General features: G+C 40.6%; 8 protein-coding genes across 19 annotated transcripts; 4 read left to right on the plus strand and 4 right to left on the minus strand.

Annotated features, from left to right (window-relative positions):
* The first annotated feature begins 4,592 nt into the window (after nt 1-4,592).
* On the plus strand, nt 4,593-143,447 carry rftn1b (raftlin, lipid raft linker 1b). Its single transcript, XM_080897319.1, has 10 exons — nt 4,593-5,184; nt 27,744-27,927; nt 70,694-70,871; nt 81,545-81,653; nt 89,549-90,011; nt 98,239-98,442; nt 110,790-110,908; nt 132,098-132,201; nt 137,474-137,549; nt 138,272-143,447. The coding sequence occupies exons 2-10, from the start codon at nt 27,780-27,782 to the stop codon at nt 138,917-138,919; spliced, it is 2,049 nt and encodes a 682-aa protein (XP_080753445.1). The 5' UTR covers nt 4,593-5,184; nt 27,744-27,779; the 3' UTR covers nt 138,920-143,447.
* Nucleotides 143,448-148,625: 5,178 nt separating this feature from the next.
* LOC308406061 (vitelline membrane outer layer protein 1 homolog) lies at nt 148,626-153,737 on the minus strand (the record flags this gene model as incomplete). The annotated part of the gene is made up of 4 exons (XM_080896863.1): nt 148,626-148,727; nt 149,906-150,209; nt 152,539-152,651; nt 153,525-153,737. 4 exons carry the CDS (start codon nt 153,735-153,737, stop codon nt 148,626-148,628), a joined length of 732 nt encoding a protein of 243 aa, XP_080752989.1.
* A 13,530-nt stretch (nt 153,738-167,267) lies between these two features.
* brd2b (bromodomain containing 2b) lies at nt 167,268-179,143 on the minus strand. Of its 7 annotated transcripts, none has more exons than XM_080897148.1 (12): nt 179,017-179,143; nt 176,418-176,706; nt 175,975-176,112; nt 174,819-174,963; nt 174,392-174,555; nt 173,674-174,174; nt 173,353-173,481; nt 172,988-173,221; nt 172,625-172,875; nt 172,122-172,438; nt 170,303-170,428; nt 167,268-168,901 (listed from the first exon to the last, which is right to left on the minus strand). In XM_080897148.1, the coding sequence occupies exons 1-12, from the start codon at nt 179,046-179,048 to the stop codon at nt 168,771-168,773; spliced, it is 2,457 nt and encodes an 818-aa protein (XP_080753274.1). In that variant the 5' UTR covers nt 179,049-179,143; the 3' UTR covers nt 167,268-168,770. The 7 variants fall into 7 exon arrangements, with proteins under 7 accessions (XP_080753274.1, XP_080753275.1, XP_080753272.1 ...); XM_080897149.1 differs by having other exon boundaries at nt 170,303-170,431; XM_080897146.1 differs by having other exon boundaries at nt 170,303-170,431; nt 175,963-176,112.
* A 4,602-nt stretch (nt 179,144-183,745) lies between these two features.
* tap1 (transporter 1, ATP-binding cassette, sub-family B (MDR/TAP)) lies at nt 183,746-193,429 on the minus strand. Of its 2 annotated transcripts, none has more exons than XM_080897510.1 (13): nt 193,314-193,429; nt 192,199-192,531; nt 191,102-191,330; nt 190,326-190,440; nt 189,842-189,972; nt 189,454-189,659; nt 189,122-189,319; nt 188,320-188,448; nt 188,051-188,245; nt 187,804-187,977; nt 185,977-186,136; nt 185,739-185,875; nt 183,746-185,655 (listed from the first exon to the last, which is right to left on the minus strand). In XM_080897510.1, the coding sequence occupies exons 2-13, from the start codon at nt 192,517-192,519 to the stop codon at nt 185,434-185,436; spliced, it is 2,217 nt and encodes a 738-aa protein (XP_080753636.1). In that variant the 5' UTR covers nt 192,520-192,531; nt 193,314-193,429; the 3' UTR covers nt 183,746-185,433. The 2 variants fall into 2 exon arrangements, with proteins under 2 accessions (XP_080753636.1, XP_080753637.1); XM_080897511.1 differs by lacking the exon at nt 193,314-193,429 and adding an exon at nt 193,070-193,226.
* Nucleotides 193,430-196,407: 2,978 nt separating this feature from the next.
* Nucleotides 196,408-201,166, plus strand: LOC308405252 (uncharacterized protein). 3 transcript variants are annotated; one of them, XM_080895753.1, is made up of 5 exons: nt 196,408-196,599; nt 196,932-197,039; nt 198,015-198,164; nt 199,306-199,908; nt 200,047-201,166. In XM_080895753.1, exons 1-5 carry the CDS (start codon nt 196,554-196,556, stop codon nt 200,964-200,966), a joined length of 1,827 nt encoding a protein of 608 aa, XP_080751879.1. In that variant the 5' UTR covers nt 196,408-196,553; the 3' UTR covers nt 200,967-201,166. The 3 variants fall into 3 exon arrangements, with proteins under 3 accessions (XP_080751879.1, XP_080751880.1, XP_080751881.1); XM_080895754.1 differs by having other exon boundaries at nt 196,408-196,587; XM_080895755.1 differs by having other exon boundaries at nt 196,466-196,748.
* A 173-nt stretch (nt 201,167-201,339) lies between these two features.
* notchl (notch receptor, like) lies at nt 201,340-215,077 on the plus strand. Its single transcript, XM_080895752.1, has 12 exons — nt 201,340-201,453; nt 201,531-201,905; nt 203,003-203,147; nt 203,856-204,188; nt 205,518-205,729; nt 205,974-206,298; nt 207,637-207,812; nt 208,843-208,904; nt 209,166-209,289; nt 211,036-211,133; nt 211,320-211,651; nt 214,139-215,077. Exons 2-12 carry the CDS (start codon nt 201,854-201,856, stop codon nt 214,647-214,649), a joined length of 2,370 nt encoding a protein of 789 aa, XP_080751878.1. The 5' UTR covers nt 201,340-201,453; nt 201,531-201,853; the 3' UTR covers nt 214,650-215,077.
* Nucleotides 215,078-221,105: 6,028 nt separating this feature from the next.
* On the plus strand, nt 221,106-223,641 carry LOC308405337 (transcription factor HES-4-B-like). Its single transcript, XM_080895889.1, has 4 exons — nt 221,106-221,248; nt 221,570-221,662; nt 221,783-222,613; nt 222,747-223,641. The coding sequence occupies exons 1-3, from the start codon at nt 221,186-221,188 to the stop codon at nt 222,302-222,304; spliced, it is 678 nt and encodes a 225-aa protein (XP_080752015.1). The 5' UTR covers nt 221,106-221,185; the 3' UTR covers nt 222,305-222,613; nt 222,747-223,641.
* Nucleotides 223,642-224,249: 608 nt separating this feature from the next.
* Nucleotides 224,250-231,411, minus strand: LOC308405336 (NACHT, LRR and PYD domains-containing protein 1 homolog). 3 transcript variants are annotated; one of them, XM_080895888.1, is made up of 11 exons: nt 231,236-231,362; nt 230,117-230,165; nt 229,926-229,996; nt 229,573-229,787; nt 229,227-229,471; nt 228,120-228,248; nt 227,376-227,529; nt 226,976-227,005; nt 226,603-226,644; nt 224,722-224,760; nt 224,250-224,528 (listed from the first exon to the last, which is right to left on the minus strand). In XM_080895888.1, the coding sequence occupies exons 1-10, from the start codon at nt 231,262-231,264 to the stop codon at nt 224,744-224,746; spliced, it is 981 nt and encodes a 326-aa protein (XP_080752014.1). In that variant the 5' UTR covers nt 231,265-231,362; the 3' UTR covers nt 224,250-224,528; nt 224,722-224,743. The 3 variants fall into 3 exon arrangements, with proteins under 3 accessions (XP_080752014.1, XP_080752012.1, XP_080752013.1); XM_080895886.1 differs by having other exon boundaries at nt 224,252-224,528; nt 229,926-229,999; nt 231,349-231,411; XM_080895887.1 differs by having other exon boundaries at nt 224,252-224,528; nt 229,926-229,999; nt 231,236-231,361.
* Between the last annotated feature and the right edge of the window lie 7,852 nt (nt 231,412-239,263).

Genomic DNA, 239,263 nt, shown 5'->3' on the forward strand with positions numbered 1-239,263 from the left:
TTTCTTTGCTATTTTTGCACACTTGCACTTTATGTAGTTCTGTGTTGATTGTCTGTTATATGTCATATGTAGCACCGTGGTCTTGGAGGAACGTTGTCTCGTTTCACTGTGTTCTGTACCACTGCACATGGTTGGAATGACAATAAAGCCATTTGACTTGACTAGTGAAATTTAGATGGCAGTGTTAAAAATAAATAAATAACAAAAATTCACTTTACAGGGCAGAATTATGCCTAACTATATTTTTAATGTCTTTATACATATACGGAAATGAAGAGGGCACAATAAAAATCAAGGCCACATTAAAAGCCACGTTTATGTTCTTTACCATCCAACTAAACACAATGCCATCTTACACACTGAACACTAGGGGGCACTGTCACATCTCTATTTACAGAGGATATGGGAAGGCAGTTGATGACCAAAGACAGAACACAAATGAATGAAACCTTGAGTAATAACAATAGATCCAGTGATTGAACATTCCTATTATTTTACTGCAAAATGAGGGGACCTATTTATGTTCCTTCATTGATGTGTTTCGCTCCACTCATTTTCCCATCCAATCAGCTGTCTGTCTAAGTCCTCAGCCAGTCATGTAAGACTGATGCTTCCACAAACACAGCTTGCATAAACACTATGCTTGGCTGCTCACCTTTATAACTCGTTTCACTTTGTGTGTCCCATTTCCATCGTCCCACAGTTCTCCAGTGGAAAAAAACATTCTGCAGCATGACCTGTGTGTTCGTTTTAGTCATTAGGGTCAAGATTCCCACAAGTTACAGACATGCCTAACTGGCACCTAAACAATAAAACCACTAAAGTGTAAGGTCTGAAGATGGCATCATGTAAATGTCATCTTCTGTGTTGTTTTTTTACTTTTTGTTTTTTTAGCTGTTACACTAAGTTAAATCATGTTGACAATTACACCGTGGGTGATCATTAGTGCCATTCAAGTCTCAGTGCCAGTCGGAGCGGCTCCAGCATTTTGGCATCTGTTTGATTTCATTCAGTTAAAACAGCTGGAAAACCAGTCAAATTTATGCCAAAAATTAACAATTAAACTTTCTTTTATGCTGTGATTTCAGCTCTAAGCCTCCCAGTGTTTGAAAGATATGATTTACCAGAACAACCCCTCACACCGTTTTAGTCTGGAGGTGAAAAATGCCCTTCCAAAATCAGACTCCCATTTCCCAGATTAAGATATGGGTGTTGGCAGTATCTCTGTGTGCTTTCGAGAAGGGAGCTTAAAGGGCAAACAAAGGCAGGACATCTCCATTTTTAAGAGAGACATGTCATTAATTTGCAGCCTGGAGGCTGATTTTCTTTGAAACATCTTAGCAATATGATTAGTGCTTCCTAACAAATGAGCAAGTAAATCACCTCTCAGGCTAAACGTGACATTGACAAGAGCCCAATGTCATGACCGCACTGTATAGGACTGGGAGCATAGTTTGTTAGATCCATCCATCCATCCATCCTCATCCGCTTTGTCCGGGGCCGGGTCGCGGGGGCAGCAGCCTAAGCAAAGAGGCCCAGACCTCCCTCTCCCCAGCCACCTCCTCCAGCTTATCCGGGGGAATACCAAGGCGTTCCCAGGCCAGCCGAGAGATATAATCTCTCCAGCATGTCCTGGGTCTGCCCCGGGGCCTCCTCCCGGTGGGACATGCCTGGAACACCTCACCCAGGAGGCGCCCGGGGGGCATCCTTGTCAGATGCCCGAACCACCTCAACTGGCTCCTTTCGATGTGGAGCAGCAGCTGCTCTACTCTGAGCCTCTCCCAGATGGCCGAACTTCTCACCCTATCTCTAAGGGAGAGGCCAGCCACCCTTCAGAGGAAGCTCATTTCCGCCGCTTGTATCCGCGATCTCGTTCTTTCGGTCACTACCCACAGCTCGTGGCCATAGGTGAGGGTAGGGACGTAGATCGACCGGTAAATTGAGAGCTTCGCTTTTACACTCAGCTCCCTCTTCAACACGACGGACCGGTGCAGCGTCCGCATTACTGCAGCTGCAGCCCCAATCCGTCTGTCGATCTCCGGCTCCCTTCTCCCATCACTCGCGAACAAGACCCCGAGATACTTGAACTCCTCCACTTGTGGCAGGAACTCATCCCCGACCCGGAGTGGGCACTCCACCCTTTTCCGGCTGAGAACCATGGCCTCAGATTTGGAGGTGCTGATCCTCATTCTCGCTGCTTCACACTCGGCAGTTTGTTAGATACTTTACAGAATATCTAAAAATGACTTCTTACTGTTGTCATAAATTTTTACATTTATTTGACAGCAAACTTTGATTGGTGCTTTCTTTCTAATGAAAGCCTCACTGTATATGCAGATTAATAAAACTAAAGTGTGCAGCATGTTAGCATCTCTGTCAGGCACTATTGTCAGGTGTTGTGAGCTAAATGTTAACTGTGTGCTCACCATGACGGTGCTAACATGTTTGATGTTTAACAGGTTAGTAACAGTGCTTATGACGACTCTCTCTCGGGTTAATGTGTTTTCATTTTGCTGTCTTGGTCTATTCAAACACATTTATTACATAGCTGGTATAAAAGAGTTATTTGGATTGTAAACAGTATCAGAATCCATCCAACATCCGGTAAAAATATTCCACTTTTAACCTGAGCTGTGATTTAACAGACAGGAGACAAGCATGGCTTAAAAACAGCATAATATTTTTTTGTCTAATACCCGAGAGCTGCTGTGGAAACAGCTCTCTTTGTCCAAAGCTTTCTCCACAACCTTGAGAAACAAATGCAAAACTCAGTTAAATTAGTGGCCTGTGTAAAAAATCTTCATTCGGCAGGTATTCTGAATAAGTGACCTCAACACCTTGTTCTCGAATTCAACCAAATGTATTTCGCTAAATTGAAAAAATCGCTCTTGCTGTCTCGTCCTCATTCGTGAGTGACAATAACTGCAGTAAAGGTGAACATGTTTTTGTCAGTATTTATATTAAGCTTCAACGTGAACTTTATTAAGTTAATTACGGTAAGAAAATAAAGCGACAATAATCATACTTATTGTAAGCCTACATATCAAATAGGAATTTTAACATGAATGCACGCCATAAAAATATAACTGACATTATATTTAATCTGATTGTTCTCTCATTAAATTTGCACACTTCTGTTAGTGCGATATGAATGTGCTGCTGTAGTGCCTGACTCAACAAGATTGTGTTATCTTAAATTAAACACAGCAAGTTTTGTGCAGACAGGAAATGATGATTGCTACATTAGATGTTTTTTCTTACCCTAGCTAACGGTTCCAACTTGACTTTTATCTAATACTCTATACTTGAAGATGACAATCTTTCACCCCACCCCAAGTTTCACATCACATCTGTCCTCAGGGCTTGATAGAACTGTTAGATAGGTAGTTATAATTTCCTCATTAGTCCCGATAATGTTTCCTCTTAATGCATAAAAACTGTTTAGTAGTTTCTCCCCTTCTGCTACAAAGCCAAGATGATGACCATTGACGGTAAGGATTTTACAGTATTTCACATTCAGCTTTTTGCCAGTTATAAACGTTTAAATAGTGCTGTGTAAACAGCACACAGCGCTGTGTCAGCGCACTAAAAATAGCAAGTTCAAGTACAGAATTACGCAATTTGAACACCATCGTTGTTTCTAAAATTGCCCTTCCTCAGCGACTGCTAACTTGATCGTGGAGTTATTTTAGTTGTTAAAGCAGGAATATCAGATATTAGAGTGAAGCAGAACTTTAAGACTGCGGTCCAGACAATGAAAGCAATTATCCAAAAAGGCTCGATAAAAATCTACACTTGCCTCTCTTTTAGAATAGATTTTGATCTGAATGACACTTCCTGGAAAAATACAGATATTAAATTACTGACAAACCGAAACTATCAAATCTGTCAGCAGATTGTTTCTGTCAATAAATGTTTTGCATTGCAGAGGCAATGCTCAGACAGACGGTCCCAGCATGAATCAACAGTGTTGTTGTTGTGGAAATCATGGTTTATGTATCTAAGAGCTCCTGTTTCCCAGACAGGGGTCAAACATACTAGCTAGCTTAAATAATAAATACAGAGCTCTAACAGGTTCTGACCCAGACAAGTGAAATGCTGAGAATCAAACACACACACACACACACACACACACACACACACACACACACACACACACACACACACACACACACACACACACACACATCCATATTCAACAAATCAACCGTTGCAGCCCTATTTCAGTCAAACTTATCACCAGCTCCCAAAACTCTTCAGTCATTCCCACAGCATGCAGGTTTGAATATATCGACTATGTGGCACAGCATTCGACTGGTTTCCTTCTACTTCCCTCTCCCAACGAAATATTGATCACTTTTTCTGTCTGCCCTCGTCTCTTAAGTCTTTTACTTTCTAAACAACACCCACCACCCTTCCTCCTCCCCCTCCCCCTACTCCTCCCCCCTCTCTCTAACTCTGGTATTTCCCAATGAAGACCCCCCTCCCCGCTTCCCCTCTGTCATTCCCCCTCCCTCTTTCCCTTTCCTCTCCCTCCCATCTCTTCTCCCCCGTCCTCTCCTCAGATGGATTCTTCAGTCAGTCGTGTGGAACTGGTGCGGCTGCCGGAGAGACAGACATTGAGGCAGAGAGGCTGCTCTGAACAGACGCTGGGTCAGAGCGCTCAGTTGCTTCAGACAATCACAGGGGAGCGAGAGAAAGACCCAGGAAAAGAGAGAGAGCACTACATAGAAAGATAGGTTGAAAAGGAAAGGAGAGACAGGAGAGGGAGGTAAATATGTGACAGGATGTGGTTTCCCTGTGCTTGCAAAACATTGGTATACAACAGTCATACTTTGAGCATGACCTAAGCACAGTGAGCATGCAAGTGTGTTTGAGCTCTAATAGGTGGTGAAGAGGAAGACGAAGCAAACCGCTGGAGCTGCTGCTGCTGAGCCCACAGAATCAACGCTCTTGTTTCTCTGCTGCCTGCCTGCCTGCCTGCCTGCCCGGAGGATTGTGGTTCCTTTAAACCAACCAGCTCCGCGGCAGCCTTTGACAGCTTGTCGGACAGGACCTGAACCCATCCTGCGTTTGAGCTTTTCTCCCCCCCTCGAAGTAGAATGCGATTCTCTGCAGGAAGCACTGGTCCAGTTGCTGCGTTTGTGTCCAAGCAGTGAACTTTTCAAGCAAATTGTGAAAGAGGTAAGTTTGTTTTGTGTTTCCATGCTCCTGAGCATGTGAATGAATTTGAACTTTCAAGCAGATGTGTTACTGTACGCACGCCCGTGTCTCTGGACAGCAGCCACTGTAAACTTGGACTGCATGGTAGCAGTTGTTTACTGCTGAGATTTCATTCATTAGATCTTGCCGCACGCCACAAGTCTGACTTTTGAGCAGTGTATTAAGCAACAAGCTATAAATTTACTGCTGCCAAACACACGTGCACTCATTTGAATGTATTCATTCACTATCAGTGCCGGGTAAAAGTATTGTACTACACATCACCTAATGCTTTTAAAAAGTAATCCATTATGGATCTACTCTGTAAAAAGTCTTGCAAACCATGCTTTACTTTTTCTTTATCTGGCAGTTAACAATATGATGTTAAACTGTACATCACAGATATCAGCACAGCTCCCTATCACAATAAGAGTACTTGTCTTTAAATCTTTAAGTAATATCACAAAGCTGTTAACAAGGTTACTAAGTTATCAGCCAATAGAGCGCAGAAACATGTAATTTTAACAGTGATTCTACTGCAGAGGCAGCATTTCCTCTTCTTTGTACACTGGTACAAACCTCTTCACCGCTGCTTTTTTTTACTTGTTGAAAATCAAGTTTTGGCTCCTTGGTTGGGTTCGGCACATGATCAGCTTGAAAATCGCTGCTGATCCAGTGTTCTAGCTTCATGTTAACACGTTACCTGTTGCAGCTGCTTGTAAACATTTGATGTTTTGTTCACAGAAGTACATAGCTCCTTCTCTCATGCATAGATGTGGTTTGCACCGACCTGACGGTTACACTCATGGTTAGTAAGAAATGTACATCTCCCCCTCAGAAGTCGTATGACTTCCCCGAAATTATTGTCTCATATCCCTGAGAGTAACTGAGGTCAAGTAACTGTTGTGCAAATGTAGATGAAAAGCATGCTTCATCTTTTTCTTTTTAGATACTTAAAATGGTAAATGGTAATGGTAAATGGTAAATAGATACTTAAAAAACTTCTATAATGCAAGTGACACGACTGATTGTCACTGATTTTAGGAATTATGAGTTTGCCAACAAAAGTAATGTGAATGTGTTACATTGCATCCCCACACCTGTTTATTACTCTATTAATAAACCCTTTATTTAAACATTCACATCAATAGGTCATGCTGTTTTTAAGTTGCACTGCATGTATGATGGATGGTACAGAGTTGTGCTGGGAATGCCAACTATCTCAACCAGGATCCAATCACAGACCAAACCCTGACAGTGCCTTCTATAATAGTGAGGAGAAATTCAAGCAAGTGCGTGATTTGTGTGCTACTGTACTGCACTGTGTCAAGGGAGTGGGTTTCCCCATGTGTTGTGTTGTGCAGCATGCGTGCTGGTAAATCCATGTCTGTCAGCACATGTGGATGTTTACATGCCCAGACTATGTGATCCACTACATGCATGTGTGCATGTATGAGAGGAGGCGGTTTAAAGGGAAAAAACAAGCTGAGGGATGGCAGGAGGTAAAGGAAGGGTGGGGGTTGAGGGAAGGGTGGAAGGGTGAAGGAAGATGAGGGCATGAGAGACAGGAAAAGCTGGGGGGGTGAGGAAAAATCGCTGTGTGTGTGTGTGTGTGTGTGTGTGTGTGTGTGTGTGTGTGTGTGTGTGTGTGTGTGTGTGTGTGTGTGTGTGAGAGAGAGAGAGAGAGACAGAAAGTGAGTGAACTGCTGTTAATTAGTTCCAGCTGGTGAGTTGCGGAACGTCGGGGTGTGTTAACGCTACAGCGATGGTGGGTCAGGAGTTCTCTCCGTCTCAGGCTGTCTGTCTCACACACACACACACACACACACACACACACACACACACACACACACACACACACACACACACACACACACACACACACACACAAACAGCATTTTTATTGTTGTGATGACCCTCATTGCTGCTAGCTTAAACCTAATTCTACCCTCAAACAGCCCTTTAAGTATTTGAGGGCCTGCCAAAATATTCCCCTCTGATGCTTTTACAGTAAAATTTTAAAGAAACGTGTGCACCTACACACAAAAGACATACACACATTACAGTTTTTTACAGACGCTAGGACACATTTCTCAATACTTAGGTCACGTTTGCAAAACTCCTCACACAGTGAGCACAACAGAAGTCTATGTGGGCTAAACTGAGGACCAGTTATCATTGTTTTGGCACAAAATGCATTCAATGACTACATCTCTCAAATTTCATGAATTATCTTCTCACTCAGACACAACAACTGCCAAAAATCTTTGTACGGACAGGACATTTTGCATGTGCTTACATACTGTTTTCAAAACTGTTAAACTTATGGCCAAAACAATAACACAATGCAAAACTTGAAAAGACAGCAAAATCCAACAGCAATATTTTATTGAAACATATTTTAAATCTAAAAATGCAGTTTACAGTTTTTCTCAAATGCTAAAACACATTTCACAAACGTTACCACCAGGTCCCCCAATGTCCAAACACAACACCCTTCCCTAAAGCTACATAAACACAACCACACCTTCCCACTGCAAAACTCAAACTCCCACACCAAGAGAGCAGCTCCAAGCTGTCAAAACTATAAACACTATACACAGCATTACACACTACAGCAAAACAATTGAAAACACAATGCTCAATTTGTGAGAAGGTTCTTTGTTTCATAACTGCCAATGCATATTTTAGAAACTATACAGTAACGGATCGTCGTAGATCTCTGCAGAGGATTAGGCATTTAGATTTGTGAGTTTCATATGAGTAGTATAAATCTATAGAAAATCCTGCATGTACGTACACTACTGTAACACAACTCAATGCAAAAACAGAATCTATTGCACACAACAGTAATCTTGAAAACATGAACAGGGTGTGAAGTTTTTTTATTTACGTTACAGTTTTTCTCAAATGTTAAAACACAAAAGCCAATCCTGTAACCCAAATGACCAGTAGTCTAAACACATTTACTAAATGTAGCCACCATATTCCAGTACCATAAACACATGTCACATGAAGACACAATTCACAAAACGCAACCCTCTGTACTCATAAATCTAAACACATTTTTCCTTGCTAAAACACATGTTGCAAAACAACTCTGCTCATATTCTCAAATGAAAGCCCATGTGATGCAAAATGCTTGCCACAGTCACCAATCTGTGAACACAGGGAACACACCTGGCGTCAGTCACTACACACAATGACTCAAAATTGAAGACACTTGTTGCTAATGCTGTGACCACATGTATAAAAGCAAGTTCAGAGTGCACAGTATGCTGAAGATTCCAAACAAACACAATGGATGAAGGCAGAGTCAGGGGAAGAGGAATTCGATGCAGAGGAGGGAGAAGAGCTGGCCCTGGATGAAGAGGAGCAGGCCAATGAGGAAGAGGGGTTGAGATCAGAGGAGGAAGAGGTGAAGGCCTAAGAAGAAGAGGAGTTCGGAGTAGAGGAGGAAGACAAGGAGGCCAACAAGGGAGAGGAGAAGGTCCAGGTGGGAGAAGAAGACAACCTCGCACCATCATAACAGATGATATGCGAGCAACAGTAATTGACCATGTCATTGTCCATGGCATGACAATGGCTGAAGCGGGACGAAGAGTACATCCAAACCTGAGTAGGTCCACCGTGGCCACCATTATCAGGGCATTTAGACAACACAACAGGTATAGTACACTATTGCTTTCTTTGTCACACCACAGTTTTACAGGCCTGTGAAAGTGGTCTGTTACCTTACATGTAGTATTACATATAAATCAGTCAATTGACAACACATGTTCCTTTCTTTAGAGCTGAAAGAATGCCACATAGAGGTGGGAGGGTTGCCATATTCACAGCGGCACAAGAAACCCTCATTGCAGATATGGTCCGTGGGAACAACTGCATTAGACTCCGAGAGATCAGAGACAAAGTCATTGCAGATACAGTTTTTCTCAAATGTTAAAACACAAAAGCCAATCCTGTAACCCAAATGACCAGTAGTCTAAACACATTTACTAAATGTAGCCACCATATTCCAGTACCATAAACACATGTCACATGAAGACACAATTCACAAAACGCAACCCTCTGTACTCATAAATCTAAACACATTTTTCCTTGCTAAAACACATGTTGCAAAACAACTCTGCTCATATTCTCAAATGAAAGCCCATGTGATGCAAAATGCTTGCCACAGTCACCAATCTGTGAACACAAGGAACACACCTGGCGTCAGTCACTACACACAACGACTCAAAATTGAAGACACCTGTTGCTAATGATGTGACCCCACCTATGAAAGCATAGTTTGGTGAAGATGCCAAACAATCACAATAGATGAAGGCATTCGAGCGTGCGGAAGGAGAAGAGCTGCAGGCCAAAGAGGAAGAGGGGTTGAGATCAGAGGAGGAAGAGGTGAAGGCCTAAGAAGAAGAGGAGTTCGGAGTAGAGGAGGAAGACAAGGAGGCCAACAAGGGAGAGGAGAAGGTCCAGGTGGGAGAAGAAGACAACCTCGCACCATCATAACAGATGATATGCGAGCAACAGTAATTGATCATGTCATTGTCCATGGCATGACAATGGCTGAAGCGGGACGAAGAGTACATCCAAACCTGAGTAGGTCCACCGTGGCCACCATTATCAAGGCATTTAGACAACACAACAGGTATAGTACGCTATTGCTTTCTTTGTCACACTACAGTTTTACAGGCCTGTGAAAGTGGTCTGTTACTTTACATGTAGTCTTACATATAAATCAGTCAATTGACAACACACGTTTCTTTCTTTAGAGCTGAAAGAATGCCACATAGAGGTGGGAGGGTTGCCATATTCACAGCGGCACAAGAAACCCTCATTGCAGATATGGTCCGTGAGAACAACTGCATTAGACTCCGAGAGATCAGAGACAAAGTCATTGCAGATAATGTAAACTTTTAGAACATTGATGCTGTCAGCGTGTCCACAATAGACCGAGTTCTCCGGCGCCAACAGATGAGGATGATACAGGTCTACAGGGTTCCCTTTGAGCGCAACTCTGCGCGACACATAGGACAACGTTACGAGTATGTGCAAGTACGTATACATCCATGTCCACAGTACAGTTAGTGGACATACTGTGTTGCTTAGTGGCCTACATTACTTCTGGACAATACTGTGCCACCTGATTGACCGTTCTGAACACCTGTACGCTTTTCCATGTTCACAGAGGATAATGCAGTTGGACGCGATGGCCAGACCCCATGAGTACCTCTTCCTGGATGAGGCTGGCTTCAACCTCCAGAAACGAAGGCGAAGGGGCCGTAACATCATTGGCCAGAGAGCCATCACTGAGGTTCCTGGCCAACGGGGGGGTAATATTACTCTTTGTGCAGCTATGGGTACGGAGGGGCTTGTCCACCGGCATGCTGTCCTTGGGTCTTACAACACCCGTCTCCTCACCTTCCTAGAGGAGCTAAAAGACATCCTCCTGGACCGTCAACAACACCATCCTAGGCTAGCACATCACATGTATGTGATCATTTGGGACAACGTCCGCTTCCACAAGACACACCAAATCAGAGAGTGGTTCACCACCAACAGTGACCACTTTTTAAACGTCTGTCTGCCACCCTACTCCCCTTTCCTGAACCCTATAGAGGAGTTCTTCTCATCATGGAGATGGAAGGTGTATGACAGACAGCCATACACAAGAGAGAACCTCGTACGGGCAATGGAGCTGGCCTGTGCTGACATCCCAGTGGAGGCCTTCCAGGGATGGATTCGCCATTCCAGGGCGTTTTTCCCGCGGTGCCTAGCAAGGGACAATATAGCCTGTGATGTGGATGAGGTGATGTGGCCCAATGCAGCTCGGCGACATGATGCCGCACAGTGACTGTGTGTAATACTGTAAAATGACCGTGTAGTCAATAAAAAAGACTTCACACCCTGATCATGTTTCCGAGAGTACTGTTGTGTGCGATAGATTCTGTTTTTGCATTGAGTTGTGTTACAGTAGTGTACGTACATGCAGGGTGTTTTTATAGATTTATAGTCTTCATGTGAAACTCACAAATCTAAATGCCTAATCCTCTGCAGGGTTCTATGACGATCCGTTACTGTACAGTTTATGAAGATATGCATTGGCAGTTATGGACCAAAGAACCTTCTCACAAATTGAGCATTGTGTTTTCAATTGTTTTGCTGTAGTGTGTAATGCTGTGTATAGTGTTTATAGTTTTGACAGCTTGGAGTTTTGCAGTGGGGAGGTGTGGTTGTGTTTATGTAGCTTTAGGGAAGGGTGTTGTGTTTGGACATTGGGGGACCTGGTGGTAACGTTTGTGACATGTGTTTTAGCATTTGAGAAAAACTGTATTCACACCACACACACACCACAATCACTGTGCGGCATCATGTCGCTGAGCTGTTGCTTGCATCTCGTCCGTAATGATGGTGCGAGGTTGTCTTGCTCTCCCTCCTGGACCTTCTCCTCTCCCATGTTGGCCTTCTCCTCTTCCTCGTTGGTTGCTCCTCTTCCTCCTCTCATTTGAACTCCTCTTCCTCATTGGCCTGCTCCTCTTCTTCCAGGGCCAGCTCTTCTCCCTCCTCTGCATCAAATTCCTCTTCCCCTGACTCTGCCTTCATCCATTGTGTTTGTTTGGAACCTTCAGCATACTGTGCACTCTGAACTTGCTTTTACATGTGGGTACAGCATTAGCAACAAGTGTCTTCAATTTTGAGTCATTGTGTGTAGTGAATGACGCCAGGTGTGTTCCCTGTGTTCAAAGATTGGTGACTGTGGCAAGCATTTTGCATCACATGGGCTTTCATTTGAGGATATGAGCAGAGTTGTTTTGCAACATGTGTTTTAGCAAGGAAAAATGTGTTTAGATTTATGAGTACAGAGGGTTGTGTTTTGTGAATTGTGTCTTCATGTGACATGTGTTTATGGTACTGGAATATGGTGGCTACATTTAGTAAATGTGGTTAGACTACTGGTCATTTGGGTTACAGGATTGGCTTTTGTGTTTTAACATTTGAGAAAAACTGTAACCAGCCACAGCTTATTCTCATTGGAGATGAACATCTACACAGGTGTTACTCCTTCAATTTTTCAACTCCGTCAATTCTGGCATGCCAGAAGATTATTTCCTAGGTGTATTGCCCTAGCTGACATAAGATGTGATGTGGATGAGAACCTGTGGCCAAATGGAGGAGACCGAGTAGATTAGCATTACTATTGTATGTGTATCAGTGGATGGTGTGTATACAAATTCTTGTATTTTGGGATTACTTAGTGCAAAAAAATAAAAATACATAAACAAATATTAACGAATTCTGCATGATGTCTGATTCATTCCAGTAACATATATTGAAATTATAAACAGAGATGTGTCCTTGTTTTACACAAGAAAACACTGTGTAGTGTTTTTTAGGTCATTGTTTTGTGGGTGACAAAGTGTGTTTGTCGGCTGTCAACCTTTGCTAGTGTTCTGGAAGAATGAGTTTATTTGAGACCTGAATGAAGTGTTTTGGTAGTTGTAGTGCATTTTGAATGTGAAATGAACTGCTTTGCCAAGCTGACGGTCAGTTAGGAGGATTGTGTGAAGTGTTTTGCAAAAGTGACCTAAGTATTGGGAAATGTGTCCTAGCGTCTGTAAAAAACTGTAACACTGACTTAAAGACATTTAAGTCTAAGCCATGATAATTTATTGAGAAAGATCACAAAGTATGTAAACAGAAGGAAACTATAACCACGCAACAGCCATGTGGTCTGTCATCACACTGTGCACATCAAAGTGTACATGTATTAACATGCATTGAACACATGCTGTGCTGCACATGTGAGCATGCATACATACATATGACTTGAGAATATGAACACACGTGCAGCGAACACTGTTAACACAAACACACAAAGGAAAAAAAGTTCGCCAGAGAAACCCCATGTGGCTTTCGCTCACATTGACCATTCTGCGGACTGGTTTTTGGAAATGTGGAAGCGTTTGTGGTTTGGAATTCACCCTGCTGTAATATGACATTGAAAATAGCACAATTTCTTAGGGCAAAAGGTGAAGTAACCACATGTCCAAATGGTTAATTCACTGAAATTACAAGAAACATTCTCTCTGTACCACTAGTGATAGTAACTGTATATGCAGATAATTCTGGTTTAATTTGTACAAATATCTACATCTAGTCTTTGTACATTAGATATTAATTTGTATTACTCACACCATTAGAAAACCCCCCACAAAGATTTCTGAAGTTTTGCCACAGTAGCCAGCTTTATTGATTAGTTGCCAGTAATAAAACAATGTATGGTTTGCCAGGCTATGAAAAATCCCTCTGGCTGGTGTTCACCCTCTTGCATGACATTTACGGTGCCTTTGTTTTCTTTCTTAGTACAATTCACACATGCGCACATGTAATCATTCCTCCTGCTCGTATGTCCCCACTCTGTGTTAAAAATGCTTTCTAAAGTTCATTTGAATTTAATATCAGGCTTCAGCAGGTCAAGTTTGTTAACAATGTGCAAATATATACATATAAAACCTCTTCCTTCAACATTTACACCTGCAGCTATGATTGATTATTGTTTTTAAAAAGCCTTTATAAATGATTTATTAACATTTAGAAATGCAAATAACTTGCTAACCTTTGGTGACAGCTTATTAGAGTGTGTCTAATGACTCTTTATTAATGACTTTGACAACATTTATACTACTGAAATGATTTTTTTTAAAATGGCAGATTCATTAACCTTTATTGATGACTTGCTAACATTTATAACGACAGATTTATGACTTTAGTAATGATTTATTATTATTACCTGAAGAAATTGCAAACCTTTTGTACATGAAACTCAAACTCAAACTTCACCACTCTGTGGATGATTGCTTAGGAAGGTTTTTGCTCAACATAAAACTGCAAAGAATTTGGGAATATCATCATCTGCATTACATAAAGTAACTTACACAGTTCAGAGAATTGATTGTAGTATCTATATGCTTAAAACCAATACTGAATTGCAGATATCTCTATTTTCTTTTAAATGCAGGCACTACTATAGTGGAAATGACTACACTGGATTAGGAACACATCCGAAACCAGTGTCAATAAACACTGCAGTTAAAAATCCACCATGCAAGGAAAAAATATATAAATAAGACTGCAGTCTTTTCTGGGGCACAGCTCACTTTGCTTCAGCTATTAACAATCAATTGATTGTTAAAGCTAAAAGGCTAATGATAACGTTTGCTGGAAAGGTTAATAATTTAACAGACAACTGTTCAAAAGTGTTGCTGATACACAAGCTTTACTGAGCTCACAAAATTCCTCATAAAATGTCCATTGGTTGTTTTGAATGTCAACTACTGTTTACGTGTTTAGCTGCTAGTGAGGGGAGGGGATATAAGGCTGCCTGTACCTCCCCTCACTAGCAGCTGAACACATGAACAGTAGCTGCAAATGAGTAACTAATCCGAAAGTAGTTTTAGTATTACTGGGGATACTGGTGCTCAAGTATTTATAACCTCAGTATCAGGTTTTTTGATTAATGCTTAGTGCAGCGTTAATGCTAATCGATATATACAGGTTTTGGAGCAACAGATTATATAATCCAGTCAATGTATTCTTCTTGTGTTCCAGCAGCATTGCAACAGTAGACTACATCAAAACTAGCACAATTGGTATTGCCATTCATCAAATGCTTACGAAGTATTGTTTAAAGAAATGAGTTGCAGTTGTAAGCACGGCTCTGTAGCAGCTTCAAAAATATCTTCAGCAAACATTTGACATGTTGTTTTTGTACTATTTTTGGTAAAATCAGGTGAACAAATCAGTCTGATATTGTATTCTTGAATGTTCATCACTGAACCATTTAAACCTGTTTTCTACAGCACACAGTAGCAGTTATATATTTTTTCAGATGTTTTTTCATCCTCTCTCTCAGCCAGCAGTTTGTGTATTTCCTAAAGCTGTGTTGATTTTCTTTCACTCCAGTCTTTTAGCAAACATGTTTTAATCAACTTATGTTTGCTATCTGATCCGGGCACAGTCTATCCCCCTGTGGGGTGTGAAATTTGATTAAGGTAATTGGCAAACGTTGGTTGGTACAAACCATAATGTGCACACTCCTCTGCACTGAGTATGTATGACAGAATAAACCATCTATCTATCCATCTATCCATCTATCTATCTATCTATCTATCTATCTATATGTACAATTGGATTTGGATTGTGAAAAACAGTAAATATTCGCTATGCTTGAGGGTGACTAACAACCCTAATATCAATATTATATGCATTCAGAAGGAGAAAATGGATACTAGGGGATATTTAATGTATAATTGCAGAAATTTCCATGACAATGCGTATTTAGGACTCAAACTGATGTCATTTGTTAAACAAGAATTCATAATTGGCATAATTTTAATTGAATGATTAAACAGTAAACATCATGTGCTGCTAGATAAGGCAGGAGGTTTTGAAGTCCTCATGATTGAATCACACTGCAGGTGTCTGCGTCCTGTTTTGGCTACGACACGACCGCCGGAACTAATTGCGTCCACTGAGCCAATCCTTGTGATTCCACTAGATGCACCGCAGCACATTTCAGAAACATCCCACAAGCGCTTCTTTGCTCTGCATCACTTATACTAAGCACCAAGGTTATTTTTGATGGAAGCTTCGTCATGCTGCATAGAGCTTATGACGAGGGCAGGAAGTCAGACAGAGGAATGGTACAATCCGATCAGTTTTTGAAATAAAAAATAAAAAAACAATCGCTATCCAGACTAAATGCTCGACTTCTGAAACACCCCCTTTGTGCTTGGAAGGCAGGCGATTATCAGACAAAACTGTTTTGGAGGTACAATGTCACCGACTCTCTATTAGGGTATTCACAGGGTCAGGAAGTCATCCCAGTGTATTCTCATCCCCAGCTGTAATATAATACTGTTTAAACAGAAACTACCCGCATCTCTGCATTATGCAAATGGTGTTCTTAGGCCTCATTGCCCTGATGCATCAGCAGCGATAATATTGGCCACTAAGAGATGAAGAGGCATGGTGGTGGTAGGTTTGTCAGTGAGGGATTTCAGTGTTTTGTACTGCTTTTCTTTATGCTGTTTTTTGTTTTTAATTTTACGCCAGGCTAAGTTAGGATTTGGAACTAAATTGTTTGGTTAGATTTAGGAAAGCACACCTGTGCACTGAAAAATGCACTGAAATGATGAGTTGAGAGTGACAGAACTGCCTCACTCAAGCCTTAACCAGGTGCATTAAGCTCTGACACCAGCGAACTCCTTTTTTCTGTAAATGAGCAAGGCTAACTGGTGCACCAGGAATGAGACTAGGCTGGCCATCCTGACTGCTCCTGACAGCCTTTGTTGGAGCTCATATCCTTTCTGTCTGAAATGCTCGGTTACAAGATTTTGGGCAAAGATTATTTTCCCTCACTCGGCTGCAATATGACAGTGATCGTGCTTTTGAAGATACAAAGTTATTCAAGCCTCTGGCTTTTTTCTAGACCTGAGACAGCATATTAGGATAAATCCTCCAGGCAAGACGGCAAACACCAGAGAGCCAGTGTTCAGCCAGTTGTGTAGCAGCTTACCCTCAAAGCACAGAAAAAGAAAACAACACCCCCTTGATATTTCTATAAGGCAAATTGACTTCTGTTGTAATGGGTGGTCAAGAAAATTGCAGCAGTATTGATTGGTTAATGTCCAACACGGACATGTCGATAGGGTGTCTGAAAATCTCAGAACTTAGCTCCGGCTGGCTTTAATAAAAAATGACCTGCCTGGAGCAAGTTCACAGAAAGCAATGAGTCACTCACAGGAAATCTCTTCAAACCCCTCCGTGTTTTAGGGGGCAACCAGCAAGTTTTCTCTGTTTAACAGGATATTCTTCTCTCGTTTTTCTTGAAATGACAAGCTTTCTTTCACCATGTTTCTTTGGCTACAGCGCAAAAACAACCAAGACAGGTTTTTGTGCAGGTTGACTTGAAATAATGTTTTGCTTTTCACTTGTGAGAAATGTACAAATCCCACTGTGGATAGATTATGCATGACAAATCAAACTCATGACTGTCAAAAACATGTGGGAGGAGAGGAGGGAAACAGGTGGAAAGAGGAGACCAGGAAACAGGGAATCAGTCCAGGTGATGAGGTGGGCTGAGAGCTTATAGCAGCCACAACAAGAGAAGAAAGAGAGAATCTGACAATAAAAAAAGCGAGAGGTTGGGACAGATTGGTGCCTATTCTTCTCCTGAGAAGGGAATAGTCATAGAGGGGTTGGTTCCCATGGCAATAGCTCCCTCGATGAATGTGTTTGTGGGGATATGTGTGTGTGTGTGTGGATGGGCTGTAACCGGGCCTTGAGACCATAAGGAGAGGTTGGCCAAGGCTGTAGTAAACCACATAGATGCTATGGGCCTTGAAACGGCTGAGATTCTTGGCTAGACCGCGTTGCTTATTTGATGATTTTCTCTGCCTAAACCTGTTACCCTCTATCTTCCATTTTTACTTTGTGCCGCGCACTTGCCATTATGTATCGTCCTTGGGCATTCACAGGAAATATAAATTCAATGAGTTGGAAGAAGTAAAATGTCTCTTTTAGTAACCATGGCCATCTTTTTGAGAGTAAGTAAAGGTTTGATTTGGAAACATTTCCAATTTGAAGCTTTTTTGTAAGATTCAGTGTTCTCTGAATGTTACTCATCACTTTAATCAGTTTAATTTTTGAAACCAGTTTGTTCTATCTTCTGCAGCTATTGTAACACACTGCAGCATCTCCTTAGTTCAGTACTGACGATTTCCATCACTGTTTTTACCAGTTACTAATTAGAAATGCAGCTGCACATAAATGTAATGCACCTTCATGATGGTAACTTGTGATTATCTACATCCGTAGTAGTCACCAGTGTTCCCTAAAACTGTTTTTAATAATGTAAAATAATATAACTCACCTTCTCTGTCAAGCTGTGCAGTTTTACCCAGAATAATTTAGAATTTATGGGAAAATAACCCAGATGTTTCTGGGGATATAACAGAACTTTCCTCTGAATGCAATATATATTGTAGATTGCAGGTCCGCCATAGGGTGCCAGTTTAATGTTATCTAAACTCATTCAAATGTAACTACAGCATTCATAGTTGAAATGTAGCTACATAATGCAGTAAAAAAAAGGAATTTCCCTCAGATGCTAGGCAAGATGTTACTACTGTTGGTGCTTTAAGAGAACTACAGTAAAAGAATTACTGACCAAAGAATGAACATAATCAGTACTAAAACATACTCATTTATCTCAAAGTCAGATACCCAGTATCATGGTGAACATAAATATCAACGATCAGCAAAAATATCAACTCGTGCATTATGATCCAACTTTTCACTGTTCATTTTTATGCTTGCTATGATCCAGTTCTGCTTTTACTAACATAGGCTGAAAGACACTGAGATGCTTGCTTGCGAGCCAGATTGTGTTTTTCTCTGCTTGTTTTCATGCATGATTCCCAAAACACTTTTAAAGATGGATGATGATAAGACCTTTCATAATATACCAATAACGACATTGTGACTTTGCAAACAGTGAAAGAGCAAGTATCAACTTTTGTGGTCATACTAAAATCCCAAAAACTGCAGTTCCTTGATCAGCCACTTGAGGCTTGCTCCAAAAGCGAGTCAATCCCACCATTTTAAAATACCCAACTTTACAGCATGAACAGCACGTTTACAGCCTGTTACAGAAACGCGTCTTTGGATTCCATGTGAATTTTCTCCTCTGCCTCATAATTGGTTAATATTTTTATGTTTAAAAATAATAATAAATTCACCCATTTGGATTTTGTAACGGCTTTTAAGTAGGAGAGGCCATGATTGTGGTGACTGAGATGTGTGCTGAGACTGTGTGTGTTGACTGTGGCTCAGTGCTGTCTGCTAGGCCTCATCATCCACCAATTCAGATCGCTAAACCTGACCTCTCAACCGTTTTTGTATCTTCTGGTTCATATTTAAGTAAAATAATTGGTTACGTTTTATGCCTTAATGTGTGGTGCCGCCCATCCAAAGTGCTTCAGTGTCAGTGAGTGTCGAAATGTATACATGTAGTTCATCGATCTAGTTGCTAGCGTTAGCGCTACCCTTTCTGGTCAATATAATAAAAACAAGCCAGCACGGCAGAAATGAAACGAGGCTTTAGTATGTAGAGTCAACAAGGAATCTGTGCCACTATGGTGGCTATGTGCGGCTTTTATATACACACTATGGAAAAGGAAACACAGCTTAAAATAAGTGATGCATGCAAGTCCACCTTGTATAGTGCTCTATATACATCTAAGGAAGTATTTTGAAAGCTGAACATTGCAGCAGAGCCTAGTTCTAGCTTTCTGCCTGTCTGTCTGTCTCTTGCTGTGCTTTACGTGGGCTCTGGAACATGATAAAAAGACAAAAACGGGAAGCAAAATTTACTGTTACTGTACACTTTCGCTGAACACACAATCTGGTTTCTAAGGCACCGAATGAACACATATCTACCATAACCATGATACTACAGGGGATGTAAACGCTTTTAACCTGATTCTCTGAATAACCTGGTTACTTAGTGCATGTAAACGCACTTAGTGTAGGTCGTTCTCTTGAAAGGACCGTGTCATTACAAAAGGTCACAGCGTTAACATCCTGCCTGAGTGTCCGTTGTCTTTTTTCTTTCTTCTTTTCCATCCTCTCTGTTTTCCCACAGTTGAAGATTCAGGGTGGCAAGGGCAAAAGAGGAAAGAAAGGGAAGAGTAGGGGATTTCCAACAAAAGTGTGCAAACCTTCTCAGGCTTTTAGCTCATGCTGTCACCTGAAGCAGCAGAAATGAGACAGAAACTCAGAGGGTTAGTGAAGGACGTTTTTGAGGCCGAGTTATTGGAAAAATCAGTTGCTAATCTGGTGATTTCTCCATGAACAAGGCTTTTTGTAAGAGTCTGTTCCCAAAAAAACACTCGTGAAAGTCATGTTAAATTTAGGCAACTGGTGCTTTCACAACTAAGTTGTTTAGTTCAATCAATATTACCAGTGTCGACTAGTTCATTTAGACCGATGCCAGCCAGTCACTGGTGGAGACTAGAGCCAGGGTCAGAGAGGGTCAGGAAGGGTTTTGGTCTAGCTAGTAAACTCGTGAGTCACATAAGACTGTTGTATAAAAGTAATGCAGAGAAACTGCAGGATTGTGAGATTTTTCAGCAATAGCATGCTGGCAAATGTGAATCTGCTGATGGTGAACTGTTACAAAATCATTATTCAAATATGTAGTCTAGCCCGGAAGTATGGTTAATGCGGTAACCATGGTAACACGTATACGTAGCAGCATATGGTAAAGGGGTTTTCCCAAATATACCAAAGACTGGCAGTGACTTAAGTCAGTGTGCTGAGAGTGTATGTCATCAGTTTTTTAACAGATCACCAACTAAAGGTGAGTGAAATTTAACCATCCAGCAGTTATTATTCTATGGTATTCACTGTTTATACATGATGATATAATTATAAATGGGGTCCAGGTGCAGTCTCAGCTAAAAATTGGACAAAATTAATCGTCACTTCAAACGTACAACTTTGTTTTTTTATAAAGAGAGAACAAAAAGGCGACTCGTGAAAGTCAACCACTTGTGCAAAACCACGCTGAAATTATGACAACAGCAGTTGTTGGTAGTTGAGCAAAAGTCTCTTTGTTTAGCTTAAAGATGTCACACCCACTGAGCCGTACTCACCTTCTTTTTGCTTCCACCTAACAGAGTCACCGCCATTTAAGTGTTTAAGAGTATATCCATCACAATATGTTTTTAAAGCCACAAGCAACCATATTTTAATAAAAGTGTGCAGTGCAAAGTTAAGATAATGTTAGCAAGAACTACAAGTTATTAGTTTTTAGGCTCAACAACTTGGATATAGGGAGTGTCTGAGGATAAGAGACAGAGACACATCATATAGCTTATTCATTTCCAGCCTGAAGACAAAGTTGACAGTTGAGCATGTTCAGGTAAAGCGGTAAATCATTTAATTGGATCAGAGATGCTGGTGTTAGCATAGTGTATGGCAGAAAGACACAGAAACAGGCTAACAAAGTATTCATTTCTCTTGTAAAGTTGGGCATTTTGTCACAGGAGATTGGAACCAGCCTTAAGCGGCCATTCAAGGGGCTGCACTTCCACATTGGTTTGTTCCAACACTGTTTTCTGGACTTTTTGGACAACAAGCAAATGCATTTTTCTCAAAATAAGTCATTACGAGGGGTTGATTGTCAAGAAAGCATAGACATGAGTCACTCAATGCATTTCGGCCAACAACCAGTGCTGTTTTTCCTCATGTGAGGCCGGTCTTGTCCGCTCATTTTCATGGCGGTCTCTCTAACCACTCAGCCTTGTAGAGCTCTTGGCAGTACTCCTCACAATACCCATGGATGATACTGGATCAGCAGTACCCATCACCATACACAGTCAAGCGCCCCTTTACTTGTCAGATTGTAAAAGATCAAAAGTCAGAAGAAGCCAAAGAGGGTGAGGGAGACAAAGCGAGAGAGAGAGTGAGAAAAGAAGAGAGTAGGCTTAAAAGGGAGACTACACAGGGAAGAACACACGAACACAGTGTCCTAATTAATGTCTTCTTGCATTAATCCACTCTGAAGCTTCCCATGCTTCTGGGTTTGATCTCAGCAATGTTACTATCAAAGCCTTGTAACACGGTCCTGTAATGTGGGGAAGGTCTCCGTCAGACAGCATTAAGTAACTCATTTGGTATTGTGAAGCCTGTAAGCTGAAGACAGGGTTTTGTGCGATCATCGTCCACACTGATGTGCAATTTCCTAATTATGAAACTGGAATGTAAAGCTTCTCAATCCAATATTTTCATTAACAGAAGATTAATAATGTTCATATTCTGAAGGCTGTTGAATGTATTGACAAATTTACAAAGACTTATTGTCTTTGTACATTTCAGGAGGCTTTCTGGGCACCTTTTAGACTATTTCATTGTTTTGGTTTTACAGATAGAAGATTTTCAATTGTTCCATAATGTTCTCAATTACCAACCATACACAGTACCAAATCCAAGACACATACAAGGATAACAATTAGAATTTGGTAGAAAGTGAGGCTGTTTTCATAAGTAAAAGATTTTGATCTCCACCTTTTAGTGTGTTATCCATTTTTAGTTGACTCTGCAGCAAGAGTACGCCAACAATGACTTACCCAGTCTACGGGCTACTCTTCAATGAATGCTTCGTAAATGCAGTTTATAGTTTAAAATCCTTCTGCTGAAGTTCTGAATGATCAGGTCCCATCATATCTCAAAAACCTCATATTATACTTAAATGCTCTCGGACGGCAACTTTCTTGTGCCTTCAGCTGTGAGGCGCCTCTTCTGTGGGCTCAACTATCAGTTTGGGAGACAAACATCCTCTCTACATTAGGCCACCGTAATCCATTCCTGAATTTTGCTACCACAGACTGAAGCTGATTTTCTGCTCTCTCTTCTAATGTGTTTAACTTTTGTCTGTGTTGTTTTGTCTTGCTTTGTGTTTGGCTTGTTTGTTGGTGTTTCTGCCTTCTCTATGCTTCTTATTCCATACTCTTTCAGCCAACCAAGTGCTTTCTTCCCAGTGATTTGTCATTTACTGTAGGTTCTCCTTCTAATACTGTGGGGTCCTACCCTACGACAGTAAGCAAGTAGAATTGACTTTTGAGAGAGACCAAAACAAAGCTAAAAGAACAGTGAAGTTCATGGCTGTAGACTTTCATTTGGTGGCCAGATGTTTAGCTTTTCAGAATCCTTACTATTTCAATAAGTAAATAATACTACTACTACTAATAATAATTTAATAATAATAATAATAACAACAATGTGCAATAATCAAATGCTAAATTTACAGTCATAAAAAAATAATAATATGTGCCTGGTGATAATATATCTGTGGAGATTTCCAGCCCTTAAGTGTCTGAAAATCAATTTGTTTAGGTCTAATAATGTGCCAAATCCTAAGAGACAACAGGCGATGAACTCAAGGGATCAATGTGAGCACAGAAAGAAAGGCAGACCTTTGGACTGAATCATTGTTGTTGATTGACAGATGGGGAAAAAAAGCAGCAGGACAAGGGAAACGTCTCCCCTCATGTTGTCTATCGCATTCAGCACAATACAAAGTGCTATGGGATGTTTTTGTTGTAAGGGCCAAAACTAAGTGCATCACAGCCACAACAAAGCATCTGAATGTCAATCTTGGCTTATGAGAAGGGAATCTTATCGAATAAAACCTCTTATCAAATAAAACCTCAAAATGCCATTAGCAAGAGAAAAAAGATGGAGCAAAATGGCAAAAGGATCGTTGCTAATTCAGCAAAAGGGAAATCAATGGCCCTCTTCCTGTCTTTTTTTTCTTTCCCATAACTACCCAGTATCTGTCAGCCCTGTAAAGCATCCCTAACTCTCTGTTTCAGAGGGGGGGCAATTTCAGTGCTACAACTGGCCAGAGCTTCAACCTCAGATGAGAGTTTCCTGGCAAGAAAGTGCCTCAAAAATTATAAATAAGTCACATTTCCTCCATCGGTTCAACTCTAAAAATACTCCCATTTGGCTTCACCTCACATTGCCTCCTCTCTGGGCTCAAGGAGCTATGCAAATACGAGTTCCTCCAGTTTTTACTTTGTTTTCCTCTAACACCCCTCCCACAACCCCCCACAACCCATCCCCTTTCCTCCACATCCCATTGTTCTGACTACTTCTTCTCCATCTCGTGTAGACTACATGACAGAGCCTCGCCTTCCCTCTTGTTGTTCCTTCTCTCTCCAGGGTAGAGGGAGAAATGATAAAAGCTATTTACAAGTAACAGTAGGAATCCAACACTTGGGAAAAAAGATCTTTTCTCTTTTTTTAAACTTTGTTTTCTTTGATGGCAGAGTCATTTGTGATGCTGCGCGATGAACTGTAGCACTGTGTAGTGCAGTCCTGAGTGACAATTTAAGGGGAGACTGAAGCGCTTTTAGAGACTTTGACTGTGCCAACTTCTGCAGATTGTGCTTGGCTTTTGTGTTCTTGAAACGGAAGCAAGACACTAGTCCTGCTTGGCACGTGCTGAGTGGGAAACAGATAATGCCTCAGTACATAAGAAACATGCTGCAACTATTTAGAAGGCTTCTGAAGCTTTCACTGTACAAAACAAGAGGACAACCCCCCCCCCCCCCCTCAAACATGGATACTGTTTTCTGGGCTAAAGCTGATTGACCAGTTTCTAAAGATTTCACCTTTATGTCTAAATCTGGTTGAGAGTAAAATGCAATATTTTCAGGATATTAAAATAGAGTCAATTCAGTATAATTTCAACCATTCACTAACATCACCCTCTGTGCATTCCTCTTGATTACAGGTGTAAAAATGTCTACATTAGTAACATTATCACAGCAGTTTGTAAAAACCTGTTCATGCTATTTATCTACTTTCATACACATTTTGTACTCATTATGTGTTGCATGGGGATCTTTTCTCAACCTTTTGTTCTTGCGTGTTAGGTTAGCTGGTTAGCACCATTTCTTTAGAGCTGGACAGTTTGGGGTCTAAATCTGCTGGACATCTGACATGTTTGCAAAAGTATCGAGGAAAAAAAAGTGTCCTTTCACTTTTCAAGCAAACGTAGGCGTTCAGGGATCCAGTGAAGTCATCCTTAGCGTCTTTGCATTGCTGGGTTGGTAGCTGTGTGCTTGTGTTCTGGTATTAGCTATAAATCCATCAGCTTGTGGTCCATTTCTGAGCGCTATTACAAGGCCTGGAGAAATATGACTGTTATACACGTTGAGATTTATAAAGCCCAACAAAGACGTCCATGTCGGTGCCACTGGAAACACTGGCACGACAGCCGTGATGAATCTCACTCTTTCTCTCTGTTTCCATCTTGTATGCTGATCATCCTTTTTCTATTCAGCCGACTTTAATTGCACGCTCTCTTTTTTCTCCGGACTCTACTTGCCATGCATTACCCGCTGCCCCCCCACCACCCAAACCCCTTTTATGCGAACAATCTCCAACCCGGCCACCCCTGTTTCCTCTTTCTGCCTTGATTGATTCTCACCTTTTCATTCTTGCCGTTCACCTCATTAACAGAGCCCCGTCTGCAGCTGGTTCCTTTTTTTGCCTCCCACTCCTTCCTACGTCGGAACCCCCGTGCCCCTCCTCACTTCCTGTCCTGTTGTCTCTGAAGCAACGGTCAACTCCGATTCTGCCAAACCCCTTCGATGTGCTGTAATTAGTACAGAGAATAATGGAGTAATAGAGAGGGATCTTCATTAGGTAAGGTGGAATAAGAGGGCGCCACTGCCATCCATCTGTCCATCTGTCCATCCATCCATCCGTTCTTGAGTTTAATCAGTGGAACACAATGAAATGTCACCTATTCCCAGATGAAGCCACTGGAGAGAGGCAGTGGTGCTGGCACAAAGCATTTGGGACACGGTGGCATCTGTAGTACTGGCCCTTTAAGGCCTCTCACTCCCTGGTTGTTGCTAATTTGGCCTCCCTAGGAATCAGGTTGTAAGAATATTTATTTATTCATGTTAATGTACAGAGGTTTACCAAACACGCTGTCCTTTATTAGTTTTCCGTCTGAAGAATCTTTGCTTTCCTGCGCGTGTGTATACATGTCCATGTGCATGTCTGGTCCTTGCTTAGGGATGCTCACTGATATCAATAAGTGTGTTATTTAAACACTTTGTACACTATCAGGTACTAGTACTACAATGGAGGTTTTCCATTATCTGTTTCTAAACAGTTGAGATCCTGTGTAAAATGTTAATATAAACTGAATGCAGTGATTTGCAAATCTCATAAAGCTGTTTGTTATTCACAAACATTTTTTTTTAATGTTGAAACTGAGACATTTGACTATTTCATGAAATAGTAAAGCTATATCATATAGAATGGCCACACACTAGGCATTCACTACAGATAAATAATTATCACCTAAAATTAGAATAAAGAATCAGTGATGCACAAGAACTACACATTCTTCACACTGACATGGTTAGAAAGTCTATTTGTTATTTAAACAGCTTTATTTTAAACCCTGGCTCGTTGAGGACCTGTGAGACTGTACCTGACCACTTACTTAGGTTTGCCAAAAATCCACAACGTAATCCACAATATTTACCAATGAGATACACAAACCTCTGCGCAGTAATCACTGCTATTGATCCGTGCATTGTAACAGATCCATTAAAGTGATTTTGCCCTACTCGGTCATAGAAATTTAAACTAATGCTCCTTTCACATGCATAGCTGGAAAATGTGATCACATATGCACTGATATGGTTAGGAGATTTGTTTGTTATTTAGACAGCTTTATTCACTTCTGTAGGTCTGCACCCAGGGTTTTGTCCTCTTTACTGTGAAGAGGTTAGTACTCAGTGAAATCTTAACTTTTTTGTAATTTCCCAGATGTAGTCTTCTTCTTTTGGGTGACCACCAGAGTGAATCGTCTGCATTTGTTTGGCATTGGCCATTCAAACGTGTGTGATCATTTAAACACATGAAACAAAAACAATCATAAAATGAGCGGTAAATCAAATTTGTACTACAAATTTATCTAATGTAGCAAAAAAGGTCAATAACTGGACTACCATACGACACTTAACCCCGACCTTCCTGTTTCATTCAGTAAAAAAAGACCAAATTACACATCTTTTATTTTTATCTGCTGACATTTTTACATCTGGAGGAATTTAAAAAAGTTGAGCAGCTTTAACAACTTTTTAATTTCATTGGATCAAAACAGTTACCTCGTCTGCAAATTAATCAATCAATGGAAACAGCTTTATTTAATAGGGTGGTCAACAAGGAATTAAAACTCTCAATTGAAACTCACAGCAGATATGAACACAACAAAATTATACCCATTTTGATTATAGTAGCAAGAGCCAACATTGTACTTTTGGCCATTTGCAAAGCTTGGAAAGCCAAGTTATGGTTTGTAGCTATATATTGTTATTGTATATTATTGTTTTTGACCACTGGTGCACAAAATCCTGTGCACGGGTGTTGTTGGTTTTTTTTTTTTGGTTTTTTTTTTTTTTGGGGGGGGTTACAGTTAGTTTTACAGTTCACATAATTTGCTATTATAATTTTTCAAATAAGCAATAAGTTGCAGTTTAAAATCCATCCGTAGTTCCCGTTCAATTTGTTTCCATAGCACAAAGCAAAAGATAAACCTCTCTTGCAACTGTAGCTCGGTTAGCAAGATGGAAAACAGAACACTTATATCTCAGAAGTCTTTGAGTCTTTGAGTTATTTGACTTACTTTGAGTAAGTCTTTGAATTATTATGAACTTGTGAGTGACAGAAACATCACAATGGAATGCTAATTGTTCCCCAGTGATCACAAGAGCCTGTCAGCTGTTAAGAGCTCTACTTTAAATTTGAATAAGTCTTCGCTAGTTTTTTTTTTTTTTTTTTATAATCTATTTTAAATCATGCTTTTTATTGTTTTTGTTTTTTGCAATGCAATGTCTACTTTTTAGCTCAGCTAAAGAAGCACTTTGTCCATTTTTTTGTAGGGTCTTTGTAAAGAGTGACCTAAAAACTGTGGAGCCATGGGCTGCGGGTTACGCAAGATGAAACCAGTTTCAGAGGAGAACAGTCCAGGGAAGATTTACTCCACCCTGAAGAGGCCACAGGTGGAGACCAAGGTGGGCATGGCCTACACATACCGCTACCTGGACTTCCTCATCGGCAAAGACGGTAAGACGGACAACCTTCTTTTAAATGTGTTCAAAGAAACCTTCGATCCTTTTAATTTCAGAAACCACAGCTAGAGTGCAACCCACAATATTTACCACTGAGGTACACAAATCTCTGTGCAACAATCACTGCTATTGATCAGTGTATTGTAACTGATATGTTAATGTTTTTTTTGTGCTGCTGGGCCATAACAATCTAATCTTTCACATGCACAGCTGAAATTATATGACTAGCTCAAGGCTTTTGCTGCATCATATCTCTGCATAGTAAGGGATCAGCGTGCCTCACACGTTTTCCAAGGGATTACCTGCAACAAAATACACCATTCTGTGCTCTATGTGTGATTTTCTTTACCTCCAGTACAATTAATCTGTCTAGTCCCCTTCTAAAAATAGTACAATATCAAACAGCCAGTAATAAATAAAATATATTAAGGCACAGAAGAAATCTATCACTCGTGGAATAAAAGCTGTAATTTTCATCAGCATTTTCTTGTAATGACAGTGTTAATTAGTGCTTGTTCCCTGTATAGCAACATCCATTATAATTTCTTTTCTGACAATTAGTCAGTCATGCTTTCACGTCATGCTAATGATATAGAACTTTCCAGACCAATCCATGTCAAACTTCCTGCTGGCGACCATCAATTATGGGAGGTAGGGTCCAAGCTGCTAGCAGGGGATGCAAACAAAGTAAAAGGTGGCCTGCTGCGGTGATGGACTTTTTTGTTCAAGGTCACAAAGCTGTTTCTCTTCAGCTAGTTTTACTGTGATTTTACAATGATTCAGCTGCCCTGAATGTCTGTGCTCTCCGACCTGCCTGGTGGGCTGGAAAGAAAGTGGACATGCTAACGATGAAGATTACGCCTAAAGTCAAACTGAGACTGCTTGAGCCATGGAAAGAAATATGGAAATGATTCATTTGTTTTTACAGGGTAGAATCCATATACCGATGCCCACATATTCACATAGATTCAGGCAGAAATCCCCCCGCCTCTACTTCCTGTCCTAAATGAAGGTTGGTGCTGTTTCCTGAGATGCAGAGACCAAACTTCATGGTTTGGCTATTACATTGTATGTTTTGTAATGCATGTGAGGAGCACACATCTTCACTTTTGTTATGGCACGAAACGTCTACTAATAAGATGATTTGTGTGAAAACTGCTTGGATTTCAAGTAAGCGGCACAGAATTCTAGGTACAGTATTTTAAATTGAACTAGTTTTAAGCAATGAGATTACACCAGCTGCAGCTGTGGTGAGAGTACTCACACCACATCCATCTTTGACCTATCTGGTTTAACTTAACCTAAGTTAAATCAGATAAAGATAAACATTATAGGGAGTCTAAAGTGCAGGGAATGACAGCACAGGTGTCAGACTAAACCGGTCTTTAAAGTGTGTTAACAGAATCTGTCCACAGGCAGGCAGAAGGACAGAAGGACACATAGACACAATGCCACTACACTCCAAACTGCCTCTGTGGTAGTTCCCACTGCAGCAGGTGTCTCCTGAGCTGCATTTTGCTGGCATGAATCACACAGACTCACGAGATAAAGAAAATATGTGCTTAGTTACGGTGGCTGCTAAAAAACTCATTTTTACACACTTTGTTCTTCTGTTTGCGTGCTTGGTGCAAACACGTAGGCACACACACACACACACACACACACACACACACACACACACACACACACACACACACACACACACACACACACACACACACACACACAATGCATATATAAATACATATATTGATATATATGTTATGGTCATCTGAGGAGACAGCATTAGTAGTCTGCACGCACACGGACAAGATTTTGGTCCTAATTAAGTGTGCAATACTAATCAAAGCATGCTAACATAACCATTATTCTTCATGCTGTTGTTACAGGAAAGTAATTTTGCTAATGCCCCCCAAAAGCAGAGCTCCCTCCTCTTTTTCAACTGCAAGGCGTACTTTTCATTTTTCAAAGACTCAGCTTTGCTTCCAGTTCACTCCCATGACATTTTGCAGCTTGCCCGCAGAATCAAAACAAAGAAACCGCACTGAAGCATACACACACCTCGGGCCGTTTAGAAGACTAATCCCACATTATTATTAGGCTATTAGTCATAACCTGGATGATACTTTTAAAAACAGATAAAACATAGGCAAATGGGTATTGTGCTTTCAATGATTAGAATCCAACTGTCAGACTCTGTGTAAACACACTCAGCCCACTGGTTTCTGTGTTGCTGGAAAAGACATTCATTTACAAAGTGTAAACTTACCTGCCGACCTGTAGCTACTGAATAGACAGACGCTGACTCCAGCGTTCAGGTGAAGGTTAATTTAACATTATATCTAGAATTAGGATTAGAATAAGGTCACACGCATAATGGAGGTCATAAAGGTTAAGGTGAGCTAATGGGGAATGAATGTGCGCAGGGACAAGGCTGTGCGTTAGTGTGTATGTGTATGTACTAGGCCAGCGGAGAGTCAGGGTGCTATATATAGCTATCACTCTGTTATTTCTGCCCCTGACAGTTATAGCTAAAATGATTGCGGGAGGTGAGTTTTGGTGGGGTGGCGGTTGTTGCAGTGGAGGGGGGTGGATGGTACGGGAAGCAGGGAGATGTAGTGTGCAACGTGTTCGTCCTGGCAGTTGATTAGTCTCCATTAGTTTGTCAGGCGGACTGGACTGGATGGATGAAGGAGCCGGGGAATGTGGGCGTCCGGGGGGCAGGGAGGCTTTCTATCCTCCGTCATATGGGACCTGACATGAGGGTGGGGCTTGAAGGGGTAGCGGGAGGTGGATGGGTGCCTCCCTTTTGTTGAACTGCGTGCGTTTGTCATTGGTTCATGGCCACATTATTATCTTCAAGTATGCTCTTTAATGATGGGGGTTGGTACTTACTGTAATCAGTTTTGTCTTGCCTTATCGCTCTGTCACTGTCAGTGCGCCTCTGTCTATGTTTCTGCCTTTGTTCATCTCTTAAAATATATGTGTGTGTGTGTGTGTGTGTGTGTGTGTGTGTCTGCCGAGTTGAGCTAGGAACACATTGCATTTGAGAAATAATCCTGGGAGCACGGTCGAGTGTCTGAATCACTTCATGCATCAGCAGATTTTCAGGCTGAAGGGTTAGTGTGTTACTCATGGCTGTAATTACCTTGTAGCATGTATGTAAGTGTAGGCAATGATTCATGTGTCTGGCCTTTTCTCCAGGAAACCTGTAAAATATTTAAGGCAGAGTCAAAGATTATGAATATGAAAATAGTCTGTGGTAGAGCTGTAGGGCAGGGACATAACTATGGATACTTACATTGTCAGCGCCAACAGAACATTTGTTACACTACATCTTTAGGTAATTACACATACTTTTCTTAATTAATCACTTATGACTCTTAAAATTAACTGTCTTTACTGCTCTTAAAAGGTACCCTGTGGAGTTTTCTGATGTGGGTTTCATTCCAACCCAGTATTGTACCAAAGCATGTACCAGCCCCGCCGGTCCTGCAAGGCATGCTGTAGTCTTTTTCACATGTGAATGTCTGGTGAGTCAGGTTCAAACCACGGCTAAAGAGCAGATAGTATGAAAGGAAAACGTCTGTTTGTTTTGGGCAGCGGCTACAGCGTGCAGGGGCGGGACACATTGGGCCCACTATGAATTCTCTAGACAATTACCTCGTCTGCATTTTGCACATACTTTCACTTTTTATACAATTACTGGTGAATTACTGTTTTACCGTAACTCCTTATGCTGACCATAATTCTTGGTTTGTGTAATGTATTGATTTGTGAATCCAGCAACAAATTAAAAAGAAAAAACAATCCATCATCTCAGACTATGTGGAGATCAAACCGTCAACCCTCCAATTAGTGGACAACCCGACCTTCCACCTGAGCCACAGACACACAGACAACAATCTTGTGTTGCAAATGTATCTCTTGTGCAGTAAAAGCACTGATTATGTTTTTTTCATGAAACACTTTAAAACATTGGTTTACGATCGCCGGCTTGTCGGTTTCTCTTCCATGGTTTTGTTGTCTCGTTCCGGCGTTCGGTAGCATGTGACTGCCACTTGTTAATCAGCAGAAGAGTGAGACCATTACAATCAATGTGCACCGCATCTGCTGGATACTCACGCACAAACAAAAGAGATAAACGTTGACTTCAGTGTTACAAGTGGCCAAAATACTTGAACTCATAAGCGATTAAAGCCGCAACTGTGCTGCACTGCTCTGTCAAAATAGAACCAAAAAACCACCAACGTGTTTAACCAGGAGTCATTTATTATTTCCTGTTTGACCTCAGTTCACCTTCTTTGTCGCAGTACCTTACTGTGATCGTTTTTAAAGCAGCAGAATCAAGAATCCCGAGAAGTGCGTGCCATTTTTACCTCCCTTTCAGCTCAGTGTTACTGTAACTTTTAAGTGGCACCCTATAATGATCCCCCTGTGAGCGTTCCTCTTGTTATCTTTTGATGTCGGAAGCCGAAACTTTAAACTCAGAGTCAAATTCAGATCGTGCTGGCCTGTGCTTATCTGCTTTATCTCCAGCTGTGGTGTTCTTTTACTGTCACAGTTTACATAAAAGCTGATTTATATGTACTGTGATTTCATTAAATATGGCCTATCATTGTGTTTCACAGCTCTACAGTTTTATCCTACTAGAGTAGCTTTGCATTAACAACATGCACCTTGTTTACCCATTAGAACTAAAACAGCTGTCTGAAACAAGTTGTTTTACTTTTGCTTCCTCCTCATATGGGCCGCGTTGCTTCTGATTGGTTGCCCCTCATAAACAACATGTTTGAATAGTAGGTAGTTGGTGGTTCAGTGCCCACAGGCTGTATACACACAGAGACAACGGGAAGAAAAACTGTGCATTCACCGTTGTAACAGTGTACTTATAACTGCAGCACAGGCCTCAGGCTGCTCTTAAAAGCTGTTTCAGTCAGTTTTTTCTACTCTTGGCGCTCAGTGACATCATTGAGAGTAGATATCTTTAATATGGTCATCCTACAGTTCTGGCGTGTAAGCATCACCCACCACATGTTATAACATTTTGCTTGTGAGGGGAGAGCACTACAAAACACTGTGAAAGTCAAGTGGTGATTCAGAAACCATTATCACTGTCTGTGTGAACAAATCTGACATAAGACAAAACCTTTCTTGTGGAATAAATGTGGCAAAGACATCGGCCTCTGTGTCGCTTTTATTTTAACCTCTCTCTTCTCGAGTAAGGCCATATGCCCTCATGATGTTGAGTTTGCATTACTATGACTACTGCTCTGTGAATAATGTTTATAGTAATTGCTTGCCACGGTGTTAGATCATAGTTTTCTGCAACTCCCGCCCCAATGGCCCCTCAGGCTACTAACTGGCTACCAAATGTATGAAAATAACACCTTCTACTGCAGAAAAACGGTGATGAAAGAAAGAGTAAATCAGTGGAAAGCTCTACGTAATAAAAGCTCAGCACTAAACAGGAGCGTGATGAGTTGCTGCTGCTGCCTCATGTTTCTTTATCATTTTAAAGCATGCATTCAGCTTCACGGTCACTCTGCTGATAGCATTCAATCGCCTCTGAAAGACCTGGCAAAAAAACAAAAACAGAGAGTCTGTTTGATATTGAGATCATGACCCCACGGGGAACTGAGAGAAAGCTCGCGTTAGATGGCGTGGAAAGGAGCCATTTGACTGTGAATACAAGCGAACACACTCAGGGATGCGTGGCACGAATCTTATTTCCCAAAATGTGATTTTTGAAATGTTAAAAACATCAGGAGGAATGAAAGATTGAAAACATGCTCAATATGTTGCAGCTTTGTGGCATGTGGTCGGGAAATACTGGAGAAATAAAGATGTCGTCCTTGAAATCAAAACTGGTGAACAGGCATAAGACCATAACACGCACACACACACACACACACACAAAGGACTAGACACACCGTTTGATATCATCTCGGGAATGAGACACATCATTTATATGCAAAACCCCTGGAGCCCTGAGTCCCCTTGTTAATATGAGCTGTAGCTGTGGCGGCAGGTGAGTGACACACAGGAGTAGCTCCCTCCCGTCACTCCACTCAGATATAAGACAGAGCTGTGGGAGAGGTCAGCAGGAACGCTGCATGCCGGAGTGGCTTTCCGAGGGGAGATTAGTCCTTGGATGGCGGGGGAGCCTGGATTTATCCCCTGGCTCCCCAGCTTGAGAGGTGGAATTGAATCGCAGCTATTGGAGGGGAGAATGACATTGAAGACAGAATTCACGGTCATCTGGTTTTTACATTATATTTCCATTATATTCCCAGTGCTCAGAGTGTGGCTGTACAGCTGAAATCCAAATTGTAAATTAGATGCAGCCCAAAGTGAATTGAATCGGAAATGTATTTCTGATGGTCTGAGAAATCAAAAGGGGCAAGTGGTGATTATGTTAGGAAAATAGTGAATTTATAATCTGGACCTCCTTAAGAACAGTTCGTCTATCTCACACTGAGAGCTCCTGATGAAGGTATTCAGCGTGATTAGTGGAAAATCGTGGAATCTTCCATGAACCGCCGGCCAAACCAGCAGTGCAAATTCAGGCTTGTGTCACAGCGTCTTCTCTCTTCCTCCATCCATAGTAAGTGGCACACTTAGTGGGTGCTGCTTGTATTGTTTCGAGCCACTCAGGCAGCAAAATGCCAAGCCATCGTTTGCTGAGACAAAGATGTCAGAGCAGCATTTTAGGCGCGTGTGACAGAGCCGGAGCTCAGCAGGTTCCATTCGTTAAGCTTCAAACCGCTGCAACTGCTGACAAAGTTTTCAGCAACAGGAAACGCAGATTTCTGCCTGGTTCCTTCCTCTTTCTTCCCCCACCCCTCGCCCTCCCTCCCTGCTCAGCAGTATGTTTAAGATTAGCTTTTCTGGTAATGCTGCATACTCTGTGTAGGCTGCTACGTGTGTTTGAAGGCTTTGTTGTAGTTAACCCAGATCAGCTTCAGGTACATGATGTGTGTGTCTTTTATTTCTCTCCCTCTGCACACACATACACACATTATATATATATATATATATATATATATATATATATATATATATATTAGGGGTGCAACGATACACAAAATTCACGGTTCGGTTCGGTTCGATACTTTGGTGTCACGGTTCGATATTTTTTCGATACAAAAAAATGTTCATGCCTTTTTAATTTGTCATTTATTAAAATTATAAATATATATTTTAACTCAAAAGTACAGTTTTTAAATTTAACCCTAACCCTTGTGCGCGTTTTTTATTTTGACAGCGAATGCGCACCTGCGGACCACTTATGTGCAGCCCTGGTTATTTAGCTCGTCATATTGCAGCCACAGAAATTCTTTTGTCCATGAAACCATAAAGCTGCACTTTCTTTTTGCCTTATAGTCTCATTTGTCATAACTTCTCCGTTTTGTGGTAAGCTTTTCTTTGGCTGTCACTTCTTCACCCCGACCTGTCTTATTTGGCTCAGCAGAACTAAAATATATATACTGCTACTTTTACACACGGACTCACATAAGCTCAGCGATTCTCTGCGCGATCAACCTCTCACATGTTTAAGCTTGCTGCGGGAGATTTCACTTGTCATGTTTGCATAGTAAGCTAACAATTAATAAGACGATGTCAGAGGAATTGGTGCACAAATTATCATCACTCACAGATCAGTGCTGTCATTGCAAAGTGAAAGCAAAAAAACAAGCGCAAATTCAAACGCGATTTCAATATGTCACATATTGACAGTGGCTCACCGATGCCAATGACATAATTACCCAGCTACATTTCTGAAAGAATGCAAAAGCATTGACATATATTTTTCCTACAATAGCCCGACGGGCAGGGAAGAGATAGATTTTTGTAGCCCGACTGGAAAGATCGCTAGCTCCAGGACGTCAGGCTAGCGATTTTGCAAGCCCTGTATCTGATTGAGGAATCACTCATCTTTGGAAAAGAGAGTTTATTACAGAGAAATGTCTCTTTCCAAAATAAAAGCTATATTATCCGCTTCTTCTGGGCTATATTCTCAGCAGCATAAGGAGAATCACGTGCTAACAGCTGTCTAAATGACTCGGCTAAAGTTAGTAGCATGCTTGTTGTTTTTGTCTTTGCACTAGGATGATGTCGGCGTAAATGTGCAGTCATATTCGTTGTGTTCCCACTAGTGCTTTCAGGTTAATCTCGTTGAAATGACCTTAACGCCACAACACGGCAAATCTCCGTTAACGAGCTACCGCCGATCGCCCCGTGCATGGGGCTAGACGGCCAACACGTTAACGAGCTAACTGCGCTAACACACTAGTTCACACCAATGTAATTAAGCATTGCATGGCACATCCAACATACTGTTTTACTTTAGTCCATGACTCGCTTACCTTCAGGGTCATACGTCACATGAAAACCAAAATAATTCCAAACGCCAGATCTGAATGAGAGTGGGGGAGGTCCATGTTACAAGGAGAGCTTAACTTCTGTCTCGCTAGCTTGCCCTGCGCTCTTCCTCCTGACTATGCTGTCTGTGTTGAGCGCTCAGTGGATCTGCGCTCGACAGTGCAGCCTAGGCGGAGTAGTCGAACGCAGATTCACTGAGCGCTCAACACAGACAGCATCGTCAGAAGGAAAGTTGATAAAATAAATTACAAATGTTGTATTGTTCGATACATATGCGTACCGAACCGAAAGCACTGTATCGAACGGTTCAATATCGATACGAATATCGTTGCACCCCTAATATATATATATATATATATATATATATATATATATATATATATATATATATATATATATATGAACTCTGCCTCCTGACATCTGACCCACGTTAAACTCATGGACTGAACATACACACACCCACAATGGACAACTGTACCCTCAAACACAATAATAACATGGACTGAACCACCACTCACAACCACTAGCACTTTATATAGCCTCTGTAGAAACTATCTACACCCTCACTTATCTTAACTGCACTACTGTATAGCTCTGTGTAAATAATCATTCTGTACATTCGATAATCTTTAATCCTACAACTGTTTACAACTTGCATAGTTCCCATTTCTGTATAGCTGTATATCCCAGATTCTGTAAAGTTATTTATTTCATATTCTGTATAGTTTTTCATATTTATATCCTGTTCATATCCTGTACATAGCTTGTACTCACTACAGCCTGTACATACTTATAGTTATAGAATATTCACAACATACTTCATACCGTGTACATTATAACATACCATAATAGACCCATTTCTGTAATATACTCTGTAAACGACCACGGCAGACCCAGTGGCATTTTGCTGCTTTTATTAATCCCTACACGGTTGCTGTACATTCGCACTCAGAGCTGCAGCTCTCCCGCTTCCAGCTCAACATAACACCAACAACCCAACCACAGGACCCAGTACAATATTTAATTCGGCGGGGCGTGATTGCGGATGCCGTGCAGGTGCGTCCGCCTCCTCTGCACGGCACCGCAGGCCACGCCCCGCCACATACCCCCATCGCCCGACTGAGGCCGGGGAACCATCCGGCCGAACGTACTCCCCCCCACCGCGAGCGGGAGAGGGGATCAGCCCGGACCGTCGGCGCCCCCGGGCCCTGGCCAAGCGACGGGGAGTTGTGAGTTCAGGTGGCCGCCTGCGAACCCAGCAGCGTCGGCGAAGCTGGTCCGGAGGTCGGCCGCGTGGCAGGTGGACGCAGCGCTGTTGGTACGGTCGTGCGCCCCGGCTCGCAGGCGGCTGGGCAGATGTCCGGCAGGCACCGGCCTCTGGTGGAGGTGAGGCCGCTCTGCTCACCCCGCTAACCTCGGGCTTCGGTGGCGCGGACTCCCCTAGCACGGGCACCACCGACTTATCCCGCGGCTTCTCCGCCCCTCCCGGTGGGAGCAGCTCCCCTCGCTGCGCCTCCGGCGCTCCCTCTCCCGGCTGGAGCGGCTCCTCGGGCGCCGCCATCGCCGCTGTCTCTCCCGGCTGGAGCGGCTCCTCGGGTGCCGCCATCGCCGCTGTCTCTCCCGGCTGGAGCGGCTCCTCGGGTGCCGCCATCGCCGCTGTCTCTCCCGGCTGGAGCGGCTCCTCGGGCGCCGCCATCGCCGCTGTCTCTCCCGGCTGGAGCGGCTCCTCGGGCGCCGCCTCCACCGCTGCCAGCTCCGCCGCCTTCTTCCGGGGCGCAGGAACGGGCACCGGGCCCTGCAGAGCCCCAGCGGCTCCCACGCGAGGTGTGGGGACAGGCGCTGTGGCAGGCTGCGTGCTAGTTGGTCGCAACCCGGGGGCCGGCACGGGCGCCTGCACGGACTGGATCTCCTCCACTCCAGCGCCTTTGGGAAGCGCCGGTGGGGGTGGCGGTGGTGTCGGGCAGGACCGGATCAGCGCCGCCAGATTCTCCATCCTCTGCAGGTGGCGTTCGGTCTGGTCCTGCAGCTCTTCCTGCCTGCGGCGCCACACCGCCGCCTGCTCCTGCTGCGTGGCCGCCAGCTCGGCCACCATTCTCGCCAGCTCCTCCCTCTGCTGGCCCACTCCTGGATCTGCCGTGCCTCCCGTCCTGGGTTTCGGCACCACTGTAAACGACCACGGCAGACCCAGTGGCATTTTGCTGCTTTTATTAATCCCTACACGGTTGCTGTACATTCGCACTCAGAGCTGCAGCTCTCCCGCTTCCAGCTCAACATAACACCAACAACCCAACCACAGGACCCAGTACAATATTTAATTCGGCGGGGCGTGATTGCGGATGCCGTGCAGGTGCGTCCGCCTCCTCTGCACGGCACCGCAGGCCACGCCCCGCCACATACCCCCATCGCCCGACTGAGGCCGGGGAACCATCCGGCCGAACGTACTCCCCCCCACCGCGAGCGGGAGAGGGGATCAGCCCGGACCGTCGGCGCCCCCGGGCCCTGGCCAAGCGACGGGGAGTTGTGAGTTCAGGTGGCCGCCTGCGAACCCAGCAGCGTCGGCGAAGCTGGTCCGGAGGTCGGCCGCGTGGCAGGTGGACGCAGCGCTGTTGGTACGGTCGTGCGCCCCGGCTCGCAGGCGGCTGGGCAGATGTCCGGCAGGCACCGGCCTCTGGTGGAGGTGAGGCCGCTCTGCTCACCCCGCTAACCTCGGGCTTCGGTGGCGCGGACTCCCCTAGCACGGGCACCACCGACTTATCCCGCGGCTTCTCCGCCCCTCCCGGTGGGAGCAGCTCCCCTCGCTGCGCCTCCGGCGCTCCCTCTACCGGCTGGAGCGGCTCCTCGGGCGCCGCCATCGCCGCTGTCTCTCCCGGCTGGAGCGGCTCCTCGGGCGCCGCCATCGCCGCTGTCTCTCCCGGCTGGAGCGGCTCCTCGGGCGCCGCCATCGCCGCTGTCTCTCCCGGCTGGAGCGGCTCCTCGGGCGCCGCCATCGCCGCTGTCTCTCCCGGCTGGAGCGGCTCCTCGGGTGCCGCCATCGCCGCTGTCTCTCCCGGCTGGAGCGGCTCCTCGGGCGCCGCCATCGCCGCTGTCTCTCCCGGCTGGAGCGGCTCCTCGGGCGCCGCCTCCACCGCTGCCAGCTCCGCCGCCTTCTTCCGGGGCGCAGGAACGGGCACCGGGCCCTGCAGAGCCCCAGCGGCTCCCACGCGAGGTGTGGGGACAGGCGCTGTGGCAGGCTGCGTGCTAGTTGGTCGCAACCCGGGGGCCGGCACGGGCGCCTGCACGGACTGGATCTCCTCCACTCCAGCGCCTTTGGGAAGCGCCGGTGGGGGTGGCGGTGGTGTCGGGCAGGACCGGATCAGCGCCGCCAGATTCTCCATCCTCTGCAGGTGGCGTTCGGTCTGGTCCTGCAGCTCTTCCTGCCTGCGGCGCCACACCGCCGCCTGCTCCTGCTGCGTGGCCGCCAGCTCGGCCACCATTCTCGCCAGCTCCTCCCTCTGCTGGCCCACTCCTGGATCTGCCGTGCCTCCCGTCCTGGGTTTCGGCACCACTGTAAACGACCACGGCAGACCCAGTGGCATTTTGCTGCTTTTATTAATCCCTACACGGTTGCTGTACATTCGCACTCAGAGCTGCAGCTCTCCCGCTTCCAGCTCAACATAACACCAACAACCCAACCACAGGACCCAGTACAATATTTAATTCGGCGGGGCGTGATTGCGGATGCCGTGCAGGTGCGTCCGCCTCCTCTGCACGGCACCGCAGGCCACGCCCCGCCACGTACTCACATATCTATATTATTGCTAATATATATTGTAATATATCTATATCACTAAAGCACTTCTGGATGGATGCAAACTGCATTTCGTTGCCCTGTACCTGTGCATGTGCAATGACAATAAAGTTGAATTCTATTCTATTCTATTCTATTCTATATATATATATACAAAATATTCTGCACCTGTTTTGAATCAGATTTTTTGAGCCTGCTCACTGAGTGTGTTACAGGTTTCTCAGCTGGCAGTTCTTATTGTGGGAGATGGGAGGGTAGCGAATAAAATGGGAGGTCAGAGGGCCAGAGAATAACAGAAAAAACTAAATGGAAGCAGGTGTACCATGGCAAGTGAGATTTAGAGAGGCATTTTAAAGTTTAAAAAAGCTAACGTGTGCGTGTTAGTCCCCATAGGGAAATAGTTCCTCTGCATTTAACCCATTCACCCAGTGAAGCAGTGGGCAGCCGCCAGTGCAGCGCCCGGGGAGCAGTGTGTAGGGACGGTACCTTGCTCAGGGGTACCTCAGGGTAGCCGTTCAGTGGAGTCGAACCCCCGACCTTCCGATCAGCTGCAGAGGCATCTGGATTTTTTTTAATCTAAAAATCCCAGAAGATTTATGAGATTCCAGTCATAACTGCGCTTTCTAAAAGGCCTTGTTATCAAGACCTTTCCCAGTGCTATGGCAAAATAACATATCCTGGGGCTCTTTGGGTTTTATTTTTGAGATATTAATTCTGCATGTGGGTGGGGAACCTGTGTGCGTCATCAGATGAGCAAGTGACTGTGAGCGTCTTGAAAAGAGAGGAAATGAGGGGAAGAGATAGAATCTGAGATAGGGACTGTGGGTGGTGTTTGAGGCTCCTATATGTATGTTTTTGTACATATACACATGTTGTTGGGTGACATATCTGTTCAGAGCCTCTGTGTCTTGGTCCACGTCGGGTTGTCTCGCATTTAGCTGTGTTTGCACGCGGCACAGTTTTGTCGAGGCTTCCTGTTTATTGCTTCTTCTAACGCGGCCTCTGCTGTTTTCCTGCCTGCCTGACAGACAATACACCCGAGCGCCCCCTCAAAGCTTTATTGGCTCTTATTGCCCTCTCTCTCAGATCCAATATGCCAGTATTGATTGTGTTGAAATGCAATCAGGGTCTCCACAGCAGAGGAGCAAACAATCTAAATTTAACAAAACACCTCCACTGGTCTCTGGCCTGGCCCTGGTAGCACCTCCCGAAGAGGAACAAATGTATTTATGTGTGTGAAAAAAAATAAAAAGAGGCTCTTTCATGCAGCTACAGCTATTGTTAGACAGTGAGGAGCCTTTGAAGCCACACAAGCAGAATGTACAGGAAGTGACCTTAGCCTTGACCTCAATTCCTGCCTACTTGCAACAACAGAGCGTTGCCCAGGCCAAACATGTTGTTATTCTCTCAGATCTCAGATGATAGCTATTGTATAGATGCTTAGACAAATTAGACAAGTTATCATTGTGAAAAAGTAAAGATATTGGCACTAATGATCTGAAATAAAAAAGGTTGATTTTATCTTAAGGAATGCTTATGCATTTCTCCAGTGGCTGCGAGATGATTTAATGAGCACAAGAGGTCGGACAATTTTCTCAGCTCATGAAGGAGTCACGTGATCTCTCAGCCAAAGTGAAAACAAACAATCATCAAAATCTGAGTGATGATTTTTCTTCCAGCAGCGAGTATTTGCTCAGTGACATTACAAAGCACGGTCTCACCATTTCCGTTCTTTTTCTTAGGAAAGTGAAAATACAGCAAACACTGTGAATCACTATGATTTTTCAGCTTTATATTGAAAATCTCAGCTTTCTTCCAGCTGACATAGAAACAGTTTCAAACTTGCTTTCAGTTCAACACTGTGTCCTTCACATCAGCTTGGAATGGCTTCAGCTTTAAATAAAGTGTTGAACATTTGTTATTTTCTGTTTAATGCCATGAATGTATTTTGGAAAACAAGCAGCTAACCGAAATTCCGATTTTGAAACAAAAATTACTTATGACATTGACGGGAGCCAGCCTGCTTTTCACTGCCATCAATCACTGTATTAGAAAAGGTGTCATTTTCTGGTAGCACTTATCTGAAAATGAAATGAAAGTCTTCAGTTTTGTGATAATAGACACTGACAGGAAAACAAAGGTTGTTTTTTTCCTTCTTAGATGAGGTGTAGGTGCTGGAGCTTTTCCATCAAAAATGGAGACAGCAACACAGCACAGCGTATGTCTGGTGTTTGCTTTGGCATCAAGATAAAATTGCAATTAAGAAGCACCTTCACTTCTTGATGTCTTCAAGAGTACAGAGACTCAAAACAGCCAAATAAAGGTAAATAAACCAATGACTCTAAAAGCATATGTCAATAAAAACAGAAAACAAGAAATAAAGAGGGAAATTATACGACTAAAAAAGAGTAATACAAAGAAAAGAAACCATAAATAAGCATTTATTTTCATATTTTGGCATTTTGGCACAGTAGTTTATGTAGTGATGAATATATTTATTTCTAAATGTATTTTTCATTTTGGTAGTTGTGGCCCTCCATAGAAACAGACATTCATTAATGTACTTAACGACTGTCTGCTGGACGTAGCACAATACTCATCCCCTCAATCCAACTTCTGGGCTTGGTTTGTGCGAGTGCTGAATCACCCGCATGGATGAAAGACAATGATTTTGACATATCCCGACAGTTCCACTGTAAATGGTTGTGGAAGTCTGTCTCCTTCTGCCAGATGTTTTCCCACTCCCATTAACCAACTTCAGCTAAAACATCCGTATCTTCTGAAGTCGTCTTGACCCTTCCCAGCGGACGTGTTAGGATTTGGAAAGCAAACGTTTTTCAAAAGCTTGTTTGAAGTTTTTACTCGTTAGAAAGAATTGGCAGAAGCAGTGCATGTTTCTGTAGCACCGCCCCTCTGCGAGACAGTTTACTCTGAAATCAGTTCTCCAGTAAGGCCTTCACTACTCATGACATCAATAAGTGAAAAAAAGCAGCTGCTTTATTTAAGTGTATTTGACAAACGGGGCGAGAACTTCACGGAAAATGTTTGCGGAGCAAAGCTGAATTGAATCTTTGCAAAGCTGATGAGAGACGGTGCCGTGAGTTACCTATCTGCGGGTACGGTGCACTCGCAGGCCTTTAATGTGATTTCACTCTTGCCGGCACAGAGTAACAATTTGCCCGAAGCCACCGTCAAATAGGAATTGAGATGCTTCAGACCTGCTTATGTTTTCAACCCATCACATCAATGGGTGGCATTCGAAAACAGGGTGCTGATTGGGGTCGACTTGTGTGCACGTTACAGTTTGATTGCACTCACACCCACGTGGGATGCAGGGAGCGATTTGTCGGTGTGATGAATTTGCAGTCATGGGAGAGGGACGAGGGGAAAGCAATCAGAGTTCATCATCCCCAGCTGCAACATGGATGTATAATTCTGTGTTCTTCTGTGACTGAGGGCAAAAGCACACTGATTAGGTAGAGTTTACTGTATGATGATATGTGTAAACATGCTGTGCAGACACTATCACGGGCAGGGGAATGAAGGTTGCGCTCGTCACCTTTGTGCAGTTTTACCTGCGGTAGGTTTGCAGCTGAATGTCAGTTGAACGATTTACGATAATGTTCTGTATTTTTTTAAATTAAATCTCGGTTTTAAAACCATTTTGTCCAGGTTTTATGTCCACATGCACCACAGCTGTGAAAATATGTCTCATTATGTTCCTATCAAGCCGCAAAATTTATAAAAAAAACTAGAAAAATCAAATAAAGTACTAAGTATGTTGAGTGCAGGCACTGTGTTTGCTTCTTTTGACTCCTAAAAACAGAGCACGACGACTCCATCTTTCTGGACTATTACAATGTAAGGCTGCCATTTGAACGCACTGGCTTTTTGCATCCCCTTTTCAGCCCATTGTTAGAAACACAGACAAAAGACACAGACAGGTGTCAGAGTCACAGTAGATGGTTAATTATGAAATAGATATCACACATGTATGCTCGCTCCATCATAATTATGTACGCGTCTCGTATTTCGTGGATGTCTGGCTCCTCTGGTCCACCATTGTTTGCAGGGATTCAAATGACAGTGGTGGGATGCAGGTTCATATGAGGAGAGGCCACCTGTTGTACGGCAGGGCCCCCATCTGGAGGGAGATTAAGGTGCGGTTGCGGGGGTTGTCTATAATTTGACTTAATTATTTCTGTAGAGACGGGTGATGGATTAGCACTGTGTTCCTATTAGCATACGCCTGGTCTCTGGTTCCCAATGGCCCTCCAGTGCAGCCCAGTGAAAATCTCAATTGTCTAAAACCATCCATCCATATACCTCCACCTCAAAGTCTGAATGAGGATTAAATGATATATTGTCTAGTTGTTATATAAGGCTGGAACTACCTTTCTTTGGCCTGTAGTGAAGCTTTGATTTGAACTGAAATGTCTCAAGAACTCTTGAATAAATTGGTACGGACATTCATGGCCATCACAAGATGAATTACAACAACTTCGGCCATATTAAAATCCTCAAAGCTCACAGATACATTCGGTGTTGTTGAGCTGCATTTAGCTGCAGTCTTAGCTGCTACGCATATAGTGATTTAGCTAAAATGTGTACCACATGCATCAATGAATACTACAATAATGTAATTTGTGAGACAGTTAAATCATAAGCTCTTTTGACACAGCTGCACTAACATGCATGTGCAGGATGAAGTGCCTTCCAGGCTGCCTTAACGTCCAACAGATTTGAACTGTCTTTGTTTCTCCTTGCCTCGTGTTGTTCTCCTCCAAGTTTATTTTGCCAGGCTGTGAGGTGCCAGCACTGAATGATGATAGCAGAAGCAAAGCATGATTCAGATAAGATAGATGGCTGTGGCTCAGGTGGCAGAGCAGAGGGGTGTACTAAGAAGCAAGTTTGCTCTGCAACCTCAGATACTGGCTATAAAGTTTCTTTGTAAAACGTTCTCTTTCAGTTCGGTGCACGCTCACATAAAACACGAATCTGATGCACCTCTTCTGTCACACAAAATTGATCAATCAAGTGCTGCTAAACACAGACTAATAGGTCATGGAGAGTTATGAGGAAAATGAAAAAAATATTATGTTAAACTGTAATACATGCAAGAGCGGATCACAGCAAAAAAACATTCTTAATTCTTGATGTATGTATTGTATGTCTCAGTGGAGTCTCGGTGCTGCAGTTCTTTCCTAATGTTACGTGTAAAACTGAAAGTCTAAATAAAACTGGGTTATGTGTTGAGGGACAGCATACCTCACTAACCCAATGCTTTTATTTCATAGTCTACCCCTCAGGTTGGGCATAAATGTCTGGGCTTTGAAGTTCCATCCCAGCTCCGCCACATGCCAGTGTATGTAGTGTTCAGTGAACCTCAAGTCTTCTCCACTCAGAGCATCAGATAATGCTGTTCTGTCAGATCCTGTTGGTGTTGCAGAGATGTGGACAAGGGGTCTTTGTCAGTGGTGTCTTAATAATATGGGTGCTGACAGACAATGTTGCTCTTTTAAAGAGCGGCAACGTTTGCATTTGGAATACGGAGCTCACAAGTTTGTCAGTCAGCAGACTGCGGTTCATGCCCCATTTGGGAGCTTGGTGTTTTCTACTTTGTTTTCTACTTTCAGCTGCTGGTTAGGCTTAAACACCGATAAGGAGAAGTAGAAAAAGTTAGGAATTTGGGTTAAACGGCGCCCCTTACATTAGAGCTATGCACTTAAAATTGATGCTTTACTGTGCCTTTAAATTTGGTCCAAAAGACATCATCACAGTCATCCATTCATGACAAAAGGGGAGTGAGACATCGGTCTCACTGTGGCCGGTGCATCACAGCACATCGGCCAGTGGGCATCACTTTATCTCTCTTTAGTGGCTTTGACAGAATTTGTATTTGGTGCTGTGAGGATTTGAACGGACTGCTGTGTGAATGCTTTATAGAATAGCAAAGGTGCTGTTTCAGTGCAGACAGTCTTATCATATATAAGTATAGAATAAGCGTTTAGCATGTTTCATTTTTACCATATGAAAAATAAATTCATCTCATTAAATGCCTGCAAACTATGGTGTTCCTATCAGCCTCAACTGTGCTTGTGCTAATTCGCAAGTGCCAGCTTTTTAATATTCAAATCTACAGTAAGCATGGCAGGATAGTACCTAGTAAATAGGTAGCTTAGCACAGTCACTGTTACTATGTTAGCTGTGTGAATGTTAGCATTTAGCTCAATAGAAAATGATAGTTTTCTAAGTACAGCACCTCACTGAGCCACTGAAGATGCATCAAGTAGTATCTCATTAGTTGTTAAAGGTTGGATATTGATCAGTGATGGCATTCAAGCTTAATAAATGGATGTTATCTCTCTGCCAGGAAATTAAATTTACTGAATTTTTAGTGTCAGTATAAGCAAATCATGTAACATTTGAAGAATAAGTAACTGTTGTGACAAAGAGAAAAGAAAATTAAGCAAAGTCCACCTTGGCAGTCAAACAGCAATTTGGCTTGCTTGGTGCTGCAGGTTTATCGTGCCAACTTTACAACTCAATTTACTTTGAGAGGGTTACCTGACCTGCACCTTACATAATGTAAATCACTTGGCTTTTAACCAGAACCACTTCATCTTTGTATTTCGGTTGGATTATTATACATTAATGTACGGTCTGAAGGCAGATTAAGAATAACAGGAAGAAGACGGGCGTCTCAGGTCGAAAGTGGGTTGAGTGTTTCGAGACTCGGACAGAAAAAAGCTCGGATGCAACTTTAAACTGCTCTGTTCTGCAACAAGCAGGTCACCAGAGCCCTTGTACAGTTTCACAGTCAAGAGCAATATGCAAGCCTGAAACCATTTCACACTTTGTTGTTATTTTTAGACTGACTCCGCGACTTGTAAGTGTGGAACAGACTAACGGTTGGCGGAGCCTGTTTTTACGTTTCACTGATGTTACGGCACCTTTTATCTGGTTTTTAGTGGTACTTTTTGTCCATTTCAGGTGTATTTACATTGACCAGTGTTTCCACTCTTCACCCCTCCACTCCAACAGGAAATGATTTCAGTTGTAGTTACTAACCCATGAGCTGTAGCAGAAGCGTAGCTGAGATGTCAGAGGTGAGAGAAAAATGTGACAAGTGCGTTTCTACAGGTGGAAATTCCCAGATGTTTCCCCAAATCAAGATCACAGCACATCTAGCATCAAATTGTGATGTCCCTAAAGCTACCTTTGACACTCCTACTCATACCTGCGGTACTTGTCGCAGCTCTACATTGACACTGAACCTCTCCCAGCCAGGTAGTTTGGACAGGCTTTCTCCTAGCAGAGTATCTGAAGTGACATGTCGGGTTCTTCTCCCGTCAGGGCCTCAGTAGTAATTGAGGAGGCAAAAACAGCTCTTGCTGCAGACATCAACCATCAATGGTTGAGCTGGAGGAATGTCAAGGGCTTGGGGCTTGCTGTAAGAGTGTTTTTGTGTGTGTGTGTGTGTGTGTGTGTGTGTGTGTGTGTGTGTGTGTGTGTGTGTGTGTGTGTGTGTGTGTGTGTGTGTGTGTGTGTGTGCGCGCTCACCAAGTGCTTCATTTTTTCCCCAGTGCCCATCTTTACTCCTGTGTTATGGTGTTACATCAGCAACGTTACTACTATTTATCAGCTGTAGTTAGTTCATAGATAAGATTTAAGACCTGTTCTCCACGGTATGTGACAGCTTAAATTGTGCAAACAAAATATAAAATAGTAAAAAGTTAACACATGGAAAGAGGCAGTTCAGAATACTTTAAATAATACACTAACAGAAGCAGCAATAAAGTGAAAAGATTAACCAATCAAAATCTTTCAGAAGTCCAGAAAGGGCGACATAAACTTAAGAGAAGAAGAAGCCAAAATGGGTAGTAAAGGTCAAGTTTCAACCTGGAATTAAAAGATGGCCATGATGGGAATGTGGCAAATGTCCTCTGGAAGTTTGTTCCACCTCTAAATGCCACTTCTCCGTGTTTATCTTGCACTCAGGGAGTAGTTCACAGCCCCTCTACCTGGTGACCAGAGAGGCTGAGAGGATTATCTGACAGTTGCCACTGACAGACTTTTAGACAAGCAGCAGGAAAAACAAGGGGTGGTGTGTGTGCATAATGACTACTTATGCATTTTATATGGAACGGTAAATGGACTGCATTTCCATATAGGGCTTTTATTCAAAGCTCTTTACAATTTGCCTCTCATTCAAGAAATTACCGCAGGGGGACAGCATGGGTCACGTCAGCCGCCAGTATATGAAAAGAAATGGTAAATTGTCCGCTTGCACATCCCTAGAGTATATTTAAGGACCAAAGATTAAATGTCCCTAAGAGCTAAAAGACTAGAATTACTGCACTGTGGTTGCACGCATCTGCCAACCAGTCAAGTAGCACTTTACATTAATGTCAATCCTGACTCGTATAACATTATAGGTAGTAACCAAAGATTAGCGTCGCATGTCCCCTTTTGTTTATGAGTTATGAGTTTGAGCGATGTAATAGAAGTGTTTTGGTAGAACACTATTAACTGCATAGACAGAATATAAAAGACTGAACTGTAAAATTAATGGAGGAGCACTTTAAATCTGCACTGAGATGGCAACTTCTCTCATTAAAAAAATTAAAAACATATGTAAGCTTATATCTGTATATAAAAATCTATGAGACAACAATGCTACACTCTAATTATCTGTGGCCTTAATAAACATTTTTCTGATGAGTTTGTGGTCTGAGTGACCAGACTGCAATCTTATTGCATGTAGCATGATGTGCATTTTACAATCTTTGGGCCTCATTAGAGTAAAAATGGAGAATAAGGCAGGATGTGCTTCCGAACGGGGCTTTCTTTGACAAGTCGCTGCAGTGTGAGTGTACTACATTTTTTTTAATGGTTTCAGAAATTTTTCTATAAAAAATATATCATTTTGGTCATAATTACTACACGGCCAAAACAACGTCTTTCTTTTCTTTTTCCTTCTTGATCTTTGAACCTTGATTCATCCTTTAGTCCAAACTTACCAGTGATTCGGATTCATTAATCATTCATGACCTCCCCTAAGTATTTTTATTTTAGGAATTTACATACAAAGAAAGAGCAGAATGTGAGGTTTTTAAAACTATTGCGCGATGGAAAAACACCGATTGCTGTAATATTTAGACACTGCTTGGTAGAGTGTTAATGATTACATTCAAAAACCTTTGACTCACAAGCACATGGTGAGATTTTCAAGCATACTGTTGCTTACTGGCCTGAGGAATCTGGGGGTAACCCTACAATTAGTCATTGAGCTGTTCTGCGTGCTGAGACATAATGCTGATGTTGCTTTTAAGATGCAGCTGCAACTTTTGTGACTGTGATTATAAGCTGTGCGACTTTGATAAATGCCAATGCAGACTGCCATGAAGCAAAACAAGTTTCACCTGAGCAACATGCACCTCTTCACGAAAATTGAAAAACATCAGAGAAGCAAATTGCAACTTTGTAGTAAACATTTTATGCTTTTTATTTCTTTTGGTAATTTTTATTTTTATGTTGAACCTGATTAAACTTTCAAATAATAAGGTCAGGGTGTGCAAAATCTTGTCCCTGTGAACCAAAATCTCAGATGTCAGTTTTTTCAATGAACTTTTTAGTTCAGGGACGGTGCCAAGCAGTAGACAGCTGGCTTAATGGGAAGGGAAAGGGAGCTAAACCGAGAAGCTGAACTGAGCATAATAGGTTAACTACCTGGCCTAAGCCAAATGGCAGTTTTTTCTGGTGCAAGCTGCAATTCAAGTGCCATAGTGCACACTGTTTTCTCTATTGTAGACCATTAGGTCAGGTGCTGAGTAGGATAGTAGTGGCTTGTGGTAGAACTTATGGCAGTTGTTAGCTAGAGGGACATCACTCCACCTTGCTGTTGCCCATTTTAAATACAAAGTGCTGTTACTGGCCAGCAGATGCAGTTCCAAGTGTAGATGAATTGCTTACTTTTACTTGAATGTTTGCTTTCCCACTGGCAGCATACACACCAACCAGACTCTTACAGGCATAACGGTGAAAAATCCTCAGGAGCATTTTATCATACAAGACAATAAGGAGCTGATTTTCTCCTTACCAGCAGTGAATTTGGTTTTTTTTGGCTGACAGGTGACAACAGCAATAACAACAATTGTTTGCCCTGGTTGCAGCCTTCAGAGCAAATTATGCGCCACAATCAGCAGCTCCAAGCATCTAATGGCAGACCCACGGTGCCACCAAAACATCCCAAGCCTGTCAGAGAGCTTAATCATCGCAGAACCTCATGTTTTAAAATTCAAATTTGCAGTCTTTTGCATTGCTAATGGAAGAACACCCCACACCCCACCCCCACCCCCAATCAAGCCGGGACGTCTTGGGAGAAAATGCTTCAAATGCAATTTGACAGGAGGCTAATGTCAGGGTGTACTGTACGGAAAAAGCCCACAACTTGTAGTTAGCAGAGAACAGGAAGCGAGAGTGGTGTGTGGCGCCTGAGTGGCGCGCTGTTGAGAACGCAGCAGTGGAGCCGTCGTGGACTTTGATCAACAACCTGCTCATTTACCGCAGCTTGTCTCTCAAGCAACGTCTCCAGGCAACTGAGGGCTGTCAGCGGAGGAGGTGGCGTCGTGCGGACAAAACGCACTCTGGAGGCCTCCTGTCAGCCAGAGGATTGGTGATGGAGGCACACTTGAGTTCCTCAGAGAAAGGGAGCGAGAGATGGAGAATGAAAGAGAGAGAAAAGATGCAGACCTTTTTCCTTTTCTATATAGAAACCTTATTACTGGCAGAACAAATTACAGGTAGTTATCCTCCGATCAAGAGATTCCATGCTTTCTCATTAAGCCGTACAGCATTCAAGTCATTTAGCGAAGGGAACAGTAGATGAATTTCACTTGGTTTTACCCCCATCTCCAGTAAAAGCTTCTCCTGGCGCTCTGGATACAGAGAAATGCTTATGTATTTAGACATTCGCCCAAATAGCCTTAAATGCTGTGTCTAGACAAAGAAAAGCAATTGCATTAACATGTAGCTGGCCATCCAGGCTATTTGTTTTTATGTTTATTTACCCAGAAACCTCTGCTGTGTGCTCTTATCCAGCAGCGCCCTTCACACTCACTTCGTTACGGACATTAAGACCTAGGATTGGTCCAGAACAACCGTAGTCTGGTGCCAGTCAGCAAAACTACCAGGGAAGCTGGCCGTTAAGAACCTTGCTCAAGGGCATCTTAACAGAAAAAAAACATGTCTAGTTTGTTTTCTACTTTGAGATTTTCCTCGCTCCTCCGGCCAAGACTTTGAATTTTTCCCCAGGGCAGATGCTCCACCAATTTTTCATTTACCATTTTCCTCCTGTTTATTCTGTGTGGTTTGATTTTTGAGCACCACAAACTGCAGGAGTCAGGATTTGAAGGAAGAAAAGTGCAGGAGAGTTTTTGCCAGTGTTTGAAATTTCAGCTATTTTTTTTTGCATTCACTCTCATGATTAACAGTATATAATCCAAATTTGTCATAATGAACAAGTGTGTTAATTAAAAGCAAAGGTCAAAGGAAAACAACTTGATTTTCATTCCGGGAATGATTTCATTAGAGCAGGAACTCATTTCTCGAATAATGCCAGACTGATATGAGTGATGTGAAAAATCAATAGCTCCCTGAAAACATGATTAACTCCTGTTTGTTTTCAGTGTAATCGTTATGCTTGAACTGGTTTAATAAAGAGCTTCATGGCTTTGGGATTCAGCACCTAGAAGCAGTTCAGCCCCACATTATTAGCGCATCTATGTCCACTCACAGCATCTAGGAAGCGAATTATTCTGTTCTGCATGCAGGTGTGATCCCATCAGTTGTGTTACTGTGAGAGTGTGAGGCGGGAGAGCGCAGGAGGTGCAAAAGCACAGACAGAGAGTGCGTCTGGTGTCTAGAAATTCTCTGTAATATAATGTGATTTTATTAGAATAACTGCGCTCCGACGTTCAGTATGTGGTCTGCTGATTAGGTGCTTCTGATTGATTCTGCGCACGTGAGCAGAAGCAGCTCAGTGATTAAGTGAGTGGTTAAGGGGCTAATAGCAATACAAAGCAGGTAAGAAAGAATGAGCTGGTAAAAGAATTAACAAGCGAGCGTAAGTAGTGATTCAAACCAGGAACTGTGCTGCCGGGCAGTGTTGCCTCAGGTAGCAAATCCACAGAGTGCGACTGGCTTTGAAGACTTTTCAGATGACAAAACACAACACAGTGGTTTATAATGCTGCGAGGAGGGATTCTACAAATTATTACTGCTCTTTCTTTTGGCTTCTTTACCAATTCAATGCAGGATTCACTGAATAAATAAATCTGTCTGCAACCACAGACAGACAGACGATCTAAACCTACCACACTGTTTCTCAGGTTTTGGCCTCCAGCTGCACTACAGCAACACTTTTTCACCAAAAAACAGTGTTTGCAGAGTGGAAGCTTCTGGAAATGCAGGCGTAACATTTTAGTAAGAAAATTAATCTAGCCTTAGCAATAAACCCAGCATGCTCTGTGTCTATGTGGTAAAAAAGTTAAGACAATAATGAACCTTTTATTGTAATCATCCGTTATATAGTCAATATAGTTTATCACCCGAGATAGGTGCTGTTATTTACTTGCATTTGTGGATTTCTGTATGTCAGCAGCAGTCCTGGAACTGCTGTTTACCAAGTTATGTGAGCTGCAGTTTTATGTCTTTTGGCATGAACAGAAAGATGTTCATGAAAACAGCACAATGAGTCCTCTGTATTTAAACACAAAGAGAACAGAGGTTTATTCAGAGTCAGCAGAGTAACTGGGCTGTACGAATCCATCACGCTGCCATATGTTGTCTGTGATGTGCCGTATTGTTGTTTGTCAAATTAAAGAGGATAAAGGAGATTTACCAAGAACTGTTTAGGTGTTTAAGTGAGGACAGGTGGTCTTTTTAGTAGTTTCAGATGTGGCCAGTTATGTAGAACACAGTCCAAGAGTCCAAACAAGTAACTGAAACCAGGAATGCTGTTGCTGCAGGAATGGTGACAGAACCAGCAGGTTTTAAGTTGTTCAGCACCATACAAAGGCAGTTTATGTTGGGCTTTCCTTTGTTTCTGGAACTCTACTGGAGGAATGACACTAATTTTGCAAAAGTTATTCCCTCATTTGACATATTGATGTTAGTGGAGAGTGATATCTAACAAAGATATTCATCATCCCATTTATTGAGCACCTTATGGCCTATGGATGAGGAAATTGTGATTGTAGAAGAGACCACCCTCATCAGGATAGAAATTTTTCATCATCATTGAATGAAGGTGATCACTCACAACAACTCTGTATCGATTTGCACTGACCCTGCAAACCCATCCATCCATTTACTTAAGTGCCAGTTAGTATGGCGAGGGGACTGGAGTCTATCCCAGCTCATTTTGCGCAAGCGATGGTACACCCTGCACATGTCTTCCACAAGCAGCCAATTCAGAATCATCAATTAAGCCGTCACGCGTGTCTTTGGACTGTGGAAGAAAGGTGGAGCAGCAACTACATGGACGATGCAGACGACACACCAACCCGGTCTGCTCGCTACAGGGGTCAAAAGTTCAGATTTTTCCTTTAATTTGTCAACCATCCACATGTAAACCAGTGAGAAGGCGAGAAAGTGAGTGAGTGAGTTAAACTGCAGTCATTAGGTGGAAGGAGCAAGAGCAAGTGTGAGATTATATGTGTGCGCACCATAAGTGAGTAAGCATGTAAGTCAAAGGGGAATGGAGTGAATACAGTAGGTTTGTGTGTGTGTGTGTGTGTGAGAGAGAGAGAGAGAGAGAGAGAGAGAGAGAAAAGAACGAGGGGGAGAGAGCGAGGCACCAGCAGGCCCAGTGACTTTCCCAGTGACTCATTAGGTAGGTAATTAAGGCACAAAGCTTTGGCCCCAGGGCCTCACCGAGCTGCACTCTGAGCTGAGACTGCTAATGACGGCGTCCTGGACGAGAAAGAGAGCGAGAGAAAGAGAGAGAGACATAAGATGGGGAGAGAAGCATGGATTAGTCCACACAGCAGGAGCCCTGGCTGCTCCTTACATCCTCACAGACAGAGAGGTGAAAAGGCAGAGGGGTCGATAGTGTTCACACCCTGCAGGGATGTAATGGACAGTAAATCCAACTTAACTCTGTCTCTTTTCGTTTACACAATAATGTACAGTTTACTCTCCTTTGGAGGCCACACAATGAAATGTAACACGGATCTTTAAAGCTGAAAATGTATAAGATCTACATTTTTATGGATGGCTTTGTTAATTTCTTTATCATGTTTAGTGGTAATTACCAGATGTTGGTGTAAATCAAAGATGGTTCACACAGTGAACGTATCTGCTAAACATCTGGAAAGAACAAGTCTGAGACAGTGCTGGAATTATGGGGGAGTCGGGGAAGAGCACACCCCTCAAGAGAGAGCTGAGTTTTCCCTAAAAGCAACTGAATTTCAAGTTGGAGAGCTTTCAAGACAATCAATATGTTCAATAAATAAAGTATCAACAAAATATCAGGATCAGATTTTCATGCAATTTTAAATGTGTCTATGCCACTTTGTCCCTTTCAGTGCAGCTAATTTTTTTTAATGTCATTAATGAGCGTAACACAATCAGTCTGGACATCTGTGCAGTGTTTTTATGCATCGCAGCTCAGGAGCTGCTTCATGCACCGTTCTGTGTGTCTGTGCATAATAATGGTGTCAGATTGGCTCTGCTTAAAGACTAAAGTCTACTAAAGCACATCTCCTCAAACAGCTGACAAAAGTATCCCTTCTGTCTATCAGTGCACCCTGAGCCACTGTACTTTGATCAAGTTAAACTCAGCTTTATGTCAGTCACAGAAAAAGAAATTGAAAAAATAGAGTCAATAAAATATCTTTGTGGGGATTTTTTGTTTTGTTTTTAATTAAACTACAGTCTGAATTTCTCTGTGATTCATACAGGTTATTAATGATCCATGACTGGTGACCTTTTTATTTTTATCTTACAAAGCAGTAAACTCTAATAAACTCCCAACTGTCTGCCTTGCCAGAGAAGTTTATAAAATATTGACTATGCCCACCGATTTCTTTGTTTTTCTTACTACACCAGAATTTTAAACCCTGTGTGGGTGCGATGGTGGTCAGATACTAACCAACGTAAGGCAATGTTTCTGCTTTCTAGTCACAGTGTGGAACTGTGATCGAGCTTAAATATTAAAAACTACCTAAAAAGATTATAGATTTATGATTACATCCTGTGATATTTTAATTTAAGTGACTTCTCCCAACTCTTTAGTGTTGGGAAACTGAAGGTAGGTCTTGCAAAGACTATTACAATAACTGCTTAACCTGTTAACTGTGATTTAAGCTTGAAAGCTGAAAATCCAAGAAGCTTACCAAACATTAGCACAATCTTTTTGTACTCTGTCACAAAATTCAAAAAGGTTTTCAGGCTCACCTTCCACCACCCTCATCTAGTGATAAAATAGTTTCCTAGTGTTTCTTTTAACTGTGTTTTTATTTTATTTGTAGTAGTTTCATCATATTCCTCTAAAATATGCATAGCTCGTGACTTTGTGGTTACTTACAATTTTCCCAATGTGTGCAGCACAGGCGGTAGAAAAGGGTGACAGATTAACCTGCAGTCGACCCACAATGACAGCCTTCGCTGCTTTCTTCACAGAAATAGTTTGGAGCTAGACTTTAAGGCTTTAAGTGTTTCCTGCAATTCACTTCAATTTTTTTATAGTGCCAGTTCACAACAACAACAGTAATCTGAAGGAGCTTTGTATCGTAAGGTAAAGACTCTACAGTGTTTGAGAGAGAGCCTCAATGATCGGATAATCCCCCGTGAGCAAACACAGTGACAGCAGGGAGGAAGAAATCCATTTTAACAGGAAGAGACCTCCAGCAGATCCAGCATTAGCGAGGAGCAGACATGTGCCCTGACTGAAAACGCCAAAGGAATGAAAAGACAGGAGTGAAGGAGACATGCATCAGAGGTTACCTAGAAGTCTGGTTTGAAAGGCTTCAGATGTTTCAGAGTCACCTTATCCAGCCATAAATATGAGTTTTAGCAAAAATGTCTAATCCTAAAAGTGGAGTTGGAGGTTATGCTGTTAATAGGCTACAAAAATTCAAATTTCTGCACAGTCTCACATAAAATGGGGCAGCTGGTCAACCTTATGGGATGGGCGTACCAATTACTGGTTTATTAACACTCAAAAGGGGCTCAACCACAGTAACAGACACACTGCAAGCAATGAAGTAAAGGCTGGAAAGAAAAAGAGGAGGCTAAATAAAATGATTTTAGCATTCAGTAGATGATTATTGTCTGAACAAAAGAAATTGATCCAGTACGATGACAAACAGGGATTATTGTTATTGGAGCTGTTCCTCGTTTCAGGCTTATAAGGGGCCATAGAAGTTCTGCGCTAGAGATTTAAGTTTGATAATTATGCCACACAGGCCTGTCCGCAGTGGGATTTCGTATTTTATATTCTCCTTGAGAATGCTTTAATTCCATAGGCTTTTTGGACTGTGCACAACTTGTGACTTACAATGAACAGCAAATATTGGTTTTGGCCATGCTAGCCAAGTTGAGGTCTTATCGCTCGCTGTTTTTTTCATTTCACTATCACACTGCTGGTACCTTCTCCTGCCTTGAACCACTATCTGGACATTAAGGACAAGAAATGAGAGGAAAATACAGAATATAGACTCTCAATTGTAGAGGCAGAGAAAGAGGTTAAGAGCAGAAGAGACCCTTCAAAGATTTTGCTCTTCTTAACGCAGTAGGGAATGGATGGCGGGGGTTTTTGTAGGAGGGGAAGCAGCAGAGAGCAGTGGTGGTAAAAGCGAGATAGAGAGAGCGAAGGAGAGTAGATGGTAGTGGGGTAGATTCCCTGGCGAGAGCAGAGGCAGAAAAATGGGCTAAATGTACAGAGGACGCAAGCAGAGAAAACTTCCCCCTCCTGTGGGAGAGGGATGAGAGAAAGCAGAGCAGGGGGAGAGCAGGGAAAAATAAAAGAGGCGGCGGACAGAGGAGTTGCTGGCATTTCCATTTTGAGCTCGTATGAAGGCTAATGACTCAAGGCGGACTGCTGAGGCTGAGAGAGGGTGCTGCAGGTGGTCCTCACAGGACTGGAGCGCTCCTGAGGAGACTAAGGCCATTTTAATTGGACACTGAATAACGATATGACTACTTCACAGAGAGAATAGCAGGGTGGTGCCTTCAGTTCCAAAAGGCCAATTACAGTATATTCATGTTGCTTAGCTTTTATTAAGACTTTATGAGAGAGCACAGACTTGTAAGAGCTTATAATTCTGCTTGGGAAACACATGTTGCAGCACTACATGGTGGTTTCTTTGGAACAGAAAATAACTAAATAACGCTCCTAAAAACAAAGTGTCTCCCTGCTGTGTTGTCGAATGTACACAAAGCCATATATGCATAGATAAAAAGAGCCACACAGTCACCTCTTGAGTTATAGCTGGGTAGCCAAAAACAAGGATTTCTGGAGATTTTTATTTTGCAGTTTGAGTTCAGAAAACAATTCAGAAAACAATTTGTTAAATGTCAGTCATATGTGAGATTGTTTTCTTGATTGAAAAACTATTAGTTATGCTTTAAAAAGGACAAAGTTTTAAATCAGCAATATATATACGTTTTGGGGTTTTTTTGGCCGGGGGGCGGGGCTGTCTCAGCTTCCACAGGGTGAGAGGCAGGGTGTACCCTGGACAGGTCGGCAGTCTGCTGTTGCAGGGCTAACAGAGCAACAGATGATCATTCACATTCATATCCACACCTATGGGCAATTTAGACTCACCAACTAACCTAAGCCATTAAATGCATTTCAGTGGACTGTGGGAGGAAGTCAGAGTACCCAGAGAAAACCCCCCCACACACAGGAGAACATGCAAACTACACACAGAAAGGTCCTGGCCAGATGCTGGATTCAAGCCCAGGACCTTGTTGCTGTGAGGCAACATTACTGCAGTACTCCAGGTGTCCCAAAGAGGACAACATAACAAAGGACTTTACTTTGGAAAAAACAAGCAAACTAATTTTTAATATTATTCACGTTTTATTATCCATCTAATCACCCGCTGAGAGTTTACGCCTCTAATTAGGCCTTGCTTTTTCAACGAATGATATAACAAGAGTCCTTCATTAATTTGTGCTGGAAATGTTGTCCTAACTTTCATTTAGACTTGCTAATGCAGACTCCTTAACTCTCATTCAGGAAAGAGGCAGAAACATGTGTAGAGGACACACAAACTTCCAAAAGTCCCAGTTGGCAAAATATAGTACGTTGTTTGTGGTGTGATTTTTACTTGTGCAAGACTAAGTTCACAGTTATCACTCTGTAGTTATTATAAAAGACTAATCTAATGCAAATTCAACTTTAGAGTAGACAGTAGTAACTGATGCACTGAAGGACTGTGATCCATGACCGAAGAAGAATGTAGGACAGGGGTGTAAAGCTGGGTGACCAGTAACCCCCTGAGATGCCTTATTATTGATGCCATTTTGGACAAATTTTATCGGTCTTTGTCTTTAGGTCTGAGAAAGTAGATCCCAATATTTTAATTGCAGCTGCGATAAAAATGAAGCTAAAACCAATTTTAAATTTCTGGGCTGAAAAACCCAAACAGTCAACTTCATTGATGCTATGCAAATATTCATTACAGGTACATTACATGAAACAACACTGAGAATCACCAGGTGTCACCCTGTCTGCGTTAACGGGTACTAAGCAACGCTGATGTCGTACCAGGAATATATTCCCCCCATCCCCAGTGGCACAGCGGCATTTTCAATGACTTCTTTTCATTGGAAAGAAAATAAAGACACTCTGTCCTCTGCAATTCTATCCACCAGTATGAACACATCAGCCACTAATTGAGCTGTTAGTATTAGCAGAAACAAACAATTCTCTAATCATGATGATATGAGTCAATATCACCGAATGAGAGATGTGACAGATAGGAGCAGCAGGATCAAAAATCAGTTGCAGTGGGTGGATAATATATGCTGGGTTATTTTCTCCCCCATGCAAATGTGGTTGAACCATTTCTCCCAGAGGCGGTGCGTGACGTGTGTGAGCGCACAGCCTCGGCACTCCAATCTTTCAGCTTATTAATTTCATATTTACTCATTTATTTTTAAATGTGGTGAGTGATGGAAATGCGGCAGGCTCAAGCTCAGAGGTGCTTACATGGCAGATGGGTTTATAAGGGGAAGTGAGCCAGTGTCAGAGGCAGGGATTCAATTCAAAGTTGACAGATTTATTTTTTCATTTTTTAACTTTTATTATTCCCAGGAAGTCACATTTATGTATGGAAAGTAGAATAAGGATACATGTGTTGTGCTGTGCTCGGGACTCAATACAGAAGAAACCTTTATCCAGTCTAGGATTTAGTGCCCTGCTCAAGAGCATACTGACAAAATCTTGGAGGTAGAGGAAAGTGTTTCTAATTCTGCACAAGCAAACAAAGCCTTACCTACATGCATCCTGGATAAACCATGAACAGAACACAACAGAGTTTAAATATGCAGTCAACCATCCGAAACAACAGACGGTGCACAGGAGAGGTGGAGAGCTGAGTATATGCAGGGTGGAGTTGGTGGAGATGAGTGTCGGCGGTGACTTGTTTAAGGAGGATAGCAGCAAGCGTGAAATGCAAGGTTTACAAGATGGTAAGCAAGGAGCTGAAAAGTGTTCAAACCAAAGCATTTCAGAGGCAGTCATATTTCTCAAAGATAGTATTGAACTGAAGCGACCTGTTTAATTTGGTTTGTGCAAAACTGCCAAAAACTTCAGTGGGCAACATCGTGAGTCAATTCCCGTAATTGGTTAAAATGACTTCATCTTTTAAAATAGCATGTTTACAATGTTGGTACCAAATCTGAGTTTAGTCCCCATAGCTAATTTTTCCTTCATGAGAGCTATATGGGGATGAATCATTTTCTTCTGATTTTTTCCCCCCCTAAAATTCATCCGTTTGGATATTGTTAAAGCCTAGAATTAGGAATGCGGCTGCTTTAACTGACGGAAGTGGGGGCAGAGGTAGCTCAGAAGATAAAGTGGTTGTGATCGGAAGGTCGGGGGCTTGAATCTACCGAACGGCTACTCTGAGGTACCTCTGAGCAAGGTATCGTGCCTACACGCTGCTCCCCGAGCGCTGCACTGGTGGCTGCCCACTGCTTCACTGGGTGAATGGGTTAAATACAGAGGAGTAATTTCCCTATGGGGACTAACACATACACACACACATTGGAAATGCTGACAGGCTGCTGTAGCTGATAGCTGCTTGCTAAATCTGATCTCTGCTAAGTCTGCGTCATCAAATTGGGCCATTTGTGCTGTTGGTACCTTTTGGTGGATTTCTGACAGAGTTATTTGATAGTACAACATGACTTCATGGCTTCCTGTGACGTCTAGACTGTCCAAAAAGTATGTGCTCTAGTTTTGGTCAGTGAAAGTCCCATATTTTACTTCCATAATGTGCTAGTTAGCACTATATCTTGATGCATGCTCAAAACATGCACGTTCCTGAAAATAATACATCAAAATGAACGGAATCAACTCTCTGGGACTACTTAGCACTAATTAGCAAATGTACAGATCTGTAAGTTTCACCTATGCCGTTTAAGCAACCTGCTAACTGCTCATTAGCATCAGCTGAAATGTTAGCACTCTGTTGTCTCGTCTAAAAATGGTCATTTATGGGTCCAAAAATAATTGCACATATTGAACGCGATGCTAACGATAAAGTTTCAAAACATGTAGTCCAAAAACAAATGAGGGATGTCGCACTACAAATACACTTTACACACAGTCTATGATCATATTGGGTTGTAACAATGACTGTGTTTTCTACAGTCATTGTGTTGTAATCACAATGAGTAGAAAGTAGATTTCTTTTTAGGTTACTAATCCAATTGAAAGCTGTAAATGTTTAGATATGTGTTTAAGAAGATGCATATTCACTACATAAAGTCTGCTATGTAATGGCATGACTTTGTATATCTTACACAGACGGTAACATTGCTTTCTGGGACAATCAAATATGTGTGAGGTTGCCTTTAGGTGGTTTGTAATGTGAATACTGTGTTTTGTTGTTGGAGTCAAAACTATTACTACAAAAGGTAAAAATGGATAAATAAATAAATAAATAAATCTGTCTGTGTGTCCAGAGTTGTAAAAACCTGTCTTGCTATGCCACATGCTTTCAGACGCATGCCTCTGTCTCTAATCCTGGATTGCATTTTCCAACAAGCCGTCCAACCACATCATTATATTGGCTATTTGTGCTTATCATGGGCTTTTCTAAAATTACATAGGAGTGTTTCCACCGCAATAGTAAAAGGTCTGCCTGAGGTGGTAGGTGAGGTGAGGTAGTTATGGCACAAACACTGGGGTTTGACTCATATGTTGAACTATTTTTAATGTTTATTGGATGGCAATTTTTTCACTCTCTGTTTGGTTAAGGTTGGACACTGAAAGGAGCTGATTAGGAAAATATGATGGTTTTACAATGTTAAATACATGTTGGAAAGTTCACTTTTAAGGCACCACTATATTTGATCCAATCTCAGGGTGATAACACCAGCACATAAACAACTGTGGTTGATGATGTCGAGCAGGTCATCTAGTAAATCAGAAGGTTGGTGTTTTGATTCCACCAGCTCTTCCAGTCAGCATGTCAAAGGGGTGATGATATTGAAACCCAAATTGCCACTGATGCCAGCATTTTGAAGGGCGAGCAACACTAGAAAAATGCTATAAAACACCAGTCCCAGTAGGTCATCTGGGTCATATTCAGGGAAAGGACACATTAATCTTTTCTTGTCGTAGCCTCTTGCACTGATATGAGCAAATATTTAGTCTGAATGCACAATGAATGTTGCTGAGAAAAATTGGAAGGCATTACCATCCAATCGCCCAAACTACCTTAAGTAGATGCTAAGGAGGTGTATGATGCATACTTAAAAGGTAATTGAATGCATCTCAGTAAGTGGGATGCAGAGGTTGCTACTTCCAGGTTATTGACACTGTGATAATAGCATTTAAATAATCAAATTGAAATTTGCATATGTATTAACTTTTAAAAGATGCGACAGAGAGCGGCTCCAGCATTCCTGCATCCCCGTCCGTGAGGTGTTGCATGTTGTGATGATCTTGGCAAACGCTGAACATCACGGTTCGTGTTGCTTAGATCTCCTTCGGAGCCCTTTCCCGTTCGTCATCCAGGCCGTCATTTTTTGTGTGACTGGCAAACAACTTCAGTCACATCTCTAACACATGGGCTGAACTCTTTTATGGGTCTGTGGATTGGCAGGACAGGAAAACACAGACAGATGCGATCAGATTTGTTGGTGTAAATATAAGTCTTTTAAGCCATATCTGGATCTTTTCCAGACATGGAACATGTGAAATGGGGGCTTCTGCCAGTTCCAAGTGATGAGTCAGTTAAATATGTGTGGCCAAGTGTGGAAGGTCAGCATCACAGGAACACTGTAAGTGGAACGGGTGTTTATTATTTACTCTGTTCCTCAGCTGAACTCTCTCATTTACGCATATTCAAACTGTTTACATCTTCACTATGAACTCTGCTGAACTCACTCACACACACACACACACACACACACACACACACACACACACACACACACACACACACACACACGCAGTCTATCACAGTTAGTTCCAATTGTTTCTTCCTTATTACTTGTGTTAATTGCATTTTCTTTATAACTGATATTCTGTTTCATCTGTGAGTTTGTCATTCTGAGGCTTCAGTCCATTCCTACGCCTTACTCATTACATGCTATTGCTCGCTCAGGACCTCTTTCTCGATTTAATTTGAATGCCTATAGAATAATTTTTTTGATATGTATAGTGCACTATGAGAATAAATGACAAGCAATATGCAATAAGTTTTAAGAGGTCAGCGAAATGGTGGCAATATAATCACATGCCGCCCGACCAGAAGGCAGATGTTTGAGTTCTGTCTGGGAGAGCTATTTTTACATGTTCAATTAACTTTGGCTTTTGACATATCTTCTTCTCTCACTCTTTTCTTGGCTTCAGGCTACAAAACTATTTGATTAGGTTCAGCAAAATATATTGTTTGTGATTAAAATATACCCATTCATAATGTCTGTGCAGTTCAGATTTCTCCCATTGCTGCAAACTTCTCTGAAATGTTCCTTCAGCAGTGAAGTGTCCCTTGACAGCAACTACACCAGCAGCACACATTTGCCTGCAGTCTCATCCTGTCTATCACAGACATTTAGGGACCTCATGAAGTATATCAGACGACAAGGCAAAATTTAACTAAAGGGAGACCCTGTGCATTACTCTCACACTTAAGGGTCCTCATCATGATGTGGGGAACAGAGAGTGTGAACAGTTTAACGTTTAAAAGTTTAACATTTTTACATCATTTTGCACTGTAATGAGTAAATGGCCAAATCCATTGAACTTGAGACACAGCAGCAGAAAAGAAATTCTATAAGCTTCATTAAGTAGCTTTTGTAAAGGTTTATGCTATAATCTAGCAGTTATTAAAATAATTATCCACCAACTACATATAAAATATGGATCAAGGCGACATTACCCACCGGTTTTCTGGACTTTACATATTGAAGCCTCAAATATAGCTCAAAGTGACGATATTTAGATGAGAGGATATAGTGCTACGTTAACGCTTGTAAGCAGTAATCACAATATAAATAAAATACAAAAATGTAATACAACAAAATTTCAGCACACACCTCACATTAGGTCATAATATTTGCCAGATGATTCCATCAAAATGCTCCAAAAAAGCACCAGTCCAGTGGAATAAATAACATAAATAAATACGAAATAGAAAAAAAATTTTTTCAACACTTCACCTTTTTGAATTAAATTTTTGCTTCAAACATGTTTATTTCGGCTGTAAAGTGAAACATTTTAACATGGGAGTCTATGGGGATTGAGTTACTTTTGGTGCCACCCCAAGTGGCCACTGCAGGAACTGCAGTTTGTGACACTTGTGTATGGACTTCATGTACCAGCCCTGGAGGCTGCATCATGGATATGTTGGAAAACTTCCAACATCGTAAACTTTTAACTTCAGTCAGAATGTTTAATAAGTAAGAAATACACCATGACTCGATTAATTTTATGGGCCTTTTCCACAGTTTTTAATTTTAAATGGCTTCAGTTTTTCCCTCATCTGCCTGTAATGCTCAGAGGATCACTGCAAAACTCTGATATTAATAAGTAGTCATACTCATGCAGCACTAAGTTATGCTTAACCATGATCTGTCACGCACAGCAAATGGTGAGTAAATGATTTTGCATCTTCCTGTTATCCAGAGGACACAGCCATCATTCCCCATCCATACATCCATACATACTGTCACGGCGACGGATGGCCGGTACTGAATAGGACTCAGGTGCAGAAACCCAGAGCGGAGACAGTAGATGATTTAATAGTTTATTACGGTTAAGTGCAAGGAGAACAAAAAAAAGGGAAACGTGGCAAAGACAGAAAATGACGAGACGTGGAGCCTTGGTGTGGCGTGCCCAGGGGAACGTGGCTAGGGCGAGGGAACGAGGCCTGAGAAGTGGAACGGAGCTGAGTGGGGAACAGTCACACTGAGGGGAGAGGATATAGAAGTTAGGCGGGTAGTGAAGGCAGCTCAGAAGTGGCCAGTATAAGAGCAGCAATTCTTACTTGCAGTTAGGGACCTGGAGTGTTTGAGAGGGGGATGATGAAGATCCAGGGGAGGCTGAGTGGCGTGGAAAGGCTGACCTGAGATCCGGGGCTCCAGATGGAGTGTGATGGCAGGAGGGCAGGCAGGTGAGGCACAGAGGGATTTCCAAAATGATCACTAGGTATTCCAAGTCCGGAGGTGGAGTGAGCCAGGGTGGGTACAGCAACTGTAGCACAAAAGAGTCTTTGTTAGTAAGATGAATCACAGCGAGAATTTGAAACACAAGACCTGTTACCAACATGGGTTGATGACGAACTGGCAGTGAGTGAACATCGATGTGTGGTTTAAATCCCTCTGGTTTGATAGCCTGCAATAGGCTCCAGGTGTGCAGGAGCTGGAGTTGGCCCTGCCCAGGGGCGGATCCCAGGTCAGTTCAGGAGCCTAATGGAAACTCCAGCCACCCACCGTAGACCATGACACATACATTCACGCCTTTCCTTTGTCTCCTTCTCTGTGTTTAATGGCAGTCTCTATCTGACAGCTTTGTGCTTACACAATTTTCCAGAAAACCAATTTGTTGGTTGTCAGCCAGAAGCTCTTTTTTTTCTCATTATTTGTCACAAAGCGATTTGTTCCTGTTAGTTTAGGGCTCTTCTCTGTTGATATGTGCAAGAATTTTCTTCCAGGGTAAACAAAAAGATGGAGTGAAGTAATTGGCTGCCAGTTTGCATGTAAGGTTTACCAGATTCGTTGTCTGATCGACCACAGACTCCTTCAAAAAGGCCGGAATATTTGCAGTACAAAAACAACACCGACACTTGCATAGAGGAGTTATAAGGTGGCTAATTTACTCTCATCTACGCAAACAAAGCGATTCTCCTTGGCTAACATGATTTTAGGGCAGAGTAAACATCCTTACAACAGCAAGAGATTCAGAGAAACTCAGCACTGGGCATCATATTGCTTTGGGGACAGCATGATAAATAAAATTTGGTCTGATAAATAAATGTAGAGTCTCTGTATTTAAAGGCCTCTGGTTGAGATTATTAGCAGCTCACACAGTGATTAAGGCCAACTTAAGAAGTTGCCAGTGGCAGTGTTCACACTGCCTAATTGAAACCATTCCTTATTTACTCTTCTCAAATAAGGGGATCAGAGAGCAAGCAAAGTTGGTTTCATTTTCCACATATCTAGCACCTCATGAACCATGTGCACACACAGTAGCATCCCTCCGGGGAAAGGACAGGGTGTTCGTGTTGCACCAAAATGAAAAGGGAAGGAATGAAAAAGCAAAATCACAGATCACAGAAGGATTAATTCCATTTCTGAAGGCAGTCAGCAGTGGAGGAAAGCAGCGAGAGAGGAGGAGGGGAAAATACGTTTCGCCCATTTGCAATGGCGGCCTATTTCTTTGTGTTAATTCCTCCACGCCTTTTAACTTCTAAAGCTCCTGCATTGTGGCACAGTAGGACAGAGCGTGATTGAGAAATTTGGAGGAGTATTTTTAGCCGAAGCATTCTTTTTCCCTGGAGGAACAGCATGTGATTTTTTTCTCCCTTTCCTCGTCTTTTTCTTCATCATCATCTTCTTCTTCTACTTTAGCCGTTCCACAATGAATCTCTGGATTTGTACCCAGAAGGAAGAGTTGCGGTTTGGACTGAATCAGCTCTGTATCTACATCACAGGAGCTGCTGTCTGATTGGCACGAGCACGGTTGTTCCACAAATCCCTTGTGCCTCTGTTGCAAACCTGATGATATAGCGTAGCCAGCTTAAAGCACAACACATCATTGTTGTTATAGCATGCAGTGTCACATGCGTGAGCTTTAGATGACTTTGTCTGCAAAGTGCAAAGAGAGGGCAGCAATGGATCGCATGTAATTGGGATTACATTATAAAATTATTAAGAAAATACAATCATCCCAGAATACATTTGAGCACATAATTAGATTATAGCTACACAAATAAGATTGCATAAGGATTTCATACTGTAAGCTCACAAAAAGCACATCCTGAAATATTGCATATATGTACCACAGTGCTGGTGTTATAAAAGTGTTTTGGGTTGGTGAAATAAATGCTGAATAAGCAGGCATTGCATTGTGTTGGTATTGAAAATGTTTTTTTGTTTTTTAATATCCAAAAGTACAAAAAAATATAGAAATCACATTAAACGTTTGAAGGGGTGATGTCATCCAGCAGCACCAGCTCTAATTGCTTTTGTTATTGTGATAACAAAATATATTTTTTATTCACACACATGCAGGAGGTATGTCATAATTCACTGCTTCACAAGCATTCACACAATAACAACACTGACTGTGTATGACAGTGTGAGTGTCACGAGTTTAAATGCGCGGTGACTGACTGACTGACCCTAATCTGGCTCCTTGTGTCCTTGTGTTGAACTGTGAGAATATATAAGAAAAAAAAATCCCTGCATCTTGAGCACAAGGAATTCAATACACAGAGAGAGGCTGGAGTATTGAATAGACTATTAGTGTTTGTGGATATTTTTAGCCTTTGCTCCTTTGATGTTCAGGAACATCAGAGCAGTTTCTACACATGAACTTTGGACAACAACGAGATAATCAGGTCAGGATATTTTCAATTGTTGTCGAGTCTTTCATGCAGCACGGAGCAGGAAGTCGTTCACTCAGAGGATATTCTCTGTGTAGTTTAGAGCGTGCTGGAGGCAGGACGTGACGGTCACACTGCAAGTAGGGAGCTGGCAGATTAAAGACTGGCTATGTCAGACTCAACTGTGATGGGCATGTTCTCACATGCACGTTTGTCTAGTGATGTCTTAAAAAGCTCAGAGCCGCATGATTACAAAAAAATAGAATGTGCATTGTATAGTTTGGGGTTTTCTGATGTTTTCAGTGAAAGTGACAGCCAGTCTCGCCCCCAGCGTTCCTGTAGCATGGACCAGATAACTTTAAAATGACAAAAAATAATAATAAAATTAAAAACAAAGTGTTAGCAAAAGGCTAATGAATAGGCAAGTTCAATCATTTGCTGATTTAGTAGTAATAATGCTAACTCCATATGGCTTTTGAACCCTGATTTATCACTCTTCTCTACACCTTCTTTGCCTCCTCTGATAACTCTTCTTGTTGTTAAAGTTTCCACAGTTACTCTACCATCTGCCACTTCAGCTACATGGGCAAGTTACCTATAGCTACTGGGGAAAACAAAAGCGCTATCCTTTTCCTGTTTTGGTAGTGCAGTCAAGCCTTAATTTTCCTGAGAGATTTCGCACACGGTGGCAGACAGAACCGCATAATGAAAGCAAGGCTTGCAGGGAGCCAGTCTAAATGCTGATTATGCCATTATTTCATAGCCACTACACTGTGCAATCAAACTTTACTTGATAAGTTAAGCAAAAAAGCACGCTGATTACCTCTCTAAAGATGATTCATTCTTTTCATGAACTGTACTGGGATCATTTGAAAGGCTTGTTAGCATTGCTGACTCTACCTGAGACCAAACACAAAAAAACAGCACTGCTGGCATCGTCAGTCAGGTGAACCCACACTCGCCCTCGCTCTGACCTCCCATTGAACTTTAGCAGACTGACTTTTCCCATGGATCTGAACCTTTCGTTCTGTGTAGTTTCATTGACTCTAATTAGCCAAAGTGACATTTCCCATGTCTTGTGACAGCTTGTAAAGACAACCAGACCTCCTCATCCTCCTTTTTTCGTCTCTTCCCTCCGCGGTCTCTCGTTCTGCACCCAGCTCTTTATCTTGGCTCGCTCCCACTCACCCCAGCTGTTTAGCCTGCAGTAAATGTTGCCCCATACAGCGTACTGCTGTGATCCGAGCCATCATCCATCCAGGCCCAGGCCCCATCTTTACGTCTTTATGACTTTCTTGTTATGTGGTCACTGCTGCTGTGACTCTCCATCATTCCTCTTCTTCATCCAGATATTAAGCTCTATTTTCTAATGCAATTACTTTCATTCCTGAACTAAACCACTCTCTCTTCCCACACTCATTACCATACATCCAAATTGGCAATGTTGTCTGACAGAAGCTGTGTGTGGCTTGTTGTATTACAGCTGGTTGCTCCCTGAGTGAAACCATTGACAGCTGCTGTCTGCTGCAGGTTTTTGTCCCTCGAGTGTATGTCTGGGGTCCTTGCTGGAAGAAAAATAATGCTGAGAAGGAGCTTTTAGCAGCAGCACTGGCCTTAACTTTCTTTTTTTAGAAGCTCAGTGATTGCTGCTCATTAATGTCGGGGCTCCATCCTCTCTTCTTGGACAGTTAAGTTGAGCTGAGAGCAACTCCGAGTGTCAGAACATAGAGGGCTGCTGTGATACAGAGCCATAGCAATCAGCTCTGACTGGATTTTGTTTAACTCACAGATTGTGGAGCTGGAGCAAAAAGCTAACTGCCAAGAAAATGGAAATGACTCTTAAATCAGTATCTGAAGACAATATCTGTTATGCTTTCTGGTATAATTGTCAATAGATTTGTAATTGTAGGCAGGTCTATCTGGACTAGAAACTTTGTACAGTGACGTAGAGCTCAAGTGAGAGAAAAAAGGGTGAATCAAAAGGAGCTAACAGCCGTGACAAAGGATGGTAATTTCTGTCATTAGGTTGTGTGACAGAAATGGTTCAAACTCCAAGAACTGCAGTGAGAAATATTTCTCAGTACCTCCATTAGTATATTTTTTAACCCCTTAAAGCCTCAACTGTAAAATAATTGCCATAAAAATGCAAAAAAAGGAAAGTTTATTGCAGCGTCTGACAAATTTCTTTAAGAAAATAATTACATTTTAATTACTATGTTTGACTTTCAATTTGTTACAGATTTTTTAATTGTTCAAAAGTGTATTGTGAAATTTATTTAGATTTTTCAAGAGAAAAAATTAGAGGAAGTAGAAGTCCCAAAACCTCAAAAAACTGTATGGATTAAATATGATAGCCCAGGCGTTAAGGGGTAAACGCCCTTGTGACCTTAGACATTTCTTTGTTCTCTACACACTGAGCTGCATGAAGGCTAGAATAAGTGTTACAAGTGTGCATGTCATAGTTGATGAAGAAAATGGACCTAAATGAATGCACAGGCAGAATGGGTGAGGTTAAAACATGCTGCTATACTTTGTATGCCGGGATCCAGAAAAATAAACAGGTGTGCAACAGTGAGTCAGCGATGGGTGAGTGTGACGAAAGAAAGAGCAAGAGCAGGTGATTCATAATGGAGGAAAGTCTGAGGACATTGAGTAGAAAGGTAGAGAAGAGCCAAATATGGAAAGGTTGAAAAAGGCTAAGAGACTAAATGGGGGGAAAGGAAAGCATCTGTCACTGTGACAGTCAGTGTCAAAAAGTTGCTATTGCAAGTCTTTCTGTTAATGGCTTAAAATTAATCATTGCCTCAAAAATGTACATATACCTTGTGTTACGATCAGTCCATGAGGGAAATCTGATTTTGTGTAATTTCAAATTGCATTCTGTGTAAATTCCTGTGTGAAAATGTGCACTAAAAGGATTTGTGAACAAATAAGTAAATTTAATTTACTTCATACTAGAGGAAATTTAGTTCATCTTTGTCGTTTTTGCCAGGAGAAAAACCCACTCTTGCAACAGCAGTGATTGCTTTGGAGAGTCTGTAATTTGTTCAGAGTAAACAGAAGAATGGCTGAATTATGAACATAGACAGTGGTGGCTGACAGGAAAACACAGAAAACTTAAATGAACACAAATACAAATACTCCTGATTGCTTTGTTTGACAAACAAATGACACTTAACCTTCATGAGAACTTTTCTGCAGCTATCACTAAGCTGTAAGCTCTCACATTAAACCTGTTCCACATGCAAACATCTTTCTCTAACACATTTTTTCCCCACTTCTTTTCTCAGGTGGGACCTCCACTCTGCGCCTCTCATCAGTGCGAGAGCTGCCAGGTCAGCTGCAGGAGCTTTACCAGCAGGGTTTCATTCTGGCTGCTGTTCATCCATTCATCCATCCCTGTGGTCCAGAGTCTAACAGCCCACAGTACCAGCTCTACAGGGCCATACTGGTCCGATTAAATGACGGGTAAGAGAGTCATTTAAATGTGTAACTGGCTGAGCTAAGACTATTGTTACATAGGAGAGAGTTCAAATATTAATTCCTACTCAACCAACATACAGTTTTCTTCATGTCCCGAAAAGATGGCACACTGTCAGTAAAGTGTTTGTGTTAAAATTGCAAATACAGATATTTGAAAGAGGATGTAAAAAAGTAAACATATTTCAATATTTTAATGTTTACTACTTTAAAGTTTTCTGAAGTAAAACAAAATACTGAAAAAAAGGTTTTGGGGGGCGTTTTTTGGACAAGAATCGGCCTCACCATTAAACTGAGGGCTCTTATTAAAAGTATTTTACCAAACAAAGACTGGGGTCTGGCCCCGAGGCAATCATCTTTCATGGGCCTTAGACATCTTAGCCACACTTGTGGGAATAAGACCTTTGTTTGCACAAAATGATGAAGCCATTATAGTCACTTAAGAAAGCCTGTTAAGATTACTAATGTACCTTAATTGGTGTCATTATGCAGAAAAACACTTAGTGGGAATCAGGTTTTGATTCATCTTCTGCAAAAATGGTAGCTTGGCTTGTTGGTGGCAGACATCGGGGTCTACATAATGGTTATGTTTACGGCTATTGTGTTATAGTTCAGAAATTACTTCTTTTTTTGGAATGCATAATAGTAAAAAGATTTTCATCATTGTAATCTGAAAACACACTGTGGAGGCTCATATTCATTGTACAACCTTCCAGTGTTGCTATATTGACAGCACAGCATCACAACATCTGTTTGCGGCTCTGCAAGCTGTCACATGGGATTTTTCAGCACTCAAGCCAAAACTGGCTGCATGGCCCAAAGTCACCACTGCCCCCTACATCTGCCCTCCAGCCCCGTGCCTGAGCCCCGCCTTTTTTTTCCTGATAACTGTGGGTGTGGGCGCACATTTCAGTTGAGGCAGGACGCCAGGGAGCTGGTCCAATGGTGGTTGAAGGACATAAAGGAGCAGTGAATGACAGCACGGGGTGATGGTTACTTTCGGACCGGTCCGATTTCTTCTTAATATCGCTTGTCCTGTAAATAGAAGAACACTGAGTTTTGACTGGATTTGATGGCCCCAAGGGTCATGAAATGTGATCAGTTTATTCAGGACCACAAACTGTGAAGTCAGTTAAAATAAAAACATGACAATCCAAAAGACAAAATCTATGAAGAGAATGTTTTTTTCCTTTTTCTGGCAGCAGTGACATGCAGACAGGTTGAAGCCCCAGTGGCTGCTGTGTCTGGCTCTGAAGCCCAGCTAAGAATTCAGGCCTGTTTACCAAAAACTGTCCACTGGCTGCAGGGCATGAACGTGTGTGAGTGTGTACGGGTTGACAGACAGCACTTGATCCTTTCGCCTGTTTTTTGGATTGTTTGTTGAGCCCCATTGACTTGCTGTCTTTACATTTGCGTCTCTACTAAAGTGTCTTGATATAAATGTATGTGCGTGACACTCGGGATAAAGATGACTCTCTGATCTACCTGAGCTGCATCAAATTCAGAAAAATCAAATTCCTCACAGCTTAAAGGAACATTACATCCAAAATCAAATTATGCACTTTACGTCCTGCAGTACTATTTATCTTGATTATTTGGATATGAGTTATCCAGGTTGTAGAAGTCTCTGCCTTTCCCAGGAATGCAATAGAGCTGCGCACATCTTGCAAGTACTGGGTTGGACCCCCTTTTGCCTTCAGGCCTACCTTATTTCTTTGTGGCATAGATTCAATAAGGTGCTGGAAGGATTCCTCTGACATTTTGGTCCAAATTCACATGATAGCAACACACGGCTGCTGTATATCTGTTGGCTGCATCCATCAGCGTAACTTTGTGCTGAACATTGAGGGGGGGAGGGGTCAAGATCGCAGTCATAACCCCCCTGGAAATTACACCCTGGCTGCACCTCCAGGATGCAAATCTACTGGTCCATCACACCTCAAAGGTCCTACTGCATTGACATCTGGTGACTGTGGAGGTCAAGTGAGTACAGTCAACCCATCATCAAGAAACCAATTTAATATGATCTGAGCCTTGTCTCCATTTTACCTCGTGTTGAAAGTGTGGACTTTAAACTACAGTATTACCAGTTTTTATTCCTAACAGTGCAGGTTTTATTGACAATGTGTTGCGTAACACACAAAAATAGATTGCAGCCAACAAAATAACCATGTTTGCCATGTTTACACCTTACTGTGAATAACACAGAAATTGGTGGATTCCAGATGGTGGATTCAAACACAGGACCTTCTTCCTGTGAGGCAACAATGCTAACCACTGTGCAAATCAATCTGAGAAACTGAAGAAGTAGTTGCTAAAAAAGCTATCATGTTCAGATCATTTATTATTTCCTGTTTGTTTTAAAGCAGTTACACTCTAAATCCCTCATAAATACTTCAGCTCATCCCTGCATGATGGTGCCACTAAAGAGCTCCATTGTGTCTCCTGTGGCTGCTTGTGAGTCACAGTTGTCATGCAGACCTGGATCTCACACAGATGGAGCAGAAAAGACAGTTGGAGGCATTTGAGATATAATCTAGTTGTCACATTGTTTTTAATTCCTGTGTCACACGAAACAATGTAAATATATAAAAAGCACCAAAGTTCAGAGAAAAAAATTAGCTAAATTTGGAGTGAGCTGTTCCTTTAAACCACATTCCTAAAGACTGACAAACTGTTCCTGCAGATCTTTACTGTTCCTGCAGATCTTTACTTGCTGAGCAAAAATGCAACACCACAGTCACTAATCTACAGTGACATTTCAGTCATTTAGCAACTCTTTCACCCACAGCGACAATGCAATAACTGCAGAAAACCAATACCCAATATTACAAGCAACCAAGAATAAGGAGTGTAATAATAAGAGCTGCTGTGCCCCAACAGTTGTTCCACAACCACAGAGTGATCATATAAGAAAAACTATAAAACTAAAGGGAGGCTTACTCTGACAGGAATACTGATGTTCAAAGAAATAAATATTTGAAAACAGAAACAGGCATGCAACCAGGAAGGTGACAAAGTTTCAATAAAACAACATGAAATGAAACTTTGTTTATCCTTATGGAAAATAAAACAGAAAGAAAATAAACAAGCAAACTAAGCATTGCACAAAACAGAACAAAAGATAAATAATGCAGCTCAAAAAAAGTCACAAATGAGAAGTAAACAAATTAGTTTGTGCAATTGTATGCTGATGATCATTTAAATTCATCGGAGGAGGGAGCCAGTCTTAAGATACCTCTTTCTTTTTCCTCATCCCTGCTAGTGTTTGCTGCAGATATCAGGCTTGTTTTTCTCCCTTCAGCGAAAAACAAAACAAAAAAGAAAAACCCTCCACTGATTTTTCTTGTTGTACAGTATGAGAAACAGCCTCCACAGTGTGGGATAATTCATCACAGCAAGCATGACAACTTAATTTGGGTTTGTCAGACTTTCTGTTTTATCTTTATTTACAGTAATTTTGGCAGAGTTGAGCAGTGCACGTCGTTACGATATGCCCTGCTTACTGTCACTCACCTGACAGCCGCTGGGAGACAGTGACGTCTCTGCCAGAAAAAGGGAAAAACATTTTTAAAAGACTTAGTTGCTATACGGTCATCTGAGGCATGCTTGCTCTGGAAATAATGAATGGAGAGGAGAGTTCGAGAGAGCGTTTACAGTAGGATGCTCGTCAGAGCCTGTCAAACAAACTCGTTTCTATAACGATTACCAAAACAATGACATATTTTCTGATGTGTCACATCTGTGTTAAAGGTGCAGGTGAGAGAGTGAATGAATGAAATGCTTTAATTATTTGTTAACTCAAGTTCTAACTGAGGTGACACCTAAGAGAATGGATAATTGGAGATTTCAACATGGAAATCTACAGGAATTGATTTTATTGACTAATTTACTGATTTTACTGAAGTGGCTGCTTCAGGAACTGCAGATTTTGGCACCTCCATTTGGCGTCATTTTTCTGAATCATTGTTTAGCACTTGTTAAAACCACAGTGATAACCATATATATTAGGCTTATACTGAAGTGCATTGCATATGACATTTGTATCTCATAATAAAGATCCTTCCTATCAAAAGGATTGCAAAATAGAACTGAGTTATTCATTTTAAACCTGATGATTAGAGATGCTTTATTTTCTGTTTATGCAGAAAATAAAGCTGACTTTTACTCTGCTAACACCAAATGCATGGATTATATTACAATTACACATTAAAGAAAATTAATGAAATGCCCCTATATGATGCTGTGAAACCTTCACAAGCCAAAAAAAATCACAAGTTGAATCTTATTGAAATAAAGGTCAACACGGTAGCATCTGCAGATTTGTCAAAAATCATATTTATTCAAATTAGTTTCAGTCCTTTTCCCCCCTGGACACCCATGCCCCACCTGCAGGGGTTTGGTGTAGTTAGAATGCATGGCACCTTATCTTCCCTCCCTTCTGTGTCCATTAGTAATCACCTCCGATGCTGTTGTATAGAACACTTCAGGCTCACTTTTGGCATGCACAGATATTTGTGCACATGGTCTCTGCTCCCCTTTGCTCTGGAAAACTGGACAGCAAAAATATTGACTCATTGAGTGAAAGGGCAGCAGCTGAATAGACTGCATTTCTTGTATTTTTTTTTCTTAAAGACATGCTTGCCTTGCTCCTGTGAAAAGGGACACCATAAGGGGGAAGAGGAATGAAAGAGAATCACAGCTGGATAGAAAGAAAAAGACAGAAGGAGGCTGAATGCTGTTTAAAAAAAAAAGGAGAGACAGAGATTGAGTGAAAAGGGCAGGGAAGTTTACCATCCTTTGATGGCCTCAACCGAATGCAAGGCCCAGGCTTTATCTGCAGTGTCTGTCACCGTGGAGACAGCTGCTCACATCAGCACCAGCCCAAGGGAATCCAAAACTCCACCAGGGGATCAGGGAAGAGAAATCAGCAAAACCAGAAAGGAGAACATCTCCTCTGCTGTTCGCTTTCCCTGTCAGGCCCAGGGATCAAAAGAAGAAGAAGAAGGTGGGGAGGGGTGCAGGGGTTGGGGGGATGTGGAGGGTTACAATGAAAACATGTCAGCAGGCAGCCATTCATCCATCGCTCCAAAATGAACAGCTTTTTGTGACTATACAGAAAACAAAGTGAAAGTCAAAATAGAGGAGCTGACTGGTGTACAGCAGCTATATTTATATTTGACATGCACAGTATGTCTGCAGACACAATCCCAGTTAAGTCTCTACAGTATTAACCTCAGTGTGAAAGGCTCAGTCAACAAGGCAATTCAAATGGACGGGGTGATGCTGTGGGAATTTAACAGAGAGCTTGTGTACATTCACCGTTATGTCATCTACACATGTTCAGATGCAGTCACCTGACTGACATCTTGTTGGGGGGGGTAAAACTTTAAAAACCCTATATTTTAATTTGTCACTGGTGGTGTTCAAGCCCATTACATCCTGCAATGGGAAAGAAGAAGAAATGCATACAAAATGGATTGCACCGTTTGAAAATTTAAAATGTCAACTGTCAAATTTTCCAGTGTTCAATTTGGTCACGATGGAATAGGGTTACAGTTCAGCAGGCAATGTCTGATGGGATATATTCATCATTATTGGGTAATTGCAAAGAGCTCCTGTGTGCTTGCAGGGAAAGTGAGAGATGAAAGAGAGAGGGATTGAGAGGGAGGATAAGGATGGAGAGTGTGCAAGAGGGATGGAGAAGGAGGAAAATAAAGAGGTACGGTCTGAAAACCATTACGGGGGGATTCGCTCTGGTGAAATTATTCACGAACCTGTGAAAATGTGACATTAGAAGAGTTGTGCTGTATTATTAAAGCACCACAGTGGCAGAGTGCTAAACATGGGTTCAGATGCACCCTGACTGTGTCGTCATAGCAATAGATGAGTTGGGGTGGGAGAGGACTGACACGACTTTGTTTCTGATGCAAAAAGGCCAGAAGGAAATTCATATTTTGAGTCATTCGCTGACTTTGCCGTGGAATGCTTTTATGCACCCTTGACTTCCTTTCTGCCGTGTGAGTGAAAAGCTTTTTTTGCATACAGAGAGTGCAGTTTAACTATTCTCAAGCCATTTCCTCAATTGGGTGATATTAAAGTAATGACTTAAAGCATTTTACTGAATGCACACATGCTTACTTAGTGTAAGTGAAAGTATGTTTTAGCTATATATTTCTATGAAATATAATACAGGAGGTGAGAGGTTGTGATTTCAGCAATGGTATCAGTTTTTGTGGGCAAGTAAAAGAGGGGATAAGTCATTTGCTGAGAGGTTTTCAGGTTGCTGGAGGCAAGTTTGGCCCACAAGTTGAAGAATATCCATCCAATGCTGTAATCAGGTTTTAAGCAGATAAGCAACAGGGTAACGAGAGTGACAGCTCTCGTGGTTAGTATGTCCACCACTTTGGTTAACAGTGAAGCCACAGCTCCCCCTTAACAAAAGAACTGAGTTGTTAAGTGTCCCGCTGTGGCTCATGAGGTAGAGCTGGTCATATACTAACCAGTCGTTCAGTCAGCAGCTCCCTCAGTGCCACTGAGCAAGATATTGAACCCACAAATAATGTGTGAATAGGTCAATGTGGCTTGTGTGGTTTGCAGCAAAAAGCACTCTGAGCAGTCATTACATTAGAATTAGATTTAGAAGAGTGCTCTGTAAGAACCAGTCCATCTACCTTTATTGTAAAATGTATATTTTGGGTGTCAGCATCTGTGAGAAGGGCACAAGATGTTTGTTACTGGTACCTTTCTGGTTTGTCTTTGTTGTCACTCGATCATCATTTACTAGGCTTTTGTTGGGACTAAAGAGTCCTTGTGCAGAGCAGAAAATATACAACATTTGCAAAAGTGAAACCTTGAAAACACTGATTAACACCTGGTGATGATTTATCATTTGCTTTGCTTTAAATGCATCCATATTTAGTGCAGCTTGGGGCTGCTGTGGTTAGCAGTGTCATCTCACAGCGAGAAGGTCCTGGCTTTGGATCCACCAGCTGGCTGGGGCGTTTCTGGGTGAAGTTTGCACTCTCTCCCCATGTCTGGATACTCCAGCTTCCTCCTACAATCCAAAGACATGCATGTTAGGTGAAATGGTGAGCCCAAGTTGTATCCTCTCCCTGTTATACCTCTGCAGGAGATTCGCGACCTGTCCTTGGTGTACCTTTCCTCTTGCCCTATGACATCTGAGATAGGCTCCTTCCCAAATGCATCTTTAAATTGGATAAGTGGAAGAAAATGGATGGGTGGATGGATGTGTCAGTATTTATAAACAATGACAAGTGCAAGGCCTTCTGCTACACTAGAAAATTTGCCTGTTTTCCCAAGTGGTTAAGTCATCAGATGATTTCCAGTGGGCTCTCAGACTGGATGTTGCAATACCTAACTCTTTATTGAGCAACACTCAGGGGTAAATAGTCTGTTTTTGGTTTATGGGGAGACAGCTATGATCTCAGCTATTACCAAAGAAGTAAGCGGTTATTGCCAGGAATTACCAATCGCTAACCAAATATCTTCTTCTTCTTAATCGAGCTGTGAGTCGCCAAAAGTTATCTTCAGAGCGTTGTTCTGAGAATAATATTTTGAATAATAGACAACAACTAAACTTGTTTTGGACATTTTTTCAGTTTGGTGTCCACTGGAAAACAATAATGTATCAACAGAATCACTTTTCATACTTCAGTGAACAAAGTGTAATTGGAAACCACAGATTTACAGATGATGTTGCCACTACAATGCTAAAACAAATCCCAAAGCAAGCCATTAACAGGTAATATGCAATTAGTTTCCATGTGAACGTTCAGCTCCAGTGGGAGTGATTAGTCTAACAAAAGATGTTCTATGGAGAAACAAAGCATGTGACCCGTCTGTGGCAAGAGACGAGAGAGGATGGAGTGGAGCAGGTGTACTCACACAGGAGGGAGCTCCACATAGGTGGGCAGGCATTTGACACCCGTCTAACCACACGAGGCTTTAGGGGTTGACAGCCGGTGCTGCAAGCTGCATGAAAAGTCACCGTTTCACACAGTGAAGATGGACTGCAGGTGATGCAGCTGCTATTTTTAACCCAAGGCCTCCCTCCAGGACTGAGAGCTCAGTTTGAATTGTTTCCCCTGCCCTTTCCTTCTCTCTGCTTGCAGAAGTCTCTTCCATGAACGTTTAGTATTATTTTCCAAACCTCCTCCATAGAAAACATTTAATAGCACAAAAGTAAAGGAAATGATTGCGCTTCAGAGTGATTTATTTATTTTAAAGTCTTTTAGAGGGACTGAATCACTTTTGTTTGAATGGCAAATGATCGGACGTTGTTTTAATTTTTCTTCAACATCCAGTAAAGTGAAGGACACTTTGTTTCATCCTTTGAAACTTCTGTCACATAACTGCACAATAAACCTCTGGGTGTTTTCTCAAAGCATGTTTCATAAGGTCGAAAATGTGAAATCAGATTTTAAAAACTGAGACTGTAACAAAACAAATGCTTCCCTCTCTGCTGCACCGTGTAAACTCTACTAGCTGACAGCATCTCTGTCTCCATTTCTCTGTTTTGTTTCCTGAAGAAGTGCCTGAAGCCCAGCCGAGCTGGTTGGTTCAGATTTATGTCGCAACCAACAGGGGATACATGTACCTTTTCTGGCAGTGCCACCAGGCTTTTGCCGTTGTGCCTTTGATTGTTATGACGCTGCAAAAAAAAGAAGAAGAAGAAGCTCCCAGCTCGTCGTAATGAATGTTTCACAGAGTGTGTGAAATTTTTGCTTAACAAGTCAGCCGGCCCAGTTTCTGCTCTGCTGTATGCTGCGGCAGCAGTATACACTGAGCGATGGGTGTCAGTGACAGCAAAGTATGTGCGTTCCCTGCTTGTTTTTTTTTTAATCGATCAAGTGAAGTGACTCAGTAATCCCTCATACTCTGAGGTCTAATATGCAAATAGGCCTGGATTTAAAGTGAAAATGCAATACAATATTTTACTTTACATGCTCGATGTTTTTGACAAGGAAGAAAAAAATAGCTTGAAAATGAGAGTGAAATGAAAAAATATATATATAAATGAGCTCTTGGTTTCCCTGTGACTATAAAAGTGTCTTTTATGCCAAAAAAATCTGACAGTTTGGGCTTTAAAGGGGTGCTATTATGTTCATTTTCAGCTCTGTATTTTATTCTGGGGCTCTACTGGTGAAACCTTTCATGATTCACAGCTCAAAAATAAGTGCGATTTTCATTTTTTACTGGCCATTTATGCAGACTCTCAGTACATTTTCTGGCTGAAACAGCCTCAGCTTCTGTCCCTTTAAGCCTATGTGCACTTAAAGTTCGCTTCTGCTATCTCAGACGAAGTTAGCAGTTCCCTACTCAATCCTGAAATTCCCACCAACTTGTTTTGGAAATTTCAGAAAAATAAGGACATTCGCGATAATGTCAGCTTGGAAAAAAACAGTTTGACAAAGCTCTATAGATGTCATTTGTTCAGAGACTGCAGTTGCCATTTAATTTGTAATTTTCATGTAAGTATGACCCCGAGACAAACTGGCGACTGGGATAGGCTCCAGCCGGCCAAACATTAAAGAAGTATTTTGTCATTTTGTAAATGGGTTTATTTTCTTTTTTTGCTTAGGGTTAAATAAAACTATCTATGCCACTCATCTGTGAGCTGAAGGGCCAGGTGATGGCTAGTTCACCAGGGGAAAGTGCAGGGAGCATAAAATAATCCACCAACAAGCATATCTTAATACAAATTCACATTTATTAAATTACCTGAAGAAAACAACTATTTGTGGTCTGTTTGCATTGAAAATATATTCTGACGTATTTCTTAGCACATCTCACCAAAAACTACTCCTTTTGATACATCCAGTGGAGCCGTGGCAGGAAAATCACTCCGATAAAGCATAAGGATCACACAGCGACACACAAAGAGGATGAGACACGTACGCTCACTCAGAGCCTGAACTGAGAAGTTGCAAGGGCAGCCCCTAATACACACAGCAGCTTGCATGCATGCATCTTTTACCCTCCTGCACATCAGGTGTCCGTGTAAAGCCAGAGCTCATGCAGAGCACAGACGTACAGCCCTTGCACGCAAACACGTACTGTATGTGCACACTGACTCAGCTGCACCCTGAGCAAAACTGTGTGTGGGGCTTCTTCGCCTTGTCAACAGGATGAGAAGCTGGGAGATAGAAGCTGGGGCATTAGTCTCTTTGGGGCTGGCTCTGGGATTTCCTGCAGAGGACAAAGTAGGAAAATACAATATCATATAAATAGATTCTCTGCGCTCAAAATACTGATATGGCTTCAAAGGGGAGGGCTGCAGGGGGGAGGGGGGGCAGATGAGATTTGCATTGAAATTTCTGCCTACTGTGTGTGTTTTCTTTCATCCATGTAGATCTTTGCCTCACTTAAGTGTTATTGTATTTTTCTTTTACCTCCCACTGGGCAACAATAGCATTAACAAAGCTTCTTGATGCAGCATAATTTGTTGATAGAGGGTTCTTTGTATTTGATTCCTGGGTCTGTCAATAGCACCCTGTTTGTGACTGTAATTTTATCATTTTAAGCTGGCTGTGAAGGTGGGTTTCCATCGGTGGCTTTATGTATTCTGAGCATTTGCTCAACAGGCCGGTTCACTGGAAGGCTGAAATTCATTGTCACCCCAACTGTGTTGCATGCAGGGTGGAAAGGAGCCAGCCAGTCAGCCCACCATGCAAACTACAGCTGGAAGAGTGCCTGTCTGCTGAGCAGGTGCCCACCCCAGAGCTCATCCAGGGCTACGTCAAGAAGGTAGGTCTGTTTTACAAATGCCAAGCTGAATGTCTTGTTAGGTTGTGCCCAGCTGGAAAGAGGATAGCAAGAGATAGGGAGGGATGATTGCAGAGAAATTGCGGTGGCTTTTACTCCAAGCAGATGAATGTAGTTGGTGGTTTCTCTAGACGTCATTATTTCTGCCACCAAACCTTAAATTGCTTTATTCAGCATGTCACCTTGTCTGAAGAGCCAGAGAACACAACACTTAAATGCCTACAGCTCTGCCAGCAAGCAATCATGTTGTAATCTTTTAATAACACCTTGTCACCGAATGTTTGGAGCAAAGTTGCCAATGAAGAGGAGTGACAAAGTTTGACATAATTGCAACCTTACACCTTGATAAAACGCGGACAGTAGCAAGATGGAAATATTCCACAAATTAATAGCAACATTACAACTTTCATTCTGTTTCATTCTTTCATTCAGTCATATCTGCAGTGTTGAATTGTTATTGGTAAAATACAGTAGAGCCAAATGGATATTGGATACCGATGTTTGGTGATTTAAATGTGAGATAAATGGGCTGATATTTTGTTTTTGATAAGGGGAGTTTCACACAAACAGATTTCCCTGATGTTTGCTATGTGTTGCTCTTTTTTAGCAGCCAGTAGGTGCTCTTTCTATACTCTCAACATCATGTCCACATTCTGCAATCCTGTCTGTTTTTCTTTCGCGAAAAAAATCACATTTCTGCTCTGATGTTCAACAATTTTTGCCATGAGTATGATGGCAAATTATCTACAAAGAAAACTAGTTGTTCTGCAAATGGTGACTAAATAGTACAAGATCCACAGTCTTTGCAAAATATTATAGTTTAGGATTATTAACTAAAAGCTGTGACACATAGAGAGGGCACCAGACCTACAGTAAGTAATTCCGTCTAGTATGAGCATTAGTCAGATTAAAGAATGGTAAAAAAAATCTACCTAAACCCAAGATAATTATTTTATAAAAGAGGGATCTGATCAAAGGTTACCCGAGCATCTCCAGCCTCGACCCACATAATTAGATCCAATCCAAAATGAGATTAGCTGACCCAAATACTGACAGACCACCAACAATTAGCAAATAATGAGCAGCAATAGAGTCATTTTACCTGCACCTCCATCTCACCTCAGAAGAACAGATTCTTCTCCTGCTTGCTAATTTTGTTTTACATTGTTTGGTATAAAATACAGAGTAGCTGGACCGATTCAGTGTTAAACAGCTGATGTATTAAAATAGTAACAGCGTAATCGGCAGCTGTCTTAATTAGTTGGATAATTGCACCACATAACCATAATTGTAAGATTTGTTTGTTTGTTTTTTAGTTTGTTTTTTAAATTAATGTCAAAGTTTAAAATCATTGTTACATTGTTGTTAGAGTTGTATTAAGCTCACTTCCTATATAAAACAATTTTTCACCACTTCAAGCAAAAACACACTATTAAGACCAACAAGGCGATGAAGGAGAAGACACATGCAGTAAATGTAAGCAAATAATTGAACAGAGCACCACTGGTGCACTTGCTAGCTGCACTTTGTTCATTTTTGTTCAAAATGAATGGTGAATGGACTTTATTGATGGGGTTACAGGGTGGAAAAGCAGGGAGTTTAAGCAGCTGGTTTAAAAGCTTAACCCAACATACAATGTTCCTGGTGGAGAATATTTTTCAGCTTTATTATGTGACAATAGTGTGCAGCTTCTGATTAGTTACAAGGTTCTCTTAGTCTAGTTTCTGTTAAACTAAAATGTTCATGAGTTATTTTATACTTAAAATGACTTCAAATACATTTGTGCTTATGTTTGACTTACGCTGTGTCACTGTTGCACTCTAAAGCTGCTGCTGCCACCTTGTTTCAATAGTTTCACACTTCAAACTTGAAAGAGCGTCATTTCCACTGAGTTCAGTGGAAAATAAGGATGGAAAATACTCTTTATTTACTTACACTTAGAAAAGCTGCTGTCAGTAAGCATCAATGAAATGAAATTGTTATCAGAAATATCATTGAAATATTCTGGTAGAATTTTATGTGACACCTGGCGTAAGCACCTGCTGTCTCATAAATTATTTTCTTACAGTAATAAAGGAGCAAACCCAAATTATTAGAACCAGAGTTGTACATAAAAAGTTCTTTTTATTCATTTATTTATTTAGTGAACGTGATGGGTTTTTTTAATGAGAACTTGGTATCAAACTGTGGTCTCATTCTTTGAATCTTAGTCAAAATCCACTCTATTTACAGTTGTCTTTTGCTCTCCACTTATTCTCTGATTGGTTCTGTAGCTGCTAGCTTGTCCACGAGCTAGTTGCAAACAAGCTAGCACTTCAGTGGGTTTTGGTGTTTATGATTTGTGGTATTGATAATCCTCTGCTGGTCCTCATGTTGAGATATGAAGCAGAATAAATGTATTCTGTATTTTAAAGTTATCGTATAACTTTAAAATACAGAATATTGCCCCCGTGTCTCAGTGAAGCTGCACATATCCATCCGTGATAAAAGCCGTGTTTCCCTCATGGTTCACGTCTAATGTTAATTAGCAAACCAAGCAGCTTGCATAGATGTATTTCCCATAGAGAAGATGAAAGCACCAAACAGGAGCCAGAGATTCGAAATCACTGATTTAATAATGAATTGGCTGTGTATCATATGTCACTGTTGTGAATACATTGCTGCTGAAAGCCTGCTTGAAATGGCACTTCAGATGATATATACGACACACCCTCCTCTTTTGCAGGCTGGAAATGCTGCTTCATCATGATTCAACTCTCCTGCCTAATCTATATATTACCAGCCTCGATGCCGGCCTTTTGAGCCCCGCTTCTGAACCTTTCTCTGCATTTTGCCCTTCGATTAGTCATGCAACTGCAGTCCTGTAGGACCTCATTACTGTTGGTTATCATTTTAATCTACTGAGCGGCTACACGCCTGCTGAAGTAGGAGCAGGAGGCCATGCTACAAATCTATTAAAAGGAGAGTGGACATGGATGAGTGGTAGAGAAAGGAGCAAAGAGGGCAGTTTTCTTGAGATACTCTCTTGGATTCTATTGCTGCCTCCATTTTCCTTTCTTCAACTTTCATATTCAGTCCTTTTTCTTCCGTTCTGTCTCAGTCTCTGTCATTATCCCTTTAGCCTCTGTCATTTCTACCCTCACTCTGTCTGCGCTCTCTATCTCTCTCTCCGGGGTTTTCATCTTGACCTTCAGACACCTCCTCCTGGTGCCACTTTAATAACTTACGGGGGAAATAGAAAATGTGGTCTCAAGTCAAAATTGAAATGGGATTTTCACTACAGGCTGTTGATATTCTGGTGGCAGTATCAGGGAAGCTACTTCCTGAATATTTTTTCATCAAGTTTGTGCTCAGCATCATTTCTGCTAATGAAGAGAAATGATGTGATTTCGACCTCAAATCCTCATTTTCTTGACCTGAGCTGGCTCCATCTGGGCCAGAGTGACTTGTGTGTTCATTTAAAATGAGAAGTTCAGAGGAATGCTGATTTTTAATTTTATTCTCCATTTACTCTTTTATCCCCAGCAGTATATGCAGGACACGACTCCTGAATTAGCAATTGTTCTCATTTTCAGAAATAACATTAACCCTTCTTTGATGTGGCCAAACAAGCAGTCTTGTAGTTGCAGTAACTCTCAAACCACTTCTTCTTTTTATCTAAAAAAAATCAAACTACTCTCATTAGTAGACAGTGATATTCCAATAAGTTCAGTTTTATTATGAAATGCCTTGAAACTGAATAAAACAAAGACATTTACACACAGGCATTAAGGTGCAGTTTTTAGGTTTAAGCTGTCAAACTGCTTTCTCTGTGTTTAAGTAAATGTAAAGTCTAATTACAAAGTAACTATTCATAATTATGTTCAATAACTGTTAGACGTTAAAGCTCATTTGTTTTCTAAACAAAGAAAAACTAACACTTGAAGACTGGACAGTTTTTGACAGAAACACATTTTCACCATTATTAACATATAAACATACAGTAACGGTCAAAAGTTGGGAGACATTTTAAGGGGTTTTCATCACATTTTGCATTGTAGATCATTGCTGAAGATACAAATAGGTTTGTGGAAGCTGCAGAAAGGTGTCAAAATAGATTCCATTAATGACTTTGAACACTTTCGGCTCACCTGGAGTTTTTTCAAAAGTTTTAAAAGAGTTTCCAAACTTTTTCCACTCTTTAGTTCATCTCATGCCAGAACAGTTGAAGCTGCGCTGAAGTTGGGTAACTGTCGAGGTCAGAACATCTGATGAAGCAGCCCATCACTGTCCTTCTCAGTTAAACATCTCTTACAGAGCCTTAAGGTGCATTTAGGTCTTCCTCAGTAGTGGCTCCTTTGAAGCAGTTGAGCCTTAAAGGCCCGATTCACACAGACTCCTCCCAGCAGCTGGTGCTGATGATGAGTTCCTCCTGCGTGAACTTATGAAGCATTGACTCTAATTTGAGACATTGTTAATTGGCAATTTGTGATGCTGGTAACTCGCTGGACTGACCTTCATGTCATAAACTAATGATGCACTGTTGTTTCTCTACTCATCCAAGTTCTTTCCATTATTGCTGGATTGCTGCTGTAGTCGACATAACTTCAATACAGCACAGCTGATGATCTCAAACACATTAAGAAAGCAAGAATAATGTTAGTTTATTTATTAAAATCATTCCACGTTATTATTAAGCTGCTCAAAACATTGAAAATAGTGTACAAAGCTGTCACCATGTATTGTGAATTCTTTTTTGTTTACATTTTCTTGCCAGTGAACACTTTCATTTCTGCTGTGTAGGAAAGAAAAGAAACTTACTAGTACAATATGTTAATGTGTGTGTGTGTGTGTGTGTGTGTGTGTGTGTGTGTGTGTGTGTGTGTGTGTGTGTGTGTGTGTGTGTGTGTGTGTGTGTGTGTGTGTGTGTGTGTGTGCGTGTGTGTGTGTATTCATATGTTTGTGGGGACCAAAAATTGGAAGTTTACTATACTTGTGGGGACCGGGCATTTTTGAAACTCAGAATGTAGTTTTAGTGTCCAGGTTAACAATGTGTTTCCCACGTTAGGAAAATAATGGTAATTCAGTATTCCGGTTGGTTGGCTGGTGTATCATTTGTTTGGCTCTAGTGAAACAGTGTTAGACCTACCCCCTAATGAACTGAGTAATTCTCTAGTAATAATGTGAGGTTGACTGTTTTTTTGTTTGTTTGTTTAAGTATTTCAAATGATGAGATGTAACCTGTGATCTTCTGACTTTGCATCTGTTTACATTGTCAGGGTTTTTTTTTTATTGTGTCAGAATGTGCAGCACAGGACACTGAAGGCATTCAAACAAAAATGAAGCATTTATTCAAACTGTAAACAGAATGATAAACTAACAAAATACCCCAAACCCACAAGAGATCATAGAGCACACAGAGAAACATGAAAGCACAGCAATATAGGGGCAAGTCGATACACAGAGGACTTAATAGACAAGAGACAGGTGAGCGAAATAAGACTCAGGTGCAGACAATCAAAACAATCAGGAGGAAATAAAATGTAAGACAAACAAAAGCGATGACACAAGGAAACACAAAAACTGAAACTAATGATGAGAACAATCACAATAGAGCAAGGAACCAAGGACTCGCGGTACACTTGGAACAATAGTGAAACCAAACAGGAGCCAAAAGCTAAAAAAAAAAAAATCCCCGAGATCAAATCAGTATTTATGATATGTTGTCTTACTGTAGGGTCTTTACCTCACAATATAAATTAGCCCTGAGGTGACTGCTGTTGTGATTTGGTGCTAACCCCAGCAACACTGTATACACCTTAAAAGTGGTGGTATGGCTTTGTACAGATTAACATTTGTGTTCAAAGCACTTGTGTTGTTAGAAAAAGACAAAGATTGTATATGCATATGAGGAGCAGAAATGAAGAGCAGCTGGACTGCAACACAAAGGAGGGAAAAAGACAAATAATTGATATAAGGATGCAATGCAAGCAAATGTTTGCAGTTTTGATTTTCTAGTGAATGGAAACTACTCTTTTTTTCACTCTTTTTGACATTATTTGTGCATGCATTGCTTTGGCTCTGCTGTTGTTGTGTGAACGCACTGTTTGTGACTCTCATTTTGTCATTTATCTTTGTGGTTATCTGCAGTCTTAACAAAAGTCCCGATGCTGGTGGTCTATTGTCAAGATGTCTCTTGAGAAAGAAATCTAATCTGAATGGTTCTACATTGTCAAGCAAGGGGTTTAATGAAATGATGATGATAACAATAATAATGGCACCAAAAATAAATTCAATCATTACAGCCTGCTGTTTGAATCTACTGTTCTATCAACTGCACCAACATTATACAGTCAGAGCCATTCATTTCTCTCTTTGACTGCCTGCATTACCATTAAATGAGATACACCAGTTGCTCCCTTTTATCTCAGCAATTCCATTTCAACATATTGGTATGGGGAATATGATGTGGAAGCACACAGAGAGCATTCAGCTGATATTAAACAATATGGCTGGAAACAATGTGACTGTTTTCCAATTTAATTTCATAGTGAATAACCTGCAATTTGATTTTTATTTTCTTCCCTCAATGTTACTCGAGATAGAGATGGGTGCCGCCTTGGCTTGGAGAGGGGGTTGGTTGGTGGACCAGGGCAGAAATGGAGAATGGCATCATTAACATTCCCTGACAGTTAACGTTTCAATCTCGCTCTGTAGCAGAACCCCAATATTGACATAAAAGGCCAGACAACAACAAGACAGAGAAAACAATAGAGCGCTGAATCTGGGATGTGGCCCAGGTCTGAGTACAGGGTTGTGGCTGTTCCAATCTAATCAAAACTGTGATTGGAGACGCTGCCGGAAAGGAATAAAGAGAAGTGAAGGGAAAACTAAAATTTAACAGATGCAAAGCCGTGGAAAGAAAAAAACTATCAATTCAAGTTATCTGATTTCAAACCAACTCCTGAAGTTTAGTTTCAGCTCTCTTGGGAAAGATTTGTTTGGGGGTCTCCTTGTTCTTAATCTGGATCCTGATCACTGGATACTGTTCAAGACATTTCAAGGGCTAAAACAACTATTTTTGCCACTAATTAGTCTGCAGATAACTTAATTGATCAGCTGACTCATGTTGTAGCTTCCAAAATGTCAATAAAATTACAAGTGGACATCTTCATCTTGCATGTTAAACATTAGAATAATTAGCCTGCTGACTTAGCCTCTGGCAGCAATGGTCATTTTTCAAGGTTTCATTTCGAGTCATGACTAAAAATAAAAGTCTGATAAAATTCGATCTTCCTCAGAAGAGTTGTCTTCAGCTGATGATTATAAGATCTCATTTTGGCAGCTACTCTGCATCACCAATAGTAGATAAACAGTTTCTGTGATGAGATGTAACCAAAAATTATGTCCTGTGATCACAAATACAGAGATAACTTCAGATTTGGTACCACCAGGGTTCCAGAACCTCAAAAAGATAATGTTTTATTATGTAAAGTAAAGTAAGTATAAAGTGTGCGTGTTAGTCCCCATAAGGAAATAGTTCCTCTGCATTTAACCCATTCACCCAGTGAAGCAGTGGGCAGCCACCAGTGCAGCGCCCGGGGAGCAGTGTGTAGGGACGGTACCTTGCTCAGGGGTACCTCAGGGTAGCCGTTCAGTGGAGTCGAACCCCCGACCTTCCGATCATGGGGCCACCACTCTACCTACTGAGCTATCCCTGCCTAATGATTACATGTTGTTGCCTTAATAATACTGATATAAATCAGCATCTGATTTATTTTCTGTCAAATCACTGATTGTTTTTACTTGAATTTAACCAAAAATAAGGCACTGTAAATCATTTGTTGTCATCATTCTGGCTTTTAATATTTTTTCTTCATTGTCCTTGCTCCCAACAGCAGATACAGGATGCCGCTGACCAAGGGGTGATGTTTGTAGGATTTGTCCAGGAACCATACGGAGCCCCGTGTACCAGGATCAGAGAACCCGACACCCCCTCTCTGTCTCTGCACTCCAGCCCCTGCTCTGTGCTTGACTCCCTGGGAAGCTGTAGCCCCTCAAACCCCTCAAGCCCCACCAATCATGCAGAACCTCAAGCTGGAGCTGACGTGGTGGAGAAGGAAGGGAATGACGAAGCCTCTGGCAAGGCTGGAGAAGAAGAACCAAGTGGGAAGAAGAATCAAAGTGAGAACACTGGGAATGAATCAGGGCCAGGGGTGGAGGAGGTCTCACCTGCAGCATCTCCTGTGTCAGAACAAAGTGAGGCACTGACAGAGGAGGATTCAGCATCTCATAATAATAACAAAGACAGCAGCACGGACACAAAGGAGAGGCCAAGATACCGGCTGCGGAGAGGTGACGGTAAGTGTTCTCCATGGTTACCGTCATGCGCTGAAGCTAAGAGGGAAAAGATGTGTTAAGGAAAAATCATGTAAATGAGGACTTCAGAGCTGTGAAAAATAAATGAATCTGGGGAAAGAGTGCAGAAATGTGATGATAAGACCTGAAACCTTTTTTTTATTTTTCCACAGAGATGCAAAGATGTCTGTTTTTTTCAAGTAGTGAATTGGTTCTGACAAACTGGCGATATATATCACTACATGATGAGAACACTTTGGGAAAGCAGGGACACATGAGTACCACTTTATGGAAGTAGCATCACTGCACTCAATCATCAAGGAGAACACAAAAGACCTATTGATTAGAACCAGTTCTAAAGGTTCTCCTCCATCAGGAGGTCAACATGTTATCTTCAAGCCCGACAGCACTGACACAACTCAGATTAACAGACTACAGAGGCGACTGGCTCACAAAAATGTTACCGGCAAATCAGTAGCCCTATTTTAAACAAAATATATCTGTAATAACAACTTTATATCCAAAAATCACACATAAAGTTTCAAGAGTTTTCTTGAGTAATGAGGATACAACTATCTTTTCTAAAAAGAGGTGATAGGCATTTTTAAAAATGTAATACTCACAAAGTCCTGGCATATAAAACAAAAAGCTTCAGCACAGCTGCACATCATTTTAGTCAGTTGAATAAATAAACAGTTTTGTTGTGTGAATAGACCCCTTTAACTAAATAGGACTAATTGGTCCACTGGGGGAACAATAATTAAAGGTCAAAATTTCAAAACTTCACAAAGCTTTCACACTTGACAAGACTCTTAAGTCCAAATGACACGAGACCCACAGCTATCCCTACAAATTACACAGAAAAGCCTAATGAGGGAATGATAATTAAGATAATTAAAGGTCAAAACTTCAAACTGTGAAACACCGTAGCTGCTACTATGTTGATATAACCCGGGCTACTTCACTATGACTCATTTCATATTGCAAATGCTGGATGAATGATATTGAAGCGTTTATCACTTCCCAGTAATTGGCTAAAAACACGTACTTTGCGGGTTCGTGTTTATTCCTGTTCACATCTAATTTCTGGCCCTATATACTTGGGAATTTACTAGAGTAGCTGTGCATGATTAACATTTCAAAATAATCTACATTATTGTTGTCCTCAATTCAAATTCTCTAGTTTTTTGTTTTAAGCATTTAGCTAGACAAGTGATTAAAAAACATTCTTATTGACAATTGAAGACACTCAAAATGTAAAGTCACTTGAGTAAATGGCTCATCCTCTCTCTGAAACAAGCCATTTAAGTTCCCTTACCCCTCTCTTTAAGCCAGCCTTCCTCTGGACAGCTGCTGCTTTCAAACACATTTGAGACTCAATTGCATCTTTGATCTTGTTTAATATGAGCATCCACCACTGTAACAGTATGTAAATGACAGAAAACACATGAAAGCATACTAGGTCTCCTTTAATCAAACTATAATTGATAACCAGCTCTGCCACATTAGTTACGGGCTAAATCCTGCTGTCACTGGGACCGACTAAACCGAAGCTTCTTTTGTCACACAGTTTCTAGTCTTAGGCTATTATCTGTCTACATGTCTGTATGGCTTCATGTTTTGATTTTATCTACCTTTTGGCTGTTTAACTGAAGAATAGCATTGTGTCGTACATCCCTCCTGAAACACTTGGCAACTGCGGAGGTGTCATTTCTTGTGATTGCCTCAATGTTACACAACAGTGTGCTGCCTTGGGATGCAATCCTCTCTATCTGTTACACAAAAAGGAGTCATCTTGTTTACGAATTCACACTCATGCTTAACCGATGAAGTGGAGTTCTGAAGTTCTGGGAGGTGCACATTTCATGACTCGACTGATGTCTTTCCAGAAAGTGAGCAAAGCACAGCTACACCTATGAGCTCCCCCTTTCCTGTATGTTGAAATCAGCACAGACATTTATAGTTTCGGCTTTATTTGAGCATTTCAGATTAACAGATGGAGACACCCACCGCTATCACCCCCTACAGTCTCTCATCCCTCCACAGAACCTATTTGTGATATGTGTCGGCGCAATGTGCAAACTGTGCATTAGACACACGTCCCAGTGGGAGTGTTAATGCATATACTGCATTTCAGTATGCACAGTATGCAGCATGTTTAGGTTCAAAGCACCTAATAAGAGGTGTTGAATAATAAATGCACTCATTGATATGGAAGATTTTGCTTTTGTCTGCATGTATTTTTATCTATATGTGTTTGCGGTAACACACACTTGGCATCGCAGCAAACCACAGCCCACTGGTCCATCTGGGCCTCCATGTAGTGTATTTTGCAGTGAGATAATCCCCCACTGCCTCGTCCTCTACCTCCCTCAGCTTCACAGCTCTCTCTCTATCCCCACCTCCATCGCCCTGAATCTCTGCGGCAACGCCAGCAGCGCCGGCGTAGCAGCCAGCCGGGGTGTTAGGGGAGCCTGCCAAGCTCCCTTGTCGCTCTTTACTAATGCCCAGTCTGCTGAGGAGGCCCAAGAGTCTCTGCTTGTGCTGGCTTGTCCATGCTAATCCTCAGATCTCGGGGTGAACGCTGTGCAAGTGTTGGCAGTGAAGATGGCAAACGTCTGTGGATTATGATTGAAAGAGGAACACCCTCCCTCAGACCAAAGCTCTGGATAGAAACTGAGCCTGTAAGTTTGAAGACTGAAATGGTTTAGTGGAAGAGCAAATGGAAAGCGTATCATGATGGCAACAGCTGAATGACAACTGTGGCTTCTGAAAGTAACTTTTGAATTCAACAGTTATTTTTTTAAGTTATCTTTTCCTGCACTAATTAATCCTGGTCAATAAAGTACGATATGGTTATGTATGTGCATTTGAAAGCACTTAACGCAATCTGCAAGTAGATGCAGGTCTGCTGGGGTCTGAGTGATATAAATTTAGATGTTATAGAGGGTGAACAAAAAGCTCAGTGCTAACATCTGTGTACTCTCCAGTTTCCCTCATCTATAAAAGCAAAACTCCCAGGGCAACAAATGTGCATTAGTCCTTCAAGCAGACATCAAACTGATTAGAAATTGTAGCTGTCCATATTCACATCAACACAGGAGTATAATTGCAGCCTTATTTACATTGATGGGTAAAGAAGGTTTTGTTTTGTTTACATACTTTAAAATTCAATGGTGACAAAAGGTGAATGTTAAGTATTTATTGTTCTTCAGTATTTAAGGAAAATGACTTTTTACAACCTTAGCTCAAAGTCAATCTCGATGTCCTTCCCCCACTGACTTTTCTGGTTGTAAAAAAGACAATACCTATAAATACTGTAAAACTGACAGTGATTGTGTTTTAGATAAAATAGGAGAGCAACACATGGATGCCATTTTTTTTAACCGAAATTTACCCTGATCGGTGGAATCTGCTGTCAGCTGTTTAAATGCCTGAGATATCTTAAGTTAAATAAAACTACAAATGTGTACATGAAATTCTAATTCTGACACATACAAGTCTGAAATCTTCATAATGCGTACAGAAGGAGTCTTTCAGCTGCTCGGTTTTCATCACTGAGATCAGCATTATCTCTGCTCTGATGGGATCAGTGTCCAGCTTTTCAGATTTAATGATGACATGCGGAGTTGGAAAGCTGCGCTGCTAAGATCACGCCAGTGCCGCTGCCACCGACCTCGTTATTTGAACAGTAGAGCTGCCATGAGATGAGCCTTTGAAGCAGCATGCTTTCAAACTCCCAACCACATTCATGCGCTTGTTTTCTTCTTAGCTGGCCCCGTCAGCTGCAACAAAAACAGTCGAGTTAGCTGCACAAACTTTATTCTGAAAGGCCTAGTTGTTGCCTGTTGATGTAATGCGTTCATGTGATTAGGTTCAAAGGACTTAGTCATGCTCTCTGTATCTGTGTGTTTCAGAGATCGTTTATTAGGGGATTAATTACATTTTTACTGCCCAGCAGCAGAAAAAAGTGACACAGGATGTATCTGAAACATTAAGAAAAATTATGGACTAGGTGCATTTATTTGCCCATAAGGTGACTTTTCTGGCTTGAAAGTCTTGTTCTCGGCCTGAATCCAAAAAGCAAATGATAGTCCTGCTATTGTTTTTTATTGTGTGTCATTTACAGGCCACTGAGCACAAGTGCTCGGTCCTGCTGGCTTCAGGAGGAACTTGGCAGGAGATGTGTTTTAGAGATTGATGTTGGTTAGTTTCTTGAAAGATTGCTTAACCTTGTGTTCTTCCTTCAGAAAGTAACTGCTCCCATGCAGTTTACACAAGGAGGATTACAGAGTGTGTGTGTGTGTGTGTGTGTGTGTGTGTGTGCGTGTAGTGTATTATTTTCCTTGTCGTGTAACTGGTATGTCAATGTAACTACCACAAAAGCAAGTAAATGATTATAGAATAGAATAGAATAGAATAGAATAATCCTTTAATTGTCCCACAAGGGGAAATTTGGGTGTAACAGCAGCAAGAAAGACACATATACAAACAAACAGTACACAAGACACAGAACAGAAACATACACAATTTTACATATTTACATCAAGGACAATGGTTACCAAAAACAGAGTACTGTACCGTTATTAAATTAAATAAAATTAAATACAGATAAGAGGAAAGCCCTGCTTATAGTGTGAATAGGTTGATAAAATAGTGCCAAGTTACAGCGCTGATGTAAACATCTATGTTTGTTGGGAGCAGTTTTGATTGTACAGTCTGACAGCTGCAGGAAGGAAGGACCTGCGGAAACGCTCCTTCATGCATCGAGGATGCAGCAGTCTGCCACTGAAGGAGATCTGCAGTTCAGCAACATTTACATGCATGGGGTGGGAGACTCTGTCCACCAGAGATGTTATTTTGGCCAGAGTCCTTCTGTCTCCCACCACCATGCACTGGGTCCAGGGTGCATCCCAGAACAGAGCTGGCCTTCCTGATGAGTTTATCCAACCTCTTCCTCTCAGCTGCCGATAAACTGCTGCTCCAACAAACAACACTGTAAAAAATGACAGATGCCACCACAGAGTCATAGAAGGTCTTTAAAAGCGCTCCCTGGACACCCGCCTCAGCAGGTAGAGTCTGCTCTGACCCTTCCTGTAAAGAGCATCAGTGTTGAGTCCACTATCTCAATGTCCACTCCCTGGATGTTCACCACGCTGACATTGAGAACAGTGTGGGTATGCGTCTCTGGAAATCCACCACCAACTCCTTGGTTTTCCAGTCAGAAATTATACGTTTCTGACTGGCATTTAAAATAAAATTTGCCTAGTGCAATCCGGCTGGTCCAAAAATCAGCCATATTCACAATCTTTATGATGCACTGTAGCAATATAACTAACTATAACTAAAAGTAAAAGCCTCATGCAACAATGATGCTTCGAATGCTTTGTCATGGGTGTAACTGCCACGTGTCTCCACATAATTGTTTCTGAAAAACTCAAGAATCCCAGATGAAAGCCTGGATTCCAGTTTGAGCTACTGTCATCCACCATGATGGACATCTGAAGTCAGTGTTCTTATGTTATATTCTGGTACATTATTCCCTGCCGTGTCCTGCTAAATAGGCAAGGCTCTTAATTCTGTGTGGTTTTTGTGTATTTCCACTGAATAGAGCACTGCTTAAAAAGACTCTTAGAGGCTCAGAAAATGAGGTCCCTACCGTTCTGCCTGAATTATGGTAGCCTTGAAGCCATAATTGTAGCATACTTAGACAGTAATAAACTATAATGCATTTAAAAAAAAACAGTTATTACACAGAAAATGACTAATACTGTGAGACAGACAGACTGGCTCTTATATTATGTCAAGCTGTTATAAATGACACATGTAACTACTTTCTACAACACTGCCATCAACAGAAATGAAGTAATCTGTGTTGAATATGGTTTTAATGTTAGTTATCTAATTATGCTGCGGTTACAAAAATTTAGAGCAGTAACCCAAAGCGATTTTAAATCACTAAGTTATATGACAGAATTTTTCATTCATTCAATTTTTCAAATCTTCATGGCCTGCCTGAAGCTCACAGAGATACAGAAAGAATTGATGGGTCAAACTACAGTGATGCACCATCTCAGGCTCGTGCACATAAACTGTAAAGCAGTTAATCCCATGCAGCCCTCCACAAAACCATTCACACTAAGAAATTGTGTTGTTTTGGCAAATCAGAGGTGTGCTGAATGGGAAGTCACTTTGTGGTCACATGTTGTCCAAGATTTCTTTGCCATATTGTCCTCGTTGTAGCACGGGTAACATGAGGGGAGGGTGTGTGAGTGCACTGCTGCTGATTTGACTTTTCTCAGGAGTGACAAATGACAAGATTTAGAGAATTTGGTGGCCAGCTGTCAGATCAGTCAGAGGAGCCAGACAAGAAATGGTTATAAATTATTCATTCTTCCTGGGTGTCTGTCGGACGGATGGACAGACAGAAGAACCAAAGCAACTGAGCCATGACTCCCCCCTACCGCCATCATCCCACCCCAAGTGCGTGTGTGGCTGGGTGGGTGGCACTGCCGCACATTCTGCTCATCCATCTGGTTCACTTGGGGAATGACAGCGTGATATTTGCATTGGAAAGAAAGGGGAAAATGTTACCAGGCTAGATTTGAAATGCTTTCGGCCCGATTCGAACCCCCGCTCACATCTCATGTTCTGTGTTTTTTTCAAAGCTAAGCAGAGCAAATATTTCACTCACGCACATCACAACAAATAAGGCTCTTTACACTTTGATTTAGTATGATATGAGCAAGGAGCAGTGACATACGTACTGTGGGCAAATTTCCAAGCCTGTTTCTCTCTCCAGAGGCCCACTGCATTATGCATATTTCTGCTTGATGTAAACAACAGCTAGCTGCAGCGCTTTTAATGCATTATTCAAGGTTATACTATGAATTAACTTGGTTACAATGAAACGCTCCCTTTTAAGTTCTGCATCAGCAGAGTTACATCACTTTTGGAAAACATTAAAAAGAAGAGGAGGATAAATTGTAGCTTTAAAATGCTTTTGATTCAACTCACGTTTGTTTTTGGAGAAGCAGCATCCTTGGAAAAGATTTCCAGCGTATTTGTGAGTCCAGCTTGGGGCATCATAAATCTCTGCTTGTATTACTTTCTCATTTCTCGTCTATTTCGCACCTGTCAGGTGGAGCCTTTGTTCCAGATATGGTAATGTTTACATTTTATACCACAGTGTTTTGCATACAGATTTATTCTACACACCGGGTCGCAGGACAACACAAATCTAACACAAAACAATGCAGAAAGAAACATGCACATTTTCCTGAAAAATACTATTTTCACACAAGTTATGTATCAGATTCTTAAAATCTTCTTGACCACCACAAAATGAATGTAACTTTAACTTTTACTTTTATGTGCACTCCAGTTTTGTTGTTGCTTACGGTCATAATCTTGGCTTGCTGAAACAAAAGTAGCACCAAAAAAAGGCCTTAAAATTTTAATTGTTGACAATTCAGGGTGATGTTTATTGAAAAGTCTTTTTGATTCAATGTGACACATCAGTGCTGGCTCATTTTTTTGAGCTCAGCTTTTGTATTTTATCTTTTTAAAGACCAACGCAAACCCTCCCCTCTACTGTATTGTTTATTTAGTAATAGACAGCTTCATGTGGAGAAGTTTCATCTTTTCAGTCTCACATTTTTTCCCCAGGAAATGAAAATAAACTTGCTGAAAAACATGAAAGCACACAAATTGTTATTTGCCTTTGATGGCTGGTGACCATGAACACTTGGCCAAGAAGCTTGTTGACTGTCCACGCATTGGCAGAGTTTCCTTGATAGTTGTTCTCATAGGAAATTAATGTACTTCCAATTTATTTTAACTGTTTTTTTTTAGTTTTGAAAAGTCTCAGGAAATAGAAATTTTCCAAAGTAGTCATTAAAGATTGAGAAGAAATGCTTCATTTCTACATCCTTTTATAGCTGAATACAGCAGACAGTCCTTTGCTTTACAGCAACAAAACAGGGCTGTTTCTCAGGCAGCCATTTACGCAGATATTTCGTATAACTTCTGGCAGCTAAAGAGAAGGAAAGTCCTCCTACAGACAGTGCCAAACTACATTTTGGATTGCAGCCAATGTACAGCATTGATTCAGTAATAATACAGTAAATTCTGGGGCTTCCATAAAGGCTACATCTGTATTGTCATAAACCTTTGTGAGTTAAAACCAATAAAACTGTGACTGGTTTTGTTTTATGTCTTGCCTAAACAGGGGTCGATCTGCTGGCGCTGTACAACCACCCACCGGTCCGAGAGGGCCAGGTGAAGTACTACACTGTCAAGGTGCCTCTGCGAGTTCAAAATTGTGACGAAGGGGTCAAAGGGGTGGAGGCCAACTGGTTGGATCACATGACCCAGCACTTCAACAACGGAGCCTCGCTGGTCGATGGATATTTCCACCTGGGCAACATGAATGGTAAGCAGGCTTGACTCGCTGTTCCTGCAGCATATACATGCTTTCTAAGAAAAATTATTTTTGGAGAAAATATTCAGTGTGGGTTTTATTTTTGTTCCACACACTGTGATTTTGGGTAAACGCCACATACACACAAGCAGAATGATAGGTTTGAAATGTAAAAACACTTGAATAATGCATTCATATTCCCTTAAATATCAAAAGAGTCTTTATCGTTGCTTGGCTTCTTGGCTTCAGCAGAATAATTCTTCCACTGGCATGCTCAAAGCTATTACAGTTATTAAATATAAAAAAGTTTCCCAAATTACCCCTTTTCCTTTCACTGTATTGCCAGTAAAAATGTGAATGTCAGGCAGAAGCTCAGTTCACTTCAACCTCTATAAAATGAAAAGACTGTGACAGGTAATGATGCACCTTGCCCTGTATGGCATTAATTATGCATTAGCTAACATTTATTTTCTTCCAGAAAGCAATGAAATTATATTTGATTAACACTAGTAAATTGCTCTTGTACTTTTTCTCCTTCTGTGTCAAGAAGTGGTGCAATCCTGTAGGATGGAAACTTCACATAGACGCTATGTGACAACTGCAGAAGAAATCACTATTGTGTTTGAAATTCTGACCCCAATTAAGGATTATTATTATTTTTTATAAACGTTTGATAAAAGATCACTGGCTATACTCATAATGAGTTCACAGACAATTCTGAAGTCTTTTTGCACAGCTTTTACCTATTTTATGCCATTTTTCTGTCCTCTCTATGACACAAGCAACACAACTGTCTTTGCCAGTCTTATTATTCCAGTCACCTTCCACCAAGTTAGCTCAGTGTACTGCACAATGATATACTGTATTGTGAAAAGTATATGAGTGAATGGTACGACAATACAAAGAACTATTGACTTATGACGCAAACAATTTGGATTATCAGAAAAAAAAGTTGTGCTCTTAATCACATTAGAAATTATATCTTAAGGCAACCAGTAAGATAACCAGTAGGGAAAACTGTGCATTCCCCAACCATTCCTCAAGTGGTTGCTGGAGGTTGCTGGCTGGTTGCTAGGTGAAATTGGTTGAAAAGAGGGTGTTGCTCTAAAAGCCCCCCACATGGTTGGTTTGCCCTAGGTTGCTTTGGTTGCTAGCAGACTGCTGCAGATGCTAGCAGCTGTTCTCCATAGCCCATAACTACTACTCAACAAGTAGTTGGCAAGAGTTTTTGCAGAAAAATTGACTTGAATAATGAGTTAAATTAATTACAGTTGAGATTATCTATAAAACACAGGGAAACGGTAGCTGGGTGAAACACTAGCAAACACACTAGGATGTTGAGCTTGATTATACGTGTTTAACATTGGCATTGTAAGCATTCTACATGATTTTGTAGAATCTGTTTTTAAGTGACCAGAGTTTTGGTAACAGATCCTTCGCCCAAAGACTAAATCAGAAAACTAGCTGAAATTATGCTTATTTTCCTCGTTCTATCATAATATTAGAAAAAATCTCAACGTTTAAACTCTGCATCACATTGTAGTACACATTGAACTCTTTGAAATACTTTTTCTACACATGAATGAAGATGAGATACATCGTATGGCTAACATTAGCTGCTGGTCAGCACTGTGAAATGCTAGAGGCCTTGAAGTAAATTAAGACACTGCATCACTGCAGTTCCATCAGTGTGATATCTCTGACATAATCTTCATACATTTGGAAGATGTAAGTCACGAAGCTGGTATCCTCTTCTAAACTATTTCCTGTTTGGGTTTTCCTCTTCCATCAGACCCCAGCGGCTCTGTGCTTTACTCTGACACTGGAGAAAAAAGCCAGCCAGAGTAAATAAGAGTCATAATTCATTAATCTGGGAAAGTGAACGCCTCAGTAACTCTGAAACACAGATAATTAACCTGATAACAAATTAGTGCCTCCTTGCATATTTTATGTCCTGAGAATGGAGTAATGAAGTGTATTATTATGATTCAATGTTTTCTGCCTGTTAGGGTCCTCTAACATATTTTGCGTTTTTCTCGTGCTGCTAAGATATGCATCTCTTGAACAGTGAATTTACTCGTTAGGATAGAAAGCATATCAGCTGCGCGCTCTACCTTCACTGCCTCACAGCTTATGCTCAACCACTTTGGAAAACAGACAACTTTATAGAGGTGAATGCTGTACTTTTTGGATTTTGGTCTCTTGAGAGCAGCTGGCAGTATGACATCAAAGCAGCACCCGTTTGTTGTTAGCAGCTAATTACATCAAACAGCCGTGCAGCTTAGGGCTTTAGAATTGGTATCCATTCCTGCCGTCTCCATATTTAGCAACTTCTTTGAAAAGAGTTTCTGAATTCAGAACGAGACAGTCTACGTGTTGCAGGGGACCATCTCAACCTCATTAACAACGTGTAAATGTTTGACAGCAATACAATAAAGGAGACGGACTGACAGATATGTGGTTGGATGGGAGGATATAGTGACAGTGACAGCCTTATTTACAGCCTCGAGACAGAGCGGCTAGGTTGTCATGTGTGTCTAATGAGTATAATTATTCTATTTTTTTAAGACTGACCTTTTGCCCTGTTTTTTTTTTCACTTTAATTTTGTTGTGCCGCTTTGAATTCTACATCTTTTATTACTTTAATAATACTGAGCTGGCTTAGTTTGTATTAGCTTCATTATAAAATGTCTCACTGAATCAGGGAACGACATCCAGGGTTGAAATATGGAATCAAGTTTTTTATTTCATTTTTCATTTTTTTACTTAACCTTTATTTGTACAGTTGATCTCTCTTGTAAATGAGACACTGAGTCTCATTAAGAGCTGTTCCCACATGGGTCTCTAATGGTCATTTGAGGCTGCATCTATTGCAAGGGATCCCCAATAGACTCACATGTTAATATACTCACCTTTACAGCAGAAATGAAGCGCAAGGTGCACAAAGTCAGGCATTGGTTGCTGCACAGGTGGTGGAGGAGGCCATGCATAAGTAAAACTGCAGCCCTCTTGGTCAGGTCGCTCTTGAAAAAGCGATTTTCAGTCTCAATGAGACTTCTACCTGGATATATAAATTATATATATGGAGGGAGATCATTTGAGTGACAAGTGGATGTTTTCATAACTTGTTCAGGGTTCATTTATTCTGAAATATACTCAAAGCAGTTGATGAGTTTTTCTTGTACACACATTTTATTTTAAGTCAGTATTTTTTTTAACTCTAAATTCACATCACATATCAGAGTAACCAAGCTAAGAAGAGCTAGTAGTAGCTGACAACTCCCTAGCTCTGCTTTAGGCTTAAAAAATGTCCAGTGGCAGTGTCGAGCTAGTTGTGGGCATATTGTATATAGAGTTTATAGTTAGAATCCTGATGATTTGTTTATGCCCTGTGTTTTCCTTGATGTTGAAATCTTATTTTTATAGTAATGTCTCACCTGGATCGGTGGATGTTTTTACCTGTTTTTTAGCACTATTAAGGCAACATATAAGCTAGACTTGTGACATTTTTTAACTTCACTTGGTAATTTTATAAATACTGAAAACTACTCAGCTATAGTTTGTTCACACAGAACTGAAGCTAGTAGTGCTGTAACTGCCAGAGACCTTAAAATATCAGCAGTGACATAAGTGACCGTTAGTGACATTAAGCTGGCAGGCACTGGGTTAAACTCACCTCAACTTTAAGGCGTGCGATTGAAAGGACTAATAGAAATGAAGAATATTGCTAAATACATAGCGAGTTATCCATGCAGCCAGAACCTGCCATATCTAGTAACCAGCTTTCAGCTACAAAGTGATGTGCACATGTGCAATGGGTCTCACTTGTTGACGGGGCTTTAGAATAGTGACACTGAGCACATTACCATACTGATGTTAGCATGCAGTTGGCACAACTGCATGAAGAGCAGCTAGCATGCATAACGTTCTTACAATATTTTCAAGTTAGCTTTCAGAGACGTTGTAGTGAAAGCTTATAGCCTTTATCTGTTTCAACCAAGTAAGGTTCATAATATCTTATAGTAAATTTGTGGTTTTAGCATGAAGTCAAACGCTAACCTACTGTTATTCAGGAAGTGATCCTGTAATTAATCTACATATTAATATAAATCATTTGTTAATCAAAGCTGCTGCCAGTTGTGTTTGCATTTGAAGTAAATTCATTGATTCAATTAAGAAAACAGAGTAATCCCACAGCTATCATTCTGGAAAGTTTCTTCACAAGATGCCTTGTTTTCATCCTCTCTACCTGTTTGTTATTATTCATAACATGAATTGATTTGCAGCCAACAGAAAAATGACCTGCTAATGACAAAGTTTTCCCCCCAGGATTTTTTCAGCAGCTGTGTGATTATGCATGTCCATTAACATTTGACACAGAACCCTTATTTATAAGCACTGCCAGAAGAAAGGCTTTAAACAGCCACGGGTTCATTATACTTAGGTTATTTTTGTTCCCCTTGTGATGTGTATATTAATTGACAGGGAGCTTTTGACCCCTGCTTTACGCGTGTGGGGAGAGCAAGTCCCTAATAATTCGCATACAGTGTGCAGTTATATTTTGTGAGGTCTTTATGCCACCACAATATAAAAATACATCATTCAAATTGGATATTCCCAAATTAGTTCCAAAGTCTGTTTGTGTTAGACAGATAAGTCCTTTCTTTCAGAAAATCTATAACTCAGACAGCTCCTTACAAAATAGCCTGAATAAAATGAGATTGGGATTGTTACAAAGTTACAAAGTCAAGCTCTGGCAACTGAAGAGCATCTGCCGTGCTTACAGGCAAATAGCCTGAAGGCAGGAAGAGCGTGGCATTTTTTACCCTGGGGGAAAAATGCTCAGAGCATCAGCTTAAAATCTCACAAATGTGCCTGATTGGAAACTTCAGAGCAGTGGTAATGCTGTGTAATCCACAGCAGATTATAAATGACAAGTTGACATTTTTGAAAGTACAACGTGAATTTCATTTTGATATTTTTTCAGTAAAACACAGCTGTGCTTGGAGTAATGACCCATACCAAGAAAACCATGCATAACAAGTATTTATCATCAGCTCCCAAAAGAGCAAAACTAAATTATGGTGAAATAAGGAGTTATGGACAATGAGACTGGCCAGGAGTCAACATTATACAAAGGTTTCTAGAGTGTTTATCAGATTATATATTAAATGATTATTTAGTAAGCCTGGCACAGATGAAACCATCTGTCAAACGCTGGTGGAAAACCAGTAATCAGGTCAGATTACTGGTCAGTAACCAGTAATCATAGAAATTCCCAGTATTTCTCATTTTTGTCTATCATTGTGTTCCAGTTCTGTACTTCTATTAGTACACTTTAACTACTTTGTATTGACAGCATGCATATAGACCAAGTAATGCCAAAAAAATGACCCTCATCTTTTTGACCATTGTCACCCATACATGGGTGAGGAAATATCATTGGCTTTTGATTGGCTCGTTGGGTACTTTGAGGTACTTTTAGTATATTTCATGTAATCAACGTGAACACGTGTATGCACTAAAAATATAGTGAAATGGGGCAAGATACATGTCTTAGTAACAAGAGAGTCCTTGTGGATTATTTTGAAGCAAGGAGATCCGTAACTTAAATTCCAAGAGTTACTGGGACGTGAAACCACAAGTACAGAGTAGACTGTTGTTGACTTTGCCCCAAAAAAAGGTTTGAAATTACTTTTCCCAGTATATGCTCAGTCACCTGACATTCATCCAAGCAGAGGTCATAAAAAGGTTGGACGACCGCCGTGTGTGACTTACAGAATTGTCATGTAGATTTTTATCTATGATTTTATCATCTATCGCTCTTATAATGTTTGTGGTCTTTTTAAATTGATGACACTTTCATATTGTGGTAGAAGTAGCTCATGATTATTTTGTGATACACTAGTTTGATTGTGTGGTTGTATGGTTGGATAATTAATGATTTAATACATTTTCAAACCACAGAATATTGATAAAATATCTTAGTACATAGCATTAATAAGGCTTTCATATCTCTGAATTGTTTACCTATATGTATAGTTCCAATTCACGGATCTTCATGCATTCAAAATTCTCATATTTAGACAAGTTTAACAATTAATCAGTACCATTAATGTGGTTTCTCTGTTTTGTAGTTCAAAGACCTTCTGCTTTTTGCATGGAGCAATAAACCCGTGTATACTTATAAAAGTACAGGTTTGACGTTGAGCATGTTAACCAACCTGTTTCACTGATTGTTGAGACGGACTTTATAAATCATGTTTCTTCAGGCCTTGTGTTCTAAGTGCTATGTTACCTTGACAGTCAGGTCGGTCCAAAGGGATGCGCACTGTGTCCCCATGCTACTTCTAAAGAAGGGTTTCCATGGTGAAGCCGGATGAGAAAGCATTAAGTGGCATTGTTTGCATACGCATGTGTATGTGTGTGCATCAATGAATCGCTCAGCTGGTGAAAGTGCTGGCCGGTGTGGCAGCAGTGTTTGTGGAGACCTCGCCTGATCACAAGGTCGGATATATTATAGCTGTATTAAATTTACAGATTCTAAGCTGCATACAGCTCCAATCTTATGACGTGCATTAAAGATTCATTCACACTGGGGAGCTTGCTGCAAACAGAAACACACATAAGCCTATATCTGCACAAACGCATGCATAAACACAGCATACAAATTTGCACTACCTCCCAGCTGGAACCAAGGTGGGGGGGGCTGAGTTTGTTTACTAAAGAAATGACAGTAATGGTGTTGACGAGGAGTTTGCTTTTGTTACTTGTATAGCTTAAGCTATCTCTAGAGCCACAATGAGGATTTGTCACCCGGTTGTGAGACATTGAGCTATTCATATGCATGACAGTCAACCTTTACTGCTTTCTAAATTTGGGCAAAGCCAACAGAGGCAGAAAAAAGGGAGAGAGACAGAGAAAGTGAGAGGCAGTGAAGATGAAATTCCAATAAGTTTCTTTTTTTAATCAAACTGTGAAAGAAACTCAGAAAAGAAAAAGAACTGGTGTTTGTGGGTGTGTTGGCACAGGATACATGCATGTATTTCAATACAGTTTCATTTAACTGTATGTAGGTTTTGACAGAAAATCTCAGATTCACACATTTGGGAGCACTTCAGTGTCTTTGGGCATGAGACCAAATACGAATGCACTCAGATGGCTCATGCTTCACACAAGGATTCACTATCACACAGACTGGTTTGATTGAAGAGTAGATTTTTAAAGGAGTTGCATTAAACTTGTTCATCATGACCTGCAAGTGTCTAAAATGACTTGATTGGATTATCCTTTTGTATGTGTCAATATCACAGCAGGCACACAGGTAACAAATAGTCTGACAGTAGTGAGGAAGCACAAATGTTGCTGATGTTTACGGTGGTTTCTGTGAGAAATGCTGTCTCCCACATCAGCTTTAGTCACAAAAATGCAGTTGCATAATTGCCTGTTTTCACGCATGTAATTCCCAAAAGGATGGAGAATCAATCCATTCCACAGCTGTCAGAAAAGAAAAATGGCCACTTTCAGAATTTCTCTTTAGCTGGGTCCAAAAGAGCATTTACAGAGTCTCTGAATAACTCCCATTTGGCTTTATTAGCATAGCAAAAGATGGAAACGAAGGGATGATATTACCGATCACAAATTCATATTTCATATAAAATACACATTATTGTATAAATAAAGTTGTTGTATTCTTACCCATATGTAGTTGTGACCCATGTATCCGACACTCTATGGCATTCCAGTCACTAAGCTGCCCACCCTCTGTTCCCTCCTCACCAGCTGAAGTCTGCCTGGTAACCCAAAGGTGCAGACCTGCCAGCTGTCATGCATCTGGCTCTATGGGGAAGAGCCACATCCAATCCGCACGCATTAGACACTGAAATCCCTTTCTCCAGTTGTCCCTCGCTGCGAATGTCCACTCGTCCTGTTTGAAATATGGATAAGCTGTCAGCGGTTTGTCTCCAGCTCTCTGAGGTGGCACCTGGCATGCATGTTTAAATCATGTCAGCAGACATGACCTGGGGCATGGTCACTTTCCAGCTCGCCAGCAGTAAAGTGGGCTCACTCACATTCACTGGTTTGGCTAATAGCGCTGAGAAAGGTTAAATATTCACAATATGAATTTTTAATGTAATAATAGCAACTAGATTAAATGTATTAATAAATACATTTGGAGTCAGAGATACAATTCAGCTGTTTGTAAACGGGCTGGTTCCACAATACACACCAGCACTACTGTTCTACTCCTAAGTGCTTTTCTATCTAACATTCACACGAACACATCAGAGGCTTGGAGTTCAGCGTCTGGGCATGCTGGAGTGGAGCAGTCAGCGATCGAACAACCAGCCTAATTAGTAGATGACCTGCGCTACCTCCTGAGCTACAGCCACCATTGTAAACTACAAACATGTCCACCAATATGTCTTAGACAACTCCTACAGCTCAATTAACATCTCAGCTATTGATTCACTTGTTCGACCTGTTCCAAATAGTTGCTTTGTTGTCAACAGATCATAAATTATGCAACATTTTAGCTGTTTACAGTTTATAATTGAGTCAGCTAAGAAACACCACATCTAGGAATAGCTATATGTAGGGGCGAGAAAAAAAAGCAGTCAACAGAGGCAGAAAAAAGGGAGAGAGACAGAGAAAGTGAGAGGCAGTGAAGATGAAATTCCAATAAGTTTCTTTTTTTAATCAAACTGTGAAAGAAACTCAGAAAAGAAAAAGAATTGGTGTTTGTGGGTGTGTTGGCACAGGATACATGCATGTATTTCAATACAGTTTCATGTAACTGTATGTAGGTTTTGACAGAAAATCTCAGAGTTCCAGCGAGGAAACGGATTCACACATTTGGGAGCACTTCAGTGTCTTTGGGCATGAGACCAAATACGAATGCACTCAGATGGCTCATGCTTCACACAAGGATTCACTATCACACACACTGGTTTGATTGAAGAGTAGATTTTTAAAGGAGTTGCATTAAACTTGTTCATCATAACGTACGGCATAACAACATGGTATGCAGGGTGTTCAGCTGCGGACAGGAAAGTACTGCAGAGGGTCACCAACACAGCCCAGAAGATCACTGGCTGCTCTCTGCCCAGCCTGGAGGTCACTGCAAACTCTCGGTACCTCAGCAGAGCTGGCAATATCATCAAGGACCACTCTCACCTCAGCAATCAACTGTTTTACCTATTACCGTCAGGCCGACGGTACAGGTCACATAAAACCAGGACAAACAGATTCAGGGATAGCTTCTTTCCCAGAGCTATCACCGTAGTAAATAAGCACAAAAACAATTGAACCTGCTTAGCTATACCATACCGTCACTGTCATTATATTATGCTGCTATTCATACTGTCATTATATTAATGCTGCTATCCTGTATATATCGTACTTACTATTGTTTGAGTACTTGCGATTGTTTTATTGTACTTTTTATATTTTACATTTATATTTATTATTTATCTTGCACCAAGGGAGTGGCACTCCAATTTCGTTGTACTCTGTACAATGACAATAAAGGCTATTCTATTCTATAAGGAATAGCTATATGTAGGAGCGAAAAAAAAGCAGTCAAGGCTACAGAGACTCTCAGAACCACATCATTGGTTTGTGCCTCTGAAAATTCACTGTACACTAACTGATCAGAAGCAGCAAGCAAACAGATAAAATGTCATCAACACCCTGATGTAAAATGTTTTCCACTTTTTATCATTTTCCACCTGAAAAATTGACACAAGTTACATTGCTCTGCTACCACAGTGAAAACTGTCTTTATATTACTAATATGTTTAACTACTAATTTAACCAACTATGTCTTGATAGACTGATACAAAAATACACAAATATTAATTAATTTACTTCTTTTTAAAGTGTATCCATCATCAGTTGAAAAATGAAGACGTTAGGATACGTTGGCGTGGACAAACATGTGGATTTGTCCAAAGGGGACATAGAGTTGGAGTCAACTATGGTTCCGCTCCACTCAGAGTCCCAGTGAACCACAACGGTTGAAACGGCTTGCACATGAAACAAAAGAATGCCTTCTGCCAAAAAGAAATAAAATCTGATGTCTAACAGATGTGATAGACTACAAAACTCAGGCCTATTTCTAGTCTTCTGTTTAGTGTGCATATTGAATTGTATGGAAACAAATGATAAATGGAACGTAGGGTTAGAACATTTTTTTTAATATAACAAACAAAACCTTTAATGAGTCTGTTAATTTCAGGTTATGACCTTATACGTCTCACCCTGTTGTTTTCTAGATAGTAACTCCTTTTTGTGTTTGCAGCAGTGATACACATGAGTTTATTGGAAAAACATCCAGAGTGCTTTCTGTTCCACTGTTTGCTTGATTTAATCATCGTGTGTCTGAAATCAATCCACAAGAGCAGGTTTGTGTACATGTCGATGAATATTAGGAACAAGCAGCTTCCGAAGTGACTTGATGCAGGCGAGGACCTCGCATCTACATACAAACACCTGTGCAGGCAAACACTAAACACTCAGCACTTTAAGTTTCAGTCTGTGTGTGTCAGCACTGTCTACACCCACTAGGTGCCTGCTGTTGATCCTCTCCTGTATCATTTGGATGCTGGTATCGGCTGGTGCGTTTCACTCGCTGTCACCTTGCCACTCCAGCTATCTGACTCTCCCCTGCCATTTGCTTCTTTGTCTTTTAGCCCCGACACTGTCTCTCTCTGTTTTTAGTGCAGCTGTATTTGCATGTCTCGCCCCACGACCTTGAGTGTGTGAGTCACAAGGGGATGGAGAACAATTTTACTGTGGTTTTTTGCAAGTGTAAACAACTTATTCTCAGTCGGCCCGCTGGCTGCTCAGCTCAGCTCTCAGTCAATAGGCACAAGATAATGTTTATTCGTGCACGCAACCAGCGCATTCCCCTGACGGACTCAACGCCCCCAGCAACCAGCTCCTTCTCTTCCACTTCCCTGGTTCTCGCTCTCTTTCTCTCCTCTGCCAAGAGTCTGTTTGCATTATCACCAGAGACAGGCTGCTCCCTGTAGAGCAACGAGACAGAAACCCTGTCGATCTCACCTGAATGATCCCTGTTGCATTTGCAGAGAACCGACATCAGTCCGTAGTGTGTTACACCTTCCAGAAAGGTTTCTTTGCAGTAATATGCCAAGCAGGACGGGCCAAAGAATTAAATAAAGTGCAGGAATGGGGAAAGAAGGGGGATGATGGAGGGAACAGAGGAAGAGCAAAGGCAAAGTGGCAGGAGGGGGTTAACACTGACCACGTCTGCATTTGAAAGATGTCTTCAATTGTGCATGCATGGGTCCAGAATGGGTTTTGAGGGTGGTGGAAATAAAAGAGAATGTCATTCTCCACTCTATCTCTCCCTGTGTCTTGCTTACTTCCTTCTTCTTTTTCTATCTCCTTGTCCCCGCCTTTCTCCACAGGCTCTCCAGCCACCTCTCATCCCCCTATTATTAGGGCCCAGTAATGAAATGTGGAGTGTCTCGTATTGGTGCCTGGGCCCCAGCAAACTGTATTAGTGTGTAAATGGTGTGAGAGTAATGAGAAAGCTCTCAGGCCTGCTGGGAAGACTGGACCACGAGGCTCGTGTTTTGTCTGTGTGTGTATGTGCGCCTGGATGTAATGTGCATGTGCATCAAGTGAATAACAAGAGACGTTGGGTGGAGAGGGGTCCTGGCTCATGGGGGCCAGAGTGGTGTTTCTTTCTCAGATGCCAATCCTGCAATTGTTAGCCTCCAACAGAAGAGAAGCTTGGAAAATCTATTTGGTCAGGAGCACACAATCTGAAAAGTGGCCTAAAGCATCAATGTCAGTGTCTCTATGTGATTCATTCAGTTTAAGTCTTTTTAAGGTGAATAATGCAGGCTTAGCAAAAGGATTTATGCTTTGTACCTTAACACCCGGCTTCATTAAATTGGTTGCTACATTTTGCCATCGCTAAAATCTGTCCACCTTTCTTAAAGCAGCGTTTCTCAGTCCTCTGGACACCAAGTACATCTAGTTTTTAATCCTATTTTAGCTATAATTAGCCTATGTTTAACCGTCAAGCATTAAGACCAGCAGGCTCTGGATCCTCGTAACGTTTCATCTTCTTTTTTAACGTCCCAGAAGGGGAATACCTGCTCCTTTCTTCAGCACTGTCTCCTTGCATAATGCATAAGTGCCTAATGCTCATACAAATGGCTAGGACCACTGGCTATGTAATAAAGGGTTGTGTGTGAATGTGTCTGGCTGATATCATTCCATTTCCGCTGGCCTGGAGGCCCTGACGGAGAAGAGACAAGACAGACACGCTCCATCCAGTAAATACTCTTTTCATGGCTTTACTTTTTTCCCCTTCTCTTTAGATTTGCTGCCTAAGTCAGTGGAAAGTGTCTTCATCTTCCAGGAGGCGAGCGAAGGTGAGCCGAACGCGGCCACCCCGGCGTACGATGCCATCGTTGTGGAGCAGTGGACCGTCATCGATGTGAGTGGAGGGATTTTTGCTTTGTCCTAGGTTATGTTCTGTCTGTCACTAGTAGAGGGGGATTTATGCTCTTGTACATTTCATACATGTGACTGTTTTGGAATTGGAGATTTTGATATTTTAAAGGATGTACAGTCACACATTGAAAGCCAGAGTCCAGTCTGTGCCCCCCTCTCTAAGAGTATAGTCCTTTAGCAATGAAGTCAGTTATCGCTTAGATATCGTGGCCCTTCAGCCAACCGTTTCCTTACAACCCAAAGGCAAATCGGACAAATCTCAAATTATGGGACATGTGTCGCAGTCGCTCCCCTTATCAGGAGCAAACAAGCCTTTATCTACGTGATGATTAGTGTTTCTCCTCAACAAGTTCCGAGCTGGAAATTCATTCCTGTCTGGAGTGGAAGGATTTGTGGCCATTTCGTTGCCTTTCATCTGTATGTATGTGTGTGCCTGCATGTATACATGCTTGCGCATGCAGCTGAGTGTGGACGAGCTCGGTTTTGTGTGTCTGTGTTTTCAGATGCTATCTCTGTAATTGAATTTAGACTTTTTGCAGCCGGTAGCTGTCCAAGTGTGAAAGGAGACTTTTGTCCCCCAAATGTGGCTCTCTGATTGACCAGCCCAGCACCGATGGCCATATGTGCCACTAAAAAGACTCCTGCAGTCATCTGGCAGGAGCAGTACAGCCTCCCCTCGTCTGGGTGAATGGTAATACTGTTACAGCTTAATGGCTTTCAAGACTTCCTCAGACACATTAACCGAGAATGATGCCAAACTAACGCCCAGTTTTCCAGGAGATCCAATCAGCTCCTCCACTGGGACTTTATCAAAAACCGTTTCACCCCACCGATCTGCACCATGCCAAATCAGATTGACAACACACTCTGTCAGGGCGATCAGGGCTGCACATCATCCCCATTATTTGTGATAACTGCCGAAAATTGATATGCAAAGTATCCTCACAGCTCATTATTGTTTTGGTGCCAGGATAATTAAAATGAAAAAAAAAAAGGCTGAATGTTGATTGAAGGTGTTTTTCTTCTTCTTTATATACGTCAATTTCTTTTCCCCTCAGTGCTTAACATACTTATTTATCCAAAATGCTGACAGGTTGTAGGATTTATGAAGCTCAGAGAAAAAGAGTGATAAAACAAATCACTTCAGTGAGGGCATGTGACCATTTATATTGTCATTAAGTAGGAGTGTATCATCTCAGGAATGTCAGTGCTCATCAGTGAAGGGATAAAAATGTCTTTAGTTTCACTTATGAACGAGCTGAATCTGGATGTGAGTTGGATGTGAAAAGTGCTGAGCTTTTAATGCTATATCTCAACCAAAGTGCAAAATAGTGCTATAGTAGACCCTTTTTTCTACACCATTAAAAGTAGAAAAACGAGTCTACTATAGTAAATGTAATAATAACAAAAGTCATACAATTTTAAAAATAATTGGTAAACATATTTTCAGCATTTTCTCATTCAAAAGCATCAAATACTGCCACTGTCAGATGTTACAGAGATACCCACAAGATTTTCTTTGGCATTGTGGCTCTCTCACCGGGCAGCAGCGTTGGACATCGAGTGTGGAAACGCGCTCATTAAGAGGATGGAAAGGCAATAAGTTAGATTTTTGTGAGCCAGGGTGATTGATAAAATGTTAATTTCAGCATCCAGAAATTATTTAAAAAAAAATTTAAAAAGTAATAATAAAAATGAAATATTCAGTCATTTGTTACACACCCAGTTTTGCCCTCCCTGAAAGCTCAAAGTCACTGTTTAGTTCAGCTGGAGCAAAGATGCTACAAAGAGCGCATTTGGCCAACAGGATCTATAAAAGAGAAGCAAAAGTCATAGAAGGTTTCAGTAGGTGGACTTGCTGAAGGATCATTAACAGATGCCTGCAGATGACTTTGTCTCCGAGGGTCTCTCACCCAGCTGTGTGTGACGGAGGTGATAGTTGGTTATCAGCTTTGACTCTACAGTGCTCATCCCGTGGCTACTGTACAGGCCTCTCCTGGTTCCCCCATCCATATGCAGGTGCAGGCATCCTGCAGTGGAGACTGCAAAGTGACAGGGATCAAAAAAGCCACAATAGGAAATTAGGCAATCTATTCAAAAACTATGGGGCCTAACTGCCTATTGGAACTTAGCTCTTTTTTTTTTAGTTATTTGTTTTTAATTAGATTTTTATTATGTTGTTAAAATAGCCGGAACAATGACACTAAGAGGCTACCAATTAAATGACAAGAAAATGTTTGTCTTATAAGGACATTCATTTAGTTTAATGCAGTTTTAATAAGAAATTATTTGACAAAAACAGCTGTGAGAGACAAACAAATATTCATAGGGCAAAATATTCTGACTTCAAAGCAAATTAAAGGAAAGAGAAGAAAACAACCAAGAACAATAAATGTCAAACTGACAAACTAAGACGTAAGTGCTATGGGAACAGTTTCTGTTAAATGACAGCAGAGCAGCGCCTTGAGGGAAACGGCACAAAAAACAACAAAATGCATCCAGTGACAATCAAGAGAAATAAATTGAAAGCATGCGTAAAGTGGGTGAAGCATGTAGATGTGCATAAAAATGCCATCAGTGCTAAAAAGCTCCTGCAGACATTTCCTTTAGCAAACAGATTTTGGTCAGGTGTCTGATGCATACTTGTTTCAATATGAGCAAAAAAAAAACCACTCAAATATGAAACATATGGATTGTGGTGAAGTGTCTGAAAAGGAATAACTCATCAAGAGTCTCTGGTATGAAACTCCAATTAGGCCCAGTTTCTCATCTCTCATGTCCTATGGGAAAATCAATACAGACACTGCCTCGAAACTAATGTAGTGAAAGCCCTCCTTTCTTTCACTGAGCTTCACAGGAGCAATAACCAAAGAAAACATGTGCATCTGCACACTTCAGTCAAGGTTGGTCTTAATATGTTTGCTCGCCATGAGTCACTGCAGGAGAATTTATTTATCAAGAGGAACAAAGTGCATTAGTGTTGTGCTTCAGTCTTTCTGTATATAGATAAAGCAGGCAAAGAGAACCAGAGCCACAAAAACACCTGTGTGTGTGTGTGTGTGTGTGTGTGTGTGTGTGTGTGTGTGTGTGTGTGTGTGTGTGTGTGTGTGTGTGTGTGTGTGTGTGTGTGTGTGTGTGTGTGTGTGTTTTATTAAAAGATGAAGTGATATTCAGCTTAGTGGACCTGATTTGTATGAGGAGTGTGATGTTGCTGAAAACCTTTCATACCTCTTAAAATGTTTTTTTTAAATAGCCCCATTATCCACTTCAGCTTAGCTGGACACAGTGGTAGGTCTATTATGATGGATGCATGTTGTGCAACAAGTGATATTTTAAATTCTCAACATGGTACAAAGATTTTATGGATAGCTCTAAGATGCTATGGGGGAAATATTTGTTAGATAGTACATGGAAAAATGTTCTATCTAGCCCAAAGGTTAAGCCTTTACAAAATATCGTATTTATATTAAATATGGAAACTGAAGTGGGGAAACAGAAATGGGACATGTGATGCAGCTGCATTTTTTTCCTTATATCCTCCCTACCTTTTTTTAAATTCAGGTCCAGCAGTTTGCAGTTATATGATTATTGCCCAATGCGCAGTCACATGACCCAAACGTGCAGGTTTTTTGTGGTTCTACAAAAGCACAGAAAACTATTTACACCTCTTTAAAAGGAAAACTATGACTTGAAAGGTCTGAAATCAATATGAAGCCACAATAACTGACATTCGTCTTGAAAGGGTCATTCTTAAAGGGTCAATTTACCCAGATCCCAAAAGAACACATTGACCTTTTTCACTGGTATCCAATCATGCACATAATGTTGGTTTTATATGCTTTGCTAGTATGTGGTGCAATTCAATGAAGGTGAAGGAATTTGAACAGTACAATTTCTCCAAAGGTCCAACTATCAACATAGAAAATTGAAATTACACTTCATGGTCACATACAGTACACTGGAGCTATAAGAGAAAATGTGTTTTTGCTGCTGACCCTTTGAAATACCTCTTAGCAGAGCAATAACATTGGCACGGATGTTTGCTACTCTAATTAGGTGCAGCAGAGATGCAGAATGGCTCTGCTACTCCACCTATAATCACAGCAAAATAAATAAATAAACCTTTCGAAGGAATTATTACTTCTGTGCAGGGGTTTTCAGCGTTTCATACATAACTTAGAAAAATGATAAGAGGCTCTCTGGTTACCATGAGAAACTGCCTTCTTTATGGATATTATTAGTACTGCAAGAAGATAAAACACAACTGTGTTCAGTGGCTTTGCTAAATAATTTGAAGCTGAAAGAGCTTGTTTTTCACAGAAATAGTTGTATATAAAACTGTAACTATATGTGTTTTCATCCCAGTTCCTTCCTACAGGTATTTATTGGTAATTATTGGATCTATGCCCAGTTAGTAATTTCTACATGTTTAGACAATTTCTTCCATTTTGAGGTGTAAAACAGGAGATGGTCTCTGTGTTCAGTAAACCTGTAAAATCTAAGTCGAATGAAAAACAAGTTATATTCTCTGTCTTTCTTTTTTATGGACCACAGGGTGCTGCAGACATTAGCACTGCTCTGTTTCCTTCAGCTAATTCTGTCTCGCAGTCCAAACGCATGCTTGTTAAGTTAATTGGTGACTCTAGGTTGGCTGTAGATCCAGATGTGAGGTGGATAAAGCTGTTAGTTGTCCTTACAACCAGACTATGCTGTACAAGCACCCTATCAAAAGATGATTGTTTACCGCTATATTAAGGTATAATGTAACATCTCTGACCAGATATTCAAAACTAGTCTTTGTAAGGTACAAATTAGAGTACAAATGAGCAAGCACAAATGGCAGTGCCATAGAGTGACAGGCTGTACCACCAACAGTATAGTAAGAAACTTTATTTTTGTTTGATTGATTTGACCATTAATTACAGGGGGGGCGGTTTGATTCCCCCCCCCCCCCCCCCCCCCCCCTCCTGCCTGCCTGATTGTCCTTGGGCAAACCGATGAACCTTGAGCCACTTCCCACTGCAGGTCAAATACCTCCCAGTGGGACGACTCATTTTGAAACTCTTTGTCAAACTTATCTAAGGTTTAAAAGCACTATATTTGTGCAGCGTTTTTACCATCTTATGTGTCTGACTTAAGATTTTAAAAGGATCAAAAAACAGATTTTTAAAAGCTGGGTTTTGTTTTATTTTTTCAAGAAAAGAAAGCAATCTCGAGCACATACCATTTGTAAACAGTTTTTGTTATTCCTTTTGAAAACTATGGATATCATGGTACAACTGCCACTGAGTAAAATGTTCTCTTCGCCACTTCAAACACTGATATTGCCTGCTTGCTCACGCCTTGATCCCAACAACTCCTAACCCAAAAGACAAACCAGAAAATCTGCAGGGGGACTTTAGAGAAAGTGTCTCCTCCTACAGAAAAACATTAAAAGTTAATATCAGTGAAGTTCAAATTCTAGGAATGGCAGTCCAAAGTCAAAGGAAGCGAAAAGGAGCTTAAGAGCGCCAACATTGTTGTCACTCATTCCAAGAATTCACTTGCATCCCTGGCTTTGAAGAGCAGCGCTTCACAGACTCCAGAAACTAAATGATGTCTAAAATGGGATTAGGGCCCCACATCACAGCATCAGTATGGCAGTGAGGAATCTTTGAAGAAATGGTTTTAACACATCTCAGAAACACACACAAACACACACCTATTGTGTCTGTGCTCAGTCACTCCTATCGTCTGGCAATCAGGTGCACACAAAATCCCTCTCCACCGAGTTCAATAGTTTACGTTTCACATTTTATTTGTTCCGCTCGTGGTCATGGACTTTATTTCGATGGCCCTAGAAACAAAGGATACAAATTATAAAATTACATATTAAAAACATCTGATTTGGTTTATGTTCTGCGAGAGCTGTGGCCTGTGGCCTGGATGTGTACACGTACTTCAGAGAGACGATCGTTAATGTGAATCACCTCTCCATGATATCTCTATTTCCTCAGACTGAGGTGAGAGAAGAGCTGACCTACATAGAAGGAGAGTAATTTGCACTGTTCCTGCAAGTGAGAGGTCGCACCCGCTCCGTCAGGCAATGTGTCGATGATGCTGATAGCTGCAGGACAGAGGGAGAGGTTTAGGCTTATAGGGTGCAGTTTCTGTAAGGTATACAAACAGTAACATGTACCATGTAACAAAATGATAGCATTACTAAATGCACCAAATACTATTTCAACATCTTTGTATTTTTACTTCACTGTTTGTATTGCCTGGAGACTAACCAATGATCTCCTTGCTTCCATGAAACACCTCTCTCCCTTTAAATTTCTCGGATGGTTTCCTTCCAATACATTTCGTATCTCTGTAAGCCCCCAAAATGAAGGACTCAGTTGTAGAGTTTTCTTTTTCTTTTTTACTTACCAATTAATGGTCTCTGTCACATTGAAGGGTTATGGAAAACTTAAATCTAGCAATTAGTTTCATCGATGCACGATGAAACTAAAATCAAGCACATTTTGTTCAGGTCAGCTTAGCCGCAATCCCAGCAGATTTACTCATCTCAGTGACAGCCCAGCTCAGCTGAAGGCTCAGTTTATACCCTTCTACACACCCAGTCTATACTTCTCTGTAGTCAAGTCAAGACACATTTATTTGTACAACGCTATCCAGATAATCCAGTGTACCTTCCAGAGAGATGAAGTGGAAAACAAAGAGACATTTAAAACATCTATGCATGTCACGATATGTCACTGTCACATGTCACATGCACTGCAAGAGCTTCCTCCCCCGCAGTCAGAGCCCTCAACTCACTACCACCACAAGACTGATATACACATACCTCTACAAACACGCTACAATACTCACCAAAAGACTCAAAAACAACAAAAACTTTCACAAATCCACTACAAACTGGACCTGGGAACAATATGCTTATTTGCACACTCAGTCACATAGTTACTGAACATACATCTAAATTATACTATATTTGCACATTTTGCATCTTGCACATGTCTTCGTCCTGTCTCGTGTACAATATCCTGACAATAACTTGAACCTGGTATTTAATGCCTACTGCACAATCCACTCTGTATTGTCTCTGTCCTGTCTTTGTTTATTGTACAGTTAGTATTGCATAGTTATTATTATAGTATTGTATAATTAGTAATTAGTACGTTTTGATCCCTTCATTTTACCAAAATTTAGCATGTTATTTATTTGTAATTCCTAGTTTTATATCTCTTGGAGATATATCGTTTATATACTTAGAAACCATGGGGGGCTTGGGGTGAAACAGCACACTGGTTCGGTACGTTGTATACTGTGTATACTTTGTATACTCTTGTATTGACAATAAAGCTCTTGAATCTTGAATTTTGAAAATAATCATGATAGAAAAACAACAACAACAATTAAAAGTAAAAAAAAAAAACAAGACTCGAGTTGCTTCTCATGCTCACAGATGGCTAGTCATATATATCTGGTGCGCTAATGTCTGCTGTAGCCCAGGTTGTTTCTGCTGCACCCTTTAAAAAAGCAATGTCAAAGTGGTGATTAAACTGTGGGAGAACCCCGTCCTCTATGTTGTGTCCCTGGGACAGCTGTTATACTCTGCCTTGTAATGACTAAATCTTCAGACCATATGTGAACACGGGGAACCATCCACTAGACACGAAAACAAATCGAGGATTAAGTTGCAGAGGAAGTTGGTTCATTGATCAGCAACTTCAAATAACACATTTTAAGCCCAGATTTAAATTAAATAACAGTTTAGCTTTCAGGTGTTTGTTCCACATGTTGGAGCCATAAAAACTAAAAGGCTCTAATTCTGAGAATATATAGAAATGTAATTAGGTGCAAGTCCATTTAGTGCAGACTTATTTTTAAAATCTGTCTTTTGAGAGACAGGACATCGATCCAGAGATTTGGGAAATGGAGCAAAGTGCTCGATCTTTTAGAAGCTTGTTGAAATTCTACCTGTGTGGAGGTATGTAACAACGACAGGAGAGGTCTCAGTGTCTCACTCCAACAACTTTATTAACTGACAGAACTTCACATATAGTCAGCGCCAAAATCTCCACCCCCACACTTCCCTTCAACTTGTGTGTGAGTGGAGCCACCTGGTGGTCCGCCACACATACCCCCCCTTGAACACACAGTCAGGTCTCCATTCAGTCCAGGACCCTGGGTCTAAGCAAACGACCCGCACGACTGAACCTGGGAGGGAGAGAACAGGCAGAGGAAGGTCCATCCTGTGAACGAGGCTGGTGAAGGCGAGCAGGAAAGGCAGGAGGAGGCTCAAACATTGGTGGTCCGGGGGTAGTCCTGGGGGGAAAACCAGAGACTGTCAACCCCAGCGCAGGAGGTCGGCTACGGCGAGGGGCCTGGGCCGGCACTACATCACTGTCCGGAAGAACATGTGCTGGTTTAAGTCTGTCAACACACACAGTCTCCCTTCGACCCCCAAAATCCAAAACAAAATGTTTCTGGCCCAGTTCAATAACCCTGAACGGGCCGTCATACAGCGGCCGCAGCGGTGTCCTGTGGGCATCGTGCCTGACAAAAACAAACTTAGCAGTCTCTAAAGTCTTTGGAACAAAGGTGTCAGGCACGCAATGGTGCACCGGACCAGGAACCCGAAGCGAGTGCAAAAGCGGGGTGAGAGAGAGCACCGATGGATCGAAGCAGGGAGGAGGATTTTCAGGCAAGAATTCTCCAGGCACGCGGAGGGGCTGACCAAACACTAGCTCAGCTGGGGAAGCGCCGAGATCCTCCTTAACCGCAGAGCGCAGCCCAAGCAAAACCCACGGGAGGCGGTCAACCCAATTGCCATCCTTTAAGGAGGCGCGAAAGGCAGCCTTCAGCGACCGGTGGAACCGTTCACACATCCCATTAGCCTGCGGGTTGTATGCGGTTGTGCGGTGGACTTTAGCCCCCAGTCCATCAGCCATGGCCGACCAAAGCTCGGAAATGAACTGGGGGCCTCTGTCTGACGTAATGTCCGCGGGTGGGCCGAAACGCGAGACCCAGGTCGACAAAAACGCCTTGGCCACCACTGCTGCGGTAGTGGACGCCAGGGGGACCGCCTCCGGCCACCTGGTGGTCCGGTCAACAACAGTCAAAAGGTGCGTAAAACCTTGTGACTGCGGCAAGGGACCCACCAGATCGACATGCACATGATCGAAACGTTTGCCGGGTATGAAGAACGGCTCCAGGGGCGCCTTGGTGTGTTTATGAACCTTCGCGCGCTGGCAGGGAATGCACGCCGACGCCCATTCCTTAACAGATTTGCGAAGGCCTGGCCAAACAAATTTAGAGCTGACCAGTTTAACAGAGGCCCGGACCCCTGGATGAGAGAGAGCATGTACCGAGTCAAAAACTTGACGACGCCAGGAAGCGGGAACCACAGGGCGAGGGCGGCCGGTGGAAACGTCACAGACGAGGAGGGGACCACCGTCCTGCACGGGTCTGTCCTCCAGTATGAGGCCCGTCTGGGTGGATTTAAGCGCGAGGATGTCAGGGTCACCGCTCTGATCGGCAGCCATGGCGGAGTAGTCTATGCCGAGAAAGACGGGAGAAACCAGCGCACGGGACAAACAGTCAGCCACATGATTGGATTTACCAGCCACGTGCCGAATGTCCGTGGTAAACTCAGAAATGGCTGCCAACTGGCGCTGCTGGCGTGCACTCCATGGATCGGAAACCTTGGACATGGCAAACGTCAAGGGTTTGTGGTCCACGTATGCGGTAAAGTGACGACCCTCGAGAAAAAACCGGAAATGACGAGACGCCAGGTAGATGAGCTGTAAACAAGTTTTACTGTGTCAGCTTTAGACACACTATTTAAGCCTGTTGAGAGTCACAGTGCATGTACAAGCCACTTTGCAACACATGTCAACCCCAGCTACTACATTTTAGTGTAGTTTCGATCCATGTCACATCTGTTTCTACTGATGCCTGCTGACTGTACTGTACTGTTCTTTACTGTGGGTCTATTTCGGTACGGCAGGTAGATGTGCTCCTGTGTGAAAGGGAGGTCCTAGAGCTGAAAATGCTGCCAAATAATGCAGATAGAAATCTGTTGCCTGTACTGTTCCTAACTTAACTACAACTTCATAAAAAGTGGCTCCACATCAACCAGCCATAGCAGCGAAAGCTTCTCAGGTGATTATATATTCAGGCCGTACAAATTTGGTTCAGTTAGTTATTTCTTTCTTTTGGGGAACCATGCACAAAAGCAGTATCTTCTGTTTCAGATTTACCAATTAGCTCAATAACCTGAATTCAGTTCAGTTTTATTTATACAGCACCAAATCACAACAACAGTCGCCTCAAGGTGCACAACAGCACTCCCTCATTTAATCTTCCCAACTGCGATATCATAAATAATAATTAGTTAAATATCAAATAAATTTTAAGTACTTTCTACTAGAGCAGGGCGATATGGCCAAAAATATTTATCACGATATATATTTGAAAATTTGCGATAACGATATAACCGATGATATAATTGATGCGAGACAAAATACAACTCCACAACATTACTAGCGCAAAAAGACAACCTTCCATTTATTTTCACGTAAACAAGAAGCTGGTTTTTATGTACATTAAAGCTTTATAAAAATGTAACAGTGCAAATGCAAATTCCTTGCTGAAAGTTTAACCCAAAGGCATTTCCAGTAGAAATGGGCTGACATATCCTGAGCATAACCATGTATAATATCCACTGAAGTTAAAAAGAGGTGCTTTGCAACATTAAACTGCAGTGTGCAGTACGCATTTTTCGGACCATAAGGTACACGGGATTATAAGGCACATTAAGCGAAACAAAGCAGTCAGATAAATCAAACTTTATTAAACTCATTCTTCTTGCTTCCTCCACTTCTGTACCATTGATTCATTAATGTTGAATTCTCTGGCAGCTGAGCTATTCCCATGTTGTTGCAGTATATTAATGACTAACCTCGTATTGTGGACGGATTATCTCAGTTGTTCTCCTGACTGAAGTTTGGTCCGTTTACAGCATCCTGCCATGCGATTGCATTTGTCTCTAACCATGAAGAACCTTCACGTTAACTTTTATAAGTGGAAAAGTGTTAGTGTTCGTCCTCCAGCTTCACTGTTTATGTTATGCTAACATAGCTGTGTTGCTAGCGATCACGTAGCACATCATTATATACCAGCTAGCCCAACTTCAGTAACCCTACAAACGTCACTGCTGTTTAGTTTCCTGTCTTCATTTATGTTGGAAGTGATAGCAGAGCTGTACGTTTGAATTTTTTCAGAAATCTCTCAGTCAGAACATGCTATATCATGCTTAGGTAACTAGCGAAACTAGCGAGCTAACTTCCGCTAGCTTCCTGCTAACTTCTAACTCCGTTAAATGTAATAACTTTTGTTTTCATGGATGCCTGGAAGTTAAACTTTATAGTTACACCTGGTAAAGCAGCAATGCTGATCGTTTTATTAAAGATCAAAGAATTTAGACAGTTTTCAACTCTCAGTGATGCTGCAGTGTTGTTTGACCTGAAGTCAAATATACGGAGTTTGGGACCCAGATTACTCCCAGATTTAAGAGCATCTTAGTCCGACAAACACGACAATAACAACGGCCGCTTGCATGTTCTGCAAAAAAATGTGCTTTGTTGTGTTTCTGAAGGACAAACACCAAACCAGTTCCACATCACGGAAGTTGCACCATTTTTACAAACCAACAATCGGCCATGTGCGTATGAAAACAAAGGCACTGCGCATGCGCGTTTTACTCCCATTCTATCGCGATATTTCATTTTCCTATCGTTGCCTAACATTATACCGGTATTACCGTGAACGGTATAATATGGCCCAGCCCTACTTTCTACCCAAGCGTAGAGCTGCCACCCAGGCAAAAGAAAAATAGAGCTATATCACATTATAACGTGAAAAGTTTATTGTTCTAACAAAATACTTTTCATTTTTGTACAACATAATATCACGTTATTACAATATACATAATTATCATGTTCGTACAATCTAATATTTATATTGTAAGAACGTGAAAGGTTTTTTGTTATAACGTGATAATTATGTATATTGTAATAATAACGATATTATGTTGTACAAACATGAAAAGTAGATTTTTAGAACAATAAACTTTTCATGTTATAATGTGATATAGCTCTGTTTATCTTTTGCCTGGGTGGCAGCTCTACGCTTCCGTAACTTTCAGTAAATTTCACTGATAACAAATAATTTCACTTTCACATTTTTAATTGTGGGATTTTCCTTGTAATACCAGATTTGTCTCTCACCTCTGCCAATGTATTGTAGCATGAAGGGGTGATGAGAATAGAAAAAAGCATTATAGGAAAATAGGTGTCAAGTTCAAAGTGTCTGAAGTATCTGAAATGAATCCCTTCTGATGTGTTTGTACGTGTCTGAGTTAAGTCAAAACCTTCACTGTTTGTTCCTTTCCTCTCCAGTTGTCTAACTGAAGAGAAAAACAGCCTTTCCTATCACAGTTGTTCTCTTGACCTCTCTTTTTTATAACATAAAATAATTGAATCTGCTTCTTTTAAAGCTGATGGCTTTTCTGATCTTAGACTGATTTTTAATTGTCGGCTCCAACCATCAAATGGCCATATTTTCTGTGTCTTCTAAAGTGCATAATAAAAGCCCTCACTGACATATGATGAACACTAACATCTGCACCAGCTGATCCTTTGTTTGCCCAACCACCTCATCATGTGTTATCAGGTTACATGGCCTAGTCTTGACTCAAAAGTAGGCTAATGCCTTATAAAAGCCAAAGATTGAATGCACTCTGTAAGCTTTATTATTGTTGCAGTAATCCAGTTTTAAGCTCAGGAAAGGTTCCCCGAGGGACAAGGGAGGAAAGGAAGAAATACAATTATAAAAGTAAATGCACATAAATGATAACGGTAGAGTAATGGCAAATAAAATCAATTAGATAATATTAAAAATATCTTGTTTACCAATGACAGATAGTATTGTTAAAGACTGTGTTGCACAGTCACAAGTAGTACTAAATGGATCTACTGATTATATTCTTTCATAAATGTATGTTTTGAAGGTCAAAACTGAGGCTTTAACCTCAGGAAAAATTAAAAGTTGAACATTAGTGTAAAAGTGAACATGAAACATGATTTTCTGTCTGTTAAAACTGCATCTTATACCACACCCCTAAAGTCATTAAGTTGCCTTTGTAGGTCTTGAAAATGGGTCATTATCTCTCAGTCATCTATGTTGCCCCAGCTGCGTCACCAATGCCCCAAAACACCCTGTTTGTAAAGGTGAAATACATCTAACAAAGCAGCATTATGTGGTGCCTGAAAACACACCGGACATGTGACGTTCCTTAATAATTCCACTTTGTGTATGCTCAAACATAACAAAGTGGACACAATGTGCCTGTTTTATTAGCACCAATGGGTCTGTCTGTAGACGTACACTTTCTAATGTCACAATGCGTTTTTATGATTTGAATTTTTTGAAGTCTTTAAGGACCTCTTGCCTCTACTGGAGGAGCATGGTTGCATGGTAGCTTTTCCATTAGCAAGCTGACAAATTGGACATGAAAAGCATCTAAGACCAGCACTCAATACGCTGCTATTCAGTGTTTTAACACTGAAGACAATACCTTTAAAAGTCAGCTAAAAATATTGAATATTTTACTTTTGCGATGAAGGCTGCTGACACTCAGAAAAGGTTGTTACAGGGCTTTAAAAAGTGGATGCTGAATCTTCTGTTGCTGTGACAACACACCGGGTTGAACGAACCTATCAGGAGCTGCAGAATCTGAATGTCTTTTTATTAAATGGTATTTGCTTCATTATTACTGGACTGAGTCTGCAAGCCTTTTGACCTCGATTGCCTTCAAATATAGTCAGAGACGGTGAAAAACAGAATTATGGGCTGTTATGTTGTTCAGAGTCAAGGGTTTAAAGAAAAAACAGCCGAGCTGTGTTTTCGTACCACTGATTCACAGAGTGCACGTTAAACATCGAGCTGATGTGAACCCTCGTCTGCTGCAGGCCCGAAAAAATACTTTGTCTAAAGGTCTATGTTCACAAAAACTGGGTAGTATATCCCCGTGCCTTGTCTGAGAGTGGTAGAGGGGAGGTTAAACAGCAAGAAACCAGCTTTTAAAGGCTGAGAAAGAGAAGGACAGAGTCCTTCATTCCTGCTAAGATAGCCCAGCTACCCTATTACAGGATAAGGCGGAAATGTTTTTAGAAAAAAATGGATTTAATTTTAACTAGCTTTGACCATGGCGGTTAAAATACTTCTTCTCTGTCCTCTGACTGTGTGGCCCTCCTTTATAGTCACACTCAGATAACATCGAAGGCAAAGATGGCGGTGTGATTGCTTTGTTTTTCAGCCTCACAGGTTGGTGCTGGAGTGCTGATGCAGCGAGGTGGCCCTGCATAATAAGTCAGGGAGAGCAAGAGCCACACTCCAGGGACTGTGATTAACTTTCACCCACTCCAAAGAATAGCAAGCCATTACAGAAAAATTATTTCTCAATTTACTTTCTGGGCAGGCTTTGAAAGAGAGCCTGTTTCTGGGAGTGGTTCCAACATAAACCACCGAAAAATGTAGATGCACCGCTCCCTGTAGGAACTTAGAAAGTAATGCTTGTGTAAATAATGTCTGGAGCTGTGTCTTGTATCCGAACGATTAGCTCTTTATAACCTACAGCTTGATGTGTGGCTGCTTTAGGTCTGTTTGTGCATGTTGCTTCACTCTGATCAATAAGAATCTCTGGAAGAAAAATGCAGAGTTGCATAATGGGATGGGTTTAAGTGTTTTTGCTTGAAGTCTGTCTCGTAGAAAACAATGAGCATTGTGTGCTGATCAGTCTTTTTGTCAGTGATGTGCTCATTCTTCTGTATGATTACCATGAAATCCAGTCGCAGTCAGCAGAGGGTAGTAGTGATATAGTCACAGCAGCTGGAATAGTTATGTAAATTATCCAAGTTTCTAGATGTGGAATTATAATTAATCAGCTGAAGTTATATACACAGACTGCATTAGTCGAGGTAGTGGTAGAGGCATTAAAAGTATCAAAGTAATAAACTATCGAAACACTTGAGCTGAGTATTTTTAGTTATACACAGTGTGCATTAAAACAACAAATGCTGGCCATAAAAGCTAGTCAAATAATAGCATTTCAGCTGTAGCAGCTGTATTAATACTAATAGTAGTTCATGTAATAGTGGTTGTTCACATTTAGGGGATGTGGCACAGCAGAATTGGTTATCTAGTAATCTCAAAGTTGGTAGTTTGATGCCTGGCTGCCCTTGAGAAAGACACTGAATCCCAAATTGCTCCTGTTGTATCCACTGGTGTATTAGTGTAAGCGTGTGAAAGAAAGTGCTGCATGAATGTCTGTCTAAACGGGTGAACGTGGCTTATACGAAAAAAGCACTTTGAGTGTTTAGAATAGCGAAGCAGCAAGTAAGTGCCAGTCCATTTATCATTCTCATGGTTGTTTCTTTTATTCATATTTGTGTGCGATTATCGCACAATAAGTTAGTGTTTCATGGTGTGTTAGCATTGTGATCCCTTAAAAGCTGACCTGTTACTTGAAACCAGCCTGTACTTTTGGCTCAAGGGGATTACTTTTACTTACTCTGACCTCATTATTTAATAACCTGGCTATGTTTAATGTGAGTGTCCACATTAAACATTGGAGAGAAAATTTGAAAGCTCAGTAGATCACATTTAAGCGTTGGTCACATTTAAGAGTTATTTCCCAAAATATGAATGCTACAAAACAAAATCAAATTCTTACAGTAAATATGTCACTTCAGAAAAGAATATCGCCCATATGGTTTTCACTGCCCTATGCATAGCCAAGAAAACAGTCCTCATGAACTGGAAAAATAAAAATAATCTTAATTCTAACCAATATAGAAATTATCTATTAGATTACATTAGTCTTGATACAGCCTCTGCCACCACATCAGATCAATTGCTCTGGGCTCCTTTGATCAGCTCCATCACCTAGTGGGGGTGGGGGGTCATAGTTTGGTCCCGCCTTCACTGTTGTGATTGGTGTGGGGGTAGGGACAGGCTTAGGGCGTCGGGGGGTTCCCCGGAGGCATCTTCCTTGGGGGGCTCAACCCGGGGTAGCGGTCATGTCCGGTTAGGGGCTCTGTTGGCTCTCCGGTGACTGTTTCCTCGCGGCTGCGTGCAGCGGGGCTAGGGGAGGGTCTGTGCTGACGGACGTGGGTTACTGACCTGGTAGCCTGGCTGCCCCTGGGTGGGTCCGGGATGGGCGTGAGGTTCTGGGGGCGCTCCGTCTCTGGGCTGGGACCCGGACCGGGCCTCGGGGGCTTGGGTCCTGGTTGGTGTGTTGCCGGGGTTGTGGGCGGGTGGGTGCATGGGGGCCCAGCCCTGGAGCAGGGTGCCGCCGGTGCGTCGAGCCACCTGGGGGGCTCTTCAACTGGTGGGGGAGATTGTCACATCTTGCAGGAGCTTTCCTCTCCTCAGGAGCTCCCTCTGCAGGAGGGGGAGATACAGGAGAGGTGGAGGAAGATCTCAGCCTGGGTGTTTATTGTCTTATGTAGTCTGGAAGATGAGTGGATGGTGGGGTGGGTGAAGTTTTCTCTGTGGTGGGGTTGGGTGGACTGTCCCGGGCTCTGTGGGGCCGGGCGGCGCTGCTGCACTGGGCCCGGTCTGGATGGGCCTGGGCCCCCTTTCCCTGGCGGGTCGCGGAGTATGGGGGTGCCTACTGGGGTCAGCGGGGGAGCTGGCCCCAGGGAGGGGTCACTTGCCCCTCCCTTCCTTCCCTCCCCATCTCCAGCTGCCTCCCTCTTCCCGCTCCACCACAACCACCCACACATGCAGGGCCTTGGAGTAGGGGTATGTCACCAGGGTGCAGAGGAGGCTACCCCCCCCCCCCCCCCCTCTGTCCCCTTCTGGCTGCCTCTGCCTCAATTTTATCCCACAACTTAGACATTCACATTACTCACACTCTCATTACACATACATATAGGATCTTGGGGGTGGGCACGATACACGGAGTCCAAAGTACCATCAGGGTGTACACCCCACCCCTGGCATCGTTGCCCACCTCTCAATTTTAAATACACGTAGACATTGAGGGCTAGCAGGAGGGACCATGCACTTACCTGCTGCTCCTTGGCAGGTAGCTCCATGCCCTCCTGGGTTTTAAATGCACCTTAGAACACACATGCATCAACACTACAATGAGCGGGTGGAGGGAGGTTCGGAGTCTTCTCTCACCCCCGTTCTCTGCGACCTGCTGGAGCAGGGGGGCTAGGACTAGGAGGAGGAGTTGGCCGTCCGACTGCGGTCTGGAGTGTGGAGCCTTCCTGCTGCTGCGGAGTCGGGGCGGTCTGCCTCCCCCCACCGCAGGGAAAAGGGAAACACCACCTGGGTCTGGGTGCAGTTCCCCCCTCCAGGGGCGGGGGCACCTAGACCCGGTTTGTAGAGTACGCTTGGGGAGTGTGATCGTGTGTACAACGTCTCTTTATGTCTGTCTCCACGTTGGTTGAGTGTGGAGTAAGTGCATATGAGAGCATGAGGGTGGGAATGGATGTTTGTATCTGTGTGTGCCTGTATGTCTGTGTCTATATGTCAGGTTGGGTGTCAGGCGCCACCTCTCTGGGGACATCTCAGGCCCTCCAAGGTTTGGAGGCCTATCTCCCCCTACCACCACTTCCCCTGCCAGTGGCGGACTGGTGCGTTGGTGGTTCTTTGTGTCCGGGGATGGGCGTCCAGGTACACACCGGCTCACTCCTTGGCGGCCGCTTATCGGGGCCTGGAGCCTGGGGCTCGCTCGGGCCACTTCGGAGGTGGGGTGCCCCCGGCCTCTCGGCCTGGGGCTCGGTCACTCAGGCGCAGCTGGCTGCCGGCGGAGCTCACGGGCGCGTCACTGCAACTCCCCCTGGCTTCTGCTCCGCGGCTGCTGAGTGAGCCCTCATCTGGGACTCTCCTCAGCTCTTTCCGGGACAGTGGCGCAGCTGCCCCTCTGTTGGTCTTCCTTGGTCTCTTGTGTTCTGGGGGCCTCTGGATGTCTGGAGTTTTGATCTCCTCCACACGTGCTTCACGCCCTGGAGGACGGGGCTGTGGCCCCCCCACACCCTCTAGCAGATTATTACATGAAGGAACCTTTTAAAAAAACAAAAAACAAGCGCGTCCATGCTCACAGGTGTACACACGGGTGATCACACCCACAAACTACACCCTTTTTGGCTCCTACCTCAAAGCACACTGTGTTCTGTTGATCTTATGTGCTGCACAATAATGTTTAACATTTAGTATTTACTGTCATATTCCCATATATCATTGTGATGTTGTTTATTCTATTACTCTTGTTCTCTTCTGCTTGCTTTCTTTTTTCTTTCTCAGCAGGTGATCCAGGTGATTGATATATGCATTTTTTTTCTCTGCCCGTTCTGTTGGTTTTTGTCTTTTGCCCTTCTCCCCCGTCCCTCTTCTCAGCTGTTTCTCTTTCCCTCTTTCTTTCTCCCCTTCTTTCCCCCAGTCAAGTCTGTCCCGTATTCAGTAAGTGAAAATAAAATAAACAATAAAAGGTGAATCAAATGGACCATTACGGCAAGGCTGGGATGGTCAGTTTGGTAAAGTAAATCCGTTGGGCATCTTTCTTTGCCTTTAGACAACAATTCTGATGGCAAAAGAGCCAAACGGGACAGGCCAAAAAAAAAAAAAAAAAAAAAAAGTAAATATGTCGTGACGATAATGTCTTCTGCACAGTGGTCACTTTTTACTGTGTATACATGTGTGTTACATCATTATATAATGTAACCATTGTATGCCACCGCTCAGAGAAATAGACCCAAAAGCAGAACAGAAAACAGGCAGGATAAAAATAAAGTCAAGTACGCCAGGTAAAAGTCTCTTACAGGGTGAAAAGCAAGCTGGCAGCCAAGAAAAAAGAGGCAATATGAGCAGAAAAAGTTTAAAAAAAAATACAAACAGATGAGGAAAAAAATTGCCATGCTGAGGGAAGGTGCATAAATACAATCTAACAAAGGAGGGAAATGTTGCCAGTGTATATGCAGGGACTAATGAGGGTGAACAGAAAGGTGGGAAAGTGTGGAAGGTAGGAGTGTCAGACCTGAAATGACATGTGAGTCAATTCATGATAACAGGCAAATAGACATAAATGAACAACATAACAGCAAATCAGGACAATTACACATGAAGTAGACAACTGATAAGAGCAGAAGAACTAATATTATGAGTCCTCTCATTCACTACAACTAAGTGTGACTGTTGCGATTACTTACATCACAGTTATTTTGTGAATGCAGAAAAATGCAATCATATCTACACAGCCTACAAACCCATTATACAACATAAATGTCTTAAACATGCATCATTTAAAGGCCATCAGGGGGGAAATCCTCTGGTTTAAAAAAACTGGTTATATAGAGGTCTGTGAAGTAAACAACCTTACCGGCTCCCTTGTCTGTGTCTACCTCAGTTTCTCAATAAGCTCTACTCCTCACTTTGGGACTTCATATGACGGTGGCCATTTCCATCTTTTATATACAGTTTATGGCTGTAATCTCTGTTTTTTTAAAGCCTCTCAACTCTCTCATGCCATACAACCAAAAAAGTTTAGTTCCAAGACTACGTTTTTAATATTTATGTTACATGCAGACGTCTGTGAGAATTCAAATAAGAAATAAGAAAAGTGTGTGGCCTCTAGATTGCCAACTCGATCTATTATCATAAAAAATAATTCATCACCAGACAAACACTATCACCGGCAACATTGCAGTGGACAACTATATACAATCCCTGCTACAAAGCAGGGGTAATTAAAATAGACTGCCTTCAGAAAATGGCATGATTAACATAGCTCATTGATTTGTTTTTGTACTATTACCAAACAAAGGAAGAGTTTTTAAAAAACGGCTGGTCTGCCTCTGGTTTGGATTTCACTGTGAAGCCTATATTCATGAATTTGCGGCAGCTCGTTCAGTGAGAAAGGGACGCTCGTCAAGCACAACATCTCTGTGACGGAGGCTGAAGAAAAATTTTGCTGGTGCAGCTTTAAATAGAGAAGAGCCTCATCTTTCTCATTACCATGACGTCTAATGCAGGTCTCTTGTACAGATGATCGCTGCACTATGAATAGACCCTGTGGAGTTCTGTGGTGTAGTTTATTCATGTTCGCTGCCTTCTTGACTCATATCAGACCTCACACTGCACCACTGAGCTTAACAGTCTGGAAATGATGAACTGTAACGGCTTGAATGCTCTTTTGTTTTATTTTTGCCTTTCAAGTGATCTTAATTATACATAGCCCCTAATTTCTAGGAGTCCTGGTGAAGATGGGGTCTTTCTTTGAGGTGTTTAAATAAGTAGTAAATCTGTTGGTGTGTGTGTGTGTGTGTTTTGCATGTGTGTGTGTGTGCGCGTGCAAATGCATTTGTTGTTGAAGGTGTAAAAAATCTGTCTGACACGCGTTGCGGTTTTTCATTTTTAGAAGACGTCTAACATGGCACGATGGCAAACCACACACACTTCCTCTCACAAAAGCGTGTGTCCATGAATTTGTGCGTGTGTGTAGGTGCATGTGTTTTCAACGTAGCGTTGAGAACGTTAACGTTGAATAATGTGCCCCCCCACCCCGAGCCTAAATAAGCTCCTGTGTTTGATTTAGATCCATCACTCAGACAACATGGATATGGTTCATTTAATTGTATTTTAATAGCTCAAATGGTATTAAAATGTTTTCACAAAGTGAGCAGTGTCACATGAGTAGTGTGTTTGCTCAAGGACTTACAGTGCTGACAAACACCTGTTGGGAATAGAGATGGTTGCAATGTTGACTCATGGCAGCCGGGGAGTTTCTGTAGCACTTGATTTATGTCTCAGTTTTTATTCTTTCCTGTGTCCGCTGCGGTTGAAAACCACCTTTCAGACATACATGGTATGAAAGCCATCATATCTGAGAGGGAGGCAGTTTTTCTAAATGAGACTTGAGTTCTAAGCAAAGCTGACAGCTCTTGATTGCATTTCATAGCTTGATGCTTCACAGCTGTAATCACAGTTGCACTCTGGAATATAATATGCTCGCTTATGTGGCGTTTAAGGGATAAAAGATCAGGATTATGTGCATTTTTAGGGCTGTTTGAGTTGATTGTAAGTTGTAATGGGCATCTTATTTTCTCCACAGGGTTTGCAGGTCAAGGCTGATTATGTTCCTCTGCTTCAGTCTCTGGCCACATATGGATGGAGGCTTACTTGTGTGCTACCAACTCCTGTAATCAAGACTAACAGGTAATCCCATTGTCTGACTATTAAAGGGGGATCAAGTAATCTGTGACATCTAATGACCTCTGTTGGCAGCCAGGAGGAACTGCAGCAACTATAATGATGAATATTGCTTTAAGTCCATTTACAAGTGTGAACTAGAGCTGCAGGATTTCAGTGTGTTCCAAGAGGTTAATACTTACAACTACATGTATGTATATATTGGAATCTAAAATCTGTTTCGAGAGTTCTACACATTAGAAAATAAACACTGAATCCCATTTCCCTAATATAACCTTGTCCAAAACGCTTTATTTCACCCCATATGTGTGCATAAATCTCATGGAACAGGACTCCAACCTGGCCCACTGGACAGCTTTAGAAAATGTGAAGGAGGGGATTGATTTTGAACTTTTAACTGTATTTTAACTGTTTTATAACTTTTCCTACTAATAAAGTTTAATATCCCTGCCATAGGGATACATCTAGCAACAGGTTGTCTCCCTTAAACGACACACTCATTAAAAGAGTGCAGGCTTATGTTGAAGGTGTATATAAAACAAGTAGTTACAGCATTTTTGCTCTTTTTGCTTCATTGAGGTGAAGCTGATCATAACTTTTGCATGAATAACTAGATTAATTTCAGTAGGTAGCAAAGTAGTAACATAATATCTCACGTGTAACAAAAGAAACATCAAATGGAAATCTGGGTCTTGTGTAAAAAGCTTATCGTACAAGTTAAAATTCACATCTAAAGTTATAAACTTGTAGTTATATGCTACATTCCTGTGAAAGCTGGCACATGGTGCGATATATAATATGCGCAAGTTATTGTACAAAGAAATATGACAGTTCTGGCAGAAATTGACCTAAATCTCTGCTAATGTAGGCTGAGCTTTGAGCAGCGCAGCAGCTGCAGCTCTGACTGTTGATGGAAAATCTCTTCACAGAAATGTAACGGTTCCTCATCTAAGCCTGTGCTGACTCATCACTCATCGCTGCTGTATGAGTGTACATCCGCTTTTGGTCAAAGGCCTCGCATGCTCTCAGTCACACTGAAGGCTTCACTTCAAAACAGAGTTTGTTCCACAACACGCAGAGGATGATTTGTGCCGTTTGTGACATCCAATTCCTGAATGTTTTAGTCGTTTATATTTTTAACATTGTTGTAACACAATTTTTAGTTTGTGTGCAACAGACGTTAAAGATGACTCAGTTCACACATAACATTGTGAAGACATGAAGCCAATATAACTCAGCATTTCCTGTAAATTATCTACCTGTTCCAATCATTTGATTGCATTTTATTTAACAAGCTACCAATAATTGGCATTGTTTGTGTGTTAACCTCTGATGTGAAAGACAAGAATTCTCAGCCTCCTAATTTAGACATTTTCTTAGCATTACCTGATTATTTATATCTCCCACTGTGGTTTGTAGCGCTAGAGAAAGCATATGACAGGGTGCCCCAAGAGAGGAACTTTGCAACAGTAGCAGAAAAGTATGTGAGGACGGTGCACAACATACATGAGGACAGGGACTCAGAGCCATCAGGAATCTTCTTCTTTGCAGTGGTGATGGACAGGCTGACAGATGAGGTCAGGCAGCAGTCTCTGTGGACTCTGATGTTCACAAGCAACTTTGTGATCAATAGTGAGAGTAGGGAAGAGGTGGAAGAGGTGGAAGAGAGCCTGGAGAGGTGGAGGTATGCTCTGGATAGAAGTCAGTAGAAGTAAGACGGATATGTGTGCGAATGAGAGAGACAGGTGTAACAGTGAAGATGCAAGAAACAGATGTAGTGATGGTAGACGAGTTTAAATGTCTGGGTCAACAATCCGAAGCAATGAAGTGAAGAAGAGAGGGCAGGGTGGAGTGGATAGGTGTGAGCAGGGCAGCAGCAAGTGGGACACGGTTGGGGCACAATCTGGTCTTGAGGCCTGCTATAATATATGGTTTAGAGATAATGGCACTTACAAGAAGACAGGAGGCAGAGCTGAAAATTTTAACATTTTCATTGTGAGAGACCAGAATGGACAGGATTAGCAATGAAAAGATCAGAGAGACAGCTCAGGCTGAGTGATTTGAAGACAAAGTTAGAGAGGTGAGGCTCAGAGGAGGGATAGTGGATATATTAGACTAATCTGCCAGGCCGGTAAGAAAAGAGGAGGACCACAGAGAAGATTCATGGATGTAGTGAAAAAGGACATGCGGAGGGTTGGTGTGACAGAAAATGAGCCTAGGTGTAGGGTGAGATGGAGGCAGATGATCCACTCTGGTGAACCATAAAGGAACCAGCCGAAAAAACCCAACCAAAGGAAATAGAAGGTGCACGAGTCCCCTGATATTACAAAAGTGTGTATGAGTTAGTCCCATGTGGTCACAACTGATATTTCTTATTTTTACATGTCAGTTTGTGTGATGAACAGCTCAGCAGTGTCCCTATGCTTTGTCATTTTTGATATACAAAAAGCTTCAAATGCTTGCAGATCACATGCAACATGTGCCAGAAATACAGTACACGCAGCCCCAAAATGCCATGTAACACTAACCTCAGCACAATGTCTCTGTGGTGCTACAATAAAACACATCCGCTAAAGTAATCTTTTTGAATCATGAGCCATGTCCAGATGCAGGGACAGGACACAACGTGTCACATAGTGTCAGGTAGGGATCTCACTGCATTTAGATGCTTCCCATCCCAGCTGATGAATTTTCATTCAAGTAAGGGCTCCATCTTGGGTAAAAAGTTTTAGTCCAGATTCTCTCTTTCTGTCATGCCCCTCAGCACCGAAAAGAAGTGGAAGAAATACGAAAAAGACTCCAGATCACGCCATCTTGATTTGTCAAACTTAGACTGCTGGCATCTAATTTATGCACCCATTTAAATTTAGAAAGCAATTTAATGCAGAGCAAGAGCTGCAGATAACTTACAGAAGAATCGCTTAAGAATAATCTCTCTGCACCCAGTATGAGGTTCAGTATGGGCTTGAGGAATGACGTCAGCTGACAGTAATTCTTTTAATGTGTATACAGACACGAAGCATCGTTTTAAGATCGGCTTTGAATAATGTGAAGCTGTCCTTTCGTAATATAGGGTACTTTGATGTATGCAGTAATTCTATGAGTGCAGTTACCGATTGTTTGCTCTGCCCCCACCTCAGCTGGTCATGTTTGCTGTTGTTACACTGCATCGCTGATTAATTACCTCTATTTTTTCATCCTGTGTTTTTTTTCCTACGGCCCCCTCTCTCCTCTCTTTCAAAATGCCACAACACAACAGCACAACATGGCTAATTAATCAGAGTCGGCCTAGATACAGTACAAGACAGCGCTCATTTCTCTCCCTGCCTGAAAAACATTTTGCGCTCCAAAATAATGGTTGATGATCTATTTCAGATTAGCAGTAGTCATTACACTTGTTTTTGTGCTGTCGACTCCTCCATTTTTAAACGCAAAATTTGCAAATGCATGCTTTGCATAGTGTGAGGGTTTCCAGGCTGCACTTCATCTGGAGGGTTCAGATAAGTGTCACTGATCTCAGCAGCGTCTGAAATTAATGCTAACTGGTGCTCAGCGGCTTCTCCACACAACATTAATTCATGTAGTTGTCTCAGAGCATGCGTTCATGTTCTCCACATTCAATTAATGTAGATGGTAATTACATTTTAAAGCCATTAACTACAGTGACTGCAAATTTCTCTACATTAACTGGGGGGACAACAACAAGGGAGACAAAGAAGGTTCTGACGAACTTGTTCATTATTGCAGGTATCCAAACGTATTAAAAGCTTAATATCGGGAATAGTGTGTGTGTTTTACACAGTGTGTTAATTTTGTGGAGCAAAAGTTTGCTCCACTGGTGTTTGATTGCATGTGTCAGGTTTTTTTTGTTCTTTTTTTATTTCAAGAGGCAATTTCCAGCTGAGTTCTGTAGCGGGCTTTTCCCCCTTACAGATGAAGCCACCAGCAGGTACATTTACACATAAAAAAAAGGCACAGGCTATTGCTGTTCTGTATAGCTTCAGGTTATAATGGTGCAGCTGACACTGACAGCCAAAAGTAGGTTCAGTAAAGGCCTGTGATTTTCTAAGCCATCCACTCCTTTCTAACTTAATGGGCTGGGGCTTTTTGCTGGAAACTCCAGCTAGTTTTCAGCTTTGATTCACCAGTAAGCCATTCAGCATTCTTGACAGCTTAGAAAATAGCTTATGTATAAATGGTGGAAGGAAAGAGGTAATGGAAAAAAAAGAGGTTGTGGTAGGCTTTGGATGGTTTAGATAGTAAGCCTTCTGCTAAAGGAGCCTCAAGTCTATTTGATGTTGGGAAGGGGGAGGTTTGTAGCAGGCTCCTAAGGTTCTGCAGTGATCATAAACCTGCCATCTTTCTTCAAGTGCAAAGTTGAGCAGGCGGCTTAAGTTTAGAAAGCATCCGACTTTTATGCGCATGTGTTATTGAACCTGTGGCAGATATTATCACGGGACATATCTCCTTTTAAGCCATATCCAATCATAGCAAGAGAAAATGGATTGAATAACACAGAAACAAACAATAAAACTGTCACAAAACAGGCTGTCACATGAGATAAGAGTTAGAACTGAGCGGGCAGCTATTTACTGAGAGCACAATGGGCTGAGAAAAGGGATGCACATGACAAAATATGAGCAGACTGGAGAGTGAATGTGTGAGACAGGAAGCCCACTCAGAAACAAATCTGCATTTCCTGCCACAATTAATCTGTCAGTACTGTGCGAGTACTTCTGCAGATTATCCTTCTCAGAACACAGGAGTGAGACATGTGCATGGGAAGAAGGATTATGTCGGGGGAATACAGAAATAGAGAAGAAGTGCGTGTTTAGAGCAGCAGAACATGTTCATAAGTTGCAAAAAGGCAGGCTGTCTGCTTCCATGTGAGCTGCTTTTCTGCATCTTTCAAAGGCAAAGTGGAGAAATGATACTTACAGATGACAGCAGGGAAGAGGTTGGGCTACAAATGTGTGCCTATATCCTTAAATGTCAGATAAGAGTGTGAAGCATGAGCAGTGGCCGGCAGTTAATTTGACTATCTTGATGAATGGTCAGAAAGAGTGCGTGTTATCTCAGCATTTTACTCCAATCAGTTGTGCATATTTATCTTGGATTAAGAAAGCACTTTTTCTGTCTGTGCGTTGCAGAATTTCTAATTGTTTAAACGTTGATAAGTAAAATGTTTTTTAAAAAATCATGTCTTGTTGAAGATCCAACAATTTCAGCTGATGGTCTGTTCTCTTTCCCTTTCTCTTTTTGACCCCGTGTCCTTTAGTGATGGAAGTCTGTCCACCAAACAGATTGTTTTCCTGCAGAGGCCCGTTTTAGGCCGAAAGAGGAGGGAATCAAAGGTACGTGACCTCACATTCCTCTTTGTATCTCTTGGATATCGTGGGATCTCCCACTAGTCGTTCTGTCACCTGCTCTTCATACATCCAAGGTCAACATCACCTTTTGCTACCTCCAATTCCACAATTTTTGTTTTAGCTGGCCAACACACAGCACTGGATAAATGTGAACCAGCACCTCTTTGTTTTAGATATAAGGCGCTCTCTAGCAACAGACAAGTGTGTTGTTTTGGGGAATGAGGCTTATAATTCTTTCTTGGCTAGCCTAAATAACAGTGATAACCTTTAAAGCTAACCTTTGTCTGCAGTGGAATGAATCTATGCTGATGCTTTCTGTGACCCGAATTTAAACTGGCATCACAGCAGCAAAAAGAGTCAGGGATTTGCTTTCTTTTTTGCTTTTTCTGTGCAGTTTATCACTATCCCTGCAGTGTGTGTGAACCCTTCAGAAGTTGTTCAAGTAATTGAGGACATATTGCATTCAATTTTTGCCTGTTTGTTTGGTCAGTCCGAAGGCCTCAAGGCCACCAGTAATTCCCCTCACAATAGCCTCAATTTCCTTCTCTGCATCAATGAGACTCGTCTGAATTAGCTAGTTATCCCAGCGCTATATTAGATCTACAGTGATCCATTCTTAATTAAGTCTGCCTACACTGCTTTGTGGCCAAAAGCATATTTGCAGAGTTACAATGCATTCCACTAACATACTAATGTAAATGTTTCAGAAATTAATCTTCAAGCCCCGAAGCAAGTCCAACAAGAACTGCATCAAAGATAGTGCAAAAAATAAGAAGAAAAAGAAAACAAAAGTTGAGAAGGAAACAGAAGATTCCAAGCCTCTTGATGACAGAGAGAAGGTCGAAAAGGAAGAAGATAAGAGTAGGGATGAAAAGGCGAACACAGCAGAGGGAGAGACAGCAAGAGAAAGTGAGACAATGACAGAGAGAGAGGCAAGGTGTGAGGAGGATAGAAAAAATGATGATGGTATTGAAATCAGTATGGAGACTGTCACAAAGAAAGATGGAGGAGCATCGACAACAGACAAAGAAGCAGAAAATGGCACTGAAGAAGAAGCACTGGATGGAGAAGGATCAAAAGTGAACGGAGAGCCTTCTGAAAACAGAGAGTTCAAGGAAGTGATGAAAACCATTGCAACTGTCGAGAGCAAGACCAAAGAAAAGGAGGACGAGGGCAGAGCGGAAGTTGAAGTTGTGATAGAAAATGGGGTAGAGACAGATGAGGAGAAAGATGAAGGTGGAGATAATGCAGTCAGATGCAAAACGGAAGAATCAGTACACACGGAAATCATTGCCAAGGAGATTGTGGTTGATCCACAGGCCACATGTCAAAGCCCAGAGGAGACTCAAGAGTAGCCCCAGTTGTTAAAGTTAAGATTCATTCCCCACCCTACCAGTCCCCATTCCTAAGAACTGGTTCCCAGTGTTGTCCCTAATCCAAATTAATGGGGCTTTGGTCCCCATCGCTGCAGCATTCTCCAAACCTCCCATTGCTCATTGATGATACCCCCCACATCCTAACTCAGTGTAGCTTGGAAAGAACTTCATTTAAAACCACACATACTGAATGTATATACTATCTAAAACAGGAAATGCTGATGCGTGGTAGTCAGGGTGGCGTCGCTGGATGAGGAAGACCAGAGCACTGAGGAGGATGCCAAAATCAGAGCATGTGCAGAATGAAGCTAACATTTAAAGGCCTGGTCACCCAGCATTTAAAATGTTTTCTAATGTGGATTCATTTTGATTACTGGATTTATTGTTTGCGAGGAGTGTTGCTGTTGACCAAATTGCTAAGAGTAAGATCAAACACTGTCTTGGACTCACTGCTAAAGGCGTTCCCCAAAGAAGCTTATTGGTAGCTATCCGTCTAAATTTACATGAATTTAGCCTCATCTATCAGACTGTAACCTGCTCCTGATAAATTGAATGGTTTGTTGACAGTTTTAGTGAAGCAGTTTATAATGTAAATGCACCTTTTGAAAAAACTAAATGAACTTCTTTCTTATTGACAGCCAACCTAAGTTATATTTAGAATAGCTGCTAGCTTAAGAGCTTTTTTTACGCTCCCAGTAATGGTTTAAAATGCTGACAGCAAAACAACAGGGAGCAGACAGCCCAGACGATCTTATATTAAAGATGAAAGACGAAATGAAAGAAGCTGATTTAGGTAATGTGACTTAACTAATGCATTTAGCTAACAATCTAGCAGCTTCTCAACAAGAACTGCTGCTACTGCATGTTGCTAATCTTCTAAAATCAGGTATTCAAAAAGGAATAGATTCACTTTTTTGTGTTACTTCCTGGTGTTCCCAGGCCTTTGACAAGGCCAGGGGCTTTGCATTATTATTCTTGTTGCAGCCCACTTGCAACTTTTCAATAGGGTTAAATAGCTAGCCTAAATGATGTTGTTTTACACAAACACAAATACATATAAAAGTAAGTCCTAACAGAGAGAAAACAGAGCATGGTGAGCTTTTCCTGTCTTACAGCGATAAAGTTACCTGTTTGACCAGCTCTTACTGCTTTATGAAGCTGTGAAAACAGAAAAAAAAAGAGGTAGGGTCTTGGCTGCCTCTTTAACCCATCTGACAATGTAAAGGGCAAGTAGGCTTAGAAAAACATCCTGAATCGTCCTAAACCCTGCTCTCGTGTGAGTTCGAATGTGAAGGGATGAGAAAGCTCATAGAGGTGATGGGAAAGGCATTTGTTGCGACAGGCAATCCAAAGTAGGCTGAACAGATAATTGTTTACGCTGAGCTCTAAGCCATCAAGTGCTTCAAACAGAGCCGATAATCACTCTTTGGTGTGCTCACCTTGCATACAGAATGTTCCATATTCAAAGCCAAGCTAGATAAGGATGTGAAATTCAGCTGAATGTTTGCACCTCGAGGGCCGAACTCATATTCAGAGTTAGCTTTTACATACAGGAGATCTATTCCTGCGCAAAGTTGCATTTTTAATTACATTCCAGTCAGTCGCTGAAAATGAAAGTAGTTGTCAGTGTGGAAACGAGGTTAAGCTGTGTGGTCAGAACATGTCGTAGCCTCGTTGTTTATTGAGACCAGATTTGAGAGGTAGAAATTGAAATAAAGAAGAAGGCTGCAGTAAAAGAGAAAGACCACAGAGCATAAGAGAGTCAAATAAAAGAAATGGATAGGCTCATTTAAAGTAACAGCCGTTTGTGTCCCACATTCCCTGTTGAGATTTCCTTCATTATTTTACCTCCAGCTCTTTAAGCACCTCTTACCAGACATCATTTCTGACAATAACCAAGTCCTAATGTGCTGTTTCATGGCATCGTGTAGCTTTCCATTTTAAAAGGTGGAACAGGAGGGGAGGGAAGTGGCAACATTCACGGTGTGGAGCTCTCATTAGCTCACTAATGGATTTTGTCAGTGGGGTATCTGTCAGTAATCATGCATTTATAATGGGGGTCACTTATTGGGAGGAGGTATTGACAGCAAAACACCTCAATGTGAAGCAAATAGCCTTCATATTAACAGTGATGTCATGGGGAATCATTTGCACTGAGGAGGAAGAGTTTGTGTTAAAAAAAAAAAAGTGTTGCATTTTTGCAAAGAACTTATATCTCATCACAAAGATGTCAGAAAGCCTATTTATTAAAGCGTTAGCATTTGATTTATAAAGAACTTAAACTACCTTCTGTCTGGCTTTATACATAGTATAATTTGTCACAATTTGGATATTTTGTTTCATGAGAATAAATGATAGCTTGGTCAAGAAAAATGGATCCTTCCTGGAGAAGAAACTCTTCAATTACACATAAGTAAGATCGATTATGCTGAATAAGTGCTCTCCTTTCGGGAGATTAATCCACCCGCCGCTGAGATTTTTCAATGTAAAATGGCAGATGTTTTTGTGTAGAGTAGAATATAAAACTGTGACCAGTTTAGCCTTATCACTATACTGTAAATGGCCCACAGTCTGCTATTAGAAATGTCTTTTAGAGGCACCATGGTGATTTAAGTGTTTGTTATAGTCAAACGGGAACGTTTTGCTACAGTCAGTGTTGGTATTTTGAAGATGTTGTTAAATGTTTTATTGCTGGGATTCAGAAGGACAGGATAAAGATGTGTGTGTCTATATGAAGGTATTATATTTTGGATCATTCTTAACATGTTTTGAACATGTGTTTTTTTTATTGTGAATGTTCTGTTTTTGGACATTTTTATTGTGGGCTTTGTGTTGCCTCTGCTAAAGCTTGCAAAAATGTATCGCTGACTGACGCTTCCAGCTACCTCCCGAGGGCCGTTGTGGGTTTTGAACTGAGGGGTCGCTGCATGCGTGACCCCCCTGAAGCATATGCTCCTTGTCCTCTCGCCCTCCACTATGACGGAGACCAGAACTGTGAGCGTGAGGTCATCGCTAATGGCAGACGAGGTCAAGGGTCATGTTTGAGCCAGAATGGATTTTCCACAGCTGTACACAGGAGTGTGCACGAGCACGTGACAAATAACCACTCCGATATTGAATGAAGATATGAAGTCATATTATAGTCACATTATAGTATTCTCTTTTATTTTCTTTCCGTCTCCTTAAACGTCATCGACTCAGCTGCTTTTGACTGTTTGAACTTTAATAAGCATAATAATAAGCAAGAAATATTTAATGCCACCTCTTGCATCAGAGAAGCTGACGAGCAAATAGGACTCAGCTGTCACTTTCACGGTTTTAGTCGGAATACAATAAATATAAATTATGAAAGGCAACACCAAAAGGCATCTTTTGCGAGCAGACAAGATCTTTATGAATATTTGAGAAATTCCCCTGTTAAATCCTGGTCAGCTTATTTCCTCAGATTGAATCAATTTTTTCTTTCTCCCCAGTGTCACGCTAAACATTTTAACTGTCATCCATCTGTTTTATGAATATGAATTTATTTCAGCGTTCCTTTCTTTCGCCTTTTTTGCATGTCTGCACATTTTTAATCTAAAAACTGTGACATTTATTCCCCTTTGGCATCCTGTGAAAACACATAGCTCAGATCCGTCTTTATCTATGGGAACAGAGTTTGGAAAATGAAAACGATGAGATGATCTCAGCTGACACGAGTGCTTTGTGACTCCCGCTGCATTCCTGTTGTTCATCCACAAATATGGATGATCATAACCTTGACAAAAAGTTACAGCCGGCCCTGTATCCGTCCATCCAGCATGGGGCCGTGGCCTTAGGGGGCTCCGTCTCCCCCTGATAAGGGCTGATTGGTTGCTGTGCAGTCTAACCTCTGACATGAGTACACTCCAGAGACTCTGGGTAATTGTGATTTTTGTGGTCTACAAAAACAAAACGGAAAAAAAAAAACAGAGACAGGGAGAGAAAAGTGAGATAGGATCTGACACTTCATCAGTTAAATGATGTTGAACCGTGTTAACTTAGCCGTCTGTGAAAAGAAGGAGATCTAACGTTAGTATTAAATATACGGCCCTCTCCCCTTTCTTGTAAGGAAAGGTAACATACTGTCTTATATCAGCATAATTGTCTCTGAGCCTCAATAGTGGCGCTGGTGCAATCATTCTTGGTAATGCTGTAAAAAGAAAAAAAAACGTAATGGTTCATTTCCTGTGTGCTACTATGGTGTGAAATGGGCAGAGCAGAAAAGGCAGAACATGATTTAATAGGATGCCGTCATTTATTTGTTTTGTTTTTTTCTGTGTTGTCACTTTAGCTTGCTCACAGCCTCTGCAAAATGTATTCTTAGATTTTTGTCTCTGATGTGAGTTTTTTTTATCACCTCAGCTGCCATCTTGAATGTTGAGTTTGATCATGTGCCGTTGTCTTTTGCATCGCTATCGCGGAAGAAAAAAAGTATTCTTTATCTTTGCTATCCTGAGTGTGTCAACATTCCTATTGTTCATGACATCTGTACAATTTGTATATTATAAAATGATTTATATTTAATGTGTACACGTGTCCGTGCTTCTTTTATGTGAAAGTTTTAAAGGAGCCTTGCTTAGTGAGACAGCTGCAAATAAAAAGAAGCTAAGGGGCAAACATGCTAAAGCATTTTCATATATTATACTTTATTTCTAAGTATGACTTATATATTCATTGAAATAAAATAGTGAAAGGAGGAAAAAAGCTTAAATACTCTGGTGTTTTTGCCCCGACATTAGATTTAAAATGCCCTCTTCTCCAAAACTTTCACTTCTATGTTTGTACAGCATTTCGTACCATTATGGCTTTGCTATGACTCCTCCTGTAGGCCGACAGTCAGAGCTCTTCATTAAAATTTGAAGCTAATGAAGATTCAGGTTGCAGATACAGTAAAACATAAGTACACTTACCTCCATCTGGCCTCCTGTAACAAGTAGATCTATTTGTCACCACACTGCTGAAACTGCCCTGAACCTCAGATGTGAGCTTGGGGAAAGACCTACAGAGAGCCATTACACACTTCCTATTAATCCCATTGTATAGACATTGACTGCAATTTAGCCAGAACTCAGCAAGGGACACTCATGACAAAGTGCAAAATGGAAAGTCATGAACAGAGTTAAATAGCTAAAATAATATTTACACCAATTTCCAAACAAAAGGTTTGAAAGCTTGTTTTTCATACTTTTTTTTTTTTTACCATCCAGGAGTTTTGGGTTATTATCTCAACATTTAATTCAAACATCTGAGAAAATAATTTGAAATTTCAAGTGATTAAATTAAAACATTTAAATAATCAAAAATTCTGGCTAAATTCAGTAGCAGAAGTTTCCATTCAAAAAAAGCCTTTTTGTTTCAACATCGTATACATTATATAGTATAGTAGTTTTGTGAATATAGCATTGATATGTAAATTGAAATCAAATTAATGGGTTTTTTGTAATTGAAAAAAAAAAAGACAAGGAGCTACTAGTGCCCCAAAAAGACTAGGTTTTTTGCTAATGCATGCACAGCTGTGTGTAAGAAGCAGGAAGGTGTGGTGGTCAACAGTGACTGCTGTCAGTTGGTTAGAAAATCAAAATGGCAGATGGTGCAATGTAGCTGTAACTGTATAAACTGTCTTGAGCAACTTTCCTAAATAATAATAAAAAAAAACTCCCTACAAAATGCTCAGTTTTGGTCAACAGCTCATGCAAGAAATTCTTGCAAGCAGGCTCTCCTTTGACTTTAGAAGTCCAGGGAGTGGGAGCTTTCCTGTTTCAGTTCCTGGTGATTTGCTCATCGATGGGAGGAAAGCAAAAGCGAATCCTTCCATTCATCAACCACTCAACCACTTGTTCAATTCAGGGTTGCAGCTGGCGCTTGTCCCAACTGTCACAGGCCAAAGTAGCAGAGTGCACCCTGATTCGGGTTGCCAGTCTGTCACAGGACTAATACAGAGAGAAAGAGTCATCCACACTCATATTCACAGCTTTGGGTCTTTTTAGAATAACCAGTTAAATTAAGAAGCATGTCTTTGGACTGCAGGAAGGCACAGGGAGAAAATGGAAATGTTACACAGTTTTTGCTGTGAGGCAACTCTCCTAACCACTGCACACTGTGACTAAATTCTTCAACTTCTATTAGAGATTCTTTGAGTGCCACGTCTATCTCTTATAATGTCTCCTATACCAATTTAGTTATTCAATGTAACAACATAAGTTTCCTCTTCTGTAAAACTACGATTCTGAGAAAAAAATGTATCTGGCCACAAAATATTTCTGCAGAATGTTAGAAATGGAAGTTTAATATTTCAAATTATACCTCAAACACAAGGATATTCATACACAGCACAAGTCACACTGTGGCATATAGACATAAGATCGTGTAAATGGCTTTCAAAGGGTACTAGCAGCAGAAAAGAATTTGAGCCTTCCAGCCATCTACGCACACCCTGCAGAATCATGAAACACAATGGCTGTCCTTCATAAAGTGCTCTGTGTCAGAACCCAGAAAAGAAGTTATTCAGAACGCAGAGTTCTCGCTCTGCACAAGGACAGTCTATCCTTGGAGGACTACAGAAAGACGTGAAATGACAACTTCAGGCCACTGAACGCAGAGAAAATGTTGAAAGAAGCATAATGCAGCAGAGAATTATAGCCTCATATTAAGATTTTCTCTCTGTGAAAGGATAATTTTTAAAGTTCTGCTCCATCTGGTTATTACCTTCATTACTGTGTGAACCTTAGAATAGATCAACATGATAGTTATTACACACTAACACCACAGAAATACCATTTTGTTCTCTTGTTCTTATATCAAAACAACCCAATTCAGGCTGAAAACTGTCCCTTATGCATCACAGTATCACATAAAATCTCTGACCGACACGCATTATAATAACCCTATGGTGCTTCTGAGCTGAACTATATTTACAGTTGATTCAACACAGCCGGTGTGATCTATAAGTCATGAGCTGAGAGCCCAGGGGAGAGTAAGGTCATTACGAGGAAGGCTTTGCCTTCAACCAAAACACCATATCCATTCTCCTCACTGCAGGAGGCATTAATGGCTCTTGAGGCAGATTGGGGACCCACCGGAGAGCCACTAAAATGGTAAGAAACACAGTGATCCTGTGGTTTGTATATTAAACTTGTGACCTCAGGGTGCTACATCCACAAGGTTCCACTCCAGGGCCCACAGGTAATGACATAAAACAGTTTGCTGAGGGAAGCACGTTTTTGAATAATGAGGTTTCTCTGTGGCTTCAAAAAATGTTGTTTTCATGCATATGCTGGGGGATGCTGTAACAGTGTTCAGGCAGGGGTTGACGCTGTTCCAATGCTGTCCCCAAAGGGTCTCTGGAGTGGAGCCTACAGCGCTGCAGTGTTTTCAGCTATGGAGTGATACATCTAGAACTCACAGCACTCAGTGAATAAAATCAGAGTACAATGTTTATGTTGCCAGCATCTTGCCATAAAACTCACTGTTACAGGTGAGATGTTGGTTAAAGTCCCTTTCAGTGCAGCACTGCCATCTAGTGACTAACTGAGGCCTAATGCAAAGAGAAATTATTTTCAAAATAGACTGAACTCCTAATGGTTTTGTTAGTATTGGTGCTGAGTCAGTTAATATTTATTTGATTGAAAAAATCCACTGTCTGACGTCTATTCTGTAATTAGTAGAGTCAAATCCAATGTTCATCAAAGAGAGAAAAAAAGGTCTAAGAGTGTTGGCAGCACTGCTGTAATACACAGAACAATGACTTTACATTTTTTCAGTTTGTGGAAAAATGTCAATTTCATAATATGAAATTATTACAAAGAAAGAATCTTTCGGTTTTACAGAAACATAATGTCCAGACTTTAGCTTTAAATATGTCTAAAGGGGGACTTTAACGGTCTCGTATATATATAACCAAAGCCAATTTCACACACTGCAACCCTGGACTTTTTTTTTTTTTTTTTCAGAGAAGCAGAGATTACCCAGCAGAGGTTCATGTCAAAATGTGAACACCTGATTGAGTGAGAATGGACATTGTTGTCTTTAACCTGCCAGCTCCCTGCTTCAAAGTCTGTGTGGTGTCCAGTTGAAGCCATGTGAGAAATAGAGCATTCGTGCTGCCTTCTGCAGATTTGAATATTTATTTTCGTAACAATATCAATGAAGGTCGACTCTTTCAACCCAAACTGAAATCTTTCCTCAAACCTACCTGTGATGTTTTGCCCAAGCGGCAACACCAGCAGCCTTAAAAGCCGATGTGTGATTGTCAGCAACTGCAGGTCCTCCAGGAGGCATTTGAGACTGACTCCAAAGTGAGTCAATCCCCAGAGACTCCTATGTTAAAATGTTCAACTTTAGTGCTTTAAAAACATTTTTACACACACACACACACACAAAATAGAAAATAAAAAACACTTTGAGCCTCTATGGATCATTTACTCCTTCAGAATAACTCTGAGGAGAGTAAATGGTTTTTAGAACTACTTCAAGCCAGTACACAGAACATCTCCACTGTGTTAGTGCTTTTTTAAGCATTTTTAATGGATCATCACCTCAATGTTGCGCAGACCATCTAAGAAGTTTATGCTTTATTTTTGCTGAGTTAAATTCTAGTCAGTGGCCAATATGTGTGTCTGTGGAGCTGATAACTTATCCCTTTTATAGTAGCTTCTTGCTACAAAAGACCAAAATGCTAACTTCCAAGATCATATTCAGGGTCTATCTTTTATACCGTCTTTAGTTTTATATTCAGTGTGATGACTCAGTCATTGCTCAGGCTGGAGCACCTATTGTAAATGTAGAAGCTTTATCCAAACAGTGACTTAGGAAATAATCAGTAGGGTAATTTAAAAGTTTTGAGGGTTTTGGATTATTGCACTCATTTCTCTAAAAATCCACCTTGTGTTGCTGGTGCCCTTAGAATATTCATATCTCTACTCTACTCCATTAACTCTATCACTTTATTGTTTTTTAACTGAGTTTGGCTGCATATAGCCGAGTTTATAATGACTTTCACAAGAAAGATGCTATAGACAGAAAATAAGTTTTTTGCACCTTAGGCCATCTGCGCTCATATATATCATTTCCCTTTACTTTTTAGACATTTAAGGGAAAATTCAAATGATGGATGAGATGTATTTTTACTTTAAACACAACTATATGCCATGTGACCTCTCCTCCTGTCAAAGTCAGCATCTCTGTTTTTCTGAGGATGCCAACAAGTGCACTTGAGCATCAGCACCAGTAAGTACACTTTGAACTTAGATATGAGGTCAGCACTGCTGTATTAATTATCACAACCAAGAGGCCCTATGTAGATGAAGCCTACGTGAGAGGCTGTAATCGCTTTTCCTTGACTTGCAAAATGTTCTGAAAACCATTACCTCGGAGTTTGATAACGTCCTCCACTTCCCTCCCCAACCCTCCGTACGCACTCTGTGTTAGCAGATTAACTGCTCACCGATTAATTAGCAAAATTACCTCTGTGTGTGCCAATCGGTGTCTTATCAACCTTTGTCAGGCCTTAAACTGTAAATTAATTAATACCCCCTCTCTTGTCGTTTCCTAATTACCTTAGTTCCAGTAGGAATTCTAGGAAATGGCTGTGTCAGCGGCTGATGCTTGTTATGACTTTACTGTGAACTCATTGGTTCACTTGACAGGATATGAAAACATGCCGCTCTCATGCTGATGAGGGGATGACATGGTGGATCTTCAAATGAGGGCTTGATCTGAGGCAGAGCTCCTTAATCGTTTTGTTTTTGATGTTGAAGGTGACACTCGGCTATGTTTTTGACAAATGAAAAAAACACGAGACATTGCAGGTCCTGAAAAAACATCACAGGGAACGTCACATTTCCGATGAGCTTTTTTATTATTCGTCTTCTTTGAGTTTTAGATGTTGGACTGAGCTTCTTAGCTGGCAGTCACTGTGGAAAAAAAATACAAATCATACATTTATAAAGCAACAGCAACATTTTGTATACACCACCAGTTATGTGACATTTAAATATTTCACTTCTAGCTTCATTACTTTGCTCTAACTCTCTGACAACTTTTGTAGCAATAACTAATTTGAGTATTCAGTTGTGAAGGACTTTGTACATACGGAGAAATTTAAAGTTTTGTTATGAGCAAGTACTTGGAGACAATGGAGAGAAAAAACTACCTTTTAACAGGAAGATTCCTCCAACAGAACCAGCCACGTGCCATGACCAGCTGGTTTAAGCCAAACAAAAAGGCTAAACTCTAATCACCATCGATAAAACCAGCTGAAATTTCAGCCAATCTCTACTGAATAATTCACCTCTATTGTCTTTCAGAACATACGGTACAAAGAATGGCTAAAATCACGTAGATTTCAGCGCGTAACAGTGGCAAGTTAGCAATGTAAGCAAGAAAATATTCTGAAGCATTCCTGCGTGTTACATTTTTTTCTCACTAATACTGACTTGTGAAATATATCTGAATGTTTCCAAATATGTGAACATCTGGCGGTAAAGTTCCTCAAGTAGTCAAACCTCCTCTCCATCATACAGAAACATCTGGAGAAAATTTCATACGATCATCAAAAGCTCTTAAGCTAATTAGAAATCCTGAGGCAGAGTCGCCCAGCTGGCTGTGATTTTAAAAACACTCAAAATACCACATGTGTAGCGTTCTGGGATACAGACATGTTCTCTGTTTGTTATTGCATATATGTGCAAAGGCATCATGTAAAAATAGCTTTTTTTGCAGCTTTTTGCAATTTAGTTGCTCCAGATTTCATTGAGCTGATATTATGTCCGTAGGTTAGAGTCAATGTTACCATTTTACCATTTTGGTTTGGTAACATGTCTGAAATAAAATTGTTCTCTCTTCCACAGGTCATCTCAAATATAGCCCTTCACAAACACATTCATGTAAATCTTCACGTGTGCTTCACCAAATATTTGTAGTCTAACAATTTAACCTTCATCTTACCTGCTGAGATGCACAGCAGTGGAAACGCACATCATTCAGGGTGGAGTCATCCAGGCCATACTGGTATTCTTCCATCTTGGTCTCGATGCCACAGATGCCTCCATCAGGGCATTCCTCACTCCAGTGGCCATACTCTCCCCATCCCATGCCGGGCCCCTCCAGCGTTGGGTTACTGCTGCAGCGGAACCTGATGTTGTTGACGGCCGTGTCATCACCAAACAGACCCTGATGGGGTTCCACACTAATCTGGAAAGAGGTTAGCACTCCGCTCGGGCAGTACTGAGGCTGGGACCAGTCACCGAAGCTGGGCGGGAACAGATTAAATAAGGGGAAATGAAGGGGAGGAAAATAAGCTTGACATTTAAACATCCAAAACATATTTATGATTGTGGCAGAAGCAATGCTTTCATTTCCTCTCTGAGCGTAGTACAAAACTATTAGCCTCCAGCATCCTGCTGCTTCCAAAGTACCTTGAACCATAAAAAATACAAAATATTACACAGATCATTAGAAAGTGTGGATAGCTCCAACCTCAACATTTTGATCATACCTCCTGAAATAAAACTTGTACAAATGAGGCCACTTTCCAATAAGACACAAAGTATTTATTAGCCGTACCTACCTGATAATGGTAACAAATCTGTTGTGAACAGGTTAAATGAGATCTTCACAACAGAGAGAATCCAAACTGCTAATGTGGGTGGCACAAACAATCAATGCCATCAGAAATATGACCACAGGGATTTATGCTTGATCTACTGTGGGTTTTCTACATAAATGACTATGGAATACTTAAATATCATTTTTATGCTTGTTTTTGCTGATCACACAATTGTATCCATGTATGCCTCATTCAGGAAGTTCTGGGAAAAAACTAAATGCAGAAGGCACAAATTGTAAATGGACAAGGAAATGAAAGGAATGAGTGGCATACACTCATGAGAAACTAAAAAGACAAATAAAGACAACAAAGCAAAAAATATAACAGGGACCAGAACATAAAAATACATGAAAAACATGTCAGCCTATTTAGATAGAACTGAAGGCTGTCTGTAATGTTTCACCCATAAATCTGTCTGTCTGGCTCAGATTATGAAAATACTCTGTACCGTCACACTTCTCCCTGAATACTGAACAGCAGTGAACCCTTGTCTATCACAGTGCATCACAACTTTTCACATCTACTGCTCATTATTATCTGTATTCAAAGTTAGGAAAGACTCGCCTGCACTTAAGAAGAAAGAGCCCTTTCATATTATTTATTAATGGAGATCTGCTTCTGAAGCTTTCAAACTACCTTGTATTTCATCTCTCATTTCAGTCTGGTTCAACAGATATTCCACATATGCATTAACTTTGGTAAAACTGGTTTCCTGACACTTTCACATGGAAAGACATTCAGTCTGTTCTCAAGTTAGAGATATATATGCCTCTATCTCACCCTAGCATCCTCCACTGCTACATCAACCATTTCTGCATGTCCTCTCTCAGCGCATCCATCTTCTCTGAGACCTTCGTCTTTTCCTCCTGCCCAGCAGCTCCAAATTCATCACGTTTTGCCAAATATATCCACTATCCCTCCTCATCACGAGTCCAAACCATCTCAGCATCACCTTTCTAACTCTGTCTCCAAACTGCTTGATCTGAGCTGTCCTGCTGATGTTCTCGCTTATAATCTTGTCCATCCTGATCACTCCCAGTAGAAATCTTAACATCTTTAACTCTGCCACTTCTGTTAGTGCCACCATCTCCAAACCATAGATCACAGCAGGTCTCACTACCATCTTTAAACCTTCTGTTTCACTTTTGTTGCTCTCCTTCTGTCACAAATCAGCCCTGACAGTCGTCTCCACCCTCTCCACCCGGACCGCGCTCTCTTCTTCACCTCTCTTGTGCATTGCCTGTTGCTTTGGATGGATGACTCAGGGTATTTAAACTATGTATCTACTCCTTGCAGCTTCACTGTTACACCTGCTCCCTATTCTCGCTACAGATTACAATGTCATGTTTATTACTATTGTTATGATTATTACTATTATCTCATAAGTTACTCACATTTTGTGTTTAACATGTTGTTTTCTTGCCCATCTGTTTGTAGAGAGTTTGTGGAGGGTTTTGCTTTTCTATGATGCTTGAAAAATACCATAACCATTATTCATAAAATAATCTAAAAAAAATTGTTCTTTTTAATACATTACACTACAAATTTATTTCATTCCACTCTATTTTTCTTTTGTAAAATTCTCAAATATTTTCTACCTTTGTAAATAAATTTGTGTTTATTTATTTTGCACATTTAATCTTTATTGTGTATTGTATTGCATCTTTCTTTATTTTTGAAGTATTTTTATTATTTGAGACCTGATTTGAAATATGTAGCACTTTGTAGCAAGAAAATTTAGGTTAATATATAAATAAACTTGTATACCAGGTACACAATGGAGGAAAATTAATTATTTTAAAAATTGCTTTTACATATGTTACACCTAACCTAGACTAAAACACCTCCAAATTTCATAATCTGGCAACCCAAATTGTAGTTCATGGCTTATAACTGAGATTTAATGCATGAATAAACAGTTCAGGCAAATATTAAAACTGGATGGAGATTAGTGTAATTCATGACTGCTTACTAGCCAGTGTGGGACTCAATAGTGTACAGGAAGTTGCGGTTTCCATCTTTTGCGCAGACAAGGCGAATCCCATTCAGAGCAGTGTCATCACTCCCGTACTGGTTAGACTCCACCTGAGAAAACAGAGGACAGTTCCCAGAAGCAGAAACGATTTTCATCAGCCCAGTTTGTTATCTGCTTCTCGGTAAAGCAGCAGATACATTGAGGATAAAAGTTCACGTCAGGTTACACAACACTTTCAGGTTCCACTTTCATCTTTGCAGAGTATCTGAGGCAGTGAGAGAAATCCAGTATCTACACTGCATGCTGTTTAATGCACAAAAAAGATTTCGGCTTTCATCTTCTTTACTAGAATCATGCAATGAAGAAATCATCAGGCCAGTATGGAGAGGATTAACAATTAAATTTATGGTAAATATGATCTGGGAACCAAAATTTGATTTTTAATTACAAATTTTAAGTTTATTTATTTCAAATTCTAAAAAGATCATTTTTTTCATTTCTTCTGACAATAAAGGCTCATCAAAAGTCAATCAAGCAAACATATGAATTAACCAGTAAAAGGAACAACAAAGAAAGATGAGCAATAATCCAGAAAACAAACATCTAAAATAAATAAAGTATCATAAATTGAAGCATGGAAGTAAAATCAATTCCTCAATTCCTGTTAAAAATGATGAGACAAAAAACAAAAAAACGGTGTAAACAACAGCATGTACCAAAAGTATAATAATGGCTACGATATCTTGATCTTCATGAGAAGTTTTTTGAAGAGTTTTATGTCATGGTTTTTTTGGGTGGGGTGTTTTTGGTTTTGTGTATTTTTATTTAATATTCAGTATTACTGGGTTGGAAAAGTAAGTGAAATGTGAAATTGCTGGAAGTGTAAAACCATCAGATAAGGCATTCGTTTGTCATATCAGCAGCAGTAGAGGCATTTTTAATCAAAGTAACGTTTATAGCATTTTTGAGAGACGTTGTTTTACCCTGACACTGAATCCAACAGCAAAGAAACTCTCTGGGCACATCTCTGGCCAGGTCCAGGTTCCAAACCTCTCTCCGTTGCTCACAGTAAGCAGAGATTTATACTCCCTGCTGTTGAAAGCCACTCCAGCTCGCTGCAAGAAGTTCTTCTGCTCCTCACAGAACCCAGCGGACAGCACAGCCAGCACGGCCACAACGGCGAGCAGACTTGTCATATTGACAGCAGTGAGTCAGTGTTTCAATCTGAAAGGCCAACTAACAAGTGAAAGGGGCCTCGGGCTCAAAGCTCTTATAGCTTCCCTGTTGATTCTGAAATACACCACTTGTAGCAGGATGAATCATTTACAGAGGAACATTACAGAGTGATGTGGGAATAAACAGCTGGTGTTGGAACCAGAAAAGATTTCGATTTTAGTGACGTTTGGAGAGATGAAGGCTCTGTTTTTAGGCTTTCAGACCACTCATCTTTTACTTCACAGAATGCATGGAACAGAAACTCTATAAGGACATATTTCTGCATAATCAAACCTTTGCACTTATAAATTCTTGAAGTTGATCTTGCAAGGATTAGAACTGTTAAATACTATTCCCAACAAATATAGACTGCAGAGTTTGTCTGCTACAACTAAGCAGAAACAGTGTCTATTAGTAATGTTGACATACGCTGCTGTTCATTTTGTACAAGGCTGACACAACACCATCAAATCCACTAAAATAATAACCAGGTTCCCATAATTAGACTCTTTCTTAGAACTATTGCTGATGCATTTCAGTTTGGAAAGGGCTTTTAAACATCCCCAAACTACAGATTTCACAAATTTAACTGGGCTCGGGTGTGCCAGGAGAAAGTCATTTCTTTTCAGAAAGAACATTAAAGGATAACTGGAGTTAGTGAGTGAACCTACAGGCAACTCTTTAGGGAAAAATCTGCAGTGTACAGATGACTCAGAGATAGAGCTGTTTGGCTTCAGTAACAGTAGGCACATTTCAGAACAACCTCAGACCAGCTGTGAGCCACGGCGGGAAAAGTGTTGTAGTTTGGGGTTGCTTTGTTGCCTCAGGGCACCGGCTGTTTATAAAAGATGCATCTAACCACCATGACATCATTCACTGGTTTGTGGACTACTGTTGAAAACCATGGATTGAGCATTTTGTCCATCACTTTTTTTTTCATTAAAGGTTGAGCTGACTGAAAAACTGAGGTCAGCACACACACATACAGTAATGGTTTATTAGTCTGAAAGTAGTGGTGCTCGTTTAAAAGAAAAATCATCCTGTATTAATTAATATAGCGTGACATAATCCATGTTTTCACATAGATTTCTACACAATCTGGCTTCTTTTTGAAAACAGACCAGCCGCTCCCTGTTGACCCTAGAAAGAAGTTTATGGCATCTTGTCTGGTTTCATTCCCAGAAACTACATCAGTCAAGTTATAACCGTTTCTTGAAATGCATAAAGAAAAGCTCTACTGGAGTAAATTTATTTACAAAGTAACAATAAGTAAAAACATAAAATGTAAATGAAAACAGAAGCACATACACTTTGGGATCTCCAAGCCAATAACAATGAACATAACCACTCCCACTCTTTCTAGAAACCATAGTCTCTTTGGTTAACCACAAAACAGGCGAAAAGGTTGTTAAAGATAAATTGACAACTGCATTATAGGCAGATATAAACAAACACAAAATAAAAGGGGCTGTGGTTTTACAAGTTTGCCACACAAGTCACTTTCCAGAAGCACATTTCAAGCTATGCTCAACAAAATCCAAACCTAACCTCACCCAGCACAGAGCCCAGCAGCCAAAAGGCAAAGCCCACCTGCTGCTGGATCTAGATATTGACTAAAGAACAGAGCGATGTTTGCTTGTCACATTCAGACCTGGAACACACAAAGAGAGACAACGAGAGGACCAGCAGCTCTGTTTCAACAAAAGGACAAAGGATCAGAGAATGTAACATATTTTACATCCAGTCATTGATTCAATTCAAGTAAAAAGAGCATGAAGATAATCTGAGCGCATCCCCTGAAAGCTGAACACGAAGTGGAACATTAACCCTCATCCTACTGACATATTTAATATACACAGACTACTGATTGAGGTCCTCCAAAAATAAATTAAGAATAAACCTTATTTCTTTTCAGAACATCATTAATGTCATCCAAGAGAGAATAGTATCCAAGAATAGTATTATTACAAAAAATATATAATTAATATGCAAATTAGAAATGACCATTTCACCAAAACTGCAATTATCTAAAAGCTTGTTTACCATCCTCTGACTCTGACATCATTTATTTTTCAGAAATCTCAAGCAAACATGATTTGTGTTGGATTTATAAGATGAAACCAATCGATGCAATTCTGACCTCAACATGAAATACTTGAAATAAACACACAGTAAACATCGTGAGGCCCAGACATCTCTCGGGTGTGTCCTGGTCTCCCCCGGGGCCTCCTCCCAGCAGGTCGTGCACCTCAGCTGGCTCCTTTCAATGAGGAGGTGACTCGGCTCTACTCTGAGACATTCACGAATGACCGAGCTCCCCACCTTATCTCTGAGACTGAGCCCAGACAACCTTCAGAGGAAACTCATTTTTGCTGTTTGTTTCCGCAGTCTCATTCTTCCGTCACTGCCCACAGCCCATGACCACAGGTGAGGGTAGGAACATAGATCAGGCTTTAAATCAATAGTTTTGCTTTCACACTCAGCTCTCTCTTCACCGCAACAGACTTGTACCACATCTGTGCCAATCTGTCTGTCAATCTCCCACTCCACTCTCCCTTCACTCAGGAACAGGATCCCAAGACTTAAACTCCTCTACTCTGGGAAGCAACTCAGGAACTGCCTAGATTTGAATGGAAACTCCATTCTTTTCTGGCCTACAACCACAGCCTCAGACTTAGAGGTGCTGATTCTTATCTCAGATGATTCACACTCAGTTGCACACCACCCAGTGTGCAGGAGGAAGCTGAGAGAACCACATTATCTACAAAAAGCAGAGATGAAATCTTGAGCCCACACAATCTGATACCCTCCAACCCTTGGCTGTGCCTCACAATATTGTCTATAAAAATTACACGACCAGGAATGAGCATCATTTGCAAACCAAAGGCTCTCTGTGGTTGCACAGGGACAAGAAACAACTAAAATATGACAAAAAATATACCTCTGGGTTCTACATATTTTGTTTAACCCTCATCCCAGTCATGGGAATGAGGGCTGGGGGTTAAACAGCACACTGACCTTTAATATACAGTGTAAACAAAGAATGGTGCAAAAAGAAGAAATGGAGTGTGATGGAATGAGCTAGTAGACGCAAGGATCTGAATCAATTTAAATCTTGTGATCAATTTGGAAAATGTAACACATGCAAAACCTTAAAACATCTCACAGCTAAAATAATTTTACATGGAAGAGTGTTCATTGCAAAAGGTGACTGGGGTACGGTTATGCATAACGCCTACAAGAGGGTATTTCTGCTAAAGGGAGAAATACAAGGCTCTGATGCCAAGGCTTTAGAAGAATACTATATGTATTGATGTTTTTATAGAATACATCATGGAAAACCTTGTTTTCTTTGGGATTCTGTGGGATTCTGTATCCCATCTTTATCCTCAGGTGCTGTTTAAAAAACAATCAATTTCACTTGTCTACATATATCAAGGGGAAAAAAATCTAACAATCCAACAGCTTCACATGACTGTAAGAGATCGAGGAATATTTTAAATAGTTTGTTTGTCTTGTCTGGATGTGCTCAGACATCCAACCTTATCGCTGTTTTCAGATAAAACCCAACAAACCCATTTTTCTTGAATTAAGGAGAACGGCCTTATCTTATGAAACAGACTGTCAGTGATAAAGTTTTAATGCATTCATACATTTATCCTCGCACACTGATGCTCATATTTTTACACCAAATATCTTAAAGTCCCTTCGTGCACAGACAATTGGTAGCCGGTTTTCAGTGCAGGATAAGAAAAGACAGAGATGGATTCCAATTTGAATTTGAAGAACTTTTAGTCGACTACACTCTTGTATATACTTGTGCATATATATAATCATACTACCTGTTCATACACATAGAGCTGTTGTTACTAATAAAAGAGGTCATATCCACAGATTGGTGTTAATTACACAGCCTGGAGAGGAGTTTTGCTCCAATTATGTGTACGTTGTGTGATTTTGAAAGCTGAATATAATGTTATTTCACTCAACAGCATTAGACTTTGAATTAGTCGAGCTAATTCATTTTTGGGGCCTAATTACATATCAAGAAGTAATAGAGCAACATCAACATGCATTTGGAGTACGGTAGCTTTTCTGGCCAGTGTTCACTTTTCTTTAGACGTTCTTGGTCTTTAATAACTTCTCACAGAAATATTGAGTTTTTTCAAGAAGCCAAGCATGACTTCAAGCATAAAAAATGATGCATGATTTCAGTAGTTACAATTTACAGCTAGTTATTGCATTATTTCACATATGAATTTATGATCATTTTTGTTGATCTTTTTTTTTTTACTTTGTCTGTGTGCCATTTGGTGCTCTGAAGGTTTTCTTTGTTTTTCATTAAATAACTGCCTGCTGTGTCCATACTGTCATATACTGTGTGGATGAAACTGTCATAGTCCTGATTTTTTGTTGAGTTCTGGTTGCAGTTATATTTTTGGGGTTTTGTTGTGTTTCTAGTTTTTATGATTACTGTTGACCTTGATGTCTGAGTCTTATTTGTCTTCAGTTGTCTTGTGGGTCTTGTGTCTTGTTTGTTTTGGTTTCACTTCCTGATGTTGGTTCCTTTCCCTTCTTTGTAATTGTTCGGCCTGTCTTCATTAGTTTGATTGTTCCCTACTGTGTGGGTTTATTTCTGCTTCATGTGCGTCAATGTGTTTTCGACTCTTCTCTCTTTGGGTTGCCATTTTTGTTTCACCCTGATATTTATTTATTAAGTCTAATAATAATTCATTCATTCATTCCCTCATTTAGTTTTCATGTCTTGTGTTCTCTCACCTTCACCCCGACACCCCCCTCTTCATAAAGCTGAAGGTGAACTGCAGTCTGGTGATAATTCTCTGTACTAACATACTGTGTAATATTCAATTGTTTAAAATCTATTTATGGTTAAAATGGAACAGAGAAGCTTTCCAACAGCATCACTGTTAGAGGAACAGCTAAATAACAACAATACATTATTGCTATTGTTATTATTTTGTGATTAACTGTGACTTGATTATTTGGTACCAAGTTAAAACTTTTTAGATATGTAGGAGGGAATCAATTTCCAGCTGTAGCTGAGCTTACCAGTACACATATTATCAGACACTACCGCTGTATATTTAAAATTAGACTGCTGTCAAAGTTTGACTTTGAAATGGTCTTGTTTTTTAATGATATCAACTTTATTTAATACACAAGTGTGAAGACAGAAATCTTATGCTAAGGGGGAAAATATTGTGACAGGTCTGACACTTTATTCTTATAAAATGATTATAACACAAAGCCAACTCTGGTTCTGGCTATTATTCAGTCTGGTTCATTTTTTTTTTTTTTTTGAAGGATAATGTGTCAGTCGAGTCCTTGGCAGAAATGATCAAAGAGGAGCTCTGCCATGTCACAAGGTGAATTACGCAGAAAAAGAAACAGCAGAAACAGCATGTCACCTTCCCACAGTGCCATTTATCTTTACTGTGTAGGTCAGGCAACTCAACTGCATATTTGTTATATATATATAATACTGCACTGCTCGCTTTTCATGTGCATCAAACAGAGGTCTAAGGCACTACTACATAGTTACATAGGTAGTTACATAGTTACTATGTAACTACAATTCCTTCCTTAGCCATTCATCTCAGAGAAGTTTATAAAACGTAAACTGTGCCCTGTTATCTGAGACACAAAGTTACCAGAATGTATTACATAACTGGTTACACCGAGCTGTCAGGACGCCAGGACTGCTTGTAGCATTTGGAGAGTTTCACATTTCATTTTTGCTTCCACTTGATGTTTGGTTAAATTTCAGAAAAACTGGTTTTCCTTCAAAGTAAGAGCTGTACAGCAATAAACCACTGTTAGGATTTGGGTCGGGTTACATAAAGTCAACAAATGCAGCAAGAATGTGTCCTGAAATGTCCATTTATGACAAGCTGCATAATGCAACACCAAATCCAAAGGACAATCTTTTTGCATCTCTCTGATATTAGCATTTATAACGAAACTGCAGTATTTCATGAGATTGGCAGCTGCAGTAAAGCAGATCCGAAACAAACTGCCTTCTTCGTGTATTTAGTGCTGCACCTAGGGCAAAATGACCTGGTGAAATCTCAGTGTAGTCACAGAATGAGCATGTGATTTTCTGATCCAGTGCCTTTTCAGACAGAAATATTATTTTATTAAGATCAGCAAGCATTACTTACACAGAGATGCAGAAATACTACAAAGATATTCAAGACAACTACATCTTAGGCTGAGTACATAATAAATGTGTGGGAAAACAAATTTAAAAAAGAAACCACGTAGACATGCACAATCCATGCTGAAGGCAGTGAAAGGTTGGCAGGTATACAACAACAGCTGGTGACATAGAATTTCAATTTCAGACCACATAGACAAACTGGCTGGGAGAAGATGGAGCTGGTGTAGGGAAGGAATTAGGGGCAAGAGAGCAGGTAGGTGTGGAAGCATGGCAACACAACAGGGACCACTCCTGGAGAAAATGTGAACTGCGGCTCTTTTGAGAAGCTCATGACTGCCATGTTAAGATCAGCACTGAGTTACTATAATTATGAATTTCCCATGGATGGCATTCATGTCAGCGGAGGTCTAATGACTCTTTTAAATGTGCAATTTGAAACCTAATGATCCTGAAATGCCAGCCAAGTCCACTATTCAGTGTAAAGTACTGTAATCTCAATCGATATGCTGCCAATTTTAGTATTTTTAATCATACAATCATAAGAGCTTCTTGAATAGTCAGATAAAAATTAATGCAATAAAGCTATATCCATGATGTGAACGCACCAGCAGACTCAACACAGAGAGCAGATCACAGAAGCTGGCCGGTCTCCTGGAATTATGGTCCTGAGTTTAATTGCCTACACTTAACTCAGTTTTGTGAGTACTGTTATTCATTTTCAGTGAATCTATTATCACTGAATTTTCAATTAAAGCACACTTGAGTTAAAAAAAGACACATGTAAGTCTACTTATATTTGGGAATTTAATCTCTCTGAATAAAGTTCTTTCTCAGTCAGCCTTTTTCACTCTGGAAAGTATTTGCCTGTCTTAGGTGGCAGCTCCAGGTATGATTAAAGTCTTGAGTCCAGTTGGCTGAGAAACAAATGAGAGCAGACAGCTCATAGATGAGGACCGCCACCTCTCGGCCAGCTCACTTCACCTTTTGAGGAGAAAATCCAAAAGAGCTGTAATCAAGCCAACTTGGTCAGATGGACCTCAACATTTTGGAGGCACTGGGGCATAAAAAGGATTAGAGCAAAAATTGGCTAAATTAGCTGCTGGATAGCATGTTTCAAAGCAGAGTGAGTCAGGACAGAGAATTATGGGTTAAATGATTTTCTTCGAGCAATTTAATGAAAAAAAATGGACGGAACGGAAGCACTGCTTCCTTTTTTAATAAAGAAATCATCCAGATGAAGAGGCACCGGCAGGCATGTAGAGCCTTGTGTTCTGTGTCCATGTATTTATTTAAAATATATATTTGGCTTTTTTTTTTTCAATGGTTGTCAAGCATGATCATTCACTGAAGAGGCCACCTACAAGACCTAAGACTAAAACAGATGTAGGGCAGGTTGTGGTTTATTTCTACTTGTCAGAGGTGAAGCTGAAAATTTTTAGAGCAGGTTCAGTCTCATCAACCGTAAAACGATGAGTCAGTGTCACTGATGCATTGCAAAAGGAGGTTTAATGTGCTTCTCATCCATAGAGCTCAGGGTTGTTCATTTAGGCTTTCATTACTGTTTTGCAGCTGTTACTGACTAAATTTGGGATTTCTTTTTTTTTTTTTTTGAGGTAGAAATCAGTTGAAACAAGGGCTTAATTTTTAGGAGGAAAGAAAATGCTGAAACACCTACATCTATATAGTTTTTCCTTTGATACTGGAATGAGTCTCCACTACTTTCCTGACCCGGTTCTCATAATGAGCTACAGTCTGAGTCTCATATATACTTTTTATGTTGTGTTTTTGTTTGTTTCCACAAAGAAGAGAGTGTCTGTGATGTTGTCACCATTCTCATAGTCATATATCACCTGGTACACACAGCCACCTGTAACAGTGAGAAAATCGCTTAGTACAGACAACTGAGACACTATGATCCATCATGTTTTATTGCACATCTGCTAAACAAATGTAGACCCTTGTTCTGCTGCCAAGAGGAAGCATTTGGCAAAACAAATAAAACATTTTTCTTTTTATAATCCTCACTTTCATTGTCATGTTGGTGAATGTTAAACGAAGGCTAACTGATATCTTGTGTCGATGCATGTCACGGGAAATGAACAAAACAAAACAGACATCTGCCAGTAAGACAAAAGGAATAGTGGTAGGTTAGCTGTTTAAAGGAAGCCACTCGTTACTTCATCAAGCATACTCATAGGTACTAGGAGAATGTATGTAGTAATAAATCAGAATTAATTATTAAAGGGTTTATTAGGCTTTTCAGATGTGCTGTTAAATTAGTGGATGCTGGGTTAAGAAGTTTCAAATAATGAGGTCAGTGCAAGTACTGCTTAAAATACTTGATTTTGGACTGTTGATTCTACTCTTGGAGATGTATAATGTAAACAAGAGCCAAAATATCATGTCATAAGCCCCAGCCACCTCCCGTTCACACCCTCTGTGTGTGAATGTCAGCCAATCAGAAGACAGCTGGCTTAGTTAAAAAAGGAATAAAGAGCTTGTTTCACAGAGAGGATGAACCGAGGAGCTGGACCAGGGCCCAAAATACGACACCACTCTGGAAACAAAGTGAAATTAAAAACAAAAGAAAAATTATGAGAAAATATAAAACTGTAGATACCATGCTGATAAATTGTGTGCTCTCTAAAAGTCATGAAGACATATGTCAGAAATATTGCAAGAAAAAATGCATATTACATCAATAAATCAAAAGAATGGTTTATAATTCCAAAAGTAAAAAATAAATATAAGTTATGACTGCTTGTGATTCTTTTCATCTCCAGTATTATGTTGGAATTCTTTGTTTCTTTACATTGTTCTCAGTTTTTGTTTGTGGCTTCGTCTGCTTTCCCTTCTGTGTGGTTGCTCTGCCATCATTAGGCTCACCTGTGGTCAGTTAAACAGCCAGTCACCTCAACCTACAGTGGCTTGCAAAAGTATTCGGCCCTCTTGAACTTTTCCGCGTGAATCAATTTTATTGGGATTCCACGTGAAAAACCAACACAAAGGGATGTACACGTGAGAAGTGGAACGGAAATCATACATGATTCCAAAGATTTTTTACAAATAAATAACTGAAAAGTGGGGTGTGCGTAATTATTCAGCCCCGTGAGTCGATACTTTGTAGAACCACCTTTTGCTGCAACTCCAGCTGCCAGTCTTTTAGGGTCTGTCTCTACCAGCTTTGCACATCTAGAGACTGAAATTCTTGCCCATTCTTCTTTGCAAAACAGCTCCAGCTCAGTCAGATTAGATGGACAGCGTTTGTGAACAACAGTTTTCAGATCTTGCCACAGATTCTCGATTGGATTTACATCTGGACTTTGACTGGGCCATTCTAACACATGGATATGTTTTGTTTGAAACCATTCCATTGTTGCCCTGGCTTTATGTCGTTGTCCTGCTGGAAGGTGAACCTCCGCCCCAGTCTCAAGTCTTTTGCAGACTCCAAGAGGTTTTCTTCCAAGGTTGCCCTGTATTTGGCTCCATCCATCTTCCCATCAACTCTGACCAAGCTGGTCAGAGTTGTCCCTGCTGAAGAGAAGCCCCCCCAGAGCATGATGCTGCCACCACCATATTTGACAGTGGGGATGGTGTGTTCAGAGTGATGTGCATTGTTAGTTTTCAGCCACACAGCGTTTTGCATTTTGGCCAAAAAGTTCTATTTTGGTCTCATCTGACCAGAGCACCTTCTTCCACATGTTTGCTGTGTCCCCCACATGGCTTGTGGCAAACTGCAAACGGGACTTTGTACTGACGTTAGATTACACACAGGTGCACTCTATTTAGTCATTAGCACTCATCAGGCATGTCTATGGGCAACTGACTGCACTCAGACCAAAGAGGGCTGAATAATTACGCACACCCCACTTTTCAGTTATTTATTTGTAAAAATGTTTGGAATCATGTATGATTTTCGTTCCACTTCTCACGTGTGCACCACTTTGTGTTGGTCTTTCACGTGAAAGTCCAATAAAATTGATTCATGTTTGTGGCTGTAATGTGACAATGTGGGAAAGTTCAAGGAGGCCGAATACTTTGGCAAGCCACTCTACATGCCTCCTGTCTTTCATTTGCCTACTTGTCCTCTTTTTTCCTCAAACCTTTCAGGGATTTTCTCTTGTTTTTCTTCAGTTTGCCATATTAAAATGTGGCAGCTATCTCATCCATCACTGTGAAAATAATTAGATTCAGGCCTGAGCCAAATAAATCCAACAGAGACAGAGGCAGTTTGGAGCATTGCCATTCTGCGCCGGTGTTAAAACACAAGCAAGCAGACACGACAAACATTATTTACTGATCATTTGTGTCAGGCGGTGACTGCAGGAGCAGAGATCTGCCCAAAAGCTTGTGATAATTGATGGTGACTACGTGAATGTGCCAGTGATCACAGACTGTTGTGATGAAGGGTTAATACACACGAGACTCTGTAATACAATTGTCCTCTTTCGTTTCAATGTGTTTTGCTTGCAGTGCAGAATAAAGGAATAACATTTTCCACTTCCCTTCATGTGTGCCATGAGTTCACAAACGCAATAACCTTAAATGCATTACAGCACAATATGCCAAAGCACGCATTTGCTTATATTTTATTAGATAAATAAACACATTGTGCCGCAAAGTGGAAGAACACACGTTAAAGTGTCTGCATCATTGGTGCTTTCAGTCTGAAATAGTAATTAAAGTAACAACAAGAAGTTTGATATTACTATTATAGTTCTATATTGAAAGCAGATGCACAAAGACTTTGAAAGTGTGAGCCTGATCCTAATAGTGACAACATTCATCTCTAAAACTGATTTGTTATAAACAACTGACAGTCTAATATTTCACAGTTCATTTATTCAGAACTACTGCTTTGTAATTAGCAGTGATATTGGAGGGTCACTGGTCACTTCATTAGTTACAGTTTGGTAGTACCAACAAGGTGCTGGAAACAGATTGTTGAGTATCAGAGATTTGGGACATGACAGAGTCACACAGTTGCTGTAGATTTGCCAGAGCACATACATGACAGTGATCTCCCCTGGCCAGTTAACGTCGTCTCAGCATCTGACTAGGATGCCTCCTGGACGTCTCCTGGGTGAGGTTTGAGTATCTGTGCTTGTACTGCTCTCTGCACTATAAGTTAAAATTAAGAAGATCAATTAATGCCAGGATTTCATACTTCTTTGAAAACACAGAATATATAAATATTTTAAGAGCAATGTCAATAGGCAAAAGAGTCGACACATAGATTTTTAATCATAATGATTTTAGTTTAATCTGTGTTCACACCAAAAGAAGGATGCAAGATAATTCAAAACAGTGGGTTTCACTTTAACTTGCACTCATAATATAAGTACGATTACAGGAGGATTACCTGCAGCTTGGGGATTTTTGCTCACCTGCTTTTCTATCAAACATCAGAATGCTCCTTAATGACTCCTTTCAATAACAACACTGCACTCTTTTGCTCCCTTCATACTGCTACAGTTTAATTTGGTAGAAAACTGATTTTTTTTAAATTAATAGTGGCCTATTTCCAACAATTGTCTAGATATTAGAATCATTGTTTACTCACAACAATATGATAACACAGAATATGACATTATTATAAAGGTGGAACACCTTTACTTTTGATGCCTTTAGTACATTTTCCTGTTGCTTCATTCAACATTTTTTATTATTATTATTATTTTTGCCAAAGAAAAACAAAATCTCTATTTCAAAGTTAAATTATTTGATCAGTCACTTCAAGGTGCTTTGTATTGTAAGGTCAAAACCCTACAATAACACAGAGAAACACACAACAATTAAGTGACCCCCTTTGAGCAAGCACTTGGCGACAATACGAAGGAAAAAACTTCCCATGAAGAAACCTCCAGATAACCAGGCTCGGGGTGGGGTGGCCATCTGCCGTGACTGTTTGGGGGGTTAGGAGAGGCAGACAGGAAGATTAGACAAGCACTATGAAAGAGAGACAGAGATTAATAATAACTAATTATTAAAGATTAAATGCAAACTGATCTATAAACACACAGAGAGTGAAAAGAGATGAGTGAAGATGCCAAATGAAGTCTTTTCTCTCCTCACCTATGAGTCTTTGCCAGTCTGCGGTGACACATCCATTGCCCTGCAAGGTTTCAGGACATACACTACAGGTGATAGGATCAACATAACATAACTGATGACTGGACTCCAACCGAGGACCTCCTTGCTGTGAGGTGACAGTGCTAACCACCACCTACGATATTACATGATAATATAACATATTTTTGTGCGCAGTCGAGCTGTTTAAAGCAGCTTTTGTGAGCAATACAGTGTCTGTGCATGAGCTAAATATGGGCTGAGAATTCAAATAATGTGGAGCATTACTTATTAACACCAGCCAAGCTGCTCCAAAAATTGTTAGCAGCCATGCTTTTTGGCTCCATTAGACACTGGCAGGTAACCAACCATGATGCTTTCTGTTGTTCAGATGTAGCCTGGCTGGGAAAATATTCAAATGGATAAAAATAGTAACATTTTAGAACAAGAGGCATTCAAAAAGTCTCTTGAACACTAGTTATAATACTGATGCAAATGCCCCTGCTGGTAAATTTTAACTGACCACAGGATGTATTCCCTTTTTTTACAGCATACTCCATTTCAGCAAAAACATCACTGTGTTGTTTTTGCTTCTTCTTCTTTCTTTTTTTTTTTCAAAGGTTTCTGATATAAAAAGTTGCTCCAGCACCATTATGGGTGGCAGTTAATCAGCATCACTGGCAACACATTAAACACCTTCTGGTATTTTTGAGCTTCAAAATAACCAACAGAGCAGGTTTCACCTTTTCAAGGTCGTCCCTCCCCAATATCAAACTGGGTACCAGTGGATTCGGAGATGACGGTCTTAACATGAACCAGTTGCTGGTTTTCACTGAGATTTTAATATGAATAACTGCTGCCACCTGCTGGAGCAATTTCCTTGTTATTAATGCTGAGCTTCTAAATGTCAGAATATATTAGTAGAAAGGGGGGGGAAGGCAAACTGCTAACTTTATAGTTCACAGCCCACATGGGGCCATTAATCTTGTTATGCTGTCACACAAATATGCTCTTAACCTGTTCATCACCCAAACCAATGCTCTCAAAACATGAAGCCACACTGCTGCTCACTGATTGTCGCATCGCTTAACAAAATAAATAATAAAATATTTATGAATAAAATTAATCTTTATATTATTAATAAAAATTAATAAAAAAAATTAATAAAAATTAATAAAATATAATAAATAATACAAAATTAAACCTTTCTGGTTTGTCTGATCAACTTTATCCATATGCAGTTATTGCAGCTGCGTAACACGCTTCAAAGCAAAACTCCCACATCTCACATTTGTTCTACAGAAGTTATTTTTAATAAACACCTGTCAAATGAAAGGTTTGCTTCTGAGAGGCAGCATGTGAATCCTCTTCAGAAAACAACCAAGACAACTAACTGGAATGAGAGATAACATGTTTTTTTCTTAAAAATAAAAAATAAAAAAAGCAAAAAGGGTAACTGGGAGGGGAAAAAGGAGACCAAACAGCAGAAATACATTAGTTTGTGCAACAGCAAATACAGCTGAATTATATACAAGCATATCTTTACTGAACATTCATCAACAGCTTCAACTATGCATGTACAATGAGGGCTCTCCTATCGGTTTACAGGAAAAGTGTTGTTTTCAGCTTGAGTTTAATCAGTCGTCACTATTTGTTCCAGTCAGCGCTGAGCAGCCAGTGTTTTCGAGTGCTACAGAGGTCTGCAAGAAATGGTAATGCAATACTTCAGATGTTCAGGAAATTAATATGGAAATTAGAAACTGTAACATGATAACATTCAGCAGCTTGCTTTCAGCTCAGAAATAGACGGACACTCGAGTTACTGTTTGATGTAATGAAGGATGAAAACGTCAAAGTAAGTTGTAAGAAATGAGTTCAGCTTGAGACGTGTTTATAAGACTTGTCGGTCTTAAAATAGCTGGTGGCTTTTTAGGAGAACAGTGCAGCCACAAAACTCTGTACAAATTTAATGAATATCTATCTTAGCTGCTAAACTTTGTATTTATAGTACATTAAACTGTTACTCTATATTGTACTAAAACAGACTGCAGCATTAATGTTATTGTTAAACTGAGAACTTATGTAAACATAACAGAGAAATCTAAATCTCAAACTGACCTGAATATGGAAGATCCCATAGCATGCTTTGAAATGCAGCTCAGGATGCCAGATCTGTCAACAGTATTGGATTTCTCCAAATATTGTAACCGTTATGAACAATTAAGGCTGAGTCTAGGGGTTCATCTAAAATTGTTAGAAAAGCAAGGCTTGAGACCAAAAGGTTGCTGGTTTCAATTCCAGTAACATCTGAGGATATGTGGGTGGGAGGAGAAAACAAATAAAATATGACGCTCTTCCATTCTTTCACCAAAAGGAGACAGTGTAAGGCCAGCCAAACAGATTTTTCAGTCAGGCCCGTCTTTCCACATCAATTTTTTTAATTATTACTCCACCTCCCTCTTCAGGGATCCCCATAAAAATCTTCTTTATAAAAGAAACATAAATTTGTACAAGTATTTACAAAGGGAAGGAAGGGGAGAACAAGGCATTTAGTGTTTGGGTTCTACAATAATCCACAAAGACATTGTTCCACATCCCTCAATCCAACATTCAAAACATTACAGGATTACAGGAGTCCATTTGGAGTGTTTTTTGTTGCAGTGTTCAATCTCAGCCAACTATCGCTTCAGGGTGTGATGTGTCCTGGGCCAGCCCAAGTCCCTGAGACATTAGCGTTTGACTTCTTAGTTTTTTGCTAACAATCTCAACTCGAGTCTGAATCACTGCTGTCTGAGGAAGAGGATGAGGAGGAGGAAGAGGACGAGTCTGAGCTGGAGCTGCTTCCGCTGAGGCGTGATGGCTGGGCGTGAGTCTCCACTGCACTCGGCTTTTCCACTGAGGAGAAAATAGCAAACAGAACAATGTTTAATGGATGCACCTGTACAAAAAGGAAGAAAGCACTGAAGTGTTTCTCTCAGCGTCTTTGCCAAAACAGCCCATACGTGCAAAACCTCACATTTCATCTGGTTTTTACAGACAATTCTGCTTCTACAAACAGTCTAGTGATGGAGAGTGTGAACCACTGGAGCCAAAGTTTCCTAAAACAAAAGAATAGCTCATTTATAGCCAGATGTGATATAATGGCCAGGGGATAACATGTAAACAGAAGTTAAAACTGCAACTCAAATACACACAGGGTAGAAAGACTGATAAACTCCAGGGGCCTGATGCATAAAACTCTAGATTCACAACTTAATCTGTGTAAACACAGAAATAGTATCTTCTTTCCATCTAAAGCCAGCTGTACACATTGTGCTCTTTTGCAAATCAAAAGAGGAAAAACCTTAAGATGTACAGCCTTAAATATAGTCTAAACGTCACCATAACAGGCTTGAATCGCTCTAGAAAGTGTGCACACGGTTTAAAAAGGTATGTTTTAGCTCAACACTTTCTAAATCCCTGCTTGTGTGGGGGCACAGGCGCACACATGTCTAATACTATGCATCCCGCTTCAGCACACAATCATGGTGTTTAAATACTTTGCCATTTTTCTCGCTCATTCTGATCTACACTCCTGGTTTAATCCCTCCCTGCTACTAATGCATTTACAGGCCGATGAATGTTCTTACTCTTCATACAATCTTTAAGCAGCAGGAGAGAAGAAGATACTTTAATGAAATTCAATTTTCAATTCAATTGTATTTATATAGCACTATATCACAACAACAGTTGCCTGTTATTGTAAGGTTAAGACCCTAAAATAATAAAGAAAACCCCTACGAGTGTTTCTCAAATAAAAGCCCATTATGGTATGCAGATAAGCGAAACAAAAGCCCTGTCCACACTTTAAAGAAATAAACAAACTGGTTTTCTAATGATCAGCAAAAGTCTCAGACACCTTCACACACATGAGGCATTCCATATTATTATGATGGCTTACTGTAGATTTACACAACCAAAACACATTTACATCTCAGAGGGATTTTTAAGGTAGTTTGTTACCAAGTATAGCATTATATGAAAAGACTGTCCTGACTATACAAACTAGAACACAAGTCAAATCCAACCGTTCTGTCTCTCCCAATTTAGAGTCACTATTTAACCTAACATGCATGTCTGGAGTACTTGAGGGAACTCGCACAGGGAGCAAAGGCCAACTCTACACTTGAAACGCTGTGCCATCTTCGCTGAATTATTGAAGTGCACAGTATTTGAGTAACGTAGAGAATCTGTAAGCTGCTCTGAAAACCAGACATGTTTGCATCCACACAGAAATGTGATGATGTGAGAGCTTACCTTTAGGTTTCGTGGGTTTCTTGACTGAATTGAGTTGTCCGCTGACATCTTGCAGCCTCCTCTCTAGCTCCCTCCTCTTCTCCAAGGTCAGCTCCTCTTTAGACTTGCCAATGCTGCCTTTCTTTGCTGCTGCAATATAAGATGATAAAAAGGTTGTTACAGAGCTGGGGACCAAACAGAAATACAGTGGTAAGTATACTGTGTCACACCATTTCTAAGTCAGTACTGAGTAGTGTCAAGTTAAATACAGAGATTAAATTTCTTGCTCTCTTTACTAATTTTAAGTAGCAGCTTAGTAGTGCTACGCTGAGCTCTGCAGTCATATCTACATGCTGTAGTTGTGACCAGTCACCAGGGGGCAGCGTCAAATATTTGAAGAAACTATCAACTTTAGCTACTTCTATTCACTTTGTTGGTGCTTTAGCTTAGCATCTGCTGCAGAGAGAAGTTATAACATACAAAGAAATGATTTGTAGTGAAATTAAGACTTTCAGTCTCAAGTCTGTCTCCATAGACTCTGGCCTTTACCCGTCAGGTTTTCATTCTGTGTAGCCAAAGAGCTAATCAAATACACGTCAACTCAGAACTTAATGTCAAGAGGAAACCTAGCCTCTCTGTCACTGACAGACATGAAGGAGGGCGCTAGATAGAAAGATTTGAGTGGAACACCGAGGTGATGTGGTTAAACTGGTTAAACTAAACTACATGCCTGTCAGATAGGCGTAATCCTCTGCTACAGTTTTATTTCTCTTGTCAGTCCAGTCAGGGAAATATTACACACTATTGTCATGAAAACCAGATATTTTTGTGCAGGAAAACTGTTATTTTTCCTGCATTAAAACTAGTGTACAATCGTTTCCAAGTCCAAACTTAGATGGCACCGATTAAGGTTCTTAATTTTTTTTTTTTTTTTTTTTTTTTTTTTTTTAAATATACATAATCTTTTCTATATATCAACTTATGTATCATTTGTTGTTAAGCACCAACCACTATGAACGCTCTTTACAGATGTTGGATGCTGTTTATCATGGAGCACTGAGATTCATCACAGGATGTAAAACTCTTGCCAACCATTGTACTTCATACTCTTTGGTTAACTGGCGTTCACTGTCCACCCACAGACTGTTGCATTAGTACATTTTCAGTCATAAATCAGTAATTTGTTTACTACAAGTGTATCTAACTTACTATGTGTCACCTGAACAGAGAATCTAGAGCCTACGCTCACAAGCTTTTATTACATTCATTACAAAAAAAAAAAAAAAAAAAAAAAAAAACCCTACACAACAACTACTAGGTTCTTGTTTTTGATGTCAAAAACTTGTTTAGTTACAGCAGTACAATACATACTGGGTTTAGAAATGCAGAGGCAGAAAGTATCCACTCAGCCTTGTAAAGCCTCTTTCCAAGAATTTGATTATATCAACTGTGAGAGCCAGTATACGGTTAACTTTCAGGAATCAAAAGCATTTGTGCCATTTAACCTCAACACTGGATCAGGTTGTTTGACTTTGGGAAGTGAAGGGGCATTTGGACGCAGACGCTATCAGCCCTTAATAAGAATATATAATTGCCCTCCGTGTGTGGCTGCATGAGTCAAAACTACAGGTTCTTTCTTCAGCATCAACTTTACTCTCCAAGTTTAACAGTCTATTTTTTCCTACATAAGATGTACTTAGCCATTACAGACTTTAACATATGTCACATGTTAGGTACTGATAGTAGGTTCTGATACTCAATAACTTGTCAATTACAAAAACATCCAAGATATTGCTAAACAGGAATATGCTGGCGCTGTCTTGGTGGTCATTTTATCTACCTTGTTCAGCATACGGCTTACGGGGCTTCTTCCTCAGACATGTCATCACGTAGCGCTCGAGCTCTTTCAGTGTGGATGGTTTGAGTGTTTCAAAGTCAATCTCAATCTCCTCAGGGTTGGTGTCCCTCAGTGAGGGCTCCCTGGACTGTATGATGTGGACCACACGACCCAGCTTCTCGCCTGGTAACTTGTTGATGTCGAGGCTTAGCTGGCGCTTCTCATCGTATGACATGGGCACGATCTCTTCCTCTTCCTCCGAGTCATAGTGTGGTAACATGGAAGTGGCAAGTTGAGGGTAGAAAGGCTTCTTTGAAGTCCTGAAATAACAGAAGAAGAGCACAGCTATCAGCTGTTTTGCATTCAAAACATTTAACTGGTTGAACAGTATAATTATTTGTTTCACTAAACCCCAAAAAGGAAGTATGATGAAGATGAGATCAAGTTTAAAAAAAAAAAAAAAAAAAAAAAAAACACTGGTGTGGTGGTTCACTCTTTATACTAACTTGCTGTTCTTGTTACTCTTCTTCCCCTGGCTTTTCTTGGCCTGGGAGCCACCTGCTTTGGCAGATTTGCTCTTCAACTTGCTGGGCATCTTCCATTCCTCAGAGCCTGCTCTGCTTCGGACTCCTCGATTTCGCTTCTCCAGCTTTTTCTTTTTCTTCTTCTCCTTTTTGTCCTTTTTGTCCTTTTTCTTTTTGGGCTTGACGATGGGGCCTTGGGAGAGAGCAGCTAGCTGCTCGTGCACGGCTCGGAGCTGAGAAAAATATACAAATTAAAGACGTTTTTGTTTCCACGTTTAGTTTGATGCAACAAACACCCTCCAATACCTCAATAGTAGCTACTCAATATCTTACTTGTGTGCACACCTGGTCCTGTAATTCAGCCAAGCGATGTGCTCGCTCCTCCTCGCTGTCTGAGCTTGGGCTGCTCTCACTCTCCTCACTCTCGCTGCTAGGCTCACTCTCAGAGGTGGAGGAAGATGAGGAGGATGAGGAGGAGGAAGATGATGAAGAGGATGTTTGATGCCCACTCATGGACATGGCTGTGTGCTCCATGTGTGGTTCATCTGGCATCTTGGCAAAACGGAACTCAAAGACATCCTGAGACATGGGGGGGGAAAAAAGAAAAAAAAAAGTTAAATGGTAAGAAAGGAGGAAAGTGAGTAATAAAGTAGCAAATATAACTGAAGAAGCCTCTGTGAGGGCGCCTGGTCCATGTAACTGCTGCTCACCTGTAGTTTCCGTGCCATCCCCACAACATCGTGATCAGGTGGATTGTACTTGTAGCAGTTTGAGAACATCAGTCTAACATCACTGGCAAACTGTTGAGCATCTCTGTACTCACGACAGTCCATCTTCCTCTGATTGTAAAAAACAGGAATTGGACATTTATTAGATTTTAATAGAAGATTTTTTTTTTCCCCACTGCATTTTACATTCACATTTAAAATCCTTCCCCCTTCTGTGTTTTATCATTTCAACATGGTATGTTTAGTAAAAAGAAATATTACTATTATAGTACTGCGAGCACACTTTCACGCATTCGAAGTCACCTTGATGGTGCTGAGGTCCATAGGACACTTGATGATATCGTGATAGTCATGAAGTCCGAGTGCAGCTGCATCCACAGGTGTGTAGAAAGGCCATGCATACGCAGCATGTTTCTTTGATAACATGTCCTTCAGCAGCCCACTGCAGTACCTCAGCTGCGGGCTGAGTTTTCCCTTCCTTGAGGGCTGAGGTTGAACAGAATCGGGCAAGTCCTTCTTGGGGGGTTTGATGGGGCGTCCGCTGCCAACTCTGCGTCCAGTGCCAGCCATCATTGGCTGGAGCAGGACAGGGCCTCCAGGACTCCTGACGAGCCCAATCCCAGGTGGGGTCTCCAAGCTTATGCTTCCCATTGAGGAGACCGTGTGCATGGACGTGTCATGGATTTGACCCCCGTGTCCCCCTTTCCCCAAGCCCACCATGTGCGGCGTTCCTGACATGCCCACAGTAGTGAAGCCCATGGTAGAGGGTGTGGTGGTATCTGCTTTGCGTTTTACACCTTTCTTCTATAGAAAGAAAAAGTTGGAAATTGTTGTGATCACTTTATTATGGCTTTGTTACACGGTTTATAATCCTCACAACTGAAATACTAAATCTTTAACAAAGGACAGTTTACTTTCACATTTAGTGCTGTTAAAAAAGAACTTAAGTGTTTCAACATCGATTTTGCATGCTAAAATCTAGATATGCAAATTTTTCTAATCAGCATTCTGTCTTACATACCTTGGTTGTGGGCTGTGTAGGAGGCAAACCCATAATGTTAGCTGGTGGCAGGCTTTTAGTTAGCACAGTCTGGGGAGAGTTGGCCAGCATGGAATCCCCCGTGTCTGAGGATGAGGGGGAGTAGGCTGACTGGGACACTGCTGGCACCTGCTGAGCCCTTGATGCTGGTAGATAAAGAATATTAAATTTAAGAGTTGCAATTCAGCTACACAACAACACCACCTCAATCATAAATGTTGCTTTCATAATGCCTTCCTGCTTGTAAATAAATACATCTTAACATCTTTAATTGCCAAAATATGGCTCAATCAAATTTGCATATCTAAGTAGAAGAACCGATAAGCAAGCAGACTAACGATTCTGAAGAATTCGACTACCAGGAACCAGTTCTTGGTAGAACCGGTTCTCGATTTCCATCCCTACTTACCAGAAGATTTACGACCTCTTCCCCTGCTGTTTTTGTTCCGAGGAGCTGGAGGAGGAAGTTCAACTTCCTCTTCGGGCATCTGGGCCACCTTCTGAAGAAAAATCTTCTCTAGGGATTGGGCCATCAGCACAATGTCATCTGTTGGCTAACCAGGGAGAAAAAAAAAAAAAAAAAAAAAAAAAAAAAAGCAACACATGAGCACAAATAATATATAAGTACTATTTTTTGCATAAATGTCATTTCAGTTTAACAATAAAGGTTTTGTATTTTTTTTGTATATTTGTTAACAGACTGACAGGAACATTCATGCAATTTTAAAAACATCCCTTTTGATTGTTATGTGTAAATAGATCAAACAGATAATTACAGATTCTTGAAAAGAATTTCCTAAGATTAGTGCTTACATTTCATAAATAATAATATAAACTAAACCACTGTTTTCCCACATAAAGATGTTAACAATCACCATAGAAATCCCAGGCTAAGACACTTCATATGGTTATCTACGAGACAACTTAATGCAAAATGTAAGTTTGTATAATCATTGAAAGGATCTGTTACACACAAGCCATTGCTTAATTTACATATCTAGGTTGAGTTGAATCTGCTTTGCAAAATTATTTACATGTAGCACATTTCTGCAGTCATTAGGCCTTTTGTCTTTCACTTTAAAATTTTCCCTTGCTTCCCTTAAGTTATGCTGAGGAGCACATGTAGTACATGTTCTCTTGCTATGAAGAATAGCAGAGAAATCACAGGGCATTTTGTGTAAAGTAAAGGGAAAGGGTGAAGGGTTAAAAAAAAAAAAAAAAAATAGCCTCTAAAATTTCTGTGCCTCTGCTTGGATCATTAACAAAAATACACACAACTTTGGTCAAGTCATTTAAAAAAAACAAACAAAAAAACAAAACAAAAACAAACACCAAATCTTGCTAGATTTCCCCACTGGTTTGCTAGAAATCATTAAACACTGTACTTTAACACTTATTTTTTCACTCTGAGCTGACAAAACACAGTTCTACGCCTGCTCAGTGTAAGATCACTGTGTTAATAAATGCAATCCAAAGGGAATGCTAGCTTGTGAGAAAGGAACAAATATCAATTAAAATGGAATAAATAACATGGATAAAAATGTGTTTTTTACCTTTTGACCTACCTTGTTGTAGATGTAGCAGTTGGTGAACATTGTGTTGAAGTCCTGTATGCACTCACATGCACTACGGTAGAAGTTATTTTCCAAGCGTTTCTTAATGGTCCCCATGTCCATGGGTTGTTTGATAATTTTATGGTAATCCTTGGGGAAAAAAATGCATTTTTTTTTAATTAATAACTTTTTAATTTATGGCTCTACAGAAATACCAATCCCACTTGTTTACTTGTTAAAGTGTGGACACCTTTTCCATAATGGTCCCAAGATGTTAAAAATATGTTTTAAAAAAACCCCAAAAAACCTGAGATACAATCATCTATTAACAAACCAGAAAGGATCATTTATAATAGCCAAAAAATAATACAGAATATTGGATATTTATCTCAGCATCTGGAAGTAGACACATTCAAACTCCGAGTGGTTTATCAAAGCACTTGGATTCAACCCACCGGCAGGTTAAGCTTGTAGGCATCCACGGGCTCCTGAAAAGGCCAGGCAAAGTGGTGCCTCCAAAGAGACTTCATCAGGGTCTTCTGGAGGTACTGCAGCTGGTTTGTCATGCGGCCTGGTCGGGTAGGATCCTTCACTGGGGGCTGTGGAGGGGCAGGGGGACCCTGGGGCATTGTGTGGGGTAGGGAGGGGCTCTCAAAGTCCTCGTACAGCAGGGAGGGCTTACGAATGCGTTTTCCCGAGCTTGTGTGTTGGTCCATCATACCACCGGACAACCCAACCAGAGAGCTGGAGTGAGGAAGATGTAAAAGCACAGGAGAAGAATTAATGACAATGATTAAAAAAAATTTAAAAATTTAAAAAAGAGACCCTGCATCCACATTACAAGGAAAAGAAGGAAAGAAATGCTACCTCAATACCTCATGTGGAAAAAGCTGGCTGGCTGTAAATAAACTTTTAAGGTGGGAGAGGATAAAGAAGAAAAATATAAGACACCCCCCCCCCCCCCAATGGTTATCTAGGAAACCAGGATTTCATCTATAGGTTGCAACTTTTAGCACTGCCATGGGAGCCATGACTGTCCTATAAGAATGCTGCTGATAAGGCAATAAAGTCAATGTCATGTAATATGCAATTCAGCAAGAAACATACAGGCAGTCTGGATAATCTTCAGAAGTTTGGGTTCAGTTTCTTTGATGATGATGTCTATGTTTTGACCGTTTCACTGTTGCACTTTATCAAGTTGTAACAGAGAAACTACTAAAAAGTATAAGAGTTGTACTTAGCTAGATAAATCTTAAACAATAGCCTCAAAGTCAAACAACAGTGACACGCTAGATAAGTACTTATAAACATGATTATCTTTTCCAGATAAAATGTTTCCTCTGGTTTTCCCCACACACAAAGGAATAAATGGAGGATATGCCAATCAATGCCTTACACAAGCACTGTGGTCTCCCCTGGAGATGCACCATAATAAACAGGGCAGAGAACAAATTCCCCCATGGACCTTAAGAGAGTTAATTAAAAAGAAAGCAATCTTTTTGAGATATCAGCATCTCTGCAAGTTATGATCTCCAGTTTGGATGTAGTCCAACAACACCACGTTCCATAAAGAGCACTTTTCAATGCACCATGCGATGACAGAGGTCACCTAGTTCATGTAGTTAAAGGACACAGAAAGTCGGTCCTTTCTCACCTCCATCTGAGCACCACAGCTTAATACACACATGCCCTACTGACACACAAACAATGGCTAAGCCGATGAGCCGGTTTTCTACATCAAACAGAATACAAGCAGCACAAATAACTACTAAACAGCATTAAGGGTGCCGAAAAAAAGGAATTTGCAGAGTAGTAAACATAAGAACTTTTCTATTTCCAGGCAAATGTTTTAAGCTCTACTTACTTTAGTGTTTTGAAGCATTTAACAATTAAATGGAAAAAAAAAACCATCCAAATATACATCCAATAACACACACAGAGAACAAAAACATTCAGAATTGCTGTTTTACTGAAAGCATTTTAAAACTTAACGTGCTTTTCTCCAAATTAGTTCTGAACACAAGATTATGTGAAAGAAAATCTACCTAAAGTCGCAACATTTGTGCAAAAACACAAACACCGTTTAATTATCAACTTGGCTCCATGTGACTATTATGGCTTTAGTGTTTGAACCTGCATTTAACCAGCTTCTGTTTTTACTAAAGAGAGACAAATTAGCGTAGGCTGAACAACCCGTCGTTATTATTTAGTCAAACTGATCAAAGACTCCTAGTCCACCAGCTGCTGATCGCGTGGTTGGACGCCCCGCCCTCGCTGTTTGTAAACACTTCTTCACAACGACAGAAGCCAATATCTGACGACCATAAGGGGTCCAAAAAGACACAAACGCCACATTTATTAAAGAGCACTGCTCGGAAAAGAATTTTTAAAAATTTTGATAAAACCCTCGGGCCATCAGGCAATTTCAGCCATTTTGCCACAGTCTCAGGGCGTTTGTTCACCAGCACAGAAGCTGCGAGCTGGAAGCTAAGCTTGCGAGCTAGCGGAGACAGACTGCAACAGCGCTTTATAAATATAACAATACACCTGGGACTGCCAAGCTGCAGTTAAGCAGAGGTTGTGTGTGGGGGGAAAGGGGAACAGTGGACGGGTTATTTATAACTAGTTTTCTTATATGATATTGTTTTACATTAGCGACAGCAGGTTGCATGAGCAATGAATGACACGACAGACAGACAGCCGGCGGGGAGCACCCGGCTGACCTAGCCGATGGAGATGCAGCTGTCATTTGCCTGCTAATTAGAAGCTAAACGCTAAAGAAAACGGAAATATAGGCTCCACAAAACCAGTGTGCAAATATTAAGATTCAGAGGACTTCAGAAATATGTGCAGAGTTGAGTCTCCTGTGTAAGCTAGCGTAAGCGGGCTGTATCATAAGACTGGCTGACGAGGTAGCGCTGTTTTGCTACTCGGAGGCTAACGGTAACGTCACCGTAGCAACAATGTGGTTTTTATTATATAATTCCCATCCTCACGCGGACTACAAAGCCCAGCAAATGTCCTCAGTTTGACCCGAAACACTGCGGACATTACCTGTCGTGAGGTGGGTTGACGGCGGCTTCCATTGGGGTGAGGGCGGAGTGTTGTTACGATCCAATTTTTCGCCGCTGTTGACGCTGCACTTCCACAAAACGCTCAGCGACCAACTCCGCAATGAAATGGCGACTAAGCGCTTCCGCTTGACCCTATATAAACCCCTCTCGTGGCAGTGCCGCGTCGTTCCTGTCACGTGGACGATGATTCCGCGCCATAATTGGCTGTAAGCAGGTGTCAGTCAAACAGCACAGTCTGTACATCTTGTACTCTGAAAATATTGCATGTTTCAGATTTTTTATACAGTAATGAGCTATCTGGCGACGCACTGCGTTAATAATTGCTGTAATTTTCAGGCTAACGCTTCTCTGTCTATATGGATTAGTATGTTTTGTCCTCAAGAGAGTTTGGATTGTCATGCAGGTGATCTCCGTTTTATTAAACCCACTGCGGAATACCTGGGTAGCAACTGTATTTTTTTATTTTTTTATTTTTTTTGGTGAGATGTTTCCATTTAAAGCGGCACATTCATGAAATAACCCCCTTAGCTGCTTTGTGATTGATGCCCTCAAAAAAATGGACATCTTTTTTTCCAACTCCGTGACTAACCGCTTTAAAGAAGCTATGTTTAACAGTATCCTGCAGTCTAGATAGATAGAAAGACAGATACATGTGCAGTTTCCCAAAAAATAAAAATAAAATAAGAGGAGACTGGGATTGTTGACAAGCAGTGGCAACGGGTTTCACTCGTCACTGCTGCACCATAGAGCACATTCTCCAACAGACTGATTCAATGCCACAAGGACAGATACAATAAATCTTTTATGCAACACATCTGTATAGCGATGCATCATCTGTGCTTCAACAGTTTATTTCTACCCTGTACTGTGCGCACGACTTTCATTACAATGTACACTGACTGTAAAGTTTTTACGTAAACGTATTCATTAGTAAGCATTTTAAATTAAGTTTTATTTTTGCTGTGTTAAATAGATATTTAATATATATTTTAAATTGAGATATTTTTCTTTAACATATTGTTATTATTACGTAATATTACTTACATATTTGGGTTCATATTTGTTTTGCCATGTTGCATATAAGCCAAAATAATGGCATTTATATTCTATAATATTTAAGCTATTTTGCCATTTTTGTTGTCTCGAGCTAAATTTTCAAAACTTTTGTAGTAAAAAGGATAGACTGTTTACCTTTCCCTAACCTGGAGAGTTTTAACATATGCAGGATTGTGTTAATTGTAACTGGATGGACTTGGTTTGCAGTATGTTAACCATTAAAATTCGCATAGCATCATTACAAAGCTATGATTTGTTCATCTGACTAATAGTTGGTGAAACAAAGCTGTTTTTAAACCTTATTGCTCTGCACTCTCACGCCAGAAACCTCCATAAAGAAAGTAAACGTCGTTATGCAAAGGGTGCTAAACAAACCAGCTATCAGCTGTAAATGTCTTGTACACAGCACAGGGATGCTGAGTTCAGCTGTGAATCACCGATCAGCTGTTAGACCGTTTAACAATTTGATCACTTCGGTATTTATTGAAACAACTTGAAAATAGCATTGTTTCATCAGCTGTATTTTGTCCTACAATCGAAGCCTTTTATATAAAATCAGTCCAAATTTACCTACAAGTTAACCTTACTGTGTCTAGCTGCTTGAAGTTCTGTTCAGTTGAATGATATGGTGGAAACCTACACTTTATTTTATCCTGTACTTGTTAATGTTACACAGTGTAGTATGCTGTGATGGCTAAAACACAAAACAAGGGTAGATATTTGATGGAAATTCTAATTTGGACTCACTTTGCACTGTTGAAGTGAAATGTGGCATGATGCATTCCTTCACAGTCACACACACAGGCTGTATACCCCTGGATTTATTGTATTTTTTCATAATGAACTGTTCATAGCAAGCTGGTGATAAACAAAAGTATCAAATTAACCGGATCTGTTGCTGGACTTGAAGTTTTCATCTTAAAATGGCCAGGTGATTTTCACCCCTGTTGCCTTAAAGAAGAAGACCACCCTCATATATTTTCCTATTAAAAACAAAGAGAGTCCTGCTGATTAAAACACAAGTTGCTGTTCAGGTTCACCACAGTGAGATAAAAATCTAAAAAAAACAACCCAATAACTACAGTACTGTGCAAAAGTCTCAGGTCACAACTCATTTCTTCTTTGCTTCCAAGGAGTCAGACATTCTTTAAATTTTTCTAAAGTGGCCTTAAGCAATAGTTCTTCAGGCTTTCTGGTGGAGTTTCAAAGTTTTCTTTGGACACTGGCTGCTTTTTCAGTCCAGACCTAGTACCTGATCATTTTCAGAGGAATATTTTCTTGTTTCTTTGTAAAGCCACTTAGTACTGATCATGGAATCTAAACAACTCTCATATGTTTGAAGTTTTTCAGTCCGGCTTTAGGCCGTTTCATAGCACAGAGACAGCTCTCATAAAGGTTATGAACGATATCCTGGTAGCGACGGACTGTGGTAAACACGTAGTGCTTATACTACTAGATATGACTGCTGCATTTGACACAGTGGATCACGACCTGCTGATCTCTCGTTTACAGCATTGTGTGGGCATTTCTGGCTTTGCACTCCTGTGGATAAAATCATATCTCTCAAACAGGAGCTTCTGTGTTAAGTTGGGCTCGTCATCGTCCTCTGTGGCCCCTCTGCCATGGGGTGTACCACAGGGATCTATTCTTGGGCCATTACTGTTTTCATTGTATCTCCTGCCACTGGGTGCGATCTTTTGTAAACATAAAGTTTCATTTCATCTATATGCTGATGATTGCCAGCTTTATTTTCCTTTCAGTCATTCTGATAGCTCCCAAATTAGACTCCTGCTTGATTGCCTTAGTGATGTTAAGTCATGGATGGCTCAAAACTTTTTAAATTTTAACGAACGTAAAACGGAAGTAATTCTGTTTGGCCCGAATTGTTCCTCTGATATCCCTGATGTTGACCTTGCTGCTCTGACCCCTCACCTGAAGAGCTCGATTACCAATCTTGGGTTAAAAATCGACTCTGCACTTACCTTTGATGGCCACGTGAATGGGGTGGTGAAATCGTCATTCTATCAACTCAGGCGTCTGTTGAAGGTTAAACCTTTTCTTTCAAGGCGTGACTTGGAGACTATTATCCACGCTTTTATAACCTCACGCTTGGATTATTGTAACTCCCTTTTAATAGGGGTTGGACTGGGCACTCTGACACGCCTGCAACTAGTACAGAATGCTGTGGCACGGTTTTTATCTGGTAAAAGGAAATTTGAGCACATTACTCGGGTTCTGGCCTCCCTGCACTGGCTTCCAATTGAATTTAGGATTCATTTTAAAGTTCTTTTATTGGTTTTTAAATCTTTAAATGGTCTGGCACCTGCGTATCTGTCTGATTTGCTGAAGCCCTATGTCCCCACTCATTCGCTCCGGTCAGCTGAGCAGCTGTTGCTCTCAGTCCCCAAATCAGGGCTGAAACTGAGAGGAGACCGAGCGTTCTCTATTGTGGCTCCTAAGCTTTGGAATAATCTTCCTCTTCACATTAGGCAATTGACATCAGTGATGGTTTTTAAATCCAGATTGAAAACGCATTTTTATTCAATGGCTTTTGACTCAGTGGTTGACTGACTTGTATTTTATTGTTTTCGCTAGTTTATTATTTTATCGTATTTATTATTCTTATGGTATCTATTATGTTTCTGTTGTTCAGCACTTTGGTCACCCTTGTGTGTTTTTAAAGTGCTATATAAATAAACGATGATGATGATAATGATGATGGAATCATTAGCATAAAAGATGTACCTAAGGCATGAGCCAGTGCTTTAGCTACACATAACAACTTAGTTTGGCCATGCAACAGGCTGGCAACCTGTCCAGCATGTACCCAACCTGTTGTCCTATGGAAGCCGAGGACATCTGACTTCTGAAATTCAAATGAAGACAGTGAATGTCACACCATAAAAATTCATCTTAATGTGGCATGGCTGATCAGCAGACAGTTGAATAAATAAAAGTTTGCCTGGTCTCCAAGTAACTAAAAAAGTGCAAAAAGTGTTAAATCATCCCCAAGTCTATTCCACTTGATGAAATTGGCTCTCATGTAGGTCAAACCAAAAAAAGAAAAACTAGAAATTCCCAGTTACAGAGAAGTTCCATTTGCTTTACCATCCTCGCCCATTAACAGCACCTCAGATTAGAGCCCACATCAAAGCCTCCAGAAGTTCAAATAGCAGACACATTTCATCAGCTGTTGGAGGGAGACTGAGTGAATCAGGCCTTGAAGGTGGAGCCAGTACTGAAGGAGACCAGTATGAAGAAGAGAACTGCTTTAGCCTGAAAAAACATGACTTGACAACTGACCCATGTGAATCCAGACTTCAGCCTCATGAGTTTAACTATGCTATTTTTGGTACCAGACACATTATCTTTGTAAAATAAAGGAAAAGAGATTGGATTTCCATGTGTGGCCCTCACTGTGAGGCACAGGGGACATTAAGACCACAGTCACGACTTAAATCCAGTTGAGTTAATTTGGGAATAGTTGAAAAGCAGCCAACAAGTTGTGCTCGGCTTATGAGGGAACTTCTACAAGAGTGTTAAGAATGCTGTATACAGAAAGAGTATGTAAAGCTGTTAACAAAGCAAGAGGTGGCAACTTTGAGGAATTTAAAATGCAAAACCTACTTTTGCTTTATTAACACTTACTTGAATCCACATGTTATTTAACAGTAATAATTTATTGTGACGTTTTACCATACAACAAAAGCGGAAAGCATAAGCACCCAGAACCTTCCGCAACAACTTAACGCTATTACAAAGAAAACATCTTTATGAGAATTTTTTTTTTTACATTAATAAATCACACGCACCACAGAACAGCTCTGTTTAAAAGATTTACTAATGAAAAGTTGAATATTAAAAACAATGGAGCAAGTCATGATTTGTGTAAATATTTTTCTGTGGAAGCAAACAAGTTTGAACATTGAGTCGTAAAGAATCATCCATAAAGGGAAAAGTACAGAAAAATAAACAAACACACATAAACCCATCCAGAACATTTAGAAACACAGTTTTAAATAGTGCAATATAAAGTAAAGTGAATCTAGCTGCTTGATCTCTACATCTACAGTGTATGAAGCAAAGTGTATGAAGCAAAAGAGTGGGTGACCATGAGCTCTCTCAATCACACCCAAAGGGATATAAAAGCTCACCAGAGGGATGTGGGTTTGGGTGATGTGACAATAATAAAGAAACATTAATCTACCCACTACCACTGATTTTGCTAAACTGCTTATGGTACTGTGCCTTTTCTTTTAAAACTGTATGTCTGGATGTATCACAGCATTGGAGGGAAAGCTGCAAATCAATCATGGCTTGAAGGTTTATAATACAGATTTTTTTTGTTTGAAAATTTGATGTTTTTTTTTAACCAAAAACTAGACATTATTGTTTATAGTTGCTTTACTCATTTAGATTTCTTGATTGAAAATGCATTATTTTATTATGACGGAGGATTTTTATCTGGACCGGTCTGCTGGTTGCATCTTTGGGACAGGATGCAACTCTCAGGGACTGCTGAGTAGGTAGATAACAGCTTCAAGGACTTTAAGGTGCAACAGTCTTACTGGGTAAACTCCAGCAAACCTTTGTAATACAAGGGGTGGTCTCACTGCAAAAAAAATATTTACAATATAAATGTAGCCTGAGTTTTGCATCTTTTAGGCCTGGTTTAGACTTCTGCGGGGAATCTTTGTAGAGCCCACACATAACCTGCTTAAGTGGGTTAAACGTCATTGCCGGCATTTATGCCTTTGCTGGTGCATTATGTGTTAATTACTGTGTGGTCAAGTCCTGATGTTTCATATGTGGTGCCAGCTGATAGACATAAAATGTAATTTGGGGACTTTTTTCTCTTCTGGGTCGCTGCTATTTGTAGTGGTCAGTTTTTTTTCGCAGTCAGACATATTTGTCCTTCCCGTTTTTCACTTCTTTGTACTCTTTCTCTCATGTCTATTCTGACAGTTTCAGCACTCCAGGAGTTTGCTGACATTTGTGAATCCTTACATTGATGCTATGATTATTATTCCTTATACTGAAGTGACCACTGTTATTCTTTCACTCGTAACTTTAAAAACTGCTGCGAAAAACTAGCACTCAAAATATACAGGAGGAATCGATGATGCTGAACAAGCCAATCACAGTAACTTCGGGTTGCATCCACCCAATGTGTAGTTACATTTCACTGGAGGTGCATGTCGGGTTAGGTTGCAGGGTTAGCAGGGGTTTATGGCTACATCACAGGTTAAGGTGTAGATTTCCCGCTGAAGCATAAATCAGATCTAAGTCTTAAAACCAGCAAGTCTGTTCCTGGAGTGCTGCTCACACTTCTCACTGCATCTCAATTCAATTCTTCCTCATTTCGGAAACAGCTCTTATTTTGCTTTTCCACCAGGCCAGCATAAAGGCCTTTGTTATTCATCAGCTCCTCGTGGTTGCCCTCTTCCTTCACCATCCCTCTATCGATGACAATTATGTGACTGGCCTTCTCAACAACACTCATCTTGTTGGATATCAACAGCACGGAGCAGTCTTTTGCTTGATCCGTCAACGCCTGGTGGACCTGTAGAGCACAATTATTATGGTTTTAAAGGAAAAACAGCTTTAAGAAATATGCAAAATCACTAAAGATGAAGAATTTCCTACTTGATATTCGTTCTCTGTGTCCAAATCACTTGTGGCATTGTCCAGAATCAGGACTTTAGGACGTCTGATTAAAGCTCGAGCAATAGCAATACGCTGCTTTTGGCCTCCAGACACCTGGCCACCCTTCTCCCCGGCATCTATGAAACAGAGGGATGTACCAACAAACTTTTGCTTAGGTAGGGCCTTAGAAAATATGAAATGTTGTGGTGCCGTTAAACGCTGAGATTCTGGGTCGAACCTGTGTCATATTTATTCGGCAGTTCCATGATGAATTTGTGGGCGCTGGCCAGATTTGCAGCCCTATGCATTTCCTCATCAGAGGCATGCTCGTAGCCATATTTGATGTTCTCTCGAACAGAGCGAGCAAACAGCACACATTCCTGGCTCACCACAGCAATCTGTGAGCAAACAGAACGAAGACAGGATATTAGTGACTGTGTAATATTCACAGCAGACTCTAAGCAGGGCCTTCAAAGAAATCTGCTGCAGATTAAAGCTAAGAAAAAGCACAAATAAGTATCCTTATAACAAGATAAGACAGATGACAAAGGAGTGAATTTAAACAGGAATTTGGAGGAAAAACATTTAGTAATCTGTGAAAATGCTTCCCTGTCATCATTAGCTGAAGCTCAGGGGCTAATTTCATTCCATTTCCATTTTATACAGAATTCACAGGATTTATTTAGTATCTTTAACTTCAGTTTAGGAGTTAAATTTGTGGCATGAGGACTTGATAAACCGCTAGGTGCGAATAGCCACAGAGGTTGATGTTGATGATGTCTTTGTTCCCAGCTGAAGTTTACTGTTAGCTAAAACTAAACTAAAACTAGGTGTAGAAAATACTTAGCTGAAATTAAAAAAATAAATAAAATACACTTATATAAAAAGGAAAGAACTGAAATAATTTTAGACACTTGAAAAAAAAGGAAAATATACAGGAAATGTATTTTGTTTTAGCCTTTGGTCAAACTTGTCCTAACAGTGAGTCTGATGAGGGTTTGATGCATACAGTTACTGGGACGGTTGGTGTCCCTGTGACTGCGAGTCAGTTACTTTCATAATAACAAAAACCTAGCAATGAAACTGGTCAATTTTAATTGTAATTATATTTATATTAAAAATCCACTCTGGGAACTAAGGGCCAGATATACTAAACTGGGCAAAATAGCGTGTGAACGCAGTCCCCAAATAGTAAAACAGTATTCGTAGGAGTAGTTACTTTTTCTGAGCGATGTACAAAAGTTGCGTTGTTTTCTAAATTTGGATGCAGTCAGTTCATTTAAATATCAAGCACAAAAAAAGATAACTTTACGTGCTTGATTAAAAAGATTTTCTCCCTATGTTTTGCTCCTTCAGTAGGGGACTCCCAGAAAGACATACAGAACAGGGTCAGTCACAAACTCAGTTCTTACCTCTTACTCGCAGTCGCTTTGTAAATACCAACAGCACTTTATTTTAAACCAATTGGCACAAAGTATTAGTAAATCTGGCTTTAAATGAGATTAAACTAAATTGAAAAAAATAACATGAAGAGAAATACTAGTTAGAAAATGCAAAACAATAATACCTCTGCATTTATTTCTTCTAAAAAAGATATAGTAAAATTTGATCCCAGTAAAAAACATAAAAAAAAATAATATACAGAAACATATGGCCCTGAAAACTATCCTCAGTGGGTCCCAACAGGCTAAAAGTGTTTACTGTTGTTTTTCCACTGTGATCAGGTCTTTTAAAGCTAAAATATGATGTTATTGACCTTTCATCTTTTTAAAGAAGAAATGTTTAGGCATTAAATCGATCTTCTGAAAATACTGCATGCAGAACTTGCATCACACTTAATAATTTTAGAGCAACAGCTTAACAGCTTATAATTTAGCTTTATAAGCTGTTTTTCCCCCAGTGGCCAAAAAAAGACCCCACTTAATGCAGCTTTAAAGGTGCATTCTGGAATTTTCTTGTAAACAAACCAAAGAAATGTTTGCGTTGAGTGTTTCCCATGGCACCGTTAAGCACAAAGATTATAAATAAAAACACAAATGGAATTAAATATCTGATATTCACAAACCTTGTCATGTAGGTACTGGTCTTTGTAGCTTTTCAGTGGTTTGCCATCCAGGAGAATCTCCCCTCCTATAGGCTGGTAAAACCTCTCCAGCAGCTTCACGCAGGTGGACTTCCCTGATCTATTAAGACCCACGAGGGCAGTGATTTGGCCTGGCTTTACCTCCAGAGATATATTCTGGTGAAAGAGGTATATTTTAAGGAATGCTTTAACTTGAAGTAAAACATGCACAGGACAAATTAGTACATACCTTAAGGACGAGATTTTCTTCATTTAATTTTCCATTATATGAAAATGTAACATTTTTGAATTGAATGTGTCCCTGAAGATTTTCAGGGGCCAAAGTACCATCTGGGGGTACTTGAGGTTTTCTATCCAAATATTCAAAGATCTTCTCAGAGGCTCCAATTGCTTTCTTCACTTGTGGGTAATATCGCATGACAGCCTGAAAGAGAAGTAGTCATGAATAAGAGGAAAAAGTGAGCATCCATTTATGCTTCTTCTTGGTCGATGGCTCACCTCAACAGCAGAGGCAAACTGCAGCTCATAAAGGACAAACGACACAAGATCTCCACTGCTGACGGCCCCCCTGGTCACAAGTGTGCCCCCGTAGTACAGAATGCATACCTTCAAAGCTAGGGTAGTCATCTGGAGAAACAAGAACAACAGCTTACAGAGTGATCAACTGTAAAATGAGTTACATTAAGTATTAATGAGTAATTGACCGTGATGCTGAAGTCTACATTTACAGTGTACCACCTTGGTGTACCCTCTTTTAGATTTATTGAAATTTGCTTTGTGTGATTTAAAGTTAGAGCCCTTTATGCACTTCACTTTGAAACAAGAGAATATAATAAGCACCAAAGATTGCAGCTGGACAAATGTTTGGTATCTGCTACACTCCTTAACTGCTTATTGTGTGATATAATGATGGGTTTGGCCTCTTAATAACAAGGCCTATATATATTCATAGGTGCGAGAAATGCACTGCTTAACATCCTCTGTCAACAAAGACACCACCAGAGGTCTGAACTTACAGCACAACAGCAGGAGCAGGAGTAGGCAGGTTAAAGGTCAGATCTGATTGCATTTATGTTTTCGCATGCACCGAAAAGCACAATAGATCCTCTTTGAAATTTATAATCAGATTTCACCTTGTGTATTTATCTCAGTTACAATTTCTAGCTATAAAAACAACAAATAAAAGGTGTTTAAATGTCTTGTTAGCTGCCTTTAGACACTCCCACTGCCACATATTCACACAAGTCAGGCTAAACAAAAACTGCAAATACTCTGTAGCATAGATCAGTGTTCAACTCACACTGTTAGCCCAGGTAGAAGCCGCATAGGCAGCTGCCTCCTTTTTATTAAGGGCGTAAGTGTCCTCCAGGCGCAGTCTGTACTTCTCTGTCTCACCGTCCTCATTGGCAAAACTCCTCACTGTCTTCATGTTTGAGAAGGTCTCTGTGGCCACCTGGTTAGCCTTTGCCAGTGACTCTTGAACTTGCACAGCAATAGTCTGAAATATAATGAAAAATTAAACTACACAGTTTGATTCAGTAAAACAAGACATATTTTATTGATTTGTCACTATTGTAACTGATCAGAGGAGATTTGATCAACAAGTAATTAAAGCTAAATTTTTCACATCACCTGGTGGAAGCGTCCGGTGAGCTTGGGTATGACCCAGATGATGGGCAGCCCCATGCATGTGAGCAGCGTCATTTTCCATGACTGGCTCACCATGTAGAACAAGAGGAAGCCGAAACGAGCCGTGTACCACATCAGAAGACTCAGCTCCTCGCTCAGAGCTTCACTCACGCTGTTGGTATCAGTGGTAATCCGTGACACCAGTTCACCTAACAGTACAGCATGAGTCTTCTTAAAGGGATCGCATTTTAAGTGTATATATACTTCTTTTTTCTGGATTATTTGTAACAAGTTCACAAAACTTTTTAAGAGGAAACTGAGATTGGCTTTTAGGGTTTTAGTTATTAATTAATGAAACATTAATCTTGTATACAGTTTGTACATAATTTACCTGTTGAAGTGGCATCAAAGAAAGCGATCTCCTGTTTCAGCACGGCCTGGAAGACGACTCCCTGCACCGAGGTGTGTATGCGGCTCATGGTGATATTGTACGTGAGGTCACATATAAACTCGAGCACAGCACTGAGACATAAAGCAGAGGAAGAGTTACACTAAAAGTACATAAAATATTATTACAGCCATATCTTTAAGCTTTTGTTAAGCTTCTGTTGTACACATATCCTCAGAAGTGACTGAAACTACACTACATGGGTTGGAGCAGGAGCTCGGGTGTAAAAAGCATCCTAGGTTAACGCTGACCATCCTCACAACACTCTTTCAGTTCATTTCTGAGTATTAAAAAAAAATCCCTGAAATTTTTAGCAAACAGATCACATGTTTTTTATTTATTCTAATTAAATTGTTCTGCGTTAGTAAACGGAGAGAACCTTTTAAAAACCAACTTTAATAACCAAAGAAGACAAAGGTTGTATTACCTGGCAATGGTCATTAGTGTCATGATTGTAATGGCCTCTGTGAAGGCGTCAGGTGCTTCTTCATTCATGATCCAGTCAGCCATGCGTCCAGTGTACTGAGGAATAGCCATCTCACCTGAAAGCAGGTGTTAACATTATCACCATACTGATCTTTGGCAAAGCCCAACTGCCAGGTTAACTTTTACATTCAGCAGCGTCAGTGGACTGTGATTACATTTCAATTACAATTACAATTGCCTACAATTACAGTTTCATGTTGCTGGCATTATTACAGATATGCAGCTAGTGCTGCAGAAAACAAGACCTTTTTTCCTATACTTAAATTAACAGCATGAGGACAATGACACGAACACAATGATAACTACAGGATATAATTTCAAAACACTGTAGTGGCAAGAAGGACATGCATGCTTTAATTTAAACGAAAAGAGGCGTATTACGCTTTAGGCTCCAGATTTGTATTCTTGGACTCCACACATGATTCAAAGTTCACAATAATCCTTATTTATCTTATACTGGGCCTTAATGCTACCCTCTAGGTAATTCACTGTCTGGAACGGGCACATTTATCACCCTTCTCCCTCTCTTTAAAAAACTATCTGAAACCGAGTCTGAAGCATGACATTCTGCATACAGGGTTTACTTTCACGTATGCTAACCTCATTATTTGCCACTCTGATGATGTTTAATATGAGAATACACAATTGTAATACTATAAATACGATGGAATGAAAGAAGCGCAACAGACCCCACTTCAAAGGTGTTATTTCACATACCATAAGACGAGAGAAAGACAAGTATCAGCACAGCAACAAAGCGCCAGAAAAAGGGCTGCATGTATCCCATCAGTCTCTTCAGAGAGGCCCCAGTCTCCTCTTTTGGCTTCTGAGATGGTGTCCTCTTAATAAAAGATGAAATGTACTGGCCCCAGGAGATCAAAAGAGATGACACATACCGACTCCAGTAGAGCCAGGCCACTAGTGTCACGATATAACCCTGTAACACCTGCAGGACAAAGGACAGGTTTAATATAACCATTACACGTGTGTTTAGTTAGCTTAGATGAAATAAATTGGTTTTGGTCTCAGATCTTGTTCCAGGCTGAGTATGTTTTATGCATTATTTTTATTTTCTGCTCAAAAAAAGTTCAATTACACTGGAAACTGTTCAATTATCTGAGAGATCTACTACTAGAAATCTAATAAACACATATAGAGAAAAAAATTATTCACTTTTTCATTATATTAATGTGTAAATGTGTGTTTTGTCTGCTGATCAGACTTAAGACATGAAAGCAACAATTTATGCATCCCATCCATGCTGGCAGCAATCACAAAGTTGTTAAGTGGTTTCTGTCATGAAACAAAAGAAGAAGAACTGAAGACCTCCAGGGTGGCAATAACAGTGGTAAAGGAGGTGGCCACAAATAGCAGTAACACAGTTTAAAAAGATTCCAAGTAAAAATAGCATAAAAAATGTAGATTATAGATACATTAACAAATACTTGTATTCATACTTCTTATTTCAGCTAAATGCTCCTGATATTTTCATTATCTAATATATTTGACTGTTCTTACTGATACTGCAGTTTTAACTGGCACTTTTACAACTTTCTGCTGCAGGAGAAGTTACTGATATAGAACAATAAACTTCAACTCTTATCATAAGATTTGTGTGATGCATTTTACACTTCAAAGTAGCTGGTAAGAATCCTGCAGTTCACAGATAGCTATTGCACGTAAAGAAAAGCACATTTCTTATTGAGATATGTCCCCTCAAAGTGCATTAGGTAATGAATTCATATTTTCCTTCTTGCTGCTCACCAAGGTTGCACATATTGTAGCATGGTAGGCAACAAAACACATACACTCACCCTCTCCCAAGAGTGCCACCCCCACAGTTCCTCCATGGTGGACTGCCCCAGCACCCAGAGAAGAGTAGCGTACACTGGGAAGTGGAAGCAAAGGACCCCTAAGCTCTGGATCCCCTCGAAGCTTTTAGTCCATGGTAGGCTTCCAGGGTAGGTGAAGGCCAGGAAGGCAAGGAGGGAGGCTCTGGTCAGGGCTCCTACCCATAGGGTGATGAATGGATGAGAGAGTAGGAGAGGCGAGAGTTGGGCCAGGCGGATGGTGTGCACCACACACACATCCAGGCACACGCAAAGCACCGGGAAAAAGTAGCTCATCTTCTGCATTACGCACACACTCTGCAAAAACAAATGACAGAGACAGCTGAGTATTAATATCAGCAAAATATGCAAACATGCAAAAACATAAAATAAGAATGATCTATGTGTCACCAGTGGGCAAACTTTTTTTAAAGCAACTTTTTCAGCTTATACTCATATATTAACGCTATAACGCACCATGCACTAGTCTTTGTACACTAGAGTATTTCCTTTTCCCCCTGGAAGAGTGACATTACGTCTATAAGTGTTGGGTGGATGGGACTGACGGATCAAACATGATCAAACATCAAACACCAGGCCTACATTTTGAATGCCCTTTAAGGACAATGGTCCCTATTTACTTTCACTTTGCTGCCGATTGCATTTACTTTCATTTTCTGCTGCCCTGATGATTTCTTTGAAATGGCTCCGTGAATAAACCAAACATCACACACAAACACAAACAATTATGGCAAATGTTGACACCTACTATCATAAACAGCATTGATAGCGTATACTACATGAGTTTACAGGGGATAGCAACTGTTATAATTACCCTTAAATCCAACCTACTTACTCGGTTTCCTTGACACGACCTATTTGCTTCGACGAACGTCCCAAACCTTTGAAAAACTCGAATATAACCTCAGACCAAGTAAATAACGTTAATTTAATATCTACAAACCGGCAGCCTGTTCAGTCACGAACCGACAACCACTGACTGGCAAAACTGAAACCGAAACTAACTATTTATAGAGCTTTTGGAATGGAAAGTCCCACATACGTCCTCCTACCGAAGACCAACGACAAACAAAACTTACCTTTATTTAAACCGTGACGTTTTTATTTCAACATTACTACTCAGAAAACTTGTTTTTGAAGAATAACTTCAGTGTGTGGAGTGCCTGCTGCCACCAACACTGCAAAGTTGATAGGATGTGCCTGATATGAAAATCAGTCCAACAGCGACCCCATGTGGCGAGGAGGTACAATTGCATGAGCTTTTTACTCGTTTTAAATGAACAACAGCTAGAATCACAGTAATTACATAAATCGCTTGGATATATATCTTTATACTTTCATATATTTCTTCATTCATTCATTCATTCATTCATGCATTCTGGTCCCAGAAGCAATAGTAGACTAAATAGCTATGTATATTGTTTTGTGATGTAGTTTTGATATATATTATTTAATTATCTTTACTGGTTTACATTGAGTGTAAACCCATCCAATAATAGCCACATGAACCTCCTCTGAGGTATTCCTCTTTTCATCCTGCCTTGCGGCTGCTTATTTGTTGCCTGATTTGCCTGCCTGACGGTCACATGTTGTCTCTTGCCTGGTCTTGGACACTGAAACCCCCAACAGAAACTTTGAACTCCCTGACAGCTTCCTTCCTTTCCCTTCTTTCCGGTTTGATGGCTGGAAAAAGCAACGCTAAAAGTGTTCCTACTATTTTAGGAACCCTCTTTGTAAACCCCTGTAAACCACAAAGCATGTGTTTGCTTTGCTGTTTATTTTGAAAAAAATAAAAAGCAATAAAATACATCTTTGGTCAATTTCTTACACTTCAGCACTTAAAAAACGACAGATTTATAGTCCTTTATTGCATTAAAAAACTTTTAGTTTAAAAGTTTTAAGTTTAAAATGTAGAATTCTAAACTAATTCAAACTGGATTCAGCCAATACAATATCCCTTTTTGTGTTTTCACTGTATTCTAGTTTCTATGTCGGGAAATATTTTCGAAATTTCTACTGCAGCAGCACTTTTGGGATAATGATTTCTTTAAAATGTATGCAGCATGTTTATACTGCTGTTCACTGAGGTTAACTTTGGAGAAAATGAAGCGTTTTTAGTACCTAGTAATCATAACTGTTAATTAAATCCACAGTAATCTGTTCAAAAGTAGAATGCTTTACTAAATGAAAAAAATCAAGGAAAGTCCATCCATTCACTTTCTTCTGCTTATCCAGTTTAGGGTTGTGAACATGTAAAGTCCCTGCAGGAAAGCTCCAGCCTTGTGATGGATTTGAACAAAGGGTTTTCTTGCTGTGAGGCAATGGTGCAAACCACAGTTGGTAAATACACTGAACAAAAATATAAATGCAACACTTTTGTTTTTGCTCCCATTCCCCATGGGATGGACGTAGAGACCTAAAATTCATTCCAGATACACAATATAACCATCCCTCCCAAACAGTGGTCACAAATCAGTCCAAATGTGTGGTAGTGGGCACATCTGCTATATTGAGATAATCCATCCCACCTCACAGGTGTGCCACATCAGGATGCTGATCTGACATCATGAGTAGTGCACAGGTGTACCTCAGACTGCCCAAATCAAAAGGCCACCCTGGAATGTGCAGTTTTGTCTCACAGCAAAATGCCACAGATGCCACAAGCAATGAGGGAGCGTGCAACTGGCATGCTGACAGCAGGAATGTCAACCAGATCTGTCGCCCGTGCATTGAATGTTCATTTCTCAACCATAAGCCGTCTCCACAGGCGTTTCAGAGAATATGGCAGCACATCCAACCGGCCTCACAACCGCAGACCTCGTGTAACCACACCAGCCCAGGACCTCCACATCCAGCAGGTTCACCTCCAAGATCGTCTGAGACCAGCCACCCAGACAGCTGCTGGAACAATTGGTTTGCACAACCAAACAATTTCTGCACAAACTGTCAGAAACCGTCTCAGGGACGCTCAACTGCATGCCCGTCGTCCTCATCGGGGTCTTGACCTGACTCCAGCTCGTCGCCGTAACAGACTTGTGTGGGCAAATGCTCACATTCGATGGCGTCTGGCACGTTGGAGAGGTGTGCGCTTCACGGATGAATCATGGTTCACATTGTTCAGGGCAGATGGCAGCTGAGAATGTCCCAGTTCTTGCATGGCCAGCATACTCACCGGACATGTCACCCATTGAGCATGTTCGGGATGTGCTTGACCGGCGTATACGACAGCGTGTACCAGTTCCCACGAATATCCAACAACCTCGCACAGCCATTGAAGTGGAGTGGACCAACATTCCACAGGCCACAATTGACAATCTGATAGACTCCATGCGACGATGTGTTGCACTGCATGAGGCAAATGGTGGTCACACCAGATACTGACCGGTTCTGGGTCCCCAGACCCCCAATAGCGCAAAAAACTGCACATTCCAGGGTGGCCTTTTGTTGTGGGCAGTCTGAGGTACACCTGTGCACTACTCATGATGTCAGATCAGCATCCTGATGTGGCACACCTGTGAGGTGGGATGGATTATCTCAATATGGCAGATGTGCCCACTACCACACATTTGGACTGATTTGTGACCACTGTTTGGGAGGGATGGTTATATTGTGTATCTGGAATGAATTTTAGGTCTCTACGTCCATCCCATGGGGAATGGGAGCAGTAACAAAGGTGTTGCGTTTATATTTTTGTTGAGTGTAAAATAGGCTACTATGGTAAATATTGAACTGAGAGCAGCCACTGAATAATTCTAATTTGAACCCTTATGTTGACCCATTAGACCTATTATTATGGAGAATTATGCTCTTACACTGTCTTTTTTTCAGTATATAAAAGCATATTTACATGTTGTTAGACATGGCACATTGTTGTCATTGTTCTTCTAGTGCAAACTAAAGCAATTAATCTCTTTGTAACCGCAGAATTGAATGATATAAATAATCCTTGCATAGATGGCCTGCATCAGAATACTGTCAGAAGACTTTATGGGATTTGCAACAATAATATTCATTTTTGTTTCCCTTTGGCTGAAATTAAGGCGTAACTTTACACATATGTGATTCATACATTTGTGAAACTGAGCTCCCATCTCTGTTATAAACTGTCACACCAAAGTCACTTGTATATGTACCCTGGAAAGCCTGGATGCGCATGCTCAGACATGGCAGCTGCCTGTGAGAAGCCCCTCAGAGCATACAGTTATGAACATTTAGCCAAATAAAAGTCGAGTTAACTGATTTGACTGCTGCGGAGTTTCGCTGCCAGAGCCGCGATGGAGTAAACAGTTGGCAGCGGGGACATTTGTGAGCTGGTCTGGATGGAAGCGACGGGTTTACGAGACGTTTTCAAATGTATAACGCTGTGTAAGCAAACACGAACGCCAGAAATGTGTCGTTTTAAAGGTTTCAGCCTGCATGAAGGGTGAGAGCTTAGCCAGATATACCGCGTTAGGAGCAGCTTCTCGATCTGCAGTTTTTCCGTGACTCTCAGGCCCAGCAACGCCTACTTCTACGTAAGCTAAAACATCTGGATTTGGCCACATGGGTTTGTTGTGCACAGTAAACAGCTGCGCTGACGGGGTTTCAGGCTGATTTTAGTGATGACCTAAGAGGGGAAAGAAAGATGGCTGGAGAAAATGCGATTTTAAAATCAATCGTAAAATACAATAATAATTCTTTTCTTTTTCATGTTTTAGCTATTGCAGCAATGGAGGATATTGGTCTTCTTCCCAAACCCACCCCCGAAACCCCAGTCCACAGACCCACAGTCCCTGAGACTTTTGGGCACCATCACATCCCACCAGGTGGGTATATGAGCTCATGCAATGTTTAATGAAATGTGAAAAATATCAGGTATTCACCTGTCCTAACAAGCAGAGGCAGACTTAAACAATTCACAAATTGTAACATAATCCCAGGCCACTCTGGTCACTTCAAATAAGAAGTATAGGTTTAGTAGTATATTTTTGTTTAGCAAGGATGTTACATTTCAAATGTGAGTGCTGGGAAGTGAAAAGGGTTTGTATGCCAAGTATGCCAAAGCCATACAAAGAGAAGAATTATCTTTAGTACACAGTTTGTGTTACCAACATGATATCAATATTTCATATTCAAATATTCCTGTGGGGCACGAGTGACTATTTACCAGTCACAGAACACACAAATATACAAGGTAAGGCACAAAAAAACGTGTTTGCATGTTTTACACTTTTAAATGATTATTTTTATTCATTTAAGGGTCAATGTCAGTGTCTATTTGATTACAGTTGATTAGTAGCTTCTGAGTATCTGGGGTTTCACTTCTTTGTTTCTCATTTTTGTTAATATTCTTTTTTTAGGGTTATTTCTGTATAGTCTTGTGTTTTTAACCTTTATTGATTCATCCCTCCAGCTACCTGTTCCTTGTCTTTGTAGCCCTTGTATTTACTGTGTAGATGTATAGATGTCCTATTTTCTGTAACTTGTCTTGTGGATTCTGGACTGTTTATCACCTGGGAAATCAACATTAAAGCTCATTTTGAGTTCAATTCCTGCCTCCTGAGTTTGAGCCTATAAATGACTCAATAATCCACAGAGCCATTGATACAAGCAAACAGAACAAAACAAAGCTTCATACAAACAGACATATTTACTGAACATGAATGTGGGCTACAACAATGTAAAACAGGCTGTTGATGTGTGCACAATTACATGTGGAGACTAGGGGGAGAGTTACTGCTGACAGAATTCTGGACAGTCAACTCATTGCTGCTTGTTACAATGTATGCTTCTCTACATAGACCACCTGCATGTCGGTGATGCAAGCAGGAAATCTGACATGGACAAAGATGGAGTGGGTAAAAAACGGTCCCACTCAATGACAATATCTGAGCAGCAGATGATCTCCCAATTTCCTGTACATCACCAAGCACCTGTGGGTGCTGACACTAGTAAGTACAGATAAGAGTTAATGTACATCCACCTTTACTTGGATGTATAAGTGTGCATGCAAGTATTATAAAAAGTTAATTTTGTGAACATTCAATTGATATATATATATATATTTTTTAATTTTCAGTAACACCGGTGGATTATTTATTATAATAATATTTTTATAATTATTCTTGTTATTATTATTATTATCCATTTATCCATTATTATTTAATATATATACTTTTAGGTATATAGTTAAATTAATTTGGGTCAACAGAAAAGTCAGCTGCTTCAGCGCCACCGGGCCTAGACGTCCCCGAAATCCATGTATCACTCGTAGTTCCAGAACCTTACAAAAAGTCAGATCTTATTGGTTTAACATATTTGGTTCATTTTGACCGTTGCTCATAGAACTTGTCACTGTGAATCCTCAAAGTGAATGATAGTTTTTCCGTAATGTAGATTTCGTTGACTATATTGATGCAGTCCTCCTGTGACGGTGGTTCAACCTTTAACCATTTCCTTGTAATGGCTTTTTTGCTAGCAATCAATAGAATTGCCAACAGTCTCATATCAGACTTCTTCCAGTTTTGCGTGTTTACAGCTCCCAAATATATACACTGAAATGAACAGGGGATTTTAGATCCATAAACAAAATTTATATGATTACACATACAGGACCAAAATTACATTACATCCCCAGAAGATATGATAATGTTTAGCTCCAGAGGTCCCACAAAGCCTCCAACATAAGTCGCGACCTCCTCGGTGCCTTTTTTGAATTGGTGTAATAAAATATCTCACTAAGTGTCTCCATCCAAACTCTCGCCATGTATTGGAGACTTTTATGGTCCACTGCAGTTGACACATTTTTACCCAATTTTCACTAGGGATGAGTACATTGCCCTCCATCTCCCTCTCTTAATGTATTCAGAATTGGTCTCTTTGCCATGAACATTCAACTGAAATGCTTGAGTGCTATCAGAATAATAATAAGACCAATAAACATCCCCAATATTTCTGAGAAAAGATTTTGAGGGTTTAAACTTGAATGATTGTTTCATTGTTTCATTGTTTCTGAAAAATCCCAGACCTCCAGTGCTAGCAATGAAAAATAACAACAAAAATGTTTTTCTGTTTTTTGATCTGTTTGTACAGCACATCTTAATACAGTTGCCCAAAATGGAAACACCAATTTGGATAAAGCAGGCGCTGTCAGAAAAATAACCAAAGCCAAAGTTGCAGATCCATTAAAGTGGAAGCAAAACAGGCAGAAACAGCTGAGGATGGAGGGAAAATCATATGTAAGCAAACGCAAGAAAGATGGTGAGATTGTAACCAAACACCCAAGAGCCATAGGACCAAGATGCACCTCGGATGCATGCAAAAAAGCGACAAATCGGCTATGTAGTGAAATTACTGAAGAAACAAGGAAGAAGGTGTTCAATGAATTTTGGCAGCACATGAACTGGGCTCAGAGAAAGCTCTATGTAGCAGGACAAGTCGATCGTGACTCTGTGGAAAGATCTCGGGCTGCGGAGTTGCCTTCAAGGAGATCGGTATCACTTCGTTATCATTTGATGGTGGATGGCAAACGGACACAAGTATGTAAGAACATGTTCCTGTCCACGCTTGGGATTGGAGAATGGTCTGTGCTCAACTGGGCAACAGAAAAGACTGAATCAAACAAGAGCAAGTCAGAAAAAAAGCCAGTTGTGACTGCCCCTCCTGTAGACAGCAACACTGCAGTAGTTACTCAAGGTGAGTGTTTTTTTCTTTGACTGTTTATCAGTTACTTTATAAACTCGTTGACCTGATTTACACAAGTTTTGGCAGAAGCAATGAGGTATATCTCAATAATGATACGTGCATGTTAATAAGGTTCCCATGTTTTTACAGAACACATGAATGCAACTGACAAAGACAAAAACAGGCTACCAGAAAAAGAGGGGGCAATCCGAAAGAAATCCAGAGTTGCAAAACCACTAACATGGAAACAAAATCGTCAGAAGCAACTCAGGATGGAGGGAAAACCGTACACCAGCAAGAGAAAGAAAGATGGCGCCGCTATTACTAAAGCTCAAAGGTCAATGGGGCCAAGATGCACATCCGGTGCCTGCAAAAGGGCATCGAACCGCTTTTGTGCTGACTTTAGTGACGAAACGCGGAGTGGGCTGTTCACTGCTTTCTGGCAGTGTATGAACTGGACTCAGAGGAAGGTCTATGTGGCTGGGCTTGTGGACTGTGATCCGGTGGAAAGAACCCGTGCACCGTGGACTCAGTCTAGAAGATCAGTCTCAATGAGATATCATTTGATAGCAGATGGCGATAAAAAACAAGTTTGCAAAAAAATGTTCCTCTCCACTTTGGGGATTGGAGAGTGGTCAGTGCTTAACTGGGCCCAGAATGCCTCCCAGCTAGACGATTCGGAGGAGAACAGTAAGAAGCGAATGCAGAGGAAATCCCGTAAAGCTTCTGAGCATATAGTCCTGAAGGAGTTTCTAGAGAGTTTACCAAAAGTGTCACCTTCCTGTGGTGGAACGTCCACCTCTAAGCTCTGTCTGGAGCCAGTCTTCTCAAACATGTCCGAGGTCTACAGGTACTACTACAGCCACTGCATGGATCAGAAGACAGCGCCGCTTTCACGCCAGGTTTTCTGTGCTGTGTTTAAAAAAATGAATTTAAGATTGTGTGACTCCAAAAAGGACCAGTGTTGTTCTTTTGGTGGAACTGGAAACTTGTTTAATGAGCTTTGGGAGGAATACTGCTTGGAAAGAGGAGCTCCAGGGCAACAACCTGAGAGAGTTGGTGACCCGTAGACCAATGTTGGTGTTTGTTGCCAAGTTAATACCAACTTTGTATTATACACCGTTTGTTTGAGACTTGATGGTGGATCCTTCTTTTATATTTGCACTTCTTGAAGCAGTGTAGTTGTCTCGATGTAGCTGAAACAATTTAAGCACTACGTTCATTTTGAGGCCTCCGAGTGGTTCGTGTTATTTGGAGCATCATTTTGTTAGAGCACAACAAAACTGCTATTTTATCGTTTCGATATGTATGATGTAAAAGGTCAAAGTCAACTCAAGTGTCAAAGTTGATATTTTCCCTTGTGAATTAAATATTAACAGCTACCAGAAGTATTTCCAGAATTCTTTCAAAGGCAGAGCAGTCACAGTCAAGCTGTTAGGACTCCCCAGATGTGTGTATGTGTGAAATCATCAAATCCAAACCAATCTGTCTCGTCACGCCCTGCTGCTTTTTACACAATATGAAGTAACGGCTCTCCCAGCAGCTCCCTGAGTCACAGTAAGAATTACAAACACACGCATACACACAAATACATGCACACATGGTTATCGCCCTTCCTTTTCTTCTCCACACAGTGGCAGGAAGTTGTCCAGATATCCGCAGGGCCCTCTGAAAAAAGAGCGAGTGAACAAAGTGGGCTGGGTGGTGGAGTTGGAAGGTGTTGGTGGCAGCAGTGATGGGGATTTGGTGACTTCACTCACAGTTAACTATTCATTCTGAGCAGCCGGGCTGCAGCTACGGAAGAGCTACAGCGTCTTTTCAGTACGTGAAATAGAGAGTCTCATCTGAGCGTTGGCACATCAGAAGCAGTTTGTAGTGGAATAATACCACACAGCTGGACTGGAGGACGGCTTTTTGAGAAGAAGGGGCAGCACCTGGTGACCGGGACGGCCTGAAGATGATAGCTCTGAGGACGTTTGTTCTTCTGGCACTGAGCTTGACATGTCAAGGTGAGTTACCCCCCTTCCCCATTCAAAGAATTCCTTTTTCTATTGAACCTACATGAAACACACCACCTGCTCAGTGAGTGACCAAACTGAACCCTGTAGCTATATGTCATGATCAGAAAGCTCATTCTGAAAGAAGAGGGGTTTAAAATGCATTCAGTTACAAACATATTTATATTTCTTTCAATGTGTAAAATATTTATAAGTTTACATGGTTTACAAACACACTTGCATCAAAATGTAGTTCATAGTTTTGTTAAAGACAAAATGAAAAGTGTTTTTATTTTTTTTATGTCAGCAGTATATATACATATTTTTTAAATCTTTCCTGGCTCAGTTTTGTAAAATTACTCGTATCCAAAAGACTCCCTTTGCTGGCGAGTGAACATGTCTAATTACAGCTCTATTGTCTATCCTTTTTTTTTCTACCATGACTTTATGGTCCCGCACACACCTGCCAAACCCATTGTCCAACTCCATCACATTCTTCATTGCCAGAGTAACAACCTTCGACCTTTATCAAGTTCCCGACCCACTCCATTTCCTGTTTCTATTCGTTTCTCCTGGAAACTTCCTGTTTGTGTCAGGCTCATTTCCTGTTCCCTTTAACAGTACGAATCAGGAGCCACCTTTTATGGCTTGACCTGCATTGTTATGAAAAGCTGCTAATGGGTCTGAAACAATGAGTGGATTGAATTTGTGTGTGAGCTGGTCTGGAGATAAAAACAGTTAGAGAAAACTGCTTGTACAGTCATTTTATTTTCTGCAGCTGTGCATAATGTCTGGTTAGATAAGCTGAAATTTAGGACCTCGGATCTATTTTGCTGTACCAGAAAATAGTAAACTGGAGAGCTGTGGAAGTTTATTTACCTGTGACATATCTCACTGCTGATAAAAGTCACCTGCCGTTTAAAATACCCATGTGTGCTTCATTTGAGGACAAAATATTAATTAAAAAGTAGATCTACAAATACTACATCTGCAAATACTCTTTAATTTAGTGAGGAATACTATAATCACGCTGTGTGGTGTAGTGCAGTTTTTTGTTGTTGTTGTTTGTTTGTTTTTTTCTAAAGTCTAATATGCATCTGTCTCCACAGCTGCATCTGGTGATCCATGGGGCCACTGCCCAGTGAACCGAAAATGTAAAGAAAAGTTCGCAGATGGGACGTGTAACAGAGAGTGTACGGACCCTGAGTGTCTCAGAGACGGCTTTGACTGCCTGAAGGACAGGGTTCCCTGCAAGTAAAATACTTTTGTTCTTCTTTTCATTACAGCCCTCTGACTTTCAGAGCCCTTACAAATATTTTTTAACTTAGTGATAAATTCAAAACAACTTTGGCATATATATAAATATAATTTTTTTCAAAATATTTGGGTGTAGGAACAGATAGATTAACCATATATCATGAAACAAAAAGGTAATAAGATAGTGACGCACTAAACAGTCATAACAGCTTATTTATGTACTGTGTTCTAATGCTTCTTATAAATATTTGATCAACTAAGATGTAGTTTGTGGCTCTGCTTTTTAAACTGAGGTAATATCACCTGTTCTTCTTCATCTTTTCCTCATTTTATTGTGGTTACCTTTTATTTTTATGTTAAAGAAAACCTTATGGAAAAGAAACTGGGCCAAGAAATACAAACAATCAATGTAATCTAAGAGTAAAACCTGTTGATTATTACTTTTATAATCATTTATGGAAGTTTAGTGTTCAGTCTTTAAAAAAAAATGAAACTATAAAAAAACACTAATACAAACTACAATACTAAAGAGATCCAGGCAGCACAAAGGTGTCTATAAAAGTAGAATAAATGAAAACATTAAGTAACCTTAGTACAAGTAGTCTGTTATCTGTTACTGTTCAGTATACCTTGAGTTGAGATTATTTCTTAGATCACCTATTCTTTTTTTGTTTTGTTTTTCTCCGCTCTCATCATGACTCTCAGCCCGGGCCACATTCACTACTGCCGTGATCATTTTGCCAACTCCCTCTGTGATCAGGGATGTGATAGTGCGGCCTGTGGATGGGACAGCAGCGAATGCTTCAAACACCAGAGCCCCGTGTGGGCTAAAGGCACCCTGATCCTACACACTCGATTCCCACATCAACGTGGCGCCTCGTTCAACAGCTCCGTGCTCTGGGCACTCAGCGTCCTCCTCCTGTCACCGCTCAAGCTGAGAGACTCCGTGCCCCTCGCCACCACCAGGAATTTGTTCGACTTTAATGCTCAGGAGCTTGCTAACATGCTGGCGCAGGCGTCACCAGCAGACTCAGATGGGTGGGTACTGAGACAAATGTTTCTGACATTGTGATTGGGAGTTTCAAAAACAGTGCATGTTCTTTGTTTAACCTTTATGTAACAAGAGACATTTTGGCCTGGCAACATAAAAAATGTAAGACAAAGCAACACAATAATAACTCTAAAAATATGCAAATCTGCACCACCACAAGGAGTAAGTGGCCCTGTCAAGTCCTGTTCTAATTAAAATGTTGATATTTGGCACCAGAGTATCGATAACTGTATTATAAAAGAAAGATAAATATTATATTTTTCTCACTCTTACCTTTGCCATAGATATCACTCTGTTTACATTTGTCCTGTAGACCATCCAAGAGCCTGAAGCTGAAGAAATTGAGGCTATTTTTCCTCTTGTGATTTCACATATCCTTATTTGTGTAAAATAAGATTACACAGCAAAAGTACAATTATTTAGGAATATCTGTGTAAAAATACAAAAATATACAAATGAGCTTAGAGGTAGAGTAGAATTAATGAATTATCCATTTGATTTCAGTTAGAGATTAGGCTATGTGTCAGAGATGTAGAAAAATCTGTAACTTTAAATTTGTTTGCATTCAAAAAATAAAGTGTTAGCTCTTAGCTAAATAGGGGAAAATAGCATATCCCATTCCCCAAATACTGTAGCTGTGGTTAGTCTTTTAGGTGATTTACAGTTATACTGTTTTCTAAACACAGGCACAGTCAATTCATTTCAGTATCAAGTGCAAAAAATAAGACATGCTTGTTTTCTGCTTTAAATGTTGGAGTAGTTAGTAAATCCGTTCACATGCTTGGTTTAAATATTCTCCTCCCTAAATGTTAACTCCTAAATATATATATACAACAGAGTAAGTCTGTGTTCCCACTTCTTAGATGCAATCATGTCACTACACTCTCTTTGTAAATGCCCAGTTTTGGGGCATAGTGTGTTAGTAAATCTGGTCCTTAATCTATATAGTTAAGACTTGAACATATTTAAAGCAAATAAAGTAACTGGGAAAGAAGATTCACAGAAATGTGAAATTCCATATTCTCCATAAAAGTTTTGGATCATTGTGCATTAACACAATTAAGACCAAAAAAAGTGGGCCACACATAAAACCTTGGGGAACTCCATTAATTACAATAAGCCAGTCATAATTGAGCTTTGTAGCTTTATTTGTTTTGAAATTATCTTTGTGTTTTGTTTTCTTTCTTTAATTTATTTTGTTGAAAGAGTATAACTTTTTGCAAAGGTAATTTTACCCATGCGAAAATACATATAAAACAATGCTCAAAGATGACATACATGTTTTTTCCAATCATTTCTTACTCTCTTTTTCCTAGCTCCCTCCTTTTCCTCCAAGTGGACAACAGGCCATGCTCCCGTTCACCCTCTACCTGTTTCCCTTATGCAACTGAGGCCGCAAATTTCCTGCGTGCTGTAAAGGAACTAAAACCTACCTCTTTCCCCAACCTCTCAGAGCTGGATGCCGTCATCAGCATTAGAGGTGTCCGAGAGGAAATAGGAAGCAGAGAGGAGGAAAAGGAAGTTGAAGGTAGGCTCACATGTCCTGTCTCCCACACACGCACATTTCCAGCTTTGAATTTCATCCAAACAAAACACTATAAAACACCTTTGTGTTTCCAGTGTGTACATTTTGTGCAGATTTTCAGATTTGTTGATGTGTTTCATATTTCAGATATAAATAGATACAAGCAAAAAGATAAAAATGAATCTTTTTCAAGTGTTTTTTTTTGTCTTTGTGTCTTCTTTTATTGTTTGAATTTTTTCATTTAAAGAGCCGACTCCCGCATGGCTTTGGGCCGTAGTTGCCATAGCTATTGGGCTTCTGCTGCTGCTGCCTCTCGTGGTAATCCTGGTAGTGAGGAGGGTGAGGCAGCAGCGGGCAAAGAGGAACAGTACTGACAGGGTGCAGCACCGGTCTAAAGTCACCGACAGTGACAGCAAAGCCAAGGCCTGGATACAGCATGCTACACACCAAGAACAACGGGTCAGAACCAGCAGAGAGAAAGATAAGGTCAGCTTGAAGAAAAAGAAAAAGGCCAAGGAAGCAGAAAAAAAGAGAAGGAGGGAACCGCTAGGGGAGGATGCCATGCGAATGCGGTGAGTGGAGCTCATTTGAGAGGATGTTTTGTCTGCCAATCTCCGGAATGATGTCATTGCATTCAGTAACAAGAGAGAGCTCATCCTGTATAATTATTACAAAGGCTGAATGTCACTTCACTTTCACCCTGGTACATTTTCTCATCTAATCCTGCCCTGAAACACAATTCCCAGTTTCTTAAAGGTAGGTGACCAGTGGTTGGTGAAGAGTAAAACTAGACCATGTTGTTCTTACAGGAATTGCTGTAGGATTGCAGCAAGCAGAATTTTTAATAAAAGAGGAGTCAGGAGTTTTGAAAAGAGCTGCCAGTTAAGTTTCGGTAACTGTTTACAAGATTTCATTTAAAAAATTGTCTGTGTGTCTGATATGTAAATAACAAGTGTTTAAGATGTTTTTTCTAAATATAGAAAGGAATTCATAGAATTAGACAACTGCTTTTTTATTTTATTATTTATGATATTTTCATTTTCCCCTTTGTGAATTAACAATTTTTTCCCCCTGTACAACAGATAAAAAGCCGATTTAGATGCTTACCAAGTTTTGATTCAAAATAGCAGGCAAAAAAAGGAAATATTTTGTTAGGTGAGATACGGAAATATTTGATAAACAGTAAAACATACATAAAGTTAAAAAACATCATAAGCACACACGCAGACACACCAGTCATTTATGCATTTATGCATGCACAAATGACAAAGTTTTACAAAGAACTTTGTTCCTTGCAGAAAACAAGTTTTGTCCATGACTGCAGTGATTTTACCTTCATTACATAATAGTGGTGAACATCAACGCTTAAATGATTCCCATCTATGACTAATCATAATTCAGCTGTGAACATGTATCATCTGCGTAACAGTGGGCTTTAGATACATATATATTCAAATATTATCATTCTATATTAGCTAGTTTGAGGATTTCTGGTTTTTAGTCAAGTTAAACATTGTATTTGATGTAGAAAATCATAGAGGGCATTTTTAAATATGTTTTAACTTATATATTTTCTACTTAAGTCTTGATTAACCTCAAAATATAATCAAAAGCTTAGGTGAAACAGCATATAATCAATAACTGTACCCATAGTTAAGATATAGTACTGGGCTTATGGTGAAAACAGGAACATTTGATATTTCTGGACCTGAGACATCCCAGTGATATCCTCTTCATTTCTGCATGAATACCTTTGTTTCATATCAGCCGATATTTGCATAATATATTATTGTTCTTAACTGTGCTGAAAAATAAGAAAGTAAAGCAAAGGACATGAAAACACAATGTGCCCACATGAAAACTACTGCAGTTTTCAGTGTGCCGTATCAAAACTGTGCTTTGGTTTTCAGGCCTCTTAAGAGGGACCAGGATATAGGAAGTGACACAGACTTTACTCAGAGTTCAATGGAGGACCTCAGTGTGAGATGCCCCAGACGTCAGGACGATGCCTCCATCTGTGACCACAGGACCCAGGAGCAGAAACACTACCGTGCTGGAGCCGCTCAGCCCCGCAGAGCTATACAGTGTAAGGAAACATCAGTATTTTGTCTCAGTTGCTTGACTATCTGGCTTAGTAATCTCTATATACCATAAATTCTATTGCTGTAAAGAATATGGCAGATATTGTAATCAAATCTGTCATTATTCTGTACAACTGTACAACAAAATACACAATACACAATACATTCTTATATAGTTCTATACTGTGTATTGTGTATTTTGTTGTACAGTTATTTTATTTTCAACTTTAATTTATATATTTTATCTTATTCTTTCCCAGTTAAATTTACCCTTCATTCTAAATTGTGTTGTACAGTTATTTCATTTTTAACCTTAATTTATATTTTATTCTTTCCTAGTTAAATTTACCCTTTTTAATTTTTCATATTTATTTCCTATCTTATTCATAGCCTCTTTTTTTTTAGGTCACGAGCAGTTGTCTAAGCATTTCACTGCATATCGTACTGTGTATGACTGTGTACGTGACAAATAAAATTTGAATTTGAATTTATTCAACTGTAGTCACAAAATGCTGGTTTCTGATGGACCTCAGCAGCAGAAAAGATCACTGTTATGATTCAAAGAGCAAATCTGTGTTTCCAGTTTCTCCAAAATGTTTTTCATTTGATATTTTTGCATTTGATTGCTTTGGTAGTTTCTCAAAGTAAAATATTAAAGTAAACTTGGGAGCTTTAAGCTATTTTTATCCAGATGATTATTAAAAATAATAATTTGTTGCACCTATAGGCTGAACATTTCACCACAGATGTCACACATACAAAGCTGAAATTCAAACTGTATTCACTGTCAGACCCAGAATCACTCTATTTAGTATCTTCAGTATCTCACAGCTAAACTCACAGACTATTGTTGTAAAGTGAATAAAGTGATTAATAAAGTAAAGTAAAGTAATAAAGTTTATAGTAAAGCAGGATTCATACAAACACACTTTGCAGCACGAAATTGCATTGTGGGACATAAAATGTTCGTGACAACTATACATTTCCTGTTTTTATAATGTCCTTAACCCTGAAACGTTGCTTGCTTTCCCTCAGCTCCACCTAGAGGTTGGGAGAGGAATGCCATGCCTCCTCCTCTGCTCAGTCCTCCTCAGCAGGTCAGTTTCATTATGTCAATGTTTCGAGAAGCCATTATATGCCAGGAATTTAAACAGTTTTTGCCCTGTGACTGTAGAGAGATTCTGATGGTGTATTTAGTTTCATGTTTTACTTAAGAAGATTTCTTTATGTTTTGACTTTAGAACAAGATTTTAGAAAAGAAGGTTTAAACTTTTCTTTAAAATAAATTTAAAAAAGGCATTATGACAGAGTTTGTATTGATTATGTGTCTCGTCATTGTGGTTTGGTTGTGTTGGCAGTCTGCAGAGTGGTGTGGCCCAGATGGGTCTGTGGTTCTGATCCGAGCAGTGCGTAGTGGGCTGGACAGAGTGGTCTTGGAGCTTCTGCGAGCAGGAGTGCCAGTCAACAATACAGATCATACTGGTAATGCTTCCTGGTCCCAGTTACTATCACGAAAACATGGCTCAACACCAAACCTAATAAACCTAAAATAGAATTTCAATCTAAACGTTTATTCCTTTAATCATTTGGTTTAAGAAAAAGTTGTAACAATGAACAAAATCCAAGCCATTCCAGCACACACACACACACACAACATGGTCAAAATGACAAATATTAAAGCTAATGATTCTAAAATTCTTTAACTATATGTTTAGAAACAAAAACAATGGAAAGATTAAAAGGTACCCGGTAGACAACGGTTCCTCAAAAGGTCTCTCTTTGAAATTTAATGGCGTTACAGCCGATACCTTTTGTGATGTCTCTCCAAACCAGAACTGTTGACTGTCTGTTGGTTCACGTCATGGGATCACCAAAGTTTGTATATTTCAAACAACTCTTCAGAGTTGGACCACCAACTTACATTGTTTAGAGCAGTGGTTCTTAAATTTCTGCCATGCCTCACTTTAGAGGCCAAAGTTCATTCCCCACAACCCATATTAATTTTTACTTAAATAAACGTGCACATCGTCGGCACAGTGGCATCAGCAAACTTTTGTTTGTTCAGTAAACAACACAAACAATTCTTCACATTAGTTTTACTTCACAGTTTTTACCTGGTTGTCTATGCACCCACGCAGTGGCCCCACACCTCACAGTGTGCAGTACAGGGTGATGAAAAAAAAAAGAACGCGTCTAAATGCAATATCTGTTTAGACGAGAGTGGATTGAAGTTTAAATTTAGTCTATATAGCACCAGTTCAAAACAGAGAGAGACCTTCAATGATCAGACAGTCAGAACTTCTGTTTAACAGGAAGAGACCTCTGGCAGAGATATAGTCAAACACATGTTATCTTTAGGCACTTGGCAAAGTAAAAGTTCTGATATCTGTTACAAAAATAAACCTAGTACCTAAAACTACCTTTTAACAGGATTAAACCAATGACAGAAGCAGGGCCAATCTCCCTTGACATAGCTGGGGTGCAACAGCACACAAATAAAACACAATGCAAATCGTAAACACCTGCCCAGTTGTGAGCCAGCAGTTACAGAACAAAATCTCTGACCCAGAGATAGATGGAAGAAAGGTACAGAGAGATACACAAGACATGCAGTAGTGGTGTATCAATGCACAGTGGCTGAAAGAGAGGAATGTGGAGTATGAGCAGTCTGAGCCTGTAGCAGAATAACTAAGAGAGAGGATGTCTGCCTCCTGAACCCAAACATGTACAGCTCATGAGTAAGTCATTTTTTTTCTGACACCTGCACACGGAGGGGTTGAGTAACTTGTAACTTACCCCATCTCTCTCACGTCCTCTTTTTGTGTCCCTCCTGTCCTGTCCTCTGCTGTCTGTGACCTCCATCACTTCCTCTCTCTCCTTCTCCAGCTCCCCTGCTGCCCTCCTCTGACTCAGAACAAAGTTAATGTGCTCTAGTACTTAAACTCAAGTCGATGGACATATTAGCTTTGGTGTTCATGCTTCCTTTTTTTTTACTTTTACTTTCCTTTGGGCCTCTGTGTCTCTATCTATCTCCTTCTGCAGCTCTTATTCTTCCACCTTTATATCCCGTCATCTCTTTTCCAGTTTGGCTGAGGCAGGTCATCCCCTGCCTTCATCCTCCCTCTCCTCATCCTCTGGGCTCGTTGTGTAATAGTTGTTCACTGGCTGACTTACTCCCTCCCTTCTTCCCCTGTCAACCTCCCCCTCCACTCACACTGTCTCTCTCAGGGAGATCAGCCCTGCACTGGGCATGCTCAGTAAACCACCTCTCACTAGCAAGGACCCTCATTCGCTACGGTGCTGCTGTGGACCTACAAGACAATAAGGTAAGCTCTGATGGATTTTCTCTAGTGTTAAGTGAAGACTTTTAATCCTGACATTTATTTAGCATCACTTCTGTTGTTTATAGTTTTGAATTGCAAACAGAAGTAACATTTATGTTTGAATTTCTGAAGCATTAAGTGTTCATAAATATAAGTAATGTGTGGTATTCCTGATTATTTCTTTGCTAGGGAGAAACAGCACTCTTCCTCTCTGCCCTCCATGGCTGCTATGACACTGCCAGACTTCTTCTTCTTCATGGTGCCAATCTTGAGCTGCACGACCGGAGGGGACGCCGGCCAATTGACGTGGCCAGAGAGGGAATGCGTCACCAAGTGCTGGAACTCCTGTTGGCTCATGAGATCCAGAGAGGACCCATCCCTGTGGACACGGGAAGCGACATGATGTGGGAGGAGCGCACTCTGATGTACTCACCGTGGGTGGGCTCACAAGGCCTGCCTGGAAGAAGTGCCTCCTTCTCTGGTATCATAGGGCATCGGGATATGACCCCACCAGTACAAAAGTAAGATTTTGGAATTATAAGGCCGATCAAAGTATAGAATTTTTTACCAGCCTTATAGCTAAATCAACAGGTTTAGCTAGGTAGATGGATGGATCGATACTCCATAGGCTCTAAAGGGGAAATTTTTGTGTTATGGCAACAGGGTAACGTATTCGAGTCAGTTTTATTCATATACACCAAACCATAACAGCAGTCGCCTCAGGGCGCTTTATACTGCAAGGTAGAGACTAGAGATGGCACGATACCACTCTTTTATGTCCGATACCGATATCATAAATTTGGATATCTGTCGATACCGATATGAATCCGATATAGTGTATTTTTTAATCAATAAAACTTTTTTTTTAATATCTCGCTGCATTTTGTATAAGTTCATACTCAAGTTAAAAAACAAAACACTAAAGCTATTCTGTTATACTTGTATGCAAAAAATACACTGCACCCAAGATATTTCATAGTTCAGCAATACTGATCAACGTAATAAACGTAAACCTGCACCATCCTCCCTATTCTGGTGTTTTAAAGAGTACTTAGCGGAAATATTAAGCAGCCTAACTAATAGGGTTGTCAACTACCAGCTGAAAAAAATAGGGAACCACCCCCCTCTGCCTCGTGATGCTTAATCGACGCAATCAACTTTAATTTAATGCACGTGTAAAGAAAATTCACAATAAATTTTTATTTTTCCACAATAATTAAATAGATTCAACATCTTTTTTCAAAAGAATTGCAGACTGCACAGATGGTACCTTCCCAAAGGAAAAAGTACTATAGCTTACTAGATATTACTAGGTATATTAGACTTAACAGTTACTATATACAGTAATGGACATCTATACATTTTACATCAGATTAAAACTTTGAGTGTAAGATTCAGATAATTATTTATTAAAAGCGAGACATTTTAACTGAGAATAAGAAAGAAAAGTATGTCTTTGTGCCCCCTTTTCTCTGTTAATGCCCTACCTGCCCCCCTGCATAACTTTGCTAGATCCGCCCCTGCACAGTTACCAGCGTCAGCTACGTAGAAAAGGATCCTGGTGTAGAAAGTAATATTAAATAAATTCTAACAACAGCTTATCAAGCTGCTGCTGTTGTTCAGCCGCTGGTTTCCTCTTTCTGGCGCAAAGTGGGCGATAAACTAACAAGAGAGACGGACTCGCGACAGAAAAGCCGATCAGCTGATCATTGATCAGTTTCATGATTGAAGTAGCAGCAGGAGAGGGAGGGAGAGAAGCAGTCACTCCATATATCGGTTGTTAAGCTTAACGTGGGAATGCTTTACAAACATTCAGAGATGAAACTTACACACTTGCTTTACTTCTCTCTGGGATAACTTTCTCGGAGATGAAATGCTGGTTTGGTAGCAAGGCTTCAAATGCTCAACCAGACCGCCGAGAGTTCTCGCACGCCACAGCCGCTCTATCATGTGAAGCATACTGCTCCGACGTGCTAAGGTTATGAGCTGAGTTATGCCATGTCGCAAGTTTTGTGAGGTGTTTTCCTGATATTTAATGGATCAGATTGCATTTTTTATTTCTCTCCGATATCCGATCCAGTAATACCGATACGTAATATCGGATCGGTCCATCTCTAGTAGAGACCCTATAATAATACAAAACACCAACAATCAAACGACCCCATTTGAGCAAGCACTTGACAGCAGTGGGAATAAAACCTACCTTTTAGCAAATATTCCCACATGTGCATAGTAAGGGCCTGGTAATGTGAGATAATATGTCATAAAATAAAATAGATAATGATTTTAACACATAAAAAACAAAGAAAATAAAAACAAATGTGAATATCTCCTGTAGTTATAGTTGAACTTCTTTGGAGATTCATTCGATGATACGCTGAAGTCACAAAATTAAAGTTATTTAGCTGATTTTTCATCCAAGATATTGTTAACATAGACTGTAAATAAAATATGGCCACTGTGCGTCAGTGTGAATGTTTTGGCTGTTGCCATCTTTGTTTTCTTGGGGTAAGAAATGACAACATGGGTGAAATGCTAAGTTATCAGCTAACACCTGCTAGCTTGGTTTAGCCAGGTGCATCCGTGGCTGCATGTGTATGTATAAGTTCTTTGAACCAACAGAGACACCCAGAAATTAGCACTGAGTAAAATAGAGATAATATATTGCTGTTTCAGTCGCCAAAACTGGCACATTAATATTTAAATTAATATTTTATTTATGTAAAAGTTTCAAATTTAATCAGTGGGACATTATTTTATGTTATTTATGAATTTGCAGAAGAAAAAATGAAGATGTAGACATTCATTTGGACATAAGTTTGTGTTAACCAAGACCTTATTTCAGGCTTTTACACCAAAAACGTGAAGTCTTTGATGTCCATACCCAGAACTGCAAAAATACCAGTTATTTCCAGTTTTAAGGGTTCATTCCCAAAGACCTCTTTAGGTTTTTTTGTTTGTTTGTTTTTATGCTGTCTAATGTTATGATGACCTTCTTGTCTTGCCAGTGATTGGTCCATGGGCCGAGTGCAGTACCCTCCTCCTCAGAACTGGCGACCCCAGCTCAACCAGTCAGCAACAGCTCTCGTTCCTCCACGGGTCATGGGCCGCTCCCCTCGGCCAATCAGCACCTTACAAGAGGTAACATCAGAAGACGAGGACCGTGACAGGCATCAGGAAGTCCCCAGAGCCGCCACGCCTCACTTCCTGTCCCCCCAGCCTGCCCCTCGGCAGCGTTCCTTTTCCTGCACCCAGCATGCACTGCAGCGCCGCTCTAGCGCCCACCATCCAGAACCCAATTACCTTATAGTGTCAGACAGAGCACCCAATGAGCCCGTAGAGAGAGTAGTTGTTTCCCCTCCCACCGATACTGCTACCCCACCAGAACACCAGCCGGCTGCAAACGGAGACAGTGTTATTAGAGTAGAGCAAGCAGCACTGAGTTCAACAAACTCGGAGCAGAAGTCCAGAAGTGAGAGGTTAAACAACATGAGTGACTCCACACAAACAGCCCTGTAGGAAAGGAAATTCAGCTTCCTTTAGAGACACCCAGTTTTAGTTTGTCATTCGGTGCAAAGCCCTAAGCTGGACTTTAATTGTTTGTATCCAGTGTTTCTTTGCCCATTGCTTCTTAAGTGGATTGGTGTCAGACTAATACACAACAGCATAGAGAGATATTCCTTCCCTTATTACCTCTTTTTTAATTATTTCTTTTTAAATCAGCCTCATGTAAATAATTGTTTTCTTGTTTTGTTAAGATTGAGGGATACTGTTGTAAATGTTCTCTTATATGGCATGTTCAGATTTTGTAAATAATAAAACTGAATGTCTAAGATGAATTCTACTCAAATATGCAACAGCTGGTATTCATTGAAGAAATATTCAAGGAAAAATAAATGAATAACACATGCATAGCTGCACAGAGATGTCAGGGATGCATGCAATAAAGTGACTTTTTGTTGACATGTTGTAGATTTTTTTTCTCGTTAATTTACATCCACAGTCTGCGCATTCTTAAGTTATCATAAGTCCTTTATCTATCATCTTTTTTCAACTCACGATCATCAAGCATTAATGATAAAACCAAAGTCTTTGTAGAAGCAAGTCCTGCAACTGTGCAGCAGCACTCAAACAACTCTTGGTACTTACCCGGGGACTTAAAAACTGAAATCAAAAATAACTTTAATTAAATGAAACTGCGTGCATAGAGTGAACAATAAAAAAATAGATTAAAACTGCTTAAAATGTTTGCTTCAATCGTCCCACCCCCCACCGGCTCCCAGAATCACTATAATTGTAAAATACCATAAAAACTGAATCGCCTTTGATGACGTTTTTAATAACAGTCAGATTCTGCTTTTGGGACTGCAGAAATGAGTTATGATGAGATGTGCGAGGTTTTCACTTTTGCACAGGCAGTGATGCGTAAAACACTGGCCTCTTTCTGGTGACGTCCAAGGCCAGCAGCTACTGCTCCGAGGAAACGTCCTGCAGATATTCTGGTCTCATTATTTTTAAGTTAAATAATTATCAGATGAATGGTTCTCAGCACAGATTTCATTTATTTATTAATTATTGTTGTTATACTCGAAATTCTGGCTACAATTGGAACTGTTTTGATTTCTACTGACAAAAAGACAAAAATCGTCATTTTCATTCTTGACTTTTTTCTACTAATTGAATTAAATCAGAACAAAAAATATTTTTCTCTCCGTTTGTTTTCCTCTTCTTCTTCTTCTTTTTTTTTTTTTTTTTATAAATGTCTTTCTTCAGATGAAGGAGCGTATTTGTGGGAAGACTGAATTAGAGTTGCGCTGACAGCTAAGTGTTAAAATTGATACATCCCGAAAACTAGCACAAGGTGTGCACGTCATTTACACGTCTGCATTTGGGTTCCCAGGCGCATTTGTCAGCTGCAGAGGTGTAAATGACTTGCATGATAAGAGAATCGTGGCGAAGGCAGGTCTGTAAACAGGTGGAATTAAATGTAATCAGTGAGCGTTAAAGCACTTTTACGCACACCACAAAATGTGGTATTATTTCTGCACTAAGTTACATGACAGTCACAACATAAATTTGTATATTTAGTTACATTTATTTACGTTTATTGTTTTATTGCTGTGAAAGAAAATTATTGGATTTATTTAAATTTCTTTGTGTATTTCTTTGTATCAGAGCTCAGATATATCTGGTCATCCCGAAAAGCTCTCTACCGGAATCAGGTAGCCTATCTACTACTAACAAATATACTCATACACCCTATTACTAATGCCAGTGTATATAAAAAAATATTTTTTACTTTGGATGTATTTAGTACTAATGTGTTTTATTTGCAACTGATTATATATTAATGGTGAGACTTAGAGGTGCGTAAAGCAAGTGTTCCGGTGTTTTCCAAACCATGTGACAAAAAATGCTTTTAATTTGGTGGATGCACATTTGTCGTGGCACACAGCACTAAGTAGACAAATGTTGGAAAAGTGTGACAGTGGGAAACTGCTTCTTGCAGCTCTTTCTGGCCGTGGGAATGTGGAGCAGCAGGCTCAATCTTCACTTTATTACCTGTTAAAACTGATACTTCATTTGCAAAGTGTTCTTGGAGGAAAGGTGACTCTTGGATTCCCACGCACAGCACACGTTAGACCTTGTCACAAGATCCCCAAATAGGTTCTCATTTTTGTGACCATTTAACCAAACTTAACCATTTAAAGAGTCCCGCATAAAAATATGGAATTTAGCGTCACGGTTTCTTTTGAAGATCCCTTTGCAGACCTCTCATAACAATTCAGAAATCCAGACTGAAAAGTTGTATTAACATTAAATCCCTTTTAGATTATCTAACAACAGATAAAAGCTGATGTTGATTGAGTTTGGCTGAATATTTAATGGATATTCACACTTTTATCGCCATCGTTTACCGTGGGATACCTCACCAAACTCTCTCTCATGGGAATCGAACTGTAGAATAGTTTCTCACTTTATTACGTGTTAGAAGTGATACATCCTAAAGAAGAGTCTTTGGGAGAGGAGGCGGAAAACAAGAAAATTACATATTTACATTAAACACACAAACAGGCTACTGTTACCTTTTGATATCAGTCCCCTTTTTCACACGTTTTCAAGGATGCGCCTAAAAAAATTACGCACTCCCTCAAATTCAGAATACACTTTCCTGACTCTTAGTCGGCGAAACATGTGTGCACAAAGTTGTTGTTATACAGTCATGATTAAAAGACAAATATCTACAGACATGAATATAGAAATGTTAATGAAAAAAATATAGGAACAACATGAGACTTTTCCTTGCTGCAGATTTTTGCTCACTGCTAAAAACTTCGACACTTGAAAGATGCCTCGGCTTTGTCTTCATAACCATTTTACCCCAGAGCCTGTTTTATAAGGACACATCTCATTTCTCTGTACAGGATAATGGCCTAAAAGGTCGGAGTGATTTACCTGAGCTTCACGCTGTGTGGGCGGCTCTTTTGTCACATATGCAAGTAAAGTCTCAGAGGGGCTGATTACACATTTCAAAGGCTCGTGCCTCTCCCACTTGTATGGGCAGCTGCACGCGCCAGAGGATTAGGGAAAACTCCAAGCGACGCGCCATTCAGTCTGCATGTATCTCCAAAATTACTACAAATGTATTAAAAGTAAAACGTTTAAAGGAAATTAGATGCCTTAATCAGTAATTAAATATATGCATACATGTTTATATTTGTTACATCTTCAGCGACCAGTTGTGGAGGGATGAACTTAAAAGTCACATTTATTGATGTATTCCTACCTGTAGTAGGTTTTAGTGAGCTTCTGAAAAACTTTATCAATTAATTCTAATCACGGCGTATTTGTCATTACTAATAATCTATCTCACTTCCGTGAATAATAATAAAGATCTACTGAATAGTCATTGTATTTTGGCACGTGTCTGTTGCCTCGTGTTGCCACACTCTGAATATCAAAGTCACCCTGAGGTGATTCACAAACCTCACACTACCTTTATCGGCGTTCATGAATAATTATTTGCATGATACTGTGCGACAAAAGGTCTATTTTCAAAGTGACAGTGAGTCGGTGATAAACGGGCTGGCATTTATGTGTTGCTGTTTTAGTGTCTAAATGTTTGTATCTGTAGATTTAAGGGAACAGGAATTAAAACTGACGAATCAACTTTGACTACATGAAGACCGTGATGTTTTTTTTTAGTTGTTCCCTGGCATTTAACTGCATTAATTTAAAGATCTGTTCATATCTTGGAAGAATTTTTTCTGTCTGCATCTTATTTGCATGAATGTCGGTGGGAATTCTAAGGAGCTTGGAAAGAAAAGCGTCTGGATTGTAAAAAGTGGAAAATACGCGTGCGAACGTGGGAAGTGTCGCCTCTCACTTTCAGAGTTGTGTCAATTTTAACAGGTAGCTGTAAATGCAGCGCTAATTCCTCCTTTCCCACGAGAAATATCTCGATCATTTCGATGCTGCTTTCTCTGTACAAATTAAAGAATTTTCTGAATTAAGTAGGGGAGACCGGGGATAGTTGTAACGTGGGTCAGTTGTAACACTTCCAATTTCTCCAATCAGGGCTAAGTTTCAAATGATGTGACTCATCCTGTGCATGCCCAACTCAGTTCTGCTATCACATGTGAAAAATCAGCACATTTCGTCAAACACAGACAATTTAACACGAAAAAAAGTAATTTGTATACCAAAAAGTAAGTTTTTCTATTTTATTTCAATTTCTAATAGCATTATCTGCTTTGCAGTTAAACTCATCAAACCTAAATTGTGTTATTTGTATGTCTGTGGGGATATATTCTGTGTAGGTCTTTAGTGCTAATGTTTTAGCCGTTGGCTATAATGTTAGCTAGTTCAGGGCTATAGGAGTCTGGGTCAGTTGTAACAGCAACAGTCTGGGTTAGTTGTAACAATAATGCAGATGTTACAACTTACCACACTATTGCTTTAACTTATATTAAACAAGTTGGGGCAACAACATCAGCAGAGAGAGGTTCACTGGTCGCATTTGTATATGCGGTTAATGCCATTGGCAACACAATTCCCCCACTGTTTGTGTTCCCACACATACATTATGCAGACCACTGTGTCAGAGATGGACCAGTAGGAAGTACTGGTAGTGGAAATAAATCAGGATGGGTGCAAGAAACAGATTTCCTCATCTTTCTGAAGCACTTTGAAAACCACACCAAGGTAAGCCATGATAAAAAGTAATGGAATTGCGATGCTGGTGAACAACTACATTTTTTCAGCTTCATTGTTATGTTCAAAATTGGTGCAAGAGTTGTAGGTTATAATGCCCACTGAGCCAATGAGGCCAAACTCAAGGAAGACCAACCAAAATTAATGAAATATTCAGTTGCAGAAAATTCCATAATTTGTCTTTTTTGGGGGGTTGGAATATGTTCAAAAGCTAGATTTCTGCATTCTGTCACACACACACATAGCTACATAAATGGATGTAAGTGCATTCATGTGATGAATAAACAAAGATTACATGTTAATGTTTTGTTAGTACCCTTATTTCATTGTGTTACATTTCACCCCAGGATATGTTACAACTAACCCAGACTATGGGGTTAATTGTAACATTTCACTCTTTGTGTTTGAGGCCATACCATGCAATGGGTAATTGTGCTTGAAGGAAATTTCCGTCCCCGGTTTCCTCCAAGGCGTGAGCGATAAGCAGAGTTTTGTCCTTTCCTTATAAGATTCCTAATTATTCAAAGTAACACTCAGGTATGCCGCTCAGCTGGGTTAGTTACGACGTCGGGAGCAGCTTGGGAGAACAAGGAAACACAGACTGCTTCAGGTTGCCTTCCCAAATCGACTCAAAGGTTTATTAAGTATACAACAGCTTATATAGAGAAAAAAAAGGTTCGTGTGTCAGCAAGTTCCGGTACAGACCAAATAAGGAAACGTCTTCCTGCCTTGTGAGCAAAGAAGTATCCTGTGTGTAGTTTATCAGTTCAGCTACAATTTATGATCATCCCAGCAAAATACACTCCTAGACATAGAATACAGAGTTCTTTCATTAGTGAATTCTGAAACAAACCACCTGGCCTTTAACGAGCCTTTTTCTAAGAGATAAAGAAAAAGGGAGGATGGGAGTAAGGAAGTGGTCTCGTCTCTGTGGTGTTTTCGACCTTGGGGTACCAGCCTGTGAGTCTTACACATCAATTCTTGGGTCAGAGAGAAAGAGAAAAACAACTATTAAATGGGCCTTATTGAGTAACTCTTTTCTGTATAATATCACAATAAAACAATATCCTGTAAATGCTACCATGGTATCAAAATATCACAACAGTGCTGCAGAGAAAATAGCTGCACTATTTAATAGCAGAGACATGTAAATACTTTGCATTACATTTTGAATCCACTACCTTAAAAGAGCTCCAATTTACAGACAGAAATGTCAAAAATGTTACAACTATCCCCGGTCTCCCCTATATTGGCTCGGCGAAAAATCTGAAAATCTTTCTCCTCCTGTAAGTGATTGTTTTTTATTCAACTTAAAATAGTTCTGAAATGAAAACTGGTCATAGGATCACACCGTCGCTCCTAAAAAGCAAGCTTTCCTTGATTAAGGCACGTGTCAGCTTTGCATGCGCAAATAGCCCCCCTCTCCCAAAGCAAAATGAGCTACCAGCTTTTTCAAATGAAGCACAAGAGCAGGAAAAAACAGAACAGCATCTGGAGTAAAATTATGTTTATTTTAAGTTAAATTTTCAAACGTTTTGACGCAAGACTTTTTTTTTAACTTTACGCACGCGACTGCGCATAAGATTCATTTTCTTGTTTTATACTCTTGACATCAGATCGAGATTAGACAAGTTCAAAAATAAAAACAAATCTAGGATTTTTTCATTTGCAGTGTTACCAAACGGTGAGACCAAGGGACCTGGAGGAGGGGTAGGGAAGTAGGAGGAGTCTGAGAGGCTGTCAGGACCACAGTAAAAAATAAGTGGCAGGAAACTAGAGCCTCATTTCCAGATCAGTAACAGACTGCGAAGGAAGCTGTTACCAGTAGACCAGAGCAGAACATGGGACCATCGGTTGGTAGGAAGCTGTTACATGAGGCGGAGGAAGCAACAAATAATAGAAAGGTAAAGGAATTCCAGATACCTGTCAAGTGACGTGATTTCATTTCATATAGTGATTCTCTGTTATTACCACAATAACAATCAGATTCATTGAAGATTAAAGCATCAGCTTTGTCAAAATTTCAGTAATTTGGAGATATGAAATAGTTTGTATAATTTAGTGCGCTGAATTCCCTCTAATCATTTAGTCATTTCCATTTGCTCCTTTTTTTTTGCTTTTCTTTGGTAGTTTTTCTTTTTACGCGGTATATAATTAAACAAAATCAGGAAACCACGTTTAGACTTTGGTTTTCTTTTCTTTTTTTTCTTTTTTTTTTGCGATAGTTAATAAAATCTCAGGTGGAGAAACGTCGGAGGGACAGAATGAACCGCAGTTTGGAGTGTCTGAGGACCATGTTTCTGCAGGAGCCACAAGAAGTAAGAGAAGTTTTTAGTTCTCTATGAATTTTATAGAAATAAATCGATGTGGTTCATACTTGTGGTTTTTATTAATTTATTATTATGAAACATGAAGGTTAACTTGCTGCTCTCATGCAGGGGTCCACTCAGCACCGAGTGGAGAAAGCTGAGATACTGGATCACACAGTCCTCTTCCTCCAGAACACTGCCAAAGGAGACAAGACTACAGGTGGACGTGGGGACCAGAAACGCTCCTTCCAGGACGGTTTCTCCACTTGCCTGCAGACAGCTGCGGGGTTTCTGGGCCCCGAGGGGAAAGGGTCGGAGCTCGGATCGGCGCTGGATGCAGCTTTTGCCGCTCGTTTGGCCCGTTCACACTCACAGCCCGAAGGTCTCCAAAGCAGAAACTTTTTGCCGCACGCAAAGTTTATTCTGCGGGTGCTGAGGCAGAAGTCCAAGCTCAGACTCCCGGCACGTGCCTCAGGGGAGAAACGTTTGATCCGACCTTACCCACTCCCACTCCAACAAAGGTTTCCCAGAGTCCCCAAACAGCCTCAGAAACAAAGAGAGTCCGAGATCAGAGCGGAGAGAGGAGCGACCAAACAGAGCTCAGCCCAGAGCTCCCCCTCCAGCCACACTTTGTGGAGACCTTGGCCCTGATCACCAGGCAGGGACTTCAGAACAATCAATGACTATAAACTATTTGGCAAAAACACACAACTTCTTTTTAAAAACTGTAGTCTTATGAAGACGCATAACTTCAGGTCCTGTAAATATTGTAAATACCCGAGTATGACTTGATCTGTATGTGTAATAGGGTTGATTCACTGTTTTAAATACTTTTCAATGAGCTCAGTCAGCCACGTAAGTGGCTCAGGGGAACGGGGACTCTCTCAGGCTGCGACACAGGTGAGCTGGATCAGCCGAGCGGTCCAGCTGGGATTGCTGCGCTGAAGAGCGAGTGAAGAGGTGAGTTTCACGAAGCCGAGGAGATTTTGTCCTCTTTGATGCGCTACTAAAAGCTGCTACTATGTGCCGTCATGATTAAAGAGCATGCTGCGGTAGTGGATAATGACTGAGTGTCCATCCATCACATTTCCAGGTGTGGAAGCTCAGGGTTTGAGGCTGGGAGACCCACGCAGACCTTCATATTCACCTCTCTGGTGGAACGAGCGACACCTGTGTCTCTGTGTACAACATCACTTCTATTCAATCTGAAGATATTTCTGGTCGGTTTTTGCACAATAATTTATTCTGGATTTCTCCCTATGGCGAGCTGTACTCTTCAAAGTTAAAACAACCAAATAAATCTTTAAAAACATGTCAGATGATTGTTTCAAGATTAAAGGAAACCCGGAGGCCTTTTACTCTTTCAGCTCTTTTTAGTCCGAGGCAGAGGTGTGAAGCTCGGCCTCCTGCAGAGTTACATCCTCCAGGTGTGAAGACTGGTCATGAAATGAAAGAGCTCAGCAGCTCTCACTTCAAAGACATCATAGCCATTGTCGCACTTTATTTACTGGCACTGAAAGACTTTTGGATTAAGATTAGTTAATATAGTTCAGATAATTTAAGACAACTCAATAATAATAATAATATGAATAATATGAATAATAATATTAATAACTACATCCACTTTTTTCTGCATCATCCAGTTTCATTTCTCACAGTTGCCTTTAAACATATTTAGAATAGCAGGATCCATTAAAGTCAAGATCATTTCACATAATTAACACACAGCTCACGTCTGCGTTTGTTTCCTTTGTATTCAGCGTCTATCCTGTCACCAGCATCGCCCCGAGCTGCTCAGAGGTCATTTGTTTTCCACGCGTGTGTGGTGTCAGGTCCCAGGGAGCAAAACGTGTCTTAACCCCGTAAGAATCAGTGGCATTTTTTCCCCTATCGTCACCGTTAGTTTCAAACTATATTGCAGGCTTTATGTGACACCAGCAGTGATAAAGTGACACCGTCTCAATGCTGGTCATCATGCCCTTTTGCTGCTAAAGTATTTATACCTACATTCTATATTCATACTTGTACTCAGGTTGGTACTCTATTGTATTATTTTATTACTTGTTTTTCTGTTTTGAAAAAAAAAACCCCAAAAACTTTAATACTTTTTAAATTCTGTTTCTTCGTTCCACCTCATGTAAACATGTGATGCGAATGACAAATAAAGCTCCTTGAATCCTTATAGTTCTCATACACATTTTATATGAAGTGCAATTTATGGACCGTGAATGCCTCATCACTTCCGGCCCTGCAGCTCGTTATAGGCAACTTCCCCCGACAAAACCTTTTCTCCATTAATTTCAATCTTCTGAAGAAAATAACTGTAGTAACGTCTTGACAGAGTTTTACTGCTTTATGGCTCAGTCAGCACCATTATACTTGTATATTATATATAATGTACATGTATATATAACACCAACCCCTGTTATACTGTGGTTCTGTTATTTGACTCATGTGCATCTGATAAGGATTCTTCCTGAATGTCTGTGAAGACATTCCCCCACTACCTGCATCCAAACAAGTGACAATAAATAAAGAATGGATGGATGGACCACATTCTGTGCAATCAAAAGGCAAAACATTTTATTAGATAAACAGTGAGTTTTTAAAAGAAACTTTGGATCATGATGTCTGATGGCATATATACCAGGTCTTGGTTTTTACATTTCTTGAAAAAATCTTTGGTCACTTCCACAGACTGCTAAGTGTAAGTCTACGCAAGAGATCGAACAGGCCTGACTGGTCTGTGTTCTCCAGTTTGTCATCTGGGATGCGAGAAAGTTCAGTAACGATGTTTCCTTGCCTCAGAAACAACTTAAATTCATTGAGCTTCTCCCTCCTAAAGCCTCTCTCCATCTGATGCTGCCGTTGGTCCCTGATGAAGTCAAGTCAAACAAACAAAGGGGTATGACTTGACCATAACTTAACTGGCGGATAACTGATGACAAGCTACACATCCAGTTCAATCACAAGCTTATTAACACAATTTTAAAACTATAAATCATCCACTTGCATCCTATCACATTAAGATTTGCAGCATGAAGTCAGAGTAAACTGATGTTACTTACTTTCTGCATCACTGCAGGCAGCTTATTCACAGTGTTTGTCTAGGAGGAAGAAAATGATAAATTACAGGATGCTTTTATAAGTATTTTATAAATATTTAGAATACAAAAGGATCACATCCGACATTTCTTTTTTAGATTTGGGAAGTATTTTCCTAATTCATCTCTATGGGTTTGAAGTTGAGATTTGCCAGGCTGAAACATTTTAAAGGACTGGATTAGAGCAGAACAGTTTCAGATCATTTGACTGCACAGGGCCTGCAACACTGTGTTTGAATGCAAACAAATGTTTGAGCAGGCTGCTGGGAAGATTCATACTAGTCCAATACTACAATCACTTTCAAAGTGCCAAGCATGAAAGCTGCTTTTCAAATTAATAATTAAAATAGTAAAAATCACTGCTGCAGGTTGTAAGAATTAAACTTGAAGGTTTTCTGTTATCTTTACAGTCTGTGTTAAATCATTTATGCATCATAAATTAAGAATAAAACCTAATGAAAAAATATTTTGATGTGGTTCTGTTGGCTTCATCAGGTGATGGCCTCCAGCTCACACTGGAACGGTTCGCAGCCGAGTGTGAAGCAGCGGGAATGAGGATCAGCACCTCCAAATCTGAGGCCATGGTTCTCAGCCGGAAAAGGGTGGAGTGCCCACTCCGGGTCGGGGATGAGTTCCTGCCCCAAGTGGAGGAGTTCAAGTATCTCGGGGTCTTGTTCACGAGTGATGGGAGCCGGAGATCGACAGACGGATTGGTGCTGCGGCCGCTGCACCGGTCCGTCGTGGTGAAGAGGGAGCTGAGCGTAAAAGCAAAGCTCTCAATTTACTGGTCGAGCTACGTCCCTACCCTCACCTATGGCTACGAGCTGTGGGTAGTGACTGAAAGAACAAGATCGCGGATACGAGCGGCGGAAATGAGCTTCGCCCAAAGGGTGGCTGGCCTCTCCCTTAGCGATAGGGTGAGAAATTCAGTCATCCGGGAGGGGTTCAAAGAAGAGCCGCTGCTCCTCCACATCGAAATCAGCCAGCTGAGGTGGTTCGGGCATCTGACAAGGATGCCTCCTGGGTGAGGTGTTCCGGGCGTGTCCCACCGGGAGGAGGCCCCGGGGCAGACCCAGGACACGCTGGAGAGATTATATCTCATGGCTGGCCTGGGAACGTCTTGGTGTTCCCCCAGATAAGCTGGAGGAGGTGGCTGGGGAGAGGGAGGTCTGGGGCTCTCTGCTTAGGCTGCTGCACCTGCGACCCGGCCCCGGATAAAGGGAGGGAGGGAGGGATGGAAATATTTGTCTCAAGGTTGTCTGCACAAATATTTTTTACAACAAATATTCACATTGCATGCTGATACTGCATGTCAATATATGAATCAGACTCTGTATCAACAGATATTCACTATCAAAGGACTCGAATCCAGATTAGAGCCACAAAAACTTTATCCGAATATTTCCTGGCTTTAAGTGTTGTGACGGTTAACAATTATTGTTTCACCGAGTACACAGTAAGTGTGGATGAAGCAGAACGAGTATTACTGGGTATAAAGAGTGGAAAGTTTTGTTTAATTATTACCCTCTGTAGCCTTTGATGCCCCAAACCAGTGTTTTTTTGGCTCAACTGAGTTCACCTGCCCCCCGTCATGGTTCTTGAATCTGTTCTTCCTCAGTCTCTGTTAAGTCATCATCTCATCTCATTCAAAGTCCTTCACCCTCCCACTGTTTGTTTTTTTCTTCTAGGATATTGGTATTCGTTTATTTTCCCCAGTTTCCATTCTTGATTAAAAGTTCAGTTCAGTTTTAAACTTGTCTTACAGTCTTAGTTGTGTTTGCAGTGAGGTCCTGAGTAATTTTAGCGCAGAAATGTGAAAATCAGAGTTAATATTTGTGAACTTACCAACAGTAGTGACACCGGTTACTCCCCTCGAGGATCTTGGACCTGTACAGAAAATATTAAAATGACTTCACACTTATTATAAATCACTGGCACTAAATAATCTAACCGTTTTGTTCTCAAAATGTCTGAAATGTAATCTTTTTTCAAATTTGTCCTGAACTTTCTCTCCCTTATGCACTCACAACATTTCTACCTTTGAATCACTTATAGCCTGAAAGTCTACAGTTATCACTTCAGATGGGTCTCTAACATGAACCGTTTATAAGTGGAACTGCACAACATGCATTCTTCTAGATGCAAAAGATTAATAAGAAGAACACAACACTGAATACTTTTCTACTTGATAGATTAGCGAAAGCTGTTTGGATCTCACCTTCCCCATAACCAGACTTTGGATGATCGTCTGAAATAAAAAACAAAGCAAATAACAATCTAAACAGTAAATGTTATTTTACAGTCACCATAAAGATTTTATACAAAAAGCTACGTGCTATCTGAAGTATTCTATTTAATAGTTAAATGTGACATATTCCAATCTCTTTGAAATAATAATTGACAAGTGAGCAAAATTTAAATGGCTCCAGCCAAATAAAAAGGAAAAAAAAAAAACTTATCAAAGCTATGATCTCCATCTTTAAGTAAAAATATATTAAAAACATATTCTTTGAGAATATCATGTTTTCTGACAATAGTATATTAAAAATAACAGTATCTAACCCTTTGAGTGTGCATTAGGATATACAAATTTGATTTGTTTCATTTCAATTACTGACCTTTTTGGAGTTTACAGGTCCAGACAGGTTCATACACCGGTTCATATTTTTTGGACAAAGCATACTGAAGTTTTAGATTGAAGCATCCTTTGGGATTTTCAATGTACACTTCATAGAAGTTGGAGTCCTGGCCATTATATCTGAGGGTTATTTTCTAGTTAAAAATATAACAGAGAAGGGAGAGGAGTTAGTCCAGTTCCATCAGAAGCAAAATAATAAAAATAAAAGACTGCAAAGAGTCAACTGAATATGCAGCTGCTCTGTGACTTAACCTGGAAATCTATCAGCAAGTCTGATGACAAAGCTTCTGGTGAAAGTCACCAATTTTTCAGTGCTTCTGGTCCACACAGTGGATTCTCAGGCCAGTATTTCAATTATGTCCACACGTTCTTTATTGAGGAACAGAGACGTTTAACAAGGTAAATAAAAAGCTAAACCATCTTTGGGTGACAGCCGATGGTTTCCAGATTGCATTCCAGCAAATGCAAAACCTGCTCTAAGTAACCGATTGAAAGAACTATTAGTGGACTACAAATGGAAACCAGAAATCTTCCTGACTCTTGCTCACAGGACAGTGTATTCAAATGCATTTATCTATTCATAGAGTAGTGAAGAAATGTGACAATATCTTACTGCAGATTCCTCTGTGATTCCCACCCATACTGGTCACACTATTTACAACCCGTCGTAAAAATGCTCTGATCCTAAAGCACCACAGTTGCTGACAGAGTGTAAAAAGCGTACCTTTGGTTGAATTTCTGCCGAGTCGGTGTCGGCTGTGAGGGAGAAACCATGATGCATTTTGAGGTACTCATCTGGGCGTGGCTTGGTAATTTTTTCATATCCATAACACAATTCTTGCTTGTCCACTTTCTGTGAGGAAAAAAAAAAAATTCAACTCAGTATTATCCAATCACAACACCAGGTGCCTCAAGGTGCTTTCTGTTGTGAGGTAAAGACCCTACAAATATACGTCAAGTCCAAAAGTCCTTCAGGATTGCCTCAGCATTTCCATCTGTTGTCTTTAAATACAGTTTAAAAACAATGTATGGAGTTTACTCTAAATTAGTGTAAATACATTTGAAGAAAAAGTGCTGTTGCCGAGAATAAAGATATTATTCAAAGCAGACTTAAAATAATATTTATAACACTCTACTTTTGTATCCTGTTTGTTTCCAGAACTCTAGGATTATATTTCATATATAATTTATATTCAGCTTTTCATTAACAATTTTATAATGTTATTATCTGCTGTGGCTATAAATCAGTGAGATTATATTTTACTTAAGTCGGTAAAATGTAACATTATCTGACAGACAGATCTCATGACTCGTACATGAAGATTAACCGTTTTCTGTTGTCACTGCAACTGCATTCACATACATCATTAATCCATGGGTTACCAAAACAAGTGTTTACAGCCAGCTTATAAAAAGAAAACTGAAATATTTTCCACAAATGTATACATTCTATCTTAAAGTAAAATGACTTCCTTCTCTTAATATTCACTTTTATCCCTTAATTCTTTTTTTAATTATCTTAAAATAACTTTTCTTATGAAATACTACTCTCCAAATTTGAACATCTATCTTCTAATGAAACAGACCATATAAGTAAGATTGCCACCTTTCAAAGTTTGTGAAGTCCCTGAAACACAATCGCAATTTCCCTAGAGTAGACCAGAGGAGTCTTCCCTTTCTAGTAATTAGAAAGAATGCATATTCCGCATTGGCTCCACTTTTCAGCCCTGCAAGTTAAAGCCATCATTCAACTACAGCATATGTCTAATACTCTATTGGGGTCAGTCTGAGTCTGTGTTATTTTTCCTGTGACAAATACAGATTCAGTTACCCGTTGTAGAGCAGGATCATTTGGAATCACAAAGACGTGGAGTTTGAGGAATGGGGTGTTGGGTTTGTAGTATAGCAACACGTTACAGCTGATTTTAACAGGGGGGCCCATCTTCATCACGACTGCTTTCGGAAAGTAAGTTAACTCGTTTAACTTGACGTGTGATGCTGTGACCTCACGCACTTCTTCTACAAAATCTCCGCAGTCATCTAGATGCAGGACTGCAAACTTGTCGGGGATGTCATCTGCACAAAAATACACAGAAAACACAAAGAGAAAGAAGAAAGTTTGGATCAGAAATGCAAAAGTTTTTTAATATATTAGTAACTTCTTCATGTCCTTTTACCTATACAAACCCAGTGTGGCAGGTGCATTTCACTTAACTGCCCAGCAGTGACTGCAACATCAATTACAGGACCTGCAGGCATGTACTGTCTGCTTTCCACTCTCTCCATGTGTCCTCCCCAAGAGCAGAAGTGGTACTGAAAGCTGATCTTTTCCTTACAAACCCAGCGCAAGCCAGAGACACTGCATTCAAAGTCTCCCGCTTCAGACTGAAGGCTAAAGTGAAAAAATAAAAAGGAACACAGCGTCATTTTTAACACTTCATTTTATGTCAAATGCAGAATTAAGATTTTGCAAAACTGGGTCTTCTTCTGGCAAAGAAATCTGAATCACTGTTGATTTCCCGTAATTCACCTGTAAGTTGGAGCCTTGTCTGCATCTGTAGTGTTCACCCCAGGCTCAAGTTTAGTCCAGTTGCTGGAATGCTGCTGCAGAAGACAATCAATTAAATAAGTGCAGATTTTACATTGTGTAACACCACATATATGAACAAATACATATTTAAAAAATTAATGAAAGAAACGTGAGTGAATGTATGAAAGTACCATCATAGTTGCACAACCCTCGATCTCAGAGCTTCTGGAAGCTTCTTGTCTTGAAACACAGAGAATTTAAGTGGACAAACTACAAAGTACAGTGCAAATGAAGCAATTTAGGTCAGGATGCTTCAGGAGAGTTAATAAAACACACTCAAACATCAGTCTCTATTTTATTCCTTAGCTGTTCTCTCCTATCAAGTAAGCCAAGTGATAAAACTTAAATCTGGGTCTCCTGAAGTGTCATTTCCACACAGAGGAAACCTGTTTGCATCAAGAAATTCCATGATTTTTGCACACTGACTAATCAGCCTCTCATTTCTCTAATTTGCACCTCATCTTTTGTTATACTGAACAATGTCTCAATTGCTGAAATAGATCTGGAAAAGAGAGGAGCCTTTGACAGAGCACCATAATCACGAACGCAGAGGTCTAGCCTGAGTATTTAAAAGAAAGGTATAAAAGTAGAATAGGTGGAATATACAAACCACTGCAGGAGGAAGAATCTACAGACAAAATGTTTGGATTCATACTTTGCTTCAGTTATTTAAGCTGTTTAACTTCATGATCAAACTGTCTTACGTCCACTGTGTGAGATTAAAGGAGGGGGGGGGGGGGTAGAGTTTTTCACATGTTGTGAATTTAATTAAAGGTTATTCAAACTATTAAAAAGGCTATGGACAGAGTTACACTGTAATGAAATCACGATAAGCAATCATGAGGCGACAGCAGACACCCTGCATCCCCTACCGAACGATTTTTAAATTGTTTAGATTAATTTCAAACCACCTCATATTTCAGCAGCCTGCTACTAAATAACTTTTAAGAATATTAAAATGTTAAAACGCCTTTAAATGTCATTTTTAGAACAAAAACCTGCTGCAGAAAGACTGAATGATAGCTCGTATACAGACAAACTATGGCGTTACATTCAGTTGACGCTAAACGCGGAAATAAAGCTCACTCGCTTTCTCTCCCGTTGTTTTACGACTTGCTTATTTAAATTAGAAGCTCTGAAACGGGGAAAAGGTTAGGAAACAGCACTGGCTCTTTCAATAACACGCTCAAACCAGTGAAGTCTAAAAGTTAGTTATAGCCTAGGCTTTAAAATAGCGTCCCCACACGAACCGTTTCTCCAGCCTCTTCACTCCTAACATGAACGCTCACTTCCCTGCGCACAGTCACAATGCAGTTTGTGTAACAACGGTGCATTTGTCTTATATGCTAATACTTCAACTTACATGGAAAAAAGTTTATGTGTTTTTAACATTCACACCAATTACAAGACAAAAAATACCTTTTCCTGTATCCTACACAAGCCCCGCCTCCCGACCGAGTTCCACCAATAGAATCTCCGGGTTCTTTTCCTGGTTTGTGACAAGCTGTAGCAACATCCGGTTGTTTAAATGCCATATATCCGTCCAATGATTATCTTCACAAGAAATTCAATATAGATACGACCGCATGCACTTTCTGCAGTACTGATGTTGAAACTACAGAGCATATTTTTTTAGTTCCAGATGTTTTTGGGATGATTTTCAGTACTGGTTAACCTCTAAAAATTTTGACTGCCCTTCTCTAACCTTTCAAGTAATTAGATTTGGCCTACAAACAGAAAATAAAAAAATAGACTTTGGGATTAACAACTTATTTATAGTTGCAAAATTTTTCATTCACAAATGTCGCTTCTTGAAAACGTGTTTTGCTGGCTTTAAAAATGAAGTCCTGCTGTGGAAGGCTTCATTGGATAAGTGTAACTTAGCTCACACCTTACTTGAATTTTTGATGCAGCTTTTCAATTGATGTAGCTAGATTGTATGTGCGTACTTTTGTTTTTACTTTTATATGATAGGTCACCTTACTGTACTTGTATGCTGTTTTATGGTATCTCTCACCTATACTGTTCTTTAAATGTTCTTTGTTCGACGACTGCTTTGTTCTTAACTACTTATACCTGTATATAACTTTTTGTTGATATGTAAAATAAGCGCTGTAATTGTTATTTTGTTTGACCAAAAAAAGTATATAATGGAGGAGACAGCGATTTTGATCAATCCTGCACCACACAAAAAATAATTTAACCCCACAGAAATTAAAGAGTACCTGCAGAATCACAAAGTAGAAAAAAATGTGTGCTTTCAGGCTTTTATTCTTAATAGAATCGGAGTTTTGTGTTCCTCACAGAAATAGTTCACTATTTCTCATTTAAAATATATGTTTTCATCAAATTTGGATCATTTGTATTCATTTATTTAGACTGTATTTATTTATTTGCGACGAATTCTGTGTGAAGAAGCAATCTTTCACGGCGTATTAAATGTAATTTTAGTCAAATCTGTGTGCTTTTCTCACGGTTGCGGAAGGATCTGCTTATAAATCAAAGTTGAGCTTAAAGTCTTTAAAGATTTCGTTATTTTTAAAGCAAATGTTACCGCGTTTTCCAAACACCGTCATAATAAATAAACGAAGTCTAGTAGACCTGCGTTTGTCCCTCTAAACACATGGCAGCGTGCAGACAAATGTTGCTTAAGTGGGAGTGTGTGCTTCAGCTCTTCTCTCTGGTCGCAGGGAGGCTCAATCTTCGCTTTATTACTTGTTAAACCTGATACCTCACTTAACAAATGTGCTCGGAGGGGAAGTGACTTTCTGGTTCCCACGCGAAACACACGTGAGAGGTTGTCACACGGGTCTAAAACAAGCTGTTATTTTGTTGTGATCATGTAACCAAACATGGCGACGTGAGGAGTCGCGCGTAAAACCATATCAAAGTTTCTTTTGAAAACCATTATACAAGAAATCAAACATCGCATTTTAATAATTCAGACTAAAATGTGAAATAAAATGAAATCCCGTGTAGATTATCTAAAACAGAACAAAAGCTCAAGCTGCTTGTGGCTGGATGTGGAGCATATGCGCACTTTCACACTTTCATTGCTGATTTAGTGTGGGATCCCCTTACCGAACTCTTTTCCGTCAAAATGGAGCGGTGAAAACGGTATTTAACACTTTATGTATTTACACACTTTTATTCATTTACACACAAATAAACACAAACGTGTCTATAGACCAGGAACTTCTTATGAAAAGTCAACTGTTTACTCTTACTGTGAAAAATACTCAGAATAAAGTTTTTGCATAGGAAGATCAGCACAGACTGGCTTTTTTTTCCATTAGGGGTTTCTAAAACCTCCGTCAGAGATGGCCATGACAGAGATGGCTATCACATCGGTAGTTAACTTCTGGGTCAAGCTTTGTGCTCGCGCACATGAAAGGGGGCATTTAATCCGTCATGTGATTCTTTTTCTGCAGAAATAATCCTTATGAATGGCAGCTACCAGGACAGGCTGCAGAAAGTCATAAATGTTGGGTTTTACCTCAAAGAACAGTAAAAAAAATGTGTTTTTACACCTCCGATTTATTACTTTATCGCTCGGTTTTGTCACAGATCTTTGTCAAATTTGTCTCACAGGAGCTGATGACGCCTCTCATCTGCACGTGTCTTTCAAACTTGTAACGGGAGCCGCACGCGCCAGAATATTAATAAAGAGTTTAATTAAATTAATCGAATAAAGGGTTACGGTCTCCTTACTTTACAGGGATAAATATGAAAAAATTCGAGTATCAACGCGACAATTGGTTTACGGCCACAGAGGTGACGTCAAAGTTACTGTTCTAGGGTAGTCACGAGGTACGACGTAAACGTTAAGCAGTGGTAACATTCTAGCTACATTAGCAACAGCATTTAGTGGTTTGTTTGTGTTTGTTTTTTCAAATTAAAGCTGTTTGGATCTCGGGTACAAAACAGAAATGTGGGTGTCTTGTTAAAATTCCACTGAACATGTGTTGTCATATACATATATAGCTTACATCAGCACCATGGACAGAGCAACAGAGTTCATCAGGACCTTTGACTGAGAGGTGAGGAAGACCGTGATGTGATCCATGCACACTTCTCACTTTCCAGTCTTTCTAAAGCACTCGTACTTCCAAAGGGAATTCCAAATGAAGCCCAACTGTGAGAAGTAAAACAAATTTAATGGAAAATATGCATATGCATGTATTCAGCAGTGTGGACAAGATGGGCAGTACTGACACACTTCAGTTTTCGTAATGCTGTTTTTAGCCTTTACAAGTAAATTACTCCTCTGTGGGAATACATTTATCTTGGCATTAAGATCTAAAACTGAATGGCAATCTTTCAAATTTCTGTGGAGAAATTTTGGCTCAATCTTCTTTGTTGAACTATTTTAAATCAGCAACATTTGAGGGGTTTTTTTCTTTTCTTAATAGCATGAACGGCCTGTTTTAGACAAGTAAACAAATCTCGATAAAACGTTGCATAAACATCATCTGGGGTACCATGTACCAACATCTGGATTATTAAATTGTAAAGATCCTACAGTTACACAGAGAAAACAACTACAATCAGATAAACTCCTATGAGCAAGTACTGGGCAAAAGGTGGAAGGAAAATTCCTCTTTGACAGAGAAAAACCTGAAACAGAACCAAATTCAGGGAGAGACAGACATCTTCTATGAGGGTGAGCGGAGTGAGAGAGGACAAAAGTGGGAAGTCTGTGGAAGAGAGAATTTAATAATAACTGATTAAAAGCAAAGCAGTATGTAAACACACATCCATGCAGAGGGGTTGTCTTTAACACAGAAAAGCCCATTAATAGATTAAATTTTCCATCGCATTTTTAAGTCAATATTATCATTTCAGAATAAACTTTGTCAAAACTAAATTCACAAGCAAGAGGAGGATTCTCACTCTTGGTCTCAGACATTCGGGGCTCCACTGCATGTCAGAAAAGATGTTATACCTTTTCCTTTCAGCACACTGATCTGACAAGTTCAGCTGATCTTTCATCAGAAAGAGTTTTTCTTCAATAAAAACCTCCAGGAAGCATCAGATCAGTATATAAAATCAGCTTAACATCATGGAAGCAATAAAGCAGAGGGAATGAGAATGAAAGGCACAGGACAAGAGAGGACATGCTTTATCTGTAAACTATTTTGGCCAACAAGGCAGCTTAACACAACACTGCTTTTCACATGAAGCGAAAGGCTTTCCCAGAAGGTCAACCTTCATTCATTACTGAATCATTAAATACTACACAAATCAGAATCAGAATACTTTATTAATCCATAAGGGAATGATGTGGGTTACTGTTGCTCCAAGACAGTAACAGTAACAGACTAAACAATTTCAACAATACAATATGTTACAGATTTTACACATTTAAGAAATAGCACTAATATATACAGCTCACTCAATAATAAATATCAAGAATTAGCAGAGGTGATTATAAATAAATATCAAGAAACACTGACTTGTTGCGCTGACTTTGACATACATCACTTAAAAGTACACACAAACCATTACTTTTTAAATTTGACATTTTTATTTACAATTCAAGTTTATTTATAAGGCAATAAATGGTAAAAAAAAAAAAAAAAAAAGGTAAATGGCCTGTATTTGTATAGCGCTTTATTAGTCCCTAAGGACCCCAAAGCGCTTAACACATCCAGTCATCCACCCATAAATCACAACAGTCATCCCAAATCTCTGTGTACTGTAAGGGAAGGACCCTGCAGTATTTGAGAGATAACCCCAAAAAGGATTTAACAATCCCCTATGAGCAAGCACTTTGGCGACGGTGGGAAGGAAAAACTCCCTTTTAATAGGAAGAAACCTCCGACAGAACCAGGCTCAGGGAGGGGCAGCCATCTGTCGCGGCTGTTTGGGTTGATGTACGTTTTGAACTGTTGTGTGTATTGCCTGATCAAGATGGTACGAGTCTAATGAATATTGTTATACTCCAGTCAAGATTTTATAGCTAATTTAAAACAGCTTTAACCAAATCAAGATTTTGTTGTGCCTCTTTAAAGACACGCTCAATACTTACCTCATCTTGCTATTTTAAGGAATCAGTCTGTCTGACAGATTCCTGTCCTGTCAGTCTCACTGATGCTTTCTTCTCTAAGATTTGACTGAGATTCATGAATTTCAGTTCAAATCGAGAAAAATGTCATCTTCTGAATCACTATGAAATTGCTCACAGGATTCATCACATGGTGTATCCACATGTGTAGAACAAGTATTGTTGAGTGAATTAATTCTGCCAGTCAAAAACATGAACTCTTCATATGAGTACTGCTGAGTTTCACTCAGGCACTCCGAGCCTAAAGTTTTCTTATGGACCCAGCTCAAAGCTTGTGAAACTTTTTTCTTGAGTCTAAACAGACAGTTTCCCCAAAATCTAAAGAAAATGAGACAAATTACAGTGAAGCAACAGGTGATAACTATAAGTGGTCCTCCTATTGGCCCTATCTCAACGGCGACTTTGGTAGAATAATCAAAATCTTCTCTAGTCAAAGGGAATAAAATTCGAAGTATTCCTCTGATTTTCGAAAGGCCATCTACCGCCATGTTGAGAAAAGTTGTCACGGTTGCTGAACCTCTGTGAAATTGCTCACAGGATTCATCACATGGTGTATCCACATGTGTAGAACAAGTATTGTTCAGTAAATTATCTCTGCTGATGACAGACGTGTGCTGTTCAGCTGTGTTCTGCTGATTTTCACTCAGGCACTCCAAGCCTGTTGTGTAATTCAGTGACCTTTGATCTGTGAGCCTGTTGGCTACAGAATCTGTCTCAGTATTAGGTGGACAAGACTCTGCCTGTGGTTGTGCCAGAGCAGATCTCACGAGCTGTCGAGCCTTTTTAAAAGCCCAAGGAATCACATGATGAGTCAAAAGCAAGAGAGGCATGCTTGCTATAAAGCTAGTTCAATGGAGATTACAGAAACTGTCTAGTACGATCCTACGTTTAGTTTTACAATCCTGCAAAACAGAGGTTTGTCCGACGTATTGTCAAGGTGCTGCGTGTAAGGGGGATAACTTCTATTTAAGGGAAACAGATCAAATCAACTGACAGATAAAAAAAAAGATCAAAGGAACAGCCATGACGTCAAGGTGATGTCACAGTTGAGTTTTAGCTTCTGTGTTACGGTAACATTCCTGCTACCATGGCAACAGTCTTCATTTTGTATTGTCTTTACATTGAAGCTGCTTGTTTCTCAGTTAGTGCTTCAGTTGATGCACAAAAATATGGGTGTTGTCTTTAAAAATCACTGTATCATATATAGAAAATCACATATATTAATGTACAGATTGTATCATGCGGCGTAGTCATAAAGGATTATCACATGTTAATATTTCGCTACAGCAATATTATACGCCAAATGTTTAAAGCTTCTATCAGCATGATGGACACAGTCCATCAGGACTTTTGACTCAGAGTGGACGTTTTGTCACCAAAACTAGAGGAATTTATTATTTGACGAAGTTGGTGTTTTAAAGGTCCGAGTCTCGTGCATGAGACGTGCATAAAATTAACTTTTTACGCGCAACTTGGCACATTACTGGGATTCCAGGACTCCAGTTTCAGCCAGTAGTTTCTAAACATAACAGGGAGCAACATTGCCTGCTTACTATAAAAAGATCAACATGTTTTACAATCTGCAATAAACACCCCCAATCTTTATTTTGGTTTTGAATTTTTGAGAGAATGATATCACATTAACAACACGTGAAGCAAGTATATTAATCCCATGACCACTGAGCTTATTTCCCACTATGTGAAAGAATGGTTGTTTAGTTTTTTGACAGTTCAATGTAAGTAAAAAGGAAATATCATCAAATAAATATGAAATATAATTATAAAAACAACAAACACGTCAAAGAGTTACTCGATTTGCATTTAACTCAGGATCACAATAACCAAAGGCAGCTTAAATAGTGCAGTCAGTAGACCACAGGTTAGCTAAACTGCAGGCTAACACTGCCTTTGTGAGCTAAAGTAAGTAACAGATGAGACCAGTAAATAAAATCAAGTTAGCAAACTTCAGCACAATAAGACACAACTTTGTGTTTTTTATGAGCATCAAATAATATAATGTCATTTTGGGGATCAGTCAGGGGCCATAAATTACAACAGACAGGACTAATTACAAATTTCAGATTTTTGTTTTGTTTGTTTGGTGACAGGATAAATACTGATCACAACACAACTTATAGGTTTGTTTCCACTTTCACCACTGCTGGTCACTGATATGGGATATGATAGGTATGTGTAATCAATGCATTTGAGTCATTCTATACTCCAGGATCATCTTTACCGGTTACGAGGGGATTTCACCAAGAATCTAAAGATGAATACAGACTGAAAGGCGCCGCTGTGGGAGCCCATCATTAATCCACCGGCGCGTGCAGCTGCTGCGATAAATGAGAGCTGCACGCGCCTGTGAAAGGTGTTATCAGCTCGTGTGAGGGTTATTTACATGTGTGACCAACATCCGCCCAAACAGTGTGAGATCAGACAAATGACTGTAAACTTCCAGGTGATCATTATGGAAGGAGAAATGAGATGTGTCCTCAGGCGACAGGTTCTCGGTTCAGCGCTGCTAGGAAGAAAATGTTTATGGAGCCCCGCAAAACGCGAAATACAAAAACTCATTCAAGGAGAAAAGCTTTCAGTAGTTGTCTGACTTTTTTCTTTTTATTCACAACTCTTCACATTTTAATAATCATTCCCTCGGTACAGAATATTGGCAGCCGTTTTCCTCAGCCTTGAAAGCCTTAAAAAAAACGTGGTCAGAAGTCTGTGTATCAATCCAGCTGTGAATGCATAATTTTTAGGAGCCCTGCTCATGGGAAACTGATTTCCACCTCTTCTTCCAGCTACTCTTAATTACGACGTATCGATTTTAACAGGTAATAAAGTGTGACATTCTTCCGCCCGATTCCCACGAGAAAGTTAGGTGAGGTGATCACATGCAACAGAAGAGCTGAGCTTGAGCTTACGCATTTTCTGATCTTATATAACTTGCAAGGAATTCAATTTTAATTCAAGTTTTCAGTCTGGATTTTTGAGAAATTATATTAGATTGTTAGAATAGAATAGAATAGAATAGAATAGAATAGAATAGAATAGAATAGAATAGAATAGAACTTTATTGTCATTGCACATGTCACAGGTACAAGGCAACAAAATGCAGTTTGCATCCACCCAGAAGTGCTTTAGCCATGATATAGATATATTACAATATATATTAGCAATAATATAGATATGTGAGTATATTACAGAAATG

Source organism: Rhamphochromis sp. 'chilingali', assembly GCF_963969265.1.
Source record: "Rhamphochromis sp. 'chilingali' genome assembly, chromosome: 11".
In the NCBI taxonomy this organism is placed as follows: Eukaryota; Metazoa; Chordata; class Actinopteri; order Cichliformes; family Cichlidae; genus Rhamphochromis; species Rhamphochromis sp. 'chilingali'.

Bases quoted from the DNA above. Each gene is read 5' to 3' on its own strand.
- rftn1b (XM_080897319.1), top strand. From the start codon at position 27,780: ATGGGCTGCGGGTTACGCAAGATGAAACCAGTTTCAGAGGAGAACAGT. The intron at 70,872-81,544 runs GTAAGAGAGTCA...TGTTGCATGCAG, and splicing joins CTGGTCCGATTAAATGACGG to GGTGGAAAGGAGCCAGCCAG. The intron at 137,550-138,271 runs GTACGTGACCTC...TAAATGTTTCAG, and splicing joins GAAAGAGGAGGGAATCAAAG to AAATTAATCTTCAAGCCCCG.
- brd2b (XM_080897143.1), bottom strand. From the start codon at position 179,048: ATGGAAGCCGCCGTCAACCCACCTCACGACAG. The intron at 176,113-176,417 runs GTGGGTTGAATC...TTTTTCCCCAAG, and splicing joins CCTACAAGCTTAACCTGCCG to GATTACCATAAAATTATCAA. The intron at 174,964-175,962 runs GTAAAAAACACA...CTCCCTGGTTAG, and splicing joins ACAACAAGGTAGGTCAAAAG to CCAACAGATGACATTGTGCT.
- tap1 (XM_080897510.1), bottom strand. From the start codon at position 192,519: ATGCAGAAGATGAGCTACTTTTTCCCGGTGCTTTGCGTGTGCCTGGAT. The intron at 189,973-190,325 runs GTAATACAACCT...TTTATGTCTCAG, and splicing joins ACACTAATGACCATTGCCAG to TGCTGTGCTCGAGTTTATAT. The intron at 189,660-189,841 runs GTAAATTATGTA...CTGTACTGTTAG, and splicing joins CTTTGATGCCACTTCAACAG to GTGAACTGGTGTCACGGATT.
- LOC308405252 (XM_080895753.1), top strand. From the start codon at position 196,554: ATGGAAGCGACGGGTTTACGAGACGTTTTCAAATGTATAACGCTGT. The intron at 196,600-196,931 runs GTAAGCAAACAC...TTCATGTTTTAG, and splicing joins TTTCAAATGTATAACGCTGT to CTATTGCAGCAATGGAGGAT. The intron at 198,165-199,305 runs GTAAGTACAGAT...CTGTTTGTACAG, and splicing joins ACCTGTGGGTGCTGACACTA to CACATCTTAATACAGTTGCC.
- notchl (XM_080895752.1), top strand. From the start codon at position 201,854: ATGATAGCTCTGAGGACGTTTGTTCTTCTGGCACTGAGCTTGACATGT. The intron at 201,906-203,002 runs GTGAGTTACCCC...CTGTCTCCACAG, and splicing joins ACTGAGCTTGACATGTCAAG to CTGCATCTGGTGATCCATGG. The intron at 209,290-211,035 runs GTAATGCTTCCT...TGTCTCTCTCAG, and splicing joins CAACAATACAGATCATACTG to GGAGATCAGCCCTGCACTGG.
- LOC308405337 (XM_080895889.1), top strand. From the start codon at position 221,186: ATGGGACCATCGGTTGGTAGGAAGCTGTTACATGAGGCGGAGGAAGCA. The intron at 221,249-221,569 runs GTAAAGGAATTC...TTTTTGCGATAG, and splicing joins AAGCAACAAATAATAGAAAG to TTAATAAAATCTCAGGTGGA. The intron at 221,663-221,782 runs GTAAGAGAAGTT...GCTCTCATGCAG, and splicing joins TTCTGCAGGAGCCACAAGAA to GGGTCCACTCAGCACCGAGT.
- LOC308405336 (XM_080895886.1), bottom strand. From the start codon at position 231,377: ATGTTAAAAACACATAAACTTTTTTCCAT. The intron at 228,249-229,226 runs GTAACTGAATCT...TTTTCCTCACAG, and splicing joins ATGATCCTGCTCTACAACGG to AAAGTGGACAAGCAAGAATT. The intron at 226,645-226,975 runs GTGAGATCCAAA...TTTTCTGTACAG, and splicing joins AAAGTCTGGTTATGGGGAAG to GTCCAAGATCCTCGAGGGGA.